This window comes from Tetrao urogallus, assembly GCF_951394365.1.
Source record: "Tetrao urogallus genome assembly, chromosome: 8".
Taxonomy (NCBI): domain Eukaryota; kingdom Metazoa; phylum Chordata; class Aves; order Galliformes; family Phasianidae; genus Tetrao; species Tetrao urogallus.
Window position 1 is genome coordinate 15740372 of NC_136821.1, and position 237715 is coordinate 15978086.

General features: G+C 36.8%; 3 protein-coding genes across 4 annotated transcripts; all 3 read left to right on the top strand.

Annotated features, from left to right (window-relative positions):
* Window positions 1–1314: 1314 nt before the first annotated feature.
* On the top strand, window positions 1315–38320 carry PSMD14 (proteasome 26S subunit, non-ATPase 14; the record flags this gene model as incomplete). The annotated part of the gene is made up of 10 exons (XM_079539378.1): window positions 1315–1362; window positions 14962–15033; window positions 15371–15490; window positions 16609–16679; window positions 17605–17755; window positions 29420–29527; window positions 32547–32621; window positions 34835–34960; window positions 36096–36158; window positions 38222–38320. 10 exons carry the CDS (start codon window positions 1315–1317, stop codon window positions 38318–38320), a joined length of 933 nt encoding a protein of 310 aa, XP_079395504.1.
* A 3831-nt stretch (window positions 38321–42151) lies between these two features.
* TBR1 (T-box brain transcription factor 1) lies at window positions 42152–46294 on the top strand (the record flags this gene model as incomplete). The annotated part of the gene is made up of 6 exons (XM_079538766.1): window positions 42152–42843; window positions 43128–43282; window positions 43532–43653; window positions 43866–44024; window positions 44522–44583; window positions 45451–46294. The coding sequence occupies 6 exons, from the start codon at window positions 42152–42154 to the stop codon at window positions 46292–46294; spliced, it is 2034 nt and encodes a 677-aa protein (XP_079394892.1).
* A 34911-nt stretch (window positions 46295–81205) lies between these two features.
* On the top strand, window positions 81206–234474 carry SLC4A10 (solute carrier family 4 member 10; the record flags this gene model as incomplete). 2 transcript variants are annotated; one of them, XM_079539328.1, is made up of 25 exons in its annotated part: window positions 81206–81253; window positions 139937–140018; window positions 152992–153138; window positions 162857–162992; window positions 171134–171294; window positions 181873–182061; window positions 193067–193158; window positions 197675–197832; window positions 199588–199675; window positions 199956–200102; window positions 201106–201206; window positions 202554–202728; window positions 202982–203115; window positions 203602–203847; window positions 215445–215550; window positions 218467–218628; window positions 218871–218984; window positions 219366–219527; window positions 221717–221968; window positions 223242–223310; window positions 224304–224477; window positions 225099–225221; window positions 228265–228332; window positions 230051–230167; window positions 234408–234474. In XM_079539328.1, the coding sequence occupies 25 exons, from the start codon at window positions 81206–81208 to the stop codon at window positions 234472–234474; spliced, it is 3318 nt and encodes a 1105-aa protein (XP_079395454.1). The 2 variants fall into 2 exon arrangements, with proteins under 2 accessions (XP_079395454.1, XP_079395453.1); XM_079539327.1 differs by lacking the exon at window positions 81206–81253 and adding an exon at window positions 115430–115510.
* Between the last annotated feature and the right edge of the window lie 3241 nt (window positions 234475–237715).

Below are 237715 nucleotides of genomic sequence, written 5' to 3' on the forward strand. Positions count from 1 at the left end.
TACAAATACTAACACATTTCAGAAGATAAATATCCTAATTCCGTCAGTATAAGGACTTCTATATTTTTAATGTACATAACCTCAGACTGTGTATAGTTCTGATATATGTGATGTAACGTATGTTTTGAGGATGAATGTAGTGTGGGAATACCACTACTGATTTTTCTTGAATACTCTTATATCGCTTTGCAGGCTTCGTTGTACTGGATTAAAACTTCTGCAGTTAAGAGTATGGTTTCTGATTCTTCACTACATTCCTTCTATTTTACAATTAAAATAAGCCCTTCTATTTTACAATTAAAATACAGTGTAATTTCTGTGAGACTTGGAACTGTAAAAGCAGTTGTTTGAAAAATAATATTCAGTACATCTTGTTTCCTTTTACTAAGAAACTGAATGAGTCAAGCAGGTTAAAGTACTGTTACACCTGGAACAGAATTCTTACTTAGATGATGAGGATGAAAGATTAAATTGCTTTTCAGCAATATAAGTGAATAAACTGCAGAGTAATAAGCATCTGCTCAATTCTTTAGTTGGGCACCTTGGCATTTCTCATTCCTAGAGATCAATCCTTGAAAATCTGCAGCATAAAAATGACTTTTTTCTCTCCAAGACAGTAACGAGTTGGTTGCCTTGATTGGAATAATCTTGCACTGAGGCAATGCCACATGCAACACTGGAAATGTATTAAGTGACTGCACTGTCACTAATGTTCTAACTATATACACACTAAATGTTTACTTTACAGTATTTCTTTTAGTATAATGAGTTCATTAGAAAAAAAAAGCTTTTGATGCTAATTCAGAGATCCATAATCTGCTCAGTGTCTTTCACATGTAGTTTTGATGGTAACTGACAAGCTGTAAGTTAATTAGCACAGAACTTACTAATGAGGATGCTAAAATCCTTACTTTCACATTTTTATTGATGCTTTTTGAACAAATTAGAGTAAGCTTGTATGTATGTCTTAAGTTTTAGGAACTTCCTGGATGTAGGTACTTTTCTTAAGCAACAAAACTCCTGCAGTTAATTGAATGATAGGAAAGTTTTGAGAAGTTGACAAGAGTACTCATCTTCAGAAATGGGGATAACCCAAAACCAAAGCAATAAAACAAGGTCTGTTAATTAGCATGGAAGACAGCTTCTTGAATTAATATGTGGTGTTAATTAACAGGAAGTCTGATGTTGTGTTGTAATTACCACCAATATTTTTGACATACTGAGTGACTGAAGGTGAATTATATAGATAGCAATTTAGTAAACACTTCAGAGCCTGGGAACATTTTTTTCCTTTGTTTCTGTTTCTCTAGAAATATGGATAGACTTCTGCGACTTGGAGGAGGTATGCCTGGCCTGGGACAGGTTAGTATATAGCTTGTCAACATCTTCTCTTTTTGATATTAATCAGTTACTGGAATATGCCTTTAATTATTTAAATCAACACCCTTCCCCCCCAAAAAAACAGAATTCATAGGAATAATATCTGACTTCAGAGATGCTATATGTGTATGCAAATCACTGGTTGTTACAGTCTGACTGCTTTTGTTGGTGTGAACGCTTGTGTTGGCACTGTGGTTTTACAGAATGTTTATTAACCTTTAATTTAGTGTTTGAACAGTTCTAGTTTGAATTCAAAAGCCATGGAAATAGAAAACAAAATTCAAAATGGATTTCCAATAATAGGGGTTTTCAGAGCATTACTGTTGCTCTAAGTGACTGAGTGTTCCCGTTTGTTTCTTTGCAAATTAAATAATTCAGTTCTTAAACGAGGTTGTGGTAGGCATTATGTCTGAACCATGTATGTATTTCATCACTTGAAGGTAGCTGTAGCCATCTGCATGTTGCTGGCTATTGCCCTTGCTCCTGTAACTCAGCTCACAGCAGAAAGGCCCCTCTGGCAGCCATCCTCTTCCAGCATGAAGCCCACATGTGTGTGGTTTCTCCTACCTCCTTTGTGTCTCATTGTGTCTCAGGTGCTTTTTTTCTCTTGGCCAGTGGGTGTCTTCAAAAATAAAACGAAGCTGATCTTACCACATTGGGCTGCCAGGCTTTTTCCTGCCTACCATTGATATGGTTGGGTGGGGAAGGAAAAGAACTTCTTTGTCTGAGGCTTCTGGGAAGAATCCTTTCCTTTTGGACAGGACAGCACTCCATGGTCCCATTGGTTCCAGCTGTACACAGTTGAAGGCCTTTTCCTTCTCTCCTCCTCTGTTCTAAGCCTGGAATCCAGGCTGTTGTGCTTTGGGAAGAATCAGTTCTGTTTGTCTTAACCTTTGTGATGTGTGTGTTTGCTTCTGGAATCACTGAGATTGTGAAACCTACAGCTTCTTTTGGTTGCGTATGACGTGTCTGTGTCCGGTGGTGTAATCCTGAAGCACTTGGTGCATATTCTAAAGTGATTACAGCCTCTAGGTGTTTGGTTAAATTAGCTGCAACTTTTTATGACTATTTTTTTCCCTTTTTATAGCTAAAATTCTATTCACGCTCTCTTAGTGAATCTTCAAGCAGTCCTCAGTTATTTTTAGTTTCACTTTCTTAAGCAGTTATTTCTCTTGTTCCTCCGAGCTGCCAGCCTGCTTCATGACTCTTCAGTTTTTTAACATCTGCGCAGTCTAATCACTCAAGCTTTCACTTCTTGGTCCTCTCTGAACTTGACACATATCAAAGCTGTTTTTCAAATTTACAGTTAACTTTCTCGGGTGTTTTCTGAATTTCTCAGCTATAATTTAAGGCTTGATAGGAAACTGCAGCAGACAATAGAACATAACAGTCAAAAGAAGCTTGATGAACTCCTCTGGCAGCTTTGGCCTGCAAAGCTGCTCTGTTTGTTTAAATATGGAATTGTCTCTTAAATGAATTGATGAGAATGTGTTGGATTGAAAAGAAAGTGGAAAACTGAATTGCTCTTTATGCAAGTTGCTGCTTGCACTGAATCTCTTGGCTACTTTTGTAGTCTTTGGCTTACTGAAGCAGTAGGAAGGATATTTAACCAGAATAATCTTGTGTCCTTAGAATATGGTGCTTTGATGGACATTCAAAGATCACTTCTGTTCTGAATGTTGACTGAGATGTAATTGAAAGTGAATCAGAGGACTTTGAGGTGGAAGAAAGAAGTTGGGCATTTATTTTCCCACTGTAGGATAAATAGGGCAACCCACAGGAAGTAACTCTATAGTGTACTAAACAATTGTATAGAACTTTGTTTTTCTTTGAAAGTTTTGCTTTTAAGGTTGAACATAGTAAAACTACCTGTTGGAATTATGCAAGAAACATCTGTGTGTAGAGACACATGAAAAAAAGAAGCACTTTCAAAGGAATGCCATCTAATTCAATTCAGCATTTGTTTTTCTTTTAGCTAAAGTTTTGATTTCTTAGCGGGAGAACTGTATCAAATAAGATCAGTTAGTAGTCGATTTGATTTACTTTTTAACAAATATTTGCGCATCAGCCTGATAAGCACAGTTACTGTTTGATCTCTACCATGGGATTCTTTTTCACTGACTTGCCTTAGTTTCTTCAACAGCACCTGTCTCTTTCACCCTTCTAATACCACCTGTATTATATTATTTGCTTTCCACATTACTTCGAAACTCCAAGATGCTATTCCTACAGTCAGTTGGATTTGTTCTTACATCTTTCTTTTCAGAAGTCTTTAGATGTCTTGTATTCTACTTGGGACCTACTTCTAGCAAATCCATTTTTTTCTCTATTTACTGCTTGCTTTATCAACATATTATTGAGTTGTTATTTGAAGGCAAATCATTTGCTTTCAATGTTGAATTGTCCAGAGGTGGTCAGTGCTAAATATCAATGACCATATATGTCTTCATGTGGCTGCTAAATATCTGAGAAAGACAACATCACTATAAGAATAACCACATGCATATTTTAGCTGTGTTTTCCACCCATTGACTTATGGTTTAGACATTTTATAAACAGTTTCTTTCTTTATTAGTCATATATTGACAAGGACTGTGTTCTTACAGAAAAGAGGAACGAAGATGCTTTGGCATCACATAAGCAATCCACAGTGTTTTCTGTCTGTCGGTAAACTTAGTCATTTACTTTGTGTTCCTTGTATGAGAAGATACCTATGTTAGTTTTGACCTTGGTACGATAAGTAAGACCTTCTTTGAAGCAATTCTTTGTGCGTAATTTGGTTCCCAGCTGCCTGGCAGTTTAGCATTTGAATTTCTGCTTGTGTGATATACACCGAGAAGAGTGAGTGGTTGAGGGATTTTAAAAAGATGTGGGGGACCTGTTAGGAAGGGATATGATCTTATTATTCCTTTCATTTTCCTTCTGTTGATCATAGGAGTTCAGATTTTGGAAATACCTTTATTTTCCTTTTCTTGTATGTTCTCTTCCAGCGTATTTGCTTTGTCATGTTTTTTTACTTCCCCTTTTCTGGTTTGTTCATTTCCATCTCGCTGTTGTTTCCCCTGAAATACTGCCCACCACTGTATTTCACTGGTGACTTAGTACTTGGTGCTGCATTGTACATTTGCTGCAGACAAATCAACAGGCTTTGTGGGGTACGTGAAAGCATTCTTCTTAAGCAGCAGGCAGGAATTTGGAGCAACACTCCTCTTCATTTTGTATGCTGAGCTATTGTTTGCTAGTGAAATGAGTTCCACATATGTCCCTATTAGACAATCCTACTGGATGTTGATTCAGAGTGTGAGTAAATGAAGAGAGCAGAGCTGTTTGCCTAAGACTACTGGAAGAGTAACCCAAACTATACAAGTTCTTGTCCACATGAACACACCTGCTCTATTTCTGTCTAGGTGTGATAGGGAGCAGAGAAATAAGTAATACTTCTAAAAATTATTTTTCATTTTATTTGAAAATAATGGTTTACATTGTTGTGTTGGTGTATACGAATGTTCTAGTGCATTAAATGGAAAATTTATTTGTGTCTTTCTGAATTAGCATATTTGATGGTGGGGGGAGGGGAGAGTATAAAAATGGGATGGAAGGCAGAGAGGAGTGACCTGTTTCTTACAAGGAATGCTTACACCTTGACGTGGAATATAGAAAATAGAAGTGCAGATAGCTATTTTATTTGAATAATGGACTTGCCAATTAGCCATCAAGTGCTTCCATCTGTGAAATAGTTGATCAGATGGGTTAGCTGGGATGTTTCCAGATTAGGGCATTGTAAATGGCACTTGAAAACTGTCACTTTGATTATGAGGTTTAAAGCATTGCAGTGTCTGATTCGGTGGAACCTTTTCCCTCATGTTATCATGGGTTTTCAGAACATACTGATCCCATTGAGTAAATCTATGGCACCGTGGGAACTTGGGAGACCTGCCACTGATACGAAGTTCTGTTGCATCTGCTAATGTAGCCAGGATGGTTATTAGAAAAGAGCACTACTGGTTTGGTTTTCTGCAAGGCTTCAGAATAAGAGTTGGTGAGCTGGCAGACAAAGGAGGGTCAGACTCACATTAGCTTGTTTCCAATTATCAATTAAATGCAGGTTTTCTTGATTTACTTCATTGGAATAAACTGATGTGTCTTTAAGTAAATGGCATGTTCTAGCTGGCTAATCTGCATGCTAATATCCCCTTGTGTAATAAGGCAACTTATAGAACATTATTTTAGTTAATTGCTTTTTTGAAACAGCTTGTTCTTAGTTTGGAGGATACAAGTGTGTCTGTTGAATGCTGTTGCCTTTAATGTAAGGAACTGGGTTGTTTTGTCTGCTTTTTCTTCAAAAAGCTTGGAGCGTTTCTTATAGTTTTTGGTATCTATTTCACCTCAGTGACTTTCTCATTCCTGTGTCCCCTGGATGTGTAAACTCTGTGGCCTGAATTGTGATGGCACACAATTCTCTGCTTCCCATGTATTTCAAACTTCTGATATTCCTTCTGAGAGTATTGTACCAAAGCAAGAAGTCTGAATTTGCAGCTCTAGAATTTATGCGTCTTTACTGTGCCACTGTTTGTGTGACGTTTTCCACTGAAGTCTCCAAGTACTCAGAATGTTTTTATTGCTAAAATAGTTAATATACATCCCAGCTGATTGGTGGAGGGAAGTAAAAAAAAAAAAAAAAAAAAAAAAAAAAAAAAAAAAAAAAAAAATACAGCTCGCGTGACTTCTTCTGATTTTACTTATTTCCCCAGAAGATATCAATCCTTTTAAAGAGCAGCAAGCTTTAACATTTTCTCAGTGACAAACAGTAGTTGTCCACTGAAAACCATCCAACATCAATTCCTATAAAATTTTTGAAGAACTTAATGGCCTACAGTATCTCCTACAGAAATTCTCAGCTTTCATATCTAAAATCACAGCATGGTTAAGATTGAAAGAGACCTCTGGAGATCAGCTAGTCCCTCCTTGCTCAGGCAGATATACGTGCTTGTTATGTGTTTTATATAGCTGACCATTTTCAGGAAGGGAGAAAAGCACCTATGATAGAGTAAGCCATGCTATTTTACTTCAGTTGTCTGAGCTGAGTATCTTATTGCATTGATTGGTTGAACAGTCCTTTGTTAAAGCAGCAAAAGTTGTGTGTCATGTTTAAGGCACCAGTGTGGCTCAGATCTGCTTATGCTCAGAAGATGCCAGCCTCGTGGATAGCGTAGGCTTACTTGAAAGTTGCTGGGAATTGCTAAAAGCTGATAGAGTTTGCCTACATTTGAAATATAGTTGAGTAATTGTAACATTATTTATATCCAACAGTGCTAATGGGGGCAGGGGTACAGGGGCATTCTGGAGTCACTTCAGGAACTGTCATACAATTGTCTAAGCTGACGGGGAACTTGCCCACAGTGTGTACTTTCTTCGTGGTGTAAAACATGCCTTAAAGTGCCACTCTACAGTCATGCTTTACTAAAAATAACAAAGCTAGTGGGTTGTGCCTGAGCATTATCAGCTTCCTGTGATCTACTATTTTCCTGTAAGCTTTGGAGACCATTTTTAGCACTCTACTCTTGGCCTCAGATTTTAAACTTCTTTATTTCTAATAATTAGGCAATTAGTTTCTCTTTCCTCAACGTAATTGCCATTGCAGTCCAGCTGACTTTCCATAGAAAAGACAAAGGAAACTTAGGCAAGGAAATGAGTGTAGTCATAATGAGAAAACAGGAAAAAAGACTAAATGAGAGCAGTCATCTTTGTGCCTCTGTCGTTATGCTTGTTCACTTGTAATATTTTGTTCTGTAAGCAGAAAACAGCTCCCATATAGTGATCAAAATTTTCTTCATCTGAAATGCTGTGCTATTGAATAATAAGTTGCTGTGCCACTGTGCAGCCATTTAAAGAGTGCCATTTGAGCAATGGCCTGTTTTCTTCCTGTGGTGATGAAGGCTTCTCTTCAGATTTTACTAGGACCATGTGTTAGAGGTGTTCTTTGTGTATTAGTATTGGTGGGTTTTGGTGTGCTTTAGGTTGACCTCAGGCATGGCCCACAGAGGGCTACCTGAACTGCTTGACACAGTTGTTTAGAATAAGACAGCGTCAAGCATAGCTTTGAGCACAGTTTCCTGGAGGAAGAGAAAAATTCACAAATCCTGATTCCTTCAGTGTTTCATTTCTAAACCTTAGTAGTTTATGTATTGATAGGAATAGATAATGAGTTAGTGTTAGTTCTATTCTGGAGTGAAACCAACATATAGTATTTTCTGAATTATTCCTCTTTCTTTCCTCTATAATTTCAAGCTGTGAAGAGCAGTAGTTCTCAAAAACATATGTACACACACAAAACAATACTTGCTTTGTCACCCTATTCATATGGATATCTGTAGTTAATGCAGTGATGTGGCATACTCATCATACATCAGACATACTCAAAAGCATCTCATGCTTTTCTGTGTGTCTCAACGAATTTTAAATGGATAAATGTAAGCAGCCACTTCGTGCTACAGCTATTACTATTAGCAACGTAACAAAAATCAGAATATTGCAATTTGCATCAAATATGTAAATATCAGTGTATTTCTAATACATTTGAATATTGGATAATATATATTTCTTATAAAAACATTAACTAAAAGAATAATTAGAAAAAGTCTCTTTATATGAAGTACAGTGTAGCAAAACTAAGCTTACCTTATCTCAAAATAAACTAAACTGGCACGATATCACTGCTAAATCCTGCTAAATATATATTTTCTCTTACTAAGCTGTAAGCCTCCACCTCAAATGATATTTCCTATGGGAGATAGGAAATATCTCCTGAAATAATGTCAGAAACAGGAGCACTGTTGGTAAAAATATTATAAAGTAATTTTGACTATTTTGGACATTGACTGTATGTGGGAAATCTTGCATTGCCCTTGTAGATGGATTGCTGTGCTTCCATGCAATTGTTAGTTATGCAAGGGATGTCATTGAGGGTTCTTTTTTCTACTCAAGAACTTGTGAATGGACAGGCTAGAAACATAAGCTAAATTTTGTTGGATGATTCCTGTATATACACAAAACTAAAATTTTGGCCATGTTCTCTGTTGGTAATTCTGTTTAATTTAAAACAAGGAAGTAGTAAAATTTTGGCTCTGCTGAAGGGGTGTTTGCAAACTGATGATCCCAACCCATTGAGCCAACTGCTCAGAGCTATACAAAGTTTTGTGTTCTGTAACTTTGGGTTTTGAAGAGGAGGAAGGTGGGAAATGTTGAATGTTTCAAATCCATCTATATTGTTGTTGTTGAGTTCTGCTGTAAATGTGAACCTGGATGATTATTTTTTTTTTTTTGGTAGGAGACAGGGTTTTGTTAAACATACTGAGGCAGTTTTTCTTTAATCCAGCCTGTTAAAGTTTTTCACAAAGATATTTTTAATTTAAAGTAACGATTGATGCCATAATATTTCCCTAGCATCCCTACTCCATTTTGGAGTCTACAAGACTCAAACTAAACATATTACTGTAATTTTTATTTCATCTGACATATGGTGTAACAAGACAATGTGATCCTTTCAGAAATCTAGGCTGTTTGTTGAGGCTTATGGTATTTTGTGGTCTGTTATGTATGCTTGATTATAATTGGTATAAAGATGGGCCTAAACATACAAACTGTTTAGACATAATGCTTGCTTCAAAATATAATCCTGTTGGTGTGGAACTGACTGTAAAATTGTGTGTGTACTAGCTGGAAAACTGCAACAAAATTTTAAATTCCTACTAATTAGTGTGTGCAAATCAGTATATTTTCCCCTTCCTATGAATGCTGTAGGATTTTTTTTTTTTTTAATGAGTAAGATCATTTGCTTGATCATGACTGATTGCCCTGTGCTACGGGGAATAAAACACATTGCTTCTGGTGTTTGTCATGACTGCGTTGTTAAACCTTTGGGGCCCGGTTGGTGACTTATTCACTTTGCCACTTCCCCGATTGAACTCCAGTTGTTTGTTTTGAAGTGTATTGTCTCAGTACAGAGGAACTGTTCCACAGTCATAATTTAGATAAGATTTTTAAGTTTAGCAATGTGTAAAAAGAGGTATGGTTTTCTTAGTGTATATGTCAGCATATCAGGTTACACCTCTTCTCTACAAAGGCGAAGTAGAGAAGAGCAGAAATGCTTAGGTGGCTTTTAAGTCTTTTTTTATTATCGCCCCTACCTCTCTCTCTACTCACTTCTCAGGTTTGTGTGTCCTTTTTGCATGTATTCTATAGTGCTTTTCCTCCCATTCTGAGCTGTACATTCACTGCTGGGTTTACCTCAGTGAAAACGGTAGCTCGAAGCTCGCTTCAAGTACCTGATCTTTACATATATCCTTTAATATGCTAAATTACTATTTTTTGATGGTTGTCATTGCTTTTATACCCTTAATGTTCCTTTTCTCCCACCTTCAAAACAAATGTGATTATCTGAAATGGTTACTATGAAGGAAGTAGAGGACTAAAGGAAAAGAGTTAGTGAATACTTACTTGCATTCTAAAGTAGTGCAAGTTTTACTTTGTCTTTCTCAATTGTCTTGAGTTATAACAGCTGCAAATACGTACTGAAAGGGTTAAATCGGCATGAAAGAATTCATTTCCACTTTAATGACCTAGCCTTGCTGGGTTAGGACGATGGGGAACATGCTTCTGACTTGTACTCCTATTGCCAATTAACACCTCCTATAACAGGTTGCCTCAGCTAGTCATTGAAGCAGAGGCAGTAGGAATAGTTTACATGCAGCTTGTTTTTCACACTAGTTGTTTAATACTCACAAAATTAAACTATTAAAAGGTTCTTTCTTTCCTTACTAGGGAAGAAATATACACTACAGTAGTCAGTGTTTGCTTTTGTGTTCTATGTTCACATTTAAATTGTTCCAATTGCCAAAAAAAAAAAAAAGGAATGATGGTAGTGGTTCTTATATATTTTACACAGCAATGCTGTTTGACACAATAAAGATAAGATTTGCTCTACAGCACTTCACTTTGCTGCCTTTTTTATTTCAGCTGCCCCTGTAAAACCGTGTTTCTTTGTTGGAACTGCTGTGCTATATTTCAAAATCATCTTTTGTTCTATTAGCATGACACTGGAACAGTATTTAAGATTTATTTAGACAATAGGAGCTGTCTCCATTTGCAGAATATTTCTCAGTTGCTGGCGTAATTGAGTCCACCTCTTTTACCTATCTGGAAAAATGTAAAATAGTACAAATAAGGAGCAGTGCTCTGAAATGACATTTTAGTTCACGTTTAATCAGCAGGTATTTTAATAACATAATAAAATTGGCTAAATAATTGATACCAGTTCACACCAAGAGAAAGATGGAGTAATATACCTAAAAGTGTTAACAAATTTGCTAAAAGTCCCAAGTAGGTAACACTTTGAGACGTTCGTTTTTATGCTGTTAGGATGGCAAACGCCTTTAACGCTTCATCAACAAGGGCTGCCCAAGTGAAGGGCTGCTTTTTATATTGGATTATCCCTTTAACTGTTTGAAATAAAATTATGCACATCATGCATAATTTTAATACTTCAGTGTAATCATCTGTTCATAATTTGAATGCAATTCCTTCTGAATTATAAGTCATATTAGGAACACCAAAAATAAAAGGCATCTTAATTATACACAGTGTTACGAATTGGGGTTCTGCCATTCTAAGCAAAGCCAGAGTTTGATTGGATCAGTGTCACTGACCTTTAGATGGTCACAACGTGCACAAGTGCTTCAGAAAAAACATTGTTTTTCAATAAGTAGCATAATAACTTTACTCATTTTTTTTTTTCAACAGTTTTTGAATTCTAATAATTTGGCATATACAGGAGTGATTAAAAATGCTGAATATTCCCTGACATTTCTAAATAGCATTTTCCTGCAGTTCCCCAAGTCCTAGTTCTGCAGTAAATTACTCAGTAAGTTGTGGGCCTGCAGAAAGAAGCCAGTATGCTGTTTTGCAGCAGGATGGACAGCCTGAAAGTCTGTGTAATGGGAAAACTGTGACCTTTGCCACAATGAAACCAAAAATATCAACAGATCTTCTGTACTACAAATACGAAGCTTTCTTGTTTGGGTTTCTGACACCAGTTAAATTAATTTAGTACTCTAACAAAGGAGCATCATCCTCATAAAGCAAAGTCAGCAGGCAGGGAAGTTTATGAACAATGATAATAGAACAGTACATGTGCAGGTCAGTGTAAAATACTTTGTCTCCTCGTGAATATCAGTTAATAAAGTCTTCTTATTTGTTCCCTTCTTTCATGAAAGAAGTGTGTAAAATTCTGTGGAAGATGAGCAGAGCCAGCTGAAGAAGTCTCTAAACATGTAGTGACTATGTGGCTGCCACATGCTGAGTAAGTGATGCCCAGCTGTGACTGCCACCCTGGCACTGTCCTATAGAGTGTCATCTCTTTCAGAAAAGGAAATGGTCAGAGCTGAAAGTCAGATGGTTCCTGTTTCCAAATGCCTGTTTCTTTCAATTGACATTATTTAAAGCCCAGTAAACTACTTGGATCTTTCAAGATTTATTCAGGTGATTTTGTTTGTCAAATCTTTAAAAGCTTTGTGCTAAGAATCTTTAATGAAGGTTGGGTTTTATATTTTTCTGTTGATGGACGATTGTCTTCCAGTACTGTTTTGTATTCCATTTTGCCTATGGTATAAAATAAAAGGGAATTAAACTGTTACAAAGGTAATTGTGGACAAGATTTAACCCAATTCTTCCTCAAAATTCCTGGGTCAGTACTTAGGAATCAATTCAAAATGTTGGGCAATTTATTTTATGCTGATATTCTAGTCTTTGTTTTCGGTATAGATTGAGGATTCATACATATAATAATTTATACACTATAACAAGTTGTCTCATTTTCTCATATTTAGATTGGAATTGTAATCTATGGGGAAAACATAGTAAAAGGAAATTGTTAGATCTCCAAACGAACAGCTATGACCAAGGAAATATTTAGTTGATACGTGCTATATTATCTAGGAAAATTGGTTATCAATAAATCTACAATATATTTGCAATGAATATTACCATTAGTTAATTTTTAAGAGTTCAAGTAAATTACATAAATTGTATGAGAAGAGTTGCAGCTGATCTTTGCTTAAAATGAAACAGTGAATTTATGGTTGCTGTCTGCTAACCCTTAGTGTAGTCCTTTTATTTACATACAACTAATCTCACACATAGTGTACAAAATCATTCTTAGTAAATGCCATGGCTTAAAAGACATGAGGGGGAAAAAAGGATGTGGGGGAAAAAAGGATGCGGGGCAAAGTTGATTTACACCAGTGGAGTGTTTCCTTTTGCATTAACAATACTTCCTGTGCTAAAGATCAATCATTGGCTATGGGTATGGACAGAGAACTTATCAGAGATTTCTGTTTTTCAAACTTAGCTTCCAAAAAGCTGAAGGGATCAGCAGCAATATTGACATTTAATACTTCTGGAATATTACCACCACAAAAACAAACAAAAAAACCACCACAATTTGAAAGCTCCAAGTAGTACAGAAATAATGAAAGAGAAAGATTAGGAACGAGCTTAATAGGCTAATGCCCAGATTTAGTTTCTACCTTTGCTTAAGCTAACAGTATTTTAGCTGTCTTATTACAGAAACAAAATGTAATAATATTTCTTTGTCTCTTTGCTGTCAGTGTTGGCCTACTGACTGATTTTAAATAAAGAGGGAAAAGTTAGGAAGAATAATTAAACTCTTACAAGTTGTGAATGCAGGTGTCTGTGCAGGGGACAAAGCTGTGATTAATGCTTCAGCTGCTGGAAGGGTGTCAGTGTGATCTGCCTCTCTAACAGGCAATGGAGAGTCCACGCATGAGAGCCAATTTAAATGTCATAACCTGCAGAATAAACTTCAGTTACAGTTCCTGAGTTTTGTCAAACCCGAACATTAGTTTCCCAAAAATCCCAATTCTTTAGTTAATAATGCGTGTTAAAATGGATGCTTGCTTGCAGTGAAGTTTTAAGATAAATCTGGGACAAATGAATATGTACATGGTGATGTCACAGCGTTGGTGTTACGGTTCTTCAGAAGACAGCTGAGGTCACTGCATTTGTACTTCTGCACTCACTTTTTACTCTCTCTGGTCTAAAACAGATAGAAAAATAAGAGAATAGCTTAATGCTATATATAGTCATGGATGCATAGGAGGGAAATGTTATCAAACTCAAGTTTGGCGGTTGGTTTTTTTTTGTTTGTTTGTTTTCATCTGTGCTTTCTTCTTATCTGTGGTTAAATGGAAATCTCACTCTGTGTGATTTCCAATATGCTAAGGGAAAAGAAGAAAATTTCTAGGATGAAGCAAGAAAGATGCACTTAAGAATGTAAAATGATGTATTTGGAGGAAAAATGTAATTCTGGAAAATGGTGAGGCATTTGAAGCCTCACCAGCCAAGTGGTTTGGTCATAGCTAAGGGACAAGTGATTCTGGTGCTCTGGTCCCATGGCACGTTCTGGTGAACAGCTTGTAGATTTTTTCACTGTAACTGTTCTATTGTTTGTAAGTGTAGAATCAAAGTTCTAAATCTATAAAACGTTTATTTTCCTCTCTTAATGTAATGGTGAGCATCTTTTTTTCCCCTTGCTCTGTGGTTGCTTTGTAGCCTTCACAAGTTTGTTCTACGTCACTTGGTGCAGAGGTAACCTTTTGTCTTTTCAGTGGAAATCTGCTGCATGCGTGCAATTTGTTAACAAAGTAATGAATGTACTGCTAATTGGCTGTAATGAGGTAAGGTGATACGGAATTCTGTATGTAAGAGCAATATGTCTCTTGCTCTTCATGAAAGGGACAGTTAAACTGCTGCCTCCTGTGTTTTTCATTTTCAGCAATATAGAGAACCCGTTTCAACCAATCATTCACACCTGGGACAGTTGTGCTAATTTTTGAATAACTACTCATGAGGCAAAGAGCAAAGTATTTTGTTCACAGCTTTCCACCTAGGGATTGGAGGTCCATTTTTTCTCTCGCTCTACCAGTGTATATGCGAAGTACTCCCTTAGCCTTTATCTGCAAGTCCTCTTTAGCAGAAAGCTGATGAAGCAAAGGGAAATTGCTGTTTGTGTTGGTGCCAGTTAATCATGCTAGCCCAGCAGCATTTACATTCACACCACTGTAAGAAACACATAGTTAATTGGAGAACTGGCCGTATTTTACAGCTGACGAAGGTTAGCATTGCAGCAAGGCTGACTAATGGAAACTTATCTGACTGTTAGCCTGGGTCCTTGTAACAGGTTTGTGCCGGTGCAGTGCTTGCCAGCTTTGTATGTGATGGTCTCTGTTAAGATTGCTCTTTGGGGTGGTGTTGATCTGGGGCTGGGGAAGACAGGATGGGGGCTCAGTGACTTTTATTACAAAGTAGTTTAGTGTCGGAAGGCACTGTAAAGATGTAATGGGGGCTTGGCTGTGCTTGTTTGCTTGTTTATAAGATCTGCATCTTGCACACGAGTTCTTGATCTTACACGTTTTTCTTTAATTTCATAATACAGAGTACAAAAGGTTTAGAAATGGCAGCATAACAACAGTGGAGAAAATACTTGATGATTTATTCTTTTCATAGGGGCCACCAACAGATGCTCCTGCGGTCGACACAGCGGAACAGGTGTATATCTCGTCCCTGGCGCTGCTGAAAGTAAGTGTGTTTGTGCTCCAGCTCCGAGTGCTGCTGCAGGCTGAGCACCTGGCACCTCCCCAGGCTCTGTGCCCTTGGGCTCCTTAATGCTGCTCAGACTGATTTTTACAATATATTTAACACTGAGTGAAACATTCAGAATAAGAAACTTGCTGTTTCTCTTTTTTATGGCTTAATTTGTACTACTTTGTATAGTGCCTTACAGTTTCCAAAAGTGCTACCAGTTTCAAATTATCAATAGAGCAAGAAAAGCTACAAGAACTCTCCCTGGTCAAACTTGAGCCTTCTACTGCTTAAACTTCCATAGTTAAATAATGTCATGTCATCTTCATTCCAGATGTTGAAACATGGTCGTGCTGGTGTCCCTATGGAAGTTATGGGGCTGATGCTTGGGGAATTTGTTGATGATTACACTGTGAGAGTGATTGATGTTTTTGCTATGCCACAGTCTGGAACGGTGAGTTCTTTGTAGTTAGACCTTTTTCTTTCTTCTCCTGTATAGTAAATTTGTAAAAGCTTTTCCTTCCTTACCAATTCATGCAACTCTTATTTGAGCAAACACTGCCTACCTATTAGGTATAGTGTGAACATGCGTAATTCATATATTGATACCATTTTAGACAGTTTATTATACTTGGATCCTGCTTGATCATTCGTGTTCATGGATTTCAGTAAAAAAAAAAAAGTGACTTGTTGATATACATGTGGGTGAATATATCAATATGGAGATCACTTTGTGTATGTATAAATATGTGGTTATAACATCACTTACAAGATATACAAATTGATAACTTCAAAAACTCATAGTAGGAGCCGAGGGAGGAATTAAAGAATGTAAAGATTTGATTAGAAGTTTATCATACCCTTAATTGTGACAGTGCTATGGATATGCTTCAAATTTAATCTCTGTGATAGACCGTACAGTAGCACATCTCTTAAGTGATATTACTGTGATATGAAAAAATATGTATTTTAATTTTGAATAAATTAATGCAAAGGACAGATATTTTGAAGAGTATAAAAAGCATAACTGGAGCTTATGATGCTTTTCTTGTGTAACTTAAGATAATGCTCTTACAATATGCACACATCTCTTTGTAGCTCAAAGCTGCGAAACGAAGCATATGAATTATTTTGTCCTGTTTGTGTGCAGTAGTAGTATGTAGCCAGTTATGTAGTCAGTTATGTAGAATTATCAAAAAGCTGCTGTTACTTATCTTGGAAAAAAATCTCTAGAGCTGAATTTCAGAAACAACGGGCCAAAGTTTACATAATTGAAAGAAAGAGGAGGAAAAAATGAATCCTTGTGCCCATTCACTCGTGTTTGCTCATAGTAGAAATTAGACATAAAAGTCAATTCAGAATGTTTTTAGCATTTTAAAAATTCCATTGAAATACATTTATATTATAAAACTGTATTTTATGTTTAAAGGTATTCTAAAATAATCATTTCACTTCTTTAACATATGCTAGTGAGATTGTGTTAAATTTTTGTTTGTGAAAAGTAACAAGTTAAAAGATTTGAAGTATGACTTTATGTGCAATTGCTGTGATTGTTGTTTCCCTTTACATTAGGGAGTCAGTGTGGAGGCAGTTGATCCTGTGTTTCAAGCAAAAATGTTGGATATGCTGAAACAGACAGGAAGGTAAGTCACCCTGAGAATAGCTGGGAATAATAAATACTTTCTGCGTATTGTTTAGAAGAAACAGTTGGCTCTCTGCAAAATTAGTGAACACGGGGCTGTTTGTAATTTTTGACAAGAAATAATTGTCCCAGAAAATGGCTGAGTAGCATAGCATGTAATTCACCTCGTGCCTTTCCATTGTCAGGAGGTTGTCACTCACATTAAACTTACATCTTTGATTATTGCACAAAAAGATTAGAATGCTGCTCAATTTAGTAAAAGATTGATTTTCTTTTTCAATTAGGACAAAAAAAGCGCATTGTTTTAGCCTATTTTCGTGCAATTTTAATGAAAAGAAAAATAATTGGGTAAAAATACCGTAGTATTTAAATGAATCTTTTTTTCACTCCTACCTCTCAACAGTTGTCGCCTGCTTGCTCAAATTCTTTTACTGTGGGAAAAACTTCAAAATTAATGTTAGCAAAAGGCTCAGCAGCTGAACAGAACAGTGCAAATTGCTTTTTGACTGAGTTCCTAGTTCTACTGCTGGTTTAATTGATATTTAATCCTTTCCCACTGTTGGTTTCCGTTGTCCATGTCTGAAATGGACTTTCTGCAGTGAAAATTCAACCCTCGATGCCAAGGAGTTAAAGAGTAGGTATTTACTCAAGTGCTGAAAGGGTAAAAACTGGTTCAGGGAAGGTGTGGTAACAGGGTGAAAAACTGAAAGCATGATTTTCCTCTGCTAATGTGCATCCCTTAATGATAACACTCTTTTGTTGGATTTATTCGTGTCCATGTTTTCACTATACTATGGTGAGTAATTTAAGTATTTCTAATGGTATTTTTTCACAAGTCACCCTAATTTTTGCCCTGAAACGTAACTGTTTCTTCTTCTGTTACACGTTTTTATTTTTCAAGAATTTCAATGTCCTCTTCATTTCAGACCTGAGATGGTTGTTGGTTGGTATCACAGTCACCCTGGCTTTGGCTGTTGGTTGTCTGGTGTAGATATCAATACTCAGCAGAGCTTTGAAGCATTATCGGAAAGAGCGGTTGCTGTGGTGGTGGATCCCATTCAGAGTGTAAAAGGAAAGGTATAGTAGGCTTTTCTTTTTTAAAGGTACTTCAGTAAGAATTAGTATGAAGGCACTGTGGGTACGAACAACTGATAATCCAAGTATGCATGTTTTGGAGATTTCATTATAGCCACAAAATCTATGATGAATTACTAACAGATTGGAATAGATTTAGTCCCTTAACGTAGGTACTAATAAGGCATTGATTTATAGGCGTTACATATGTTGGCTCTTAGTAGCATTTCTATTCCAAAATGTTTTATGGAATAAAACTTTACAGAAGACTTGGTATCAAGCATTCAAGTTTTCTAGAAAACGTGCCGATAAATGATTAAATATGTTGAATGATTATGAAAAGAGATTAACTTGCAAAGCATATTGGGTTATAGTTGTCCTTTGTTGAAATCTCTTTTGTTCTTGTTTAGTTCTCTTTTTATTTCTTTCTAGCCCCATATGCCATTTTCCTATTTCCTGCCTCATGACAGCAGGGAGCAGCTCTATTATCACCTTCACAGAGCTGTCTGCAAATGTGAGAGGCAATTCGATTTTGCTCAACCACAGGGAGAGTGGATTAGAAAAACTACAGAACGCACAGAAATTGGCTAGGTGGTTTACTGCTTTAAAATACTGCTGAGGTGTTTTGTTTGAGCATGCACTTCCATTGTATTGTGGAATAATTATTGAAATACATCATGATTTATATCTATGGATTGTATTAATGTAATTTTATAAATAATTTAAAAGCGTTCATTTTTCTGTAAAGCTGTAGTACCATATTTCTTGTGAGACAGACTATAGAGAAACTATCGAATGATTCTGCTAAGCTTTCTTTTAATTTCATAACAAAATATTCTGAAGCTACAGTTGTGCTGCACCTAAATTGTTTTCTTGGTTTGTTTTATTCAAATTCTGATTTTCATCTTGTAGTTGCTTATGTAAAACAGAGGCATTTGAAAAATGAATAGCTTGTGGTTGTTTGGAAGATATTAGACATCTGAATCAATTGTGCTTCCTTCTAAATTGTGTAATTGATGTATTTTGATAGTTTTGGGGGAGACAATTGTTGCATTATGCTATTTAATTTGTGCTGACTTCTTTCTAGAACTTTTTCTGTAGGTTTGCTTAGCTTGCTTTAATTTTCTCTTTCCAATATAAATATTGAAACATTATTTTTATTTTGTCAAACTATAATTTGGGGGTGTGTACTAATAATGTAGAGCTAACTAGCTGTTAGATCCATTGAGGAGAAAAGCCTTCCAGTAAGTCATGCTATGCTGCTATGCTGTACCACATTTGCTCACTAAGAGCTGCTTTTTCTTTTTTTTTTTTTTTTGCTAGTGTTGTTTGACACAGATGCCACCTTAAATGAAGGTCTTTGTTCTCTTTATGAAAAAAGCTTTGGCATTTTTATTTTGAATTTTTGTCCATCTAGATGTTTCTCAGTTACAGCTTTTTGTATGGCATTGCTGCCGGTACTTAAGATCACTGGAAGTCTTGCAATGTTTGTTTTCCATGCAAGTCTAGCTGCTACAGTCATTAAATTACATTCTCAGGTTTTGTATCTTAAGGAAAAAAAAATAAATTACATCTGTCATGTTTCTGGCAAGTGCATCCCTAAATCTTTGAATTTGAACCCCCCAAATTGTGTCTACTACTTCTAATTAATCTCTAGGTTTTGGGGTGTGAGACTGGGCTCTTGAGTCTGTATGATTTTTATGTCTTTGTTTGAGAAGTTCACTTACTTAGATTAGAATGTATTTGGTTTTAGATGAACTGTAAGAAGAACGAACTTATTAGAGTTGGTGAGGTTTTGTAGGTCAGGTTTGACTGCTTCATGTGTGTGGCTGCCTTAGTATGCTGTCTGGTGCATCTTGGTATGCTGGGCAGTTTGAGCTGTGCCTTTCTCAGGGCCTCTGTTTCCCCACTGCCAGCAGAACAAGAAATGCTGGCAGAGGTAGTTTTCTTGCTGTAGTAGCCACTACAGTGGGGGGCTTTTGCGGATGTGTGTAGCTATGTGAGTCCAAGATCATTACTCATTATACCTTTTACCAACATAACTATCTGGCAAAAATTACAGTGAACATGTGGCATAGAAGATTTTAATATGGTGTGTTTTGACTGAGATTAGAAGTATTTAAAAACAAAGTCCAAAATAACACAGTAGCTGATTTTAAACCTGCCGGAGAGCAGTCCGTGCCCAGATAAATGGCTGTGGCCTGCAGCCGGCGAGGCAGCTGGTGCTGGGGAGGAAGGAAATGGGGCAGAGGTAATTTTCACGCATCGGGAAGATGAAATGAATTCTGGTGAGAAGCTTCAGGTCCATCTTGTCTATCCAAAGAATTAAAAAGTGGTTTGCCCTGTCACTGGTGGAAAGGTACAACTTATTAACTTGTTAGCTGTCCTTATCTGGCCATGCATGTTCTGATTCCAGAGATGTGCCGGGACTGGCATTGGTGACTGCACTTCAAAGACAAGAAGATGTAAAATTTTCACCAGTTTCAAAAAAGATGCATTATGTCGTCTTAACGGCCTTGAACAAAATGTGAAATTCACGTTAAAAAAACATTCTCATGTAGGCTCATGGGTTAAATGCCATTTTAGAACCATTTATGGACCACTGTGGCCATTTTAGGAATGGGGTATTTTTACATAAATATAGTAGGACACACGAAATACAGAATTCTAAATATTGATCTTTACATATATTGAGGCTGATAATGTTCCTGCTGACTGTAAAACAAACTCACAGCAGATCAGTGAATTTCAACTGAGGTCAGTGTTGCCAGAAACCAGAGAGAAGCAGCTTTGTGTTGGCATTTTTTTTTTTTTTCCATTCTGTGAATGAAGTCAAACATGGTAAAATATGGACAGTGGACAATCTGGCTAGCTGTTGCTTGATCTTGTACTTATTACCAAACTTTTTGTTTAATCACCCCTCCAGTTTTTCAGTCTGTGAAATGGGAGTTGTGATACATATTTGGAGTATTCCACAGAAGTAATATAATTAAAGTTCTCGAATAAAGTTAAATGTTGACATTTTTTATTTCTTTCCAACATACATTTTTAAATCTCTGTACAGAGAATTATATACCTTTGCCAAAGGTTAAAAAAAAAAATTTTCTTTTTTTGGACCTTAGGTTAGCAGCTGTTCCTTACTTCTTGAGGAAAATACTACATTACAGTAAACGTCGTGTAGTTATAGTTTTTACTCCACAAGTATTAACTATACATTAATAGTCATTTATGCTAAGAAAAAGGGTGATGTTTTCCTTTTATAATTCTTTAAAGCCTTAAGATTTGTTTAGTTTACTTATTTAGCACTGTTAGAAATCTTTATTTAGAAAAAGTCACCATTTATAATGGTGTGCTTTCCTGAGAGGTAATTCACTGGTTTCTGTCAATTAATAATTGCTGACAAAATTTTGTGAAATAAAGTTGATGAAGTTTTGCCATTTATGGTTTTGAGTATTGTCCCTAACAAACTGCTTGTTCATACAGCAAAATTTCCTGTCTGTTGCACTGTAATCTTTCCTAGCAAGGCACTGTCAGAAACCCTGGTAGGAAAATCTGTTGTTTTCTGAAGAAAACTTGTCTTTGTGATAACTCTTTATAAATTGCACTTTGCATGTTTGTCACCTCCTGGCAGATAAACATGCTGTGCATCTTAATCCCATGCTCAGACCATATCCTGTAACTTTTATGGAAGAGCTTTTGCTTTGCTATTTTATTATTACCCAAATCTCATTCAGAAGGAATGAGGAAAGAAAGAAAGGGAAAAAACCTTAACTTTTAACTAGTCGGGTAGTAGCAGTCATTCTGGTGGGAAGTGGTCTCTGGAGAACTAGTCCAGCTTTGTGCACAACACAGGCTCAGCACTGAGCTCAGATGAAATCACTCCAAGATTTTGTCCCCTCGAATCTTGAGATGCAACAGATTCCTAGGATATCTGTTCTAATGCTTCATTATTCTTGCAGTGTCTGTTTTTGAAATAGACAAAATTTATGCAGGCATAGGATAAGAGAGTAAACTGCCATCACAAAACTTATATACAGTCAAACAGAGTTCATTACTGAATGACATGTTCCAGTACTATTTCTCTTCCCCTCTCATTGGTACATGTGTTAATTCTAGATCTAGGTGTCAACTCATGTGCAGTTTGTTATGTATAGAGTGATATGATTTTGACAATACTTGATTTTAGTTTTTAACTTTTTAGCTTAATAGGTTGGGTTTTTTTTTTTTGTTCAATAATTAACATAAGAGGAGTGATTTTGTTTGATTTTATAACTTGTTAGTCTAAAGGAATGAAACCAAAAGGAGGCAGAAAACAAATAATGACTCTTCTGGATGTTGGAATTGCCACCTATCCTCAAGAATTTTCTTTGGCTGAACATAAGTCTTACACTAGTTTTTTAAAACGCACACTTTCAGACCTCCATTCTTTCACAGAATCACAGAATAGCCCAGGGTTGGAAGGGACCTCAAGGATCATGAATCTCCAACCCCCCTGTCACATACAGGGCCACCATCCTTCACAGTCAATACTAGAACAGTACCCCCTTTCATTGGGGTACTGTTTTCTTTCCTCTTCATACTTTTCCTGTTCCCTTGTTTGTTGGGAGGTAGTGGCTACTTTTAAAGGAGAAAAAAAGCAATACTTAAAATGAGATGTATGGAGAGACTAGGGTAACACGTGAAATTTGAAATTGAAAATAGCCCACTAGGGATTCAATTTATGAGAACTTTGAGAAGTAGGTAGGAGCTAGCCATCAGGACTTTTTTTTCACATGCACAACTTCCCCTCCTCAGTTCACACATTTATCTTAATAATTGTTTTCTTAATAAATCTTCCCCAGAAACAGGCAAAATCAAGTCACAAGAGTACAGCTTGCAAGTATTAGTAAAAAACTAAACAAAACATGTAATGGATTGTGTTGTCCACTAGTGATTTGAGATGCGGTTGTTGACTTTGAGTTATTATGCACTTCATATTTTACAATAAAATTCCTTTTAAAGTATGTAGAATATATATGATTTTATATCAGAACATTTTTTACCTGGAAGATTTTCATTATTAGAACTGGACTTATTAATGTTATTTTCTGTTGAAAAGGAAAAATTGTAAAATACAGAAGGGAACTTTACAATGCGTAGTTTTGTTTGAAACTGTTCAGAGATGGAGATTATATCATTCTGTACGCTTTGTACAGCAATTAAGTACTCTTATGTACTTAATTGTGTGTATAAACTTTGAGTACTTGTATAAACGCCTTGAGTATTGGTATGCTACTGAACAGTGAGGATGGTAAGGCCCTGGAACAGGTTGCCCAGTAATGTGGTTGATGCATGTCCTTGGAGGCTTTCAAGGTGAGGCTGAATAAGGCCTTGGGCAGCCTGATGTAGCTGTGATGTCCCTGGTCTTTGCAAGGGAGTTGGACTAAATGGCCTTCATAGGTCCCTTCCAACTTTAAGGATTCTATGGTTCTATGATTGATTGTTAGTAATTTGTAGTTTTTGAAATTAAAGGGGAGAACCACAACAGCTGAGAAATAATAGTGGAGGATACTTTGTCATTAACAATTTGCATTGTTGAGGCTATTGTCATAAATAATTACAGGAACACAGTAATATGTTTTTGTAGTGTGATTTTAGTCTTTCAGTTGCCGAAGCTTGAAGACAAAATCTTTCTTTCTTTATTAGAAAAAGCTTTTTTGACAATGTTGAATCTTTCTGCCTGTGTACTTCTCTCTTTGCTTCTGTCACTAATGTTGGTCAACAGGACTTGACTCTATCAGCTGCCATAGTAGCCTGTGGCGTAAGGAGGGCAACTGTATTCAGCAAGAGTGGGATTACCAGTTTCATGTAACAAACAGCTAAGTGACCACCAAATGACTGTTGAACTGATTAGTTGAACTGTGACATTTCTTACCATTGCCAGGACAGTGCATTTGTTATAGCAGAGACTGCTTACTGGGGCTGAAACAACTGGCTTGGATCTAGGTAGGAACCAACTTATATCTAGATTTTCGATAGCAGCCTGATTTGGAGAATAAGGAATAAAATAACATTCGTGTTGCTGTTGATTACTGTTGATTCAATAAAGGCTGATGCATTTTTTTTCCCTGAAGAATCATGTTTGTAGGAGATGAATTGCATCTGCACTACAGAGTAGGCCACTTGGTGTTCATGCATGTGCATTTCAGTTGAGGATATGATTTTTCTGAACGTAGGCATAAACCACATTTGCATTGAACTGCTTTATCACTGCCACTCTTCCATGCATTTGCTACGGTTTGTACGAAAGCCAACATTTTTATTATAATTGCGTATATTCAGAATAACATGTTTTGCATATTTTAAGTCTCAATTTTTCTTAGTGTGATGCCAAAACTGTTAATATCAATGCTGGTATTCCAGATTTTTAAAACAACATCCTTTGGATTTGCTGTGTTTAAATTAGCAATGTATACTTACCTATGAAACCATTTTCACAGGTTACTTCAGTTCATGCCCTTCCCTAAAACAAAAAAAAATTTCAAGAAGACTTTTTGTTGGAAAGCATTAAATGTTTAATTTCCTTTTGCCGTAGTGGATGTAGAATAGTCCATTTATCTTCATTAAGGCATATAGCTTTAAAACTTGTGGTTTGCTGCTTGTGAGTTATGGATGCATGCCCTCACTTGTCAAAATAGATGTATTATACTGTAGTCCTCTCCCCTCCCAGTATGGATGTTGAAGTTGTATAGCAGATTTGACCACAAATAAGCAATTCTCTAAGGATAGAGAAGGAAAATGCACATACTCCTAGGAATATATTTTCCAGAGCTAAAATTGACATTTTATAAATAATTTCCATGTTGCAAACTTCAAACTCACAATCACAGCAATTCAGTGGTATGCATTTGGCATGAGTCAGTTTCAGTTCTTAGTGCTTTTCATTGGAAATGGCATAAAAAGTAAGATTTCTTTTAATTTTTTATGTTGTGGGCTTACAGGGGACAGAAGATGTTCTTCACTTGTAGTTGTCTAACAGTGCATGGCAGCATAAATAACGAAATGGTCATAAACCATAGCTGCACTTCTCAGGTCACATGTTCCATTTCATTTTTAAAGAATCTAGAAGCAAACTAAGCAGTCGATAACAGGTCAGTTGCAGGTGATAAAAGATATTTTAGATGGGACATTACTTCTTTTTCCACACCTGGCATAACCACATTATATCTTTTGCAGAATTTTCTTTAAGCACTGGTGTATTTGTTCACAAACATATGGCATAAACAATGCATTGCTATTTGAGTTTAAAGGATACAATGCATTTGTAAAGATAGTCACCATATGTGATAGAATCTTCAGTGGAAAAAATATTGATGCTAGAAAAAAACGTAATTAAAATAAAAAAGACTGGCTTACGTCTTACAGAACTTCAGCATTAAAATATGGTAGACATTGCCTTAAGTGTTTAAGTCTTATTTGTAGATTTGATGTTGGAGGAATTTAATAGAATCATGTCTATAAATTACTCCCCAAATTTCTCATAAATTTTTTTTCAAACACAAAGTTTTGAAGGCTGCTTTAGAAACAGTGGTTATGTACCTGGCACACGGTGTCTGAAGAAGCTAAAACATATCTGGCTACTGAACATTCTAAATTTTTAATCATGCCATTATTTTTAATAAATATGCACAGATTAGAAAAGACCAGATTTCTATCTAGTTACCAGTTGAAGAATCCAACGCTTGTGAGTAGCCATGAATTGTATTAATTATAGCTATTCTCAAATTTATAAAGTACACTGAGCATAATTATGAATTTTGTTTCTGGAAGTCAATTATGTGGTCTCTATTGTGGTTAATGACCCCAGGAAAATGTTTGGAAAATACTGTATAGTTATTGTTTTCTGGATTATTATGCTTTTTTGAAGCTAAGACAGATGTACAAAAAGATGCAGTTTTTATTTTGTATTGGCAGCTTCCAAATATTTAGTATCTATTTCCAAGAGCTGCAATTAGTAAAGCATCCATGGTACTGAAATCCACACATCCCACAAGCTAATTATATTTGCAAGGTCAGATTGAATACATATTTTCAGAAAAATAAAGGGTTATATAAATGTGTCTTCTACTTGGCTGTTATATCACAGTTTGTTGATCTGGAGTATAATGTGTACAATTCACAAATTTGTCTGATAACAGAAAGTGGTGTGTGATTGTGTTTATTTTACTAACCAGTATATTCACAGCAATCACTTCCAAATATCTCTCCAGTAAAGATGTGTTAATTACAAAACAGACAAGGTCTTCTATTATATTAAAGCTACTAACAAGAAGACAGCAGGAATCACACATGTAAATAGCATCATCAACCCCTATTTTAGTCCTCTGTTTTGATCTGTGAGTTGCGCATAGACCAAAGGTGCTATTAAAGACTCAGTATATGAAATAGGCAGCATTATATGAACAAAATTTATTCAACAAGAAAACAGACCTTTAACATGAATTTAACAAGCCCGAGAAATTATAAACTCTCATATGCTGCAGATTCATGCAGTGATAATAAACAAAAAAGGAAAGTAAGAGGTTTCCTTAAGCTAGCCAAACTGCTAATGGTTTTGTTATAAGCTGTCTGCTATTGAAGTGACCCCTGTAAAGTCTGAAGACACTTGTACTCAGAGAAATTAACTGGTCAGAGCGGTGAAAGAGATGCACTATGGAATTGCATTTGAGGAAAATCTTACCACCTTATTTCTGGAAAATATCCCAATGCCACAGACTTTTCTTTAACTTTTTATGTCTTTACAGAAAGAGAATTTAGCATGAAGCTTGAAAACTGTGGTTTTTACTAACACACTGCAAGATGCATTAGATAATTGAAGTGCAGTGACAGCTTAAAAAATTTGGATAAGACATACTGACTTCTTTGTGAAATTCTGAGTTGTGAAGTGTGGGTTTGTGCTGCTTTTAATTAAACCTTAGAGGTTCATTTTTTGATGAACTGTCTCCGAAGTTTCCATAGTCCAACAGCGAGTGACCACGTTGCCGTCACCTGATTGCATCATGCTGTACTGCAGAATACACAAATGTAGTAAGCTGACTTCAGCCCCATGCACCTCCGAGCGCTCACCCACAGGGGTTCTTTTCTCTAATCTTACTGCAGCATAATTAACACCTAGTTCACCCATTGCTCATTAGTACACTGGACATTAATGAGTATTTATTTTTATGTAATCCTTTAACAGAGGAACTGATTTGTTCTCACCAAGAAGAAAGCAATTACATTTTGTGGAAGCCAATATATAGGATTTGTTGTTGTTTATGCTTTTATTGCGTATTAGGTCTAAATTTAGCCTCCAGGTTGTTGAGCATGTTAGTTTCTGTAAGATGGTTGCTATAGTGATAGCAGCAAATTCCTTTAATCTTAGTGTAGTTAAAGTATTTAGTTACCATTGCTCGTCGTAGTGCAACTAAGATGAGAAATACCATCCATGTGCATTGTTCTGCCCTTCTAGATTATAGGAATTATGGTTTTATCCCTGTGCAAAGTGTGCAGTTTGTGATTTCGGTTCTTCGCACAGCTTTGTTATGCTGCCCAGCTGAAGCAGTGCTGGTTGCAGTCTGGAGAGGCCATGAGTCCTGCCTGGCCTGGCACTGTGCTGCCCTGCTAGCCTTGCTTGCTCCTCAGAGCCAGTTATTATTTGCTTGATTTTTTTTTTCCCCTCTTAGCCAGCTTGTCTCAGGAGACCTGCAGTGTGGATTTTTTCTTTTTTTTTTTTTTTTTCTTCACTCAACTTTTTAATTTATACTGCCTGTTTGTTATGGTTGGGCATTTCCAGGTGTTCATAAATTGGAGCATCTGCTTAAAATGGAACACAGAATGTAAATAAAATGGCTTGTCATGAGTATTTTAAGGTACTTGAAAAATCTGATAGTAATAAGAGGAAAAATACATTTATTTGAGGTCAATGAGATGTATGTAAGCTATTGAGAATTAAGGGTTTTTTAAAATAATTTTGTAGTATTAATATAATGTGGTGTGCATTTGCTGCTTATTTAGTTTGGCTTTATTGTTGTCCAGAAATGAATTATCCCTGTTAACTGATGTTAATTGGGTCACAGCCTAATATTTTTAACATAAAATTGTTTCATATACTTTCTACAGTATATTCTAAGCTGTGATAGATGCAGACAGGTCTGGCAGCTGAGAGGCCACTCAATAGGCTGTAGTGATAGTGAATGGTACTTTGTCACTCAGCATGGCTGAAATAGTGGGGCCTGAAAAGTAAAGGTGATGAGTTAATAGGCTTTCTAAGTTTACAATTTGATAAGTATTTTGCGATAAACACTTGCTTACTTATTTCATTTAAACATCAATTATAATTAACAATTATAATCCTAATAATCCTTAATAATTATAATCCTAACAAACTTCATATGTATTTAGTTATTACTGGTGTTAATCAAGAGGAAAATGTTAGGACAGTGTGGAAAACCCAGTCTCGTCTTCTCCACAGACTTTTGGTAGGAGACAGTGGTTGATTTCTTGTTGATTCATGACAAAAGACTTAGTTCAGCTCTAATACCTCAAAATATCAGACTAATCCTATAAATGTATCTGTTGTTGACCAGCCTGTAGTATGGGAGAGAATAAAAATGATTGCAGTAAAAGCAGCTGAGATTGAAAATATTTAGCTTGAAGATCTGGAATAACTCTTCAATGCTAGGCAGAAAAGTTGTCTGCAAAGACTGGCAAGAGCTATTTGTGTGGCTATGTGATAAAAAAAAAAAAATACTGGGCCTTGTCAGAAGACTGGGGCCTGAACAGGAATGGTTGGCTTGTAATGGCGAGTGCCTGGTGAGAGTTAACTTTTTGTGTGTATTGCTGGTATGTCCTCAGTTCCATCATATCTGGTGTAGAGTTGGATAGGTGATTGGATTTTATTCTTTGGGCCATGAAATACCATCTCCAAATATTTTCATAGTCAAATTCAGCATAGGGCAGAACAAAAATCAGTGATGAATTTACTTTATTTGCAAAGAAATGGCTCTGAATAATACCTACTGTGTATCTTTAAATCATAAATGACCTTGGTTTTCATATACTCTATTTTTTACTCCTGAGCATGACACTGACAAGGACTTTTTAATCCATCAGACAGTTTATAGACCCTTCCGTAGTCACAAGAAGCAAAAAGCATCTGACTAGAAGGGAATACATGGGGCAAGTTCCTTGCTAGCTATAATTTTCTTGTCATTTCAAGTATTGTGGTAGTATAATTGATGTGACAGGACTGGGCTTTAGATTCAGTCCCTTAGCTTGTGCTCACTTTCAGTTTTAGTCTCTCTCTGTCACTCACTATGACTGGATAAGATTTAGGTGACAAACATATGCATACCTTTGAAGATTAAGAGTAAATGTACATTAAAATTTGTTATCTGATTATATAATGTATATAAAACTTGCAGCTTCATGGAAAAGATAGTAATTGGTGTCACCTTACAATGCAAGGTAGTGTAGTGTGCTGATAGCATAGCCAGCAGGAGGCTCTTTTTTATTAATATTATAATTAAATGATTTTCTGGATAAAGGCCAAAAACAGATGAGAGTTGATTGTGCCTTGTCCACTGTTGCTTGGCACTATTAGTTGCATTTTCTAAAAAGAATTGACTTGACATCTTGTTTTTACAGGTTGTTATTGATGCCTTCAGATTGATCAATGCTAATATGATGGTCTTGGGACATGAACCAAGACAAACAACTTCAAATCTGGGTCACTTAAATAAGCCATCTATCCAGGTAAAACCAGTGTTGATAATCCTGTAAATTGCAGGACCTTTTCAGCATTTTGGGGGGGAAGGTGCCTGAAGACAGTACACTACAAGTTGTTTATTGTTCTCTCTATAGCATTTTTCTGCATGCCTTTAAAAGTGATGTGAATCATCAGTGGAGTTATGTATATGAAGAGTTCAAAACTGAGCCCTAAATTAACTAGCAAAGTGTGAATTTCTGTGTAATTATTTACTGCAGAGGTTAGAGTATAATTTTTTTTAAATGTAAACTTCTAAAAGTAAGGATTGATACCACACCACGTGACATGAAATAGGTGGGCTATTAACCTTTTTCAGTATTGCAGTTTTAAATTAAAACTTTCTTATTAACTTGTCTAAGCCTTCTTAAATTATTCTGGAACAAATTATGCAAATAATTGCCTTTCTGCTGTATGCATTGCATGTTGTTGTGTAACATGCAATTTGGATTTAAACTTGCATTTTGCCTTAAAATTTGTCTCTGATTTTGATACGATACAGTAATTTGCTGGGGAAAAAAAAAAAAGGTGGAATAGGAGATTCAGTGGATCAATAGGTCATTTGATTGGTTGTCTCAACTATAACATTTCTGTCCTTTGGGAATGTTGTCTTATATGTATTTGGAACCATTTTGAAACTCGATATTCAGAGTTTGAATTCCAAAATTAACAATTTTGCTAGTAAGACAAAAAATGTTTGTCTTGAATGAAACAAACCAGTGTTTCAAGATACAGCTTCTGGTCTGAAGCAAGTATTCCCTAGAGTAATTTAATGTTTTTATCTATCATTCTTCTGCCTCAATGTCTTTCTGTTTTTTCTCTTCAGAAAACTTTTTCCCTTTACTGCGCATTCTAACAGGCATGCGTACTTGCATCCATGTTTCTAAATTCCTTTTCTTTTGATCCTTTACTTAATAAAAATAATACCTGCTAGATAAGCATGCTAGAAAAATGACAGTATGCTAGTCATGATAGAACTCATGGAGGGGAGAAATGACCTTTGAGAGACTAGATCACCATACTCTTAGCTTTCAAAAGATTGATTCATTTTAATTACTTATGCATTGAAACCCTTTCTTATTAAAATAAATTATTAAAACCAGCTTATTAAACAAGATTGTTGTATTTTACTTTTGATTTTTGAATTGGCAAAAATCATGAACGTGAATAAGTTTGAAACAGACAGCTGCTGTCTTGACTGGATATAGGCAAGCCCATGCTTGCATCTTTCAGGTTAATATCCTAACTGAGCTTCTCTGGATCATGTGTAATGGCCTCCCTTGTAAGCCCCTGAAGTATTGCTAAGTTTCATTATTTTAAGATCACTGTCACTACACTATGGCAAATTTTAGCCATGGGAGTTCTGGGTTTCTGTTGTTAGAGAGTTATTTGCGTAATTTTTTTGCAAATTGGCAGTGAACTGTTGCAGTGTCACCACTAAGCTAAAAGCCATGGCTTGGTCTTAATGCACAGCTGCTTTTTTCCTGCAAGGACTCAGTTTGGTCTTGCTTTTATAATAAGTACACTGAATTACTTGGCTTCATCCTTTGTTGTTGTTGTTTTTTCCCTATTTCCTTTTTTTCTTTTATGAGAAGCTTTTTTACTTGTTCTCTGTCTGTGCATCCAGTTTGTAAGGCATGTAGGAATGGCAGTTCCCATTGAAATGGTGTGCTAAGAGTAGGGTTTGCTTTAGAATGTAAAGCAAGTGTTTATTTTATGGGCTTCAGTTTATGCTATTGCATTTGCCAAATCACAACTCCTCTCAGTGTTAAATTAGAGTGGTTGTTTACCTTTTGTGTTTGTCCATACTATAAAGGAATGGTTTGGGTGTATGGAAGGAAAGTTGGAGAAAGTAAGGCACCTGTCAAATCGTATGTATTATAGGAGATTTGCAACACTCCCACAGTATCTACAACTGTTTTTAAAACAAAGCAAATACTTATGCAGCAATTGGTGTTAAGGAAATGACAGTGGAAACTTCTTATTGCTAATAGCTTCTGCCATAAAGTTCTTTATTCACGATAAAATCTGTATTTGATAATTCTAATTATAATCAGTAAAATGAGTAGTGCTTATCCTGAACTATTAATTCTTGTAAAAGTAATCATTTGGCTTTTTTCAAGTCTGTGTATCTTTGAAAAGAAATGTGTTAAAAAATGCATGTCTGAGAACATTTCCAGCTTTCATCCAGATAATTTTGGAATGCTGAAATATTAAGTTGCGTAAGATGCAAATGCACATGCATTCTGGATTGCTCTAAAGAATATATTTAAACATGGACAGGTGGAACAATTGAAACATAAGAAACATTTGTGACTGTGGCTTAAGTATGGTTTATCTGTTTTCTAAATATGTGCTTTGTATGTAAAGTTTTAATTGAAAATAGCAAATTATAGTTTTGCTGAAGATTTATCACATAATTTTTTAAACTCCGCTGCACCAAATCCTAATCCAAATCACTCTTTACTCACAAAAAAAAAAAAGTAATCCACATTAATAAAATAGAAAATCAGTGCTTAAAGATGGCGTATCACCTCATCTCGGTCACTCGGATTATGAAGTTTAAAGACAGATTTGGCAAAGGTGCAATTGTCAGAGGATATTTTTGTATTTAAAATTTTAAAATGAGCTTTGGTATGTAGGGTGAATGTGATGCGCATAGTCAGCATTCTTCTGTTTCTAACAGAAAGAGGTGAGTTTTAGTAGAAATGATACCCAAATTTATTGAGTGAGGTAAGATCTGGAGGAAATATCTGTGCATATGTATTGCTCAGCATTTGCAGGCAGCTAGTGCTTTTTCTTACAATGGATGGGTGTTACTGCATGGAATAAGTCCAGTTTTAGAAACAGAAAGTATAACTGTCAGTTAACTTTGACAGAGATGAGTAAGAAAAGGTACATTTACTTGAAGTGATGTTTGAAGATGGCTGTGTTTTAATGAACTCTTCTAATATCTCTTCATTTCAATGGCGGGTAATTTTTATGCTAACTTTACCCTGAACTTTACAGGCACTAATTCATGGACTGAACAGACATTACTATTCCATCACTATCAACTACAGGAAGAATGAACTAGAACAGAAGGTAATTATTTTAGCTTTTATTCAGAGAACAAAGAACACTGCACAAATTACATAGGATTTGTGAACTCTGATTTTAATTGCTGATTCTTTCAGGAGTTGTTTTAACAGTTCCTGGCTTGTCTTCTAGAAAGCACTTAAATATGTAGTACTGTTGATGAAACCTTCTGAAAATTCATTCTAACATTCATGTAAGGATTTTTGTAACATTTGTGTCCATGTTTCACAGAAAGTCCTTGTGCTGTTCTCCATGCTTAATGGGTTTGTGCAAAGTTGAGTTATCAGTGATGTAGGCTCAAAGACATACTAGCTGCTTTAGGATTTTTTGGCAGGAATTACAGATGCTGGAAGGCTGTATTTTCTAAAATAAATTGTATGACCAAGGAGTCTTAGGTTTTTATTGGCTGTAATCACTTCAACAGAAGATGCATCCAGTTGGCATGAATAGAGCTCTTGAAGACACCACTGAGTATCAGGAAGGTAGTGATGTCCTTCTTACTTTCACATATTTACAGAAAGTAAAAAGTATTCAGTAACTGAGAAAAAATGTCTTTTGTATCAAAATTCCTCAATCGCAAGTAAAATTCTCTAGCTTGACAGTCTCAGCCAGGAGAACAAACAGGGGAAGGAATCTTATTTATCAACTACAAAAGTTAATTCTTGAAAACCCATGTTCTAAGGCTCAGTTACGACTGCATGTTCGTGGCTGTGTTGCCATGAATAGTTGGATTTTGTAATGCAGAAGTCAGAATAGTTTTCTTATTTTCTACTTTTAGAGAGCTAGAAGTAATAAAAAGAGAAACAATTTTGAATAATGGAGGAATATGCTTGCAAGACTGTGCTATTATGTAGGAGAGTTACTGATTCAAAAGAACTGGACGTCTTGGGATATGCCTATACAGCATCCAGAGGCTACCATTTCTATTAAAGTACGACTTCTTATCTGAAGTTCTTAGTCTGAATTTGGTTTAACGGTCTACATATGTAAATGGATTTTGCAAGTAGGAGAACAATCGTGACCGAGTTAAGGAAGCTTCAGTCTGTGATGCAGAGTTATTTCTACCTCGCTCTCCTAAGGCAGGTTTAGATGACAGAACACCCTTGTGGTGCTGGTGGTGACCTGTTACTTCCATCTGTAGAAAGAAAAGTACATGCTTCATCTATTAAAGGAGGAGCCCATCGCACAAAACCATGCTTTAAAATCCAGATAGCCTAGCTAAACTGTCCATATGCAGTTTGCCCACAACTCCTTCTGTCAGTAACTAAAATCTTGCTAATAAGAATTATGACACTTTCAGTTTGGTTCATATGTTCAAAAGCCAGGTTTCTTTGGAAGCAGTACATTGGATGAAATAGCTTCTTTCTTTCATTCAGGTAATGGGAACTGCAGGGTTTATGGATTCTTAAAAACCTCTGTAATAAATGCTTGCAAATTAAAGGCAAGCTGAAACTGTTTGCTGAAGTAATGCTTCTTACAGTCCTTGAGTGTGCATAACTGCAAAATAGGCTTTCCTTACAGATGAAAATCAGGAAATTGCCTTTGTAACTATTTCTTTTTTTTTTTTTCACAAATGTCAGAATGTTATCAGAGAGCCAGGCACATTTCAGATATTTCTAATAGCCCATGCTTTTATCGCCATCAAAAATGTGCTTCATTTTGTCATGTTTTTAAGGCACTTTACTTTTTAGGACCAACAAAAGTCATATTTTGGTTGCCTTGATGTTCATTTCTTCACAACTGCAGCAGCTGCTTTGTACAGTTCAGGATGATAAGTTAAGCCCAAATACATTTAATCAAAGCATTAAAATATTTTTTCAGATTTAACGCAGGCCAAAAGCTCCAACTCTTCTTCATCTGGCTGCTAAAATGTTACTAAAATGTTGCTAAAATGTTACCTGCTACTTCTTTAGCAATACGCTTGTGCATACTCAGCCTCCAGCAAAACCACTAAATTACCAAAGAAAAGAGTTTGTGTAGCTGTAGATGTGACCATGGTTTCTGCACTTCGTTTTTGAATTTAGGCTTCCAAAATTTTTGATCCTTAAAAACTTAGGGGAAATCTATTGTCTGCTTTAGTGGAATACTTGATAATTGTATTTCCTTAGACACTGCAAGATCAATAATTTTTATTACACTCTTAGTACTGTAAATCAGACATTGCCATGGTATTTGAATGTGGTTTATGATGCATGCTCTAAACAGGTTTTATTTTGCAGATGTTGCTAAATTTGCATAAGAAGAGTTGGATGGAAGGTTTGACACTTCAGGACTACAGTGAACACTGCAAACTCAATGAAACTGTAGTGAAGGAGATGTTAGAATTAGCTAAGAATTATAACAAGGTATTCATATCCCACAATGATGTAATTGTAATGTTTATGAAGAAATTAATCCTTGATTTCAGAAGTAAGGAGGTGTTTGTCTTAAGCCCTATTCAAAATGAATTGTAAAAGATTTGGCTGTAAGAATGAAGAAATTGTTGCAGGAACTCTTTGGACCTTGGTGATTATTAAGGTGTTGTGATACATTTTCAGGCTTTGTCACAAAGTTTTTGCCCCAGATAAGCAAAATGTTTAATTACGTGTTTCCCTTTGAAATGTGAGTAATTAAATTAATTTTGTACTTGGTGAAGAGAATCTCAGATTCTCTCTCTCAGTTCAAAATGAAATTGTGCTCTTCATTCCTTCAGCTAAGGTCTACTTGGCCAGACTTCAGAATAGCAGAAGAAAGGTTGTTTATTGGTATCATTACAGTAGATAGGCAGGTAGTAAATATTTTGAACTCATTCTAAAGCCTGATTGCATGCTCTTTTTGGAGAAAGAAATTGTTATTGGGGCTGAAAGAAGAATCAGTTATCTGTACTGTTTTAATACTGGCCTTTTTCGAAATATTAAATCTCAACAACCATTCCAGAAGTAGTAAGCTTGTCAGTCATTATTGATGAGGGCTGTTTTTTTCTTAAATCTTCTAAGAAGCCCTTAAAAGAAAAATGCAGTATTTCATTCACTAGGTGAGTTAGTGGATTTGCATAGTACAGATACTGTATCTGAAGAGCACAGAATATGATAAAAATGTATTGGTGACTATAAGCACTATAAAATGTACTTGTGGTCAAACCTCTAATATATATTGAAACAATGTAGACAACTTTCTTTTTGCTTTTTGTTGTACCAGTTCAACCTTAATCTTTTAGCATTTTTGCTTAAAAGAGATTTGTGAATCCATTTTGCTTATCTGACAATAAAACTATTCATGAGTATTTGCCTTGATCTTTTGCGCTGGCACTTGGTAATTAAACCTATGTCTGCTGAAAAGCTGAAGTCCCTTTCTTTTTGACTTTCTAAAAGTGTCGCTGTTTGATTTTTTTTTTTTTTTTTTTTTTTTTTTGTGAAATTGAAATATACTTGAGAATCTCATGGCTTGGGGAAAAAGTAAATGAAGTCTGAAACATTGACCTTTTCTGTGTTTCGTTCACAGGCTGTTGAAGAAGAAGATAAGATGACACCTGAACAGCTGGCAATAAAAAATGTTGGCAAGCAGGTGAGGTGTGATGAATTAGAGGTGGAATGATACGCTTCCTTCATTCTAAATATTAATTTCCTTACATGTGCATAGGTGATTTTATTTCTACATGCAAGATATTCTCAATGCTCCAAATAATGAATTTATTTTTGCTGAAGATTGTTGTGTAGGGCACAAGGCTTTTGGCCTTAGGTAATCTTTAGAATATCGGCAAGTTGCACTCTGTATGCATTTGTATTAGATGCTGAGGAGCACTGTTGAGATTTGGTAGCTTTTCCTTTTTATTCTCCTTTCCAAGAAGGTACACAAAGATATCCTAATCTGTTGTACTGTCAGGGAGGTCAAAACCAGGAAGGCTTTTAAAGAACGGCAATATTGAAAAGATGAGAGCATACTTTGTACCTTATTGTGGCTAAAGAGCCAACTCACCCCATCCTCCTTCATAAGCACACTGTCAGTGCTGAGCTCCAATATGTGTGAGTGCAAGTAAGCTGCATTGCTTCCTATCGCTATTGGAGTGAAACACTTGAGAACCATAACTGAAACTGAAAACCTCTATTCAAATCATTCCATCCCTTTGCAATGTCCGGATGCAGAGGACTTCACAGAAAAATACTTATATGTATGACTTTGACCTACAAGCTGAGAAAATGTGCTCTGGAAAAAAAAAGGATAAACAAGCAAAACAAGTTGGTAAGAGATTGTGTTCATAATTCAAGAAAGGCAGTGGAAACAAGAAATAGCTTTATAAGTGAAGAGTAAATCCTTGAAGAACCAGTATTTATTGTATTGCTAATAACAGAAGAATTTAAAGGATTTTGGATAGCTCTTACGTGTCAGCTTCTAGCAACTGTGTCATAACACATCTACACTATTGTTCGGTCACACATGTATTTCTGTAGCAGTCAGAACAATAGAGTTTATGCTCGTCTACACAAACATAAATATATATAATAAAACATGTAACAAGGTTTGTATTTTAAGAGCTTTGATGTCATCTTAAACATGATTTGGGCTTCACTCATCTTTTAAATCATTATGAGGGAGAAAAAATATGTTTTGATTAAGTTCTTTCTAAAGAAAAGCCATTTTTCCTGATAAAATTAGTAAGTAATTTTCACGTGTTTTTATTTCTCTGCAACTTATATAGAAAATTTTGTAAACAGACAGCTGCTCACAATAGGTTTGTCAGGTTACTTGGAACAGAGAATATTGGAGAACTACATGATCTTTGAATTGTTTAAAGAAAGATACCATATGTTTTATGGCATTCTTTACACTGATTTTCTAGTTCATACTTATGTAAGTTGAATTGGTTCATTAGATTTTGACAATAATTCTTTTTAAGTACAAGTTAAAATTCCAACATGTGATTGCCTTCCATATTTTCTTTATGCACAAGAAGGTGACAGTGCTGCAATGTAAATAAAATACTAAAAATAAAGTTTTTAAAATGTGCCAGATAATGTTGTGGCACTTTCATATTAATTAATTTCATTTCTGAAAAAGTTTATGAATGTGGTCAAATGTTGAACCCCCAAATAATCAAATTATTCTATGTGAATGCCCAGAAGTGCCCACTCCTTTGAGCAATAGCCTGGAGGGATGGGTATTTTGAGAATGCTCCTCAGGTTTAACATTGCATTTTTCAGAACTTTGGACACCTCATTGTGCACTTGTGTTTATTTTTTGTAGGCATTTGTGTGCTGATTTTCTCATGGTCCTACAACTACTCAAAAATTTTACAGGACTAGGTTGCACTTTTGCACAAATATCTGAAAACAAATTGAAACTGAGGTGAATTCCTCATGTAGTATTTTGTTTTTAAAACTCACAGCTGTTGTGGTACTCTTCAGAGGCTATATAGAAATGCAGTTCCTAAACTGATTCTCAATTTCTCTGAGTGATGGTATGGACTAAGCAATTTCTGAATTTCTATATGATAAGTCTGATTAGAAAACAACATTCTGGAGCATCACCAGCCTCTTAAACTTGCAGTGGTTTTGCATAGAAATGATGTAATTACAAGTATTCATGGAGACATTTTACTCATTTCTCTTATGGCATCTTTTGTGTTTCAGGACCCCAAACGTCATTTAGAAGAGCATGTGGATGTGCTGATGACTTCAAACATTGTCCAGTGTTTAGCTGCTATGTTGGATACAGTTGTATTTAAATAACCCATTTCCTGTTTGTGATGCTTTCTGTGTATATTTGTTTATTGTTTCTAATACTCACAAACAGAGACTGTTGAGGCAATATTTGGTTAAACAGGGACATCTGACTTCATTTGCAGTCTAAGTCTAAGCAGCTCTCTAACACCCTCCAGTCTCTAACTGTGCAGTTGCTTCAGTTTCCTTACATCAGGGTCTTTACAGATTCCAAAGCAATTTAAGAACACAATGTGGGCAAAAGTGTATTAAATTTTCATTTGATATTTGAGGGAAAAAAAAATCAGTAGTACATATATATTTTGATTGTTGCAACATAATAAAAATACATTTACAAGCCTGTCTTTAAGTTCTGGAAGATCTTCTTTGTGAAATAGTGGGGGGAATTAATGATGTAGAAAAAGTGCTGGTGAAACACATTTCTACCCACTGTCGCACTACTGAGATAGTAGTTGCTAGGACAGCAAAAAAAAATTTCTAATGAAACTTGGCTCCCATTGATTGTCAAATATTCTTTTTCAGATTAAAAAAAAAAAAAGGTACTAGCACTGAATTCCAAGGCTATAGAAAAACCAAAATGCTGAAAGTTATGCTAACAGCTCTCTTTCAATAGTATTCAAACTGTAATATCCCCAGAAGACAACTAACCTTAAGAAAATGCATTCGGTTATGCTGATAACTGATTCACACAACGCTCACCAGCAGTGTCATAAATAGCAGTATTCTGAGAATAAACGCTGAAGTGGCAGAGGCTGCTCTAAGGTTATAGGAACCTTTCCTCCTGTGAAAGAGGAGGTACATGAGGTGCCTGTATGTATAAATATAAGGAAGGAGTCCCAGCTGGAATATGACATTTGAAACCCTTTCCACAGACTGGAGAGGAAAATGCTTCCCACAGGGCCAGTGGGTTTGGCTGTGTAGTTTAAGGCAGACAAAGCAAAGTACTGGGCTTTAGGGGGTGCCTCTGGGTTTGGGCAGGTGCTGGGGAGTTTGGTTGGATTTTTGGTGTTGGAGGTGATTAGGCTGCTTTGAGCCTTTTGTCTGGTGGAAGTGTTCTCTTTCTGTGTCACTCATTCATAATGTTTCAACTGCTGGAATTGTTAAAAAACTGTAGCAGATGAGTATTTTAAAACTCCTAGATACATCTTTTTGTTTTGTTTTGAAGTATTTTAAGCAAATTGACTATTTACATGGTAAACGAATAGACCCTAAAATTATGTCTTATTTCTGACATGGTGCCGAGGAATTTTCTATTTATTTGTTCATTATCATTCAAACATTCTTCTGTTTTCTTATTTAGGCTTCTAACTATTTCCAAGTAGCTCTCTCTCAAAGTATATTTAGCATGCATTTACTTCAGATGGAAACATGTAGATTTTTACAGCTGCCCTCCTTATGGCCTTCCCTCTGCCCCCACAGTAGGCAGCAGAAAATGGAGACAACAAACCATGTTTGCCTGCGGTTAAGATCAGTGGAAGTGCTTTCTGGCCATCCCTTGAAGAAGGCTTATGAGGGCCAGGCGCTTGTCTTGTGCGTCCCCCTTGCATTGGGAGGGACACGGCTACTGGGGGCTGGGGTAACGTAGTGCTGCAGAACGGGGGGAACTCTTGGCAGTGCTCCATGTAACATGCATGCAAGGCCAGGGCAAGTAGGCAGCTAAACCTGTAGTTTGTGCACATTCTAAATTTATTTTGACAAATGTACATTTTATAGAGGGTCGCTGAAGAGAGTCTTGGAGATGCAGATCCCCTGCAGCATGAGCTTATGCTGCAATGCCACTCTTTCCATCCAGTACCCGGTTTCACTTGCAGAGGCATGATTTTCCATTTACTGAGATGTTTCATGAATAATCAAAAAGCTGTTTTGGGGGGCATCTTTCCTCATTTTTGTCCGGTGCTTTAGGAGCTACACAGAGGATTTGGAAGAGTGCATGTGTGCGTGCAGTAACCTGAAAGGCAGCCACCCAGCCCAGCGGAAAGAGGTCTGTGAGCAGCTGCCTTCAGAGCCTGCAGCCACAGCCCTTCATTAGCAGCCTGACCCCTCGTCACCTGTATCAGTGAACCTCTCCTCCTGTCTGTGACGGTTCTGGAGCACCACCTGCCATTGCATCTCTCCCCATTATACCAGTTTAGGAGTTGTGCACTGAGGATTTTTGGCATACATTAACACTTCCATGTGATTGGCAGTACACCACTGAATTCATTGCAGCTCTGCGCATGTATGGGGGTAGCGACACAATTCAAGGCCGCATTTTGTGGGGTCGAGTTATGTTTCAACATAGCTCCTGCCTATGTACCCAACCCCATTCCCTTTGCATTGGGGTTGAGCAGAGAAATGCGGAGGCAGGCACGTGGGTGAGATAGGTCAGGGGCAGAATTAGGGCTGAGAGGGATAAAGCACCAAATAGGGAAGACACAGTACAGAAAGTTGCCTGTGCCATACCACCAGTCTGTGAGCAAACACCTGCTTTTTGCTTCATGCATGATTTTGTTTGAATAATTTCCACGCAGAGTGTGCAGAATAGCTTCTCTGACACATCAGCTGCTGGGACGGGCTGCTGAGCGATTCCCAAATGGCTGCGAGAGGTGGGAGTCTGAACCTGCCCTGTGATGGGTCACGGTGCTGCCAGCACACCCCGGGCTGAATGCGCGAAGTTGCCGCCGGTGTGCGTTTGGCGGTGGGGCGGCCCCGGTTGCGTTAGCCGGGTGTGGAATTGGAAGCTGGTGTCAACTGGGAAGAGAGACGGTGGGAGGCATCCCCGGGGTCCAAAGCGCTAAGGGGAAAATAGCAAGAAAAATCAACCGAGTGTGCTTCCCTCCGGAGCAATAATAATAATAATACGGACGCAAGCGGGGCTTTTAACAGCTCTTCAGTTCGCCCAGGGAGGGCAGCGGGCGCACCGGGGGCCCCAGAGGCACCTCCGCGGCCTTCCCCGGGTTCCCCCTCCTCTCCGCCCCGAAGGCCCGGGCGGCTCCGGTCTGCGGCCGCGGCCCGGCGGGAGGAGGCCGTGCGCTGCCGCGAGGCGCCGAGCCGCGCCGACAACGTGCTACCGAAGCTCTCCATCCCCTCGCAGAGCCGCGTGCGGGACTGAGTCACACCGAGGGGAAACGGCGGCGAGAGGCGCGAGCCCCGAAGCAAGAACGGATGGCTGGACGCCGTCCGCGTTGTTTTGCTGATAATCCCCGGCATTACGGCGCCCCAATATTTATTTCCACGGAACCCGTGAACGCGCGGCGGACGCGTCGGGGCAGCCGGGCTGCACGGTTCTCGCTATTCCCCAACTCGGGGCCGAGCCCCGGGGCCCGGCGGCCGTCCCCGCAGGCGGGGCGGGGGCGCGCGGCGTTGGGGCTGCGTTCCAGCCGCGGTCGAAAAAGAACAGAAATGCGGGAAAGGTCACAGAATAACGAGCTCTCACAGCAAACACGCTCTTCCCTTCCCCCTTCGCCTTCCTTCTATCTCACAATAAAATCATCTCCTTCAATTTGCCATGATCGTCGCGACCGGGAGCCAGGTGATTATCCTAATTAATGTCTATCTAATTAAATTACTGTCAGCGGTTAACCAATGGCAGGAGCCGTTTCATCCTCTCCACAAGCAGCGAGATCAAAAGTGAGTCTTTCCTGATTGCTGCATAGTGTCAATTGGCCAATCTCTTCTCCCAGGGAAGAAAAAAAAAAAAAAAAAAAAAAAAAAAAAAAAAAAAAAAGTAAATCAAACGTTTGGGAAGCATTTGGTGGATGAAGTGCTTTCTGCCTACCGAGGGTCCCAGGATGTCTCGCTTCTGGTAGCGAGCAGCCCTCAGCTCCAGGGACGGAAGGGTTATTGCTGCGGTGCAGAGCGATGCAGCTGGAGCATTGTCTTTCTCCCTCTATCATGCTCTCCAAGAAATTTCTCAATGTGAGCAGCAGTTACCCACACGCAGGCGGATCCGAGCTTGCCTTGCATGATCATCCCATTATCTCGACCACTGACAACCTGGAGAGAAGTTCACCTTTGAAAAAAATTACCAGGGGGATGACGAATCAGTCAGATACAGACAATTTTCCCGACTCCAAGGACACACCAGGGGACGTCCAGAGAAATAAACTCTCTCCCGTCTTGGACGGGGTCTCCGAGCTTCGTCACAGTTTCGATGGATCTGCCGCAGATCGCTATCTGCTCTCTCAGTCCAGCCAGCCCCAGTCTGCTGCCTCCGCGCCCAGTGCCATGTTCCCCTACCCCGGCCAGCACGGACCTGCTCACCCGGCCTTCTCCATCGCCAGCCCCAGCCGCTACATGGCTCACCACCCCGTCATCACCAACGGCGCCTATAACAGCCTCCTGTCCAACTCCTCGCCGCAGGGCTACCCGGCGCCGGGCTACCCCTACCCCCAGCAGTATGGCCATTCCTACCAGGGCGCCCCGTTCTACCAGTTCTCCTCCGCCCAGCCGGGGCTAGTGCCGGGCAAAGCGCAGGTCTACCTGTGCAACAGGCCGCTCTGGCTGAAATTCCACCGGCACCAGACGGAGATGATAATCACCAAGCAGGGCAGGTAAGCCGCCGCCGCCGCCGCGCGGAGCCGCCGCGGGAGCCGCCCGCCGCCACCGCCCCGGGGGAGCCGCCGGGACCCGGGCAGCCCCGCGCCCATCCCCACGCGCAGCGCTGCGCCCCGGGCACGGACCCGCGCCGGGATTTTATTCCCCGCTCGCTGCCGGGAGCTGCGAGGATGGCATCGCCGGACGGCTCCTCCGCGGGCACGAATCGCCGCTTGCTTTCTTTTTCCTTTTTTTTTTTTCCTTTTTTTTGCCTTTTTTTTTTTTTTTTTTTTTTTTATAGGCGCATGTTCCCTTTCCTAAGTTTTAATATTTCTGGTCTCGACCCCACGGCTCACTACAATATTTTTGTGGATGTAATTTTGGCGGATCCTAACCACTGGAGGTTTCAGGGAGGCAAATGGGTTCCTTGCGGCAAGGCAGACACCAATGTACAAGGCAAGTTTCTCTAATTAACACTTTTCTCGACACATATGTAGGTGAGAATGATTAATTAAAGCCTTTGTGAGCCGGCTCGTACGAGGAAAGGCCGGCGATGCTTTGAGAAAGGAGAGGGTGGAGGAGAAAGCGGAGGGCGATAGGGAGCGCGGTGCGAGCGGGGCCGCGGAGACCGGCGCTGCCTGCGCGGGGGCTCCGCTCTCTGCGGGCCCGGTGCGAACCGCGATGCTGCTCTGTCGTTCTGCCCAGGGAACCGTGTGTACATGCACCCCGACTCCCCCAACACGGGAGCGCACTGGATGCGCCAGGAGATCTCCTTTGGGAAGCTCAAACTTACCAACAATAAAGGAGCATCGAACAACAACGGGCAGGTCAGTGGAGGGAACAGCTCCGCTTATTTTTGTTGCCTCGGGAGAACCCCGCACTGCCCGATCGGACGTATATACGTATTTTAGTCATGATTTTACGTGCGGCCGGCTGCCGGGGCAGAGGCGCTCCGGGAGGGCGGCGGCGGGTCCTTCCCGGCCCCGTCCTTCCCGCTCTGATCCCCGCTTCTCCCCGCTCCCGTCCCTGTGCCCGACAGATGGTGGTCCTGCAGTCCCTGCACAAGTACCAGCCCCGCCTGCACGTGGTGGAGGTGAACGAAGACGGCACGGAGGACACCAACCAGCCGGGCAGGGTGCAGACCTTCACCTTCCCCGAGACGCAGTTCATTGCGGTCACCGCCTACCAGAACACCGATGTAAGGCGCTCCCCGCAGGGCGCGGCCGCTTCTTCCCCGCTCTGAGCCCTCCGCTTTGCCTTCCCCTGGGGCCGAGCGCGGCGTTTCCCCGTGCTCCGCTCGGAGCGGCCCCGCGGGGACCGTTAGCGCGGCCGAGCTGAGCGTTCCGCGGCGTCGTTCTCGGTCTCAGTGCCCGCCGCGCCCTGCCCTGACCGTGCGGCCCCGGGCTCTGTGTGCTCAACGCGGCGAGAGATCGCGTCTCTGCCCGCGCCTGGGTGTATTACGGGACGCAGATCGAGTAACGATATTTCTGAAAACACGGGGTTGAATGGGATATTAATCGTAATTTTTAGAATAAAGTAAATCTTAGCGTTCCCTTTGCGATGTCTGTGGGCACGCCGCCACGTTATCTCCGCGCCTTAGCGGCGATCCGGCCGCCGGAGCGCGGCTCGGTCCCGTCTGAACGCCGCGGGGAGGACGTTCCCTCTCTTACGCCGCGCTCTGCTCCCCTTCCCCAGATCACGCAGCTGAAAATCGACCACAACCCCTTCGCCAAAGGCTTCCGGGACAACTACGACACGTAAGTGGCCGCGCCGCGCCTCAGAGCGGTCTCCGGGGCAGCGGGCGGGGGCGGCCCGCGACTCCCGGTGCGCGCAGCGGGGAGGGCGCGGTTGCGGCCGCCGTGTTCGTTTCGTGCAGCTGAGCGCCAGGCGCGTCCGCCCGGTTTGATACTCATGGGGCTCCGCCGTCTCCGCTGCCCCTGGGAGAGTCCCCTCGCCCTGCGCTGCCCTGGGATCACCGCGTGTGGCTTTCCGAGAGGCCCGGTAGCCTTCGGCCGAGAGGGCCTTCGCCCTTTTTGGAGGGAAAAACTTGACGGGGAGTTGCTGCGAAGGAAAGGGGGGAGGGGGAAGCTTGATGTTGTCTCGCACGTTGGATTTGTTTAAGGGCCAAGTTTATTTTGGATAAGAAATTCCAGGAGGCGTGGAGGGTTAATTAAAGCACAGTTTTAGCCTGAATTAAATACAGATAGTAGTTATTCATCCATTAAAGTTTTTATAATCGCAAATTGCAGCCCAGCATGGGAGAATTATATATAGGCCACGCAGGGATGCGTCTGGTTCCTCTTTTCCTACAGTAGGTGTTTAAAGATTAGCTTAATTTAAAATCTGTAAAACGTTGACGATTCGTCTGTGATTCTCAATAATAAGTGTTAAGCAGCCGCCACAATCCCGTAGACTGCTCTCCGCAGTGGCCGGACCGGGCCGACTGTTGCGCTCGTAGCGGGAGTGGCGGCTGTGCGGCACAGACGCTCTCGGGGCTCGGAGACGGAGCCCAGCGCTCGGGGATCCCCGTTCAGAGCGGGGCTGAGGGCGTGGGGCCGCGAGTCGGCCGTCCGTGCCCAGGCCGTGGCGGCTGGCACCCAGCTCTGTCCCCTTCGCTCCCGCAGGATCTACACGGGCTGCGACATGGACCGGCTGACGCCTTCCCCCAACGACTCGCCCCGCTCACAGATCGTGCCCGGGGCCCGCTACGCCATGGCCGGCTCCTTCCTCCAGGACCAGTTCGTGAGTAACTACGCCAAGTCCCGCTTCCACCCCGGGGCAGGAGCCGGCCCGGGACCCGGCGCCGACCGCAGCGTGCCCCACACCAACGGGCTGCTCTCCCCACAGCAAGCCGAGGACCCGGGGGCCCCCTCGCCGCAGCGCTGGTTCGTCGCCCCCGCCAACAACCGCCTCGACTTCGCCGCCTCCGCCTACGACACGGCCACCGACTTCGCCGGCAACGCGGCCACGCTGCTCTCCTACGCGGCGGCCGGCGTCAAGGCGCTGCCTCTGCAGGCGGCCGGTTGCGCGGGGCGGCCGCTTGGCTACTACGCCGACCCGTCGGGCTGGGGGGCCCGCAGCCCCCCGCAGTACTGCAGCAAGTCGGGCTCCGTGCTCTCCTGCTGGCCCAACAGCGCGGCGGCAGCGCGCATGGCGGCCGGCAACCCCTACCTGGGGGAGGAGGCGGAGAGCCTGGCTCCCGAGCGCTCCCCTCTGCCGGGCGCCGAGGACTCCAAGCCCAAAGATTTGTCCGACTCTAGCTGGATCGAGACTCCGTCGTCCATTAAGTCCATCGATTCCACCGATTCTGGGATTTACGAGCAGGCCAAAAGGAGGCGGATCTCCCCCTCGGACACCCCGGTGTCCGAGAGCTCCTCGCCCCTCAAGAGCGAGGTTCTCACCCAGCGGGACTGCGATAAGACCTGCGCCAAGGACATCGGCTACTACGGCTTCTATTCGCACAGCTAGGCGCGGCCCGGCCCGGCCCCGCCGCCGTTTTGCACAAGAACCTCTCCGCGGTTAGCGCACTGACCCCCTCCCCATCCGCCCCGGCCCGGCAGGGAGGGAGGCAGAGCCGCCGCCGCCGCCCCCCTCCCCGCCTGCCCCCGCGAGGCCCCGGGCGGCCCCGCCGCACCCCACTGGCAGTAGGATGCTCAGCCTCCAACCGTACAGCGCTTCCTTCCTCTCACCACGGATGGATACCGGGGGACGATAGTGCTAGTGGGGAAAAAGAGCCTGTGAAATGCCTGTACATAGTACTTAATTTATTACTTTTCTTTAGTTTTGTTTCCTATTCGTTGCGGTTTTAATTTTGTTTTCACTGTTAAGTCGTAACACTTAGATCCTGTTTAAATCTCCCTCTTCTGCCCCCGCGCCCTTCCCCGGCCCGCCCTCAGGTGACCGCGAGCGGAGTTCTGTCCGCCTTCCTCCACAGCTCCTCGCATGATCGAACCCCGCCCTGCCCCGGGCCGCCACGGCTGGGGCGCAACCGAGCTTCCCTCCGGCAGAACAGAAATACTTCTCGTAGGAAAGTCGATTAAAGTAGCATGACGCCTTCCCAAAGCAAAATTAACTGCCTCTGTATCTTTCTTTAAAAGGAATAGCTCGACAGCAGCAATACCATTATTTTCGTGATATTCCTCCTCCCCTTGCCCCCGAGTGCCAAATCCATTACCGGTCCCTGCGGGTGCCAAAAATGCTGACAAACTCTTCTCAAATTTCTTTGCAGTTTTCCCCTCTTTATATCGCTGTAAATCTTTGTAATGAATAATCTTGGGAAAAAAAAAAAAGACAAAAAAAAAAAAAAAAAAAAAAAAAAAAAAGCTATAGACGACTGAATTGTTGGTAACCATAGTGTAGTCCAGTGGAGATGAATCGTGAGTTGTATATTTTACTGCATTTAGTTTTGGAATTGACTTTTTCATCTAGTAGCTGACCGAGCTTTGCCTGTCCGCCTTGCGGACGCACCGCGAGGGCCGAACGCCCCGCCGCGCAGCCCCGGCTGTGCCATGGCGGAGCGGTGCCGTCCCGCGGCTCCTCCCGGCGAAGCACAACAGTAAAGACTTCGGATTTCGAGTAGCAAATCCATAAAATTAACGCGTTTTTATATGAGAAACAATTACAAACCGAAATATGCATCGGGCTAAGTATTCGGTCTAGGTTACACTCGGCGGGGAAGTTTCCTAATAGAAATTCAGGGTCATAAACGTGTGTATATTTTTGACTCTTCTGTAAATCGAATGTTGTGATTTTTATATTCGTTCTGTTATGTCCGTGGAACTGAATACTTTATACCAGTACATGCTCCATTGAGAAATGTTTCGGTTTTTGCCTGTTTGTATCGTCTGTGTATGACAAGTAAAATAAACCTGGCAAAACGCTCACGTCTGTGGGGCAGCGCTGCGTCGTCCGCGAGAGCAGCCGGCGGGGCCGCCCGGGGCCGGGAGCGAGAGCTGTGCGCGCGGACGGGAGGAGCGCCGTCGGGTCGTGAGGAGGAGGGATCTCCCGTGAAAACCCCGACGACGCTTTGTTGCGCGCCACGGGCGCCCAGCGGCTCTCCCCTGTCGTCCGTCGGTCCGAGCGTGCTGTTGACACCCGGCCACAGGCCCGAGGGCGCGCGCTTTCTTTTCTCGCGCTTCCGAGGCTTGTGGCGCTGCCCCTCCGCTGCCGCGCGCTCGCGCAACTCCACGCGGGGCTCGAGCCCGGGCTCGAGCCGCCCTCGCGCTGCGGGAGAGAGGTCGCGCGAGGGCAGCGCGTGCCCCGTCGGGGCGTTGGGGCACCGCCCGCGGGGACGCTCGGCGCCCGGGCCGTGACGCGGTACCGAACAGCTCGGAGAGATGCGGCCCCGCGCCGAACTGCGTTCAGCCCGCGCCCGCCGCCCCGTCCGCTCCGGCCCGCGGACGGGCTGTGCGACGTTAACGACACCGACGCCGGCAGCCCGCGCTGTCCCCCGCCCCGTGGGGTGCGAAGGCCCGGACCTGCCACGCGCCGTGCTTCCACGCGCGGCCCCGCTGAGGTGAGCCCGCGGCCGCCGAGTGCGGGCGTTGCTGCGGGGAAGCGGACCCGGCGCCTGTTGGGTCCGGGATGGGCACGCAACGTGCGACAGATCTGAGCCAAATCCCCTCCCGTGCCTCAGAGATAACGGTGTTCCGTAACTATTCCAACAGGAGGTTAGAAACCCGTAACTACTCCTGCGAGAGGCTGGAAGAGAGAAAGGCTGCAAAAGGGCTATTTCCTATCGGTAGGTCTATCTGCTACTATTACACTATTATTACATTATTATTACTGCTGTAGGTGCGGGTGCATATCTGTCACACCCGTGTTTGCTGACACCTGAAGGTGCCTGCGTGCCCCCGAGCGCAGCACGCGGCTCTGACCCGGTGTGCTCCGCGCGGCTGAAGCAAACCCTGCGTCTGATTTGTCGGAGCGGCAGCTAACCGCGTGCGTTTCATGTGAAGTGTAATCTTATTCTGTCCACGCCGAGCCGGCTTTTAAATTAATTATTCTGGAAAATAACCTGGTCAATTGCCCCTCCTTTGCTTTTTTAAGCTAACAGAAGTCGAGCTCCAAACAAGGTGGTCCTCAGAAAGTAACCCGAAGTTGTTTTGCTAATACTTTCTGCGATGCTTCACATTAATGCTGTACGGAATGCAACACAGCCATATATGCTCTGCAGATTTTGCACGGGTACGTTATGCATATTTGATGACACATTGCATATTTTAACAAGGTTTTTAATGACTGATTGAAATGTTTGCTAAGATATTTTTTAAAAGCTGGAGGAGAAATGGTTGTGGAAAATGTGTGTAATAGAATAGTGATAAGGATGGGAGGGCTTTGATTGACAGCATGAGGAAGCAGATGGATGACTAGGTAGGTCAGAGGTAAAGATGCCTTTGACAGCTTTTTAAGTTCCTTTGGCCATTTTGGTCCAATGAATCATGCAAAACATGTGTACATTACTAAACTGATGTCTCTGCATCGTTTACTGTTGGAATCCTCATCTTTTCAAACCCACCCTAACCTTCTTTCATCACCACTTGACGTGCTATGTCTAAACTAGATTGCAAGATCCTAAGAAGGCAAGAATCTGTCTTGTATTACTTGTCAGCAAAAGAAAAAAAAAAAAAAGGAAAAAAAACCTCATGTAAACCTATGGAGCTAGAAGAACAACCACGACAGATTGGCAGAATAGGCGTAAGGTGGGACACGTTCTTCTTAATTTTCGCTGTCTGGTCATCACTTCCCTCCCTTAGGTAGTGCTTGCGGGAGCTGTGGTGAACAATGATTTTTTTTTCCCCCCAGCTGGCATAAATCTGGATCTTTATAAGACTGATAAGAATCCTAATTGCAAAATTTTCCTTTTAATGTTATGTAGTGAGTTCTGTTGCGATAGCTTTCCTTGCTGTCTGTGCTTTCAGGTGCTTTGTACGCCCCTCACAAATTACTTTATCAACTGGAAATGCTCTGGTTTGTCCCTGTGAAAGGTTACTGATTTTGGAAATCTTATTTGAATTGCATAGGAGAATTTTAAATTCACTGAGATACAAAAATAGAATGTCTGTGTACTGGGAAAAGCAGAAAAAAAAGGATTTTGCGTGAAAGTATGCTTTCCAGGTACTGTTTCTGAGCAAAATGGATCCAAGTCTTCATTTTAAGTATTAAAACTTGCCATGGATATGGTCTCTGGTGGGAAAGGTGTGACTGGCTAGGAGTGGGGGGCAAAGTTAAAGAAAAAAATGGAAATAGCAGAGTGATAAGTAGATGGAAGGCAGCAGACTGTTTGCGTTCAGTGCCCCATCTTCTCAGCTAGATAGATGTAATATGTCTGTAGTAGTCCAGAGAGCCACTCAGCTCAATGATAACATTTTGCGCATTTATCAGAATGCATATTAATTTGGGAATGCACAAATAAAAGCACTACGTCACCCAGAAGCTTTCCATTTGTTCAGATTTGTGCATCTGAAATATGTGTGCATCTTTGAAATGTGTATATATACATATATGTTTTGAAGCACAGGCAATATTTTCCTTCTTATAGAGCTAGGATAATCATTAATTCTCAAAGATCCAACGCAGCCGTTCCTGATTAGGTACAACTTTTGGCCTGCTAAAAAAAATGACACAATAAAATTGGTGATGTTTTATTCATGCTATCAGTGCAGTTCCCCAGGGTTGCTGTGTTTCTAACACGAAGGGGCTGATATGAGTATGAATGGTCTTAATATGACTTATTTTAGATCAATTAATTTTTTTTTCCCAAAATTTGAGACGGAATGGGTGAAAACGTCAGGTGCATTCTTTCTGTGTAGAAGTGTCTACACTATTAGATCGTATTAATGAGCATTTATTTCTTAAGCTTTAAATAAGAAACAGCTGGTTATGACTTTGAATCTGTTTTAAGAGACATTTTAGGTAAAATGTTGATAGCTTGTAAATGTGTATTCCTGCCTTAGTCTCTGATCGTGCATGCAAGTTCATATGTGTGAATAATGTAAAGTAAGAGGTCAGTCCTACAAAGACTATTCTCTTGTCTAAAAATTCACAGACATAAATGTTTTCAGGATCAAGGCCTTTTTCTATAATTGTGATATTCATGTACCTTGAAGTGACTGACTCATTTAGAATACACTTAATAATTTGATTTTTTTTAATATAGTAGAAACACCGCATTGATGAGTTATCCGAGCACATCAGACAAGCTCCCACTTCAATCATCTGTAATACATTTTCTGGCTTATTTGTGTCTATATACATATATACTTATACATACTTATACAAATTTTGATTTTCTAGTCCTGGCACTGACACTGCATTTAAACTTATTTTTAAAAGTCACATCTTAATTTTCACGAGGCATGCTACAGAACTGATTTCTGTAAGCAGGCTTTTTCCTCATTGTACATTTAGTTACGCATTGACCACTTCTGTTTATCCAAAAGCTGACAGCATTGGTCTGGGACTGAAGGGGAGAATACAGCACCAATATTTGCAGCCGAGAGAAAAATTCAGGCTGCAGGAAGATGTCCTAGTTTAGATGGAGACACCCACCCACCAAGAATTAAACTGAAATGACAAATGTAAATTAAGAAATGCTTTTGGTGATTGCTTAGCACCTTGCTACAGCCTATTTACCTTTGTGGAAACGTTAACTTAAGGGGAGATATAATCTACCCGGGATAGACCACAGCTCAACCATGGGCTCTCCATCTGTGGGGCTCTCCTGTTGAAGGTGCTGACACAGTATGGGGCTGGCTATGCTTGCTGTCTGCCTGAGGACAATCGGGGCTCATTCCCACATGTGGCCACGTCTGCTGGGAACTCCACCTCAGGGCCTCACAGCAGCACTGCCCTTCTGCCTGTTGCTCTTGCATCATAGTCTGCATTTTATTAGATTTGATTTACGGTGCAGCACCACACATAAATGACTGCTTGCTGCACTATGTTCTCTGTCATCAAACCTTTACAAAATTTCCCCCCTGCTTGCATTGCCACCACTTTATCCCTGTTCTTCTAAAGCACCCTCAGCTTCTTGTGTTAGCAGAAGAGAGCATTGGGCTTGGATGAGCTGCAAGGTGCCGAATAAAAGGTGAAAGGTTTTGCTTTCTATTGACAGATTCTGCATCAAGACATTGAAAACACTGTGTGAGGGGTATGGGGTTGTTCAAAAGGCTCTGAATTGTTTAGTAGCCTCTGCTAAGATATTACAAAAATCTCACCGAGAAACTTGCAGTGCTTCTGAAGTCTGCTTGTTCTTTTGACAGCTCTATTTTTTGGACATATTATCGAGCAGCGACTTCAGGCACTAATAGAGGATTGGTATTTTTGGTATATATTACTTTTAAAATTATCTCTGATTAGATTATAGGAATAATTGAAGCTTCATTTGTGCTTATTGTCAAAGCTGATTTTGATGCTTTAATTGTCTTTATAGTTAGATCAAAACCAGTCCGGCTGATGTATGCTGTGCAAGAATTCATTCCCCTTTTAGGGGCAGTGTTTAGGCCAACAGGGTTCCTTTAGTATTAAAGAAATGTTCAGAAGTTGAATGGGAGAAATTAATCAGATATTTTCACTCTTATACGTGTCAAAAATTTTGCAATGTCCATTTTTCTTTTTCACACATTTTGAAGTCTTATTTAGAGTAGCTCTTTTTCTTCTGTGTTGAATAGGATGAAAAACCTTGAGGTTAACATTTCCTGTTGTATTTTTAAGCACTTCAGTGTTTCAGTCATTGTATTTCCTTACATTGTTCACTTAAAATTTTTGTCTGATCATCGATATCAATGGATACTGTTTGAAATGTTTTAATTTTTAATTGCAATCTGATTCATTTTTATAAGGAGACATAAACTAAAGTAACATGAAGTGTAACAGCAGAAATAAAAACTTACCATGATGACACATAGATGTAAGATTGCTTCAGGAATTCATTTCACTACATACCAGTTAGGTGGATGTAGCTTAAAAGGTGAAATCCACAGTGGTACATTGGCAGCCTGTGCTCATTTTTGCATGAAAACAAGCTCGTTTCATATTATACTGGAGAAATAAGCCAAATGATAGTCCAGTTACAGTGTAAAGTTCAGCAGATACATACGCCGATGTCTTTAGGATGAGCACCTATGTCTGTTTTGCTCTGGCAGTGTTGCCTGTTATGGATTCTGGGATGTTTTCACCCCTTGGGAATGAAACTGCAGTTCTGTCACCATGTTCAGATTTCCCATTGATAGATGGTCAAGGGCAATGCTGGTGAAGGGCAATGTTGGTGCTAAATACATGTTCTGCTAAGTGGTACAAGTGTATTTAATTTTGACATTATTTTGATACCTACAGATGCACTGGATAAGGATACGGGAGAGTTTAAGTCTACTCTGTGTAACTGAGTCTTTCCTTGAGGCTGAGTTTGCTGTCAGTTCAGTGTTCTGAAATCACTTGTGTGGAATAGTGCTGCTGCAGGGGAAAGGCAGCCCGGTGGGTGGCTGTGATCCTAGGGCTGCAGCAACCCGGCAGTCCCACTCAGAGGCAGGTGGGCATGGGATGAGTTTACCCGTAGCAGGAAAGTTCTCCCCAGAGAGTTGTTTAGGATAGCTTGTGCATTGCTGAATGCCTGGCTGATGAATAGGAGTCCCTGAGCTGATGCAAATACACCAGTAGTCCCCAGGCAGCCTCAGGTCTCCTTCTATGGAAGATCTCCAGAGGTTCCATGAGCTCCAGCACCTGCCTTGCTCTCCTGCACCTGTGTCCCCACCGGCAATGGCTTCTTCCATGGCTGGTGCTGTTCAGAGCTTGAGCATGTGGGCAAGTGCTCTCTCCTATTATGGGGGATGCTGTAACAAGGGCCTTTTCTTACTCAGGATTAGTGAAGAGGAAGACGTGTGGAAGGCTGTTTTCTTTTGTGTCCCAATGCTTTTGTTTACATTTGCCAAGTTCCTTGTGGTTGTAAAGTATTTCACTCCTATTAAAAAAATACATTTTTCTATGAGTTTTTCTGTATGAGTTTAATCTGAGTTAACAGGCTTTGTTTGTTAGTTTTCTGCTAGGCAGCAAGTAACAGGAAACTCCTCATATGATAGGGGTTGCATTATAATTTATAGGGCCACCATCGATCTGAACTTGATTCTTTAGAACTTACTTATTCCCTTTGCATTTCTAACGCTGTTTTCTAAAAGACTATCATCAAGAGGATACCTTGATAATACTTTTTAATTGGGTTATTTCATATAAAAATACTTAACTTTTAAGAAATTCTAGTCTATTTTGCAGCTGAAAGTATATCACATCTACCTGATTTATATTTTACCTATGGGATAAAATGTTCACCTTTTGCATCCTCTAGTAATTCAATATTTTTCTTCTGAATCGTAGGAGGATACTGTAGCAGCAATATGCTTTTTTTCTTTTCATTTTTCTTTTTTTCTTTTTCCCTAGGGTTACATAGATACACTATTTTGCTAGATAATATTGGATTTTATACATCTTATCCTACTTTTTTCTTTACTGTTTTTCACTAAAAAGCAGTCAGTGTAATGAAGCGTTAGTTTATATTTCGCATTTTTCCACATTATTGTAGCCTCCTACTTAGGAGCAACTCAGCTGGAATTTTACTCCAAGACATTACATTTTTCTTCCTTTTTTTTTTTTTTTTTTTTTTTTTTGTGTGTGTGTGTGTGTGTGTGTGTAAGGCTGAGCATGCATTGTACAGAAAGATCAGCATGGTTATTATACTTACGATGCCCTTTGCAAAGTTTTGTGTTGTATTACAATGCTTGCAGTGACAATCCACAGCTGCTGCAAGGCTGGAAATTTTTCTTGAGCATCTCCACTGTTGGACTGAGGGGCGCACATGTATGAAAGCTTGCATAGGTATCAGCTCTCATTGAGTTCTGTCTAGATTTGCATTCTAGCTGTAAATCACACAGCTGTATGAATAGCCTTAGCAATCTGAGAGATGCATCTCTAGATTCTTTTCCAGCCACTGTTACTAGAGGCTTTGCTTCTGACAGTTTCCATTTTTGGATATATAATACAATCACTTATTGTGCACCTACGTGCTGAAGCTAGAGGCTGCTTTTCATCTGTTCATGTTACAATTAGTTATGTAAATAGCAACATATGCTGTAGTGTTCATCCATCCTTTATAGAACTGTTGGCTCAGGCTCTGCTTAGAAGTTAGCTGGCAGAGGTGGTTGGTGCTTCGTGGCACAGACTCTGAAGACAGTGCCTTCTTTATCAGTTTCCTCTCGGGTGCAGTGTTTTGTCTGTAGCACTTGTTTATACACCAAAGCCAATACTTTTTGGAAGTCAGACTTTCATGATTCCCAACATCTGTTTTGATTCATGTGTAGAAGTATGTGGGTAATTGCAGGTGTGCTATTGGACACCTCCCATCTGCATATGTTATTCCATTTAGGTTACTTCTTTAAGTTTGAACTTGTGCTTCTCCCTGATGAGTTTGAAACCAGCCCTTTAGTGAGATTTGGGGGATGGGGGTATCTAATTAAACTGCATTATTAGTTATCCCTATGTAAAAACCTTATTATTGTAATCTCTTCAATATCATAAAATATTCCTGTGTCTTCATGCAGAATGCCTCAGTTAGAGAGTGTGATTGAAAAGGTAGGATGGCAAACCAGCACATTGCAGATGATGCTTTAGGAGTGCTCACATGCGCTTGGTTTTTCAGTAGGGCTTCTGAGTATACGAAGCACGAGTTTCCATTGTTGGAGCTAGAGAAACTGGACAGAACCTGATTATCTAGTAGCTTTGCTCTGCCTCTCTGTACAGTGCTCATTCTTTAAAGATAATTTTGGTTTGCAGTGTTTTATGCTGTGGCACTACAGGATATTTGTTCGATATGGAAGCTCCTTCAGAACTCACTAACAAAACTAACTAAACGCTTAATGTAACTCTGCCATTACTTGTATCTATGTGATAACACCATATTGCCAAGGGCATGTAATAGTAAAGCAGCAGTGTGACAGTCAACAGGAGCTTAATATCTGGGACAAGATTGAATTTGGATGCTGTGAAAAGTCTCTGAAAAATAATTCAAACAACGTTCAGGTGGGAATCCAAAACTCCACTGTGCATTGATGAAAAACATCCTTAGATATTTTAAAATTTACAGACTAGCTAACATATTCATATTTAAGGAGCAGTTCGGAGTCTGCTGGATACATAGACTAAAAATAAAATGTGCTAAGTGAATATATTTCCTCATAGATAAGGAAAATTCCTAAACCTAAGACATCAAAATAATGAAGCTATTATAGTCTGAAAGGTAGTAAAGGAAATCCCATAGCACCGTAAAACTGTGTTGGAGGAAAGGACACACCAATCAACAGGCTGTGCAAACAGGTTTTCATCAGAGTCTTCATCTGATGTCTTCCATCACGATCATTAACAAATAGTTACGTGAATGAGATCTTTTGTTCTTGTTTTAGGGAAGACCAAGCATTAGTCTTTGAGCTAGAAGATTTTAATTCCAATATAATTTTACACGGTGTGTGCATTAGGCTCTTTTGAGGATACGAGGTTTTGTTAGCAAACATCTCCTCTTCTGTCATATGTGAGGTATTCATGTTACTAAATTTCTGAATGCGTATGGTGGCTCTTGAAAGGGTAAATTCCAGTTATTAAGTGTTCCACTGCTACAATAACAGCTACCTTTCACTGAGATGTGGATAGCTGTGCTAATTCAAATTACTTTTTCAGCCCTCATCACAACTTAAATTAATCTTTTATAATCCTTTTCCATTAAGAACATGTAACTTTTGTGCATAGGCAAATACTTTAAAACAAACTATAATTATGTTAATCATATTATTGATAAGGTAAATGCTCAGTGTTGAATGTAGTAGCGAGGATATTAATTTGACCCGATCAATGAGTTAAAATGCTATTTCTGTAAGTATTTTCTTTCTTTGAAAGTCAACCTATTCTCCAAATGTACTTAAAATGTTAATAAACTATTAAATGAACAAGTAACACTATATTCAGCATTTTTACACCATTTCTACAGTGGATAAAATTGTAGTATAAAGTTGGTGTATACTCGATAACAATTTACATGTTTATTTTACCATCTGGTAAATGTGTAAACGATATTTTGAGAAGCACATTTCAAATTCACTTTAACAACTTATCCCCGACAATATGTATCCTATCTCATGTACTGACTAGAAGGATTTTGAAAACCTCTCAGAAAGAAACGCAGTAACAAAACATATAATTTTTTTTGTGATGCTTAAGATCAAGCTTAGCGTCAAGCAGAGGTCTCACTATTTGAGAAATATTGCGGTATGACAGTGGTGCTAAAGAGAGATTTCAGGCTATTTTACACACCGTGGTATAAAGATATCATATCATCTTCCCTAAAGAAACCATAGGGTGCATAGGTAGTAATAACAAAAAAAATACTGTTTGCTATGTTGTTGTCTAACTGTATTGTATCCTTTCCAGGGGGTTTGAATTTGCTATCTCTTGTGTCTAAATATGGGAAGCTCATTATTAGAAGTGTTACAATGAACCCCAAGTGAATTGCTTTTCTCGTGTACTTTAACAGCACTTTGACACTGCAGCCTTCTGCCTTTTTATTTTAGTCTTCTGTTTATTGGTCTCTCTGGATTAAATTGCAAGCACTTTCTTAAATATAACAAACTAGAGAAGATTCTGTTGTAGCTTGGCTTTTGTTCACTCTTTCCTAGCTGTTACTGAAGTTAGCTGGGGGAAGTAAAAAACCAAAAGGCTTCCTTTTCTCCTTCTCTAACCCCAGTAAAATTTAAAAAACCCCCGGCCTGAAAGCAACTCTGCCTGGAGAACACCTCCACATTAATTACCATCTGGCCAATCTGTAAATGAGGTTTGAGAGCAGATTTAAATGCAGGCTCCAGCTAGTCTGTGACTTGTATTAATCCATTAGTATTTATGAAGGGATTTGAAAACATTAAGGCAGCTAGAGAGAAGGCAGCATTCTAACTTCTGGAAATCCAGTTAGGTACGTATTTGTTCATTCCTTGACCTGGAACCTGCTCAGCAATGCTCCCTTAGTGCCTGTAGCAGCCAATTTTCCTTGAGTACAGACGTCAATGATTTGTGTCTAGGAGAAAAAGAAACAGGCAACACTCTTAAAACACCTGCTAAAATGCATTGATGAAAAAAGATATGTATGAAACCATTTGTTTAAATTCTACTTAACTTCTATATCAAAGTTAATGAATTTAAAAACAATATTTGTTTTCAGTTATGTGCTATTTCAATGTGTGGGGAGAAAATAGTGATAATAATAAACCACAAATTTAATCTTAAAACATGTATTTGCATTCCTCCACAAGCTAATTAACCACACTGAATTTAACAGTACTGATTTGTTTAATTTAGACATTAAATGCATTTCACTAATGAATTTCAGTTTTAGCAGCTTTTTTCTCTTCCCTTACAGAAAGATTAGACAAGACCTTATTTGATTGTAAATCGGCACAATCAAAGACGATGTAATTGTTAGCAGGCTGTTAAATTTTGTTTTTCACCTGTCTTCCCTTTGCTGGCTGCTTGTTCTGTCTCAGCTCTGTGAAAAAATGCTGTCAACCTTATGTAAACAATAATTTATTATTTTGTTTTTAATGAAAAAAACAATTCAGAAGCCATTTCAGCAAAAGAGCAGTAGCGTTTAGGACACCTGCTATTCTAAGAGGTCTTTGTACAATGTCTAATCACTTCATGGGTAAAATCCTAGCTGAAAATGCCTGGAATATGCAGAACTGAATCTGAGTTTTGCAAAGCAGATAGCAGTTTTTAGCATATACTGAAATTATCTTTCTCTTTAGATAGGCTCCTGATAACTGTTAATGTGGAAGTAAATGTCCAAGAAATTGCTCAGAGGTTTAAAGTGATTACTGATTGGAACCATCTGGAAGAAATGGGCAACACCTGGAAAACCTTCTTGATAGTGATCTATAGCTATTTCCTGGAATGGCTCAGGTATGAAGGTATGTAACTCATGGGCTTGGCCTTGAGGATTGAAAAGCTTTACTTTTTTTGTAGTGTGTTAGAATTTTAATATGGCAATTTTCTATGAAAAATAATTTTGTACTCTAAGCATTTGCTGTCATACATGGTGCTGGCCAACACTAGGCAGGAATCTGCCCATTGCCCTGTCCGTGATCATGCTGACCATGGTGGATTCCAAGAATAGATCTTTTGGCTTAAAAGCATAAGCTGTATGCTGCCTTAAAATAATGTTTGCTTTTTAGTGAAATACTATCCAATCTCACTTAAGAAAGATTAATTAAAAAAATGACCTTTCAAAAAGTGAGTTAAAATTATATGCTTGGTTCTCATATTGTTAATAACTGGTGCTCCTAGGCCTCCGAATCTTCTTCCCTCCTACGCTTTTCAGTTTGTTCTTTTATTCCCAAAAACTGTAAATATCATACTGTGTATTCAGTATTCAAGTTTTGAAAATAAAATTGTAAAATAAAATAAGACTTCTTGTTTTTATGGGTTTTGATGTTGACTAAAATGGATCTTTTAAAGTGACATAAATACATAAGTGTAGATTATTGCATTTATTTTAGACTACCATATGGAAAAGCTTATTATGGGGGCATGTGGAGCACAAAGCCAATTAGAGATACTATTGCTTCTTACTGTGGGCCATTGCCTTCTTCTCTATGTTTTGTGGAAGCTAAACTGAATAGCTTTTAAGGAAAATATTAAGTTAAGTGTATTGTCATAAATTCTCTCTATGTACTCCTGTTCTTTACTGACAGTCAAATTTGCATCAAAGAACATGACTTGCTGGCAGCTTAAGTAATTGGGGAAAAAAGCAGTTATTCATACAGAAACAAGAGTTGGCTCATTACAGCCAATCACCTGAACAGCAAATGGTATGACTGCCAATAGATGGAGAAAAAGGCAAGTCTAGTGGAAAATAGGAGCATTTAAAGGCCAAGAAAAGACATATGGTCTGTCTATGCTTGCCTTATATGCACAGAAATTATATATTAAGCTACAATTTAGCCACTACCTCAATGTGAAAATTCTTTTTTTTTCCCATCTTCATCTTGGGAAATTTAACAGATTTGGTTAGTAATAACTGACTTTTGCTTTTGTGTCAGTATTTGAGCTCTATACCAAAATACTACCTGCATGACTGTTATCTTGTATTTGATTCTGTTATGGCCCTAAAGGATGTATTTGTGAAGAAAACTCTCTTTCACAGCAACTGCAAATGTGAGTCTGTTCTGTCCTTTACAGGTGTCTGTATTTTTGTGTGAATAGACAAAAGAAGAAAGCAGATCATTTTTGATTGCTATTTTTCACAAGGTAATCTTGTGGTGGTGGTATGAAATGATTTGCATCTTCAGGAGCAGTAAATATTTTTATGGTTATCTCATTTGTTGTGTCATAATTCTAATCGATTGACAATGTTTTCCTTTACTCTTTAAAATATGTAGTAATATTTCTGTCATGAAATAAAAGTCCAGATTGGGTCTATGAGTTGCAAATATATTGGATGCATTGAAGTAGTTACCTGATAATCTTTCTGATAAGGAACTAGTGAAAGGTTTGAAATACAGCCCTTTAAAACCTGTTTCTCATGTAGGTGCATGTTACGTAAGAGATCAGATTCTGGGGTCTATAAGAGCAGTCTGAATTTTAAGAAGATTTTAGGTAGTCTAAGGTCTGTAAAACCTCATAACAGCTCTCTCTTTTTTTTTTTTCTTCACGAGCTTGTTAGCTTTTCAGGTTTTTTTGTTTTGTTTGGTTGTTTTTAATTTTAAATAAATTCCGTATTATGACCCATTCCAGGGTATGCATTCATATGGAATTCTACCTTTTTTTTTTTCTTCTTTTTTCTTATGAGGCTGTGCTCTGAAGTCCAGTGGTTTCTACTTTCCAGACAAATACTCATATATTAACCCACTTGGAACCCCTGACATAATCTTTATGGCCCTAAATTCTCCATTTTATGTATCTGAAAGAGGCATTAACATTGTTATTTCAGGTTTGTGTTTGTAGATCTTAGAAAAAGTATTTTAAATACCACCAAATTTCTCTGAAAGTAAGAAATACGAATGTCTTTAGACTCCTGAATTCATTGTAGTGTTATAAGAGTGATAAAGTTTACATTTTTGTTTTGGAGGAAAATTCTGAGTTAATGCAGGAGCAGTGGATGGAAAAATTATTATTGTAACTGGCTTGCATTTCAAATTCAACGTGATAGTTGTTATGAAAATCGTGGAATTTGGAACTATTTAAAGAAAGCTATGTATATTCTTATGTGACATAACTACATCTATAGAGTTTCTAATTGGATCCCATGACATGATACACTTGCAGCTCTTCCCCTACCCTTGCCAACGTTAGGTCCTTTCACAAGTACTTCTGTTCTGCTCCCTCTGACCGCCTCTTTGCGGGTGAGTGACCTGCTGGCTTCATTTCCCTGTCTCATTTCTGCACAAGCACAATAAAATTATCTTAGCTGGTGGCCCTTTTGACATGGAATGGCAGAAGTGCAGCTACTTTATACAATTTCAATCTGACACATGTCCTACAAGGTTATTTTGGTATATATGAGGTGCAGGGTAGAGAGAAGTAAATGCTTGCACAGTTCTGAAAGAATGCTCTTAAGAGAAGTTCTTATGAAAATACTGTTTATTCTGGGGTCATCCTGCATTTAAAGTAGAACAAAGTTTTATTTCAGGAGGTTCCATCTTAATGATCACTTTTATGCACATCCAAAAAATCACTGTGTAGCTCTTCAATAAATCCTTAACAGGTAAGAGCAACCTAGGAAACGGGAGCCTTCCCCCAGCAGCGTACATCGCAATCACTCATTTATTGTAACTCCAATTAATGATATTAGAAGTTACACTTGTAAATTCCCCCACGCATTAATGAGAGCACAGATCCCTTCAATTTAGTTAACCATCTTCCAGTTACCTGGCACTTTCCCCATCCCTTGCAAGATCTCAAATATTTAATTAGACTCTTCAAAAAAATATTATGTTTTTGAATTACTTTTTTTTTTTTTTTTTTTTTTTTTATCCCCCACCCTCCCCCCGCCCTTCCCCTTCATTCAGTTTGTTGAGTTGTAATTCTTGTTGGCCTGATGCCTTGGCAACATTCAGCAGTTCTAATTGCCTGCATAGTCTGGCCTAGTCATGGAGCCTTTTAACTTTCATTCAGGCTTCTAGCAATATCAGCCTCACTGGTCACAAGCTTCCCACTCAGGTTCCATTCGCAGCCCTTTCGCTGATTACTTGTTATGTATTTAAAGAGCTCCATACTGTTTATTTCATTTCCTATTTGAGATAGTCTGTTTGCTTAAATTTTTAATGCTAATTTAATTTTAAACATATAGGGCTGTCTTCCTGGTCAAACAAGCCAGAATTTTGCATCCATATGTTACGTTAAATAATAATAGTACAACAAATAATAATCGTAGCTTTCTACTTCTACAATGTCTACCATTCAACAATCTGAAAGCATTCTTCTTTAAAAGTGGTAAAATGGTATCAAGAGACATGAACTACTTATTAAACATTATGTATGACATCTGTTACAGAGCCAGACATAGGACTGAATAGTTTGGTTTCCACTAATAGCAGCTAGTCTTATAATTGCAATATGCTATAGCAATTGTTAGGTTAAAATATGCTTGGATTGAATGGGCTGTACCTTCGTAGAGAGATGCATAGGTGCATTGTGGAGGTGTTTGTTCTTACAGTATCTCCTTTGATGGTTTGCTGTGTAGGATGCATAATAGAACGGATATTCACATGGACTCTGTAAAACTTATTAGCTTCTGTAATCATAAATTATGTTGATTTGAAAGTCGTTCTTTTTAATCTGTAATTGACAAACCTGATGAATTTTTGTCTCATTTTGTTTTCTGTCTGAAGATTTAGCATTGCCACCTCATTAGATCTCAGCGATCTTCTGGGTTCCTATGGCTGTAATAACTCCTTATATCCCTGTGGAGATAATATGTTCACATTATAACCTCTGCTTATATGATTTGAATGTGTCCTCTCTCAGTGCTAGACAGCACACAGAGATTGATTAAAAATGGTCTACCACTCAGTTTTATTTTTTAAAGTTGACAATGCTCAGGAGATAATAATGGCTCTAGTCTGTGAGGGCTACCAGGACCTTGTCCATAGCCTCATGCAAGATTATGTTCCCATGTATGTTTGCACTGCAGGAGTCAGTAGCCGGTCCTTAGTGCCTGTGCTTGGCTTTTAGGATATGAATGCTGATATTCATTGTCATCACGTACTTAGAGGAAATGATTACATGTTTGTGTTCTTGTTTCCAAGGTCAGATAATGAAATACAAGTGTAAAGAATAAACAATGTGATAGTACCAATTGCGTATGTGAGCGAAGGTCAACCAACTGAAAGGAAGCAGCTTTCACAACTGGCTGGAGAAAGTTCCCTGATGTGGTGGTGGTAAGCTTCATGATATTATTTTTCCATAATTTTCAGGAGTGAAATTAGATTAGTCTCTAGTATGATAAAAGGACTGCTAGGGTCTTCTCAGGAATAGCAAGGTGAACAAGAAGGGTAGCAGCAGAGGTATCTGAAAGTAAATGGTTATATCATATGCTTGAAAGAAAAATCTTAAAATGGAATCTGGTTGTTTTCCTGAGGCAAGAACAACTCCAACTGTGATCATTTCTGAAAAGCAACCTGTTTGCTACAGATACAAGATTTCGTTTGTAAAATAAACTTATCTGGTATGTTTATATTATTTTATATTTTTTCTTTGTTTGATTAGTATGTATACTGAGCTCAGTGTTATGCATAAGTTGGTGCTCATGGATGCGTTTGGGCTTCTCTTGGATAAGGACTGTGTGGGCTTTTGAACAATAGTCTGCCAGGCAATTTATCATGAATCCTAATTGAGCAAACAGTTGTTCTTTTTCTCCAGCAAATACTGTTGTATTCACATTATTAACATAGTTATGTATAGTTGCTTTGAAAATCATTCTTGATTTGAAGAATTCTAATGCTTTGTACAGTGATTATGCAGAAGTCTCATGTATAAGCAATACCGATGTTACTGGAAGCGCCTCATATAGAGTCCAAATATAGCAGATCAAATCAAAACTGTGCTACATCTTAAGCAACTGTTGACCCATTTCCATATCAAATTGGTTTCTGTCATAGAAGACTTTGCTTTTTCTTCTAGAGATATTTACTTGTGCTGTGCTGCTCAAGTAAGGCAATGGCACATTTTATTCTGTCACTTAATAATGGGTCAAGTGATTTCTAACACTGCTTATGTATTGTCACCTTTTATTTAAGAGAGTGTCATAATGTGAAGCTTGTTCCTGCTTTGTAGTATGTGACTGAACCGCCAATTCCTGAAATATCAGCCGCTGTAATTCAACACATGCAGAAAGTCAGTGCAAGGTGCCATGCCATGTGCGGGTTGACTACTGATTGCCTTGATCAGCTCAGCCCTAAGTCTCTAACTTACATAAACGGTGGGGAAACTGCTTTACAGATTTCACTTTGACCTTTGTTTATCCTCCTTTTTTTTTTTTTTTTTTTTTTTTTTGTCTTTTTGAGGGGGAAGGCAGGGGGGAGCAGAACTGCAGAATTAATAGGACATAGCACATCAGTAAAATTTCAGAGGCTGCTATAAATACCTAGAGTAGGAAGAAGGTGAGTTGTTAGTGGTGTGACTTGTTTGTGTCACTTTGTTAGAACACTAGCAGTGTCTTAATATAGAGTTCTTTTTCTTTTTGCTTCTAATGATACATTCTTTTCACCAGGAGAGGATGGGTAAAATTTGCTACTGCTGTTTTTCTGGCGTTAACTGCAACTCCCTTCTGCTGTTCCTTGCAGCACTCCCTGGCATGGCCCTGGGCCCTCTAGTGGACCTGTGCTGCTTGCAGCAATTTCTCTGCCAAAACACTGCTTTTGTTGCTATGTTGTTTGTGGCTACACTACTGTATGTGAAAATTGACACAGACAACGTTGCTGAGTAGTAAATCTGAGATTCATATATTTTAAAGCAGCGTTTATTTCTTGCACAAAGTAGGTAACCTTGGCTATAGGCCAGACTACGCAATGGTCCTGGCGAAGCCTTTACTCTAAATAATATGCTATGCTGAACAGTATCAGGCCACAAAATCAGATGCTTAATAGTGGTATTTGAACATTTCCACTCCAAAATATCAGTGATTTACTTTTTCTGGTTATCTACTTGTTTTTTTTTTTTCATGTGTTCCCTACAATATAAGCCTCTTTCAAAACATAAGCACTATGGAAAATGATAAAGAATAAATGCAATATATTGTTTAGGTGGTCAGCATATTTATGTACATCAGTAACCATTCAGATATTTCAAGTATACAAGAATATCATTTGTAAATTAATGTATTTGCCTTTCTTTAGTCTTTCCTTAGAAAAAGGAGCTGCAGTCACTATGGAGAACAGTGCTGTTAACACAATAGCTTTCATTAAAAGCCAAACTTCTCTGATGGAATACTTTCATGTATCACCTCCCAAAAGAAATTTCCTGTCTCTGTCAGCAGAAGCTACTCTTTCCTCCTGAAACTCAAGATCATTAAGTCAAAAATAAAAACAACAAACCTGCATAGCTTTGTATCTCACATCAACAGTGATGCCTTTAGATAGCACAGCTGTTTCTGTTACAGTGTCAAGGCATGGTCCAGTACTAGCTGATAGGTGTGGAAATTTGGTATTTTATAGATTAGCTTAAATCACACTGTCAGCAAGTAGGATACAGCCCACTTCTGAGGCCTTGAAACTCCTGGTTCTCAGCAGTGCTGAGACACACACAGAGAATCTCTGGAAGCATGGAATTAAGGGGCCAGTGTCCCATGAGGTTGATTGCCAGTCATGACAGGTCTTGACAATAACCTGTGATGGAATGTTTTCACATCAGAGAATGAAGATTTGTTGAAAAATACATTTTTAATTGAGATAGTTTGATTGAAGAAGCAAAAAAAGCCAAGAAATGTACCCAGTTCCCAGATGGTTCCTTGCCAGCTTGGTGTTCTCTGCTTCCATGTTTTTGAAAATCTCTGTATCAGGATGATCTCACAACTAGAAAGTTTCAGATCTTGATTTCTTCCCTGTCTCACTGATAGAGCTCTTATGCCTGAAGGACGTTGCCTTGGTCCCTCTCAGAGCCACCCTCCTAGCCACCTAAAGGTAACTCAAAAACTGTGAGGATTTGAAATTACTAGGCGAGCCAGGGTTTATCTCATCAGGTCATGTTTTAACTTTTATTTACTGCAATCAATTATGTTAATGTAACACTAGTTTTTGAATGCTACAGAAGCAAATCTTACCTTACCTTGTCGTAGTATTCTATGTTGTCTCTGGTGGCAGACTGTTGATGTGTTAGATGAACTTCAGAATTTTATAGCAAATACTGATTAAGAGAAGCCTGAGTCCAGGTTGTGTTACTGAGCCTTTCACGTCTGTAAATTTCAAATCTGCCTGAAAGAAGAAAAACAAAACAAACCCTTTCTTAAATCAAGGGGTGTTCTCCAACTGAAATTCTATTACACATCAGCAGATACAAATGTTTTCAGTGAACTCCTCAATTTGATGGCTTTTTTGAGATATTCCACTACACTTGGCAAAATAAGCAAAAAAAAAAAAAAAAAAGTGACATTGAAATTTTCTTCAGAATAAATAAAACATAGCTGCTATTAGCATTTAGCTCTGTATATGATAAAAACTATTTGTGTTCAAGTTTGGTGATGATACAACTTTGAGTCATTCTGAAACCAGAGACATGGGTCTGAATCACAGCTAAACAAGTCATATTTATTGTTTTCTTCAAGGATCTTCAGGCTGGCTTTATTCAGTGAAACTGAATATGCCACATTAGAGCACAAGCAGATGATTACCAACAATGTTTATTGATGCTACCACTAAGAAAAAATGGCAGACTGATATAAAATAAAGAGACTTAGCAGATGGGATATTGGCATTTGAATTGGTTAAAATAGATTACTGATTTTACCCCAAACCTTCCTTTTTATGAACATTACGGTATTGTTGCTTGTGGTGGAATCATTCTCCTTATAAAAATTATTTCCAGTAGAAGGCCTTGACAATCTATTTTTACACATGCAAGGAATATTTTATTATTGGGAAAATCCAAAGCAGAGATTTCTTGTTAGATCTCCTGTCAGTACTGACTTTAGACATAAGCTGTTAGCACAGAAAGTTAGGTAAAACATTTACTGTTTCCAGGCATCCTCTTTCAGTAGAAAACCAGCAAGAATAGGTCTGCAAACATAATTAAATGCTTAGTTCTGACTGAAATCAATGAGAATTAGAAACAGTGTCACGCAGCTGGCATTTCACTGAAACTTGTAACTGAGCAGTGCAGTGTATTGCATGAGCCTGAAGAGGGAACTTGGAAAGCCCAGGTAAGGGGCAGAGCGCTGATATGGCTCAAGTTGTCTGCTAAAAAGTGAACACAGGTGAAGAATAGTCCTAGGATAAGCATAAGAACTAAGTGGAATTTATCTGAATTTGGCTCTAGGTTCCTAAAATGCTTGAAGATTTTGGCTGTATTAACTCTTCCAGACTCCAGACTAGCATGAGATGGCATGCAATCATTAATTAGCTCTCTGGTATTAAGATGTAGCATTTTGTGCTGTGAGTATCCAACAAGTTCCGCAGCTGCTATCTTCATTATCCTCACCCTTTACTGGGGGCCAAGGCATGTCCTTTACGTGTAGGTCATCAAAATGGTGCTGACTCACCAGTATTTGTTCTGGTGGCTTTTGCACTAGATACAGTTCTTAATGTATTTGAATTAAGTGACCCTTAGTATCCAGGATGATTCATCACAATTGCCAATGCATATTTATAGCAGCAAAAATTCATTCAGTGCTAGTCAAGGAAATCATGTGTGAATTTAAGTCCAGTTGGCAAGGTAATACACTATCTGAAATGTTGGCTGTGCAGCAGCTGTCATTCTATGCCAATCTATTCTATCACACAGTAAGCAGGTGGCTCACACATATTGTTTTTACTACATATCATTTTAATTTTGCAATGTCTCACTGAAATAGGAAATGTGTGCTACTGATTTCAATAAGATTTTCTTTATTGAAGCCAGGAGAGCATGTTAATAGCATGCAGCAAATTACAGTGTAGTTTGAGTAATACAGCAGCTGGTGAACCTGTTTATTCCCCTTGGCTATAGTTGTGTATCAGTTTTAAGTGCAGCTAATTAACTTCTATTCATTAGCAATTTCACATAAATTCAAGTAGAAAAGAAAATACACGCCCCAAACAATCAGTGTTCCTTTGGCACTGTTTTGTGATGCTGTGTTTCTGCGACCCAGCTTCTGTGTTAGACATGCATTGTCCTGAGGCCAGCCTACGGGGGCTGTCAATGCTCTTCTGTATTTCTGAGACTGGTAAATTTTTGAGGTCTTATCTGCTGAAGAAAATGTCTTGATTGCAATATTACATGTTAATTGTTGCATGTGATAATGATATCTTGACATATCTTAAAGGACAGTTGTCCTGATACAGCCCTTTGATGTTTCTTGACTTAGTAGAACTGCTGTTTGTCAGGTGAGTCTGGCAGGGTAGGGAAGGGGCAGTGTCCAGTCATGGCATCCTGCACAAAATGTGTTCTCTGATGTTTTATGATTTTGTTGGCCTGCTTGATTCTCACTATACTTATTTCTTATCTTCATTGTATTCTGGTTAGGGAAATATCCCTTTATTTCAGAGTAAGCCACATCTCCTACTCAATTTTTGTTTTATTTGTATTTTTTAATTTTCTGAAAGTTATTGGCCTTGGAGAGCATCTTGTTTGGCCTGCTTGTAACTTCAAAGATCGAAAACTCTTAGAAGATGTATCTCTTCATGTGAATTATTGCCAATAGAACCAGTAATGCATTAAGAGTAATATTTGTTTTTCCTTTGCGAGTTCATTATTTTTGATTTATAAGAAAAGAGACAGCAGAACTCTTAGCAAGTTGTTTCAGAAAGTGTATTCTATGACAGAGCTTCTAGGTTAAAAACAGCACCAACAAACAGAAGGAAAATTAGCAAAACATAATTAGAATTAGGATGGAGAAAAAGAGAATAGAAGAACTTAGTATATGGGATTGCCTCTGTTCTTTTAGGCTAAATTGTCTGACTTCAAGATCTTTAATTTAAGTGAAGGTTAAATTTTCCTCACGTGAGCCAACGGATAGTTGTAACCTGTCCTCTTCTGCAGACTTCCTTTCTGCCTACATCTGTGGCAATTTACCAGTTTGTGAATTATTTTTTATGCTATTTGTCTTTTTCCTCTGAAAACTCCATTTTGAATTCTGTGACTTTCCCAAAAAAGAATTATTAGGGCCTAAAATGAGATCGCTTGGAGGAAAAATATCATCTTCTTTTCTAAAATTCACCCATTTTACTCCAATTACTAAGATACCATTCCGCCGCATACACCAGTGCTGCGCTGCAGCAGCTCCCTGCAGTTGTGCCATTTGAACACTGAGTGGCACTAAAGCCCACGTCACTGACAACAAGATGTACTGTAACAGTCTGCAGCTCAGAAGAGCATAAAGTACCCGGTAACAACCCGGACTTTTTGTATAGCTAAAAATAGATTTTATATAAGCAAACTTGTAACACGTTATGTATCTGAGACACCTTGCTACTTTAGTCATTTTTGAGGAAAAAATTATTTGAATGTCTTATGGTACGGTTTTGCTATGGCTGATACTATTGTTCAAGAATAATTCTGAGCACAACATTGATTTTTTTTTTTTTTTTAATTAATTGTGCTGAATTCTTAGTTTCAAGGAGATTCAATATACTGAAAGTAACCTGTTCTTGAAAAACATGCCCACGCCACGACATACTTTGCATTCACTTGGACAAAGCAACAGGGACTTGGCCTTAGGTAGCTGCAGAGTGTTTGACGACTTTTTCAGGAAATCAAGTCTGTGCCAGATTTGGCACACTACCCTTGTTCCCTGAAATGAGCACAATACTGTACTCCCTACTCTGACCTGAAATGATGGAGGTGTAGCTGTAGTGTGTACTTAAAAATCTGGGGAAAAACACCAATTTCAGATGTAGAGCCATTGTTCTGTTTCAGAGTATGACTTACATACAGAAGATCATCAGACAAATGAAGCTAACTATAAAAATCCCTTCAATTTTTCTCCTTTCTTATTTTCTATCTTTCCCCGTGGCACTGCAGCCATTGAAATTTATTAATCCCTGTGCATTTAATCAGTTTCTTAATTTCCCATGGAAGCTTTCTGGTGAGTGACAGGATATACAAGTATGCGTTGTAGTATACTTACTGTTTTATTTAATCCAATTGGCCTCAGTCATTGCATTTTGTGTACAAACCGCATGCCCTATTTACTTAGTATGAATGCACAAAATGGAATGTTCCTTTCTAATCAGAGTAGTAACACCTTATTTTTCTTCAGAGCTAGCAGGTGGTGTTCAAAGATGATTGTTAAGTACAGAAGGATTTTGAAGTGGACAGGGGAGAGTTCAGTGGCACATACTACTTTTTGTGACCTTTCAGCTGCACACCGAGGCACTGTCTCAGTTGTTCACACTTCTTTGAGGCAGGCAGTAATTTTTCCAGTTAAGTGAAAGTGGGAGAGCTGTGCGAGATCTGGCGTCACCTGGCAAAACTGCAATTTCCATAATGATTTGCCTGCACTTAGGGGGAAATATACCCTCGTGTCCAACCACTGTTTCAGGTGGAATTTAAGTTACAAAAGGCTGCTGTGCCTTATAGTGGGATTTTTAGCAGGAAAGCATAAATCAGCTACCTACCATAGGGTATTTCATTTCTGTGGTTTGCACTGCCTTTTTCAGTGGTTCTGTTTGAGATGTAAAGGGGAGACTTCGGAACTTTGGTAAGTCTTATCTGACCCTTGTTCAGAAGATTAGAAAGTGCCTTTGCAAGTAGATCACCTCTTCTGTAATGTCTAAAGACTAACTAGCAAGTATCTTAGGCATTAGGCAGAATTAGAAGCCAATGGGTATATTTGTTGAGAACATCCCATAATATTGCCACGGAAGTACAGCAGTTTAATACTTGGTGCCTTGCATTCGTACTCACAAGGGTATCTTGGCCTAGATTTCCCTTTGAAATATAGGCTTCTTCCATTTTCTGTATTAGAATACTTGTTTAAATTTGTTTTCAAAGTTTAGTGTAAAGTACAACGTTAATAATTATATATTGTCATGTTCTTACAATATTTCTTGCGATGAGGAAATGGGATAAATTCCTTGCTGAATTTGCTAAACCCACTTCCAGAAATTTTTGAAGGTTTTGAAGTTAACCTACAGAACTATTAATTGTTGTGATCTTCATTTTGTTTGCAAATTTGTTTTGTTGGTGCAGTGCAGTTGGTGAGATAGCTATGCTTTGTGCTTCTGGTAATCCTGATAACCTCGTGCTTTTACTCAAATGAGTTTCAGGTTTTCATCTGTGCAGTGAGAGTATTAGAAGAACCCTGTAACATATTTTGCAAGTGTGAATGTGTTGCTGGTTTTTTTAGGAACTTGCAACAATACCTCAGACTAGAGTACTATGTTCAGCATTGCTGAACGTAGTGCAGTGGTTTGGGAATGTGTCTGTGTGTTTCCTTACACTTAGAAATCTGGAAATAATGTGATATTTGCAGAAATGGTGAACAGATTACATGTACTAAATGGCTTGTCTGTTTTTTTAAATCTCATAATGGGCTTAGAGAACCTATAAATAGATAAGACACAGAAAACCCACACTCGCTCTCTTAGAGATTCCACAGACATGCAGGTAAGATTTTTCAAGAACTCTTACTAGAGTTCCCCACTGTTCAGGCAAGAGTTTGCACAAATACCCATATCTATACATGCAATGTTAAAATAATAATTCCTTTAATATTAGTGTATTAGTACTTCTCAGTTTTCTCCTTATACCTGGAATTTTATTTGTCTTTTTGTCTCAAGGAGGAAAGTATAACTGGGCTTAATTTTCATGTATTTTTCCAGACAAAACTTTGGAGCTCAGTTCTGTGATTGGTGTGTTTACCTTCAGTCGAAACTAAACCAAAACTGGAGTTCAGATTTTTTTATTGATATTTAGTCTGTAAATGCTCTTTTTTTTATTCCGATGTAAGGCAAGACACCTTGGGAGGCTTCTCCAATAGTGTTTGTTAGATGAATCAAATGTGACTAATGGCAGTCAAGAAATTTGTCTGAAATCCCTTTGAAGTCATTAGAGAGGAACAGATATGCCTAGGTCATGATTCACCTTGAATAATTACCTTTGGATCAGGTGAATTATAGATAAGAAATCCTTCTTCTCTATAAAATACAAAACAAGACTAGATTACTCATGGAAATTTAGGTAGCAAATGGTGGAAGTGTATAATCTGAATGGACTTCACTTTTTTGATTGTTCTCTGTGTACTAGGGGCCCAAAATTAGAGGTATTGTTTCAGATGTGATCTCATGAAGACCAAATGGGGCAATAATGAAATCTGTATCTGCTGGCTCTGATCTTGCTGATTCAGTTCATAGGGCTGATCCATTTCAGGTAAAGGATTTTGCACTAAGCTTCATGAAATTTCTGTCAGCCTGCTCCTACTTTTTGTTGAGGTATTCTTGAATGGCTGGTCTGCCAGTGTTTCAGTAAGTTCCAGTTGAGTGCTTTGCATAGACTGCAGGAGGACTTTCTCTGTCCTATTTTGTGGGTCACAAATATTAAACCCTTTAAGCATTAATATCAGCACCAAATTTGTCTGGACATAGGTTTCAGTTAGATTTTTGAACCAGTGATGCTAGCCTTTGGGCCTAACAGCCTATCCAGTTTCTCACCTATTTTGAGGTTCACCCATCCAGTACTTAAAATGAGCTTATAATCAGGAGAAGTAGTGACTTTTAACTGATAGTCTGTTAGTGAAAAGACAAGAGGGAACAGTTTTAAACTGAAAGAGGGGAGATTTATATTAGATGTTATGTGGAAATTTTTCCTTCAAAAGGTGGTGTGGCACTGGAATAGTTTGCTTCAAGGGGTGGGGGGATGTCCCATCCCTGAAGGCATTCAAAGCCAGATTTAATGGGACCCTGAGCAATCTGATCTGGTGAGTGGCAAACCCTGCTCATGGCAGGGGGTTGGACCTAGATGGTCTTTAAAGTCCTTTTCAACCCAAACCATTCTGTGATCTGGTTCATATCCTCCCAGTTTCTCTGCAAGGATGCTTTTGGTTACTGTGTTGAAAGCCTTTCTAATATCAAGGTAAATTGATACTGCTTGCTCTCTACTTGTCCACAAATACAAACTTTCATAATGGAACACAATCAGGTTGGTTTGGCCCGACATACTTAGTTCAGTTCTGAGCTTTAGAATAAATGTTTTGAAAGTATGGTAGCAGCTTGCAGAATATATGTCACTAAAATTTGTAGTGGGATTCCCAATTAAAATTTTTAAAAATTATTATTAGTATTATCAAACATAATGAAACGGGGCTCTACTGTTTACTTTACAACCATCATAAGTGAAATCCTGTGCAGTGAAGTTCTAACAAAATAAGTGATTATGTCACTTACTGAATTACTACTCTCATTGAAGTCATTTCACTTTCTACATCCTAATTACCTCCCTTATTGGGAAACAGATTAATTTCATCTCTTTACGGGGTTTGAAACCTAAAATGAAACATATTTCTCTTTAAAATTTCTTTAAATTGTATTAACTATTTCAATATGAAGGAAAGCAGTTGCAATTCAGTGGAAATTCTTTCCAGATCACTATTATTGACTGGAGTTGGCTACTTCAGTAAGGAACACGCATTCATCTGACCTAGTCCATTTAACTAAATTGGAGCTGTGACAGTTTGTAACAGCAGCTGTTCTTATGAAATCACAAATCAGTCAGAGCCCCGGATTCTGGATCTCAGGTAGGAGATTTTTTTCCAAAAATGTAGGATGTAGAAAATTAAAAGGGAATATGTATTTCTATCTTATTGGTAGGTCAGCATTATTATTTTAAAAGTGAGAAAACTGGAGTAAAGCACATTGGTTTTCCTGTGCGTAGTGGTTAAAGCAGCAAAACAGCCACAGCTGGTATTTTGAAACAGAGAAGACACTACTAATGCCATCTATATCTTTGTCAATAATGTGTTAGATGTGGATATTTTTGCTTTAAGAGGAGGCAATAGAGAGGTAGAAATTACAAAACTAATAAAGTATGTTTGCACTGAACACTTCCCATACTGTATGATTTTTAAATTAATTGTCATAGAAATCTTGGGAATAGCAAGAAAGCTGCTTGGTCTGGCAAGAATGTGTTAATGAGAAAATGCAGTGAGAGTGAGTATTCAGTAATTTGTATTTGATATCTGCATATGCTCCCTGATGGGGAAGGAATAATCACATTTCGTAAAAAGAACTGCACAATGCTAAGGTCAATTTTCTACCAAAAGTGATGGGTAGAGGGGGAGCTAAATTACTGGTTCTGTAAATCAACTGTAGCACTAGTTTGATTACCAAGGAACTTTAGTGTTACCTATAATCTATAGATCTGTAAAAAACTTAAAAAGATAATTTTGAGGGAAGATCTTACTGTAACAGAAGTTCATAGCAAAATTTCCATTTATTCCATAGAGTCAAGAATTTATTTTTGTTAGGTTTGTATGGTTTTACATAAAGCATATATTTTACAGAAATATTTTCTTCCATTGTTTTATTTTTCCATATTAAATTAAAGCAAGCAAGTTACCCTAGGGCTATGTGGTAGGAAGGATGTGAAGAGCACGTACCTGAGAATCAGTTAATGCTACCACCTTAAACAAATTGTATTTTGGTATTCCTTTCATATGCAACCCTAGCTTTCTATCTGGCTGAGACAAAGACAAATATCTGAGTAAATTTCCTTTTAAAATTCAATAGTTGAGATAGGACAGCATGTAAATTCTGTACTTCCTCAAGGACCCATGTGGTTTGGGTGCTGATTAACCTAGTTCTCATGGCTTAGTGTTTCTGTTTCTGAGATTTACACAGATAGCTCTACTGTCTTAGTTACACATTCAAAATATTACTATTCCATGTGGTGAAGCAGTATTCCAGAACAGGGAGATGGTGGATTCCCTGTCCCTGGAGACGTTCAAGGTCAAGTTGGACAGGGCTCTGAGCAACTTGCTCTAGCTATGGATGTCCCTCTTCATTGTAGGGGAGTTGGACTAGACAACCTTTAAAGGCACCTTCCAACTCAAACAATTCTATGATAAATTGTACACCTGTCCAGACATGCTTCTTTTTACAGTTACATGAGTATGTTTGGAAAACTGGCTGAAGTCTTGTGCCTTTTGCACAAACACAGTAAGGCCGGGTGATCAGTACAGTCTATTGGAGGCTTGTAGATCCCCTGCTGAAATATTTATGGGCTAAAGCAAGTGACTGTCTAAAGATATGATTTAAAAATAAAACGAGGGATGTTTACTTCATAATATTTACTTTAATATGTATTTACAAATTTTAACTATTGCAAACAAAACCACAACCAGCTCATCCTTCTTTCCCAGTAACTGTTATCTGACTAAACTCTGATAGGATTTTTCCATGTATTGCTGTTTATGGAGCTATCCTATTCCATGATGTGGAAAACGGGATGATCCACAGATAAATGGCCTATAGATTGGCTTCTGACTGTTGTGTTTTTGAGATGAGTTTTGGAATACTGCTGTCGTCTTGAACTAAATAAGAATAGTGAGTGAGTTCAAATAGGTCAGAAGAACTATATGACAGTAGCATACAGCCCCATCTTACATAAGGGTGTTAGAAGCACTATAAAGGTAGAGAATTATTAATGCAGCATATATACCCTTAAGACCTCTTGGATTAAGAATAAGAGATTTAGCAAGATCCAGTGGCTAGAGGGTCAATCTAAGCAAATGTTGTATTCCATCTATAAGATATGTCTGTAGTTCTAGTTGACTGTTTGAAAAACGGAGCAAAAACTAGCATGTTATCCCTTTGTTGCAAACTCAAAATTAAGTTAGCTTAATCCTTCAGAAGGATTATTTAGGTCAGTGACTAATCAGGGCCTGGTTCAACATATTTTATTTAGAAAGTCGGATTAAATGGATGATATGTCTGAGGAATTTCTTTCACTTGAGAGAGTTCTTGTTGAAAAATAGCACGAAGAAAGGGTAGCTACTGTAATAATCGGCAACTAGTACATTGATTCATTTTACATTTTAGACATTATCAGTGGAAAAGTCTTCAGACTTTTTAATTTTATTTCACATTTATAAAAAGCATTTTCTAATATTAGCGTACCAAATAGCAAAAATTAAAGGCCCATTCTACAATTTGAAAACCTTGAAATTCATCGCATTTCATAAACAACACATATTGGGGAAAATGAAGGAAGTAAAAAATAGTTGGTGCTCTTTACCAACACAGATTGTCTCACTGTTTTACAGGAGTTGCATGATTGGGCTTGCGGACACAGACATATTTTGTTGGCATTACTTTTTGGCTCAAGAATGTGAGAAGCTATATTAGTAAGACAATTATTAGAATATTTTTTTTTTTTCTGGTTTTGATGCCAACAGAAGAAAGAAATTGTCACAGTCAAAGAATACATCCCAATCAACACTGAAACTTTTTGGATCAGATTTTGGGTGAATTAACTTAAAGTCAAATTCTTTCAGATAGAGTATATTAGCAGAAAAGAGAGCCATTACTGCTATCCAATAAAATGAGAAACATAACTGAGTACCACCAGTCACAAAAGCAGTACAATGATGCAGATGGTTATTTATTTTCAGATAGAGAAGAATAATAGAGAGAGGGGAAAACTGCTGCCAGTTTTTTTTTTTCTTTTCCTTCCATCCCTTTGTTACCTTCTTGTCAGAATACTTTCTCAAATTATAGGAAAAAAATGTGCTAGGATTAGAATGGATTGATAGAATGTTCCTTTTGCTACCTAAGATAGTTCATTTTTTTTAGGACAAAATGTGGTTTGAGAGGTCTACCAACTAATTTTTTTTTTACCTTGCATGATCATGTTTCAAAAATAGAAAGAAAGGGATTTTGATTGCTTAGTCATATTTTTATCTCTGAAGCTTATAAATTAATTCATTTTACTTGAAATTTAGTTACCTGTAAGAACCTGAAAATGATCTGCAATTTAAAAAAAGTTTTCATTCATTAAAGAAATATTTTTATGATAAATATGCATATTACAAGAATTCAAAACTAATCTGTGTCTGCTATTTACCTGTGCAACTGCAACTAGAGCTTAGGTGGAAATCATGAGAGAGCAAACTAATCTAATACAAGTCCTTTCTGGTTTAGAATGTTCCATGAAATTTTTCACTATGCTGCTTAAATCTTCTGGCAGCCTTGTTAGTTCTGACAGAGTGCAAGTTCTTGGAGTTAAGAAGATGGTGACAGTATCTGGTGTAAATGAGTGAATTAGGTAGGCTTCATGCATACCTATTGTGGGGACAACTTGAAGTAAGCCATTCCTGTGTTCCCTTTTGTAACTAACAACTACATGAAAATAAAGAATTTGCTCTTGCTTACTAGTGATTTCCTTCTCCCTCATCCATTCCAGTAGAGCGACATATTTTACAGCTAAACTGGGAGAAAAGCCAATATACCCGTATTGTATTCCTAGAACAGGAATTGTATCTTGACAATATAAAGCTATATTTGGATCATAAAATTAAAACTGACAGATAGGTATGAGAGCAAAAATGTGAGTGGTACTAGGCCAGTAAATGATGCTAGGCTTCTGTAAATGCTCTCATGCATATTAAAAAATTAAAATGCACAGATAACATCACTTACTTATATCTGAATACCTTCTTGGGAGAGCTTGTCACTCCTGATAATTAGAGAGTATACCTTACATTAATAAAACAGCTTATTACAGTGACAGAAAAGGAGAAGCACTGTGAGACCTCTCATGAGCTTAAATTCTGTGATTTTTAGGTCATTGTTTTGGGGCTGCATCTTAAAACAAATCTATATTTGTATGTAAAAAGCTGTGTATGACTGTTAAAGTTAGTAGAAATTGTTTACATCCCAGACCATGTTAATGGTTTATGTTAAACACAGACAGCTGTATCTATGCTACATGCATCCAAAGTCATGCCATATACCTACAAAGTATTTTAAGAATGAGTTGAGCTCTTTGAACTATTTCCCCAAATAGATAATGATTTTAAGGAATAAAACCTCTGTTCAGTGGGGTTTAAAAACATCGTGTTTCAGGAGAGCATTTGACTAACTGGCTCACTGCAGCCCCAAGAGGGGAGAGGTAATGTTAGGAAAGAGAATACAAGTGAACTTCAGCCATTTTAATTTTCTTCTGAAACATGACACCAGGCAGGGCTCAGGTCAGCTTCTGACCTAAATTCAGAGCACAAGAAAAAGTCTCCTGCTTCTCTACTGAGGTTTGCTTTAAACATAGAAGCCCATATCTTATTTAGGTAACACACTACAAAAATATATAAAGATGAAGTTGGTCTTACATAAATGTTACAAAGGTATTTATTTTGTTAGTATATCCGGCATATTCTTAAAATTTGAAAACTTCAGCTTATCTACGTTTTGATTTCATACTTCCCGTCCTTGCAGTCAAACTTCTCAAATTACTGATGACTTAAGAACCTGAGCTTACTTTTTACCTTAGCTGCCACATACAAAGTCTTGCAAACATGAAAACGGCCTGATTGTATTCTAAAAGTTCAGAAACTAGCTATCTAGACCTGCTTCTATTTTTGAGGAAGATAAGCTATTTTGAGACTCTTTGGGAAAGGCAAACAAACAAAAAAGTTTCTTGGTTATGTATGATTGAAAATAAAGCTTTCACCCTAGTCCTTAACATTCTTCAATTTCTCTGTCTGGAAAACCTCTGGCTTTGCATCCTCTCTTAGGGATCCAGTATTTTGCAGTATTTTGCAATATTATACAGAACATCTTTGATGTAGCTGTTGAAAGAATGGCTTGCACAGTTACTTTCCCAATTGTGACTTTATAGCTATATAGGTCTCTTAAGTTTTCTGTACTTTTTTTTTCTGATTTTTGAGTGGGATGTTACAGACCACAGATCACAGAATCACAGAATCACCCGGGTTGGAAGGGACCTCAAGGATCATGTAGTTCCAACCCCCCTGCCTAGCAGGGCCACCAAACATACACATTTAGATCAGGACATAGACATTTAGATCAGGACCAGTTTGAGGTGGTTTGTTATCTAAAAGTTGTTCCATATTTCCATTTTCCATCATTCAATAATGGCAAACTCTCTACTCTGTAAAGCATTCTGAGAAAGAACCATTGCAAAATCGAGTGTGTGACTGATCTGACTGATCCTAATTCACTTTTGATGGCCCATTCAGTAGCTTGTTTGCAGCTACTGTTATATATGGTGCTCACGGTCTTTATACTGTTTCTCACTGTGAAAAGTTGTGTTGGATAAATAGCATCATGTATGCTGTAAGCTGATGCCCATCCTCCCGCTCTTGGTAAAATCTGATTTGTTCTTGCTCTTTGGTTTTAGATGTTTATGAGTAAATGAATGTGTTTTTAGGGAGTCTGATGGGGAGTGAATGACATGTGAAATAGTACGGAGCTTGATGGATTGTAGTACTTTATCTTCTGGGATACCTTTGAGATATTTACATAGAAAGACAAAGCACTCTTATGCTAACATTCATTTCTAATCTTCCCAGTACCACAATTGGTATATTGACTTTATTTTTCATTTTTTTGTTTGTTTAAAGAAAAACAATCACTTTTAAACACATTCCTTTCCAAGCTTCATCATGACGTTTGTAGCTTAATTATAAGCTCCTGCAAATAGGGTTTTACTCTGTAAGTGCTGACACAGCCTTACCTCTAGTGACCTGAATGGCCAACTGTGTTAATTACTGTAAATCAGTAATCATTATGAAAGTGTGTATCTCAGATCTCTTCCCGAACCTGGACTGCAGTGCTTGTCTTTCTGTATATATGTCACTTTGTACAAAGACCAAATTCCTGGCTGTCACTCAGAAAAGCTTCTCTTTGTGAGAACCAACTTTGACTCTGCTTTCTTTCTATGTATCTGATGTATGAATAAACTGACTCAGAAGAAGAACTTCAGAAAGCTTGAAGAATATGACCCTTGGTGGAGGAAATTTAATCATATTTAGCGAAACTGTTGATTGATCTACTTTTGGACTGCAGAGGATATCCAAAATGTAGAGCACAGCCTGCTGTTTTGGCAAGGAAATTAACAGGGAGACAGAGGTTTATTTGTTAACTTATTTTTCCTAGTCAGGTCTCCGTTCATCCTGACTCACATGCACAGGTCTTTGTGGGCGTGTTTTTTGGGATAGATGGGCTGGGAAGCAATGAATACAAGAACTTGTCTGGCTCAGCTGTCTTGGTAGGCAATGTGGCCTCTGCACCTATAACAGGTGTTATGGGGGCTCATCTGTCCCTTGGCTTGTTTGCTAATGTAGGCTTTGCAACGTTTTTTTGTGGTGCTTGCTGGGGTTTTCGTATGGCCAAATGTCACTGCTAAGGTGCAGAGACAGGTGGATCAGGAGCAACTAGATGTGTGGCAGGCTTGGATGATAAAATTGGGTGAAGAAGGGTCTTAAGCCTTCCATTAATTAGCTGTGGGCAGAAGAATATGGCAAATGGGTGCGTTTTAATAACTTTCAGATAAAAAGAGATGGTGGGGTAATTTTAGTGAAGAATGGGACAAAGCACTATTTTGGAGGTGCTGTCCAGGTGAAGGGTCAAAGCCTGGCAGGACCGAGAACTGTTTTCAGTGCTCTTTGGATGCTTTAGATGTGCTTTGGTCCAAAAGCTGTTGTGCATTGAAGCAACGGTTCCGGGTGAACTGTGGCTGGAGCGAAGCAGAGATATCCTGATCCCGGCCTAAGCGTTCGCAAGGGTACCTGCCGAGGGTCTGCGCTTGGGTCAGGTCCCACCGCTCCCTTCCCGTCCCCTTGGGACTGGTGAGCAGGAGGAGAGATGCCGTGCCCGGGCATCTCTTTGCAGCTGCGGCACGGTCCGCCCGCGTTCACCTCCCCGCCAGGAGCCGGCGGCGAGAGCTGGGGACGGGGGGCGGCGGCAGGATCCAGCCACATCCCGCAGGTGGATCCGGCTCCTGCCTCCCCCCGCACCGGGCCCGGCGGGGCGCGGAGCCATGTGACTGCCGCGCTTCCTGCCTCCGCGCCACCTGATCCGCGGCGGAGCGCGGCGGAGCGCGGAGCCCACCGCAGCCCGGCGGCTCCCACGGTGCCCGGGGAGCGCAGCGCTCGGCTCCGCGCCGGCCGGCGGGCGGGCGGCGGGGAGGGCGCTGCCACGGCCCCGCCGCCGCCGCATGGAGACCCAGGACCAGGGGGCGCAGATGGAGCCGCTGCTGCCCACGGTACGGCTGCCGCAACGCGGCCCCCGGTCGCCGGGAGATGCGGCGCGCCCCGCGGGAGGCAGCTGGGAAGCGGGGCGCGGCGGGGGGGAACCTCCTGCCCGATTGTGCCACGGCTCGGAGCGGGCTTCTCTGTGCGAGGGGAAACAGGTTGGCTCGCTCCGGTGCCGAGCGATGCGGCGGCGGCGGCGCGATGGAGCGAGCGTGTGCGGTGTCCGTCCCAGCTCCCCCGGGTCCCCTTCTTTCTGATTCCCCTTGCCTCCGACAGCATCTTCATGAGGATCTCCCTTTTCCTTCCCCTCCCGCGGCACCCGCTGGCTGTGTGGCAGCCCTGGGGAGCGAACATCTGTGCAATGCGCCCCAGGGACCCTGGCTCTGCGGGTCCCTGGTCCTCCTTTGCTTGCATACCGCAGAGGAATCTTCCCAGCCCTGGCGCTTGCACGTTGGGGTCTGCCTCCCACCGGATCTTGATCTATTATCCCTGCCACGATGTTGCAGTTTCTTGTGCTCGGAGCTCGTGGAGCTCCATATCTATGGGGTTATTGGTTGGGGGTGTACAATGCACCTTTGCCTCCAAGAACAGCTTGCACAACTATGGTCAGCATTTCACAGCAAGTGGGGATCCTTTTTACTGCCTGCTTTCCCCCACATACCAGATTTGTGGATGCACGCAATGTGCCAGTGTGGATGTTGATCTTGGTCTTTTACTGAGATTTGATTTGTGAATGGTAGTTCCTGCCTTGTACTGGAAATCAGACTGTCTGGGGCAGGGAGAAGTCACTCGTGCATACACAGGTGTCTGCCTATACATACACATCCACATGAACACTCTGCATTGGTCTGCGGAGAATTCTCCAGCTCTCAAAATGGTTCTGTGTTAGCGTGACGAGCTGCACAGCATTGACAAAGCTTGAAAGAGCCAAGTCTCAGCTGCTGCAGGTTGACAAGAGGCACTCACGGCAAGCCTATTTTTGTAGGGTATGTTCCCATCATCTGTTGACGTGGTCCATTTTGCAGTCAGGTGGCAGGTTGCTACACAGTGTGAGCTTATCTCCAGCATCTCCTTTTTCCTTGTGGCAGGGACATCTTTTCTTTTTGCTCTCTGGATACCTTTAATGGGTAATAGCTTTAATTCTCATCATTTGCTGCTCTTGAAGCTTTTGACACGGGAGTAGGAAATGGTCTTGTATTTTTCACTGACAGGTCAATTGTCTAGTTCCTTTCCTTTGAGGGGCAATTCAGTGTCAGTCCAGCTTCCACCTATAGTGTTAGTGTTCATGATTGCTGACTCTGATTCTGAAGACTTAGCCCTCTGTGTTTCATCCCAGTATGACAGCCTGCAGTCGATAGCAGGCTAGCTCTTATTAGTGTGCTACTAGGCAGTCAGCTGTTTTTGTGAATGTGCATCACCTCTGTTTGTGTGGTACCAGATGCTTGAGGAACAAGAGGAGTTCTTTTGGGAGGGGCAGTGTACACAGTTACCTTATGCTGTCTGGCTTTAGATTTGTTCTCTCAGGGCTAAGCACAGGAAGAAAGGCTGCTGCTGTTGTCGGAAAGACCATGGAAGAAAGCATTTATTGCGTACCTATTAGGGAAGAATTGTCCCTGGTTACATCTGCAGTCCTAAGCGGCAGAGCTCTCCCCTGTCTGCAGAGCTGTTGGTCCCTGGCGATGCTGCTTGTTAGGTAAAGTCTGGATCCCACCTCCCATTTGGTATAGCTGCCTAGTTCAGCATCTGTTGTGCAAATATCATGGGAAGAAGGGACTCTTCTGTACTTTACATAGTATTTGTCATTGCATGTATTCATCTTCAATCCTTCTCTCTTGCTCTTGCTGTTTCCAAGAGGGCCTCTGCAGTTCAACATGGCAACCTTGCTTTCCTCCTATAGCAGTGATGGTAAAGACAGACCTCCTTCAATCTTGGTGATCTCTCTGTCTTACTGGCATATTTTCTGTGCATCAAGCAAAAAAATGTCAAAATGTTATTTGGCAGCCTCAGTCTGGCAGATGTCTCTAGCCCTGCGTATGGTGAAGCTGGGATAGCCTTTGTACAGGAGATGTCTTGTACCTGGGGTCAGGGCAGAGTTTAAGGAGCAGGAATGTTCAAGAAACATTTTAATGTTGTACTAAGGGACATGGTTTAGTGGGGAAATGGTGGTGGTAGATGGACAGTTGGGCTAGATTGTCCTGGAGGTCTTTTCCAACCTGGGTGATTCTATGAATTGGTACTAGTTCGGTGCTTCAGCCTGGATGACGTAGCAGTATATGATATAGCAGTCCCTTGAGAGTGCTTCTGTTTTAGGAATCAAACCTCATCTTGATTGGAATTAAACGGAAACTGGTGTGCAGCTGCAGAACAGGTATAGTTCTGTTCCCAACCTTCATCTGAGTCTGATGGCCACAGAGTATGAAGAAAAAGAGAATCTTAGCTAAAAGACTTTAGTTTCCTTCAAGATCTTAGTCTAACTGATTTTGTGTTTATGTGTGAGAAACTGTAAAGTGGGATACATTGTAATTATTATTCACAATAGAAGGCATAGTCCTTGATTAATTTTATCTTCTGATAGTGCCCAGAAATTGTGAAACATCAATGTCATTTCCCACCCAAAACCCCACAGTCTGTACAAAATGGAGTCTATTTTTGTTGTAGTGTAGTGATATGTTGTTGCTAATTTTATTATACAAGTTTCTAATTAAAAACCCAGACAAACAGAATTTGCAGGGGATAAAAAACATTGTTCCCTGTTGTTTTGAGGACTAAAGTTTTTTCCTCTGCACTTTCTTAGTAGTCTGCAGTACCATCGTTAGAAGTAAGGCTTCTCGTGTTTTTTTTTTTTTGTTTTTTTTTTTTTTTTGAGAAATCTATTGGGAATTGTCTATAAGAGCAATATTATAGTATTAAGTTAAAAAATAAGTTTGCTCAAACTGTTATTGAATACACAAATGCTGACCTGTTTCTATTATTCAATACATATATGATAACAAAATGCTTTGTGTCTAATGTTATATTTATCAACCATCAAGTATACTTTTCCAGTGTGATTATTCAGAGTGCTTTAAAATAGTTGTGAGTAATTGAAAGATTGCTGTAAAGTCATCGTTTGTTTACAGAATGGGAGAAACAATTTACTGATCTTCTATCCAAAGGTTTATTGATTTCTTATCAGAGGACTGGATATTGTTGGTTGTCTGCATATATGTACACTTCAACACATGGAAATTGCCTCTCAAATTGTCACTTAAGACAGTTTATTTATATATAAAAAGTTGACTTCAGTGTGTTTGTTTCTGTTGGTTCCAGGTCTCTCTTGTTATGCAAATAAAAACTGGCTTTTCAAACGAGGTCGTTATCTGACTGAGGTTTGATGCTTCTCATGTATAAGCATGTATCGATGAAGTGAGCAGAGATTTTTGTTAACTGTGTTTATGCGTAGCGTATTGCTTTGCTGTGTTGTCTGAAGACAGTGATAACAGCAATACCCATGTATTTAACCACATAAACCCAAACCTTCTCTTCCTTTCTAAGTTCATATTCTCATCTTCCTCTTTCAGTCTTTTAAAATTCAGTTTTATTTTATTTTTTTAAATTTTAAATCTGGGAGATTTAAGACTTTAAAGCATGACATTGTTGATATATGTCCACAGATACCAATATGACATGTGTGTACTATGCTTGTACTAGGTAAACATTGTTTGTTTCCACTACTCTTGTCACTGCTGCAAATGACACACAGATACCACTTCTTAGGTCTCCGTATGTGGGAGAATGGTATAGCAAGATCTTGGGTAACAGCTATTTTTAATGCAGCAGGTGAGTGTGGGAAGCTACACACATTAAAAGGCCAAATTCTTTTGCTTTTGTTAATGCTGAGTGGGACCTCCTGTGAGGGTTGCAGCTGAAATGTATTGCTCATTACGAGAATGGATGTCAGAATCTGATCCAAGGACTAATTCCCATTTCTCTTCCCCAGAATTTAGCATTATAGCAACAGTTAAGGCAAGTTTATAGTGTGTCATGGTTCTTTTGGAGAATAATGGAGACAGCGTGACATTTTCATGACAAGAGTACTGAGATAGTGGCACCATTGAAAACAAAAACCTCAAACCCAATTGTAAGTATAAATTTAGGATAGAGTTGCAGCTTTTTCTTTCTTACTGCCTGATTCCAAGTTCTGAGTGAAAAGGAAAAAGAAATCTGCTGGAAAATGCTAGAAGAAAATGGAAGACAACCACAGGATGCAACAGCATCATGATTAAAAAATTGGAATCATATGATGTGCTGTTGTGTCACTGTCTGAGGCTGATTTGCAATCTGATATACATTCGTGCAAAAATAACAAAAGCTGTGAATACTCTGTGGAAATAATTCTACTTTAATGTGTTTATACCTGCTTTGAGTACTTCACACAATTTCTGCTTGTTAAATATGCGTTTCCATTTCCTCTGCTAGTAATTACATCTCCCTTTTCTACTTTTTCATTTAGAAGAATACAGAATCAATTCTAAAACAAAATACTTCCACTGGCATCTTTTAGTGCTTCTTAAGTAATGTTTGCAACCTTAGTGGATGAGAAATTTTAAGCAGGTGAAGGAAACATAATCCATTGTGAACTATCTTTAACGATTACTTATGTATGTGATAAGAGAAAACATAGGATGTTCCTTTCATTTTGGTAACATACTGAAAAGTACATTTTTAGGTCTGTATTTAAAACAAAACAACAACAACAAAAATAATAATCAAGAAAATCACTGTGAACTTCTGAAGAATCATGCCATTAGGACTCCTCTGATATTAGCAACGCCATTTTTATGTCCACCAAATCAATGGAGGACTGAATGTGTTCAGTTTAAAAGTTATTCTCGTGAAACAAAAAATATGTCTAGAATATTTGAAGATGATTGAAATCCACCCTGCTTCTGTAAAGCTTTTGGTCAGGATAGGCAAGATAAAAATGAGAATACATGCATTTGCTATAAAAGTTGTAAAGAAGTATCTTGGGTGGGAGGAATTGGAGCATTAAAGAAGGGTAAAAATGAATGTGGAGAAATTTGTGCAACATTGGAGAGGTGATGAATGAAAAAATGAGGGAACTAATTAAGTTGCATAAGGAGGAAATTATTTTGTTATGGCACAGGAAAGGAAATGGAGGAACAGCAGTGGGAAAATCAGATCATATCTTCATATAGTTGGTGAGATAATGGACTGAGAATCCTCATTTTTCCCTGTCTGCTAATTTCCCTGACTGCCCACTGGAGACTTTTCACTTTGTATGAGTAGTTTTTTATGAGGCATTGAGAAGTTGACTACATGTGGATCTTATAATTCAGCTGAGATGTGAAAGATATGTCAGGATTTGCAAATTCTCATTTTTAATCAACCAGCAAGAACTTGCTACAAAGAAATAGACATATTAGCATATTTAGGGAGAAATGAAGTCTGAAGATGTGCGAGACAGTGTTTGGCACTTCTAAGATCTTAACTGCTTACTACAGTACTGCATGTAGCGCTTCAGGAAAAGAATAGCAATGGTAGAGCAGTTAGATGAGTACAACAAAAGCCATGATGAGCCTAAAAGTACAAAATAATATTTGGAAGAATGGTATTCCTTAGTCAGAAGTTAAAAAGATATTCTACATACTTCTTGTATGTAGAATTTGCAGCTACAAGTTGTCTGATATTATTTGCTGAATCTCTGTTAAGAGAACTGTAAGTAAGAACAAGTTAGACAAATATCAGCCAGGAAGGATGCACATGCAGTTATCCCTGCTTAGGGCTGAGTGATAGACAGGAAGACCTTGTGAGATCTTTACCAAGTCTATTGTTCTAATTGTGACAATGGCTCACTCTTGGCTTTATAGAAGTACTGTTTTACATTATATACAAATTGAGGAGATAAATGTTGATAAAATAAGCCCATCTGAGTCTTCAATTATGTTTTATATAAACATATTGAGAGCATATTAAAAAGGTGGGTGCCTGTCAGTGGTTTTGTGATTACAACATGCATGTTGCAGGAATGCAAAATGTTTCATTATTTATTTGTTTAACATAGATTTTATGCAGTCCTGTTTACTTTCTAAAGAGCCTGGCAATCTTTCTGCACTGGTGGGACTGCAAGAGCTTCCAGGACTAGTTTTGCTGGGATCTCCTTGTAGCTATTATGCTCAAAGATGCTAGGAAGTGTTGTACATTTTCCTTGCTTTTTGGAGAAAGGGTGGGATCGCTTTTCACCTTTTCTGAGAAACTTGCAAGATGCTATAGATTAAGAAGTGATCTGAAGCCACTGTTCCAAGGAATTGTTCCAGGTATCAGTCACTAGCAATTGCACTATTTTTTCTCAAGAGCATTCACAGTCACGTCACGTAAAAATAAAAAAAATCCCAAACCCTGCTATCAGATTCTGGCAAGAAAGGAAAATAGATACTTAAGCTATAATTAGTCAGTCAAACTGTTTAATTAAATTCAATTGTAAGTGCCATGTCAGTTCCAGAGAGGAAGATCCTATGTACATGTAAACTTCTTGTTCAACAGATGAAAGTGTTTCATGGTTTTATTTTAGAAATGTAGATCTATCAGCAAGAATGTGATTTCATGCCTATGCTCTCCTATTGAAACACTGAAAGCTCAGTGGTAGTTGTGTGGTGTTAAGGATGCGTAATATTGTAAAAATCAGTAGAAAACAAAGGTAAAAGTGGGGAGACTGTGTATCAGATAATAACTGCTTTGGATTTTTTTATTTGTACCGACAAACTTGTGTTTGTCACAATTTTTTTTTTTAGAATCAAGGAACTGAATCCAAAGGGGAATAAAAAACACTGCAGAATTGTTCTGCTCAGGTATTTTAATTTTCAGATTCAGGAAAATGCTACTGATAGATTTGAATAATTGGATTTATGATTATAGAATACAAACTGGGGGGAGGCAAAGAAAGACTGCATTATATTGATATGCTCAGTGTTAGGAAGAGTCAGTAAAATTTTCATGTTTTTATATGTATATATATGTATCTATATACGTATGTGTATATTTATAACTATATATATATATAAGTGGACCAAAGCATCAGGCTGGCTTCTGTCTACTAAGATTTATTTCATTTTGTGAAGCTTAGTTTCTGTTGTAAAACCAAACAGAAAAGAAAGTGGGTAATTTCAGAGTGAGATCTTGCAATCTATTTCTTACATCTGGTCAGACCGAAGATTCTATCAATGTGGGTAGGTTTTGGACAAACCCAATCAGTAGCACTGATAACATTTGACTAATGAAAAACATGTTTCCTCAAAAGTAGAGTTTTATTTATTTATTTAGAAACATATACTGAAAACACAGAAAACTATGAAAGCTTTCTCTTTGGAATTAGCCAGCATAAATGAAGTCTAAAAACAGCTTGAGAAAATTACCAAAATTCCCATGTGACAATAAGTAAAATCTGACTTCAGTTGTAGAAATATGTTTATTTATTAATATGTTTATTTCTCAAAGCTGAACTTCTTGGTAGAGTTGAGGGCATTGTTCTTATTTTATTATTTTATTTGCTTGTCATGTCACAAGCAAAGCCTACCATAACAGTTATAAAATGAAAGTGAATCTTGAACTTTCAGCTAAATCCAGAACTAATGTACTCCACAAATCATAGGAGGTTGGTGTTTTTTCATTTGACATGCAATTAAGTAATGAAAACAATACAGTGGGAATTTCAATGGCAAGTATTAGCTGCTCAGTTGCTGTGGAGATTTGTTCTTTACCCTTGGGTTCAAGACACGGCTTACAGATATGTTGTTCCAAGTATTGCTAAATAGCCACATGGAAAATGGTTGAACTGCTGTTGCTGTTATGACATTTTTTTTTTACCAGTTCTGTGCAAATTAGAAGTGAATAATTTTAGTATCATCTACAGAGAATGCAGAGCAGTTTTTGTAAGATTTCACTAACAGCATCTCAAGCATATTGTTGCAATACTGGTAAGATTATAAATTTATGTTCTGAAAATTCCTAAGTAGGAGGTATGCTCTCGTAGACTCTGTAGTCTGAAGACTGAAGCAAAAGTAATAATCTCAATGTGTCTGTGAAATAGTGAACATTGTTCTCTTCCCTTTTTGATTTCATGGAAACTGGGGTAACCTATATCATTTTTTTTCTGAAAAATCAGTGTGCTGTTAATTGTTTTTGTGACCTACTTATGTGAGTACCAGAATAGAATCAGAGTGTCCTAGAACAGTGCATTATTGAGCAAAGAGAAAGAATAATATATAGATTGATGTTTTAACTGAATTTATAGAATGAGATGTGTTAATCTAGCCTCTCCAGCATAGTTTGTGCTTCTTGAGACTCATATAAGTTCCAAAAGTATCACCATTAACATAAATACAGTCTTTCCAAATCTGTTGTATTCTGAGACATCTTCAGTACTTAATCCACTTCTGTGCAGAACAGTTCATAACTTTGGTTGTGACCACATCATGCATCTCTTAGGAAGCTTCCTTGTTGCTCTGTTTTTCTTCTTAATGATTATATTATAGTGAAATGCATAGCTGTGTCCACTTGTTTTCGTCATAACTTTATAAATAACTTTTGAAATTAAACACCGAAACAAGCAGCAAAGGCACTCATGAAGCTGAGGTTCATACACATCTGAGAATCTTTGCCTATGAAAGTTCTAGTCGTAGTTGAATTCCAGATCTCATTTTGAGAGAAGAGTGTGGATGAATCCAGAACATGTTAACATGTTTTGTGTTCTCAAAAATAATACTGACTTGTGCAATGGTCTTCATGTGTATCCCCACCAGTTTCATATAAGAGAGATTTTTTTCCTACTATCATCCATCTTGCTTTCTCCATTAATTCACTGAAACCCCATGTAACTCACAGGACTTTGCTCTGAAAAGGCATCATAAGAAAAGGTTAAAGACTATTACATTAACTTTTAAGGAAAAAGCACATTTTGTTTCAGATAAGATGTGATATTTTTCAGTGATCTATTGTTTGCATAGTTTGATTGTATTGGTTTCATTTCAAGTTGCCTAAAAGTTTTGGACTTCATATCCACTGTACCTGATTTCTTTTGGCCAAAAAATGCATGATACATTTTTTTTATTCAGCCACCGGTAAGTAAGAGTAGCTGAGAGGTTTTTAAATGCAATTCAACATTGTTCAGACCAACAAAAAATTACTGTAACCTCTAGGTTGGAGAAGACCTGTTGAAGTGAACCTTAAGAAAGAAATGTGCAAAAACTTGTAATTCTCAATCACAATTTGAACATTGGTGAGCTATGACTCTTTTTACTTTTCATTCTAGTGCTTCTATGTTGTCCTAATTTGGGGTAAAACAACAGAAACAACAAAAACTTACTTGCCTTGTAAAATATTAAAATCATTGAAGACTGTGCATACATTAACAAGGAGAGTCCATTAACAAGAGGTACATTTGCGGAGGAAAAAAAGTTGATTTTGAGTACTGCAAATCTCTACTGTACCTATGATAAGACAGGTTTGCCTAGGGAGAGTTTCTCCTCCAGAAACTGCGTTCCCATTAGCAGTCACAATGCTCTGATTACCTGTGCTCCTTCCATTTTGCTTTCATCTGAAAGAAATGCAGATTGAGACTGCTGCTTGATGTGTGTTCATACATGCATGAGGTGAACGTGGATGACTATGGGATTTGCTTCACAAGTGCCCTTTTCCTCACATACACAAAGTATAGATATGCAAGAGTTTACAAAAAGAAAGTTTGCAGAGCATTTTACTGTTTTAATTGTTTAAGTATGTTATCATAGAATACTGGACATTTTGAGGTTGATGTTTTATAATGATCACCTTCACAACAGAGAAACAGACAAATGTCTAACATCGGCAATTCCTGTGTGAACTTACCAAAATTTTCAGGAAAGCTTACAGAAATACATGGTAAAAACAAATGAATGACCTTAGTAACAGTTGCTGTGCAGCAGGGCTTGGTTGGAAGAAGTAACCACTGTGCAATGATCTTCATATGATACTCGTAAGCAAAAAGTCACTCTGAATCCGCAATGCCTTAAATTATTCGCTTCTTATACTTTGTCCATCATCCAGATGTCTTCCTTGCTCCTTTGTGCTTCATCATTTTGCAAATAGAGTCAGTCTCTTCTAAGAAGGAAAAAAGAAGCTAACATTAAACTTAAAAGCTCGAATTTATGGGCATACATCTTGTCTAGACTGACAAACCTTGTAGTGAAAAACTTTTCCTTTTTTTGCAAGCTTCAGTTAAGAGCAATGAACCAATAGAGTTACTGGCTTTCCTTTACCTAAGAGCTTAGGACACTAGAAGACAGAAGATCAATGAAGTGGTCAAGATGTATATGTGGCAGAGACTTTGTCCTTCACGTTGAAAATGTTTAGAAACAGAAAAGTTAGCTTAGCCACTTGTTCTCACCAGTCCTTTGTTCTGTTTTAGTTGGTTCTCTTTCAGAAGCGGAAGGTGTTTATAATACTTTCTTGGTGCTTGTGCTACTAGGCTTTGGTAATACGATGTGAGTTCTGAAGATTTTGTGGCGTACGGTTTATATTCTTCATTGTCCAAAGCTGCAGAACTGACCCTATTATGTAGGGCAATCATTACAAATCTAGCACACCATCATCAGTAGAGCTATTTTTCTTGCTAATTTCAGCAATGCATCTCACTAGCTCTAGGAGACTGAGTGAGGTGGAAAGGATTCTCTAGAGAAATAAGCTGCAAAGGGTGGGAAAAACATTTTAATCACAAACCAAATTGTTACAAGTACTTATTATGAAGAGATTTACCAGCCCACCCTTTTATGACGTTGAAAACAATACTGTTTAGGTTGCCGTTGAGATAAAGGTAGGTCTATCCTGTATAAAGCTCAGAGGGCTTTCATGAATGCACAAATTGGGGTATATAGCAGAGCTGATGAAATTGGTTTCTGTATCTAGTCAAAATCCCATGACTTCAAATGTACATATTAGCAGGATCGAGTTTATTTCTGCTGGATACATTTTAAGTAAGAAAATAATATTGATTTATAATTATTTTGAGTGATTCAGAGATTTTTTTATTTGATCTGTCTGCGTAAGTGATTATTTTCCTGCTAACATTTAGTATTTTTTTTTCCAGCATAATTTTCTTGTGCTTTAAGAAATGGTGTTTTTGTTTCCAGTGTCCAAGACTAAATACATTTACTTTTGGTTTCCATATTAATGCCTTATCATGTTGGTGACAAAATTGATAGAAGGTATGAAAAATATTTTAAGGCTTATGTAGAGGAAATTTCTTTTATTTTGAGTTCATCTTTCTGTAACAAAATTGTTATTTTGTATTGTGTGCTTTTATGTTAGCATTATAATGAACTATTAGGGCCTGGCCTTTTATTTTTTTTCTTTTTTTGTCTGTTTTGTTTTGTTTACTGTAGTGCCTGATGTTTTAATATTGGTAATACTTCCTTTGAATTATCTAAAACTGGGCTTTATTTTGAGATCGCATTCTCTAAAGACCAAACTTCAAGGCAGTAGATATACACTTAGATTTATTACAATATTTTAAGCTTTAAAATAGCTTCCAGCAAGTGCCTTTAAAAGTAGTTGCAGTATTTAAGAAAAAAAAAAAAAGTCCTTTGCTCCTTTGAGTGGGAAATGAATTGATCCACAAAATCTCAATTGTCAAGTGTTCTATTTCTTACTTATTGACTGGAAATGATGGGAGCACAAGTGCTAAGGAAGTTTTAATCATTTGTAAGTTCCAAGATGGTAGATGTAATATGAACATGAGGGATCTAACACATGCATGTGAACTGTGACAGCAAGGAATTCTTGCTTGTGAGAGCAAGACATTAAAAAAAAAAAAAAAAAAAAAGAGAGAGAGAGAAAAGAAAATTCAGTATCAAATCATTATTGCTAACTTCTATGTTTCTGTCATAATCTTGTTATCTTGTAGATTCAACGCCAAAAGACACCCATCTTTTAGATTTTTGTTTAAAAGATTAAAATAAAGCAGGCAACCTGAGACTGAGTTTTTGCCTCAGCTTTCAATTTTGGGACTTTACAATCTTGATCATACTTTGAAATCGTGTCAGCATTTCTTGACTAGTGGGAAAATAATTTCTGAAATAGCTTCCTGAAGCTATCCAGATTAGGAGTTGTTTTAGAAATTAGGCAGTTCAGAAGACAGAATATGATAATGCAAAAAATAAAATGAATACCAAATGAATTGTAACTATGTAATTCTACCAGAAACTGGGATGCTCAATAACATTATTGGTAATTCAAAAATGAAAGAGAATCACATTTTTTACAGTGGGCAGAATTCAAGTGCAAGACTTTAAGTCATGTAGGATACTCTGGATGTAAGTTTAAAAAGGAATTAGATAATTAAACTCAATTATCCTAATTTGACAGATGCAATCATCAGCTTAGGAAAACTTTGAACTGCTTCCTACTAGAAAGTGGGACTGAATACCAGAAGAAAGACCTGAGATTTCTGCAGTTCTGATTTTGCTTTCCTTCCCTGGGCCCATTAAATAGTGTTTGTTATTGTTAGGTTGGCAGTGACAGGTTATATCTTGGATGTTTTTGTGGAAAGAAAAATAGTTTTGTTTGGCCTCAAGAGTGGCGGTTTACTTAGTCATCTGTAGATGAGCTCACTTAAAGTAGCAGCTGATTCAAAATGAGTTGGGGTTGCCTATGCACTCACCGCCTTTACTTTTTTTTGTGACAAGGAGTTTATTTTCTTTCTGATAAGTTATAATTACATGTTTTTAATTTGAGTATTTCTGGAGTAAGTTATTAGCAATTCAGAGATTCCAAACATATGAATGTTTGGCACTCATCAAATATTCGCCATTTCCACAGTGGGCAACATCAGCCTGGAGAGGTCTATTTGACCATGCTCTTGCTGAATTCAGTAACAAAGGAAATTTAGCTTCATTCTGCTCCATCCATACATTTCCTTGTGATTAACTGAGCCATCTAAACATCGTCACAGGCTTGTGAACTTATGTCTATCTTCCCCAAAGCACCTTCCTTTGCTGCATCTCTGGAGCTTTGTTAATATAATTGCTTTGGCTGTGATCACAGATCTTATTTTTTTAATCTAGCTTACTTTCAAGTAGTTTCAGCATTCACTGTAAGTGTGTTGCCAAGCAATTTATAAGATGCAGCTTGGCAGCACATGCAAAGTACTTCGTTTTCACAATGGGCAAGTAGTTGCACATTCTTTTACAGATTCAGTTCTGAACTTCAAAGAAGGGCACAAGGCTGTCACTGAGTGAGGAAGAGTCATTGAAGGAGCTGATGATGGATATCCAGTGCTTTAGTTTTAATTGTATTAATGGCAGTCTAATACACTGGATTTTACTTGCTTGATTCGTTTGGTTACTAGCCATGTGTAACTCAACTGATGGGCCCTAAATGACATCTAGTCTGTCTCTTTACTGCTGCTCTGCTCACTCTTTACTTAAATAATAACATGACTGTTGTAATGTGAAAACCATATTGCAGCAGTTCAAGAAGTTACAGAAAGGATTGTTTCCAAAGTTTTGATGCTTCAGTCTACTGTCGTGATGATACAGTTTTTTTAATCTCCACTTACTCTGCAGTATAACATAAGAGAATTCATGTCCTTACAGTTAAGTGATACAGTTATGCACAACTCTAGTAAAATCTATTCTTCAGAGGGAGGAAAATTTTTTACGTTGATGAATAAGCAATTTTTTTTTTTTTTTTTTTTTTTTACTATTCATTTGAATGTACAACTGTATGCAAAATTAGAATCATAGAATCAATGACTGTCGTTTCACATTTATGTTTTGATGATAAGGAGAGACATGAAAACAGGTTTTGAATTTAGACCACTGCAAATACTTAAAAGTGGTATCTATAACAGTGTGCAGAAGAGCTATGATAAAAACTGAAAGCAAATACTTGTAGAAAAGAGATACTTAAGAAACATCTTCCTTGCAATACTGGGTAAGACTGGATCCTATGCTGAAACATTTCAAAGAAATAAATTTAAAAAATACTATTTGTATCAGAATCAAGGAATTTATCAGTTTTGGATTGTGCTGTACTGAGAAACCAAGCTTCAGTTGTATTTCAAGGGTTAATACTTAGGTTTAGATGTTTATGCTTAAAAATTCATAAAAATCTTTAAGGACATCTAAAATTCAACCTAGGTTTGGATCTGTTCTAGAATAAAGAAACGTTCAGATATAGAAGTTTTTCTACAGTTTCTATGAATGGTAAGCCAAATTTTGTTTCGGAAAGTACAATGCATTGTAACTTGAATGAAAGCAATGAAATTTCCCAAGATTAAAAGAAATGGGATCTCTTACGCTCTCCCACATCCCTTGGTATTTCTATAGTACTTTTGTGGCTTACACAAATGTGTAATAGCATCCTGTTTTCTTATGCTAACATCTTCACGATTTTTACTTTTGTTTCTGTTTTCCTCTGTGGTTCATTCTTTGTCCATTATGACCCACTATCAGGAGGTGATTAGCACTGTGCAATTGTGGATGTGGTTTTATACAATACTGGTTTTCTAACCCTGACAGCTACAGCAGCAGTAGTCTGAAATTAACTTAGAAACTCACAATCCTAATCACTGGGTTTTGTGCTGCTTCAGCTATGTGTACTTTCAGCCAGATAAACCAAGACTGTATTACTGGAGATGTGAGACGTGTTAAGTGCGATAGCGCTGCTTGATGGGTCAATTTAGGATTCATTCAAAGTTGAGAATCCAGCTGCCAGGACACACAACTGACTCACATTTAACTTATCATCAACCAGGACCCTCAGATCCCTTTCTGTGAGGCTGCTCTGCAGCCTCTTGTGCCCTAGTCTGTGCACATATCCAGGGTTGCCCTGTACCAGGTGCAGAATCTGGCACTTGCAGTGTTATACTAACCAATGAGAATAGATCTCTGTTTAGGAAAATATCTAAAAATCTAACTGCAAAACAAGATCAAAATTGACCATTAAGCTTTCCCACAAACTCATTTAAATAATAGTTGTATTGGTTTTGTTTTAACTGTATCTGCTTTGCTTAGGGCATAGTATGTAAGTGTGGAACTTGGAGAGGCAAGATGCTTGTGGCAAAGTCTGCTTTACTTTAGGTTAGTGAAGTGCTTAATGACACTTCTTTCTCTAGGCACCTTTCATCCCCTTCAGCACTGAGTCTGTTCCCAAACTATTTTTCTTTGTGATTTTTCTTTTCCCCTCTAATGGGATGCATTATGTTGACTGGTTTTCATGTAAAAAAACAAAAAAACAAAAAAAAGAAACCCATTCTTTTCTCATTTATTTCTTTGTAGATGAAGAGGTACATTCTGGAGCATTCATTTATTTGGGAACATCTTCTGGATAACTGTGTAATCATAATGTGTATTTCACAGATCTTATTCTTTATGGTAAATAAGGAAATTTGAGGTCATATTGCTTAAGTAATCTTGGAATTGCTGCTATTATTTGTTCTAATGTTTCAAAAATGTAATATTTTATGGATGTTTTAATAAGACCAAGAAAAATGTTATGTAGAGAACCTGCTTTAGCAGAGCAGCTGGACTCAATGATCTCTTGAGGTCCCTTCCAACCCCTACAGTGCTGTCATTCTGTAACGTGACTGCTTTTTACCTTAGAGTGCATCAGTGATCTAGCGGCAGTTTCTCTTCAACAGCTGTGAGAGCACTTGAAGAGGTATCTCCCACTTCCAAGGTGAATAACTGATCTGCACCAGAGAATTACATCTGGACTTGCTAGTGGACCTGTATGGTACCATGCAAAAGATGGAGTTACTGGTGCATTGTGGAGGTTTTGTGATATTGTATAATGCATTGAAAAGGTTGCATAATTACATGAGATTTGTTTCCTGTTCATTTTTCTAATTAATTGTCATGGAACTTCCAGTTACTACAGTAATGGAGACTTCACTGAAATCTCGAAGTCTTACAGCACAATATTTGAGTGTACTTGTAATGGTTTCTTTTTTTTTTTTTCCCTTCTTTTCCCTTTTCCTTTTAACATACAAGGAAGATGCAGTATTTCCAATTTGACTGATATGTACGTTTTACATGCTTAGCATGTTTGTAGTTGGATTTTTTTTTAGGTGATGATGATTTTTGCTGTTCAGAGTTTGACACAAATTTGTTGGTTTTAGTTTCAAAACAAGAATGAAATATTGGATTAATTATTACTTGAGTTGGGAAAAATATGGTCATTTTTCTAGCATAAGTACTAAAGCTTTGAAAGAAAAAAAATTCCACTTGCTGTAGCATTGTGTTCACTTAAGGGACCAACATTTCCTCCAACTAGTTATGATTGGAAAATGGATTTAATAGTCTTTCTCCCTCTGAAAAACTTGTTAAGACTGAATGATATAAAATTTCTGAAAATAGGGCAACTGTTATTAGAATAAAATGACAAAAAGTGTAGTGAAAGATATTTATCATCTGAATAATGCATTTTTGCTTGGAGGCTTACTTATATTTAGACTCAGTGTTATAAATATCATAGTTGTAATTTTTTTTATAGAAGAATCACAAGAGTAATTGCTCTGACACATTCATAACAAGATCTTGGCATTTTCCCCAGCACATTGGTATAAAATTTAGATGACAAAATATGAAGATGGAAATTTTTTTTTAAAGTTATTTTGATGCTTATTAATTTTTAATGACATTTGAAAACGTTCGGAATATGTAACTTTATCCCCTTGTTTTTATGTTTAATTATGACTTCAAAAATACTTCTTATTTTAGTTTTCTTGATTTGTCATTGTCTTATGTAAGTCCTTTGATGGAACAGCTTGTACTGGATGTCATCTCCAGACAACTGGAAGAAGAGGAGGTTATCAGGAGTAGTCAGCACGGGTTCACAAGGGGGAGGTCGTGCTTGACCAACCCAGTAGCCTTCTATGATGTTGTCTCTGGCTGGGTGGACAGGGGGAGAGCAGTGGATGTAGTCTACCTTGATTTCAGCAAGGCATTTGATACTGTCCCCCACGACATCCTTATAACAAAGCTGAGGAAGTGTGGGATAGATGAGTGGACAGTGAGGTGGGTTGAGAACTGGCTGACTGGCAGAGCACAGAGGGTCGTTGCTGGTGGTGCAGAGTCTGGTTGGAGGCCTGTAACCAGCGGTGTTCCTCAGGGGTCTGTGCTGGGTCTGGTCTTGTTCAACATCTTCATCAATGACCTTGATGAGGGGATAATGGCCACCCTCAGCAAGTTTGCTGATGATACGAAGTTGGGAGGATTGGCTGACACGCCTGAAGGCTGTGTTGCCATTCAGCAAGACCTGGATAGGCTGGAGAGCTGGGCAGAAAAAAACCGGATGAGGTTTAACAAAAGCAAATGTAGAGTCTTGCATCTGGGGAGGAATAATTCCATGCACCAGTACAGGTTGGGGGATGACCTGCTGGAGGGGAGCTCTGCGGAAAGGGACCTGGGTGTCCTGGTGGATGACAGGTTGGCCATGAGCCAGCAGTGTGCCCTTGTAGCCAAAAAGGCCAATGGCTTACTGGGGTGCATTAAAAACAGGGTGTCCAGCAGGTCGAGGGAAGTGATCCTCCCCCTCTACTCTGCCCTGGTGAGGCCTCATCTGGAGTGCTGCGTCCAGTTCTGGGCTCCCCAGTACAAAAAAGACAAGGATCTCTTGGAAAGAGTCCAGCGGAGGGCCACAAAGATGGTGAAGGGCCTGGAGCATCTCTCCTATGAGGAAAGGCTGAGTGAACTGGGTCTGTTCAGCCTTGAGAAGAGAAGACTGAGAGGGGACCTGATCCAGGTCTATAAGTATCTAAGGTGTGGGGGGCAGAATGGCGAGGCCAGACTGTTTTCAGTGGTGAGTGGAGACAGGACAAGGGGAAACGGCTGGAAACTGCAGCATAGGAAGTTCCGCACAAACATGCGCAAGAACTTCTTTACAGTGAGGTGACGGAGCACTGGAACAGGCTGCCCAGGGAGGTGGTGGAGTCTCCTTCTCTGGAGATGTTCAAGACCTGCCTGGATGCCTACCTGTGCGACCTGGTGTAGGGAACCTGCTTTGGCAGGGGGGTTGGACTCGATGATCTCTGGAGGTCCCATCCAACCCCTACAATTCTGTGATTCTGTGATTCTGTGATTCTTTCAGCCTTTTTTTTTTTTTTTTTTTTTTCCCCTATTTTCATGTCTTATTGACAAGATTAAATTCTTTTTCTAAACTACTTCACCCATCAAGGAAATTTTTTCTCTATTGATGTGGTTATATTCTGCTGAGGAGTGAACAAAGAAATGTATGCTTGAGTGTTATTTGATTGAGTCTCTCTACTTGATTCCTTTAGGCCAGAAATGTTCTTAAAGCTTAAAATTAAAAGCTAACTTATCTGTGAGCCATTATCAGGTAAATAGATAAGACTAGTGAGGATATTTACTTCCTGACAATGAAGACAGTTTCTTGTTTTCAGTAATTGTACTAGGCAACAGTAAGCTGTTACTTTGCATTTTATTCAGTTCAGTGCTTCTGGATGTCTGGAAAGTTGACTTTTCAGGTTTTCTTATTTGTCAAAAGTTCTTGATTAAATTTAAGCTGAATATTACAATTTATTTTGTTTTGAACTGTGCCTGCTTAAACCATTTTAAATCATTCTTATCAACTCTCAGTTTAGACTGTACTTTGTTATTATCTCTCCTTAAACCATGGATGTTCGTTATCTTTTCCTCTTCAAAAAGGACACAGTTGTTGAACACTTAATGGTTTCTCATGAAATCAAGACAGTTACGGAGTATTTGAGTATACTCCTTTACCTCCCAAGCACTTTGAGCCAAATTCAGAAGGTAATTTTTAAGAAATAAGGCCTAATTTATAGGGTAAATTATACAGATCTATAAAATACCGTTAGGAAATTTAAAAACAGTTAGCTGTTAAAGTGCAGTCATTGGCTGAGGGAAGGGGTTGTCCCGCTTAACTCTTGATGGCTCACCTCAAGCACTGTGTGCAGTTTTGGGTGCCAAAACATAAGGGCATAAAACTATTGGAGCCTGCAGGTTGTCACAAGGATCAAAGGGGCAGCACTGGGCTCCGCTCTCTGGTGATGGTGACAGGACAGGAGGGAGCGGCATGGAGCTGTGTCGGGTTGGGTGTTAGGATAAGGTTCTTCACCAGAGGGTGGTCAGGCACTGGAACAGGCTGCCCAGGGCTCTGGTCATGGCACCAGGCTGCTGGAGTTCAAGAAATGTTTGGACAATGCTCTATGACATAGTGTTTAAATTTTGTGTGTTCCCGTGTGAAGCCAGGAGTTGGACTCAATGATCCTCATTACTCTATTCCAACTTAGTGTATTCTGAAATTCTGTGATCAGAAATCTAATGAAGAATTGTCTATCTTTCCAGTGAAAGATTGGAACTGCATCAAGTTCGGCATTTGTTGTACCCACTGTGCTTCATTACATTGGTGCTATTGTTTGCAAAATACTATAGGCATAATTTGAATCCTTTGTAATAAAACCTTTGCAGGTAACTATTTTCAAGAATAAAGGAGTTTACTGAAATGCATAGGCAAAAGACTGGAAAGGATGCACGTGCCAAGGGAAATATTCATCCAGTAGGCATATATCAATGATAAAAAATTTGATGCTATGTATATATGTTACGGAAATAGGTTATAGGAAATGTTGCTGCGGGCGAAGACTTTTCAATTCCAATTCCATGAATTCTTCTGGAGAACAAACCACAAACAAAATAAACTGTTTCCTTAGACTCTCTTAATTTTTAGCTAAGAAACTTTATACGACAGAGGTGAATCTTGTGAATTCAAGCTTAACTCACATTGGTGTTGTCTGCCCTGAACACATACTGTGTTATCTTCTCTTAATTAGCTGTTTGTTCTGGGTGGTGGTGTGGTATGTTCTTGAGGGAAGTTTACTTGAAACTAAATTTTCTCAGAAAGGTCATTATTAGCAAGAGGTGAAAGCCCTTGCTACTGAGAGCTCAGAAATTGGCGTTAATAAGCTTACACTTAAGCAGTGAGCATGAGGGATAATACTGATTGTGAATCTTGCAGTCTGTTGTGAGATTGAGTCGGTTCCAGTAGTTTTCTTCTGGCCCTGCCTCACTGCCACACTTTTGATGTGAGAAAAGGTATTGAGGCAAAATTTGCAGGTGTGACTCAATTGTTCCTGGCTACATGTAGCTAAGTTAATGCCAGAACTGGGGCAGTTTCACCATAATGGTATGGTACTGTGCCTCTGCTAATGATCTCCACTCTGAGACACAACCAATTAGTCTGAGTATGTTGAACATGCGTTCGGCTGCTACTTCTGTGCCTGTCTGACACTGTGTTCAGGTGCACTGACTCACCCAAAACCAAGTCTCCAAGTATCAGACGATTGACAGAAACTTCTAAGTTTCTCGAGTATTCGTGAAGCTTTTAAGCTCCATTTCAAGGTGCAGATTTCACAGATAGGTGTTGGTGTTAGCACATCTGGTGTAAGCCAGGTATGTTTAGGCTCCTCATCAGGGTGCCAACCATTGGCCTCTGCCCAGTGCCCTGCAAACCTCCTGTGGGGAGAGTGATGATGATGCCCATGGCCTGCCTTTTATTAGTGGCTTAGTAGTTAAAATAAACTGAGGGCTACAGCAAGACCTGGCTTTGATTTCTTTCAGTTTTTTAAAAGGATAAAAGACTGTTCCTGTCATCTCACAAGTGTGTAGCAACTGTGAAACAGTGCTCTCTCTTCTTTCCAGTTGGGAACTTTTTCTGCAGGTGCAGGAGTAAATCCTTGAATCCTTTGGACAGGAGTTTATCTCCTTTATTAATGTGGATGAAACAGGGTAGATGGTGTTACAATATTGCTAGAAGATGAAGCAATGGCCACCCATGTATTTTAGGTGCTATTGGATGTGTAGACTATGTTTTTCAGAGAGCATTCTAAAGGTGACTGGGTACCTAAGAAGCAAGAGCAGCACCTGAACCTGGGCCCTGACTGGGTTTAGTCTCTGGTCAGAAACTGAGCTTTCTTTGCATTGTTTAGTCCAAGAGATGTATCAGCTGTGTTTTAGCCACAAATGGAAATTGAATGTAAAGCAAAAAAAAAAAAAAAAAAAAAAAGAGAGGCTTGTAGATTTTGTAGATCTAGGTGGCTGCCAGTTTGTCTGGATCCAAAATGTATGTTACTGAACTTCACAAAGATATTAAGTAGTTTATTTTGTCCTGAATAGTTCACTAACACCAACATCTCTCTCCTTTGCTAAAATAATTATTCCAGTTGTCTCCTGATGAAGTATAAGCCTTTGTTTTATTGGGAGTGCTAACAGGATTTTTTTCCCCTAAGTACACTACAACAAAATGTTTCATAAGTTTGATCATGTGCTTTCAACTTCTGTGAAAAGCAGGGAGTTAAGATATGGAATAAAAATAAATAATGTAAGCCCAGAGTTTTAATTGCATGCAGAGTATTGTGTGAACTGTGTTTTCATTGCCAGGCATATGTATGTATATTTCCCAAGATTTGCACTATCTGTCTAGTAGTTTAATTAATAATTTCTTGCTTCTCAACTTTACTAACCAGAGTGTATGATATGAAAGCTTTGATCTCATTTTTCATAAAGTAAATAAAAAAACAAGTCTGGAAAAAAATGTTTTTATAGTATAGGGAGATCAGATACACTGTGCAAATAAAATCAGATTTACAATTTTATTGACAACACCACCAATGAGTATTGTTTTCTAGAATCTGAACACGTAAAATTCTCCGTAACATCACAGTATTTATGGGTTTTGAAATGACACTTTCTTTATCAGAATACCAGTTCCTTTGGTACATATTTCCTCTGTCACATGAGGCTATTTTTCCAACACATAATACGTGTAGGGTTTTTTTTTCTGATTTTTGAATAATCAGCTTTTCCTTTTGCTCATTAAGCATAAAAATACAGCCAAGGTATTAACAAATACAGGGTATTAACAGTGACCAGTCTCTACCAAATACAAAGTTCTTTTTATCTGTTACCTAATTAACATACTTTAATTAGTTCACTACATTTAACAAACATGTTACGTAAAGCTCAACACTTTATTCCTTCAGGATAATTATGACATTCAATCTAATGTGCCAGACTGGACTGTAAGAATAATTAATCCAGTTTATATTTATTAATTTAGTATATAGAATAGCCTGAAAGGCTGCATAGAAAGGTAGTGCTTAGCATGGCAGCGTCAGGCTGCTGGGAAAAGAACCGGAGGATCTACCCTGGGAAGGTTCTGGCTGGGGGAAAAAGAAGGGGACAAAACAAAGTTAAATCAAGACCCTGCTGATGCCGTGTCACAGAGGCCATCTGGGGTCATGCATGGGGAAGCAGTGAAAGAAATCCCGTGGTTCTGCCTTCTCGTGCTTTTTATACCTTTTACCTCTGTTCATTACTTCTGTGGATTCAAAACAAAAATGCTTAATAATTAATACAAAAAAAAACCCATGTATTTCTCTCAAAAAAACTCTCTTGCAATTCTGCCGTTAAAATCAGAAAGATAACTTTTGAATACTATTTTTTAACCTGCTTGAAAAATGAATTTTAAATGAATTTACTGTTTTAGTATGGCTTTTGATAACTGTCTGGGCTTTAATGAGTCTTGGGTTATGAAAAACAAAATTATGTACAAGAAAAACTGCAAAACTGAAAAGAAGAGCTTTTGCTGTGAGGAAATACACTGACCTGACAAGGCAAGGGCCTGTTTTCTGTGACCAGAATGGCCTGCTATGCTTGGTGGCTTGTAAGAAATATTGGCTTCCTGAACCTCTGAGAAACCTTTGGCATTGCCTTGTATACCATCTGGATAGAATGCTGGATGCTCAAAAATGTCTTGTATGGTTAATACACACAAGCATGTATCTATAAATCTTGAAAGTGTCTAGAACTTCTTCTTAGGAGACTAAAAGGCTTTGTGTACCCTATTGGTAACAAAAATGATGGACAGTATAAGTTTCCTAGTGGGCATAATGACATCTAGCTATAAACAACTGTGGCTGTAAAGCTTTGCACAAAGGTCATGCTGATGACCTGGAAAATAGGCTTATACTTAGGAATGTCAAGTTGGTAGAGGTGCCTAAGAGCATGAACAAAGTAAAGCAATGCATTTTTTCTTGAAATAGGTTATGATGGTACTGGGAATGGGAGGTTTATATTTTTACTTAAAATACAGATTTTAGACATTGTATCCTTGGAAAAGATAATGAGGTGAGTACATGGAGCATCTGTTTGAATAGAGAACTCATTTATTTGAGTCAAACTAATTCTGTTTCTCCTGATGGTGAATGATGTCTTTGTATTTTCAAAGTGAGAAAGCCCAGATTTATTCTACCTTAAATGCAGACTCTGATTTTGTTTCTCCAGCCAGCTTTCTTTTTTTTTTTCAGGGAACCAATGGTTTGTGATGAGTTAGAGCAGACTATGTATAAAGTCTATGGTGTATTGACTGCTGGAGGCTAAGTGAAGTAAAAAGTAATTTAAAAAAGTATGAAACATTTACGAGAATTTTCTTTTATGATATGGTCTGAAATGTTTTTCTTGGCTCAATGCAAAGTACTATCATTTGGCATGAATTATTTCTCTTGCATTTATTCTCATGCATTTATTCTATATATTTTTCCTGCTAAAATTGAGTGAACTCCTGTTACTAATTAATTGAATGAGCTCTTTTTAGAGATTCAAGCAATAACCATGGTATTTAAAATGATTTATAGTAAATGAGCTTTTGTATGAGTTGCATAACTTTAATAATGTGGATGAATTTGTGAAATAATAGATAAGACTTCTCTCATCATCTTGTTGCCAAATGGGTAGACTGCCATGCATTTGTTTTCAAATTAAGTTTATTTTCTTTCAAGGGTAGGAAGGAAACTGCAATTGGAATTGATATTTTCCCTGACTAGCCAGAATGAAAGTGCTATAGTTGAAATGCTCAAAAATTTTGCTAATAGTGTGTGTTAGTTACCATATTTGAATGATTCCTTTCATAATTCTTGTTGTATACCATTCTCTCATGAGTTTGCACACAACACTGAGCATGTTAAAATGTAGAATTTTCCTTGGAAACAAAAATTAGGTTGGTAATTTCAAGTCATTATATGGAATGATTTGAGAATAATCAGATGAAATGGTGCAGATGCTCTTGGATTGTATCTGAGGTAGCAGCTGTGTTGTCATATATTGTTTTGAAAGGTAGTATAAAATTTCTTGAAATAAATTTTGGAGGATCTGTCGAAAATATAATTCCTTGCGTGTACTTTGTGGATTTGGAGTACCAATTATTTTAAACTAATTCAAAGATTTGGTTTCCTTTTTCATTTCTATCTTCTGCCTTAGTACTGAAAACCCTAACTTTTAGCAATTTATGTGAAAACTCTTCAGATTATGAATGTATTATCATTTAATTACTTCTTGTTTTCTGTGCAATCAAAGTAGAAATAAATCCGAAACTTGGAGATAATCTTCTAGCATTTAAATAATTCATATAAAGCAAGATTGATAATATTAAACGCTGCTATGGTTAAAGTGTTTTCATGATGTTGTTAACTCCTTACAATATTGAAAACAATAGGCAATTGCAATTCACATTAGTTTTTCTAGAACTTTTTTTCATACTAAAGTGCATTTTTATTTTTGTCTAAAACACTTCTTTCAGTAAGCTGATACAAGAACCAAGTTAATTTAGAGTATACCTTATTTGATGTTAGTGATGTAGTCACATATTCAAATAAAATATTTAGATTACCTGGTAATTGAGGCTTCAGTATGTAGCATGATATGGCTGAACAAGTCATGAAATGTGACATTTGAGTACATTTTTTACTGCATTGATAAGATTGCTTTGTTCAGGAGATCACAGCATTTTATTCAGACGAGTTTTGAATGTCCCAGGTAGTACAGCTAGCATTACTTCTCATGTGAAATTGTTCCATGGGGAATACAATTCAAAGTCAGTTTCTAATCATTTACTTATGTGAATTTCACACTATTAAATGTCAATTTTCCTTCCAATAAAAACAGAGAAAATAAGATAACATTTTCATATGGAATTTTGAAACAGTTTTTAGGAATAATGAGAGCACTTATGCCTCAGTAATGAGCATTTTAGATGGGAATGTAGTGAAAGAAGGAAAGAGTGGAAATTCTATAACTGAATTTTTATCTGATGGATTGATGTTATATCTTTCTATCAATGCAGATTTGGTGTTAATATGCACCTGCTTTTAGTTCTGCAGTCTGGTCTGAGAACTCAGTGATTATGTTTAAATGCAAGTTCAGTAAGATAATATCTGTTGAAACATTCGATATAGCACCATGTGAAAGCCACGTACCCAATGAAGAGTATGCTGTAGATGCCGAACAACTGATGAGAATGCCCTTGCTTTGTAGTTATCTTCTCTGAAATTTTTTATGGAGCATGGCTCACAGTTGTAAAATAACAGTTTTTATAAAGGTTTAGAGATGGGATTATTATCATGGAATGTAGTGAATGCTCCCTTGCAAATGCAGGATGACATCTCTTATCACTTAGCCTTGAATGTCCTTCAGAATTTGGTGTTTTTTTTCTCTCCAACTTAGAAAACAGTAAGCTTTTATGTGAGCAGAAAGACAGTGTATATATGATGGTTCCACCGATATTGAAGAGAGATACAAGAGTAGGATTCTGTTGAATTCAGAAACCTTGTATCTACCATCATTATTCCCTAGTGAGGTGTTCTTCTGCTGTTTTTGTTTTTTTTTTTTTTCCCCTCTCAAAGGTGGAGAAAAAAGAAAAAGCAAAATAAGCTGCCTCTGGGTTTCTTTTTCAGGATGAAGAAGTTTCATTATCATGGGGAAAGCTTAGCCTTGGTAGATCTGATCATTTAGGTTTTACACTGGCATCCAGTATCTGCATTTTGTGTGTAATGCACAAAATCTGTCAGGCAGCTCAAGTTCATGCAATATTTTAGAATCAGCAGTGGTGTACATTCCTCGTGTGTGTAAATGGCATATTTGTACTTAAGAAAGAGTGATTGTGAAGAATTATGAAAATAAGTCCTTGCACCTTTGGCAAAACAAAATGGTAACAGTTAATGCAGTGTCCTGGTTAACATTTTTACTTCAGGGTAAAAAGTCTTTATAATGGCTACTGTTCAAGAAGATCTGCTATTGCCATATTTAATATAGCCATTTAATCTAAATTCACTTCTTTTGAATAGTATTAACAAGATCTGACTACATTTCTTAAAATTGCTTATCATTATAAGGCAAGCATATATGAAATTGCTACCTCCCCTTCAAAGCTGCAAAACTTTCCTTGTCTGGAATGTATCTCAAAGTATTATATTTCTTCATCTCAATATTCTTTTGCCTTTCTTTCTCCTTTACACTTTGGCTCTTTAGCTAGTATAACGTACTGAAGCAGTTAGCTGAAAGGCAGTCTAAATTTAAAAGCAGGCAGTGATTGACTTTTGAAACTCTTATGGGAGATTTTGTATCTTCCAACAGGATTTTTGTCCCATTTTTATATATTTTAAGCAATCATTGTCTGTTTTTCTTTCTTGAAATCTTAATGATTTTTTCCATGTCCTTGCATTATTGGGTGTAAATTGTGTTTTAAACATTAAAACAATATATGGGCAATGACATTTATAAAGCATTTTGAAATTTTCTAGGAAATTGTGGTTTTCTTCCCTGTTATTACTTTTCAATATCTATGAATTTGTCTAGTTTTTATAGCCTGTTTGTCTCTGCAATTTCTTAATTCAGTTCAAAGTATCCTAACACTTAGGGCCTACTCTTAGTTTTGGGTTTTTTTTTTTTTCTCCTTTATTTTCTTTCTCTCTCTCTTCTTCTTCCCATATCAATAAAAGGAAGGAATGCCCTATCTTAGAGCCTGTCTAGGCTTTGGATGTCTGGTCTCAGTCATAAATAAGTTTATCTTTTAGTAAAGCGTGTGTGATGCTTGAATAACTTCTCTGTGTCTGCTGTCAGAGAAAGGTGATCAGACAGATCTGGTGCAGTTAATCTTAGCCTGCTTGCTCTCTATGTGCACCATTTTGTTATGACATTTATTTTGCAAAAAAGCAAATGTTTGTTCCAGAGCCCACATTTCAGAATTAATTTTGGAAAAAAAGTACTCAATCCTTTTATTTATTATTTTACTTTTGTTGCAGGAGCGATAAAGTTAGATAGTAATCTGTCTATTGCATATGTGTGCGGTAAACTGCATTTATGAAGTACCTTTTGTTGTCTTTCTTTCTTCCCATCATACACATACAGTTTTTGTTAAGCCTACTAGCCTAATCCTAAATGAAAACTCTTCTAATAACCGTTTTTCCCCTTTGTCTGCTTTCAAAGCAGTGGCTTTTCTCCCGGAACTTTGAAATTCTTATCCCACATTGGTTTAGGATTCCAAAGGTATATTGCACAGGTTCGACATGAGTTCTGTGCTTTGATACTTAAGGGTAGAAAAACACATGAAGTGTGATTTACATGATTGAAATAAGCATTTAAAACAACCTGCAAATTTTAGGGATAGTTGACACGCATTTCTTTTGGGATCGCTTTTGACTGAGAAATGTTGATTTAAATGATCATTTGTAATCACTCTCATGTAGAATAAATATATTCTATAGCAAACAAATTTGTATATGTATGTAAATGGATTTTTTTTAATATGTCTTTACAACAGGTATATCCTTCTTGTCTGTATTTTATTGATTAAAAGTCAAACTTTTAAAGGGCTGTGATGCACAGTCTAAGCTGGTACCTGGGGAACTGCACATGTATTTGATTCTTCAGAAGTATAGTTAGACTAAAAAGTGCACAGCTGAGTTTGTTGTAAAAATAATTGTATGCCAATATTTTTACATATTCTGAAGACACCTGTATGAACCTTTTTTTTTTGTCTTTTTTTTCCACTTGTTCAGTTGAATCAGTTTTATCTGATATAGGGCTAGTTGTGTATATATTGTAATTAGCTATATTTTTTTTAGAAAAAGAGAAATGTTAGAGTTCTCTGCCCATGAGGTTATCAGGTCAAGGCTCAGCAATGCATCAAAGTAGTTCTGCATATTTCTTCACAGATCAAAGAAATTATTAAAGAATACAGACTTCTTTTTTTGGTGCTAACATTGGAGTGGAAGGGGCTAACTCCCAGGAGTGTAGAAGTTATATAATTTGTTGATACTATGCTGACTTATGCCTCTTGAAGCTTTGCCTCCAGCAGAAGCTGAAGGGAATGAGAAGTGACCGAATTGAGAGACCATCTAGGAAACTTCATCACATTTGTCATTATTGAAAGGGCCATCTTAACATATGGTAAGGCTCAGAAGAAAATTATTTCTGCTTGGAGAATATTAATTTTTTTTTCTTATAGGATCAGCTGACAGAATAGGCTTTCTTCTGGCTGCTCTTCCCCTTCTGTTTTCTTTAAAAGGAAGGACGGAAGCTTGGAAATATCTTATATATAGCAGACAAGTTGGCATTTTGCCATCATTTTCTGCTAGCAGAATGGCTAATGGTAATTATGTCAAAATGTAACATTTCTTTTCCTTGAATTAAAAAATTTTAGTGTAAAATATTTAGAAAAGTCAGATCTATTCTGAGATGGGTGAGAAGCTAGGATTACTGAAGAGATTATTTTTTCTTAAGAAAAAGAAATTTTTCTTCTTCTTCAGGAGCAAGAGAGAGATGAAAAGGGTCAAAGGTATGAGGTGCGCAGTATAATTAGGATCACCTTCAGTATTACATAATATCTGGGAGATACCCAGAGTAACATCGTCTGTCCTTTACCTTCTCTGGAAGTTCTAGAAGCACTTGCTTTGTTAATCAGATTCCAGCATTATTCATTGTATTGCTATTTCTTCATACACGGGGAAAATAAATTAATATTGCAATATACAACATTGAGTCCAAACTCCACCTTCTTATTTTTGTGGAGAGGAGAATGTGTTCTTACACTCAGTTCTAGCTTCTACAGTAGTTGTCAGGTAGGCAATTAGTCAAACGTCCTTGGCAGTATATGAAAGGAGGCAGTTTTTCACATGCCATGGCACAAGTTAGAATATTGCTGAGATGCTTAAAAAGGTAGAAACCTCTGCTTTCTTTAAAGTCTAAAAAGAAGGTCATGATTATTTTAAATTTGACCATATAAGCTATTTGCTAGACACACACTTAAAAATCATCACTTCAATCTGATTTCACAAATATCTAATTAATATTTTCTTGACAATTATAATATTTCTAGGAAAGTAAGTGTAATACTGCAAACTTTGGAAAGATTTTGTTGTTATATATATACATATTTTTCTAAATACAACTACAAGCAACCATCTATTTTAAATACACCATAAATAAAGTATTGTCAGTAGATGTCTTCATCTTAGACTATGTACTCTTCAACAGTCTGAAGAGAAAGGAGATGTTTGCCTTCTCCTACTTTTTCTTTTGGGAAATGGGTTATTAGACATTTTCATATTTTCAATCTGTTTTTGAACGTAAGATACTGGATAGAAATCTTTTCACTTTCTTTTCACTGGTTGTTACATATGTGTTCTGATTTGTCAGCAGCATGTAGTGCAATGATATGTGTCACCAAGAACACCTTGAGATACAAGCTTCATTTTTAGTGTTAGGATGCAGCATCACTGGTGATGAGATATTTGGAAAGGCAGGTTTTGATCCTGTACATTAACTGTTAGAAAAGTTGGAGCCAAGCAGTTATTTGGTAAGTTTTGATTCTGCAGCTGTGGTTCAGGTCTGCTTCTGCTTATTTCCTGGTTTGTTTTGTAAATGCTTTGAGTTTCCTTTAACCACCATCATGGTTGTCCATAGATGAGCTGATTAGACTTATGTAACGCCTATTGAAATAATCACAAAAGGAGTCTTTGGACAGTATTTAATTCAACTGAATAGAGCAAGCATGTCCACAGACTATCACAAGTTTTTATTGATTTAATAAACTTAAACTTATATTTTTGAATTAATTTCGTTTCTGTCTTGAGAAGTGTACTTCCATTTTATAAAAAACACCTCCAATAATTCAATGGGAGAATTAAGTAAGTGATAAATATATAGACTAAAGGAAGGTAATAGAAGCAGTCCTTTCATTAGGATTAAAGGGAAATAGACTATCATTAATTACTTTTGAGCTTATTCCCCTCAAGTACAAAGATTTTTTTTTAATCTGTGTTGGTCCTCAGAAAATTAAGGTTGTTGGTCCCCAGAAAATTAAGTTCTGATGAATTATTTTGGGTAAGAGAAATTGCTGAGCTACTTATATTGTTAAAACCATTCTGTGTTTCAAGAAAAAACGTTTGTGTCTTAAGTACAGGAGAAACCAACTGTTGAGTCTTTTTTTTTTTTTTTTAATTTTTTTTAAATTAATTTTTAAAAGTTTTTAGATGATGTACTCTTTCACTTTGTTCTTCATATTTCCTTGACTGTTGTGTCGACCAATAACCCCAGATCTGTTTTCTCTACACCATCTACACCATCTTCCAGCAACTCTGCTCCAAGCTTGTTGCATTGCCTGAGGGTGTTATGGCTAAAGCAAGGGACTTGGAACTTGGTCTTGTTGAGCTGCATCCCATTGGCCTCAGCCCAGCTATCCATCCTGTCCACATCCGTGTGCAGGGCCTTCCTACCACAGGCAGATCGGCACATCCTCCTAGCTTGGTGTCATCTGCAAACTTACTGAGGGTGTACTCAATCCCCTTATTCAGGTCATCATTAAAGATTTGAACAGGACAGGCCCCAGTACTGACCCCTCGGGAACACCACTCATGACTGGTTGCCACCTGGATTTCACTTGATTCACCACTGCTCTCTGGGCCGTCTGTCCAGCCAGTTCTTTACCCAGCAAGGAGTGTATGTGTTCAAGCCACGGGCTGCCAGCTTCTCCAGGAGAATACTCTGGGAAACAGTTCTGAAGGCTTTGCTGAAATCTAGGTAGACTATGTCAACAGCATTGCCCTCATCCACCAGGAAAGTGTCTTAATCATAGAAGGAGATCAGATTGGTCAAGCAGGACCTGACTTTCATGAACCCATGCTTGCTAGGATGGATCTTCTGATTGTCCCTCACATGTCATGTAATCTCCCTCAAGATGATCTACTCTATAACCTTTCCTGGCACCAAAGTCACACCGTCAGGCTTGTAGTTCTCCAGATCCTCCTTGTGACCCTTCTTGTAGATCAGAGTAACACTGGGAAGTTTCCAGTCATCTAGCACCTCTCCAATTGACCAGGAATGCTGATAGACGATGGAAAGCGACTTGGTAATCATTTCCACCAGCTCCCTCACCACCCTTGGGTGGATCCTATTCAGCCCCGTGGACTTGGGACTACCCTCCAGTCCAGGTGGAGTAGTAGGTCTCTAACATTCTGATTCCTGAATCATTAGGAATTTATTCAGCTTCCCATCTGAAACTTCTAGGTCAGGGGTTAGGGTGCCCTGAGGATAACTGATCTGACTTTTAAAGACAGATAAAAAGAAGGCATTGGGAACCTCAGTCTTATCCTTATATCTTCAGCAGTCACGTTCCCTATTGTATCCAGATAAGGATGGAGATTCTCCTCAGTCCCCTTCTTACTGCTAATATATTTGTAAAGAAGTTTTTTTTGTTTTTGTTTTTCCCCTCTTTTGTCTCAAGGGCCAAGTTAAGTTCAGGCTGGGCTTTTGCCTTTCTAATTTTCTCCCTATGCATCTTAACAACTTCTTTGTACTCTCCTCGAGTTGCCTGTCCCTTCTTCCACAGCATTCTCTTTTTCTTCTGGAGCCTCAGGAAAGGTTTCCGGTTCCTCCACACCAGTCTTCTTCCCTTCCCACTCACCTTGCAGTACATGGGGACAGCTTGCCTCCTGCACCTGTAAGACTTCCTTCTTACAGAGCATCCAGCCTTCCTGGATCCTGTTACGATACAGGACTATTTCCTTTGCTTCATTCCATGTTGCTAGCCTCTGTATCTTGTCTAGGTGGCTTGTGGGGACTTGAAAGAGGTTGTCAGTAACTCACAGGCTGTACTTCCTGTGGTTGTACTTCCTTAGATAGGTGCAAGCAGCTACTGATATGAATAGTTTGCAGAACTGAGTGTTGGCACAGAAATGAATAACATAATGTTTAGTAATGATGTATTGCTATTTCTTTTAATTTACTTTTGGAAATGAAAATATTACCGTAGGAGAAGTGGGGAAAGCTATTTTCTTTGTCTTCTATCGCTGAATCACTCTGGTCTATTTCGTGAAGGATCGTTTGTCCCTTTGTGTATGTATTTATATCCTGTGCACATAATTTAGTAATTTTCTTTTGTTTGAAAGTGAACTCATGAACTATTCTAGAAGAACTCTAGAAGTAGCATCTTCCAAGAATATTCACAGTGTTTCAAGTGGCACCTGCACTATCACTGGCACTCAAAAGATAATATCAGGGTAGGTTAGGCCTGTTGGATGACTCTTGGAGAATATAAAAAGCATCAAATCTATCCTGATTTGGTACTTCAAAGCCTCATAGGACTTCTCTGACTAGCATCTACTACTGAAGATAGCTTCAGTAGTCAGGAACTTTGCACATCTAAGCACAGGTCACCACAGACCTCCTAGAAATGCATGACAAAACAAGGTGCTACTCCCTGTAGGCGAAGTGTTCTTATGTTGAGACAGTGGCTGGTTGTATGCAGTGAAACAATTAGAAATTATTAGAAGACAGTTTCTCTTTATATAGGGAAACTTGATATTCATGGATGAGACTAGTTTGTTATTCTCAGTGCCATAATGGGGACAACTCTAAGCCAAACTTGATTAACTGTAAGTTACTCAAAAAATCAATTACTACAACTGTATTAAAATAATTCTAAATGAACAGAATAGAATCTGGGTGAATTAATTCAGGACCACTTACATCTTGTTTCAGCATCTGCTTATATTTCAAAATAAAATAAGGACATTCACATTAATTTGAAAAACATGAGATCTATTTGGGTCAATATAGTTAAATCCGGGGTGATTTCCCCACCCTTCCTCCACATTTTATTTGTTTGTAAAATTCAACCAGTAGCAATGTATTTTAGTATGTGCTGAGATGATATTCTTGTGTGTTTAAGAATATGGGCTGTGTCACAAAAGGACTTTGTCTCAATGCTACTAATTTTTTGGTGGGTCAAACTTTCTCAGTTTGTAAGTTGCACTATTTCTTCTTAATTCTGTGGTAAGATTTTTTCTTTGCAAAGAGTTGTTGCTACAATAATAGCAAAAATAACTATAAATATAAATAAATATAAGTAACAATCTATTTCACTTTACACTTGCATCAAATATGTGTTTTAATAAAAAATGTAGCTATTACTGCATCGTCTTAACTATTTAAAAAGTACTGTGGAGGGTACTGTACATTTGTTAGCCTGAAAGGTCTCTAGTATCAGAAAAAAAACATGCATGATTGCTTTGTTTGATAGCAAAACACATTTATACTGTCATAATACTGGCACATTTTCAAAGCATGCTGTTTTCTGGCTGCTAGCAGGGAGCAATGGAAACAATGCAGTAATCATGCAATTTCTTGAAAATAAACACCAAAATGGTTAAGCAAGCAGTGTTTTTAATTTAATAGGGACTCAGATAAGTCTGCATTAAACAGCTGTTTCAGTACCACAGAGATTTTTTAATGCCTTGCTGCCTGTAAATTGTTTGTAATTTATTTCTGGTAATTTTCCTTTGGATCAGACTGAGGCTTCTTCTGAATGGTGATATTGCTTGTTGAGGAGTGGTCATGCGAGCAAAATTTGATAACCTCGATATGTCACTTCATCTGCTGCTTTTCTTTTGTTAATGCAAAGCTGGTTGCATAATATCTAATTTCTCCTTTAGCTGACCACAGATGAAAACAATCTATAATGGCAGTGCTGGGTTTTATAAAAAATGCAAGTGAGGAGTTGAAGGATGTGGCTTGTTCTGTTTGGATGATGCAGGATTGCTTTAAGCAGTAAGCTTACTGTTTTCAGATGGCATTAGCAGCATCAGTGATATAGCTGTGTCAGCCTCCTTGTCTACTGGATGTCTGTAACTGCACGGAGGAAACTATATTTAAGATCTGATATCTGGAGGGTAATGACTCCTGCACTTACTGATGGACAGAATGGCTGTTAGTGATTTCTTCGCTAGCCCAGAAGATTCTGAGAGATAGATGAATCTGTGATGCACTTCTGTAAGACAGGAGATGCAATTTTTGGGGGTCTCTGGAAATAGAAAGGTCATGCAGCTTGGAACCGGTGAGACACTACAATCTTTAAGTCATCAGGTATGACCTCATAGTTTATACTAATATTTCTAATGTAAAGGTTTGTTTTACTGTTTTAGGTCATTTACGATCTCTTTGTCTCCGTAATTGCTTCATGTTGGATTTGCTACAGGATTTATAGGGTAGACTGTTTACATAAGTAGAGCAACATATATCTTGCAAATATAATGTGTTGTGAATTGCTATTTGAACAGCGTAACATTATTCTGTATATATCTTTTCAACCTGCTTTTATTGTGAAAATGATTTTATGTAACTAACTCAAGGTAGAAGGTTATACCCTTGCTGTAATGCAATAAGGCAAGGTTGTGTTGCATTTTTAGTTTGCTTTGTCTTTACGTGGCAACACAGTTCTATTGTGTGTGTGTTTATCTGTCACATGAAGCACAGTATAAGGCAATTCTACCTACAGTGGCAGGTTATTTAAAAGAACGTAGCACATTGTGTAACAGGACAGAGCTATTCTGCAGGCACAAATCTTCATTTTGCAGTAGCAGTTTTTTTTTTTTTTTTTTTCCCCCGTTCATTTCAAATCAGATTTTAAAATATCTCCCTGGACATAGCAGTAAAAGTTTGGCAAGGTAATGCTCCCCCTTTTAATTATTATGCTCAGTGATGCATACTAATAATAATGGGCTGTAAAATGGGAGATTAATAGCTTACATATTTAGAATGTTTAAAACTAAATTCATTTTACTGAATCGTGTCTCATCCTTTTTTGTTTTTAATTGTTGCCAACTTTATTGCAAGGCTGATACTTTGGGATCTGCAAATGTATTGTGGTGACATAAGAAAGTCCGAGTACATAAGAGAAAACAAATATATGGGTATTTTTCATAGGAAGATAGTGGCCTAATTTCTTTTAGGGGCACAGAGTGTTATTAGTTATACTGTTACTACATTAGGTATTACAAAGGGTAGATAATAGCTGTTGAAGAGTTCCTATTTTGTTTCCCTTGAACACAGCATACAGCAGTTATATAGGAGAAGTTTTATTTTCAAAAATTATGATCAGCTCCATCTTAAGAAATTCTAGATGTATTTGCAGCACATTTCCATGGCAACATATTTGACCATGTGTTTTAAGAGCTCAGCTGAAGCCTGAAAGTGCAATTTTTCTGCTGTTTGCTTTATTCATGTGAAGCAGTAGTCTTCATGTGTATCTATTTAGAATGCAAATGGGCAGGGGTGAGTGGTATTTCCTTACCCCAAAGCACAAGATTTAAGTGATCAAGGTTTGAAGATATTTTCATATTTCCACGTAGAAATGTAAACATGCAAAACATGGTTTTGATTTTGGATTTAGAGCTGTATTCCAGTTCCACCCCCAGCATTTTGTTGGAAATGAATGTGTGGGAGACCACAGAAGACCAAACATGTGCAGCAAATTGCTTCAGTAAAATGGCTGTCTTTTCAATTTTAATTAAGAATGTATTTCTAAAAAAATGTTATATTCCTCTCACTGTCCATAATTTATAGTTTACCAGTCTACTTATCCAGCTTACATTCTTATTAATAACAGGGAAAGGCTGTCCTACTCTTAAGCTTGATTAGGTCTGGAGTGATTTCACTATACCTTTCACTTAATACAAGATCTTTTTAATCTGTTAGAATTTATTTCAGTATTTTAATGTATTAGTGAGTACATTCTGTTTCTTGGCATTGGAATGAAATTCCTGAAAGTATTGGTTTCATGGTATTTTGGTGCTTTGTGAGGTATTTACAGTTTTAATAGAACCAACCCTCCCCCCACAGAGTCTTTGCCTTACTTATTCAAGTATTATTTAAAATCCTGACTTACCTGTGTTTCTAAGTTCTTCCTGAAGTCTTCTTTGCTCATTTAAAATAATTGGATCTCTGTGGAATTTTGCAATATTGGAAACTATAGTGGTATGCCATGTGCTTACCCTGGACTATGTTTCATCATTTGTATCAATTCTGCAAACTGTATTCTGTGGACAATAATTTCCAAAGAATGCAGTAGACATCTGCTATGGTGCATTTAGGATAGAAACTGTATGTATAGAGAAGGACAAATTAAAAATTGGTGAAGAATGCTTGCTTCAGGAAGTATATGTTTAGGCCATTCCATTTTGAAGCAACAATATTGCTGACCACCTTAGATAAGTTTGTTGTTTCACTCAAGGGATGTATTTCCATTATAGGTGCATCTTCATTTGTGGGACTATACTGTAATCATAGAATCATTTGAATTGGAAGGAACCTTTAAAGGTTCATCTAGTCTAACTCTCCTGCAATGAACAGGGGCATCTGTACCTAGATTAGGTTGCTGAGAACCTGGTCCAGTCTGAACATAAGCTTTTCCAGGGACAGGAAACATACCACCTCTCTGGGCAACCTGTTCTAGTGCTAACCTTATTGTAAAAACATTTTTTACTATATCAAATGAAAATCTCCCCTCCTTTATACAGAATCCACTTCACTTTGTTCTGTCAGAACAGACCCTGCTGAAGTGTCTGTTCTTTCTTATAGACTCCTTTAGATATTGAAAGGCTGCTTGCAGGTCTTCCTGGAGGCTTCCCTTCTCTGGGCTGAACAGCCCCAGTTCAGTGCTCGTGAGTAGTGTATTAATGAGGAGAAGTTCTTACAAGATGAGTAATGGAAGCAAGGTAGAGATACACACAAGAGAAGTGAAGTGATCTGAAAATTTATAAGTGTAGAAACTGCTGGAAATGGACTACATGATCTTGGAGGTCTTTTCCAACCATGGTGATTCTATGATTCTATTTTAAGTTCTGCCAAAAAGCTGACAAACAAACCAAACCTCAAAACAAAACAAAACAAAAACAAAAACAAAAACAAAAAAAAAAACAACCCAACCCCAAAACTTTAAATGTGTACAATCTGTTCTGTCTTTATTGCTTTCTTTTAAAAAATGTTTTAACTAAAAATATATTAAAAACTTTAGTTACTTACATACAATAACTGTATTACAGATTTTATATGTGGCCCAAGACAATTCCTCTTCATTCAGAGCTGCCTAGGCAAGCCAGAAGGTTGGATACCCATGGTTTAAACTGTACTTACTGATATTTGGAAAAACTGTTCAAATCCATAGTCAGTGAGTCCAAACACAATGTGTTGATATCACTTAAGTTTAAAACTATACCTCCCCTCCTCAAATCAAGTTGACTGCACCTTTCAGTGTATGACGATTACTGTCTTAAAAGCAAAATCAGTAACTGAAGAGATAGTTTCCCTTGATCATGAATAAAGAATACACTTCTTTAGTGTAGTGTATGTTTCCCAGTCTTTAAGCATTTTTTTTTTTTTTACAGAACTCAGTGAAGATCTTAGAAAGAAACAAGGCTCTCAATGGGTTTAAGCACCTGTATTAACTAGCCAATTGGATGAGAAGCCAAATATTTGTGTCATTTATGAATTCTAAACATGAATGCTCACACGCATGTACGTGGCTTATATATGTGCCTATGCTTCTACCTATTTCTGGTTGCCATTCTAATTCCACACTAATGACTTTTCTCACACCCTACAATGCAAGTTCTTAAGGAAATGGTAGATAGTGGCCAAGCTTTCAGAAATTGCAAAAGAAAGTTAAAAGCATGAAGTGCTTTCAGGATGAATTGAAGGGATTCTGTTTCTTTCGTCCTAGATCACTTTCCCTCCCAGAAGATGTTCTGTTCTCTGGTCAGATTCTTCTTATTTAGTACTGGAATTTATGTATGTGGGCCTAATGACCTGAATGAGGGTGGGTTTATAATAAACATGCCAGAAAGACCTAGGCAGGGAGTAACTTAAAATAAATGTGCAACAGCTAACTGCAGAGTAACAAAATACGCAGCTAAGCAACTCTTTATCGGTTTGTGTTCCAAGAGTGTCACTATGTGATCAATCTGAGTGAAAACTATTTGAAGGAATTTATAAGTACATGAAAATGTGAATATATCAAAACAGTAATGTCATAGTAATCTATGAAATAGTCTCAACCAGTTGCTGTAGATGTAGGGCCTCATAAGAGGGAGCAGTAAGGAAGGTGACCAGGCTGATACAGAAAAAGAGAACGGTTATGCATATTAGGATGGCATTTTGGAGAAGAATCAACTACAGTCAGTCAGTCTGTCTGCCTCATCCCCCCTCTCTGCTCTGATATTGATAATAGGAGTTGTTAATACTGTTCTTTTTTTCTTGCAAGACTGTATTTATTTTGCTTTACTTAGACTATTGATATAAGTTATTAATAATAATAAAAAAACACAAAACACCAAAAACATTAACATAAATGCTGTTTCACTACTGTGATCAGGCTTCATGATAATTAAACTAATAATAGGTGCTGTTCTGCAATTCTGGTAAATTTTGATAGATCAATTTGTAAAGATCAATGTGAACTACAGAATAAGCTATATAAAGCTTATTTCCATTGTGCCATACTGATTTCACTGTGAATGTAGAAGGAAAGCCATAGTGTTCTTGAATCTATTCTAAACTGTAGGTATTACAAGATTTTGAGTGATTACAAGGTTTTTCTGTGTTAGTAAGGGAACTCTGGCCAAAAGAAATAAAATAGATACCCCCAAATCAAATAGAAAATAACAATGTATCCTGGCTTGCTGCTCTTGGTCTTTGGTATAGAGACAAGACACTCCAGAGAATGAGTCTTGGTACAAGTGACAATCTTTTACCATTTTAGACTTGGAGACTAGAAGTGTAAATATATTAAATCAGGAAAAGATTATTATGATTGCAAGACTGAAGAATTTCTGGGTTCGGAAGGAACACCTGAAGGTCATCAAGCTCCCTGGAGCTGAGGAGATTGGAGTCCACCTTCCTCTGCATAGAGAAGGGACAGCTAGACCACATTGCTCAGCACTGTGTCTTAACAGGTTTTAAATATCTCCAAGAATAAAGGCTCCGGGTAGCATGTTCCAGTGTTTGACTAATCTCATTTTTTTTCTAGTGTTGAAGTGGAATTTCTCATATTTCTGTTAGTGATTATTTCCCCTTGCTCTGTCACTGGTCGCCACTGAGGAGAGTCTGGCTAAGCCTGCTCTACTCTCCCCCACAGTTACTTGTACATTCTAATAAGACCTCCTTGGGCTTTCTTTTCTCCAGGCTATGCAGTCCTAGTTACTTCAACCTGTCCTTACTTGACAGAAGCTTCAATCACTTCATTGTTTTCCTGATCCGCTTCCACTCCAATATGTCCATATCTTTCTTATAAGAGGGGAGCCCAGAAATAAATAGAGCACTCCAGATATGTCTTCACCGAGATGAGTAGAGAGGATGGTTCCTATTGTCTGGGAAGGAACTTTAGATGGTGTGTGAAATAGTCCATCAAATATAGGAAGCTTTGGATGGGGATCCTTGAAAAATGAGGAGTGAAGGCATATACTTTTTTTGTAATCTTATGAGAATAAAAGCTTAGAAAGTGGCTTTATTTCAGTTGTAGCAGTTGCACTAGTGATGAAACTTGTTTTAGAATTTAGAATTTAGAATTTAGAAATTAGTATGGAATATGAGTACCCAAGTAAAAAGTGAAATAAGCAGAGAATGAATTCTAAAGGCAAACTTCTAAACTTTTGGCTTTTGAAGCTAAGTAAATTTTAAAGAACTGATTAATAAGACATCATCTGGCATGGTAATAGCTAATTTAAAAAAAAAAAAGTGAACTCTGAGGGATATGAACTACAACTGTGTCTTGTCAACTTGCCCAAAATGATTTTTGTTGGAACTTTAAAACATTAAGCATGCTTTCAAGTGTTCTCAGCTGGTGCAGCAAACATCAGCTGATACAAAATATTCAACAGAGTGCATTGAGTGAAAATGCAAAACAGGCATTAAGGGACACAAGGAAGGATTTTGAGGTATTGTAAAACTTTACTCATTTTTGTAATAGCTTCCATTTTGTCTCCCCAGTTGCCTAAATAAAATAGAAGTGTCTGTAAGAGCCATTAGTGATTAAAAATTCTGTTCTGATAACATAATGAGTTTATGATCTGAATTCCCTTTATGAAATATTTTATATAAGCAGATGCAGTCATTAAAATGCATGCAATAAATCATATCCATATGTTATGTATCTACATTTAATGCAGTTAAAACTATTCTAACAAAAGCAGTATCAGTTTTATACCCCAATCTTGTGATAAAAATTTTTCAGCAGAAATTGTCACTTTTTTTTTCACTTGCCTGAATTAAGGGAAACAGTGGAGCCCTATCTTGTCCTTGTGTTTGTAAGGATATCTGAGCAAGCTGACACTAGCAATTGCATTCAGGTATGGAGTGTGCTTGTTGATAAAAAGGGCGACAAAGCTGGTGAGGGGTCTGGAGCACAGGCCTTATGAGGAGCGGCTGAAGGAGCTGGGAATGTTCAGTCTAGAGAAGAGGAGGCTCAGGGGAGACCTTACTGCTCTCTATAATTACCTGAAGGGAGGTTGTAGTGAGCTAGGGGTCGGCCTCTTCTCTCGTGTAACTGGTGATAGAACTAGAGGGAATGGCTTCAAGCTGCGCCAGGGGAGATTCAGGCTGGATGTTAGGAAATACTACTTTTCTGAAAGAGTGGTCAGGCACTGGAATGGGCTGCCCGGGGTGGTCGTGGAGTCACCAACCCTGGAGGTGTTCAAGGAATGTTTGGATTTTGTGTTGAAGGTTATGGTTTAGTGAGAACTATTGGAGATAGGTGGATGGTTGGACTGGATGATCTTGTAGGTCTTTTCCAACCTTGGTGTTTCTGTGATTCTGTGATAACAGTTTACGCGATTGAGACTTGACTAGGTGAGAGGGTAAGCTATTCTTTAGGGGGATTCTGTCCAGCAGTTAGCCATGCAAATTAGTTATATCAGCAGCTGTTACTCTTTATTCAAAATAGTTCTATGCTGCACCATTTTTAAGGTGTTTAAGAATTTATTTTCTATTTGCCAACAATTCAGCAATTCAGCAAAGATAATCCAAAATACTTTAAATTCAAAAGATCCCTCCCCCCCAGACCACTGAATTTCTGTTTCCCCTTTTTTATCCCCTCCCTGATTTTCTTCTAACTTTTCTAGTCTTATTCCAAGAAAGCATTTTGGTGAAATGTAAAATTTTAGAATTTATATGTTTGTGTGTTCATCGGATCATTAGAAAAATCTAATAAATAAAGAAAGCACAGATCAATAGATTTTTTTTTCCACTGTCAGTAATGTAACCATTTCTTATAGCACTGTATATTGCACTGAAGATTATTCCTGGATGCTTAAATAGCATGGCAGTTGTAGGCCTAGTGCTATCATTACTGTTACAGAAGAATCTCAATGCCTGGTGACTGTGATATAACTTATCTTTAGAATATCCATTGTGGTAGTTGTGCTAATACGTGTGAAAGTATGACTTAGACCACTGAGGCACAGGTCTTAATGGAGATGACTGGATATTGCCAGTAAACAAATGAAAGGCGAAGCATATCAGAATGAAAAGCACTCTTGGCAGTGATGACTTTCTCCACCAAGTGATTGCTTTGTTGCATTTGCCAGGCTTGTCCCCCCTCCGAGATCTCAGTGTACTGTCATCAGTCCTTTTGTATGTAATCATAAGTGAATTTCTCATTGCTGTTAGTGAGTGTCTTCCAGTGACTCACTGGGGTTGATTATTGCCCAGCTCGCCTTCTGCTCTCCTCCACCTCTTTCCTGAGTGGTTTTTTGTTTTGTAGGGTGCAGATGTGATGAGATTTCTCAGCCATCTAACTACTAATGCAAATATGCATATTTTCTGTGGATGTCAGTGAAAGATGTAATCTGTGCTGTCAGAAGCTGTTACGAGATCTTCCTTGTGTCCTGAACATCTATTGTACAGGCAACTTCAGCAAAGATCTGGGACACACACTGTGTCCTGGTCTTGCCTGCTTCAATAGTGAAGATGTGTTAAATTGTTTCTTTTATAGCATCCTTTGCAATTGTTGAGACCGAGGTTAAATTTATAATTTAAGTTTTTAGCAATGTCTGTATCATCAGCTATAAACAAATTTCCCTGGTAATAGCTCAGACTTAATTTTCCTTCTGGGCCTCCTTTTATATCTATAAAAATGTCATTATCAATTTCTGGTATAATTTCCTTTTAATTTTACTGTCTTGGCTATTCTGTGCACACCTGTAGATCTCTAATTTAATATAGAAATGTACAGCAAAGTGCCTTTAGCTTCTACTATGGACAGTGTAAAATTTCTTCAGTTAAACTGCAATTTATTCAGTCATAGTAAACCAGGCTCTGGGGCTTTGGTCACTTTTAGTACATGATTGTACAGAGACCTTGGGCAGCTGTGAGCCTGTAAAATAAATTGCCCAAGCCCTGCAGCTGTTGTTGTCCCCATAATAGATGTTCCTGCCCTCCCAGCATGTTCATTGACAGATATGTTCCTCTCTTGCTTTACAGTTTGCATGTTCATGTTAGGCACAGTGATGTATGCAGATGTGGCAGGTAATTGTGTAACTAGTCTTTTCATAAGACAACAGAGAACTTGTCATTTCCAAGTCAAGAAGTACCTGGTGCTCGGTAAATCTAATATTGGGAGATTTTTTTTTTTGTTAATGAAGGCAGCAGTGTTTTGTTTACTTCATCAGATTCTTAGTGCAATTCTAGTCTGTTGGAATAGATACACATGTCTAGTTTTCTAGCCTCTTGTCAGAGGGCCTCTTGCTGAGATTGCAGAGGTTGTGCTGGGTCAGACCAAGAGCTCCCCATAGTATCTTGTCTCTCTGATAGTGGTAAAACCCCAGGGAAACAGAAGTGGGGCATGTGCACAACAACACTGTCTGGGTATTTTCTGAGAACCTCACAGTTCTCAGTGACTCCAACAATGTCTTGTCTGTTCCTTAAATTGTATATTTGGTGCTTTTGAAAGACTTCTATTCCCTGATTAGCTCATTTCTTGAACAAAACTTTTAGTATCCACCGGAGTTCCATAGCTCACCAACATGCTGTGTGAAGAACTATATTTCTGTACACATCTGACTCCAGCTGTCATCATTTAACATTACCATCCTTCTTTACTCCTTCAAGGAATTACAGCATGATTCCACAGGATCAGTTCTTTCCCATTATACCGTAATTACTACTGTGCCTTGTAATTTTACTCTTATAATCTGCTACTAACCAATAGCAGGATCACTGGGTGATTATTGACAAACACTGTTCAGAAATCTTTGCAAAAGGTGACATCCTTATGTATGGTCATCCAGTTCAAATGTACCTGGATGCCTTCAAGGGTACTGCACACTACATTCATTCCACACCTGTGGAACTTGGATTATAATCTGGGATTTGTTGGCTAAGATATCCTGATACTTCTATTGGAAGGTTATGCAAATTTAACAGCAATTGTCTTCCACACAGGCTGGATCTCCACAGAAATGTAGTGCAGAATGGCAGTAAAAAGAATAACAGAGGAAGCAGGAATGTGTAATAAGTGTTTAAAGTATCAGAAATATAAATACAAGATAATGTCAGAATTGCTTTTTTTTTTTTCATGGGCAACTTCAAAGAAGTCATCACACCTTTGCTAATCTTTTATAATTCTTTGAAATGAGCATTACTTCTTTGATTCAGGGTGATGAAAACTGAAGGATGTGAATGATCAGGAATTAAGTTTTTAAGTGATTAACAGTAATATCTATTACAAGAATTACGCACAAGATTTATTGACTTGGTCTTTATGCTACAGAAAAGGAGAGCTATCTTAATTAAATATATCACTTGCTACTTTTTCTTTTCTTCCTCTTTTTTTTTTTTTTTTTTAATATTTCCCCTTTTAGCACATAGATCAGAAACACGCATAGACTGCACAGATAAAGTGTTAGTTGTGCGGGAACCAGCTTCTATAGTGCTTGTGAAGCTTTGGTGGATGGGTAGCCTTACTGACTGTCCTGCGAAAGTCAGATCCACTGCTAAAGGCAGAAGTAGGGACTTTCTTCCGAAAGTTGTTCTGTCTTCTTTTGTTCCTTTGTCAAAAGTTCTTTGGTTTCAGTATAAGCAGAACTGGATGAAATGGCTTCAGTCTTTACTTGCTTTATAAAAGCTGTCAGCCATTTTGATTTGAAACATGGATTAAGATAGATTTGTTTTGTTCCGCTAACTTCCTATTACTCTTTCCAGTCTCCAGTTGACGCTTCTATGCCCTGCTTCAGTTTAAAATGTATCACTCTGCTTCTATGAGGAAGAAAGCTCTTACATATTCAAGTATTCTGTGACAGTCTTTAGCAATGCTGTTGTTTAAAAATTTCCAAGAATGTTATGTATCTTCTGGATTCCCACTGACCACATTGGAACTGTACAAGGTGCAAATAAATGTAGGATCTCAGTTGTATTTTTGTGAATTAATATCTTTGTTTTGATCCAGATTGCTGTGAATTCCTCTACTTTGCAGCAGGATTTTGTGGCTGATGCAAATAAATGCAAAGAAAAAAACTTATGGATTATGAAGCTGCTGCTTTGGGTTGAATTCTGCTACTTTAGAACTGGAATCAATTTGAAACCATAGGTGTAATCCATAGGTGTAATAATACTAGAATACAAACATTGTAAAGAAAATATAATTATTACACATAATTTTAAGTGATCCCATTGTCTTTTAAATATACATAACTAGCATGATTAGCGCATCAGAGCGAGGGGAACGAGTGAATTTCAATGCGCTTTTTTTTTGTTGTTGTTCTTTTTCCTCTCAGGCAGATCAACTGTGAGAATTTTTATTGTGTTAGCCAATAGCTGTGGTCCCCCTTTCCAAGAACTCAGACATCTATATGTCCAAGGATGTAGGGGAGCACTTAACCAGTGATATTTTTAATTCTCTTGTGTACCATATTATAAGAAGAATTAAGCAATCAGCGTGCTATTCTGGCAAACAATCCATAAATATGATTAAAATTCCCAGGAGAATAGGACTTAAATTAGTCCAGTTCTACATTACAAAAGATATATTAGTGCACGTTGGCATGAACTACTAACATAATTACAGAGAGCACCAGTATAAAATGCATTAACCAATACTGCTTATGTGGACTTGGTATACAATATGAGAAACAGGATTTAATTTTAAGCAAATCATTCTTATCAACTAATATTTTAAATTAGCATGTAATTTATTTAAACAGCAAATATACAGAGTATGTAGAAAGTATGCATAATAGCCTCTGTTATTTAGAGACTTTAGAATATATTGGAGAGTAACAATCAAGATGGCACAGTTTCTTTTCTATCGTTATTGTTGATTGCTTTATTGGTCCTTGTTTATTTATGTTCTGTCTGATACTTCTCATACTTTTATATCCTATGTGCAGATCACAGTTCTATCTTACCCTTATTGTTTTAAATTTCTCTGCCTCAAGTTCATCCTCCTCTATTTGGTGTTTTTTTTCCTTTAGGTGCCCCCATTGTCTTCATTACCTTCTCTGTTCTCTTTTTACCTGTTAACAATGGTTCATCCATGATTGTGAGTTTTTGTGTTTTTTTTTTTTTAATTTTTTTTTTTATTATTTTTTTTATGAAGACTGCTATCTCTGATAGTACTTTCTTTGGATTTGGGTCAAAGAAATTGGCATGTTGTTCCTGAGCTTTTCTTTTTTCCTTTTTTTTTCTTTCTTTTTTGAACAATAATTATTTGATTTTTTCTAGCCTAACATTTTTAGCATTTGCTGTGCAGACAACTCTACCTACTACCATCTATGTCTCTGACTTTGACTTGCAACTTTCTTCTCTTTCATTAATAATTCCTTACATCTTGATTTCCATATGGATGACCATCCAGCTCTGTAGCTGCCCTGGTGCTGTTTTTCATTTGAACGTTATTATATGTACTCAGCTACACACTTGAGTAGTAGTAGTCACCTCTAAGCGCAGTGTTCTCTGAATTCCTTTTCTGTGATAACTTTTTTTTTTTTTTAACTTTCCACATTTTTATTCTCTCACTCCAAGAATGGAAGTGTGTAAAATTTTTTTAAAATCAGTCTTGACTTCTTTTCTGCTCTTATTTCCTCTATTTCTCGATAACTTCCTCTATTAGCATAGACTCGCTCTGTTTTCTTTGCTCTTCTCATCTATTTTAATTGTTGTTCTCATCCACTTCCAAACCCTTCTGACAATTCACGGTCCTGATTGACTCTCAATATCTACTTTCTCATTTCTTAATACCATCTGCCATGCTGCAGAGATACTGCTTAGTATCTCTGGTAGAAATCTTTTGATTTTGCTGACTTTCTGACTTAGGGATTTCTATACTTCTAGGATTTTTGTTATGCGATGAGTATCTTTGCTTGCAGTTTTCCCTGTTTTGTATTTTGTTATGAACTCTATACTCCCCCCATTTAAATAATCTATTTCTTCTTGCTTCCATGTAAATTTATTAAGATTAACCAACCAGCATCAAAATTCAAGCTTCTTCCTCCTTTTTTTCTGAAACACTGCTCACTTCTGGTTTGTCGTTTGCACTGATATTTATCTTACTAATGTTCAATTTGACTTATACCTGGAAGACTTCCAGGCTAGTTCCCTATTCTCCTCCACTCCATCTGTCATATCTCCAAGCTTGTATGCTGTATTCTTCACAAAATTGTTGGTTTTAGGCATCTGTCATTTTGTTCCTGTTGATTCTCTTTCCAGACTTTATTTCCTTTTAGGTAAATCTTCTTCTCCCCCTCCTCCTTTTTCTTTATGTAGGTGTGTTTTTCACCCAGGAATCCATTATCAGCCTTTGTATTCTCCTTCACACCTTAATTTTGGATAATGTAGCCATAAACACAATCTTTATGAAGATATTGCTACTGTATTTTTTGTGGTCTACCTCCACTCCAGTTAAACTCTACCTGTCTCAGAAAATCTTCTTGGTCCTCAGTGGTCATCTGAACACAATCATGTCAGACACAATTCCAGAGTTTTCTTTACTGATGCATTCTTCTTCCTCTATGCAGCTCTGAGTTTGAGAGCTCTGAGCTCTTGTTTGTCCCTGTAGCCATAATTCACATTGAAGGCCTGCTCATATCAGTACTATGACTATTATGATCTCATCTTCCTGTCTGACTTTGAAACTTAAAGCTTTGCTTCACTTGATTAATGGTGTTAATATCACCTTAGCTTTTTCCTCTGCCTACATCATTTGCTTTTAAAAGTCTATTTACTCATCTTCTCAAATAAAAACTTCTGGTCTTTCTTTTAAAAATTATGTCTTTCTTTCTTTCCCTTTCAGGAGAGGTATTCTATCACAACTTTGACTTTTTATTTGCTCTTCTGGCAGTACTTATCTATTTTATCTATTTATCTCCCATTTCTTTGTGTGCTTTCTCTTATAGTACCCCATCTTTCTCAGAACTCTTCTGTAGTGTGTAAAGTTAAGTATAAGACCTTTTAATGACTGCATAGGTTGGTTAGCTTGTTTGAATCCTGTTACACTTAGCTTGCTGTGTATTCTTGTTTGCATACCTACTGCTCGTCTTTTAAAATACATGACTGTTGGTGTAGTTATAAACTATTTACTATCACATCATACATCATACATACATTTGGAGTATATATCTTAACAGAGCCCACAGATGCTATTTTTCTTTCTCTGCATGTGAACACATTTATATTTAGTAGCAATACTAATTCAAAAAAATGCTAGTATTTGCAGCTATAGGTGAGGATCCTTATGAGGCAAAATAAAGCCTGGGATATTGTTATTTGCTAAGTACCTGCAATGAGATGGTACCAAGAACTGTCTGGTAAAAATGGGTAGTAAATGTGAATGGTCCAAGTACCTAGCAGCATACAGCATACTGTTTTAATAGCAAGTATTATCTTTTTAGAGTATAAACACACACACACACAAATCAGTCTTAAATAAAAGAAGTGTTGTGTTGCAAGGAACGGTATGAAAAGCATCTGTTGATCATTCTTTTTCATCATTGTGTATATAATTGTTTTTACTTCACAGCAATATAACAAGATACAAATAATGGTATGTAATTCAAAAAAATCATTACTTGTGCTGAACCAGTAAAACTCAGTATCAAGTCATTTCTGCTGTTTTTTCCTGCATGCTGGAAGTACCTAGATCAAAAAGTTTGAAAGGTTAATTGTAATGTGATATTGATAATCTAGCAAATACATAAACAAATAGGTAAATGTTATGCCTGTTAGAATGGCCTGTTGAAAAAACTTTTGCTTTGGAAAAGCTTCCCTAACACAGCAGGATTTAGTGGCCATAGAGACAATTGACAATGAAAACTGTGAAGATCTTTTCTAACAATAAAATTCCTTTCACATAGTAGTACTGACATTTTCTTTCTACTGTATGGTAGTACTTTTATGAGGCAAATTTTGTAATTTTAATATAAAATAATATTAAAGTAATATAAATGATTTCTAACTTCTAGCTTGTTTTGCTGTCAAATATCTTAATGAATTTAGAATAGCAAGCTCATGGAAGTTGATGTTTAAAACTGTATTATGTCGCATATGCACTCTGAACAAGACTAGTTCTTAGATCTCTTAGAGGTGAGAACATCAGCTGAACTACTACTGTTCATAATTTGTGCATGGCCCCCAATGGCCACTATGACTTACTGATGATCTGAGATGGGTAAGGAACGAGAGGAGAGATAGCTGGAATACCTTTGTCTAATTATGAGATATTTTTTTCTTATATACTTCTTATATACTCTTATCTACTGTATAGACATTGTAAAAGTTCTTTACATTTCACTCAGGGAAAGTATGCATTTGCATGCAGCAGGACATTTTTGGGTGATAAAAACCTGTGATTGTCAATCACATCAATTACAGTTGCCTTGATAAAAAAAAAATAATCACTGATGACAGAAAAATTACATAAATCAAATTAAATCTCTAGAGACAAAAAACACGAAGTTATCCTTTCAGAATTTTCTTCTGATGCTGCTCCAGAAATATCCTAAAGGAGGTCTAAAGATGTAGTGCTTCTGGAGTGGATTCAGAGGTGGGCCAGAAAGATATCCAGAGGTCTGAAGCACCTCTCTTACGAAGACAGGCTGAGGAAGCTGAGCTTCTTCAGTTTGGAGAGGAGAAGGCTTGAGGAAGACATTATTTGCAGCCTTCCAGTTCTTAAAAGGAGCTCATAATCAGGAGAGAAACAGATTTTTTACATGGTCTGATAGTGATAGGACAAAGGAGAATAGTTTTAAAATAAAAGAGGGAGGGGTTTAGATTTAAGATTAGAAAATTAGGAAGAAATATTTAATTCAGAGAATGATGTGGTGCTGGAACAGGTTCCCTGAGAAACTGTGGATGCCCCATCCCTGGAGGTGTTCAAGGTCAGGCTAGATGGGGCCCTGAGCAGCCCAAGCTGGTGCCTGATTTAGTGGCTGGAAATCCTGCCCACATCAGGGAGGGTTTGGAAATGTGTGATCTTTAAGGTGCCATGCAACCCAAGCCATTTTATTATTCTATGATTCTGTGATTCTATGTGGATGATTTAGGGATTGTTCAGACTGAACCCTACATTGCTATTCATACATTTTGGACAAGATAGATTTGTTGGAAAGACTTGTCAGGAAGCTATTTACTAGTTTCAGTCTAAACAAAAAAAAAGCCAACGAAACGAAGCCCTCTCAACTTTGAGAGGTTTGATCACTAACTGGTATGGTTCAATCTTTCTTCTCTTTTGAAGAAAGATAACAGATATAGAAGACCCCTCTGAAGAGCCACAAGTATTCCAGTTTAATCTCTGTGCCTGCAACAGAAAATTGTACAGTACTCTAAGTTCATTTTTTTCCTGACAATGGATGAGAAGAAGGCCATCTTATTTTTAACGCTTTTTAATTAGATTTGGTTTAGTCAGATTACTTCCCCTACTCATATAGGAAGGATATTATTAGTGTTAGCAAACTTATTTGAAAGGTTAGAAATGAGTTTGGCCAGTAAGAATGTTCACAGTCAATCAGTCTAATAGTCCATTCAGTTTACTCTCCTGCCTCTTTGGATAGTCAGATTATACAGTAAGTCTTGGGGGAAAAAAAAAAGTGCTTCAATCTATATTTAGCATACATTTGTATGTAAAAGATATAGATACCAAACTTACCACATTTTTGTGCCTGTAAATGAATGGAAAAAGTCCTCTCTCCTAATGTTGCAGTTGCTGTAGAAACAAGTCCCGATAACTTGGTCATGACCTCCTTTCTTCTTTGCACTTGCTACTTCCACATGAGTAACTGCTGCAAGAAGACCGCCTTCTGTGATTCTTCTACATGAGCTATTTCTAAGGAAAGAAGTCTGCACACATTTCATCTAGAGACACCTCAATTTTCTGAAGCTGAAGCAGGACCTTTGAATTAAGAAGTGTATCCTACTTAAAACTCAATATATCTTATTGCTGATTACGAATCTAGAAATCAAAACAATTTACTTTTTACCATTTGTTACCCAGCAGCAAATACGTTCTTGCACAATGAGCTACACTTAGCATGTTTAATTTGTAACTACACCTAAATAATTCTGTTACCCTGGCTATATCCTCACCTGGCATTAAGCCAAGAGGGAGCCCAGACAAGCTGAAAGTAAATCTGATTTAGGCCTTAGATAAAGTCTTCACATCTGTTCTCATGCTGTTGGAGTTTTCCTTAGTAGTTGACATAGCCATTGCTATGAAGTGAAAGAAGATTTCAGCTAATGGGACTACATTAGGATAAGATATTCAAATAATAACTGCAGAGGAAAATGCCTGAGATTGAATCTTGTGCTCTTCTTACCTCAATAACTTACAAGTGTTTTGACAGTGTAATAAAGAATGCGAAGCACAGGGAATAAAATTACAGTTACAGAGATGTGAGCCAGCTTCTATCTCCCTTCACTAGCAGCAAGAAGCACTACCTTTTATTTATTCAGAGGTCTTTCTGAGACTAGTAATTGATTAAATACTAACTTACAAACTTGGCAGATGTGATGTGGAAGGAAGGAAGGAAGGGGAAAAGATAAGGGAGTCTTAAGTAGGCAGAAAATGTTCAAAAGAACCCAACTACTCTGAGGGTCTTGTTCAGGTTTTCTAAGGCTCTCACATTGTTTAGACATTACTGATAGTTTTACTCCAAGATATACAAAAGGTGGCAAATACAATTGCAATTAAATGTAAATTTTGAAAATAAGTACCAGAATCCAGAAAAAACAGCTCACCACTTCATCTCTGTATCCATTGTTACAACTTCCTTTTTCTGTCTCCTCCCTATTCCCTCCCCTTATGTTGCTGCAGCCAAAGAATTCTTTTCTGATGGGTGAGTGAAGGCAGGAAAAGTGGGGCATCTAGGTATTAATGCAATAAATAAATGTATTATTTTATCTTGAAATTTTGTCTCCAGTTGCATAGTTACATTAAGAATATATGCAGCAAAGTAACATAATTGCCTTGCAAATGCATTAAGTGGATTTCTTGTTTATTCTAAGAAAGAAGTTCTTTATTGCACAATAAGGAAATATTTTAGTGTTTATGCATTCATTTATGCACTGCTGCATAGCCGTTTGGTATTGCATAATGTGTATAACCAGCACAGGATATGGCAATGTAGATAAACACAGGAATTACATGTAATAGTGAGCATTTATTTGTCTCAGACTGCTTTGTTTTAATCATGTGTGTTTTCTGCTTGTGTTTAGTTGCATTACATTTATAACAATTGTATGTGCTTATATTTAATGTCTGAAATGATTGTCTATGCGTATATATTACAGGAACAGCATTATTGTATTAAAAGTGTCTTCAGTCTCAGGTCAATAGCAGACCAGTTCTTTGAAGCCACTGCTTTTTAGTGCAATTTTTAGCAGTGCTGCAGAGAATGATACTTCTCTATTGAGTCATACTAAGCAGTTCTTGACTTCTATAAAAAGAGAGAAAGGAAGAGGGGAAAAAAGACAACACGAGATGCTCTTATGCATATGACATTCAGCCTTGAGCAAGATACAAATCTGGAATGAAAACGAATTGCTTTCTACTTTTTGCATAGGGTGACTTATGTGGAGAAGAGCTGACCAAAAAAGTATGTGCTTTGTGTTAACTAGCAGCGATTACTGAAGAAAGCTGCTGCAAAAAGAATCCTTTTACTATTAGAGAGAAACTTCTAAAAATTATTTCTTTAGACCTTACAGAATAGATGTTATTGTATAAAAAGTATGTTTTGATGAGTCTTCCTTGATAAATGGTTAGAGGGGAGAAGGATGATGTAGTATAGCTGGTAGAATAGAAAAATATTTCATATTTCAATATTTCATCAGAAAAATAAAATTCACTGTCCTTTCCACTGCAACAGATTGTTAGATATGATTATATGCAATAGAAGCAATTAAGTGGTAATATTCAAAACAAGTTTTTTTTTTCTTATAAAAGAGAAAAGAATTACAGCATATAAATTGTAAGCATACACTCTGTATTAAATCAATTTTGTGTGACTGTGTCTGCTCAAGGACAATCTGAAGGACAAGGCTGAACATTGCAATCACTGATTTGCCTTCTACAACATGGAGGCATGCATCTACATACAGCAGGTTTTTTTTGTTTTGTTTTTTTCTTTTTACCTTTTAGGTTAATTGTCTTTGCAAGATATTCTCTGAGTTGGCAGCTCTTGAGTTCAAAAAACTACTTTTCTTTATCTGTGTTAATGTCACGTTTATGAAATGACAAGCTGCTCTTAACCAAAATGATTGTAAAAATAGATATGTCACACTGTGTCTGAAATAATTACAACACAGAGATATATAAATAATACAATGCTGAAATCTTCAAACTGGGAAGGCAATCAAGATGTGTATGTGAGGTCTGGATAAATGTGTAGAGTCTCACTACAGATCACAGAAAAGCTGAACACACAAGGTTTGTATCACTAGCTTCATGGAAAAATATATGAACTAAAATTAATACATTAGAATTCCATCTCCAAAAGGTATAAATACTGATAATATAAAGTAACAAAAAGTATTTAATGTAACAGATTTCTATTGTTTATAGGAATGCAGTGTTTAATATAGCATGCAGTGTTTAATATTCTAACAGGCATTCCATAGTACCATATGGCATTTGAGAATTATGTAGGTTGTCTAATTGTCAATAAGTGTCTTATTTAGAGGAGCAATTAATAACATGATTATTTTCCTAATGAGTCAGCACATGTGTCACAGGCACTTCTACTGCGGAAAAAATAAAATGTCTCCTGCTATGCCTATGCCATTTTACAGAAAGAAGAATGGTGAAAAAGGATTGTTGGTTATGTTGCAATTTTTTACAATGAGTGTATTAAGAATTTAAGAATGGAAAGGATTTTAAATGAACGTTTGAAAGTCCCAAAGAATTTTCTGGAATACCAATACACTCTATAGCTGACTTTTTTTCTTATTTCGAAGAAAAGCAATCATCCAGTTTACTGTAAACTGTGACCAAAAATCAGAGAAGGAAAATAAAGGTAGCCATCTGTGAAGGAAATTTAGATAGGAAGAGGGATAAAAACAAACAAATAAATAAATAAATAAATTCTAGGTTTTGCTTGCCTAAAATATATTAGCATCAAATATATTAGTAGAACAGAGTACCAAAGGAAGGACAGCAAAATGTTTCTTTTGACTATTTGATAATTTTTTAAATTAGCATGTATATTAATTGTTAAACCATTATTATCTTATTTACTGTAGCACAGATGATATTCAGTAAATGTTTGTGCAATATTCAGATGGTTTTATGCTGTATGCAAGTGTCTTTTAAGACCATACATTTGCTTTTTTTAGTAAATAAATACATAAAATGTACATCCTAATTCCATCATCTAGAAATACCTTGAAGTTCTACAGGTGTGTGCATCTACCTTAGCACCTAACATGTCTAAAAATATTTCTTATATGCTTTTGCTTGGATACATCTTTGAAAGAAGTTACTTTCCTCTTCTTTTTGCTCAGACATCTAACATAACTGAGATACTGAGTATTGAAGGCTTGCACAGTTATAACTGCTGCAACTAAAAAACACCCACAAATATCTGCTATAAAATGATATTTCTTTGCTTTTCTGAGTGTGCAGTTTCTTCATTAATTAAAATGGTTTTAGGTGTGGAAGGGCACTTCAAGCATTTGTTACAGCTTTCAAAACCATGAAGCTTTTTGTTACTTCTCACCTGTATACTTACAAATACTATCAAGAGTTGTGACCTCACTTTATAATTTGTTCATCTAAGTGTTGAAAATCTGTATTCCTAGCACTTACTACAACCTTCAGTCTTCATGACCACATACAAAAAATAGAAATAAAATATATCTAAGACAATTTATTTCTTTTTAATTTTGTTCAAAAATAAGCAACTTCACATACATATTTCAATTTAAAAATGTGCAGTTGCAATGTAAATGATGCAGAGTTATTGCTCTGTTTTCTGCTTTTCTATACTTACCAATATGTTAAAACTAGTATCAAGAAACAAAAACTGTGATGTCAGTATTTACAACACTTTTTCATTAGAATAGGTTTTTCCTCTGAGGTATGTGCAGTGGTGAGTCATTTCACTGTTCATTTGGAAAATGCAAAAGGTGAAATCCTGAGCTGAGCAGAGTTGCTGAGCCCTGGTCTCTAAGGAGCCCGTGGTTTCCACATGAATGCTTCAGCTTTTCCTTGCCCTTCTATTCCAGATACGTTATTTGTTCTTCTTACTTTGTGTGCTTGCAGATATTTTACTGTTTCAGGGAAACTGTTTCCTGCCTACGTTTTAATTAAATCATTCTGTGATAACACAGAATATTAACAAATATAATTCAAAAGAGAAAAATGTTGGGTTGTTTCTAAATATATTTATATTTATTTAAACATTTATTGCACTCTGGCTGCAGCTCCAGAGAAATGCAATTTCACTGGCTTCTTTAATGTTGTTCTTGGATTAGACCAAAAGAAAGTTAACCCAATGTACTTGTTTATATCATAACCTTTTCCTAGACAGTTGTCATAGCTGTGCACTGCATTACAAGGTAGTAGTATAACTTGATGTTATGTTTAGAAAAAGTCTAAATGTTGATTTTTACCAATCTGTTGTGTCCTATTATCTCTTTACATTGCATACACTGTACATATTTCTGAATTGAATGACTTTGCACTTCTGTAGTGCTTTACAGTTTTTTTAAATGCTGTATGAATATTAATTATGGTACAGAGCTGATCAGTGAGGAAGGCAGATAAGTAAGTATTATTGTCCCTATTTTACAGATGAGGAAGCTGAGGCAATGAGATTAAGTGACTTTTCCATCACATCGAGTCAGTGACAGATTCAGGATTAGCGCTTGGGTACATTCTGGATCCTCCTCTCATGCTTTAAACAGTAGACCACAGTGTTTGGTGGATTTAGCAAGCAACTCATTGCAATAATGGACAGTACCAAAGACTCCTACCTGGTCAGTGTGTCCATAAATTTGTATGCGGACTGCTCCAGTAGTTCAGTATGGCTTAAACACCAAACTAGCAGACCTGTGCATCATGTAACATTTCTGACCTTCATCATATTCAAACAGGGAATTGAAGAAGCAGCAGAATTCTGACATGAACATGGGAGGGTTATGAAAAAGATCTTCATGCCCCACTTTGATCACACTGAAAGTGGTGGGCAAAACTGCAGTGAAGTCATGGCTTTCATATACTATGAGGATATTAGTGTGGAGGCTGGTGGCTATTTGGTACATGAAAAGTCACCCAGAGCATGCATTAAATTTCTCATGACTGTCTTATAGTTCTTCTTGCCTATACTTTCAGTTTCTTATTACAACATTTAATAATATCTTAGTTTTCGTGACATCCTAATAGAAAGCAGAGCATTACCAATTGAAGTTATGTTTCTAGTCTCTAATCATCATCTGAAAGTGGAGAGAATCTGCCTCAATTACTACTTGTAATTCTGTAGTGCTTCCATCAAAATGAGATTAGTTGTGTTAAACTACTAGTGAGTCCTTCACTTCCTTATTCCTTCCTACAAGCAGGCAGCACAGGAATCACAGAAATTACTTCTGGACTAAGTGCAATACGACTCTTGTGCTGGTAAATGCAAGATGGCTTTCATACTGCTCCCTGGGAAGTGAGAGTGCACAGTGCAAGGCTTGTTTAATTGGACTTTTCTCAGAGTTTGACAAGTGAATTGGCAACAACACAAAACTCCCAATTAAGCTGTTTTTCCTTGTAATACTAATGGAACAAACCCACTTCTGAGAATGAGGCAAGGCTGAGACTTGCTGTGACATTACAAGAGGAGACAGAGGAGGAAGAGATTGCCAGAAGCTGAAAATTGAACACATGGGAAAGGAGAAGTCAAAGTGTATGAGCATATTTTGATAAATATTAATGAATTAGTTTGTATATAGTTTAGTTAGATGATGTGTTAAGCCTTAAACTTCCCTGTAATTTAATATTCTCCCTGTTACAGAGATTCCCCTAAGTTTACTTCCATAGTGCCTTTTCAGTAACAGCAAAATGCTGGTGGCTGTCTTACACTAGAATAGCTCTACTTCTGACATGGCTGTAATACCTGGCCTTTGGCATCCTCTTTGCCCATTCACCCATGGACATTGTGCCAGCCTGACCCACATGCCAAGTTAAGTCTGACTTCTTTAAATAATGGTTTAATGTTACCTAATATGATCAAATTGTTTGTGTGATATACTGTTCTGATGCATCTTAATATATTTGTTGTGAATTTTAAATAATTGAGCAGTTTGAATAGAAAGCCTTTTCTCTACGTCAGACTTCAGTTATTTGCTATTATCTACTAGAAAGCTCTAATAAAGACAAATGTAATGCTCACAGTCTTTTGCTTTAGCAGCCTAAATGCTTGGTGCTAACACATTCCTAGGATTTTTCTATATAAGATAGCTACAGCATGACAGCTATTTTTAAAAAAGAGAGAAGCCTGAAACAAAAAACTTAGATCCAGAATTTATGACATCTAGCTCTAGATGTGAATCTTTTTGCCTAGGGCATCTGCTCTTTAAGGATTTGTTCTCATGTGGTTTAATTTCTTGTTATGTTCTATTGCATTCTATATATAGATGTATATTCAGCGTGTAACTGGTATTCAAATCCCTTGTCTCAGACTTTCATTAAGATACCAATTTTATACATAGAAATCATGCAGTTCCGGTTCTAATATATCCCTTACTAAAACCTTTCCACTAATGAGAAATATGTATTGATATATTAACTGATAGTTTCACAGAATCACAGAATCACAGAATGGGCAGGGTTGGAAGGGACCTCAAGGATCATGATCTCCAACCCCCCTGCCATAGCAGGGCCACTAACCTCCCCAGGCTGCCCAGGGCCCCATCCTATCTGCCCTTGAACATCTCTATGGATGGGGCATCCACAACCTCTCCAGGCAGCCTGTTCCAGCACCTCACCACTCTTACAGTAAAGAAATTCATGTGGGACAAAACAATAAGCCTCCCTGCTTGCCTTTTAATTTCTTTTGTATAGTTAACACTTTTTTTCTTCATCATTATTTACTGGAAACCACTCTGGATCATCTTGTGAATTATAGCCTTCCTGCCTTCCTTCCTGCCTTCCTCCCTCCCTTCCTCTCTTTCACTATTGGTGATGTTAGGCTTTTAGCAAAGCCAACTTGTTTTGCACAGCATCCAGTGCCTTGTTGCTGACTTTTTCCCAAAACATTTCTCTACTGAGAGAGTTTTGATACGTGCCCGAGGTGCCTGAAGTGACTACTTCCTGTAGCTCATTTTAGTTAGAGCACAATGCATGGCATAATATGTTTAGAGTGCAGTAGAGAATACATTTACAATGCATATATGAGCACAGTAAAAATTAGGCATAAAATGAGTTCCAGTGGAAGAATAGATTTTTTATTTTATGTTGTTAGTGTATAGTATTTGCCTTCATTGTAACTACAGCTTGTTTTTTGCAAGTTGTAAATCTGGCCACTTGTCTTCATAGTATTAATGTTCTTTTTCTTATCGTACTGCCTCTGAATATCATTCTCTGTTTTTGCCAAAGTGGAAGGAGTGTTATTGCTAATAATTTGGGAATTCTCCTTGTAGCTCAGTATATTTCATATTATGTAAACAAAAATACATATACAATCTCTTTCTTCAAGAACACAATATAAATAAAGCTAAAGAATAAAGCTACCTCAGCCAGACACTTTTCATTTCTTTCACTGTCCCATTGACTCATATTTTTTGTAGTTCACAGTAACTGCAGTTTACTCATTGTCTTGCATGTTTCAGCAGAACTACTTGATGTCAAAATTAGCTGTAATCATACCTCAGTAAAAACTGACACAGGAGGAATAGACTTTAATAATGAAAGTGAAGTTCTGAAAAACTTCTGGTTCCTGAGTTGAAAGAGTAAATAAACAAATAGTAAGCATATCCATGTTTCATAGCAATCTTCAGTCTTGGTAATAGATTCCTAGTGGGAAGCAGCTTACCTGTCCTTTTTTCCTTTTGCAGAGAAATGATGAAGAAGCTGTTGTGGATAGAGGAGGAACTCGGTCCATTCTCAAAACTCATTTTGAAAAGGAAGATCTAGAAGGTGAGAGATTATTTTTATATGTATTACATTGTCTCTGTCTTCTGGGAGTTCTGAAACTCAATTCTATAACTGTAATTCTGTAAACTTACTGATTGGAGGATTTAAATGTGAATGGAAGAGGAGAATGTTATCAGTTATTTTAAAACTAAGAAGAAAATTTTCTCACTGTAATGTTCAAATACAGACAGTGGCGGAAATTTGTTAGTTTTCACAGTGCTCTATCATCAAGTCCTACAAACAAATATGCATGGATTTCGTAAGTCTTTTTACTCTGAAGTTTTCAAAAGCTCAAATACAAGTAGGACAGATGATTTAGCAGCAGAGGGCTATGGTGAAAAGAATGCCTCCTGTTTTATTATCCTGGTCCATGACACCAGAGACAGATGGTGGTGGTATGATAGTGGAGCTTGAACCTTCCCACCAATATTCCTTTACATGTTGTTGCTGTGTGACAGATGGCAGCAAAGGGCAGTCTGACCAAATGGCTTCTGACATGGAAGTGCATATGAAACAAAGGTGTGTAATGGAATTCCTCTACATGGAAAAAAATTACACCTGTTGACTTTTATTGTTGCTTGCTGAATGTTTATAGACACTGAACAGTGGACGTGAGCACAGTGGGATCAGTGGGTGATGTATTTCTACAGTGGTGACAGTGATGTGAAAGACAAGCCATGTTCCAGATAGCATGAAGGCTTTTGTTCATTGCTGGCAAAAAATGCATAACCAGTAGTGGTGACTATGTTGAGAAACAGTGTTCTTAACAGAGAATTTGCTCTATCAAATAATTTTACTGTAGTAAGTAGTTACTTGTAGTTTTCTGTAGAAACCAATAGGAGGCATTACTTTTAGTAGCAACCTGTATTTATTGGCTTCTATCCTTACAAGCCTCTTGTAGTTGACTAGCCACATCTGGTGCTGAACAAAAACATTCTGGAGTGTCACAGATCAGACAGATACTTTGTAATATACAGACTACAGAAACACTGCAGAAATCACATACCTAACGAACCATCTAAGTGTGTAGAGGAAGACAATTCAGTTTATGATATAGGACTAATAGTTCAGATATCTCTGAATCAGTTATGTTATTCTTGCTATGAGTGCTCTTCCACTTCACTACTGAGATATGTGACCTCCAAGTCATAATTACTGGATTACAATGAATTTCTATTGTACATAGGATATCCCACTTTAAAGGCTGGAACTTGTTGATTTTAATTGTTAGCTTCTGAGGCCCGTGAACTAGCTAAAAAGAAATAAATCTAAGATCTGGGGCATGTTTTTATATTGCACGTCTGAAGAGTTAACTGCCTCCAAAGAGGTCCAAAGAGAGTTATCTCTGTTAGTACATGGACCCTGGCTTTCTAAAATGGGTTCCCTTGATTAATTCAGTTGATCCTCATGATTCGTTTTTTTTTTTTTTTTTTCTCTCTGCCTGTATAAATTTTGCATTCTTTGTTGCACAGTGGCCATATTGGTGGTGATATCGTATAAACATCAACGTGATAGAGGGCAATGCCTTGTTCCTCATTGCTTCCCATAGCAGAGCCTCAAAATGCAGCCACGGCTGCAGTTCACACTGTTCAGGGCAAGTCTGAGCATGTGCAAAAGTAGAGTTTCCTGCCTCAGATCTCTATTAGAATATTCAGGGTGACTCGTAGAATGTCTCATGAGACTGCTAGCATACCAGATTTGTAATGACCATGTTGGACTTAGCCCTACAACTCCCTTTGTGCAGTCTTGCTCTTTGTTTTCTGCAGTCTTCAGACTCTTGAACACATCCTTCGCCAGCTTACAGTTGTTATACCCGATGTTCTTAGAGAAACACCGGGTAGAAGAACTGGGTAATCTGTCTTCCATTCTCTTTGTTAATGAAACACGGGGTTATCTGTGGAGAAGATAAAAAGTGTCCTTTTGCTTAATCATTTTTATTGGTGATCTTTTTAAAAACTGACAGCTTTCTGTAGAAGTACATCTTCAAAATTAGTCACATGGGTAGACAAGCATTAGGCAGTCAGAATAATTCTGATGTATATTTTAGGTTCCACGTGTGACTGTGGAACACAAAATCCTATCTCAAAATTTGCACAAGTATGTCATTTAAAAACTATATTTAATTACTATTTTCACCCACCATCCTGTATGTAGAGTTGCTTCTGTGAAATATCACTAAAAATATTCTTTTAAAAATCTGCTTATGTGCTGTTATCAATAGAAACCAAAACATGACAGTGACTTGCAGTTGCATCCCCCATCCCAGGCTTTCCATCAATTTAAATTGTTTAAAAATTTTGAAATTGGAGAATAAGTCTGGTTTTCTTCAATAACAAAATCACGCTGTTTCATAATGTTCTAACAAAACGACTGCTTGATGTAGAATCCTTCTTTATGTGGTTAGCTTTCTCATAATTTTCACGTCCTCTCTGAATCAGAACCTTGTATCTTTATATACATAGTCACTGCATCCAGAAATACCAAGTGACAAAAAAAGGTTTGAAGAGACCGTACATTTTAATGATCAGGTTGCTGTTAATAGCATGCCCTCTTGTTTCACAGCAGAGCTAGGCACTTTTCCATTTCAAAACAATGTATGTGACTCACAAATGTCACTGTCTTATTCCTACCCAATGTACATTATAATGTACTTTGCTAAAAATTTACCTTTTTCTTAATTATGTAACAGACTTCAGCTATAAAATATGGAATTACACAATCAGGTGCTAATTGCTTAGCTTAGTGAAATCATATAATTAGATAATTAATATGCATTATACAATTAACTCTTTGGAAGATATTTAATTTGCTTAAAACTGTAGGTAGCTAGTTACAGAATATTCTAGCAAAGATGAGTTTTGACAGAGTTTATGATTCAACAGCATTGTATCAGAAACTTTTCAAAAACTGCAATTTGAATGAAGAATTAATGATTACTTAAATATGAAATTCAGTTTTCATTTTCTTCTGCTTAAATTTTAAAATCATAACTGTTCTGCTATTCTTTAAATTGTGGACTATCAAGTTTAGATGTTAGAAATAAAGATTTAAATTGGAACTAAAATTTCCAATTGAAATTTCTTGGCCTGACAAATACTTGTATTTGCATATTTTGAGGCAGCCATTGTGCAAATGTGTTGGAACTGCATATCATGCTGAAAAAACATGGAAATACTGTGGTGAGTAATGCTGCCTGATGGAACATTCCTCAGAATTAGAATTTTTTCTTCGGTCTGTCTGTCAGTGTTTTCTGTCTCTGAGTAGCATGGCAAAAAAAAACCAACAAATCACAACAACAACAACAACAAAAACAAACAACAACAACAAAAAAACCAACAAAAAAACAAGCAAACAAAACAACAACAACAGCAACAAGAAAACCCCACAACTGGGGACATAGGCAGGAATTGCAGGATTTCCTAAATGACATGCTGTTCATCTTAATGCCAGTAATGATACATGCAGTATATACTTCAAATTGTATCTTTTACCTTCACCACTGTAGTTCTTCAGAAGTAGGTTGTGTGTAGATCTTCAGCATTCAGGTTTTCCAGATGAAGGATTTTTCCATGTAATTCATTTTTATTGAGTTGTCAGCTCTGTAAGTAATACAGAACATGTAATTTGTCTGATTGTCGCATTAACAAAGGGTTGAAGGAATAAATCCTACAGGCAAAACAAGAAAAGAAGCCTGTTCCCCTTGATTATTAATGCATACTTTGCAACTTACCTTTCAGAGTGTATACATTCAAAGTTTCTACTGCAATAAATACACTCTTATTTTTATCAGCACTGGAATTCTTAAGTGAGAATTAAACACTGATTCTGAATGCTAGAGGATTTCCTTGTAGTAAGAAGGACAGGTTGTACACATAACAGGTAAACATGTTCCCATTAACAGATGGGCACATAAAACAATAGTTGCTCTCAGTATATTCTCTGTTACTGCCTCTACCTGCTATTAATTCAGTGTTTATTTAGTAGTAATGATCTTCTGACAGAATGAGTGTGCGTACTTCATGTTTTTCTCAAAAAGAACTATTTAGATTCATTTGTATGTGTGTGGAGATCTTATGCTCTCTGTTCATCTGCTTAGACCTTTGGGCAATAAATATATGCAAAATAATTGGCCCTAAATGCACTCCTATTAAGATCTTTGTTTAAGCTCTTCATGTCAGCTGAGAGAGAAAAATGACTGTTGTCATCCCTACGTATGGTCAACTGAATCTTTGTGTCAGGACTGCAGAACTGCTGTGGATATAAGTGTCATCTGATTTGAGAAGTAGCTGTGACAGGGAGATGGTTGGAGATGAGGTAGTTTGGTGGATGCCAGGAAAGAATCAGGGATGAATTCTGGCTCTGTTGAAGCAAATTGCAAAATGGTACTTGATTCAGAAAATAGAGCTTAATCTGTTTATACTTTGTGCTTTTTATCTGCCTAAGAAGGATGGGAAATATTTGTCTCGTGGGAAATCAAGTTTGCCTTTTTTTGAGTCTCTCAAGACACATAAAACATCCAGTATATGAATCATGTACATGAGAATATGCACCAAGAACACAGAAATCCCAGAGTATTTAATTCTTCCCTTTTAAAAATAGTTATCTTAGTTATTGTTTCTTTCTTTCTTTTTTTTTTCTTTTTTTTTTATTTGTTGTAGTTTGTGGCAGTCAATTAAAAATAGTTTTTGTGATATTTTTATGACGTACACTTAGGATTTATATATGAAAAAAACATTGTGATTGAACTCTAATCTTCATATATTATTGAGTGAAGATCAGGGTGGCTCCAAAGCAGATAATGAACTGAGTTTCAGAGACATTTTGTAGAAATAACAGAATAGTATAAATGTCTGCCTCTAACATTATTAACCTGAAAATTAATAGGACCTAGCAGCTCACAGAACGGAGAGAATATTAATCACGTTAACCTGCTAGCCTTGCATCAGCCTTGATCTTGCATAGAAGAAAGTCAGCTACTAATTCGACTTGGCTGAACAGCAACAGTGACCAAGGTGTCCCTTTCTTTGGCTGCTAGGAAGCTGCAGCTATTGCAGTGTTATCCCATCAGATCCCTTGCTCCAAGCTTCCTTGGCTCTGCTTCTCTTGGGTTTCCTGTTCATTTTGCTACTCAATCTGGTCTTCCAGGTGCTCCTTGTGGTAACATTCATTATATTTAGAGCAAAAAATAAACTGTGGAGGTAAATTTTTGAGAGAGGTGTGGGTTGGTCTGTGTCTGTAATGTTAGCTGTGGTTATATAGGTGCAGTAGATATTTTATATTCTATAATAAGGTCTCTTAAAAAGAGCCATTTTGGCTTTACAAGCACAGAATTCTTTCATTTTATTGCCTAGCAGGTATTACATATCTAGCTTCTACCCTTTGTCATTTTCAAGGCATCTCTTGAATCTATTTTGGTCTTTTACCTGTGTCTCTAAATATTCCTTGAGATCACACTTTTTTTTTTAATCTTGAGCTGTGCTTAAACTCTTGCCTTGGCAATTGCCCAGTTTGGTCCCTTTGGATGACTCTCATTTCCCTTTCCAAATAATCTCCATGGTCATGGAAAAGTGGATTCACCTTGCAAATTTGTGAATAATGCCATCAGACATTTTAGCAAAATTACTTTGAAAGTTCACATGAAGAATAATGAAATATTGAAAGCAAACAAATTATCACACAGTGTCTGAAAGCCACATGGTGATCTTAAGCTTTAGCTTTAAGTTTTGAAATTTGACATTACTTTAAAGTTCACCAAAAATAAACCTGTTCAATATTTTTGGGAGTTAATATTTCTAAATATTTCACACTTCAAAATTTTGGTAAATAAAATGTACCAAACTAATTTTGTAATAGAAGCTGTATATGTTTATGGAAGATGAGTTACCAGAGAAAGGGTAAATTTATCCTGTAATAAACCTGTTTTTCATAATGTTGTGAGGTCATGATGGCTACAAGATGACACATAAATCATTTCAATGAAATGTTCCCATCCTGTTAATAGAATCTTTCCTTTTCATCCAGCTTCTCACCGTTATAAGTGAAAGCTGCATAGCATGCATGAAAAAAATGGAGCATTGCAAGATAAAGTCATTTAAAATATTTAGCTCTTAACATACTGTTAGTACTGCTAGTACTGCTAGTACTGTTTGCTCTTTTTTTTTTTTTTTTTTTTTTTGCTTATTAATAATGAAGAAATGTAGGTCAACATCTTTCCTCCAACAAACATCAGTGGAAAGGGCATGTGTGTCTGAGGGGACTCTATTATGTGTTTTCTGCTGAATGTTTTTTACTTCTTCTTCTTTTTTTTTTTAATTGTCTGGAATGTGTGAGACCTGATTGTGTCATAGGAGTGTGTATTCCATGTCTCTGGACTCCTCTGGAACAACATAGAGTAATGGGGAATGGAGATTATTGCAGTTAAAAAGATTTTTTCAGTCCAGCTGCAGCCTGGAAAAATGTTCTCTTAAAAGAATAGATTTGTTAGGAAGGCAGTGATCAATCAGTGCTTTTTAAAAAGGTCCTGTAATGACTGCAGTGTGATGCTCTTATATTTCATATTCAATATATCCTTAATGCTTCCTTGAACCAGAATATGGTTCTGTTGTATTTTAACCCAGAACATCAGTTTTGTGTATGATCTAAAAAACCTGTAGAGGCTTTTTGTTGATTCTTCCAAATCATAGCATCACAGAAAGAAAAAGAAAATATTCCTTGAACAAACCTTATCCACAAACAGCTATGTAAACTGTTGGTTTAGGAAGCACAACTTTTCCTTTTCTGCTTTTTCTGCAGTTCTGCCTCCTTGCTGCACTACAATAACGAATAATGACTCACCTCTCTCAACTCCTACACAATTCATCATAATTACTTGTTCTCCTGTAAGGAAAAATACTTTTTTTTTTTTTTTTTAATTTTTATTGAAAAAAACCCGAAACTCTACGTGGACCGCTGCTTTTCTGTCTCTACCTCACTGTTCATTTTTGAGTGCTGAGGTCAGCAGTCATTTGTCACTTGAGCTGAACCACTGGCAAAATATTCTCTCTCAATGCATCTTGACATTGCAGAGCATTTTCTTAGTAGGTCACAAAAGCCTGCTTTTGCTCGCTTTCTGGAAATGTGTCAAGAGCCATCTGCCCCTATCCATTGTGCCCATGAGCCTGTGAGCTGGGTTTTGGCAGGGGCCCAAGTCTGGTTTGAATAGCTGAGAGTGTAGAGAAGCAGAGGCAGGTGTCCCATCATTACTTGGAGCTCATGGATGTCCCGATCCATGGCAGGGCATTTCCTTTGCATGCAACAGACACCAGCTTGGCTGTTCACTGAAAGATACACACTTGAGTCCCAAATGCTTGGTGTAACATGGAGACACACGTAGTCTCTCCTGATGGGGAAGAAGGGAGGTGAATGAATGTATCTTATATGTGTCTTCTGACTACCAAATTGGTGTGTATTTTCTGGGTGAAATTATTTGGAAGGAGTGCGGGAGGCACTCGGGCAAAAACGTTTGCACACTCAACATCCTGTTAAAAAGATACTGATTTATCTAAACTAAGGGAGACAGTTAAATTCCTTTCTCTCCATCTCTGTTGTCTCTTGCAAAGTCACACCCATTCAGATAATTGCAATGGTATTTCTCATTCCCACCATTTCACATCTTATGCCATTGAATGCCATTAATTACACTGGGATATATGTTGTCAAAGTTTCAGAAATTCTGCTAAATTTATTTCCTTTCTATATAGTTCATGAATATGTTAGGAGCTTAAACAACCTTCAATTTTAAAAATTCAGAATTTTGAAATCCAGGTTTTGAAAACCATTTTTAGGTCTGTCATTTTCAAAGGCTTTGTAGAGAATGTTTGCTTTCCTGAAGTTGCCTTTTTATTAATAGTTAATTGGTTACTGGATCTTAAAATAAAATTTATGTGTAAAGGAAAATTTCTTCTGTGGAATGCAGCAATCCTAAATAACTCTTCCACTTAGATTTTATTTTAAGAAATATCTCTGCAAGACATTTATGTTAATAATACATGTTTAATTTATGTCTTTTCTAGGGTGATAAGAGGGAGAAAGGGCAGATATTTACAGCAAAATAATACCCCTTTTGTTCAAAAATTTAGAGGAAATCTTGATTTTATGTATGCTTATATGCTCTCTGAACTTCATTATAATTTTAAAATCTTTTAAAACATAAGTTGGATTTATTAATATAATCCTGTAAAACTGAAAAGAACACATAATAACAAGGCTTATTATTTCTTTAATACTTTAAATATTTTGCTTAAGGAGTGTTTTAATCCTTTGAAGGTAAACTTCATGGGGCGAACGCCTCATTTCCTATCAATGCATAGATTTAAAATTATATTCTAGATTTTATTCCTCAGACATTTTTTTTTCTTTGAATAAATTTATATATACAGTGGATTTGTATATGTAGTGTATTTATGGCGTTGCATTAAGGTGACATTGCAGAATAGGTCAATTCAGTCTACTGTATTTCTTTAATAAGCTTTTAGATTGTAAATAAACTTTTCATATTAAATTAATTTCTCAGAAGTTCATTTTTAAAAAAGTCCTAATGCTTAAAACATTTATACTTAGGTTTAGTTTTCCTATTAGCACATAAGAAATAAATTAACATTTTAGTTCACCTTGTGTTTTTGCAGGAAAAAAAACATTCTTTCCATGATAAAATTTGATTGATGTTAATGTAAGGTTAGCTGAAAAGGCTTAGGAACACAGATAAATCTTGTGGTTCACTGTTGTCTAAATTAATTTTGATTTTTTTAATTTGAAATATAACCATGGAGAGGAATAAATCTGTCTTTGTATAAAATTTATTTATTTTGAATATAAGTATTAGTAAAATAAATCCTTTTTCATCTATTATAGCTGCTTTTTATTCTAGAAAAAACAACAGGCTAACCTCTTAACTCTCTCCCAAACCACAGATCTGCATGTGTGTACTTGAGTGCAGTTCATCTGCATGTATTTCCCCGGACCTGACTATGAGTAGGTATCTGTGCACGCATGCACAGAAGTACAGAATAAAGAAATGGTTTTTTTTTCTTAAGCTTTTATCATTGGAGGACAGTTCATAAGAAAATGGGAGAGGAAAACCAAACCAATTGAATTGTTGTGGTTTAACCTGGCAGACAACTCAGCACACTTTGCTGAGCATTTCTCATTCCATCCTGCCTCCTCAAGCAGGATGGATGAGAGAACTCAAAAAAAAAAAAAAAAAAAAAAAAAAAACCCCAAAAAAACCCCCACAACAAAAAACCCCACAAAAACAAAACAAAATAAACCCAAAAGAAAATAAAAATCTATTTACTAAGACAGAAAAAGAAAGGAAAAATAATGGTAGTATACCCTAACTTTAATATATATATATGTATGTGTGTATTTAATATATATATATATGCTTTGTATATGTGTATACATATAGTGTTTGCGTGTGCATATATCTATATAAAGATATATAGATATAAGTATATATTTACAAAACAAGTGATGCACAATGCATCTGCTCACCACCTGCCGAATGATGCCCAGCCAGCTGCCAAGCAGCAGCTGCCTCCCTGGCCAACTCTCCCCAGCTCTGTAGTTTCACATGATGTGATATGGTATGGAAGATACCCCTTAGCCAGTTTAGCTGTCCTGGCTCTGTCCTGTCCCAGCAATTTGTGCACCCTCAGTCCTCTTGCTGTCAGGCTTCTGTGAGAAGCTGAAGCAACTTTGTCTCTGTTCATTTCTCCTCAGCAACAACTAAAGCATCTGTGTATTATCAGCATCACTTTTCTTTCAGAGCAAAATATAGCATTATACCAGCCACTATGAAGAAAATCAATTCTGTTCCACCTGAGATCAGTACACCAAAGTCAACTAAATAAGGATAAATAGGAATAATATAGATGTTGAAGGTATAACAATGTCTTGTCTGCAACAAACCTAACAACCAAAAAGCTTCTTTACCTAGCATTGCACAGAATGGCTTGGATTGGAAGGGACCTTAAAGTGCATCTAATTCCAACATCCCTGCTGTGGGCAGGGATGCCACCTACTAGGTCAGTTTACCCATCCACTTTGAAAAAATGTGATTCCCTTGGTGTTTGTTGGAATTTTCCAATGGAATTTTGTGATGTTCAGGCATTATTCACAACTTGTATTCATAAAACTGCATAAAATACCAGTAGTACCCAACATAAAAATGACAGAGTCCAGCTCATTGTTGGAATTCGCATATGGTGGTGGGAATAAAAGCAAGTCTTTTTAAGTTTCTCTTAAAATGTAAAGGGTTGGGTAAAATGTTGCTTTGGAAAAAGTCCTTCCTTTAGAATGTTGGTATAAAAGTTCACTTTGTATTTCTGTTAAAAATTTTATGTTAAGCATAGTTCTTAATTATGCTCATCTTCAAATTACTTTCATGTTCAAGTGCTATAATTCTTCACGGGGAAAAAAAAAGTATTGAAGAACTTCACTGGGATGGGTGTGGATGCACATCTCCAGAGTTAAGGCAACAAGAAATGTATCAGAGGAACTGTCCTGCTCTATACTGGAGCCTGTGAGATAGCTTTATGGCTGGCATTCTGGGCTTGGGAAACATGTAGTTCTCACTGGAAACAATTATTTAGTAATATCTTAGTCTACTTGTACAGGAAAAAGTAGCTTACGTTCTGGTCGTAAATTTTATCAGCTGTATCATCAAACAGGTTATTTGATGTAAGATCATCTTATTGATTGCATTTAGTTAATTTTTCCTCCCCCCAACTTTTATTGCTAACTGTCATTTTGCCAGCAGTTTAGAATTCATTAATTTTTGCTTTGATCCCAGCTGATCTTCTTTCTCTTCTTTTTTCCCCTCTATATTTGCTCTTTTATTAAAGTGAACTATTTACTCAGATTTTTCACTTTTGCTCCACCATTTCTCTATAGAAAACTATTTCCCCTGTGAATTTCTTTTTTTTTTTTTCATTTTTATTTGAGCGTACCTCATTACAAGGACATGGATTCCCTTGTATGTTGAAATTATTCCTTGACCTCTACATTTGCACAGAAGGGATCAATTTTGCTTTTTGCTGGTAATTCGTATCAGTTTCTGGCTTTAATTTCTCTTCAGCATGAACTAATTCAGTCTGCATTGAAAAAATTATCTTGCTATTCAGACACTTGGCATTTTAAGATGTATTTCCCAGTTTATTGAATAGAAAACAGTCTAGATTCAAGTCCTGGTTTCAACCCTGGAAATTAGGTGAAGTGAACCTGAATCTGCACTTCTGACATAAGTACACCTGAGTACTGAAGTAGCACAAACTAGCATAAGAGTATCCACTTCTTCAAAAATCATCAAGAAGTTATTAAATTACTAAATTAAAAAGAGCAATCCATTTGCACCTGTGGAAATGATTAAAATCCTTTCAAAATGTTATTTTGAAGGGTTTTTTTTCTACCGAAGAAAGTGAACAGGAAAGTAAGTACTACATTATTGCTGCCCTTCAGTATCTTTCTAATGAATTATTTTTATGGCATACATTTTTCTTTGTTTCATGCGTCACTGATTGCAATACATTTGGAATACACTGAAGGCAGTAATTTTCTTTAAATCATTCCTTAGGCTATGTGTAAGAGGAATGAGATAGGTAAAATAAATAATTTCTCCTCATGGCCTTAGCTTCAGAAAATGTCCTGACTCTAAAAGAATGGTTTTCTCAGAATTAATGGTTCTGCTTTCTAGTCTCTAGTCTCTAGTCTCCTCTATGCACACAGTTAAAGAAATAAAATGAGGTAGTGTCCAGAGCCTGCTCTCTAGCTTTTCTAGTTTTGTCTCTGCTGAGAATTCCTGTTAGCCTTGAATTTCCTTGGTGTATTATCACAAATAGTTGCCTTGCTGTGTTTTTACCCCCACTGAAGGCTCCATGAGATTAGAGATCATGTGCTCCCTTAGCTTAATGTTCTTGGCCTTTTTCAGATGATTGACAGTGCTGAATGATTACAGCAAAGCAGCAATTATCCACTAGCTACGTTATGCTCATTTCAAGGAGAAAATAGATGTTATTTGAGATGAGTAATCTGGACTGTGTCTTTCTGCTGAATAAATGTAGGAGACCAGCCTGTAGTGAGTCATGATTCATTTCCCTTTTGTTCTGTTTTGTGATACTTTCTGCATGTTTCCCCTGTGCTCTCCTTCTGAATGCTTAACTGTGCACAGAATTTGCTAGCCTACATAGCTGAGGGAGCTAAATCCCTTGGGCTTGATGAGGAACATAAATTCCTCAGGCTCAAAACACAAAGATGATGGCAGGCATGGCAAGATGTACTTCCTCATTTATTAAAAAAAAAAAGAAAAAGAAAAAGAAAGAAAAATAGAAAAAAACCACCCTAAGCTAACAACTATATATTTATAATGTGAGCACATAAACTTGCATAGAAATTTTGCTGACTAGCTTCTATAGTGTTTTATTGTCTTTTTTTTTTTTTTTTTTTTTTTTCCCCAGTCTTTTTTCTCTTCTCTCTTCAGTAAATTTCCCCCAGGAATTCTGTCAAGGTTTGGCTCATAAATAGAAATGAGTTTTGTAAAGTTCCTTCACACACAAGGCAAGCAGCGACTTTACCAAATGTTCAGTGCTAAGAGATCTGTGTGTCTTGATATTACTGTTTTGGAAGATATTTTACAGAACACCTGTCTTCCTTTAATCAAAGTTCATACACAGAGATGCAATTTTTTTTTTTTCTAAATCTGGCACTGTATCAGGTGGACTTCCAAACTGGGATTTTGTCCTGTATCAGGAGGTTGTATATCTGTGGCTCTACACCATCTTTATTGTAATTAATAATATTACAATGATTAATATTATAGTGATTTATACCATTGCAATTATAGAAATTATTATAATTATTAATAATTAATGATAGTACAGTTATTAATATTCTTATTTTGCCACAGCCTCTTTTTAAAAGGTAACTCTTTTTCTATTAATAGGTCATCGAACATTGTTCATTGGCGTTCACGTGCCACTGGGTGGAAGAAAAAGTCACAGGCGCCATAGGCACCGTGGACATAAACACAGAAAAAGAGACAGAGAACGAGATTCAGGATTAGAAGATGGGAGAGAATCTCCTCCATTTGGTAAGTTAGATTTTACTTTTGCTTTTTTTTTTTTTTGCAATAAACGTCAATACAACTGTGCAAGAGCTGTCCCCCTGTTGTGGTTGTGACAGGCCTGGAAGCAGGATTTTGGAAACCCCACCAGAGTCTCTCTGGTCTCTGCTGAAAATACAGGATTTGTTTCTCTGATGAATGGCAGTAGCCGGAGGTAGTCAGTTCACAAGAAACCTCACTAATCCCTACAACTGTATGAGTCTGTTCGTGAGTGTTTATAGAAAGGTAGAGTGCGATGACCATCTAGAGAGGGTGCATGCTTTCTGGCACTAGTACAGCTCCATGAAAGCGCTGGAATGTTTGCCCCTAAAACATAACATAGAGGTCTGCTCCAATTTATAGGAGGGAGATGAGGTTCTTTTAATATCTGCATACCCAGCGTGAGATTAAGAAACAATGGTTCAAATATTGGTCCAACCGGTTTATTGTAAATCCTGACAGACACCTTTGTTCTTCATCATCGTGGTAGAGCACAGAGGAAGTCCAGGAGGGAGAGAGGCAAGTCGCAAGGCTTCTCATGTCAGAAACCTCCTCTTCTTCATGAGGAATCTGTTGCCAGAAAACCTCCATTCTTCTTCATGAGGAATCTGTTGCCAGAAAACCTAAACCTCATAATTGTAGGTCCCCATTTTGTCCTTCTTTTTCTGCCTATGTGACATCCCTGGGTGCTTGAGCAAGAGTCATGTGAGTACCCCCTGAGATGGCCATCTTCCTCGAGATAAGCTCACACAAAAGTCCGCTTCACGGCCATTGAGCTGCAGCTTATCTCTCTCTCGTTTCCCCTGGCTTTGTGCATCTGCGCCACTCAGGCAAAGGATTTCTCAACCCTTGCCCAGGACTTGCTTGGACTTTTTCATCTGTGTCCCCAGCAAGCTTTGAGACAATGATGTAAAAGAATAATCTCCTACAAGGAGTTGCGGTTCTTTACAATTAGTTTACAATTAGTTTAGTTTTAATACTGCTGATGTCACTGCATCTGTAGTGTTTTAAGATAAAATATCATCTAGATTGTGCCTTTTTCCTTAGATAGTACTCTAAGATGCTATTCTGAGACAAGCCTACTGTGCACTTGAAGGCAAAGAGAAAAAAAGTATCTTTCAATGAACAAATCTTACAAATGATATAAAAATCCTAAAACTTTCAGATTTTTAAATAAAAAAGTACATTACATAGAACAGGAAAAAAAGTGGTAATGAGTAGATGAGGTAAGCTCTGTCTCAAGACAAATGAGAATATTCTTTGCTCTTCACAAATAAAAAGTGCATGTGCTGAAATGTCCAAGGCTATAAATAAGAGCTGAAATTTAATGGAAGCATGTATAAGAAACCAGTTGTCAGTGTGCAAGAGAATGTTTTTAAATCATTAGGGAAATGTACCAATGTAATTTCAGTTTACAGAATAGTAATTATAAGACGTTCTTAAAAGCTGAAGTTTGTATTATGTAATCAGCTTGCTTTGAAGCAAATATGTTGTGTAAATGCTGGTAGTTAAGTGTACAGTAAACACCTTGAAATGCTCAAATATTTCACATATTGAAAATGAATCAGAAAGTAAAATCTTTTTCAAATGTAGTAAATATGAAATGCTTTGAAAACTGAAAAAAGGTTTGCTGAATTGTTTCCATCTGGAATACATTTCAAATGCATTGTAGAAGACTCTACATTGTATTAAAATCAGTTTCTTGGAAAACAGCAAGAGTTCATAAATTACTAAAAATGGTTTTCAGAAAGAATATGCATATATATATATATAATATCAGATTAAAAAGAAACAATGAAAAGTTACATTAGCCAAGAAGTGAGGTGTCTTAAAGTATGAAGCAGTGTCTTCTATTGAGTCGTCTGGTTTTATTTAATTGCCAATATGTAATGCATTTTGGCAGAAAACTTAACTCTGTTCTTTTAACTTCTGGAGTCCTAGGCCCATGTCCTTCCTAATGTCAAAAGCAAAAATAAACTGAAATGGCTCAGTCTAATAGTCTTTGACAGCGTGCAAATAATAATATGCATTCTTGAATACAATTCTTTTCAAACTGAAAATTAACCTGTTTTCTGGGGAGCTCCAAGAGTGGAATGGCAATAATTTATACATACACACATAAATACACACACACATATATATATAAAAGGTTTTGAAGTGCATAAGTTAGTGAGCTTGTCTGCAGGTGTACTTGTTTGAAATAAGTGTAAGACTGCACATTCGTAAGTCAAGTTTTCACTTATGATTTTTCAATTATGACTGCCATGTAGAGGGTGTGTAGGTCATGGCACTTAAAATTATTACTTTTGTAATGACCAGGATAGATAAGATATAGGCCAGAAATGTCTTGATCTTCTCCAGAGCCAGAATGCTGAAGATATTCTTTGAAATGCTTAAGTGATTACAATAGTCTTTGTAAGATAGCCAACAGCAGAGCTATTAAACACTGGTAAAAATCTGGAAATATCCGGTTTTTGACCTTAAAACAATATCTAAGTAGTAAAATTTGAGGATTCTTCCCCTCAGCCTCACCGTGAAACCAAACTTTTACTAAGCTTTGGCATCTGTCTATCCAGGTATAAATGTGACACCACATAGATCAAATCAAGAGAGATTTGCCTTCATAATGCTTAAAATTATATGGCATTTTAGGGGTTAAGTACAGTCAGAGCAAATTACAGGCAGACAAAATTATTCAGGAATTAATGGTAGTCTACATCTACACTCTTGTTTTTGCTGAGGATTTTCCTTACAGGAAAATTTTAGCAGCTTATGCTAAAACCTAGATAGAGAAAAAAGTTTTTTTTTTTTGTATAATTTATTTTCTGAGAGAGAGTGAAGGATAATTCCCTTACTAAATCTGCATCCACTAAACTTCAGTAATATTTCTTATCTCTTATTGCCCATGGCCACACGGTTATAACAGTACCCAGGGGCTCAAGGAAGTTGCGAAGAAGACAAATGCACTTTATTCTCTCAATGCATAACTTGGCATGCGGGCCAGTGCTACCTAAGAGAACAAATCTGAAATAATCCATTTATTTATTAATCATTCTGACTTAATCGAACATACAGAAATGCTTTACTGCCTCTCATCATAGTCCCCTTTTAACACATGTGCCCTGAATAGTAGAAGGCTGCATTTTTGGGAATTTAGGGGGAGGATGGCAAAGAAAAAGCATTTCAACAAGCAGGTGCAAGAAAGAAATAGGAAAAAAGGCACTGTGAGACTGGCTTATAGAAAATAGTGCTTCTAAGTAAGTCAGAAAGATACAGGATGACTTTTACAATACAAGAGAATAAATTAGCAGTGTTTTGAAGTTGCAAAGTATTAAAGAGAGGCATAATAAAACCAAAAGGTGTGAGAACTGAATAATACAGATGCTGGAAGAAGTAAAGGCCTGAAATATTCAGACATGAAGTGCTCCAGAGTGCAGTTTACCAAGTGTGAGATAAAGCATTTTTTCTTTGTGGTGGGTCATAATTTATAGGTGCATAATTTGTAACTTCGTCTATGTGGTTTCATTAGGAGTTGCATTTGCATGATGCCATGGGGCTGCACAGGCCACCTCTCACACTGATCAGGTGCCCCCCCAGCTTTTAATTAGTGGGAGACAGAGCTTTAAATTCCTTGTATCAACGTGGGTCTGAAACACCTGTGCTCAGTGTAATGCCCACAGTTGGAAGATTTTAGGTAATCCCTTTCAATCATGGCTGAGAAAGCTGTACCAGCTACTTTCTGAGGATTGTTTCTGCAGATCATAGATTTTAATATATTTTTTTAGAACATTTGCATGGCAGCTCATAAAAGCTTTTCTAGAAAAAGAAAAATTATCTCCTACTGTCACTTTTCAAAAATAACCCAAATGTTTTCAATTTGCAATTTCAGAGTTTGTAGACAAATAAAATGTAGATTATGTAGTTAGTGGAGTAAAAAGGAGTGAGCCCTGTCACTTGGGGGCGCAGAATACTTACGGAAATGTTTTTTTTTCTTTGTTTTCTCTACATCTGTGTCTCTCTGCCTGTCTGTTCACTCCTGATGATGGTATGAGTTTGTCCAAGTTGTTTGCACTTGCTATAAGGATGTGTCTTTGTATAATTTTCAGATTACATGGCTTGCTCGCAGAAAGGTTTTTTGGGTTTAAGAATTTAAGCTAAGCAACTACAAGATCTTGATTTTGACTATCTCACCTCATAATTCATAGAAGGAAAAGAGAAATCCAGTGAAATTATCCACTCTAGTTAAAGTACAGAAATGCTGTTTGCTCTGCTGAACAGGGCTATTGTTACAGCTGAAACACAGCTGTTGTAATTAAGGTTCCAGTTTCATGCTGGTGTTAAGCTCCCCTCCTCCTCTGTTTTGTTTGTGGTGCAAGTATAGTGGCTGTTCTGTGAATTAAATTAAGGAATTGATTCAAGTTAAAACTAATTTGGCAAAAAAGCTGTCTTTAGTCTAGAGCAGCCCCTCGGTGCTGTTTGTTGGGAGGGTGATGGGGGCCACAAGCTAAGTGGGGACAACGCTGTCAGCTAACACTGCTGACTGTGGTGGTACTGAAAAGGCAGTGCAGGTTATCCCTTTGCTGGCAGGTTATTGCTTGCTTGCTTGCTTGCTATGCAGATTGATTTTACTGGCAATTTTCTGTGTTTTCTATTTGAAAATGGGGTAGAATAGGAAGACATCAGCTCTCTGTACTATGTCATTAAGTACAGGTTTGATGAGGGTAAAGTGAATGCAGCTGTGAGGATCTGGGGTTTGATTACAGCCTCCTGTGGTGTCCTCTAAAAGAGCAGACACTGGTGAGACTAGTGCCAGTTTTGCTTTGCTGTCTTGGAAACTAGCTTTAATAATTCTCTAGTTTTAAAGAGATTTAATCTTGTAACTCATTATAGTAGTTATGGCAAGCAGTCCTGGAAGTGAAATGAGCAGAGGAGTATATGCAGGTTTCAGGAAAGGTGCTCTGAAGGTAAGACCAGCAAAAACTTGAATTGTAAAGTGGGATTTTTCTCAGTAGAGGGGCTTGTGGAAAAGTGTAATCAAAGAACTCACCTGATTATATTCAGTAGCTCATTTCAAACTTCAAAGGGGTGTTGATGGGGAAAATTAATTTATTTATAAACAGTTCGTTTAGGAGAATTGCCCTCCTCTTAACTGTGCTTTGTCTGCTGAACTTGGAAGTCTGAATTTCTAGGCAGCTGTGGAACAGATTGCTGTAAATCTGGATTAAAATAATGTAATGTAATGGCAGTTTTAAGAGTTGGGTAAAAAAAAAAAGTGAAATAGAAGCTTGGGGATTGTCCATGTTGTGACATGCAAAAGATAAGGTTATGTGTCATAGCCCTGGGTTAATGGAAACGAAGTGAGGAAAACATAGAGTTTACTGAAAACAGGAGCAAGGTTATATTTTATCCCATCCTAACAGACAGTTTCTAAGGTCTTTGAAGAGGTTTTCAAAAGCGTACTGTATGTGTGTTTACTAATTTGTGTGTACTTTAGTAATGTAATTTTTAAAAACCATATTTCTAATAAAAAAATTATCACTCCATTTGCTAATTGCTGAGCTGAAGGGCAAAGTCTTATTTGCACAAGATGGAGGTGGGGGGGGAGAACCCACACTCACCACTTTCTTGGTGAGCACAAGCAGGAGGGCAATGAATGTTTGTGTGAAGTGATCTTTTCATTTCTGTGATCTTCTGGATTGCTCACACCACTTCATTTTCATTTGAAGAAAATTTTTATTGATGTCAATATGTTAAGCCAGTTCACACCCTGCCTACAGCATGTCCTATGCAATGAACAATCAGAAACAGTTTATTTAGTATTAATGTACTAGAGCATGAGGTAGGAATTAAATATTTTCTGTGATGCTTGCTATCTTATGCAAAATTCTTTAATGCAAATTGTATTTTAGTGTTTGAAATGCTTTCTAATTTAGAAAGTATTAGCCTACTAATACTGACCTTAAATTCAGATTCCTAGCAGGATTAGAAATGTAGACCCCTGTTCTGAGACTATAGCACAAATATTACCAGAAATACTTTTTTTTTGTATCGTTTTTAGATTACATCAGAGGGGAGGACAAAATATGGAGTATAATTGATACAAACCCAAAACCATAATTCTGCTTGTGGTATGGCTTGGGCAGACTATGTGTAATTCTGCCTAATGGCAGGGCATTTTGTTTTGGGAGAAACTGTGGCACACACTGAGGAGGAGCTGCATTTCACTCTGAGTGGTGCAGTGGAGTGTGTTCTTTTCTGAGCTGAGCTTACAAGAAGTGGCTAAGAATCATAGAATCAGTGAATGGCTTGGGTTGGAAGGGACCTTAATGATCATTCAGTTCCAATCACCTAAAATGGACAGGGTTGCCATGCACCAACTCAGGCTGCCCAGGGCCTGTCTGACCTGGCTGTGATTCTTTCCTACATGTGTGTTACAAGGTAGAATGGTGGTGTAGGCCATTGTTCCTCCAAGCCTACTTTCAAATGTAGTCCCAGAATGCAGTGTTTGCTACTGTCACCTGGGAATTAAGTGATGTCCCAATCTGGTTTTTAGCACTGCTGTTTTTGGTATATCTGTGTACATACCTTTCTTTTGATTTGTGAACATTAATGACTTCAGTCTGAAGGTAATGACCACACTGAGCAGTGTGTCTGGTATAACAGAATGTCAGGATTAGAAGGGACCTCAAAAGATCATCTGGTCCAATCCTGCTGCCAGAGCAGGAACACCTAGATTAGGTCACACAGGAATGCATCCAGGCAGGATCTGAATGTCTCCAGAGGATACCTCACAGCCTGTCTGGGCAGCCTGTTGTGTGTTCTGTTACTCTCACTGTGAAGTTTCTTCTCATATTTGTGTGGAATCTTTGTGTATCTGTGGGATCACTTCCTTTCTTCAGTACTGCATCCCAATTTGACTTTGTGCTTTTTACAACAGTATATCTGCCAGATCTTAATGTCTATCCTTTTGATGGTGAAGGTATGGATTTTTAAAACTGCAATCCTTAAATTTTCATATGGGCAATGTATTTAAAGCATCAGAGGCAGTGTGGGCGTCTGTGTGAGTGCTGCATGGATGATGTGAGCATTAGCCCAAGTGTAATGCTGGGTTTGGCAGTAGGCTCCCATGAGCTTCTGTAGCCACAGCAAATAGAAAACTGCTTCAGCTTTTCCTGACTCAGATGGCTCAGCCAAGTGTGGTATTGACAGCAGTCCTGCTCCTGTCATGCAGCAGACTGCTTTCTGCCCAGTCCCAGCTGGTCCTGGAGGATTTTCTGAGCTAGTGAGATGAACCATTTACTTGAAATAATCATCAGCTGCTTAGTGCGCAACTTAAAGCTCACGTTGCTTCTAATTTCTCTGTGCTCTGTTATAAAACAACTGCAGCAATAGAAATAATAAATTAATCTCATTCTTTCTTTTTTTTTTTTTTTCAGCCCAATCTAGATTACTTTCATCACTTTTTTGAAATAGAGCTAATAAAATGAAGATTTTTTTGTTTTTCAAGCTGGCTTTACTACTTCAAGTGGAAATAGACAGGGATGTGTTCAAACCAGTTTCTGTTTTCCTTAGTTGAAAAATTGAGTATCCTATTTTGCAAATATTGTGCTTTTACAGTGAGGATTAAGTTATCACAGTTTGACAGTCAGCAATTGAGGTATTCTTTCATAGTGTTTTCGAATCACACATTATTCATTTCCTATATAACACGTTAGTGACATTTGATATTTATTTCTCCTATGAATAAAAGCCAAATCTATCTGGCATTGCTTGCATGTGTAATCCTGTTAACTCAGTTTTATAAGCAGAATCAACAGATCTAATTTTTTTTTTTTTTTTTTTTTTTTTTTTTTTGTTGTTGTTGCTATTGTTTAATAGCAATAGTTTTGTTAGGGTTTTGTCCTTGAAATAGAATTACTGTTTTACAAATAAAACTGTGTGTGTATATGTACATATATAAATATATATATTCAGCAGCAAATGCAAGTAGCAAAAATGGTATCCAGAATCTAGCAGCTAGTTTCACTATTGTATTAACAGAGAAAAAGAGAACTTAGTGCATTTTTGTCCTTCATGCAGATTCATCACTGTTGTTAATCAACAATGAACTAGAGAGGAGACTTAGAGCAAACTGTGGCTGTAAATTGTTCTGTTGTTACTTACCTGACTTCAGAAATCCTGTTTTGCTTCATGTATTGAAAACATGCATTTGCATGAATATTGAAACTGTCATAAGGTGTTCCTGCCTGTAGCAGGGGGGTTGGAGCAAGGTGATCTTAAAAGGTCCCTTCCAACTCAAACAGTTCTATGGCTTCTGTAATCCTATAAAACTGCAGCTACACTAATTTATTACTTAACAGTAGCTCTTGCTGTTAATCATTGAATCAGTTCTTGGTGCTGATTTTATCAAAAGTACAGGATGTTCTTGGCAGTGCTTATTCTCATATTCTCACTCAGTCCAGCTCTCTCCCAAAGTAGGTTGTTTTCCATGATCTGTTAATAGTCATATGTGCTTGTCCTTTCTAAGCTGGTATCTCACTGAATTTTTTTCCTTCTGGAGAATAGTGTTAACAAATTGCACAGTTCTTGACCAGAATGTACTTCCTAGTCTCAGATCACAGCCTGCTGATTGTATTTATTTTATTGTTCTGTAAGAATGTACCAATGTGTGGATATGAGGGTCATAATTTAACAAATAAATAAGTAGGTAGAGAGAGATGAAAAGAGAGTCTAGAATAAAAGCAAACTTGAAACATTGTTAAAGAAAAAAAGAGAAAAGAGCAACAAGGGAAAGGGTGAAGTGGATGTTCTGTTCTTTTTTGCCTATTCTGTCCCCATAGCTGTTCCTCCTGCCACTCCGTTCCCTAAAGCTTTTAGTAGCTCTTGAGCCATCTCTTTGTTTACCTACTCTCCTGTATTTAATCCAGGGTTTCTTTGTGAAATAATAAGTAGGCTTTAAAATTATTATTCTTACAACGTTTGAGCTGAATAAATAAGTTCATTCAAGTACTCTGAGTTCTAGAAATTTTCTGAGTGACATGAAGGAAGAATAGTACATCCTTGAAATACATGGAATGTTCTGAAATGAAGGATTGAGAAGTAATATAGAGGATAACAGAAATGTAAATGAGAGACAGGAAGAATGAAAGGGGGAAGCTGGGGCAGAAAAAAGCATGCTCATATGAAACAACCTAATTACATAGCAGTTTTCAAAGGGTTAAGCAGTGGCAGAAGTTCCCAGTTATTCCCAGAGAGGCTGAGTTTTGTTTCTTTCTCCTGCTAGGTAAAACAAAGAATGCAGATATAGTTCACCAGATTTGTGAACAGTTAGATCTATAGATGCAGATTTACAACGTGGCAAAGTGTTTTGTTTTTTTTTTTTTTTGTGACAATGGAGTAAATCACTTTAATCAGCTCTAAATATGCTGCCTTTTTTACTATGAGGTACTGTTCCAGCTTCCAATAGTTTATACTTCTCTACATCTTGTTCTGTCTTTAGATTATTTTATTTCATTAGCAGACTAGACCTTGCAGTAAGTAGAGGTCTCAGTCTGAAAATGTTTATGTATAAATATTCTTATAATGTTTTGTGTGTAGCAGTAAGTGGTGTTAGAGAAAAAGTCTGGATATTATTGTGAAATTCTAGGTATTTTCTTTCTCTGGGAAATAAAGTGTTCTGGGTCTGATATTTTTGTGTTTCTTCCAGATACTCCATCACAAAGAGTGCAGTTTATTCTTGGAACAGATGATGATGAAGAACACATTCCTCATGATCTTTTTACTGAGCTTGATGAGATTTGTTGGCGTGAAGGAGAGGATGCTGAGTGGAGGGAGACAGCAAGGTAAGTTTTTCTTTTTCTTTGTTTTTAAGTTATCTACTGTAGTTGGTATACTGAGGAATGATTTCAAAGCTGCGGCAAGCTCAGGAACAGATTTGGATGTAGAGCTTAAATAAAACCATAATTTTAATCCTTAGACTGCTAGTATTACTGTAGCACTTGTTTTTTTTTTTTTTTTTAAAAGGCAAATGTTTTCATCTGGATTTATGAAATATAGGTCAAAATAAATATCAAGGGAAAAAAAATCAAAGTAAGCATACTGTATACATGAATTATGGATCCCTAGCTTTATTCATATTTTAGCTCTTCATTTTAATAGATTTTTGAAGAGTGTATTATTTTTGAATCCTCAAGAAACTGATAAAAGATTAAAGCAAGGAATAAGATAAACTTTGGAGCAGTAAAACATGTTCTAGGTATCACTGAACAATTACTATTGAGACTTAATGTTGGATTTCTTTTTCTGCTAAATTAATGCAAAAATAACTGTTTAGATTGCATTTCTGCTGAAAAAAATTATTATTAGAGAAGAAATCGTGTTTTTGCATGCTTCCTTCCTCAGGCACCTAAATCACACATGCTTAGCTTCATTTTTCTCCTTAGAGACTTAATTGCATCTTTCTCAGTCAGTGTTTGGTGAGAACATCCTTCAAAGCAGCCCAAAAATCAGTGGACTGCATCTTTGGTGTCCTTCAGACAAAAATAGAATTTAAGTTTTCAAAAGGATTTTGTGGGAAACTATGTGCCTAAGCTCTTCATTTTCCCTTTAGTCTCACTACAAATTCCCAGAGGGCTGCAGAATTTTCTATGACCTTCTTCTCCTTTATACATCCATAAGAGGAGCAGGCAGAATCTAAGTATAGAACTTTACATGTAGAAAATCCTCATATGGCAACTGTACTGCAGAATGAACGTAGTGGTGCTCCTAAATAATCTTATTAGTATTCAGAGAGAGAAAGTCTAATCAAAGTAGTAATCTGCACTATTCTCATACTGATTAGAGATATATAGGACCTTTTCTAAGAAGTATCGACTTATATTGTGGAAAAAAATCCAGTGGCATATGTTATTTTTGACAGGAAAATAATCGCTGTTCTGGTTCAACTTAAAAACTTCCTCTGCAAATCATCATAGAGATGTTTCTGAAAATTGTAACCACTTTCATTAGATAAATAGCTAATAAAGATAGACGGAAAGGAATAAATGAGAAAAAAGGGATTGAAGTTGATCTATCTGTTTGTACAGCCCTTCCTATTGTCATTTGGTAAACAGAGATAAGATTGCTGAAGAATGTGAGAAAGAAAGCAGTCAAGAAAACTGTATTTGAGAAAGAAAGCAGTGAAGAAAACTGTATTTTGCAGTTTAGGAAGTACTGAAAACTGGAATACCAATAGACAGACTATGACCTTAAATGGTGAAATAGTAAAAATGTCTTTCTTGGAAACAAGATTGAGCGAGGGCTGCCATGCAGAAATAACTGGTCTAGGTGAATGGTCTTTTCTAGTTTGTATCCAAAAATTTTGGACAAAGTTTGATATAGGCGATTAGCTATTAGTAAAGTAGTATATGGCAGTGAAATGATGATATTCAATATGGTAGTAAGAATCAAGGTGCTTTACCTATGCAAATAAGAGAGTGCAATATTTTGTCTCACAGAAAGCTGAAAGAACACAAACTAAATCCTGTCTTTCTGTGATTCTGTCAGGTAAGTTGTATCATAGCAAACATAGCAACACTCTTCAAGAAAGAAGAAAAGTGGTCTAAACAAACATGGGCCTGTTATTTGGCTTTCAGAGATATGCAAGACTTAGAACAATATCTGACAGAAATGGTAATGGTAGACTTGGAGCTAAATGGAAAATCGGTTAAAGTTCGGTGGTCTATCATCAGGCTAACTTAAGATGCTATTTAATCAGATAATTGATTTTTGTGACAAGAGAAACAGTTGAACTGAATTTTTTTATTTAGTAAACCTTGTAATATGATATAGCAAATGAATTTATTACTTAAAATTTATTTTATTGCAAAAATTATATTAATGGGAAGGGCACTAATAGAAGCAGTCACACTTGAAGATGAAACAGTGTGAAGGAAAGAGACAAGGTATAAAAAGAATTCTATTAAATACCCTTATTATTGAATGAGACAAAAATAGGGTTATATTAAAACTTGCTAAGAAATTTTGGGGTATTGTTACTCTAGTAATAGATAAAGATACCATACACAACAGAATCATGGAATGGTTTGGAAGGGACCTTTAAGATTATCTAGTTCCAATCCCCTGCTATAGGCAAGAACACCTCCATCTAGACCAGGTTGCTTAAAGGCCTATCCAGCCTGGCCTTAAATGCTTCCAGAACGTCAGAGTACAGTGATAGAAATGAGATGTTTAATACGGCGATAAGAGAAGGGGTGGTGAATGTTCAGAATGACAATGAGGTGCCAATATTTAATAATAATAAAAAATAGTGTTTAACTGTGCATGACAAGCAGTGTTATCAGTTGTATACTTAATGAATATTAAGATGCTATAATCACAAAATAAACAAGAGAGTTTGGCAAAGCAGATAATGATAACAAAAAGAGAATAGATAGAAAGCTTACCCCTATCCTGGGCTTACTTATAAAACTTGAGCAGAGCAGATCTCCAGAAGAGATCCTTCCCCACTGGTAGCCAGCTCTTAAATAGGTCTAGGAGGGGTGCAGCCAGGCTCCACCCCTTCCGGCAGCACAGGTGAATTGCCTTCACCTGGCTGACTTGCCTCAGGTGATCAATCAGAGGTTTAGGCCATGACTCAGTAGTTCCCATACACCAGTACAGGTAAGGAAATGTTCAACTCTGTATAGAGTATAGAATTGAATGCTTAGCATACATAATTCTAGATATTCTAAAGTACTATTTTGATACTGATGCTTGATCTGGGACTTGATTTGATTAGACTGATTTGATTAGAAACATGCTATGAAAATGATAAACACTGGGTTTGTTGCTGCACTAGCCTTACAATAACTTGTTCATCTGTATGAAAAATGGCAATGGAAGTATTTGTATATTTTAATTGTGCAGCTTTGTAGCTCCAGATTGATAAATTTAAATGTAAGTGATACAGAGATTGTCTCTGTCATTATTGTGTTTATTGGGAGTGACATCACTAAGCAGTTCTAAATTCGTTTTATAAGGGCTGCTGGAACAAGGACTTGTATTGACTTAGGTAATTAATCTGTATCTTCCTCTTTTTTGATTGATCAAAATTGCATGCACAAATTAGCCTTAAAAAAAAAAAAAAAAAAAAAAAAATCCCAAAAAACAACTTGAGCAAACTTTTAGAAGTATTGGAGACATTTTGTTCTTGCTTGATCAAAATAGCAACATATCAAAGGGAACTGTGGATAAGAAGATTTGACTAAAGCTTGATGTTCTTTATGTAAATGTGCTCTATTCCTATGTCATTTGTTTGGAAGAGTAAGTCATTTTGTAGACGTTTTTCTCCTCTTACAGGAGATAGGGGACTCCTGTCTGTTTGCCATTCTTCGTTTTTTTCAATTCTTGATTGACAATTCTAATCAGCAAAAGTGTTCCTGCAAATTAATTAATGTGTGAAAATGTGCACTGCTACTATAGCCTGCTCCACTCAAAGATCTAATTTAAGGTGCACCATCCGTGGAATTAGTCACCAAAGATGAAATAACTTTGTTTTGTTGGTGTAGAGGGAGTAAAATATTTTTTTTTTCCCTGCATTTGCAAGCTATAAGAAGTGGATACCATTTAAAATTAAAAGCTGGTACTACTAATATAATAGATGTAACAATTTTTGGATATGGCCCAGCTGTACAATTTTGTAGAGAATTAATGATGTCTAGTTTATACCCTGAAAAAGGAACACAGTGAATCACAAGTCTGGCTTACTGGGGAGGTTTAGACTGGTTATAATAAAAAGCCTTTTTAAGATAAGAGTAGTGAAACACTTGAATAAGTTGCCCAGACTCGGTCACCTTTAAAGGTCCCCTTCTAATGCAAATGATTCTATTCATACAGTAATGCAGTTGAAAATTGCAAGTATTAAGAAAGCAATTCATGTTCAAATCTATCCTATAGCAGCTTGCTGTCATGACTGGAAAACAGTGGCTAATTTGAAGGAAGTATATGTCAAACTGCTGGATCTCAATTACTTGTTCATATGAAATGAAAATTTCAGGAGAATACTACTTCATTTCCAGACAAGGAGGAAAACAGACATTTTGGAACCAGGAGGAATATTTTTAGGTTTGAATTTTAATGAAGTTGCTTTGAAAATAAACCTCTGTCCATAGTTTAGAAAGTAAATTGTTAATAGTAACTGATTAGAAAATGAAAGTACTAGCAAAAAATCAGGATTATGAAGAAGTGGAAATGCATCTCCAAATGGACCAAAATTCCCAAAGGTATTATGTAAAAAAAATCCTTACATTTGTCACTTCTGTTTTGTTTTTCAACATGCTTATTTCCTTTGGTTTAATCTTTAGACAGCCTAGACAAGGAAAATCTGGTGTGGAAGTTGATACAGATTGTAAGGTTACATTAATAACATTGAATCTTGAGTGGGTTGTAGGTGAATACATGCTCCAGCACTCCGCTGGAGAAATACAATAGACTACGCAAATATAATAGACTATGAAATGGATTGTGTTGGAACTCTCCCAACTTCATGCTGTGTACCAAAATTCCTCCCAAGAAAATCCATAAGGATTCTACTCCCAACATCTGGAATTGCAAAGCCCATTTAAAGCCCTGGGACTACTGTACAGCTTCCGCACTTAAACCAAATTTTCTACCCAGAATATGAAAACCAGAAAAGAATGCAGTGGGCTATTGGCAAATTCATGCTGTGTACCAAAATTCTGTAACCAAGCCTACAGTAAAGTGTGCACACTTCTTTTTTTGACTGCTGAAAAAGTCAATGGAGGTGGCTTTAGAAGACCTTTTATGTGCATGAATGTCTGTTATATATTTTTTCCTGTACTAACAAACTTGGGTGAAGATCTTGCTGGCATGATTTGTCCTAGCGAATGTCCTATCAGAGGAACTAAATCTCAGTATACCTGTTCTAGACTTTACCAACACAAGAAAATTGTACAAATTAAACCATTCTGTATTATTGGACCCCCCAAATAAGGTAGTTACTATCTAGAGGATATATTTCAAGCATGTAGAAAATGTGGCATATGAGATCAGAATATATGTGGGGTTAACATTGTTTTCTAGGAAATCATAAATGGCTTTTATTTCTTAATCATATCAATTTAAGGGGTCAAACAGTAGAACTAAATATATATATTTTGGCTAAGAACTGAAATGTGGGAAAATTGTCACACTTGGGATCCATGCCTGAGTTTGGATTTTAGTCATATCTATATCTATCGATATCTTGATATAGATACAGTTGAATCTTGAGTTCAGAGCGTTGTTGACATTTTTACTCTAGTCTTAAAATCTACTTAAACATATATGATCGAATGACTGTAAGATTACAGATTTACTTTTTTTTAATGTGTTTCTTTTTTTTTTTGCTACTATTTCTCACTTCTCATGTTAAATAATCTGATGTAATAATTCTGAGGCACAGTTCTGAAAAGCTAAAAGGTGATAAGCATGATTTTCACTTCATGAGTAAGTTCATGTAATGCTTCTTAAAATAGAAATTTAGTCCAAAAGCAGAATTCTCTCAGCTGGGTATGATTTATGTTTATTTAGTAGACTGTTAGTTCATTAGATAAAAATGTAGGATGTGTTTGAACATGTAAGTTTTAGTAATGGGAAGAAATTGGATCCAACCTATGAAATTATACTCTTCAAATAGATTGAAACTCAGGTGGATATGATCTTTATGGAAAAAAAATAATTATTGGAGTCATAGTAATAATTTTCTATGGACTTTATTGCTCTGCTTTAAGTTTCATGTCTGATTGACACCATTAACCAAGGAGCTTTAATTAAAACTCTTATGATGATTTCTATGTCCGTGAAAGATATCAGCTCTAATTCTGATGCTAAGAGATTGCTTGTTTTTGTTCTGTCACCTGCTTTTATGAAACTTTTAAGAACATGTTTTTCTTTTATCTGTAATTTTAAATCTATTTAGAATTGGTCATTATGTTCCAAACTGGGCAGACTGTAGCAGCATAATCATATAAGTAGTACTGAAGACAGTTTACAAGAACAGAAGCCAATGATAGTATGAGATTTCTGATCAGATTCTGTAAGAATCTGTGCTCATATAATTGCTTCTTTGTGTATGTATGCATGATTTTTAGTCTTTTGTTTGAATCCGCGTAAAATGAAATTATTGTATGATAGAAAGAATTGGTAATATCCAAGTATGAATATGATATAAAACTCCTAAAAGCATAAGAAACATGGACAAAAAACGGAAAGGGATGTGAAGGCAAAGCTATAGCTAAGTGCCTCCTAAGAATTTGTAGAATAATTCATCATGTTTGGGATGTTATGGCCACAATGTGTCTAGCACATTTTTAGGTTAGACACATGGGTGCTATAAGTAAACTGGAAGCTGTCTTTCCTTATGAAGTTCAAATGTAGCTGCAAAATGGAGGCTTTTTTTTTTTTTTTCTTTTGTATACGTATATATTTTTTTCATTTTTCCTCTCTCCTTCTTTGAAGCTTTCATGGCTTGCTGTAGCCATGTCTTTCAAATCTCTTAGCTCATCTCTTTCTAATCATGGCTTTGAATGTGGTAACAGTGGGGGATGAGTTAACGTACGTTTAATGTCTTGATGTTACTTTAGAAAGTCCTGCTGGAAAAACCTTGTTTGCATATATGTATTAGAAACTTAATTTTAAATTCATTACCCAGCTCTCTGGGTAGTGGAGGCAAACATTTTTGTGTGCTGTGACCCTGGTGCTTCTCTGATGGAATGAACCCAACTAGATTTGGAGGGAGAAGAGAGATTACAGTGAAAGCAGAGAATAGAAGTATAATGGAGGAAAGGGTCTCATGGGCAAAGATGATATGTGAAAGCAGGCTGGTACGGAGAAAATGGGGGGGGAAATTTTTAAATACAAAGAGGAGGAGACAGCTAGGCACAGGAAATTGGAGATATTTTACAGGAGAAAAGTAGAGGAAAAACTGGGGGGAAATGGTGTTTTTAAATAAAAGAGAAGTGACGAGAAGGCAAACAGCTGATGGAGTTAGAATCATTCAAGTGCATCAGTAAGGTAGCAGATCTGCTGGTGAGTGGGTCAGTAGACTGCAGCAGTAGACTGGTGTCTACTTGCAGCTTAGCATTGGAAGATGAAAAATCTTGTACGTAGTGATGGCTGCAAGGAGGAAAGTGCAGAATATCGGTATGCAGGCGTATTTTGCAGGAATGAGCAGAATTAGGTGAGTGAGACAGGAATGGGCATGTCTGCTGAGCTACTGGGCTCAGAGGGTTGGTTACATTAGAAAACGCTTAGATCTAGAAGTCTTAAGGCTCTGCACTTCCCTGCTGTCTGGAAATCAGTGTGAATGTGCTGTCAAGATGTGAGGCTCTCTCTGACTTCTCTGTTGCTTGGTCCACATAAAATAAACAAGTGCTGTTGGTGTTGTCAAATGATAGAGGCTTCTGCTGTTGCTACGGCTGTTCAAGGCTTGCTAGGCTAGCATGCTACATGTTTCCATTCACCAGCATCTGCTTAGGCTGGTTGGCTGAAGGACTGAACTTCAGTTTAAAATACTTCTGCATAAGTGAACAGCCTTTTCTGGGTTTTGTTTTTGTGTTTAGCATTCTTTGAACATTTTTAGTAACATTCTTTGAACATTAATTTTTATCAGCCAACTATTATGAAGTCATAGGAGTAAGTTCATCCAACTGGCTAGTAACAAAAGACTTTTACTTTTTTCTATAACAAATTCTTCTTGAATCCTTTCTACAGTTGTTCTTGTTCCGTCATAGCATTATCATTTTATGGAGAATTGCTCAAAGTTTTTGGAAAATACAGAATTATTGCTTAATATGCTTCTCTTTATCTCTGTGACAAGTTTAACGGTGCTCTTGCAATATCCGTGGAAGTAATGTATTTCGTATTTCTTATATACTGTTGTAAAATTGGTTGTTTGGGGCTGTGAATTGATTATTTGGAGTTATAAAATTGGTTGCTTGCACAGGTGGTTGAAGTTTGAAGAAGATGTAGAAGATGGTGGGGAGAGGTGGAGCAAACCGTATGTTGCCACACTGTCACTTCATAGCTTGTTTGAGCTGAGAAGCTGTATCCTGAATGGCACTGTTTTGTTGGACATGAGAGCTAACTCCATAGAAGAAATTGCAGGTATGTATTGATGCTGCATTTAATAGCTGTGAAAATTAATTACAAGAATCAAGATACATGTTGCTTACAAGAAAGTCTTGGAAATATTTTGCTCTATGTGTTAGAATCTAAATTTAGACACAACTGGTGTGTTATTTTTTTCATTTTCAGTTTTTACTATTTTCAGAATTGATTCTTATGTAAGGGAGAGAATTAAAACAGAAAAGAGAGCACACTAAGAATATATTTCAGTAGAACATATACATTCTTTACTCCTGTAATGCCACATCACTTTGTGAATTATGCCTGTGCTAATTTCCACGAACTGAAGCTACTGTTACTCTAACTGCAGACAATCTAGCTTAAAAACAAACAAAACATAAAGGAAGATACATTATAATTATACAAGATGAAATCAGACTGGTTTAAAAAATGTCTGAATTAAGAACTAGATCAGAACTGGTATTTTTATGTGCAAGTTTTTCAATGAGTTTTAAAATGTGTTTACTTTAGGTAAAGTTGAGTATGTTTTCTTTTCAATGAATTTGGTAGGTCAAATTCTAGAGCTGTTGAGAACAGAAGTAGAAATCAAGCAAACGTAGTGCACGAGCCTTCTGTCCCAAAAATAAGAGAATGAGACTGAATGCCATTTCCTGTTTTCCTAGTATTTCCTATAAGGACGAATTGGTTACTGCAGCAGGCTGGCAATGTGCTCATTGCTGTAATGAAGCAAGTTGTGAGGGGCTGTGTAGGATAGATGTGCAATACAGTCTCAGACAATTCTAAAACTTTAAAGATGATTGCTTGGCTATGCTGGAATCATCAAGTGCAGTATGATATGTTTTTCCCCCTTTGCAGATAAAGCAGCTAATTTGAATTAGATTGTTTATAAATAATTTTGTTAGTAGACAAGATAAAATAAGTTTTCTTTATCAAGGCCGAGCGAATATGTGTTATAAACAAGTACATTTAAGAGGGTCTTTAAAACCCGTTATTAAAGTGATGCTACTCTGTTTGTGCTCTGATGTGCCCTAGAAAGCCTCTAGTGCTGTATTCTTGAACCTATTTAAAAGTTTCTGTTCCTTCCATCAATGAAGACACAGAGCAAAGAGCAACACTATTTTATCATCTGAGGGTCTCTAATTTCCCGTTTCTCTACTTTTAGTGAGGGTTGGTCTCATGCTCGTTATGGTATTGGACTCCAAATCCTCCATAACAATATGGAGGATTATTTTATTTGTATATCTTGCTTTATATCTTCATAATTAAAAATGTTACCTTGCTTCTATCTTACTGGATTTCACAGTGTTTCTGATATTTTATACAATTTACATATTGTATAGCATTTTAGACAAATATTAGATTAGGCAATATTAAATGAAACTATATGTTAACAGAAAATGTAGGATAGATAACTTTTGTTGATTTGAAGATACCAAAGTCAGTGCAAGAAAACTTTCCATTGCTCAAGACTATGAAGACAACTGTTTTACTGATGATATGAAAATCTAGGCAGGTGTCAGATATAATTTGGTTTAGTTACTTAAAAGATCAGATAAGGGAGATGTTGTTCAGTGGGTTATATTTAACAGAGGAAGCAAAATTTGCTACTCTCTGTATTTACCTTTCCTATATTGTTTATGTCAAACTGATAAAAAATACTATAAATTCAAACCTGCAAAAACTTGTGTGGGTTTCCACTGTGTGCTGAGATCTAGTTCTCCCGTGAATCATGGTCAGAGTCAGAGCTTGAAAATGTTTCTTGTTAATGATATCAGCTAAACATGAAGGACAAAAAGCAGCTGATTGCATGAACAAAGGTGTTTATCAGTATGCTGCTTTACTGTTTATTTTTTTTTTTTAAATCAAGAAGTGCTCAGATCTGCTGTTAGATGTGCTTCTATTACTGTTTGCTTAAATAGTGTGCTAAGATTTTCAAGCTTCAGTTTGGGTGTTTTTAATCCAGAAGTCATTCACCTACTTCCATAGTCACTGAGAGATCCATTCCAGAATTATTTTTATTCATATTTGTCAGAATAAAACTATAACTTCAGCAAAGTTCTCTGTCCCCCAGGAAGAAAATTCTGTATAGTGAAACCAAATTAAACATACATTTATAATCTCTTAACACTAATTAGCTGTAGTCATATTGGTTTTGCTTTGTTTTGTTTTTAGTTAATATGTCCAAGAACTCCACGTTTCCACCACTAATTGTGGTTTGAAACTCATCTCAAGTATAAGTTGTCCCTTGGTATAGAATTGGATGAGTAACCGTAATGCTATTTTGAGTTCAGTTTTGCTTTGGAGATATCTAAATTTTTCTTTTTTGCCTAGAATTTTTTTTTTCTCCCTGAGAGGAAGCTTTAGATGACTTCCCTGATTTACGGTGTTCTATTTTAAACTCATAAACACCTCACATTGTTGCAGATGTGTATGTATTTTATTGGTTATTTTATTTGATCTTAGTGATATGTGTGTCTTTATGATAATGTGATAGTTTGCAAGGGTTTTTGTAATTGAGAAAGGAATTTTTCCACTGCCAATTCAATAAGAAATGAGGGATTTTTATTTTTTTCTTCTAAGCAGTTTTTCCACAGACTTTTACTGTGAGCGAATCATTCTATAAATTACCCCTCTTCTGTCTTAAGTTTCTTTCAAGAGTTTTCCTTATAAATAAAATTCCTATTCTATTTGCTTTTGTCTGTTATTATTATTGTTGTATTTTTCTTCCTCAAGCATGTTGCTTTGCAATTTCTTACTATAATGATATATATGAGGTCCTTCTCTCCAGTATTAACAGTACGTTACAAAGGCACAAATTAGGCAGGATTGGTGTAAGGAATGATCGTAATGGTAGTAGTGGCAAGCATGCCATCATGACACGTGTGCTAGATAAATTAGAAATGTGATAATTCCAAATAATGTGTTGGTCTGCTCTTTTTTTCCGCATAAATTACTTCTGGAGCTGAAGATAGAGCAAGATCTCTCAGGAGATTTTTTTTCCCATCTCTTCTAATAAGTTGCTATTCAATGTCAGTAGTTATCATAGGTATGATCCTATGTATTGTGCTATACAGTTCAAACTCCAGAGTTGATATCTATTCAAACTGTGTATGACATTCCTGAATGTTAGACTTGACAGAAATGGTTCCTAGTCTATTGGCTTCAGTTGTTTTCAACATTTCATTCCGTATATTAACTTCAGTTCTTGTGCTTCTGATTGACAGCTCAATAATATGTTTGTTGTTTTAAAATTTCATCTGTTGATAACTTTCTGCATTACTATTTTTCATCTTTTCTTTTAAGAACAACTAAATTAGTTGTTCGTATGTAGTTTCTTTCTTTTTACTTTATTTTAAAGTTTTTATTTATTTATTTATTCTTAAGGTAGACGTGTGTGTTATGTATTTGTATTTGCTGGTAACATCTTGCTATCTGGGCTACATTCCAATTTCAAATTATACTGTATATGCAGTACCAGTCTTTATATCCTTGAGAGTTATACTTAACCTACATTGCTAAATTGAGACCAACAGTTCTTGTTTGTTCTGGTCAAGGCTTTTAATCTATAAATGCTTATTCACTAAAGCATTAAAAGTCCGGCACTTAGCCCTTGAAAGTTTGTTGTGTTTTAAGATCTTAATGGGCTTGCAGTTAAAATCTACAGACGAGAAAATATCTTTTATACGGTTTGTATGGCTCTCAGAACATTTTGTATTTCATCCCTGGAAACTCTGATAGTTCTGCATAAAAATATTTTGGCACCAATGATATGGTGAGAATTTTTAAATCATCTTGTCTTTCAGCTTGTCCATTCTTGATAGATTCTTTCTTTCCAACTCTTATTAAAAAATGACTTGATCTACAAAGCTGAAAATTTCTTTGGACAGGCACCCAATTTTCTTTGTTGATAAAGAGCTTATTCATACTCACGATGTTGAATGTACAGGTGATATCTTACTACAGTAGAGATTCCTGAGATGATTTCCAACATTGTAATCAAGGAGGGAAAAGAGCATGTTAATTCCTAACATTCCTCAAATTATTCTTAAATTTTATGCATTGTTTCTTTTCCTTTGAAAGTGGCTCAATTCCTGTGCTGAAATGTCATCTTAAAAATGTACTTTTAAGTATAGTTTAGGTTTTTTCTTTTCTTAATGCGACTTGCTTTTTTTTAAAAAATGTCTTTGAAGTGGCTCCTTTGTGAGTAAGCTAGCACTGCATGCGCAAGGAATTCCGTTGAACATTTGATGTAGTAATATTTTATCGATCACTTCTGTATAGAACATATGCTAAAAGGAAGTCTGAAAAATCTATGTAATCAAAACAGTTTATTTTGGAACTTGTCTCTTAAGGAGATATTTGCCAGAATCTGACTGCACCATTAGAGAGCAACTTCACTGTGTTGTTCGAGTTGGCAGATGAAAATGTTCTCTTTTGATATTTTCATTTAGTTCCTTTGAAACCATGTAGCTTCTCAAATTACCATCTGTTTTTTTTTTTTTTTTTTTTTTTTTTTTTTTTAATTGTAATCGCTGAATGAACCTAAAAGATTCTTCTTTTTAACATATGATGCCATTTTATATCATTTGGTTCAAAAACTGTTTGGTCCAGCCTTTAATGGCAATACATTCAATCATGAATCACAGATCTTGTGTTTTCTTGTTGTTTTGTGGAGCGTACTGTGAACGAATGTCAAGCCTTTTCAAATACAAACTGTGCCCCCTGAGTTAGTTGGTGGTGCTTTGACTTGCACGCATTTGAATTATTAGAAAGTTCTATTTATTTTAAAAATCATTTTAATATTTTTTGAAGTATAATTTTAAATATTCCCATGCTTTTCAATGCAGATATAACTGTTTTTTTTTTCTTTTTTTTTCCCAAGCAGTCTTTTGTGTATGTTTCTCACAATCGAATTTTCAATCTGTTTAACAGCTTAATCTTGTGATTGAGGTCACTGGACTCTGCTCAGCAACTCAGGCCATTACATACCAAGTGTGCAATTTTATTGATTTCAGTAGAATCATGTTAAGCTTTAATTTGAACAAGTTGTCTTTTGTCTTTGCTCAAGCTATATTTCTCCATCATAATGATCTACTTGAACTGGCTACAGTTCATATTTTGTTTCACTGATTTCCTTTGCTTCAGTTGCAATGCTCACATTTTATTATCTTTCTGTCAGTGCTTTTATGATAAAGTTAGCTTTTATTACAAACACTGCAACAAAGCACTAGATAACCTGTCAGCAATCTTTTTCTCACAGTTTGACCCTCCACCTGGCTTTTGTTCAGCTTTCACCTTCTCACTTGCACATATTTTTGTGTTTGTTTGCTTTATTTACTACTTCCCATGCTGTGATTACCTCCACTGAGAGGCATTTTTCAGGTTTTGTTCCTTTGTGTGTAAGCTATAAATCTCATACCAACATTTAAGTTGTATGGCATATTTTTTGTTTTTGTTTTCTCCCATATCAACTCCAAGTTTGGGAATGTTTTAGATCGCACCAGTCAATCTCGGTTATCATTTTCTGTGTATGTAGGACCAATGTCATAGCTCTTGTTCAACATACAGATGCAAAATACCTTGTCCTGTGCTACCTGCAGTATTCTTTTGGTAGCATCCACTGTGAGATGATAGGACAGCTCTGTGTTTTAACATTATAACATTTCTTTCTCTCTGAGCTTCAAGCTGAAAATATTAGCCTTGACTTCTGTGTGATGTTTTGTGAACATGCTAGTATTTGCTCTTCAAGTTGGAGACACTTAGTTTGAAAAGCAGACGTTTGTCACTGTCCCTCTTTCCTTTTCAAGTAATTCAGCTAAGAAGCTGAATAAAGCAAATTCAGGTAGAGCTGAAAATAGAATCTGGCACTCAGTGCAGTGGAGCACTTTACTTCTTTGGATGAACAGGCTAAATCCGTTGGCTTAGATAGCTCATTTATAATCACTGTTGTAAACACCAGAATCCGGTCTTGAATCATAAATACAGCCCAAGAATTGTTAGTTTTCTATAGCTCTTAGTGCCTGACACACTAGGAAATGTGTAATGGGGTAGGTTAATGACAGATTAGGATAAAAGACAGCATTTCATCTGCATGTCCTGCATAAAGCACTGCTTTATGGTTGCTGCTGTTTCTTCTCCTCATCTTTGAGAGAAAGAAAACAAGCACAAAACAAGCAAAGCTTGGCTTTCAAGTTAGATTTTGTAGTTAGCTGTGATTGCAATCATGATGCACAGAAAATCTCATGTGTTCTTTTCTCTTTTTTTTTGGTCATTAATCTCTTATTTTGCCCTGCAATTGCAGTTATAAAATTTGGAAGACTGAGGATTGTAAATAACAGAAACCTCACAGATACACACTGAGTTCAGTTTCTCCGGTTGTAAATTGTCAATAGCAACCTATATCAGAAGAATATAGGCCCAGGAATTCAAAGGTGTGTGTTTTTTTTTTGTTTTTGTTTTTTTTTTTTTTTTTCTTCTGGTATGCTGTTCAAAAATAAGAGCTCCAGATCTTGTTTGTTTACTCATTGCTGCAGAAGGGAGATCCAGTGTAGCTTTTCTATTAGATGATACTTGTTTGACTTTAAAGGTATCTTATTGCCAAAGACGTGCACTTTCTTCTGTAAATTTACTGTGTGTTTTACTTGGGAGTTGCCTGAAGTATTGTGACCTGATGGGCATCCTGTGAACCTAGAGAAACGGACAGAAAGCTGTTACTCTAGTATTTTCTTGCTCATGTTTGTTTGGAACTAGGATGACACCACGTGGCTCTAGCTGCATGTCCTTGTGCAGCATCCACTGCAAGGAAGCTGTAGTGTCTAATAGCCATCTCTGTGGTGAGTGAAAGCAGCCAATCTGCTCTAATGTCTTAACTGACCTTAGGGATGAGATAGATGTGGTTTGCTGTGCTGGGCTTGTACAGGTGAGCCATGCTATACTTGAACTCGGAAGTTTTCAATCCTGATGCTTTAATTCACAATCTTCGTAAAATGTTCACAAGTGATGAGGAGTTATATTTGAATTGGTACAATAACTTTTTAAGTTTGCCCTGAAAATAAATTTAAAGGTGGATATGTTTTATGGTTTTTTTTTGTTTTTTTGTTTTTTTTTTTACAACTAGAGCAGGAAGAATATCTGTCTTTAGAATCTTTAAAAATGTATTAATATATTAATATTAAAATATATATTTTAATATATTAAGTCAAGATTCCTTACAGAGGAAACAACCTGTCTCAGTTATTTCGATGTCAGTAGAAATGGTATGCGAGCAATTAATAGAATGAGTAAAACTATGTTGCTGGGTATTCCATGCATTGCATCTTGTTGAAGACTTTTGTGAAATAATAATAAAAAGATAATCTGTGTCCCTGATTAGAAGGGCTCCACAAGGTGTAAAAGAACATCCAAGAGGAAAACTCTTCAAATGTTTTTTAAAACTCCATGCGCCTTTGTTGCTTAGCGTAGAAAACCTGCAGAGTCTGCATAATGAAGCTCTTATATAGGTGAGATACAGTACTGTGGGGTTATTGGTCTTTTCTCTTTTTTTATTTTATGGAATTTGGAGAAATAGTTATGCGCTCTACATACAAAAGTGCCTATAAGAAACAACTTTGGAAAGTAGATACAGCTTCAGCTGGCGGGATCACATAGTATCATCTTTGTTACAGCAATAAGGAAGTAGTATCTGTTTTGAAAATCATATGTTTAAAATGCTCTAATTTACAATTTACCCTCAGACTTTAAACCATGTTGCTCTTGTTTTCAAACATACCTTTGTAATCGATAGAGCTATCTATTACATCGCAGATCCTGGGACTTTTAAAAGATGTTTTGTAAAAGTTATGAAGAAACTGAAGTGGAATCCATTAGTGGAAGAGAGTAATGGAGACAGACTTTGTTAGTACTATTCAAATCTGTTCAGGTTGAGAGAAAGTGGTCAAAATACAGGAATCTGGAAGTAATTTGAGTGCACTAAAACTATGGCTGTGACTGCAAATAGATTTGTGTTGAATGAATGGCAATTTGGGGGAGTATCAACGTGCAAAAACAAGTTTCCACTCTTCCCAGTTCTGAATGACTTTCTCACTTTCACATGTGGCAGACATGCTGAAGTAAGCAGGAATTTATGAAAACTGGCAACTTAAGGAAAGCCACTTCTTTCGCAGTTTGGAAGAAAATACAATTGATCGCTATAGTAGCAAACACTGCTACCCCCCTGCAGACGTTTTCCGACTGTTAGTGAATCTGTCAGAGCATCCTGGCAAAGAAGAGGATAAGGATATGATTTTCTCTTTTTCCTGGCATTTTCTGTCCTTCAGTGGAACATCTTAAATATCGACATCAGCCTCCAAATTTAAAAGACATTAATGTTTAATGTGCAAAACACTGTAATTCCAGGAATGACAATATAGAAGTGAAGTTCCACTGATCTGTAAGAAAGGTGATGATCACAACTCTAAATATGACTATACAAGAGGAGACCTCTGTTCAGCTCATTTGTTGCCTTAGAGCAAGTCAAGATAATATTTGGTTTTACATTTTGTACAATTTGTCTTTTGTCACCAGAATTAAAAAGAATGGAGACTATTATCTTCTACTTTGTGCCTTAGCCCGAATGCCCCAGGTTATATGATTACTGTCTATTTTTTCCTCTAAAGTTCATATCTCATATGAATTACTGGTCTGGTTTTGGTACTGCACATATTCGTGTACTAAGCCTGTTGGAAAAGAATAGTCTGAAATCTTCAGGATAAGAGTCTCAAATGGCAGTAAAGTTGGGCAGGAAAATGGATACTTTTCTTGGAGTTGGTGTTTTCATTCCTTTTTTTCTTTGTGTTGCAAATCTGTTCTTATTCTTTGCTCCTTCTGAAGAAAATCTACTGAACCCGTTCTCTTGAATTTGTGCTACCCTTTTTTTTGACTATTTCTCTGTTATTACTATGCTTCTGTCTCTTCCATGAGAGTGTAGAGTAATAGAAAAACTCAATCTTGGCAGGGATCACAGAGTCCAGGTGAAGAACTCCCCAGGCAGGCTGTATTAGTTTAGGCACAGTACCGAGTAGTATTACTCCACGATGTGAACTGTTCAGTCAACATATTTGCTAATACTCTGTAGAACGTAATTGTGGAGAGGGTCACAGGTGATGTCTGTCAGGCCAGTACATCTCTTTATGATGAGATGTGGGTACATCTCATGTTTGCATCTGTTGACTCATGCATTGTCTATGGACTTAGCCATGTCTTTTTGTGTGTGTTGACATAAAGAGCTGTTGGGAGCCTCTTCACATTAAGTGAAATATGTAGTTGTGGTTCAGCTCTGAAACTAGCTACATTTAACACACTAAATTTTTATTTGGATGCTGAGAACTTCAAAAAAATAATTATTATTTTTTAATGTAGATGTGGGTAGTTGACTTAGTAATTAAACTCTGCATATAATTATTTAATGCTTTTTATTCTCTCCCTTGTGGTTGGCAATTATCACAGACCTGACAAATTATGTTTCTACTGATGGTGCATCTGTTTTTTATTTTCTTTGCTCTGCTTGCTTTCCTGCTGGGTTTACTGGTAGATATCAATCTGACTCCAGCACAGACTTGTGAGCTGTCTGAATTTTCAGTACAAGAAGTTTTTGACACAGCTTATTATATCACTGTTTTTGTGCAGCAGTTTCTTCTGATGGATATGCAAGGACATTGTGTACTCAAATGCTGTTTTACTTGCTTTTATACAGATTATTATTATTTTTTCCTTCTGTTACGCATTATTACTACTTCTAATAGAATTCCCCTAAATAATCACTAAAATAATGCTACAAAATTCTCAACAGTTCTTTCCCATTTGAAATGTATAATTTATCTCTTAATTAATATATCTGAATGTTAGTATGTGAACGTTTTCTGCCAGTGAACTGCAAAAGTGACTGATTTTTATTATTTTTTTTTTTTAGCATAGGGATTATTTTTACTCACACATCCATATAGTGATACTCTTGCATGGACATATGCATTGGGTAAGAGAGAGATTCTATTGGTTATTGGTATCTTACCTCATTTAAAAAAAAAAAACAAAACAAACAAAAAAAAAAAACCTAAAAATATACTAAATATACTAAATAAATATACTAAAAAGCAGTACTTTTAATGATCTTCTGTGGTAAGTATGAAAGGAATCCAAAAATTATTTCTTCTGAGAAGACAGTTTTTTGTATCAAATAAGGTGCTGGTTTTCTGTAGGAGATGATACCTTATATACATCATAATCCTGAGCTTAAAGGTATTGTGTATCGGAATGCTTTGGAAATGATTTCCAAGCTGATTTCCAAGGTGATCTTGGCATGGGAACTTCCAATGTTTTTGAGGTAGTGAGCTTGTTATGTTAATAACCTCTTTTTTTTTTATTTTATTTTATTTTATTTTTTTCTGACACATTTAGATGAAACATACCATTGAATTTTGTTGTGCTAAAGGAACAGATATCTTTGATTTATAATCCTGTAGGATGCTAACTTGTTACTGCAACTTCTTTGAAATTTTTTCGTCTTTCCCCTCTTTTGTTGTGTTTACGTGCTTATTTATTTATTTATTTATTTATTTTCAGATATGATTCTGGACCAGCAGGTGGGCTCTGGGCAGCTCAGTGAGGATGTTCGTCATAGAGTTCATGAGGCATTACTGAAACAGCATCACCATCAGAACCAGAAGAAACTGAGCAATAGGATCCCAATTGTGAGATCCTTTGCTGATATAGGAAAGAAGCAATCTGAGCCACATTCCATGGATAAAAATGGTAATGTATTACTTTATTTTGCATTTTGAACTTTCAGTAAAATCTACCTGTACAGTGTTGCTTGTTCTTTGTACCCAGAGTTTGAACTTCAGTCATCACGCTCTGCAAAGTTCCTGTGTAAAACATAGAACCTTTCATATGCGAGAGTGGTTCCTCTTATACATTTAGTAACACACTTGTTTAACTTTGAAATTCAAATATCTGGAACAACTCAGTGCTGTGCAGAGATGTCCAGCTGAACTAGTTCAAGTGTTGCAGGCAGGTTAGCTTTGTCAGTGTGTCATTCTGTAATTGGTGTGGGATGTTGTTCCCAGTGCAGGACTGCTTGAGTACATGCTTGACGCCATATGCAGTGCATTTCAGATTTCATAGTTGACTTTGCAGGGTTAAATTGAGAAAATTATTTTCAAGACAGTGTTGGGGAGAGAACATGAGCTGTACCTAATTCCTTCAGAAAATCAGTAGTTGGAAAATTATGCTTATGAAAGCATTGAATGAGCAAGTCTGCAGACTGGTTTGACAGGAAAATATTTATTTTTTTCTTACTTTTTATAGAAGCCTTTATAAGCTTATTGTTATACGTAACTGTAGTGAAAATATTTTCTTATTGCCTCTTATTTACGTAAAAACAGGCACATCTAATGAAACTTGCAGATATTTACAATTAACTCACTGGCATTATCCGCTACAGTATTACTGATCCTCCATATCCAGTATAATCACAATACCTGGACATTTTAGTCTGAGCACCACTGGATGGTAATTAGTGACTCTTATTCCAGAAGTTGCCTTGGTTGTAGTGAATTCTTAGTCCATCCTACTGTGTCTCTGTTCAGGACTCTACTGAGCTCACCTGCAACCTGGGGTGGAGGGGGGAGGATGAGGAAACAGCCAAGCACAGAGAAGCTGTAGGATGAAAGAGGAATGTGTATGCTGTGAGGTTTAGGATGGAAGGAGACTGAGAGTATTGTAATGAGTTTTGGTCTGGAAGCTTGAGATTGTCTATACAGAGATAAGATTACTTTTGGTTTCAGGGACAGTTTACTAGTTTCACTTGCTGCTGTGTAAAGATTCTAATAGGTACTTCTAAATCTATCTGCTTCCATGAGGAATGCTGTAAGACCTGAAAGAAAATGTACAATTTCATCTGAAGAGGTATTAAATAGAATTGTACTGATCATGTCAAAATATCATTTCAAGAGTAAGAGAAATTTTTTTTAAGATTTGAGTTTTTGTATGTATGTATGCACAGAAGCAGTAAAAATATGTTGGATGATTACCCATCTTTAATGCAACTTTCAAAACAAAACTTTCCTATTTATTTTATTCAGCTTTTGCTGATGGTCTTAAACAAATATTCATTAATAACTGTAAAGAAATGCAATCCTATTTCTCATAATCCATGGGAGAAAAATGGAAGCTTGCAATCCTCAAACTTTCTGTAGTAATTTTTATATGAAAATATGCAATAGATCTCCTTAGAAAGACCCCTCAGGTCAAACCGTGAAAACATCATAAGCTCAATTTCACTAACTCTTTCTGTATTTGTGGACCTGATGCATGCAGCAATTCACTCCAGAAACTTCTCAATTTTAACTACTTTTTTTTTTTTTTTTTTTTTTTTTGTGTGTGTGTGTGTGTGTGTGTGTGTGTGTGTGTGTGTGTGTATCTGAACCTTAGTATCTCTATTTAATTCTCAAAGAAATAGATTCTGATCAGAATCAGTGTAGCATGTTAAAAACCTAGTTTCAGATACTCAACAGTTAAGTGATTCTATAAGTAGGGATTTTTATTACAGGTTTCCATTTGTTTGTCTTTATTGTGCAAGATGAAAAACTACGATTTCTGTTCATGTGCTTTTGTATAGGTCCCTCAGAACTTCTGGTTCAAAAAGTCAGCTGCTTACGTTATGTTATTTACATTAAGATTAAAAAAATAGTAAAAATACAACAAAACAAATCTAAATGATCGTACGTACATTTATCCAGGATAATTCAGCCTTTTATCTAAATTACAGTAGAGCTTTCCAAAAAGGGTCTTTTTGGATACAGATGTCTTTTAATCAGTTTGAAGTGCTGCTCTTCTGCTTGCATTCCATAAATGCTACTGCACATTAGGGACTCTCTTGTATTGAGCTCTTCAAAATAGATGATGACCCTAGGATAAAATAAAGAAGGGCTGATTTATTCTGAGTTTCTATTTTTTATCCATTGATCTATTAAAAATTTGTAATCTTATTTTATTATCTGAGTTGTAAACATTATGCTAATTTTAGTACAGAATAAATCTCCAGTCTAAATTTTTGGTTTTCCAAACATGATCTTTTTTTTCTCTTCAAGACAACTGCAGATAAGCATCTCATGGGCTTTAAGACATTGTTAATTATATCTCTGGTGTGGGTAACCTACCACAATAAATGGCGTGTAAGTTATGCAGACATTATGCTGAGATGCTCATCTTTCAGGAGCTTTGCTGTCATTAGAAGCATCAAGAGCAGGAATTGAGTCTTGTGACCATTTTCTCTTGCCATTGCCTCATGATCCAAATACTAGAGTTCAGCTACAGTATTATACTCACTGCAGCAACATATTTCTTTTCTGATTACTGTGGAACATGTGTACAAGCTTCTCTTAATGATACAAAAATGAGTTGTTACAATACAACTCTGGGTCAGGTGAAGGTAAGAAAAATGAGCTAAATATGTAAAGAAATTGAAAAAAACAAAATTGAGAGTTATAAACATCTAATGCTATTGTTTGTTGGTTACACTCTGAGACACCTTTTTGTTTCCTGAGAACAAACTGGTACAATCCGATCAAGGCATAATTTTCACCTATTAATACCCATTTGTGCACAAATATTGTGTAGAATGTTTGTTCAAAAGAAAATATTTCATGTATTGTCAACAGTAGTGGTACTGTTCCCTCTCCTTATTATTAAAGATGTAGAGAGAGAATACGTGCAGCCCAGAATATATAGAGAGATGAACATACAGCCCAGAGATGCGTTTACCCTTAAGAAGGACCACTTAATTTTTCCATGTTCAGATGAGTTCAGAGTAAGTTACTGTTTATGGCTGTAAGGAGATTCTCAGTTTGGTTAATTTTATTTTTGGTGTTGACAGGTTAGCTGATAACAGTCCTCAGCAGCCTGTAGTTTGTGAAATAAATGATTCAGAGGAGTTGCCGTGTAGACTATGTGGTACAGCTGAAGGTGCAAAACCCCTTCTTTATCCAAGTTCCTTACCCATGGTAGTTTATCAGTGCTTCCATTTTCAGACACTCAAGAATGAAATCTGAAATGAAGACATGATCTTAAATTCCACACGTGGTTGTGCTGCTGTCAGTCCACTGTGATAACTTTGCTGGAAGTTGGTTGTACATATGTACTCCCCCCCCTTTTTTTTTTTTTTTTTTTTTTTTTTTTTTTTTTTTCTTTCTTAAATAGTGTGCCAGACCATCTAGTTAATTTGCTTTGTATTGAGTAGTATTATCTTTTGTTTACAATGGCTTTTCTTCACATCCTCTGCAGGGGTAAGATGTCAGAGTGCTATGCATTTACCATGCATTTTTAATGCTACCATGCTGTGTTTAACTTTCACTTTTTCATTAAGCATCAAAACTGTGAGAGTTAAAAGCCTGCTTTTGATGTTCCAATAAAAAGTGACAGTCAAATTTGGCATAAGAGCAGCAAAAATATATTTCTTTTCAAGTCTAATTTGACTCCAAATACCCCTAAATAGAGGGTTGCAGTAATTTTAGCATAAATACTCTAAAAGGTAGGTTAAAAGTAGGAATCTTTGTCATTGTTAAACCTATAGGAAGTTTGACTTGAAAAGCAATTTAACCTATTTTTATGGGGATTAATAGGGTTTTTACTCTGGTATCTGGAAAAGCCAAAGACCATTGCAAATTTAGAACACTTTTCTACTAGTACCACAGGAATGCTAAAATAATTTCATAAGTCTCTCCTTCTCTAAAATGTTCTACAATTCAGAATTTAAGCAAGTGAAGTATGGGAAATTAGCAGATTCAATGAAAATCAAGCTAAGAAAAGCAATTCTCATGATGCACACATTTCCATTACTTTAATTAGCTATTTCATTTTTAATATAGGTTTCAGAGTACGTGTGTGTGTATACATATGTAATGGGATCTAGCAGAACTTTTACTGATTAAAGTTGAAGAAATGAGAAGATATGGCAGGATTAATGACTTGCAAATTGTTTCCATGCACATTGTTGAAGTGTTCATTATCCATAATTGCATGATCTTTTGCATGTTTTCTGTTCCATATACATGCCAACTATAACTGCTGCTTCTTCTTTAGCATCTGAACAAACTATTAGTGCAAAAACTCTGTTATACCACACATCGTGTTTGATTTTGAGAAATTTTGAAATTCTAAGTTGTTTATTGAACTGCCAAGGAGCTTGAAGAAATCAGTGGCATGTTAAATTAAGGGTCTTCAGAATTAACTGAACAAGTTGCTGGAGCAATTTACTTTGACAGGTTCTTTTTCAAGCATTATTCAAGTTAGTTTGGTTGGTATGTTTGGTTAATTTGGACTTTGTTGTTTGTGTGAATATGAGCATATACAGAGTCATGTAAGTCTATGCTTGGCATGGGATTAAGAAGAGTATCCAAGTAAGTCTAAATTACCAGTTCTCCAATGGTGTTCTTCGCTCTACTCAATTTTTATGCCAGTGATAGCTTACAGCATGTGAAATTTAGATGGTATTAGTAGTACTATATGGAGACAGAGGAGCATTACTTGGAGCCCCCTGGAAAGGACATTTCTAGGTATGTGACCTTCATTTTAGAAGCTGGTCACAGTGAATGCTATATGTATAACAGATTTCTACCAGTGGTGATTTTGGACCATATGGGTTCCTCCTGCTTTCCTTGCAGTGCAGGCAGGTCCACTGTTAGTTAATACTAGCTCAAACTATCTAGTACTGTGTTTCTTTATATGCTTTTTGAATGTATGTATTTTAATCAAAAATATATTATCCACAGATTTTTATATCACTAAAATATAACTTATATTTTAAAACATTTTCATTTGATATATTTTTTTTCATATTTCCTCGTACCCATGATAAAATGTGTAAATCTGTATGTATAAAGCTGTATCATTCATTTTTGTATTTCTTCATTTTGCTCTGTCTTTGTTGTGTCTGTCCCTAACAGGCTCATCTCATCTCTGTATCTTCCTCATCTCCTATCCTTTGGGTTCTGTAAACTCCCTGAAGGTTTGGAGGTAGTATAAATACCTATTCTTGCTTGGGCTTCAGTTCATTTCAGGTGTACACCCATGTCTTCATCTGAGTTTCTTGACAGCATGCAACTTCTTGCTGTAGTGATTAAAAAGTATCTCAGACCTTTGTCAGCAGCCATGGCAGTTATGAGAAGCTTACATGGAATGATGTTATTTTTTTTAGTGGGAGGGGAGTTATTTTGGATACCATTTTTTTGTAAATCCGTTATATTGCATCTATTTTTAAAATTGCAAATCATAGCATTTTAGTTTTGACTGCATGACTTCATATGAATTATGTTTGAGATTCAGGCTTAGTGTTAGAATAGTGAGTGAAATTACTTCTGTATCCCCTTAAATTGTATATTTTTAGCAAGCACCAAATTCTGCTTGTAGTTATCCAGGTACAGTGGAAGTATGATTTGAAATGTTATTAAGAGACCTGAAAATACATATGAAATTCACTCTGCAAAGGTGGTATCACTACTCTGTTATATTAGAATTTTAATATATACTTTGGAAAACTTACTGCTTTTCAGTCTTTGAATTTTAGTCTAAATGGACAGCAAGTGCATTTAGATTTGGCAAGTTGGTGACAAGTTACAGTGAAAAGCCTGAAGACTGTGATAGTTGGCTTGCAAATCAGATTTTTTTTTTTCTTCTGAATGGGAAGAAATGCATATGGTTTAGAAAAATAAACTAGTTTTTTCCAATTGAATTTCCTTTGAAGTGTCAGATACATCCAGTTTTTTTTTCCATTAACTGTGATTTTTTTTTTTTTATCTGAATAGATTGTACTTGGTATTTGTCATTTGCATTCTAGAGACCTCTTGTATTTTAACTAAAAAATACAATATTCATAGTTCAATGTCTAAAGCTTTAAATTTTAGAGACTAACAGTATATTGTATGTGAACTTAATTTACTGTAATTTTTTTATTTGACAAGACTAATCATCATCTCAAAATGTGAAGTTCTGAATCTGCAAATGCAGATATCCATTAGTGTAACAAATACAGACCTTAACGTTGACTGATTTTATATGGTGTGACTTTGCATGACATAATTGCTTTGTGTGAATTTTGGCTCTAGTGAAAGCTCTGGCAAGTTCAAATTATCTGGATAAAAGTCCAACCCTTCATACCAATTTAAAATATAATTAAAAAATTAAAACTGTTGATATTGACATTTTAATACATAGATAAACCTTAGCACTCATTTCAGTACCAATTTACCTGTTAGATATTAAGTTCTTTTTTGTGTAGGCTGGATATTTCAATGATAATACATTTGTCTGCTACTTCGAAAATCTGAATAACTTTCTGATGACATCTCAAAGAAAGTGACTTCATTCATGTAGACGAACATGCAGGATAAATCACGGCTTTTAAACTTCAGATTTTATAAGTACTCCAACTATTACATTAGACTTTAAAACAAAACAATATTTATGCCATAAAATACATGAATAAAAATTTTGCTTGAGTGGGTTAAAACAGAACTGTCAAGGGTGGAATAAGGAAGAACAGAACAGGAGGGATGTTGCTACCTTTGTGCCCTCTCTTAAGAAATTGGTGGATTATGTCTTCATCATTCTTGCCAGCTTAGTGCGCATACTGACAATTTGAAGAATCAATATACCATTTCAGTTATGACCTCACTGAATTTCAAGGTTGCCTTAAAATCAGAAGATATGAATGTCTTTGTTAGGTGAAGCTCAGAATTGTGTCTTCAAAGAAGATATTTAAAGCCTGGTTAGAGTTAGATGATAGTTGTTTGTGTATTTGTTTGTTTTGGATATAGTGCTTCAGATGTTCATTTGAACATTTGGATATGTTTGGATATTATAAAAGTAAAATTTGGAGAAAACTTAAACAGTGTAGTTGTATTTCAGAGATGATTTGATGCAGTGGTGACTGTTGAGGTTTTAGTAGAAATCGGGAAAGAAATGTGTATTGTTCTTTTTTTTCCTTTTCTTTTTTTTTTTTTTTCAGTCCAGGTGTTGTGTGACAGCTCCCCCCTTCATTTGCCTAACTCTTCAACTATCTGATGTTACCTGGGGTCATCATAGTGTTGATAATTGTGTCCTTCACTCAAAGAAAACAACCGGCTGCTGAAATTAAAATGCACTTGAGGATAAAGCACATACATGCATTAGCAAACTGAACAATGAATGGGAAAACCAGTGTAACATGGTGATGTATATGTTCACTAGGTAGCCATCAGTATAATTCTCGACTTACTCCATTGATATTTTCTTATTCACCTCAAAGAAGTCTCCATTAAGTCAACATGAAATTTTACACAAAGTTCAGGCTACCTTTGTGGCTTCGTAGGTCTGGAACAGAGGAAGCTACCAGGTATGAAAACAGTCTGGTCTTTCAGACATTTTTGCCTGGAGAGAGGCACCATAGCACAGTATCTACCCATTTGAAGTGTAAAATACATGGGTGTTTAGTAAACTACACGTGTGGGAGTAAAAATCTCTCCAGATAGCAGTTGCTTTTTATCTTACTTTCTCTGGGAGGACCACATGGAGATCAGGTTGCAGATTCTTATTTTGCAGATTGTATTGTTTCATAACAAACATGTTTCTGCAGCATATTATTGTATGGATAACAAAAAGTGAAATTAGCTATCTTCTCTACCTTGTATCTTTTTGATTGTTATTCAATCCAGTGAAATTAAAAACAGAAACAAAAGTCTTCGTTGTTCCGAAATCCAGAAAGCTGTCTGAAGTTACAGTTATTTAAACATCTCTTACTGCCTCAAGGTAAAAGTTGTGTTGTAGTCCAGCATATGGGAAAATCAAAGTCTGAGGTCTTCTGTTGGCACAGAAAAAGAACATATGTTATTCTTATAAACTTCACACACTTGCTGTTTGTGACTTTTATTTCCTACCATGTATTCCTTTAGTCCCCCCCCCCCCCCCCGCAAAAAAAAAAAAAAAAAAAAAAAAAAAAAAAAAAAAAAAAGTGGACACAACATTTAAAAGTTAGCATTTTGGACTATTAAGGTAACTGCTTAGGGGAATTTTCACAGTTCAAATTATGATTGTAAAACTTATAGTGTTAAAACTTCAGTATTTATGACAAATGATCCATGTTCCAATGGTCAGAGTTATTTTCTCCCATGTAGGTATTCATGTTCTCATTTTTTTTTTTTTTGAAAGTGTGGGTCCAGAAAAACCATAAATGTAAATCCCTAATTAGCAACAAAATGATCATAATTACTATTTCTTTTGCTTTCCTGTGCACAAAATCTCTATAACATGATGTGGATGTTAGTATGAGTGATTATTACAAATATTTCCTTTGGTATAGATCTTAGAATAAGGAGGACTCTCTAAAAGGAAGAAAGTAAAAGTTAAGTAAACTTAAGACTTCCTGGTAGAAATATTCCCTGTAAATTTTATGGCTTCTATTTTAGGATTATTTAAAGATTTTTTTTTTCTGTTACATTATTAAAACTATCAAAATACTGCAGATCCCATATTAATATAGAAATTATTTTAATAGAATGCTAGAGGATCTTTCTTATAAAACTACATAAACTTAATAGAGATAAAATAATGGCATTAAGTAGTGTATGGGTATCCTTAGTGTTAAGGTGATGGTGGAACTATGATAGTGACACTTTAAGTTCTAATTAAAACAGAGAAGTTGAATGGCCATTTATAAGAATCTTGCACATTTAGTAATTGATGGCTTCCAATTTGAGGAAGTTGTCCCATGTTATATTTAGGAATTCATAGTTTTAACATTATTTTAACATACATTCCTTGAAGTTACAATAATATGTTGTTCTGAAATTAATCCAGAATTCCTGTCATATAACAATTCTGATATTGACTTATTTTTAACTGCTTAGTTAAGTAACATAATAGTCATGTCTGTTTTTCTGTTTTTTTTCTGTTTATTTCACTGGAGTCCTAGGAGGAAGCCCTTATTTCTGTTTTTATTTTTATCTTTGTTCTGAATCTGAGATAAAATTGAAATATTTACATTTAATAAGATTTTTATGAATGATTTTTGAAACATTCTATGCCTATGCTTCCTAAAAGTGAAACCTCTCTTGATAATCTATCAGTATGCTTCACAAGTCTAAAAACTGATTTGTGGCATGAGGCTTTTGCTTAGTGGGAAATGAAATGTTGATTTTGATGAAAACCAGCCTTTTTGTCAGCAAGTGTTTATACTGAAAATTTGTGGCCAGAGTTAGAGAGGGATATTGAACTGCTCAGTTTTCACAGAAGCTGAATGCTGTAGTTTTCTGACCACAGCTGAGTTTCTCTTGCAAGTCTGTTGTCCTGTTCAGTTTGCATCCTACAAAGTGTTCTGTTTCCTGACTGTGGCTGAGGACATGCTTGGACTACAAATGGATGTAACAAAGATGCTGAGGGTACATGATGGCTTTTTGATTTGCTCAAACAATGTGCCTAGCTTAGGATTGTCTTTGTAGTCATATGTCGTGAACATATGGTCTTTGTTAGTACTCAAGTTTGGATTGATTTTTGCCAGAACCAGTGTTTTTGCATCATAAATTCTTAGTCATATGAGAGACTTTATTTGCTATGGATACAAATGTATGCTGGGCACAAGATACTGATTGTTGGCCAGTTGGACTCTACAGTTATTCCTGAGTATGTGCTACAGCAGTACTTTTTCCTGTTGATTTGTTTTGGCGTTCAGAGCTATAAGCAGGCCCTGCCATGCCAGGGAGAGCATTAAGGGTAAAGGCAGAGAGGCTCATCAACCCAGCTAGTTTGTGTTGCTGCTCTACTGCCTGCATCACAGTGTGCGTGACCTCTGGCTGTGCATGGGAGTAATGCTGGCATTGTATAAAGTAAAATATATTTTAAGTTGTTACTTAATCTTGTTTTTCTTTTCAAGCTTTTGCTGTCAAAATTTAGTTGGTCACAAGACTTACAGTTGGCTTACATGAGATTGAGGTGTGCTTGAACACTTGTTATATTGAGACATTTTATAAAGATTCTGTAAAGTACTGTACTAAATCCTTGCAAGAATTTTTGAAAATGTGTTCGCCGAAACATTTGTTCTATATATGCCAAGTTCAGTGTTCAATACTGAGATGAAATCATCTTAATTTCCAAAATGTCTTACTTATATTAGCCCACTCTTATGCTAAGTTTTGTAATATTTATATAATCAGAATGTTGTTATACGCATGAGTAAATATATGGATATTAATACTCCTGTCTTATTCAGTAAGGAGTAAGCTTGCAGAGAGATATTGCCCCAAATTGGCAGCTCTTCAAAGTAGTTAAAAAACAAAACAAAACAAAAAAACAACAGACAGCAAAGCAAAACTATATGAATGCAGGACTTTATTCAAGTATAGCACCTCGAGAAACAAAAAGCTTTAATTGACACAGAATCTTCAGTATCTGCGTGACATAGTTTAGTGCTAGTGGTGGCAATGGTGATGAGAAGACGGTTGGGCTAGATGATCTGATAGGTCGTTTCCAACCTTGTGATTCTATGATTCTATGATCTTAGATTGTCTTATTTTCTGAGTTATGTTCTCCCACTCTTAGCTGCATGTGGTAAATATTCCCTTTTGAGAATGTTACTATAAATAAGTATATAAATAAACATCATGTTTATATGTTTCATATACACTTGATATGGAATGGATGTCACTCTTTAATTCTAGCAACTATTTCACTGAATCTTGCTTTATTTATAGAAGTGAATGTTAGTATTCTGTAATGGTATTTTTTTTAGCAGGTCAGATTGTTTCCCCACAATCTGCTCCAGCCTGTGTTGAGAACAAAAATGATGTGAGCAGAGAAAATAGCACTGTTGACTTTAGCAAGGTAAGTATGTTCAATGGTGGCAAATGGAACTTCATGATTACCAAACAGGTCTTCTAAATACATTGAATGTATGTGAGTTAGGAAAAGTCATGAAATGCACTTTTTTACTTGAACATTAAAAATTTTCAAGTACTGCAATAATGTTTATATGTAACAGCAACAAAAAAAATTCCTCATTTTCCTGGTAAATTACTGGTAATAAGAAATGACGGTCTAAGAATGTGGATATCCATTTGTTGGACCAAAGTATAGTAGGTGTATAGCTGGAGGGGAAGTTTTTACAAATGAACAAAAAATTGCCTCAGTAGAAAGATAATTGAGAATTCTTGTAATTTGAATTTACCTTTCAGATTTGTACTCTTTGTAGAAGTAAAACATGAATGTAAACTGTGTTTTTTATAACCTGAACTTGTGGATTCCTGATGTCTCAAACAGAATGTGTTTCTGTAAACCTATAACTTAATACTTCTGGCAAGCCAAGATATTTCAGTACGCATCACAAAAGATGTTAGCTGTTCAATAGTGGAGATTGCAATGACAGTTCAATGTTAAATAGCAAAGAAAAGAGTTCAGCTTCTCAGCTTTAACGTAAAGGAGAATCCTAATTTAAGAAGTCTGTATGTATCTAAAACAAACTGTCACATTAGATGCAGATGATAGACCTGACAGGAATAAGTGGCTTCAGCTGACGCATTAATACAACAAAGGTTGAGTTGTGAAGAAAGGTAATTTAAACCAATATTCTGAAGAGCAGCACTTTTGAATCTGTTGAATCTTAATGTTAGTACAACTGAGCTAAAAGTAGAGTTATGTGATTGCTCCATCTGGTGCCAGAGATATTTCCTAGCAGCAGTAGCTATTTGCACCGGTTGAATTCTTGACTGAACATGCCAGACTAGAAATGATATATGGCTGAGATGAAGATGGGAAACAGATCTTATTGTCAAAGATAGTGAGAAGAAAGGAAGAGGGTTGGGGATGTATTGTGGACCATAGCTCTTCAGAGGTAGCAAGGACTATAAACTGAGACATGATAAAAAGTTGCAGACTAACCTTTAAAAATGTTTTAAATTAAGAATACAGAAAATCATATGTGATTTTGGTTTGCTGGTATTAATAGAATTGTTAACTGAAAATAACTGATCTGCCAATTGTTCTAGCATCAAGGTAATGGTGCTAAACATAAATAAATCTGGCTATTCAAAATTAAACCATACTGAGTTGAAGCTTGTAACAGCCTAGAGGAGATGATGTGACCTTCAGTTGTGCTTTTCTTGCTTATTTCCACTATTTCTTTGAGTTTTGCAGGCTCAAATCCCAATCCATTATCTAGCTGCAAGTTTTTCCTCCTCCTTTTTCTTTGTATTAAACTAGAACGAAGGCTGCAACAACTCATCCTTTAGTCTCTTCAGTCTCTAGTTGTGTAGTGCTGGAGCACTTCCTTTATTTAGTTAAATTACATGAGAAGAAATCAACATGTCATCTTTGGCTAGGTTCAGCAGTGTTGGATACCGGCAAGGATGTCAGGATATGAAAGAAACGTCTTCTGTTTGCTGAAATGAATTGAGAGACTTCTAATCTAAATACCTTTTCTTTTTTTCTTTCTTTCTTTTTTTCTTCTTTTCTTCTTCTTCTTCTTCTTCTTTTTTAAACCGTCTTTAAATACGTCTATTTATCCCTTTGAAGATGCATACGTAAAGTACAATTTCCACTTGAAAGGTGCTATTGCACATAACTCCCAGTGGTTATAATTGGAATTATGTGCACAGATTGAGAGAAAAGTAGAGCAGTACACTAATTTTCTCTTGAGTATTGTGCTCTAATTTTGTTCTACATACTAATGTCATTTATCTTCTCCAAAAAGACAACTTTAACTTCTTTGTGTATTTTATCTTTGCTAATCTATCTCCCTTGGGCTGCTTCTAATGTTTCGAACTTTGGAGTTGATTCAAAAAGCTGACTTAATCTGAATATGGCACCAATACTACTGATTGTATTAGTATCTATTTATGAATAACATGAGGGCACATCACTATAAGCTGTCTTGAGTGTTACTTCTGTAACCTGAAGAGGGATGTTTGTAGTTGTAAATGTGTCACTCTTTCTCTGGGAATACTTTGTATTCTCAGGACCCAATGAAAGTGGTTGAAATGGTCTGTCACTCCTCTACTTCGAGCTGAGCCAGTGAGCAGGGTGGGGATGGCAGTGTAACAACTGTTTCTGGCTGAGCTCTTATACTGCTGCTTGCCCTGGAGGCTGAAGTGATCCTCAAGTGTCCTGAAATATGTAATGCATTAAGGGACTGCAGCCTGTTTTGGCAACATTTCTGTGCTCCATGTGTAAATGGTATTTCTGAATCAAAACTGTGTCCCTATACTTAATGTAGCTTAATTTTTTTTTTTCTTCCCCAAATATCACGCAAAACAATCAGTTTGTTTTTGAATGCTTCATGACTCTGTTTATAAGTAAATTTGATTAATACAGATCAAGGCTTTCCTGAGGACTGATTTTTTTTTTTTTTTTTTTTTTTTTTTTTTTTTTTTTTTCCTGTTTGTCTTCATTTCAAGTTGTGTTTGGTTCCTGGGAGCCCTCCCCCTCCTCCTTCAGTCATTGAGTTGAGGTTCCCTGCAGGGGAGCAAACTCCACATTAGTCATTTACTTATGTGCTTAATCGAAGCCTTCTGGGGCTATTAAATGCCACATCGTGAATATGCATCAATTTGGGGTTAAGACTAAGATGTGATGAGGACTATCCAACTAAAGACTTCTTGTAATAAGAAATGTATGATGGAGCATGGTGGATAGATTAGGTGAAGCATTTGAAGGATGTAACTTTTGCCATTGCCAGATGATGCACTACAGGGCTACCTCTGCTTTTATTAGGTAACAGAAACAGCACCTCAGTTTTGCACGTTTTTGGTCATTTGTTGCAGCTTTTGGGTCTCTGTTCAATAACATATAGATTTTAGAATCTCAAGCTGATCTATTAACAGGAAACTTGTCTCGAAATATTTGCTGGTAGATAAGAGAGTATATCTGAAAGATGTGAATCTTGGTCCTTTGGTCTGTATGTTAGTGGACCTTAAAATGACAGCTGTAGCATGTGGTATATGAGACATTAGGTTATTAAATTTGTAGAATGCACATTGTTGTGTGTGCCTGAAAGATTATTTTATTTATCTCAACTATAATTTATGTAAGTTGCCAAAATTAGATGCAGAATGAATTTGTTTATGTGTTGTATTCAAGTCTAAAGAGTTATTTTGTGGTTTGAGTGGGCAACAGAAGAATTTATCTCACTAGTAGTTTTAAAAAGTACTTGCACTCCAACCTCTCAGGTTGATTTGATGGCGGTTAGACTTTGTGAGGTGTTGGTCACCACGCTTGATTAGCTCAGGGGTAGCATTAGGCACCTCTTTGTGATCTTAGAGAAATTCAATTTCAGATACAGGCAACTTGATCATATCTGAATTCTGATTTAGTGCCAGAGCCATTTGCATGAAAGCAATTTTCTAAATATTATCAAAACCCATGCATGCTAGTACTGACAGATGGTTGGAAGATAGACATTAAAATGGTCCACTTTAACAGTTTATGTTGGATTTGGTTGCTGTTGTTGTGTTTAGATTAATAAAAGGAAAGCAAATGACAAAATTCATGTATTTTGAAATGTAGACAATACTGGTGTATAATGAAATCAAACATACATTATATACTCTATTTCTCCATGTCAATTTTTGTTACAAACTGTCAACTGACACTGAGAAAAGTAAATACAAATGAGCTCATTCCTAAGCAAATACCTAGAGCTGACATAGTAATGCCATTATGAAGCTGCTTTTTTGTCTCTTCCTACCCTTCCCCTGGAGAAGTCAACATCAGAGCCTTAAAACTCCAAAGTTTTTCTTCTGCTTTGCTCTTTCAGCTTACTCCTTTGAGACAATTATGGTCCTAGCTTTTCTGTTGTTTTCAGTAGAAGAAAAGTGTATTCCATTAAATATGAAAACTCCAGAGTAGTGGAAGGGGGGATTTGGGGTAGTGGAGCCTGTTCTTTTTTTCTCACAGAGAAAATGTAATATGGCAACTATGAACCATGAATTAATCAGTTTAACAATTATTTATTATGCAAAAATTAGATGTCTTCATTTCTTCTACTGCAATTAATTATGTTATGAATGTTGATGCTGCTATGATTTTTATAAAATTATTAAATAGGAGATTAATATTATATGCCTAACAAGACTGTGGTGCTTTCTTTTTTTTCATTATAAATGATTTCTGGAGTATTTTAGCTATGTTTTTAAGATAATGTTAGTCAAATACTGAAAGATCAGTTTCTCTTTTTGAGAAACACCTTTATTTTTGAAAATATTGCTTTTTCAAAAGACAGAAGTAAAAGCTGAAGAATTAAAATTATTGTAAAAATTAAAATATATAATGCAGCAAGTGACCAAAATGGGGGGAAACAGAAATCCTTATCTGTAACTCATAGGATAATTTGATATCATTTTCCCAGGTTGACTTACATTTCATGAAAAAGATACCACCTGGAGCTGAAGCATCAAACATCTTAGTTGGTGAGCTGGAATTCCTGGACCGGGCAGTTGTTGCTTTTGTTAGGTTATCGCCTGCAGTGCTGCTTACAGGACTAGCTGAAGTTCCGATTCCAACTAGGTACTGTTAGATTCGTTTCTTTTCATGTTTTCCTAAGTACCTGTTGGAGGCACGTGTTGTGACCTTCAGCAAATTTCATCTCACCATGAGTTGACATCTTTCTACTTGCAATTTAATTATGTATATTCAGAAACGCACATAAATATGTGTATGCATCTTCTGACACGTGCCGTTAATGTGTGATTAGATTTATTCTTTGTGGAAGTAGAAAATATAGTTTGTCAGTTTACAACATGGGGTTAATAATTTACAAACTCTCAATTCTATAGATGAAATACTAGGAAAAAGCAGCAAAGCAAACTGGTAGAACTTTAATCTGGAACTGAAATTAATCTTGTGATACTGCAGAATTAAGTCCAGAAGAAAAAAATAGTGGAAAAAAAAAAAAGGGGTGTTTAAAAGGAAAAATTCAAACTATATGGTTTAATTGGCTAGGGATTGTTAATGGATAAAGAACATGCTGTGAATATGCATCCCTAAAACTCTGTAGATACTTGCATGAATGGAAATGTAACTTTTGACCATAAATTTTTATTAGATTATATTTTTCTTAGATGAAATTTTTTCTCATGAACATTTTGGCATTGAGGACAATTTATGAAGACTCATTTTAATGTCTAAAATATGCTTTGTAGCCAAATATTAAGCTTCTAAGTAGATCTTTGTTGTTGTCTGTTGGGGCTAATTTGGATCAAAGCTCTATTCTCCCATATCTAAATTCACTGGCTTAACTATTATGCAGCCTCTCAACTTTGTTGTTGTTGGCTTGGCTTTGAGCGCATGTATTCTGTTTCTCTTTCTTCTTATCTTTCCCTGTTTTTATAAAAATAGAATTTCATCAGAAGACAACACTGCGTTGCAGTTATTTATGGCCTTCATCTAGGAGATGAAAAGCTCAGACTCTGATTGTTGCTCACAGTCAGATAAATAGTATAAAATTTGCTTTAATTTTTAATTTCTTTGAATGTGACTTTACGTCTTTTACTTGTACACGTGTATAAAAGTTACTGAGATACTGAGTTAAATTTTCGAAATAACAGGAGCTTTTTTCTGCATAACCTCTCCCACAAAGAAACCCATGACAATGAAGACAGTACAGAGGTCGTGATTTTTTGGCCTAGAGAAAATTAAGAAATTAAAAATTAGGATAATTAATATTTTTTGCAAAATACTTGATTTAGAAATAATGATTTTCATTAGTAAAAAGTTGTTTTTGCATTTTTACAAACCTGGAAACTACAATTATTTCATCTGATAAACCCATCCTGTGCATTTTAAAGAACCCAGAGTAGAGGTTAGAGTCTTCTTACTGGGAGGAAAGATGAATTGAAAAATATTTTCATTCAGAGGTAACTTCAAAATCAGAAAAAATGAAATAATACTTCTGTAACTACCATAAAGTCATTAGTTCCATGACATTAACAGAATTAACGTTAATGTTTTCTGTATGTAGTATATATCTGCATATGTTTATTATGTAAGATAAGGTTTGTTACATAAGGGGGTTTTGATAGTCTTAGTCTTAATCAGAAGTCTAATTGTGAAACTTAGGATATATTTCCACAAGTTGTTTAGATGTACTTTCTAACCAGAGCTTCATGTTTAAATGTTTATCTGAGGATCTTGAAGGAATATTATACACAGTACTTGATCTGGGATTTTTTTATAGTCCAATTTTCAAATAGTTATTTTGGTAGTATGTATAGTAACTCACATACACCTTCCTTTTACATATTTTCATTTAACTTCTTTCAGATTTTTGTTTATTCTTCTTGGGCCATTGGGTAAAGGGCAACAATATCATGAGATTGGAAGATCAATTGCAACGCTGATGACAGATGAGGTAATTTTATTCTTGATTTGGCTTTAGTCATTTTGTAATGACTGAAGGAGATAATATAATAGAGAACTTGGAATGTGGAACTGCCCAGTTAAATTGATGCACAGATACAATGGTGAAAAAACTTGAATTCTATAACTGCTCAGATTATGCTGCCAGGAGATGATAAAATGAGAGCTGAGCCTAACGTGCAAGGGCATCTTCACTGAGAAGGGGCCATTGTGAAATATTTGGAGTGTTTCATCTCTTTTTCCTTTCACATATGCCTCTTTGATTTTCATAGGTGTTCCATGACGTTGCTTACAAAGCAAAAGACCGCAATGACTTGGTGTCTGGAATTGATGAGTTTCTCGATCAGGTTACAGTTCTCCCTCCTGGAGAATGGGATCCAACAATCCGAATAGAACCACCTAAAAACGTTCCCTCTCAGGTTTGTGCTTGTAAAATTCAGGTGCTTTTAAAGATTGATGAAGTTTTGCTAAGAAGAATTAAGTCTAAATAAGTTAGCATTTAGCAAAGTCGCTGTATGGAAAAAGTCGCTGTATGGAAATATTGTGTGTTTTTTTTGTCTGCTACTTTGCTTTAAGAAAATTGTTGTCTTGAAAACATAGTATAGTGATGACAATCAGCATAGTTCAAAACTATTTCTCTCCTGAATAAAGACAGATGGATCTAAAGATCTTAAATTCAAGGTTAATTGGTAATAAGCATGTTTGATTATTACAAACAGCTGTAGTTTGCTTTTATTCTAAACTTACTGCTATATCTTTGTTTTCTGAAACAAAGAAAAAAAAGCTTAAATCCCAAATATTCTATTATGTATCCTCCTAGAGGTGCTTAGTTTTTCTCTGAAGATGACTCGGATGAAGAAAATATTGTGGAAAAAAATGAATTCTTTTTCTTTTTCTTGTTGGCAGTTTTATAATATTACATGATTGTATCTAAGTACTGAGTGCAGGCTGTTACTGAATGGTGGCTATTGACGAAGCTCTTCAATCAGTATCTATTCTTCTATTCTTTGATAGTTGTAATCCATTTTGAATAATGCGATGCACTTTTAGCCATATAACGTATGATTTGTTATTCGTAATTCTTTTCAAAAGGTGCTGCTCATTATGCAAAGTTTCCAGTGAAGTCAGAATACAATGGCCTGATAAGAGCAAGAAATGATCAAAGCAGCTTGGCATGCTGCTCTTTAAAAATGCTTTCTGATAACAAGATTTTTCTGAGATGAATTCTTTAAATTTCTTACATCACAGTTACTTCTACTTTTTCAGGTTACGCAGCTCCCCTACTGCTTATGAAGAGGTTATGCTGATGAATCTTACAATAAAATTTAAATGTTCGGTCTTTCAAGTTTTGAAGTCTGATTTTTTCGCTAGGTTTGTGTTTGGTTGTGAAAATCTAAGAAAAGTATCTTTTCTTCCTGATAGGAAAAACGTAAGATTCCAGGAGTACCAAATGGGACTGCAGCTCATGGGGAACCGGAACATCCTGGAGGACACTCTGGACCAGAATTGCAACGCACTGGAAAGTTAGTGAAAACATATTCAGAATCATAAGTGTCCCAGATGTTGCCCTTTCAGAAGAACAATAATGGTCTGGCTTTATTGTAAATGACCAGTTTGGCACATCATCTTTTTCAGGCCTTAATCCTCATTTGCATACTATAAAGCTGAAAAGGATAGTACTTCTGAATTTCTTCAGAAAAGAAGAGGGCGAAAAAAATTGAGTATTCACAATATAATTACAGAAATCTCCTTACTCTATTATTTATAGAGGTCAGATCACTATTGAACTCAATTAACATTATTTTCTATTTTTGTATGAAGAAAAAGTTGGTAACAGGCTTGTCACATATTACGAATTCTAACAGATATTTTATTGTTGAAGTTACCATGTTGTGAAGCTCCATCATTTCTTTTTTTGCCTCAGTAAGCCATGATATGCCCTGGTACAAGAGGCTGTGATTACTGTGGTGGCTGCAGCATACGTGCATCTGAAGGAAGGATTTGTCCCAAATAAGACAATACATACATTCTTAATATATTGTGAAGTAAGCCCACAAGCAGTCAGTGTCTGCCTTAGTGCAGTATTATCATGCTGGTAGCTGTGTGCCAGGCAATTTTGTTACTTTGCTGCCTCTTGATAATTAACTATTATTCCTGTGTTGCTGTTCGTAGTGTAGTAGAAGTCGGTAATGGCCAGCCAGTCTGTAAATTTTACTTTTGCTGATGAACCTGGTGTTGGTTGCTTGAAGGATCATTTATGTTTAGAAGGTGGTAGCGCTGTCTCCTCTACCTCAGAGCTGTCTGGTACATCAGATACTTTGAGAAAAAGAGCGCTGTGGGACGTTTGCTGTAACTTAATTATGTATTGTAAAGGAATGCCTGATTCTAAGTTTTTTATTATATTTAGCGTAATGTAAATGACAAGATATGAGTTCTTGTCCATGAAAATTTCTAGCCTTGATTTCATCTTATTATCAGTTGTATTTAGGAAGAGTTTTGCAAGGAATATGATGTGCTCTATATATGGGAATGTAGGCAAGCGTGCAGTATAATAGCTTCCTGATAAAACAAAAAGAATTATTTCACAAAAATACTGGGGCTTTATGCATGGGAGCTAACAACTGTTCAAAAGTTTTGGGCCTGTGTGATGAGGTTTTTAAATAAGAAACATGAAAATTCTTTTGTTTTAAAACAATTTTCTGATTAAGGTTATCAGGACAGAGTTCCCAGAAACTTTATTCTGTGGAAGGATGAATTATAAGGGTATGTTTCATTTGATTAAGGAAGAGTAGCTTCTCTGCAGCTACTAAGGAATACTGTGGAAGAAAGTTCAGTAAGCATTCTTCATAAATTTTCTCTTTTATTTTTAGATTTTTTGGTGGATTGATTTTAGATATAAAAAGAAAGGCTCCATTCTTCTGGAGTGACTTCAGGGATGCTCTCAGCCTACAATGTCTGGCATCATTTTTGTTTCTCTACTGTGCTTGCATGTCTCCTGTCATCACATTCGGTGGTCTACTGGGAGAAGCTACTGAAGGTCGTATAGTATGTGTTAAATCTGAATTCTTTAAAACAAACTTACGTTGCTAGATTCATGGTTAGCATTTATTTTTTTTACTGTTCCAAGCGGACAAATATATATTAAAATCTATTTTTATGTCTTATATATTTATTTTATATTTAAAATATATATTTAAAATATATTTGTTTCATTATTTAGATGTCTACAAATCATTATGTTGCAAAAAAGAACCAGTTGGAAAATTTATACACACTTCTCTCTCTGTTTCATATTCAGAGTGCGATAGAATCGTTGTTTGGAGCGTCCATGACTGGAATTGCCTACTCTCTCTTTGGTGGACAGCCTCTCACTATACTTGGCAGTACAGGACCAGTTCTAGTGTTTGAGAAGATTTTATTCAAATTTTGCAAGTAAGTGACGTAGAACTATATAAAATTTCTAACATATTATAAGATGTAGTAGTTTGCCAGTGACATTTATAGAATCTTCCTAAGCAAGGTTAAGACTTACTTCATTGATTTATTTATGTACCAACTGATGTTTGAGGTGAGTGAGATCTGGTATGCATAACTACTGAAGTCTTGTTAGGTGAAATTAAAAACATTGAACAATGAATTCCAGCATCTGCAAATAAGATCAGGGGATTGTTTTCAAGTGAACTGCTTAGTCTGAAAATTGTTTTGACTGAAACAAGTGAATTGTTGATCATGCAGGAAAATTGAAGAGTTGATTCTACTTTTTGCCTCCCTCCCTGCTTCTTACCCTCTTTCTGAAGAGCTAAACTGTTCCCAAAATTGCTAATTCTTATACAAAACCTATTTTGGAGTTGCTTCTTCATCTAGGAAACTGTGGCTGGACAAATGATTAACTGTATTGTTTGTTTATTTTTTCTTTAGAGAGTATGGGTTATCATACCTTTCCCTGAGAGCTAGCATTGGTCTGTGGACTGCAATCCTGTGCATCATCCTTGTTGCAACTGATGCAAGCTCCCTGGTCTGTTACATTACCCGGTTTACTGAAGAAGCTTTTGCTTCTCTTATCTGCATAATTTTCATTTATGAGGCCTTAGAGAAGCTATTTCATCTCAGTGAGACATATCCAATCAACATGCATAATGATTTGGACCTGCTGACTAAGTACTCGTAAGTACCATCTCTTAACACTGTTTATTGTTGTTGTTGTTCTTTTGTTTTTTTGTTTGTTTGTTTGTTTGTTTTTGTTTTTTTGGTTTTTTTTTTTTCCATAAATGGTGAAATCTTTGAAAGGAATGCAACTAGTGAGCAGCAGGATAAGTTTTCAATTGTTGTGAACATGTGGGAGCTGTTGAATTAGGCATGATTCTGGCATATAGAAGTAGTATTTACTGGAGATGTGTACTGTAATATAAGTTAAAAAAAAAATTGGAATTTTGGAAAGCTATTCAAATGAAACCTGGAAATCATTTAATAATAATAATTTAAAAATCAGCTTTAGTTTTTTATTCACGTTTTTATTTAATCAGGTGCAACTCAATGGCCTCTTATTATAACATAGTATTGGTGCTTTATAATATTTTATATCATACTTCTGTCATTTTTTTTTTCCAAATTGAAATATTGACCTATCTAAAAATTTGATGTGACTCCTTCATTTTAATCCAAATGGCAGTAACTCCGTGAGAACTCAGTGAGTGGATTCAGAATTGTTAGGTGCCTCTCTGCAGTGCTTTTATCATAATCAATTTGTTCTTAATTACAAGATTTTAACAGGACTACATTTGTATAGCTTGACAGTGGAAGTTTTATAGGCCTTTTTGAATATAGGGTATTATCATTGGGGAATAGAAAAATAATTGCTTTAATTGATATAGTTTCATTTTGAAGTAAAAATTCAGGATTATTTCTGTAATATCAGAAGTGTTGGTAAAGAACAAGATCCTAGTTGAGCTTGAGGCCAATTAAATGTGGTCACCTCGACAAATCAAATGTCATTGAAAAGCATTTTCAGAGAAGATTCACCTTCAGGAATATCTTTATTTCACTGAACCCTTTTGAACACTCTGCATGTACAGAGTGGAACTCCTAAAAACAATGCTTGAAGAGAAAAAATATTTGAATTTTGTGTATGCTATCATCACTGGTAAAATAGATAATAAAACCTGAATCCAAATGTGCAGTAAGTACCTTAATAAATGGAACAGACTGAAATATTTTAACAGCAGTTCTGCTGTGATGTGTTCTGCTGTGTCGAAAAAGTAGTACTGGTCTCTAACAGCTTGACTGGTAGATAAAGTAATATTAATTTGAAGAGAAAGCAATAAGCATCACAAGCATGCACACAGTTGAAGTTATATCCCGATATCAGTTAACAGCACTTAACTTCTATGATGTTCATACTTTTACTCTAAAGAGCCTTATATAGTACAGTGTTTGTGGTTTTTTTTTTCCTGTACCACTTCGAAGTAGTCATGGCAGAGGGAAACGGGATATGATGTTCTCACTGTGTTTTTGACAAGCTGAAATACTTACAGTATAGACACAAATTTATTCAGAAACCACTTAGCAGGCAGAGCTAAGTTATTAAAATACGTAATGAAATATGTAATGAAAAAAATAAATGAAATAGGGATATGGATCCCTAGTTAGTTAGATTTGTTTAGGTGTGAATCTATCTGAGATTACAGAGACAAATTCAAAGTTTTGCTTTGCAGTGCAGTGATAGGTATCTCCATATTTTATGATAAAGTTTTATTGTTCTCCTCCTTACATTTACAAATTAATATTTGTTTTTATTTAAAATGCCTTTCATTGATCAGAATCCAGCAAATTGCTTCCGTGATACATTTTGTATGGGCAGTGATTATCTAACTCCTGCTGTGATTTTTTCACTTTTTAAAATAATATGCTGGGTGCAAAAGACCCAAACTAAGTTAAGTAATTAAAAGTCTAATTAACAAAAAATAATAAATTTTGCATTAAGTTACCTTTCAACTTTTTCATTCAGGTAGCAAAATTAGTTTTCTCAAATGTTGCAGAAAACCCACAGAGTTTGAAATTTTGCCTGTTAGTAAGTATGAATATAAAAGCATGACAATTTTTAAAAATCAGCAGTTTGGAATATGACTTCAAAATAACATTGAAGGAAAAAAAAAAAAAAACAGTCGGTCTAGCAATTCAGGGAGTCAGCACTGTATTTCAAGTATGTAATAGGGATGTTTCTCCTAAGCTTCAGAGCTATGTACCTTCAACTTTCATCTTTCTGAGTAAGCATTTGTAATTCATTTGCTTCCAAGTAAATAGAAACACTTCCTTGTTTCTATCTTCGTGCTTTCTTCCAAGGAAAAGCCTCTCCCTTCCTTCTATATTCTAAAGACCAATTGTTTTCTGTTAATAATCTGGTTCCTTCAGCTTGCTTTCTCATGGTCAGGAGGAGTTTGAGAGATTGATTTTTTTTTTTTTTTCTCTTTTCAACATCTCTGGTGTGTGTTTTCATCTGACACTATTCTCCTCCATCCCACCAGCTTACCAGTAAAAATGATTATGGAAAGTTACTGTTGCTGTTTGGTTCCTTCTGCACAGACAGCCTGGTACAGCTTTTGCTACCCTGATTAAAATATCTGTATGTGTCTTAATCAGTTCTTGAAAGATCAGAAAATGAGTATGTTCAAAAACTTACTTGAAATAAAAAATTCATTTTTGTGTACTTGAAGTGAGGATATTACTTCCACAAGAAATGAGAAGCTTTTTTTTTTTCTTCTGCAGTGTATGACTCCAAATCTTCTATTTATTGTTTAAATGGGTAACAAGCTTGGTCTGAAACTGGTTCTGTCCTTAAAGAACCAGCATACTCTGTTACAGAAGCTAATTAATATCTGCTGTTTGCTAATTAAAACAGCTGTTTGCATTTTTTTTTGTTTAATCATTGGGGATTTTAAAGACAAGTTTTTAATTGTTAGTGAAGCCTTGGCAGTTCTTTAATTAGCAATGGGCTAACTTCAAAAGGTTCATTTCTCTTTGGATGTTTTGCCAAAGCTTACGCAAAAAATACTTCTTGGATCTGCAATTCTGTGCTAAAAAAAAACTTAGGTTATACAATAAAATTTCTGTTTTCTGTATTCTCCTTGTTGTCTACTTGAATAAAAAAGAAGATAAATAGGTTAGGGTAATTTGAAGCTCATCTGTGTAAGTTGTGAGCTCACCCTCCTCTCTTACCCCATAGGCCTTCTAAAGATGTTCTGATGTCTGTAGTCAGTGTGCAATCCCAGTATTGCTGCCTTTGCTGTGGTGAAGAAATGAATTTGACTTAAGAAAAAATCATTGGCATACTATTAGTATTGTCCTTTGGAGTACTAAAAAGACAAAGAATAATAATTTAAAATGATATTTTATTTCAAACAATTGTGTAACCATATTTCAAGTGAGAAAGATGTATTTTTGGTGGGTTTGTCTTCTGTTATCACAGAAATGTAGGGGCTGGGAGGCACCTCCAGAGATCATCTAGCCCAACCCACCTGTCAAATCAGGCCCCCCGGGTCTTGAATATCTCCAGAGAAGGAGAACCCAGAGAACCTCTCTGGGCACCTATTCCAGTGCTCTGTCACACTTACTGTGAAGAAGTTCCTTCAAATATCGACGCAGAACTTTCTATGCTCCGGCTTATGGCTGTTTCCCCTTGTCCTGTCCCCACATGCAGCTGAAAAGAGGAAGGCTGCGACTGTTTGACTCCACACTTAAGTAACATATAGACATTAAAGGGCAACTTATTTTATTTTTACTCTATTGCAGGAGTTTTATATAAACAACTGTACTACATGTATTTCTACTTATATTTAAGAACCAGCAGTGTGCTCTTGCAGCCCTGCTGAGCACCTCAGGCTGCATCAAAAAAGGTATGGCCAGCAGGGAAAGAGAAGTGATTGTCCCCCTCTACTCTCATGAGACCCTTTTTGGAGTACATCCAGCCCTGGAGCCCCCAGCACAGGAAAGATGTGGAGCTGTTAGAGTGGGTTCAGAGGAGGGCTGCAAAGGTGATCAGAGGGCTGGAGTACCTCTCGTACAAAGATGTGTTGAGAGAGCTGGGCTTGTTCAGCCTGATGAAGAGAAGGCTCCCAGGAGCATCCCACTGCTGCCTTCCAGTACTTAAAAGGAGCTTATAATCAGGAGAGAGACCAACTTTTTGCGTAGTCTGATAGTGATAGGACAAGGGGGAATGGCTTTAAACTGAAAGAGGGGAGATGTAGGTTAGAATTTAGAGGGAAATAGTGAGGCAGTGACATAAGCTGCCCAGAAAAGCTGTGGGTGCCCAATCCCTGGAGGTGCTGAAGGCCATGTTGGATGGGCCCTGAGCAGCCAGAGTTGGTGGGTGACAACCTTGTCCACTGCACGGGGTTAGAACTATGTGGTCTTTAGTGTCCCTTCTCAGCCAAGCCATTCTATGATACATGTTTGAGTTTGTTACAGAATTCTATCTCAAAAAGATACCTGTTGTTTCATGGTCGGATTACCACAGAACTAGTTCTAACACACTTATTTGCTTTATTATACTTTTTTGTTACTTTGTGTTAAAATGTTGGCCGTGATATTCAAGTGTTCTTTCTGGAAAATCTAATTTTTGTTCATTTATTTATTTTTTGAACACAGTCTTTAGGATATAGATAATTAAGCATTTTAAAAGTAAATCAGAAGGAGAAGGCAATGTGATTTTAAGCATGCTGCTGTGGTACATTTTTTTTCTTTTTAAAACACATAGTTTTGAAGGAATTTAAATACATATTTCTGTATGAAATGCACATGCTTTTTGATCTGGATTTTCTCTTCCTTTTTTCTCTTGCTTTCTCTGTGACCTTTTTGTATTTGTCATGCCATTAGCATTTGTAGGTTGGCATAGCAACTCTTTTATTTCTGCACTTTCCTCCTCCTGCTTTTTCCTACTTCTGCAGCAAACGTATCTCCAGTTAGTGAATTCAGTCTGGAACACTAATGCACATCAGTTTTAATGTGTACTTAAAATGTTAGGATATCACATTTTACTAGGAAAGGAGACCCCCTACAATTGTGTGGTTTGAAGATCTTGGATGAAAGGAAAAGGATTTAGAAAAGAAATCTAGTGCTCTCTAAAGGGCAAGCATGTTATGGTGGTTGTCTTTGAATACGAAAGATAAATTATTTCTCTAGCTGAAGTTGCTTAGACCTTGGGACTTCATATATCTTCTACTTTTTTATTAATTTTTTTTTTTTTTTCCACAGGGATAAATTCGTGTTATTTTAATAGTTCTTTACCAGAAGTTACTCAATTATTAACAGATTACATTGAATAATTTTAAAGTGATTTTTTTTGGCATAGTAATATGCATATTACAATCTGTCTTGGTATTGACATGCACTTAAGAATTAGGAGTAGAAAATCCCATTCTTATGTAATGAAGGAGCCAAGATCACGTCAATCTCAATATTTTTTGCAGGCTACAGAAACCATTGCTTCTAGAAGTCATTGTGAAGATTAGCTTTGTGCATTCCACTCTTTGCACAAACAAGTTTTAAATAATTAATTATATGTTTGCAGCTTAATTTGCATCCTGTAATAATGCATTTACACTGTTATTTTGTATCTGTCTTCCTTAAGTTGCAGCTGGAATGCATGGTTAGTGATTCTAAGAACAGAATTTCTCATTAAGATCCCCAGTGTATAATGGAATTCCACTTTATGTAATGATTTCTTTGAACTCAGATATGAATATAGATTTTCTTCATCTATTCTCTATAGATATTTTTCCCCTCAAGGTTAAGTAACTGTGCTATATACCCAGTTTCTTTCCCTGAGAGTCATAGAGTAGAATTACAGAATGGCTTGGGTTGTAAGAGACTTCAAAGATCTAGTTCCAGCCCTGCTATCACAGGCAGGGTTGCCAACCAGTGTCAGGCATCAGATTAGGTTGCCCACAGCCCCATCCAACCTTACCCTTGAGCAGTTCAAAGGATGGGGCATTCCCAGCTTCTCTGGGCAACCTGTTCCAGCACCTCACTTCAATGAAAAATTTTCCCTGATGTGTTTGCTAAATCTCTCTTTTCATTTCTTCACTGTCCTATTACTATCTACCCATGTAAAAAGTTGATTTATCTGCTGTTTGCAACCTTCCACTACTAAAACGGAGCTAATAATGAGTCTCCTTAGAGCCTTCTCTTTTCCATGCTGAAGAAGCCTGGCCTGTCTTTGTAGGAAAGATGATGCTTCAGCCCTCCGATCATCTTTGTGGCTCTTCTCTGGACCCATTCTAAAAGGTCCACACATTTATTTAATTTTTTTGTGTGTGCTGGGGATCCAGGCACACACACTGTACTCCAGATGGGATCTATAGAATATCCCTCTTATTCCTAGAGCCATTCAACTGCCGTCAAGTTTAACTGCTGGTTCTATCTTTTTTTTTTCTTGGCAAGCCTTGGAATCCAGAAATTTATTTATTTATTGCATTTATTCCAGGACTTACCTATTTCTGTTCAAATCCAACTAACTCACTTTATTTTATTTCTCTATTAAGCTCAGTAAATGCTTCATTCTTTCCTATTATCTATCCCCTCTGCTTTGGAATAGAATCTCTTTGTTAAGCAATTCTCCACAACAAATAACTTCTCTGCACAATGTAGTCTTAATCTAGAAAAGTTTACATGCAATCCTTGTATAGTTTTGTTAGAGTACATTTATTTATATTGGTACACTATGCTTGAACAATCAAAAATTAAGCTGATCACATAATGTGTATCTCTTTAGGTATTCATTGATTTTTATTGTTATTTTTCCTCACTGTGGAAATGGGGTGAGATTACAACTTGGAATTACTAATGAATGAAAGCTTTCAAATGAAATTTCAAAACAAGAAACATCCCACATAATAACACTGATTTTCTTCCTGATAAAGTCTATGCGTAGCATAATATTTTTACAAATGTATAGACTGCACTCTGTACCAGGCAGGTAATAGAGCAGCCTTTATGAGAGACAAGGTTGGCTAACAAAACTACAGTATGATTATAAATCTGTTTTCTAGACTTTCCACTTGGTGGGACAATCTTCTTCTTACACAATTCAAAGAAACCTAATTCTTTGTGATTTCTTCACTGTAACATCAGATGTCTGATGTAGATACATGTTTTTATTTGTGTGTATGAAGTGATGTGGAGTTACCTAGATACTTTTATAGGCTTCTCTGTTTTCCTCTTCAATTTCCCCAACTAAATTCTATGTACTTCAAAATTTATAGAATATACTTGAATGTCTACTCATGTTTGTGATTGCCAGAGACAGGCTACTTAACTTACTGACTCAATAGTCTAAATCAGGATGGCAGATCTCATTAATAAATGAAGAAAATAATTTCATCTTGCCCTGACAGCTGTGCTTTGAAAGGATTTCATGATACTGAGAATAGAAATTAACTGACAAGACCATTTCCAATCAGTATTAATTATTTTTCTTCCAGTCTCTCCTCCACTGAGACTTTAGTTTCATCATTATGAATGCTGACATGAGAAGGAATATGGTGAATACAATGTCATGGATATACAGGTGTTGTACATATGGGGCAGCAGGGTATATGAGTGTGATGCTGTTGTTGTCACTTTCATGTAGCAGATGTTAGACAAACAGAAGGACTCTTCAGTGCTCATAAGGCTCACATGAAAATAGTATGTATTTGGAGACAACATAAACATGCATGGCATTATAATACTGATGGGCTTGTCTTCAGACTTGTAAATGCAGTGTTAGCAAGCCTGATGTGCATGTTCCAGTAGTTTGCTTTTAAAATGAAATTAGTGATTTATCTAACGTTTCTTACTGTGTTCTTATTCTGTCTGTTATGTGATTAATGCACAGTGTATTTGTAGAGCATAGTCTGTTTCTTAGGATAAAATCTTCCTACCCGTTACCAAATATGTGTTCTGATATTCAATGAGACACATTATTTAAACAAGCACATTTTGTAACTTATTTGTCATACTTGCCTGCTTTTTTTATAATATAAATATTCATATCAAGCAAATCTCATTATCTTTCTGAAGCGAGCTCAAAAATTTTTTTTCCTCTTCTAGGAAGGGGAAATGGTACATTAGCTAATTGCAAAGAAAGTGCAGTTGCATCTTTTATAGACCAAAGTCTTATCTAGTATTAATATGTGTAGCTTATAGTATGCACATGCTGGAAAAATAGGATCTCTCTAAATTGAGCCTTGCAACTTGAATAAAATTGCTACTAGTTAGTGCTTCCCAGCCTTAAAAACAAAATACTATAAATTGACAGTTGCATGGGAATGATTGAGTCTTCCAAATGAGCTGCACCAGTTGAGCGTTTTTTTATTTACTCAGATATACACTGTGCAGGACACTTGTTTGAACATTTGATATTGTCTGTGGTGGCAGCAGAATGAGCAAGCAACATGCTGCACTGTGTGGGGAGGAGGATGCGCATGGTGGGCTTAGGAGCTTCATTAACACATGGAGAAGAGAGCTTGAAGAATTGGGATGAGAGGTGGAAATGAGAGGGATTTTCACACCACACCTATGTTAATTTCAATCAAGTAAACAGGCCTAGGGAGCAAGTTTTTTTGTTCTGCATTAAACAGTCAGAATTGAGTGGTTTTATTCCAGAATCTTTTATCTGACTACTTGTTGAGTAACAATGATGTGTACATTTTATTGCTGATCTGCAAAAGAGAGAAGAACTTTTAATATAAAATAATAGGTTTATGATCTGCTAACCTGTATTAGTCATATAGGCCATCTTTTGGGTGCTAATATTGATAGTATTAACTATTTCTTTTAGGGAACAGTGAAGAGCACTTCTAGTTATCTGAGATGACCTGAAGCCTCTGTTGTCAAATCCTATCTCTGCTCTTTGATAACAGACCAAGATGTTGAAAATTTTGTGTATAGTGAAGTTACAGTGGCTGCCTCAAGTTAATAATAAATAAATAAATAGCAGATTGAGACTTAAGAAACAAGTTCAGACAGTTTAGCTTAAGTCCTTGTCATCCCCATCCTGATTTGCTTGAGCACCTTAGAAGATGTAGACAGTAAAGACTCCTTACCCTGCTTATTTTTCCATCTAGCAGCTTAGGGCCATTATAATTCATTTAAGGCCAGAATCATTCCCTATCTTTTACCATAGCAAAGGTGATTACTGACTCCTTATCACTAAACAGCATGGAAATGTTTTGTATGGTTCCTGCTCTATTTGAACCTGAACCTGTTGCTTAGAAAATGTGTCTATAGCTTTATGTATAGTCTCTTTTCCATATTGCTAAAGATCTATAGTTGGCAATTGTTCAGCACTTTGAGCAGTTTTACAAGGATTTAAGTACACTGGAACCTTCAAAAGGCAATACATATTTACTCGTCAGCCTTCTGAATAACAAGGTATCAAAAAATAGAAATATGTGTTTGTAGTTAACAATTCAGTATATTTTTCTCCTGAGAGCTGACCTCTCCATTAGAGTAAAAAAAAGAAATTTAGACTTTTGAAAGCCTTACTTTTCTGGTATGAGTTTCTTTTCGTAGGTCAGTTGTTTTGGGAAATATTAATCATTACAGAATTATATCTGTTATGAAATGTCACATTTTGGTAGTTACTTTTTATGTTCTGGAACTCCAGTTATATTTTCTGATTTGGACAGGAATTGTTTCCCATTTCTATAATGCTAAGCAATGGTCTACTCTGATTTTAATTTTACCTCTTTCAATAAAAAGTGGGATCTTTACAATTAGAATGTAATTCTTCATCCATTCCTTGGCAATATCTAGATTCAAGGTAAAGTTTTTGGTCATCATGGGCAGAGTTTGCTCAAGCTACTGTACTTGATGATGAATGAACTGCTGCTGGTAAATGCCCATGAAACTTGGTATAGGCCAGACTTGAAAGCTCTAAAGAAGGAAAGTGGTACTGATTTAGCAATAAGCAGGAGGATGATCTCATCTGAAGTTGAATTACTTGAGCTGTTTTGAACTATACCTTCAATTGTGAGACTTATCTAAATGTAAATTTGCAGTTTGCAGCAAGTATAGCTATACCATATAGTGTTGGTGACATTCACAGTCTTACCTTCTAGTGAGGAAGAAGTGACTGTGATTGAGCAGCCCACATTACCTTGGCCTACTGTGATCAGACCTCAATGGACCATTGCCCAGCGTCTGGCCACTCTGCGATCAGCAATGGGCGTCAGGGGCAGGGAGCTCCTGTGTTCACAAGAAACAATAGTAACCTGAAATAGCCACACTTGTATTGTTGCATGAACATCAAATACTCTCTTGTAATAACATAGACGTACCGTTTATTGACTTATTATGCTACCTTAGCTCACTGCTAGTTATGCACTTCATTTAACCTATTTTGTAATATTTAAAACTATGCATTGAACACATATTTATTATGCCCTTGGGGCCTGATCCAAAGCACTTTGTCTGTTTGAAAAAATCCAGTCTACTGCAGTGGCTTTTGGCTCAGGCCCTCTGTTTTTCTGAATGGCATTGCTTTGTTTAATTATTTATTTGCTTTTTGTCCATGGACTGTAAGGGATTTTTCTTTCTTTATAAATAGCTGCATTTAAAATAAAAGCAAGGAACTGCACACAGAAAACCTGCATCTTTCTCTATATAGTTATTAAATGCAGCTATTTTGTCACATGTATAGTATTGTAATGGAAGTACAATAGCACTATTTTGTAGTCAAAATGTAGATGACAGAATTCTACGTATAGAAAATATTACAAGTTTATATAGGAATCGTCATTCTTGTTTTGTGGAAAGATGTCTGCAGAAAAAGGAATGATGGCTTAGCTAAGTGAGAAAAGCGATACTCTGGTGGAAATGGGACACAAATGTGTGCTTAATGATTCTCTGCTATATCATCAGATTTTATCCTTTACCCATTGACTGAGAATCAGGAAAGGATATGCAGTACCTAATTGCACCTGTCATAAGCGAGTTAAAATACTAGCAGAGTAGATAGTACTACAGATTTTTGAAGTAGGATTAATTTAAAGGGAATTGCAAAGCACACTTGACATCTTGGAACCTGCAGAGTATTCTGCATATTTTGAAGTCTCTGTCAAAGGAAAAGCCTCCCTCAGTTCCGTCAGAGGCTTAAAAGACTTAATTTTTTTCTTCAAATTGCCTCTTTGCAGTATTGTCCTCCCACTCTGCCTCTTCATGTTTTGCATGTTAAAATACGCAATTTAAAATGAAAAGCATGCTTTTAACATAGCTGCAGGGAGAGGAAAAACAATAGACACAAGTTCACGGAGCCTTTGGTGCTGGTGATCTTGCAGAGCCCTGGCAGTTGACTGGGCACTTAGTCTGGTCTTAATGATAAGACCCTGCGGTAAAGAAAAAGAAACAGTTTGCTTTTGGGAAGTGTATCAGCCTGGTAGAGGGGAGTGGAATAGGACTGGCACATTGTCAGTGTTCAAAAGCTGCACTCAGAAACATCAGAATAGGAGGAAAGTAGGTGGAAAACATGCTATGGACAGTAGTTTAAATACATTAAACATGTTACATACTATATATGCATATGCACCTCACAGCAACTTTTACTCCTGTAATAGCACTAGCTGCTGAACTCCAAACTGCTTCAGAGCATGCGTTTACTGAATTCATTTAAACTAAAATTACATGGCAAAGTAGAGCGCAATTCTAATATATCATAATGTTGATAATTTGGATCCATTTGGTATGTCTTTTGTTACTAAGGAAAATATACTATTTTGTCATTTCAGATGCAATTGTGTGGAACCAGAGCATCCTAGCAATAAAACCTTACGATACTGGCAGGACTACAATATATCTGCATCTGATGTGCCATGGGGGAACCTAACTGTGTCAGTAAGTGAAATACTGGGACTTAGTGAGTAAGGGTGTAAGCATGAATGATTCAATCTGTCCTTAATACAGTATATAAATAGAAAAAGTACTGTTTTTTCTGATCCTATTTGTTCAAAGTGTATAATATACTTAACTGAAAAGAGGTTAACTTAGACTTTGTAGAATTATCTTTTTTTGTACACATTTTCCTAGATTGTTATGCAGTCTTTGGTAGTACATGTTAAAGCAAGTATGCTCATTCTGTGCCCTGCTTTAGAAACTCCTTGACATGCTAGCACAAGAGTTTGACTGAGATTAAGTCTAAACATGTCAAATGATAATGGGTTTGTCCTAAATTCTGCCAGATGGCGAAACCGAAGTTCTCTTGTGTAGAAAGACTTTAGGAGTATTTACTTCCCCAAAAACATTCTTCCAGCTGTTCATGCTATGAAGGAGAGGAAGGGGAGCCATTTTGCAGTGTTCTTGTTCAGTGGCCACATTTTTCTCTTATCTAGGCCCTGAGTGTTACATATATCATTTCTATGTGAATTAGTTCCCTGAGTGGAAAGACAGGAATAAGCTAAAGACAGGTTGTTCACACAGATACGTTATTTCTAAATTGTATAAATTGTACCATTTTCTATATTTAAAGGATTTACTAGTAAGGATTTTCATTCATTAAAGTAACCTTCTCAATTTGATTAAAATGTCATATTGAGGTCTGGCTACCAGTTTTTCTCACAAAGATAGCACTTCATTCTAAAGCCAAGGAGATGTTAGAACTAAAAGTTATTTCTATCTCAAAAAACAAACAAACAAAAAACAACAAAAAAACCCAACCTTGTTGTAAGCATAATCAAATGAAGTGCTTAAAACCCAATCCAGTCAATCACCTCCAGCACTTTTTCTTTCTAAGGCAAAAATGCAGAAGAACTGCTGTCATGGTGCATGGTGCATGGAAGACTGCATGTCTTCCTTTCATGAGTTAAGCAAGAGCTGCTTTCCATGACTGTTATGCTTTAATAGAAAGGGCTGCTCCTCAACTCTGTTGGTGTGGCAACAAGCGAGGAGAAATTTGAGAACTGCTGGCCTGAGGAATTCCAGCAAACCAGAATGAATATTCCCAAAACTGCAGCACACTCAAATAGCATCTGTGCAGGGGCAGACTCCTCCTCTCACTTTCTCAGATCTCTGACAGTGTTTTTCAGAGTACATTTGCAGCTGAAGAGATTTAAAATAACAGATTTTGTTTTAAATATAAATGTAAAAGACCAGCTGCATTATATAAAGCCCTTTAAAACTTCTCAAAAGCTTATTACCAAAACTTGAGTTTAAATGGGTAGCAGTGTAACTACCCATGAATTTCTACAGTTGTCAAATAAATACCCATTTTTTTTCATACTTTCTTATGTTTGCTTCTGTTGCATCCTCAGGAAACTTCAATTCTCTAGAAAATTGAAATGCAGTAAAAGATTAGACTTAGTTATCTTTAAAAATTTGGTCAGCCTCTCTGTGTATTCTGAAGATTAATTTTTCTTGTTTCTTTTCTCAGATTTATAAGTTCTGAGTTTCTGATTACATAAATTGGCCATGAAGGACAAATATCTTCTCTTAAAAAAACATAGGAAGACCGATTATTTATTTATTTATTTATTTATTTTTTAAATTGTGTTTTTTTTGTTTGTTTGTTTTGCTTTCTACAATCTAGGACAAAGCAAGCATGAAAAGAGTTCTTATTCTAATGGTGACAAAGTACTTTTCAGTAGATGGCGTTGATACCTCTTATACAGTGAATTTCATCCCCCCATGTTCTCCCAGCATCAAGTACTAGCTCAGACTTGGACAAGTTCTCTATTTGATTTTCTGATTATTTATATATTTTTTTCCCCAGTTAACACATCTATAACCTATTTCATCAATCAAAACCACATCATGTTTATTTGAGGAGTCCTAGTATAGGTATAGTTTTATCTCAATGCTTTCAAATCTTCAAATAGAAGTGATGGGTTTTTTTCAAGCCAGCCCTTTGCTCATAGACTGTTTCTCATAAAATGGCAAGCCACAGTGACCCAGTATGTTTGGAACAAAAAGATCCTGATCTGGCCAGGATACTGCTGTCTGGAGTTGCTGGATGCTGTGTTTCTTTTTGCTTAATATGTGTGGAGGGGGTTGAGTAAGGAGAAGGAAAGAATTACAAGTCCAGAGCTTGTAGTTCCTATTTTTATAGCTGCTCTCTATTCCTTAGCTTGTCTTCTTGGAAGAAGTGTAACAACTAAGGATACTATTGGAGAATTACTAGAAATGTTTTCTACTGCATGCCTGCATGGTTGATCTTAAATTACATTCAGTAAAGTTAATACAGAGTTTGGATTTTGCTGTGTTTTGCCCGATCGCTTTTTTAAAGCAAAAGGTAATTTGTGGAATGTGCTGCCCTCATGTGGTATTAAAAGTATTGGTCTCGTTTTAAGCTAATACTATACATTCGAAGTAGCTTTTCTATCAACTGCTTGGCCTATGGAGCTAAAACAAAAAGTCATTTTGTGTGGATATATCAGTAGTGGCCTTTCTCTTGTGGTTTTTTTTTTTTTTTCCCAAACTTTCAAATTGGGAAGTTTGGGGCATAAAGTAAATATACATACATGTTCTGTTTTAAATATGTCTAGTTTTATACGAATTATTTATGTTATGTCTTAGTGACTCTATTATCCAATATGGTTAAAAACTGTGATTCTTTTGAGAGTTTGAGGCTTTTCAGCGATACTTTTGAGATTAGATAGAAATGCAAGTAGTCTTAATTTTAGAAGAATGCCTAAAGAAGATTGTAATATTTCTAAATACAGTCTAGTTTACTTGCAACTTAGGAAAGGAATGGGAAAGAAATTACCAGAATAAGCATGGATATTTTTCAGAACAATACTACTTTGTTCTCTCTGATAGGAATGTAAAAAGCTTCATGGAGAATTTGTTGGACGAGCCTGTGGTCACCATGGTCCTTATGTTCCAGATGTCCTTTTCTGGTCTGTCATCTTATTTTTTTCTACAGTAACTCTGTCATCCACACTGAAGCAGTTCAAAACTAGCCGATACTTCCCAACAAAGGTGTGTCACATTGTTTAATTCAGAAGTTGTGGTTAGTTATGTGCAAGAATTAATTGCATTTGTTTTGCAAATTCAGTTTACTGCTGGTAAAGTGGACACTATTATCTGTCCTCTGTTAAAAATTTGAACTAGAATAAATATTTTTTTCTGTAAGCCAAAAATGGAACTCTGAAGAGAAATAAGTTCTAGTAGGTCCTAAACCATGTAAGTGGTGTGGTTAAAATTGTTGTTTCTCCTGATAGGTACGATCTGTTGTCAGCGATTTCGCTGTCTTTCTCACTATTTTGTCCATGGTTTTAATTGACTATGCCATCGGGATCCCATCACCAAAACTTCAAGTTCCAAACGCTTTTAAGGTAATTTGATGATAAGTTGCACAGCCTGATTATTTTGAAAAAAAAAAAGTTAGTGCACTACAGTAATTTTTTAGTAATTTTATCTTGCTTTTATTGTCAGGAAGTACGTGAATTTGTTGTGCTCACTGAGTGCTAAACAACTGCTCTGAATAATGACCTGTGTAACTGACTCTTTCCAAATACACCTGACTCCGCAATATATTATATTACATATACTTTGTCATCTTTATATTATGGGAAGTTTAGCATTTTTCTGTTGTTTCATATAGAGAGATTATTTATTCATTTTAAAGAAAATTGAATGCTAGAAACGTTTTTCTGTGTTATCGCATACATAGTCCTCAGAGTTCTAACTAGCCATGCATGACTTTCTTTTTGTAGCCCACCAGAGATGATCGTGGATGGTTTATTACTCCTTTGGGGCCTAATCCTTGGTGGACAGTGATAGCTGCTGTAATTCCAGCTCTGCTTTGTACTATCCTTATTTTTATGGACCAGCAGATTACAGCTGTCATTATAAATAGAAAAGAGCATAAACTAAAGGTATTCCATCAAATACTTTTCATTGTCATTTTCAATCATGTAGCTTCATCTACTCAAGGATGCTAACTTATTTAATATAGTGCTCCTTTATATTGTTACACTTTTTTCCTGTTTGTCCATGTGGTACCTATGCCCTGTGTCTTTGATCTGTTACCTTAGAAAAGTCTTTGCTCGTATGATTTGGGACAGAGGTTCTGAATCAAAACAGTGTTTTCTTCAATGATTTATTTGTAGTATGATATCAATTCATCTCAAGAGAAAAATCATGAAGTTAATCATTTCCTTAATCACATTGATTGCCTCTTCAGATACTGATAGTGTTGTTCTGCAGAATGGGTTTTTGAAAGACTGGGGGCCATTCTGTAATATGGGATTTTTTTTTGTTTGCTCTTCCTCCTAAATAAAAAGAGAATAAAACTGAACTTTAGAGGCACAATGGGTTCTTCAAACATAGGATAACTCTTTGCTCTGTTCTCTAACACTTCATTTGCCTACAGATGGAGAGAGAAAAAGGGACATCACCCCTCTGAAAAACTGTTGGGCAAAATGTAGCAGCAGGTTTCTGTACATGTATATGCAGCAAGCTTAGGCTTTTTTTTGACATAGTTTTAATAAGCAGGAATCCAATCCCAAGTTGCTTTAGCAAATGCATTTGCAACCTTCACTCTGCACTGCCTCTTCTTGGATGATTGTGACATTTGATATGTTCTTTTTTTGCCCTCTTTGTCAGCCTGGCTCTTCATGTCAATCCATAGCATTGCATGTGGTTAACTTGACAGATGCAGGAATTTGCTGCCAAGCTTTGGAATGTGTTTTTTCAGCACTGGCATCTGGGAGTCAGATGGTCCTCCTGGCTGCCCCCTTGTCTTGCTGCGTTTTAGTTTTGCTGGGGTCTGGTGTAGCATCACCTGTTGCTATGCTTCCTTTTCTTCCCATATGTCAGGTTCCTCAGATCATGTATGAATGTGAGGAAATGCTCTCAGATTCTGTATGCATTAGCAGATACATTCCTTATAAATGTGTCAGAAGGTAAAAAAAGGTGTCTCTCTTAGGATTTAGAATTAGACTCTTTGAGTGCGTTGTGTATGTAACTAATATCTTTGTTTGACACAGCTCTGAGTTTAAGATATGTCTTGGAAATAAGACTTATAAGTGCTTTGAGGGAGTGAGGGAAGGTGGCTAGAGTTGCATTTTAAAAATTTTCTTTATTTTATATGAATTCCCCTTTTCAAATAATGTAAGTAAATAAGATGGCATTTTCATGTGGCTTACATTTTCATAAACCCAGACACTTCCCATTTTAGGAAAAAAAAAAAAAAAAAAAAGGTTGTCTTCAGAAAGAAATGACTTGTTTGCTTCCAGCTCGTTTCCCCCTCTTTTTATATACTTCCCATAGCAAATTCTGCATTTCACTTTTTGGCAGTCGCTGTAGCAAACCTTTCCAAGTTTAGTTTAGTTACTTTTTTTATGTCAAAAGGCATTTGCATGGGTTTGCAGGCAAAGTTATGGTTCAACATATTATTGTTTGCATGAACGTCGCTGCTTCATCAGACCATGACATTGAATTTGTTGCCATATTGCAGAATTTTGTGGAGATAAATCATTACCTGACTTTTTAAAGGAAAAAAACTTGCAGCTAAATAGCATTTCAGGAGCCTTATTAAATCAGAAAATAAATATTCTTTCCAGCTATGCTAAGAAACATTTGTGTGACCAAGTTTGATGCAGTTCATCAGCAATTTTCAAATTTGCAAGGAAAGTTGGCTATGCAAGTGGATGGTCTGCACACTAGCATCCGATGTTATTAAGAGATTTAGTTAAACTGGAAAAATACCTGTATCTTCCATTTTCTTGCTATTAACTCATTTATAAAATTTCTGCTTATTATTGTGGCACAAAATTGTTTTGGACTCATAATACATTCATTTACTGATAACAGGAATGTGACAAACAAAATTGTTTCATGTGAGCTAGCAGGAACTCAGGAAATCCCCTTAGATAACTGGTTTACCACCACTACTGCCCCAGCCTGGATACCGCTTTAGAAGAAAGTGATTTTTTTGCTATAAGTCACAGAATTTTAAATCATCTCTAGGTGTTCATTAGGAATGCCTGCCAGGAGTGCTCTCCTTAATGCAGGTGTCATTTTATATCTTTTTTTTTTTTTTTTTTTTTTCCTTCTTAAACAGAAAGGGTGTGGATACCATCTTGACTTACTCATGGTGGCAGTCATGCTTGGAGTGTGTTCCATTATGGGATTGCCATGGTTTGTTGCAGCCACTGTCCTCTCTATTTCTCATGTGAACAGCTTAAAACTGGAATCAGAGTGTTCTGCTCCAGGGGAACAGCCGAAATTTCTTGGAATCCGGGAGCAAAGAGTCACAGGGCTCATGATTTTTGTACTCATGGGCTCATCTGTCTTTTTGACAAGTATTCTGAAGGTAATTTGGGGGAAATAAGGAAATGCTAAATAATAATGCACTGCACAGAACATTTCACTGTTGTTACTATATTACTTAATGTCTTTTCCAGGCATGTTACTATCATGTTTAGATTCACAATGATAATATAAAATGGAATTCTAATTTTGCATAATGAAACAGCTTTGGACACGTAACATTTGTGTAGCAGAAGCCTTGTAATAAAAGTCTGGTCTTACTGAATTCAAAATAAATTCTACCATTGACCTGTAACGTATCAAGATTTATCTTTTCTCTGTACTTTGGGCTCAAGGCAAATATTATTATGAGCCAGCCTGGCTGAGCTGTATCATTAAGTAAATGTCTTCAAATAATTTTAAAGAATGTTGTGATTACTAGCTAATTTAAAAAATATTTCCACAGTTGCAGGAGACTCTTTGTGGTTAATTACTTGGCATGATCCGAAAAATTATCTCATGCTGTCAGCGTGCCCTATGCAGCTCACCAATGTCCTGAAACTGGATGTCTAGTCACGTGCTTGTAAAATATCAACTTTATTTTTATAATATTTTTAAGAATTGCCAGGCCACAGGGAAATCAGTAAATACTGCCATTGGCTTCAGTAAAATCAGAATTTAGACTTGCACATTGTCACAGTGAAGGGAGTAAGCCTTTAGAACTTGTGCAGTATTTTATTACATACATGTATGTAATAATTAGTGAAAGCAAACTAGACAAATTTTATGCATTAAGTATATAAAAAAGATACTTATGTACGGAAATATTGTGTAACTACACACTTCATACATGAGTGTCTGAATATTTTAAGTGCTCTTTTCCATGCCATTCCATGAAAATCATCCACCATTTTAAAATGCTTACAGTATAGAAATTTTCCATTGGCTATATATGAAATATTATGTGTGTATCATGAACAGGTTTTTGAGGATTATAATTCTACTATTCAGATCCTCTTGAGCAGTCCTTTAAGTAAAATATTTCAGTATGAATCTAACACACACATTTTTCTTGCAGTTCTGTTAATTTTATTAATAGTGAATAAAATATGTTGGCCTCAGTTCTGGCCATGGAAGGAGAATAAAACTACGGAGCCAGATTAGTCTTTTGCTTTATACTCTGAGTATCGTTATTAATTTGTAATTGAGGAATCTGAGTTTACAACCTGTCTGATTAATGCAGGCATATGGCACATTGAATTTCAACTGCTTAGCATTTAATATTTTAAAATTCTATTTAATGTGTTTCCTTTTTTTTTTTTTTTTTTTTGGTGCAGTTTATCCCTATGCCAGTACTTTATGGAGTATTCCTTTACATGGGTGCTTCATCTCTAAAGGGAATTCAGGTAAAATGCATTCAAGGAGTGTGTGCCTGACAGTGCTTTCTATTACATGTGGAGCTAATTTTACTCAATTATTTCATTCTTTTCTATATGATCTTAAAGGAATGTTGCCAGCCTTAAATTCTTGAAAGTGACTCACTTAAAAAGGAGAATGGATTCTCTCTAACTAGGATATTTCCTTTAGGCACTGTGCTCCATATTTTTGTTAGATGCTTATTTCACTGAATCTAAAACCTGAGTAACAAATGTTGGGTTCTCATCCCTCTCCGTCTCCCCTTTCATTTGTTTACCTGCTGCCTTTTCAGCTTCCAGATTAGTGCCTTTGTAATTACATACTTGATCTTGAACTTTGCCTATATGAAGCTTTTGTATAAGTGCCATAAAACTGAGGTATGATTTGGAAGATCTTTCCTCTGCAAATAAATTCCCCAGCTGGTGGAACAGTTTTACTTAATTGCTGCTAAACTTATGGCTTTAGGGCTGTAGGGCAGGCTTAGAGAAAGGGCAGCATTCCTGCAGTGGCCTTAAGTATGAGCTCCTGGTGCAAGCCAGGCACTTCAGCAGTCAGATTGAGTATTTATGTGCCATTTCTTGTAGACTGCTGTAGCGTTAATTGGCATGGCAATAAATTGTGGCCCATCTGATTGAAACAAACCCAAAGTTTCAAGTGTACCTCAGCACATCTGCAATAGAAAATACATGAGACAAGTGTAAAAAAGGAACTTGACAAATATGACTAATGAAATAATGACATTTTTCATAAATAATGTGATTCTTACTGGTGTGGCTTGACCAGAGAGAGGACTGCACATCCACTGTTGGACTCACACAGATTCATAGCTTATGATTGTAACTGTGGTAGTTTCTTTCTATGCACTTGAACTTCTGCAGTTTTTATGTTTATAATAACACGATTCTTAGGATAACCATGCTATCTTATGTAGTCTGTAAATATCAGCATGTTTTGATGCAAATTTTTAAAAATATCTCTTTCAGCTTTTTGACAGGATAAAATTATTCTGGATGCCTGCAAAGCATCAGCCAGATTTTATTTATCTGAGGCATGTTCCTCTTAGAAAAGTCCATCTCTTCACTGTAATTCAGCTGAGTTGTCTTGTACTCCTATGGATTATAAAGGTTTCAAGAGCTGCTATTGTCTTTCCCATGATGGTATGGAATATTTTTTATTTCCCCTAAAAACTCATTTTCTTCTTAATTTTGGGTCGTTGTTATTGAAGAAAAAAGTTAGTTGTGGATGGTTAATTACAATATTGCTTTGATTCAGTGTGCAAGGTCAATTTATGTTATGTAAATAAAGTTATGTATATGAACTCAAATTTGAGTCTAGGTTGCACTAAGTTTATAGCTGTGGATGGTCCTACTGTATTTCCTTAAAGAAAATTCTTTCAAATTTTAGAAATTGATATGATGCTTTTGTTTAAGGAGCAGTGCTTAACCTGTTTTACAGGAAGAACGGTTACTTAGTAAGGAAGACTATTTATTGCATAGAGGAACTTTGTTTCTATGCCTTGCTGGAAATAAGAATCTGTCCAGCTGGTTAACTGCTGTTTGCTTGACTATTTCACTAATGTGAAATAAAAGATAGCTACTGAACTTCCATCATTGTGAAATGCTTCAATTCACACTAATTCCAAATAAAGGAAGTCCAGGCGTTGACCTGTCCAGTATGAACAATAACATTCCAGCTGAAAAACTGTGGTGACTTTTGGAAGTAGAACTGTCAATTTTGTTTGTTTAATTTCCTAATTCTTTGAATAAATATCATTACAGGTCTTAGCTTTGGTGTTTGTCCGAAAACTCATGGATTTTTTTTTCACTAAACGGGAGCTCAGTTGGTTAGATGATTTGATGCCTGAGAGCAAGAAAAAGAAACTAGAAGACGCTGAGAAAGAGGTGGGTCCTGGTTTCAGGTGTGGATTCTTCTTGTTTTGGGATGGTGGTTTCATCGTTTGGATGGTTTCATTGTTTGGATGGTTTTGTTGTTTTCTGTTTGGTTGGTTAGGTTTTATTTTTTTTGGTAATATGTTACCAATATCTCCTTTAGACAATTAGAGAAAAATTCTGTAATGAAGGCATATTCAATGCAACAAGCAGATTTGCTATATCTTGGATGAGCATTTCCCTTCTGCCACTGCAGAAACCATTTACTTCCACTTTCTAGTGAAAAAATGTCAGTGATTTTGCTTACCCTGTTAATCTTCAGATTTCTGACTTTAGTTTTCTAATCAGTTTTGCATCTGATATCATTTTCCACTAGAATGCACTTCTTGAGTTGCTTGTTTGAATATTGTGTTAAGCTGAAGGAATACAAAGTAACTTCCTGTGTGGGGGCCCTGATAGCTTTCTCCTCTGTTGCCATTATTCATATCTACCTGATTGAATGCCAACTGTTAGGGGGCATTAGGATTGTGTTCCTAAGTCATAGGTCCAAATAAATGAAGGACAGGTCTTGATGGAAAAGCGCTAACTGTGGAAGCAGTTGTAAGAATATGTCAGAGCCTTGTTCTTTTAAATGTCTGTTGTGTGTCCTGCCCTACTATGACGTAAGGTGGTTGTGGCATGAGGAGGCAAAGGTCTAGGCTGTTCTAATGTTGTCTTGGAAGGCTGTGGTAATTTCAGTGCTCTGGGCACTTTTTTGTACAGGAGTTGCAATTTCTAAGTTACCCTGGAGACTTTGCAAAGGCCTGGGACCCATGAGGCATAAGATTTTGGTGGTACAAGTGTACTGCAAAAACTAGATAATGTGAATGGATAAATCAGCAATTTATCCTCAGAGAAGCCATGAGGTATCTGAGACCAGTGAAAATGTATGTGTAGGGATTCCCCTTGGTAAGTCGATTTACAGAAATAGGACATGAGCTAATAAGTTGAACTTTGTCATGAGTACTAATTTTCTCTCCCTTTTGCATTCTTTTGTGACCTTTGACAACTCACTGCCTCAGCTGTGATCTGGAGAACGTAACTTTGGTTTCTTTAATGCATGTTATGTACTTTAACAAAATTCGTTTTGGGAAAAAGTTCTACCTAGGTAATACATACCACGGTTACTATTTAGTACGTGCCTGAAAAGATATTAGGATGAAGTTCAAGTGCATGGTTTGTTTTTCCCCCTTTGAACTATATAAATAATAATTTAAAAAACCCTGTTATTTCATCACAGTATTTAGCTTTCATAGCAATTCAGAGTAACCAAAAGTAATTAAGATATGTCTCTTTTTTGGGTCTGGTTACAGGAAAAATTTGTTACTCTTATATTTTGGTTATTTGTCACTTTGCTTCTCATACTCGGTAAGATGGCAGCATAAAACAAAACTGGGAAAATCTACTGGTGTTACTTTATTTCATTCACTGTCTGTTTTGAGAGGCTATTTTTACATATTTTGGCATTTCTAAATATTTGAAGCTATTATTAAAACTGTTCAACTGTCAAAAACTTATAAAGCTGTGAAGCCTGGAAATGACAAAATTAACTAGTAATAAAACTTCTGACATGTAGCCTAAGGAATTAATTGGAGAGTTGCTATCACACGGCTTTTAAAAATAGAAGTATTCTACCCACAGGAATATTCAGAAATACAGTTGACAAGATCTGAAACTTCATTGGATCCCAACTTCATCACTTTAGTTGTTTTTATATTTTTAGGCCATGTTTTTCCATGGCATTCTACATTTATAGTGGATATTTTTTTTGCCTTCTTCTCACAGATCTTCCTTTGTCAGCAATTTGATGTAATCAAGTCTTTCTGAGACCAGAATGAACAAAAGTGACTTCTCCCATTTGGAGGAAAAAAAAAATTGCAACTTTTAAAATAGCTGTAGTAGTAAAACATGGAGGAAAACTGGAAAATCACCTCAATTCTTCTAGCTAATGCCAATTTACAAACGTGTGTGAGATTTGTCAGGTTTTGGGTGGCTGGCCAGGGAATGACATGCTTCTCTTTTTGGAAAGCCAATGTCACTTTAAGTCATGCTTTTCATTAAACACCAGGGTAAGTTGTTACCAAGCCATCTAATAAAGGGAAAAAAGAACACGCGGTCCTTGTGTGTTGCTATGCTCACACACACACAGTGCAACAGTATAGGGCAGGATCTGATAGTTATTCCACATGAAGGCATGTTAACCTCCTGGCAGCTGTTTTGCTATGTATGAAAACATTGATTACAAGAGCCATGTGGGTTCTGGGGAAACGTACAGAATCACCTACTTACATGGTTGCCAGTAATTTAGGCCTTAAGCCACCCTTATTTCAGAGGTTTTGCTTTATAGCTAATGTCTTGTCATGACTGCTCTGGTTTTCCTGACCTAACAGTGGTGGGGAGTCTTCAGAATCTTCCTTCAGCTCATACCTGTGGAGCCATGAGCTGTTATGGTCTGAAAGACAGGCTGTTTTTTCTTTGTCTCATACAGGAGGGGGAGGCTGTTTTGTTCTCCCCTTCCCCCTTAGATTTCCTAAAGTTGTAATTATTTGACAATAGATTTGTTGTAGATACATCTAGTTCTCATAGAATCATAAAAATTTATTTTCCCTGTTTAGGTGAAAACTAATATTGGCATCTTGTTGCACTACCTTTCATTACATTAAAACTTCAATCACTATTTAAACTGTGTGCACAAACTTAAATTTGACTGCCTTAATTTTCATATGTTAATGATGTTATGCATGTGTCTAGGTTAAGTGTGATATTTAAAATTCGCCATCTCATTACAAAGTTGTCTTTATTAAAAAAGTGTCTCCTCTATTTGGTATTGATAAGTAACATTAATTGGAGATATTGCTTCGAAATAGAGGGGTGTCAATCTTGAATATTCAAATTAAGAGTTGAGAATCTTATTTTAGGAATCATTAACAAATAGTAAATATTAAGGGGTAAGATGCTTATAATTAAGTTTTCACAACAATATATCCTGTCTCACATTTAAGTTCCTTCTTCCTAGGAAGAGCAAAGTATGTTAGCGATGGAAGAGGAAGGGACTGTTCAATTGCCACTAGAAGGACATTACAGGTAAAATATACATTTCCTCTTTTAGGTGAGTTGCAATTAAATAAAAATAAACATGCCACCATATTTATTCTTAATGTTCATTGAATGTTAGGAGAATGCACGTCTGATAGTAGAGTAAGCCCTGTGCACTGAACCATATAATGCAGTGTTTAACAAGCTGTACCCCTTTCTAGTATTTCCATAGGATATCACAGTCCTTAGGAAGAGGACTTCATTTGCCCTTGGACAAGATAGCAGGATTTGGCTATTCAGAAGCAACTTTGGCTTCTGATATATACAGTGTGAAAGGAAGGTGTAGAAAAGACAAATCCTTCACTCTCATGATTGCTAGGGAACAAGAACAGTCTTGAACATACTAGAAAAAAAGCCTAGGCTCTTTACAGTATTGTGTTTTGTAACATTCTAATTAAGATCCTAGCTGTGTGAGATAGTAAGTAAACTAAGAGTTGTCTGGAGCAGATGAGGCATAATGGAATGATGGAACATTTTCATACAAAACATTCTGTTTTGTCAAGTGTGTTATTACTGACCAGCCCAATAAGACCTTACTCTCATTGACAGTTTTCAGAAAGTTAATAATGAAGATTGGAAATATCCGCTGATAGGAATCTCTGCATTACCACAAATTTGTAGAACACTGTCCCAGAATGGCCATATCTTATATTTTAATATTATCTTAACGTATCCTAAGGCAAATAGATGTAACGTTTTACTGTCTATGTATCTGAAAAATCCTACACTGTTTCTTATTTTTGATTAATCACATTTCTAATGTTCATTTTCTTTTCTCTACACATTTTGTTCTGTTTTATATTAGCAATATATAATTTATAGCATGTTTGCTTAGTTAAAGTTGCCTGAATAATTTGTACAGTTCTTTACTGCAAGGGCCTCAGGCCTACAGCTGAAAAGAAGGATCAGTGTATTGGTTGATAAAGGGATTCCCCTAAACAATGTGAAAACAAGTTTACTGAGATCTTAGTGTCAAACCATGTATTAGCCAGAGTTGGAAATAATGTACAGACAAACTCTTCAAGGATTATTACTCTTATGTGTAAAAATACATATTCTAAGCAGCTAAGGGCTACACATTACTGATTAAAGCTACTGATTATCTTGTTTTATCAGGGCATTTTTTTTAGATCACTTAAATCTTTGACTTTTTCATCTTTTTGATAGCTTTTAAATTGTTTTCAAAGCGGCTGATGTTCCCAAACATAAGTACCTTGATAACTGTTTGGAGTTATTAACTGTTCTTGTTAAATCCAGCTATGCCACTGGCAAACTGTGAGATCTTGGGCAAATACTTGATTTCACAGAACAGGCTTCCTGGAGATGGTGCTGGTGGCCCACGCCTATGGGCCTATGTTCAAGGAACATCTGACAAATAATATCATAATGCACTTAAGAATATTCTTAACTTTTATTTAGCGTGAAATTAGTAGCCAATTCTGAACTATTCTATTCAGGACTATTCTGAAGTTTTAAATTTAAAAATTTTCTATTAGTTGTTAATCATATTAACATCAATAAAATATACAGTGTAACTAATTGCTGTTAGATGAGGAACATTCTAAAAATGTGCCAAGATTTGTCTTAAATTGTATTGCTTGTTTATTGTCACCACTATCAGTTTCCAAGGGCTTTTGTATAGTTAATAATTAACAAAGAATGATTGCCAATTGTTTTATTGTGTATTTACTTTTATTCTTGCCTAGAGATGATCCATCTGTGATAAACATTTCTGATGAGATGGCAAAAACTGCTGTGTGGAAGACACTGTTGATATCCTCTGAGAATGCAAAAGATAAGGAGTCAAGCTTTCCTTCTAAAAGGTTTTAAACTTTTTTTTTTTCCTACTATGTTATGCTTACAGATTCAAACCAATATTAGAACATTTTGCTAGGGATTAGAAAGACTTCTAGCATCTTGCAGTTTTAGTTCTCGAGGTTTCCTTTTGCTTCTGTCCAGTCAAATATTCTAAGGTCAAAACACTGATACACTATGTGTATTTATTAAACAAACAAACAAACAAACAAACAAAAAAAACACAAGCAAAAAAAACCCATAACACAAATATTTGCATGTAACTTAATTATGCTACAGTAGAAAATGAAGTTGAGCATGCTTAATGCTTGTGTAATGAACCACCAGCTTACACCTGGATATTGCACAACAGCTGTTGTTCTGCTTGCTTTTGTTCTCCCCTCTTGAAAAAGAAGTGGTTATCACTGCCCTGGAAATAGCTATATGAAGAGCCCAGTATTTTGATGTGATCTAATAATATTGGAGTGAAAATAATTTAAAGATTGCATCACTTCTGGTAACCTTTTTCATGCCTACATCAGTTGTACTCAAAATAGTTAAATATCTTAAAGTTTAATTCACAGAAAATGTAAAATGAACCGATGATATTTTGTCTGTGCTAGAAAAGTATAACGGGAATAAGTATAAGCACAGTACTATTGTAAATAAGATTTTCCAATTCTATAAATTTAAAATGTAACAGTTTTTTCTACTTAATTGTTTCATATCACATTTCTGTCATAAGCTCCCCTTCCTAATCAATCTAGAAGCTGATTTCCCCAAAGGTAAGACCCCGTCCCCCAAACTTTTCCTTGGTCGTATCTTCCAATTCAAAGTGGTGTTGTCTAGGAACCCAAGTGACTTGACTGTGTAACTTTTGGGGAGGCAGAATAAAAAGACATTTGAAATAGGAATGTGCAAATGTTTTCTTCACATCTCTTTAACATTATAAAATTCGAATTTTATTATATTAAAAGTAGAAACTGTAGATACAAGATATTTAAATGCTAAATTGAATTTTTTTCAGTATATTTGTCTTTTTTTAAAACGCAAAGTGATATTCTGTACATTTCTAAGTCTCATATTCAAAACAAGTTCTAAGTTTGAAATATCTAGTCATCGTTTTATGGTGAAGAGATGCACTAAGGGAAAACAATTTGTACAGAAATACTGCTTTTTATTTTGTCACCCCAAAATGGCATGCTGCCTTTCAGTGTTATTCCTTTCCCTAAACAGCATAAACAAGATGAACAGTTAACAACTGCAGAATCTTCGTTTCAAGCATCCATGGATCAGCACATTAATTTTAATACTATTTTACTGACAGACAGAATAGTGATGTAGTTCTGCTTTGTCCTCTGCCTTACATGTAGGCTAAAAACAATCCTGTCACAGTGGTATCGGTGTGGTGCACAGGAGAAGGATGTGCAATATGATTTTCTTACCTTACATGCCTCTGTTGCCCAGGCAGTGCAAGTCTGGAGAAAGACAAGAAATTCACTGCCAGTGGGTATTCAGGAGTTGTAATTTTTCTGGTAGATGTTACTTTCTCTGATATTATGATAAATTATGTAGACATGTAATTCTTTACCTGAGATTTTTCAAAGATCCTCTGAGCAAAGAGCAATGCTGAGACTGTGGCTCAGACAACAATGGTAAAAGATGGTTTTGCTTTTACACTGCAGCAAAATAGCAGTTCATTTTCTCAAAAGCTTCTTTGGCTCAACCTAGATTTTTATTCTGTTCGTGTATCTTCATTCACAAAACTAAGGACTCAAGTGAAAAGGAACTAAGGGATCACTGTTGGGTTTTAGATACGAATGTCCTGTTGCAAATGAATAACTAGTGAAGAATCTGAAATCTTTTCATGTGCTCTAGTTTGTCTCAGATTCACAGATGGAAGTAGATTCTAAGAACTGTGAATTTGGAGGGCTTGCTTGTGATAACAGACAATATTGATTTTGTATTAGAGACAACTAAAAAAGCATTAAAATCCTGAATGCACATATAATGTGCATATACACATATAGCTAAGAATAACTTTGTCCTAGGTAAGCACTGAGAAAAAAATGAAAGCTTAGGATAGGCAGCAGTCATAATTTTTGTAAATGATCAAGTACCACGCAATTCCCTTTACTGAGGGGTGTCTTACCACAGGGAGGTGAGTGGGGAAACATTATTTTGTAATTAATGGTAATTTTAGGTACTGGTATAAGAAAGTATACGTGACAGTAGGAAAAGGACTACTATGTACTTCTGTAGTTGAACTTTAAAGGCATCATTAAAATTTAATAGAGATAATTAAATTATGATAGTGTACTATGATTTCATGTAATGCCTTTTAAATTGGGGACTGATCAATTAACAATGTAGAACTATTTTCAAAATATATAAAATCTGAAAGTACTTCCCGCTAATTAAATACTGAGTTGACTTGAGCAATGACAGACCAGTCCATAATAAACTACAGTGATCCCAGAGAGAGATTGCTCTTTCAAGCAACGGGGAGACAAAGGAGTATGTGATGATTCTAACATCACAGATTGACAATGGTATTACATATCTGAAGAGGTTACTTGCTTGAGATTTACTTAGCAGCCATCTAACCATGCAAGCAGCTGAGTTCTACCTTAATACCTTAATTTTTTGTCATTAAAGCGCCTTGGCGTCTGAAAGTTAGCTTTTGAGTGTAGCCTGTCCTGATAGGTGCCCTGGTGCTCAATTCTATCTTCTGTCTTTGCCTATAATATTAAATCTGTCAAGCAGCAATTTCAAAGAAGATCTGACCATAGTTTTAGCTGTCCTAACCCACATCTGCAGGGGATGCAAATCCTAAATAAAAGGAAGGCTTTCCTGGTATCTGGGGCAGCTAAAGCCTGGAAATAATATAGGCTTTAAAGACACACTATATCCTCAGTGTTTGCTTTTGCTAAGCACAGGTAACTGCCAGCTGTACTGTTACATTTTAAGTTAATCCCCCAAGAATTTGTTTGTGTGTCCTTTGTGTGCAGGAAGTGTGTGCATACCCAGTTTTATCACTGTTCTACAGAAGGTGACAGATCTGGCAGTTGACGTGGCAGAAGTTGGTGTTTTTCAGTTATTTCCATTAACACCTCTAGAAGCAGCCATAGGCGTAGAAGTAAGCTTTGGCTGAATAGAATTGTTTCCTTAAAGCAATTTTAACATGAAGGAAAACGTCAGATGATTGTAAAATTGTTCATGATCACATTAATAATTTGAGAATTGATCTTTCTTTCTTTCATGCCTTGTTTAACTCAGCCTATTTCTCATTCATTCTAGTTAAGGAATTATTCCCACGAAAACTGGTAGGTTGTGCTTGATAGAGGTTTGTTCTCAGAATCATCTATTTAGATACCCTGCCCCTCTTTGTTGAAGGCTTGATTTGCCTGTGTTGTGGCATTTCTTCTATTTTTTCATTCTTGTAGTGACTAAAACTCACTGTAACAACTGGACTTTTTAAATTTACATATTTATGCTGTTGTAAATTAGGACCCACTTCACAAAAAAGAATATCATCTGCTTTGCACATATATTACTTTCTGTAGGCAAATCAACAGTGTTTAATTGGGGAAAAAAAAAAACCTGAATCTGAATTTGAACTCTGCTTTTATGTGATCTTTTAGCTGATTTTAAAAAAACAAACAAACAAAAAAAAAATCAAACCACTAGGAAATACATTATTTCTTATGTGTGTATGTGAGCAAGTATACACTAAACTGAGATCCAAGCAGGGAATATTGTCATCTCCCTGCCCCTCTGCCGCTCCCATCTCCCATCAGGGAAGACTGAAAGCCAAATACTACAGCTATAAAATGGCTTGCACTGCTTTACTTCTGAAATGTTCCTTCCAAATGTATAAGCAACAGAATATGTGTTAAAGAAATACTTACTGTAACCTCTTGTTTGTGCCATTTAAGAAAATGCTGGTATTGTCTGGGAACTGTACATTATTACTATTTAACAGTTGTATATGCCAAAAAAAAAAAAAAGTGCCTACCTGCTTGCATGCTGGCTGACTTGTCTTTCTGTACATCTTAAGTTCTCCACTCACCTCGTCACTAAACTGCTGGCTGATGTCTTCTGCACCATTCAACACAGCAGTTTTCACTTGCTTCCCAGTTTGTGTTATGCAGCATGTAAAATTAATTATAATATCAGTACAGTGTTGGTTTTCAGATCAGTATATACATATATATAATATGTATGATAGTGCAACTGCAACATTTTTTTTTCCTCTTCTTTTTCTAGTGCTGAAATCAGACAAGAGAAGAAAGCTGACTCAGGGAAAGGTGTCGACCGAGAGACTTGTCTATGACCTGTTCTAAAATTTTTTTTTTTTTTTTTTTTTTTTTTACAAATGAATGAAAGGAGTGCCACAGCCAATAGATATAACTGATTTGATCTTGTAACTTTTGTCTTTCATCTCAAACTAGCACAGGTAATGTAGTGCAATGTTTGTCTCATTACTCTTTGTCTAAATGTCTACGTTGTCTGCTATCTGTGCAAAAGTCTGCAGTAGCCAATGCCAAAAATCTTCATTTCCTTTGCTGGTGTTGGCCGTTTATCAGTATTCATATCATAAATTTAACAAGCAATTTCTTTCAAATTCAACTTACCTGTTAATAGGTTTGTACTGTATTTTGCTACTTTTCCTGTGTGAGAAAACTTAATCTTCACTCATGGTGAACTTGAAACAGTTGTTCCAATTTTTTTTTAAGTCATTTTACTGGAGTGATTTTAGGAGACCCATCTTGACTAGTTGAGATTAAAGTTGTTTTTAAAGTCAGAACTGATCTGACCCTGTGAACAAACTCACAAGTATAATCCTTTTCTCCTCAAATTGTCATTCTGAAGTCATGGATTACTCTTGCAATGGAGATTGCAGGGTCAGATTCTGGATTTGTGCAGTTTTTCTTGATTTATAATACAGTGTATTTAATATTCAAATTTGTATGTAACTGGAACATAGTCATATATATTATATTTATTAAAAATATCTATTATAAACATTTCATCACCTTAGTTGAAAAATACCACCACATCCTTTGATGTGAAACATTGGTACAGTATTTGTAAAAAAAAAAAAAAAAAAAAAAAAAAAGCAATCCATGATTACAGTATCTTGTATTGTATGAATGTCACTGTGGTAGGCCAAATAACTGCATTACATCATTACTGAATTCATGATTTTTACAATAGGAAAAATTTTATAGATACAAACTATAACCCTGTGCATTTGCAACACCTGCCCAATGATTTTCCTCTTCTTTCCTAAAACGCATCCACTTAAGTTGATATTTCTATTGTTTTGTCTCTACTAACAAAAGTAGAACTCTTTAATTCCAGAGATTGCATGTACTTACTTAAATGGGTATCCTTCTATCAGTTTTGTTACAGCCATTTTAACTATTCCATAAAGTACATCTTGATAAAAAGATTAAAAACTGCATTGCAGAGTAAAATGTGGCTTTAAAGCTCTTTGCTAACACATTTTTTCATAACCAGTTTTCTTATTGCCTGATCCTTCAGGCTGTTTTTTTTGTGTAAAACAAGGACTGTGAGATTAGGTACTGAATTAATAGGCAACATGGAACAAAAGTTTTATGGATTATTTGCAATTTACTAATTTTTAAATTTTTTTAGGTAAATTTTTAAATGATTAAATGAAGGCTAACTGTCACTACTGCTTTGAATCCTAAGAAAGAGAATTCACACTGTTGTGATTATTATAGAAACTTAGTGACAGGGCTTTAATGTTCTCTAGCTTTCCAAGACATGCTAACCTTCTCATAGCCTTCAAATGAATAAGTTTTCATATCCAGTACATTTAAAGTATTCCTTGTAATGTTTTTGTGTGTGTGCATTTACTTTCTACTACTTCAGCCATAAACAACTGCATTTTGCTGCAAACAATTAGGGTTACTGTTCTAAGTTTTTCCTAGCATTATCAAAGCCCAATTAAAGGCTATTTTTATGGGGGAAAAACAACTAATGGACATGAAGGAGGATTTATATTTAATTAAATGTTTGTGTTTATGAATTTATGAAAAAAAAGCCTATACATTAAGGTTAAATGCTTTGTTTTGTGTACTCGATGATAAATTGTAAGATTTCAATTGTTTTAAGGTTAGTATAGAAGTTCAAAACTGGTTTGTCCTGAAAGCAGCCTGGTGGTGTTTTAATATGTTGCTGACATTGTTACAGATAATATATACAATCAAAATGTATTAGTTTCACTTGACCAACTCTTAGAATATTAAGAAATCAGTGTATTCGATGGCATTCTGTATTTCTGTTCAGTATTCCAGAGTGTTTTATTTTTTTTTTAAACAGTTACTCTATTCTTGTGTGAATTTAAATGCTATTCTGATGTTAAACTCAACATTCTGAATCACACACAATATAAAGAAAATGTAGTGCTATATTTACTTCTAATTTCATATTCTTGCTCAAAATTATTTAAATTCTTGGATGTAATTTATTACAAGAGTTTATGTGTACATGTGAATAGACTATTGTGTTTTTCACAACTAAGAAATGTTATGTGAAAATAAATATTTATCCTAACTAATTTTCAATTCTTACTTTCACACCACAAAACTCAGAATAAGTATGCAATATTAAATGGCTGCCTAACATTTGAATATGGAGCAGGACTGTGCTGTACAATGCAGAAGCTTGGGAAGCATATTAAAGTGCAACCTCATTGAAACATGGAATACAGTCGGCATTGGTTAGCTGCATGCAGTTGTTGGTGATATACATGGTCTGACTCTAACAAACAGTACATGCACCATCAGGGATGGCACATTACTCACCTGTCCCAGGAAGAGTGGGAATTAGATTCTGATTTATTGATCATGAGTGGGTTCTTCTTGCTTTTGGGAGAAACACTCTGGAGCAGGCAGCAGTAATTCAAACCTCCAGCCGTTCAACAGGTAAGTTCATACAATTTTAAATACTGTAGCTTTGAGGAATTTAAAGTGTCTAATAGTTGAGCACTGGCTTGGCTACTCCCTCTTGTGGGAGTGTCTGCGATTCTTACCACATGAGAATTCTGCTTCTGAAAAAATTTGTAGTCCTTGAGGTTCAGTACTACTGCAAAAACCCAAATGTTTGAAGTATTACCTCCATCTTATTAAAATGCTCTGAGTTTCAACCAAGTTTTGAATGTGAAGTGGAAGCTTTCCAGCCAGAGAAACCACTCTAACTTGCCCTTCAGGCTTCTGCTGCCTCTGAACAATAAACTGTGTAAAGTACCAATAAAGAACATAAATTCATCCTTTTCACGTAGAAAAAAAAAAAAAAAAAAAAAAATTAACTGGCCAATAAGTGCCTAAATCTAGCAACATGGCAGATTTTTGGCCACAATTGGTTCATAGTGCTAGCTTTATACACTAACAGAAGAAACTGGCTTACCTGTGTGACATCAGTTTTAGGTGTTTTCCAGTAGTCATGCATTTTTAAGTGAAGTTGAAACCCTGTTTGTTGATTCCCTGAGGCAGCTTTATCATCTTATTAACTGCCCGTATCCTGCGTTGTTCTTGGGACTGGGG